General features: G+C 39.9%; 13 protein-coding genes, 1 long non-coding RNA gene and 1 other non-coding gene across 42 annotated transcripts; 9 read left to right on the forward strand and 6 right to left on the reverse strand.

The window, feature by feature from the left end:
• Nucleotides 1-5,391: 5,391 nt before the first annotated feature.
• On the forward strand, nt 5,392-8,147 carry LOC120717580 (guanylin-like). Its single transcript, XM_040005689.1, has 3 exons — nt 5,392-5,527; nt 5,845-6,031; nt 7,342-8,147. Exons 1-3 carry the CDS (start codon nt 5,459-5,461, stop codon nt 7,404-7,406), a joined length of 321 nt encoding a protein of 106 aa, XP_039861623.1. The 5' UTR covers nt 5,392-5,458; the 3' UTR covers nt 7,407-8,147.
• Nucleotides 8,148-10,993: 2,846 nt separating this feature from the next.
• Nucleotides 10,994-11,065, forward strand: trnap-agg. Its single transcript has one exon. It is a non-coding gene; the product is annotated as a tRNA-Pro (tRNA).
• Nucleotides 11,066-49,187: 38,122 nt separating this feature from the next.
• Nucleotides 49,188-73,092, reverse strand: alpl (alkaline phosphatase, biomineralization associated). Of its 2 annotated transcripts, none has more exons than XM_040005876.1 (12): nt 72,943-73,092; nt 70,763-70,928; nt 70,197-70,316; nt 66,976-67,091; nt 64,582-64,756; nt 63,133-63,308; nt 54,676-54,816; nt 54,455-54,524; nt 54,187-54,321; nt 51,642-51,833; nt 51,436-51,555; nt 49,188-50,920 (listed from the first exon to the last, which is right to left on the reverse strand). In XM_040005876.1, the coding sequence occupies exons 2-12, from the start codon at nt 70,827-70,829 to the stop codon at nt 50,655-50,657; spliced, it is 1,578 nt and encodes a 525-aa protein (XP_039861810.1). In that variant the 5' UTR covers nt 70,830-70,928; nt 72,943-73,092; the 3' UTR covers nt 49,188-50,654. The 2 variants fall into 2 exon arrangements, with proteins under 2 accessions (XP_039861810.1, XP_039861816.1); XM_040005882.1 differs by lacking the exon at nt 72,943-73,092 and adding an exon at nt 71,882-72,910.
• Nucleotides 73,093-75,634: 2,542 nt separating this feature from the next.
• On the forward strand, nt 75,635-101,615 carry ece1 (endothelin converting enzyme 1). 3 transcript variants are annotated; one of them, XM_040005854.1, is made up of 19 exons: nt 75,635-75,759; nt 84,594-84,680; nt 87,090-87,225; nt 92,707-92,919; nt 93,022-93,146; nt 93,257-93,403; nt 93,713-93,778; nt 94,043-94,231; nt 94,870-95,012; nt 95,270-95,384; nt 97,663-97,773; nt 97,853-97,951; nt 98,088-98,165; nt 98,284-98,387; nt 98,637-98,747; nt 99,187-99,254; nt 99,325-99,515; nt 99,950-100,045; nt 100,726-100,902. In XM_040005854.1, the coding sequence occupies exons 2-19, from the start codon at nt 84,594-84,596 to the stop codon at nt 100,900-100,902; spliced, it is 2,256 nt and encodes a 751-aa protein (XP_039861788.1). In that variant the 5' UTR covers nt 75,635-75,759. The 3 variants fall into 3 exon arrangements, with proteins under 3 accessions (XP_039861788.1, XP_039861781.1, XP_039861772.1); XM_040005847.1 differs by lacking the exon at nt 75,635-75,759 and adding an exon at nt 83,728-83,844; XM_040005838.1 differs by lacking the exon at nt 75,635-75,759 and having other exon boundaries at nt 84,552-84,680; nt 100,726-101,615.
• Nucleotides 87,236-89,773, forward strand: LOC120717726. Its single transcript, XR_005692271.1, has 2 exons — nt 87,236-87,796; nt 89,338-89,773. It is a non-coding gene; the product is annotated as an uncharacterized LOC120717726 (long non-coding RNA).
• Nucleotides 101,616-103,097: 1,482 nt separating the features above from the next.
• eif4g3a (eukaryotic translation initiation factor 4 gamma, 3a) lies at nt 103,098-168,880 on the forward strand. 10 transcript variants are annotated; one of them, XM_040005701.1, is made up of 35 exons: nt 103,098-103,870; nt 116,678-116,750; nt 121,906-122,070; nt 124,299-124,391; nt 127,200-127,232; nt 132,529-132,549; nt 135,206-135,385; nt 136,930-137,041; nt 137,226-137,386; nt 139,834-139,959; nt 141,193-141,436; nt 141,998-142,765; nt 143,570-143,658; nt 145,851-146,139; nt 146,374-146,498; nt 148,626-148,745; nt 150,087-150,242; nt 150,427-150,624; nt 150,954-151,100; nt 151,209-151,445; nt 154,741-154,845; nt 156,977-157,115; nt 157,400-157,512; nt 159,909-159,999; nt 161,764-161,881; nt 162,003-162,226; nt 163,066-163,178; nt 163,535-163,707; nt 163,975-164,100; nt 164,344-164,425; nt 164,670-164,768; nt 165,060-165,206; nt 166,257-166,338; nt 166,478-166,624; nt 167,861-168,880. In XM_040005701.1, the coding sequence occupies exons 1-35, from the start codon at nt 103,695-103,697 to the stop codon at nt 168,040-168,042; spliced, it is 5,454 nt and encodes a 1,817-aa protein (XP_039861635.1). In that variant the 5' UTR covers nt 103,098-103,694; the 3' UTR covers nt 168,043-168,880. The 10 variants fall into 10 exon arrangements, with proteins under 10 accessions (XP_039861635.1, XP_039861689.1, XP_039861661.1 ...); XM_040005755.1 differs by having other exon boundaries at nt 137,283-137,386; XM_040005727.1 differs by having other exon boundaries at nt 103,099-103,870; nt 141,244-141,436.
• Nucleotides 168,881-170,565: 1,685 nt separating this feature from the next.
• Nucleotides 170,566-178,555, forward strand: hp1bp3 (heterochromatin protein 1, binding protein 3). Of its 2 annotated transcripts, XM_040005865.1 has the most exons (13): nt 170,566-170,682; nt 171,585-171,665; nt 172,298-172,475; nt 173,083-173,145; nt 173,251-173,407; nt 173,494-173,637; nt 173,736-173,795; nt 174,608-174,747; nt 175,030-175,120; nt 175,542-175,701; nt 176,416-176,527; nt 176,679-176,834; nt 177,025-178,555. In XM_040005865.1, exons 2-13 carry the CDS (start codon nt 171,599-171,601, stop codon nt 177,542-177,544), a joined length of 1,848 nt encoding a protein of 615 aa, XP_039861799.1. In that variant the 5' UTR covers nt 170,566-170,682; nt 171,585-171,598; the 3' UTR covers nt 177,545-178,555. The 2 variants fall into 2 exon arrangements, with proteins under 2 accessions (XP_039861799.1, XP_039861804.1); XM_040005870.1 differs by lacking the exon at nt 173,083-173,145.
• A 1,930-nt stretch (nt 178,556-180,485) lies between these two features.
• Nucleotides 180,486-186,565, forward strand: sh2d5 (SH2 domain containing 5). 2 transcript variants are annotated; one of them, XM_040005919.1, is made up of 10 exons: nt 180,486-180,602; nt 181,284-181,340; nt 181,417-181,497; nt 181,576-181,650; nt 181,744-181,890; nt 183,528-183,728; nt 183,970-184,153; nt 184,553-184,658; nt 184,750-184,909; nt 185,632-186,565. In XM_040005919.1, the coding sequence occupies exons 2-10, from the start codon at nt 181,290-181,292 to the stop codon at nt 185,803-185,805; spliced, it is 1,179 nt and encodes a 392-aa protein (XP_039861853.1). In that variant the 5' UTR covers nt 180,486-180,602; nt 181,284-181,289; the 3' UTR covers nt 185,806-186,565. The 2 variants fall into 2 exon arrangements, with proteins under 2 accessions (XP_039861853.1, XP_039861844.1); XM_040005910.1 differs by lacking the exon at nt 180,486-180,602 and adding an exon at nt 180,672-180,853.
• Nucleotides 186,566-186,677: 112 nt separating this feature from the next.
• On the forward strand, nt 186,678-193,052 carry kif17 (kinesin family member 17). Of its 4 annotated transcripts, XM_040005799.1 has the most exons (15): nt 186,678-186,936; nt 187,052-187,306; nt 187,488-187,634; nt 187,766-187,867; nt 188,108-188,297; nt 188,590-189,042; nt 189,202-189,296; nt 189,400-189,565; nt 189,664-189,761; nt 189,891-189,982; nt 190,459-190,687; nt 191,461-191,719; nt 191,851-191,912; nt 191,991-192,114; nt 192,536-193,050. In XM_040005799.1, the coding sequence occupies exons 2-15, from the start codon at nt 187,076-187,078 to the stop codon at nt 192,703-192,705; spliced, it is 2,418 nt and encodes an 805-aa protein (XP_039861733.1). In that variant the 5' UTR covers nt 186,678-186,936; nt 187,052-187,075; the 3' UTR covers nt 192,706-193,050. The 4 variants fall into 4 exon arrangements, with proteins under 4 accessions (XP_039861733.1, XP_039861752.1, XP_039861760.1 ...); XM_040005818.1 differs by having other exon boundaries at nt 186,678-187,306; nt 191,994-192,114; nt 192,536-193,052; XM_040005826.1 differs by having other exon boundaries at nt 186,678-187,306; nt 191,854-191,912; nt 191,994-192,114; nt 192,536-193,052.
• Nucleotides 193,053-193,646: 594 nt separating this feature from the next.
• zgc:158258 (uncharacterized protein LOC791186 homolog) lies at nt 193,647-200,873 on the reverse strand. 3 transcript variants are annotated; one of them, XM_040005900.1, is made up of 4 exons: nt 199,513-200,873; nt 197,163-197,295; nt 196,731-196,926; nt 193,647-196,618 (listed from the first exon to the last, which is right to left on the reverse strand). In XM_040005900.1, exons 2-4 carry the CDS (start codon nt 197,244-197,246, stop codon nt 195,465-195,467), a joined length of 1,434 nt encoding a protein of 477 aa, XP_039861834.1. In that variant the 5' UTR covers nt 197,247-197,295; nt 199,513-200,873; the 3' UTR covers nt 193,647-195,464. The 3 variants fall into 3 exon arrangements, with proteins under 3 accessions (XP_039861834.1, XP_039861827.1, XP_039861831.1); XM_040005893.1 differs by having other exon boundaries at nt 193,648-196,618; nt 197,142-197,295; XM_040005897.1 differs by having other exon boundaries at nt 193,648-196,618; nt 197,142-200,873.
• A 582-nt stretch (nt 200,874-201,455) lies between these two features.
• Nucleotides 201,456-208,109, reverse strand: yod1 (YOD1 deubiquitinase). The gene is made up of 3 exons (XM_040005932.1): nt 207,990-208,109; nt 205,605-205,817; nt 201,456-204,263 (listed from the first exon to the last, which is right to left on the reverse strand). The coding sequence occupies exons 2-3, from the start codon at nt 205,810-205,812 to the stop codon at nt 203,566-203,568; spliced, it is 906 nt and encodes a 301-aa protein (XP_039861866.1). The 5' UTR covers nt 205,813-205,817; nt 207,990-208,109; the 3' UTR covers nt 201,456-203,565.
• Nucleotides 208,110-209,688: 1,579 nt separating this feature from the next.
• On the reverse strand, nt 209,689-220,888 carry pfkfb2b (6-phosphofructo-2-kinase/fructose-2,6-biphosphatase 2b). Of its 6 annotated transcripts, XM_040006003.1 has the most exons (17): nt 220,676-220,888; nt 220,180-220,335; nt 219,518-219,643; nt 218,908-219,004; nt 216,419-216,485; nt 216,157-216,231; nt 215,136-215,192; nt 214,865-214,989; nt 214,486-214,693; nt 214,083-214,229; nt 213,473-213,577; nt 213,168-213,297; nt 213,019-213,081; nt 212,867-212,931; nt 211,980-212,147; nt 211,281-211,303; nt 209,689-210,768 (listed from the first exon to the last, which is right to left on the reverse strand). In XM_040006003.1, the coding sequence occupies exons 2-17, from the start codon at nt 220,262-220,264 to the stop codon at nt 210,699-210,701; spliced, it is 1,611 nt and encodes a 536-aa protein (XP_039861937.1). In that variant the 5' UTR covers nt 220,265-220,335; nt 220,676-220,888; the 3' UTR covers nt 209,689-210,698. The 6 variants fall into 6 exon arrangements, 5 of the variants coding, with proteins under 5 accessions (XP_039861937.1, XP_039861955.1, XP_039861946.1 ...); XR_005692275.1 differs by having other exon boundaries at nt 211,281-212,147; XM_040006021.1 differs by lacking the exon at nt 211,980-212,147.
• Nucleotides 220,889-221,099: 211 nt separating this feature from the next.
• phtf1 (putative homeodomain transcription factor 1) lies at nt 221,100-232,912 on the reverse strand. Of its 4 annotated transcripts, none has more exons than XM_040005972.1 (17): nt 232,819-232,912; nt 232,029-232,145; nt 231,445-231,501; nt 231,277-231,346; nt 230,916-231,074; nt 229,621-229,801; nt 228,980-229,100; nt 228,388-228,576; nt 227,886-228,131; nt 227,558-227,686; nt 226,871-227,140; nt 226,437-226,568; nt 226,241-226,327; nt 225,841-225,996; nt 225,600-225,695; nt 225,039-225,164; nt 221,100-221,764 (listed from the first exon to the last, which is right to left on the reverse strand). In XM_040005972.1, the coding sequence occupies exons 2-17, from the start codon at nt 232,056-232,058 to the stop codon at nt 221,744-221,746; spliced, it is 2,070 nt and encodes a 689-aa protein (XP_039861906.1). In that variant the 5' UTR covers nt 232,059-232,145; nt 232,819-232,912; the 3' UTR covers nt 221,100-221,743. The 4 variants fall into 4 exon arrangements, with proteins under 4 accessions (XP_039861906.1, XP_039861902.1, XP_039861894.1 ...); XM_040005968.1 differs by lacking the exon at nt 232,819-232,912 and adding an exon at nt 232,331-232,738; XM_040005960.1 differs by lacking the exon at nt 232,819-232,912 and adding an exon at nt 232,331-232,738 and having other exon boundaries at nt 232,029-232,180.
• Nucleotides 232,913-233,117: 205 nt separating this feature from the next.
• On the reverse strand, nt 233,118-237,547 carry LOC120717799 (olfactory receptor class A-like protein 1). Its single transcript, XM_040006045.1, has one exon. It carries the CDS (start codon nt 234,450-234,452, stop codon nt 233,511-233,513), a length of 942 nt encoding a protein of 313 aa, XP_039861979.1. The 5' UTR covers nt 234,453-237,547; the 3' UTR covers nt 233,118-233,510.
• Nucleotides 237,548-237,692: 145 nt separating this feature from the next.
• On the forward strand, nt 237,693-240,677 carry LOC120717792 (olfactory receptor class A-like protein 1). The gene is made up of 2 exons (XM_040006032.1): nt 237,693-237,801; nt 237,930-240,677. The coding sequence occupies exon 2, from the start codon at nt 237,932-237,934 to the stop codon at nt 238,895-238,897; it is 966 nt and encodes a 321-aa protein (XP_039861966.1). The 5' UTR covers nt 237,693-237,801; nt 237,930-237,931; the 3' UTR covers nt 238,898-240,677.
• The last annotated feature ends 32,107 nt before the right edge of the window (nt 240,678-272,784 follow it).

The raw sequence follows: 272,784 nt of genomic DNA on the forward strand, positions 1-272,784 counted from the left end.
GTTGTACTGCTTGTTCACATTTACTGGCCCTCCTGTGGCTTCTATTGGTTTAACTGGACTTTGATACTGGCTGCCCTTTGGATTATCGCCTCAATAAAGGTTTGTTTTTTTGTTTTAATTTGTCTCACAAGTGTATTTTTCATCCACATTGACATTTGTAAATATATTAAGCAGTTTTAATATATTCAAGATTATCCTTAATGCGCAGAAAGGAAGGTTTCGTTGAGCATGTACTTGTAGGTTATTTGCGTTTGCTGACAGGTCCGGTGATCACTTCAAAACTAATGCACAGGCAATTTTTCTAACATTTAATTTCCTTTCACCCAATTCTACATCAGGATGTAACACAACATCTGCTCAAGCACCATTCACCTTCATTTCAGACTCAAATATGCACCATATCAGCATTCAGTAGTGTGAATAATTTAATTTATGCCGCCAAACTACCTCGATAAACAGACATGCTCTCAGTTCAGGACACCAGTGAACTCTTGAGCATACCAGCCCTGCCACCTGCACAATAATGAACTAGTAATGAGTTGCTACGAAGGCGGATTCTGGGTTTTGGGGCTTTATAGGTGAAAAAATTATTGTATTTTTCTCCGTTCACTAATCTTTGCTCTCTTTTGTAAATGCACAACAAAAATTAGTTTTTTAAAAAAAATAGCTATATATAAGCTATTTTTAAAAAGACAAGAGGCACTTCTTTAGTAGCATTATTTACTTTAATTTACTTATTTACAACAGTACTCAGTGAACTCTGTGATAACAGCCAGTGACGGGGGAGGGTCACAGTTCTTGATATTTGCTTGTGTGTGTGTGCGCGCACTTGCAGATCCTTTGGTCTGTTCCCTATTCACACACGGGTGTGATTGAGGCTATAACTCTGGGGGTAAAGCTGTTTACTTAATAAGATCACACACTAATTGTTGGTGTAAACAGTGAGTAGCAAGGGTGTGTGGTGTCTTTGATAAATGCTGCTAGTCTTCTTACTCTGTTAACTAACACAGATGATGATCAGGTTTGGAAGCTCTGTTCTGACAATTTACAGCCTTTACTGCACTGTGCACCCACGCATTTGGTTTGGTTATAACGTTTCATATGGCGATTCTGTATTTAGCATTAGTTTCCTTGGGAGCCAGGCCTATTTTAATTTATGGATAAAGGCTATGGTTTGATCTGAAGTGTTGGAGGGCTGCATCAGCAGGTTTGACACACAAGCCACTTTTAATTATGGAATAAGCCCACAAGTATTACTGGATTCATGAATCTGTTTGATTCTGTCATTCCTAGATTCATGACAATAGGTGAGACTGCAGTGTTTGCCATTGGACAGTATGTTATAATCTTATGTGTGTCTATCCTTTTATGTGACTGCACGCAGTTAAGATCTGTGCCTTGTTAAAAGTGAGGTTACTACTTCAGAGGAAAAAAACATAATAAATCTCCTCTTAGACAAGCACTCCCATCCATTAATCAGATGACATTTGAACTTGTCAACGTAATGTCTGACTAACTCGGTCAGTTTCCTTCATAAGTCATGATTGCAATATTACTCACATCTATGAATATTTACATAAAAATTTCAGCACATTAAATGAGAAGTTGTATTAAAGCACTGATGCATGGGACACGATTACAACTTTGTTTGTCTCTCATGAAAGCTGGAAAGCTCACTTAAAACGAGTGCATTGGATTTGTTTCAGATTTGCAATTAATACATTAGCTCCCATCCCTCTCACTGAGCCTGTTTGCAGGGGTGAGAGCAGCTTCAGAGCATGAGGACTTGATGTTTAAAAATTGTGGATACATATAACTAGGTTCAGTGTTTGTTTTCTTTTTGACTTCCATAAAGAAAACTGGGAACTGTGTAAAACCAAGCTAAAATCTAATAATCATCTTAAAATAAAGGAGTCAATCTGTGGTTAGTTGGTAGGAAATGCACATAAAATGAAATCAGCCTACTTGCTAACAATCCTGAAAAACTGTTAGCAAGTCAAACAGCTGCCGATTAAAAGACAGGGAAAGAGTTCAATAATAAGCTAAAACTAGTCATGGGATTTATCATCAAAAGCATTTTTGCTTTGATATTTGACCGTTTTTACCTATTGCTGTATGTGCTCCAGCCAGAAAGCAGTTATATAATACTTATTGAGTGTGAAAAATCAATGAAAAGTTACCACATTCTTTATTGATTTTCCCAACAATGCTTGGCTGGTTACTTAATAGTTCTAGCCAAGTCTGTGCATGTGGGTGTAGTTTAACCTTCAAGTGTCCGATTGCTTTTGTGACATTTTTAAGTTTCCTACTATGAATTTGGAGAATGCAAAGTTTCATACTTCATGAACCATCCATCCATCCATCCATCCTCATCCGCTTTATCCGAGGCCGGGTCGCGGGGGCAGCAGCCTAAGCAAAGAGGCCCAGACCTCCCTCTCCCCAGCCACCTCCTCCAGCTTATCCGGGGGAACACCAAGGCGTTCCCAGGCCAGCCGAGAGATATAATCTCTCCAGCGTGTCCTGGGTCTGCCCCGGACAATTCATGAACCATGGAATTAAAATGCACAGTTTTCTTATGACCCCAGAAATGTATTTTTATTTGTTTTGACATTATTTTAAAATGCTGCACAGTTTTGCAGTGAAACATGGATTATAGAACAGGATTCAGAGAATTCCTGAAGTGTATGCAGTTGCAGACGGGCCATGGTTACAAGATGTGCTTTCATATATATTTTAACAATGTTTGTTGCAGCTTGTTGCATTAAAAACTGCTGTTCCTAGGACTGCGCTCTTCTGGACAGAAATCTCGAATGTTGTTCCTAGCAACTGCCAGAACCACTTGCCTAGCTTGGGGGTCACTGCACCGACTGCTCCGATTACCACTGGGACCACTGTTGCCTTCACCCTCCAAATCTTCTTGACTTCTTCAGCCCTTGGTATTCCTGCAGCTTCTTGAGTTCCTATCGCTCAGTATCACTACAGACATCTTCTTCTGCTTTTCTAGTTGGTTAGCCATCACCAGTTTGTCTATCTGTATTTGGAAGTCTCACAGGATCTTAGCTCAGCATTCTTGACCACCTTAGGTGGCATGTCCCATTTTGATCTCTGAACTTTCAGGACATACTTGGCACAGATGTCTCTGTGTACTACGCTGGCCACTTGGTTATGGCGTTCCATGTATGCCCTGCCTGCTAGCATCTTGCACCCTGCTGTTATGTGCTGGATTGTCTCAGGGGCATCTTTACACAGCCTTCACCTGGGGTCTTGCTTGGTGTGATAGACCCCAGCCTCTATGGATCTTGTGCTCAGAGCTTGTTCTTGTGCTGCCATGATTAGTGCCTCTGTGCTGTCTTTCAGTCCAGCTTTGTCCAGCCACTGATAGGATTTCTGGATGTCAGCCATTCCTCTATCTGCTGGTGCTACATAGCGTGACTGTCATTCCATGATGATTCCTCCTCTTGTGCCTCTTCTTTCTCAGGTTTCTGCTGCAATGCTGGGTGTCTGTTGTCTCGTCCCGGACAGTTCTTGGAGGATCAAGAAACTGATACCGCTGACAGGCCCCCTGTCCTTAAAAACAAATTACAATTTTTGAGTTCATATAAAGAAATTTTGGTAAAATGGATGAGCCTGCCGCATCAATTTCTCACTTTGATTTTCAGTGTCTTTGAATTCATCCTTATGTAGCTTGATGTGGCATCCTTTTGTTCCCTTTTGTTTTGTTTGTTGTTTTATTTTTTTTCCTCAAAAGCATTAAAAAGGGCAACATTCGACTGATCAGGTAATTCTTAAAGAGAAAAAAACACCTATAGTTCTGTAAACTTCATGAAGACTTTTCTCATCCAAGATGCTTTGTCAGAACTGTAAAGCCTGTTTTGTCTTCAAATCCTAATTTTACATTAATTTAGCTGTAAGTTAAATATTGCCCTAAAAACCCCTTTACAACAAATTTATTGATGGCTTCTCTTTTAATCCCTAATCATACATTAAATAAAACTTAAATGAAAACATCTGCTTTTCTGCACGTTTTGAGCCATCCTGGATTTTCTTTTTTGCTGCTAAATATCAAATTATCTAACAAATATTAACACTGAATCAAATGTGCATTGACTTCTTTTGATTGTCCTTAATTTCTATTTTATTTTTAATGTATTTTTTTGTAATGCTAAAAAATAGTATTTAATTTATTTTGTGAACTTTGTATTTTTTTTCCCTTATACTTAGAAGCATATTTGCTCATTAGGAGTTTTAATTGGCTTCTAGAGTATCAAAGTCAAACCAAGACAGATTTTGCTGAATAGAGAATCTCAGCTTCTTTTAATAAGCTGTTTCAAGGACTTTAACTTTGATGCACTGCTTTTATTAATTTCTCTCTAATGCATGCTCAATCATCCAGGTAAGGAAATCCCAAAAAGCTGATTCTGTTCATCTGGAGGTAGCATTTTCACTGGGGGAAACATTTCGTCACTCATCCAAGTGACTTCTTCAATCTCAGCTGACTGCAGGCTCCCCCAACCTTTTAAACAGTACATTTGCACAATGACTACAAACTAGCACCACTGGCCAACAGTGGGCTGTGAGGTCATTTTCTCAATCATTAATATGTAAATTGCCATGAGCATTGATCAATGAACATGAATAACATTCGACTTTTTGGGTTCTCACTCATAGGTCGTCCCCAGTCACATACAGTTCAATCTTAAGCCTTCAAACTGTGATCTTTCTCAAGGTAATAAAAAGTAGAAAAGGTTTAAGCTTTTAACTCAGCAAAAGTAAAACATATAAAACTAGATATAGGTTTGATTTTATGAAATAAAGTTTACACAGACAGTTATAATTCATTGTTGATGGCAGCTCTCAGAATTGTCTCTCAGACTCTCACAGATTTGACTGCCAGACTTCAAAACAGTGCCGTTTCAGATCAAATATGCTTATCTGTTTTCCAGTGATTCCCATCTGTTGCCAGTTTGTAAAATGTCGTAATTTACACATGTGTACATACATAGCTGCTTCTTTATCAGACAGCACTGACGAGGGATGAGATTTATTAGCTGGTACTGAGATATCAGATGCGTTGGTGTGAAAAGTCACAAAACATAAAATATTGTGCCGACGGAGCTAATAACACAGGTAGTTGTTATAAACAGATTACATGACGATGTTTATAAAGGAAAAAGCGGATCCAACATGCTTGAACTCACAACTGGTTGTCGAATGCCTTCATTTTATCACTTTATAATGGCAAAAAAGTGTAGTTCAGACTCTCCCACCTGCTACTGTCCCCCGCCCATTGTTTGCATTGTGTTTACAAGTCTCCTCCCTAATTTTTGAAAATATCTATAAAAGTCTTTCCATTTCACTGTTTCTTGGTCGGTTCACCTTTTCCAGCTCTAGTGTCTCAACATCATCAACCACAGAAGAAAATCATAAATCGAAAGGCATCTTCACATCATCTTGAAAAATGAGAGTCCTCTTTGCTCTTTTTTTGGTGGGATGTGTGTGCAGTGTACCTCAAGGACTATGGGTCAGAGTAAGTATCATTTGTTTTTGGAAGTATTATAGATCCAAGGCTCATTTTTAAAGTCTCTTTGGTGTTTTTTGTATATTTCAATGCATTTCTGGCACAGTAGCTTATGGTTGATATATTCTTACATAAAACATTAACTTCAAGGAAATCACTCAACCCACTTATGTTCAGTGTGTCCTTCAAAAGTACACATGACATGACTGTCCTGTCCTTTCCTCTGATTAATCTCTGCGAATACAATGAAAATTTCGGCTTTTTGACACGACATTAACAAAACTTTTACTGGCCCAGATGGAAACTTCTTGTCCCTCTCCCCACAGGTTGGAGACAAAAGCTTCCCACTGGAGGCTGTGAAGCAGCTCAAGAAAATCATGGAATTAGATGAAAATCTTGGTTCTCACTCTGACGCGCACACTTTCAAGACTGTGTGTGCCAACCCTCTTGTGCCGCAGGTGTTTCGACCAGTGTGCCAAAAGGATGAAGAAGTAGCCGTTTTCTCAAATCTAAGTAAGAAGAGCCCGAAGTGAGATCAGATTATTTTGGTCACAAACACATTACGGTATTACAGTGTGTTCCTGTCACATCGTTATTTCTCCACAGCTTACTGCAAAGGGTATTGCACGCATAAGAAATTATGCAAGTAGCTCATTGGGCACACTCTGAGCAACCAGTGTTAATGACTTAAAGCAAGATCCCAAACCAAAAACAAATAGTGTGTTATGTGTTATTATGCAACAGCAGTCTTGTGTAATATATTATCTTCTTGCAATCATTTTTTAAGGACAAAAGCAATAACAGTGTTTTAGTCTGTAAATCAGTTTGTTTACCAACTCTCTATTCAATCTATAATAGCTGGTCCCAAGCTCAATTAAGCATAATAAGTTTCAGTCTAAAAATGGACAAATTCCAGTTGTCATAGATGCCATATGTTGCCATTAATTTTACAGAATGTGTAAGCAAAATTTCCTGAAACAGACAAGATGCTTTCCTTCAAACCTTTTTGCAAATGTAACATTTGTTTGCTATTAGACTCAGAGGGTTAATACACCTTTACTACTATTATTGTGGGAATGGTAGATGGTATTTGTTGCATGCATTGTTACATGAGAATGTCACTGGCATTTTAACTAGAGAAGCCAATTAGTTTCCCACACACTCGAAGCAGTGGCAAATTCACTATTTAATATATCAAAATATGTCTTGGAGCACCTCTAAAGCTCATATGTCAATCTGCATGTGAAATGTTGCGTGACAGTTTGTTGGTTAGTTGTTTCCCCCTGTTTTTAGGCTTTGTTGTATGCTGGTTTTGCTGGATGTTTTATGTGTTCCCACACATTAGCCTTTCCCTTGTATATGAATGACTTGCTCAACCACCTGAACTCCAGTTGCTGAGCCAGTCTCAGTATCCTTTTGCCAAATTTAAACAGAAAACAATTACGCACAGGCTCTTCCATTTAATCTTTCGTTGTATTACTCAGACAAACACTCTGTAGGACTCAAGATTAAAGACACAGACAACAAGCATAAAGTTTAGTTGAGTTGCTCAAATGGATTCATAGAATCCAATGTTTACACATTGTAATAGACACATCCAGCAAGTGCTGCACCACAAAATGCCTGGAAGGATAACACCGGGTTTTGCAGAAAAGTCATCAGAAAAGACACTTGTTGCTGTAATAACATCCAATTATCACTATTAGGAGTAATTTTTCAAAATGGAAAGCAGGCCATTGGGTAAAATAAGGAATGTTTTTTCTAATTGGGATTATTAAAATAATCGCTGAAGTTGTTGTTATGTTTTTTCTTGCACTGTCTAGTGGTTATAAATATGAATGAGTGTGAGATATGTGCCAACCCCGCCTGCGCTGGATGTGGATATTGAGGCTGCCGTCAGCTAGACACACACCTCCCCTGAGAGTCTCTAAGGTGTCATCATCCATTGTTCTTCTACATCTGGGAGTCATGGAGTCTCAACAAGAAGTTTTCAAGTATTCAGAACTGTTAACTGTTAATTAATGTAAGGGGAAGAGGGGTTGTGTTATATATAAATTCATTGCAAAGCAAAACTGTTGATAAAAATGATATTTAATGGAAATCTGGTGGAATGTGTAACTGCAGAACTTAAGCTGGAGAAGTAAAACGCTAAGCTGTATATACAGATCCCCTGGAGCTTGTGTGCAAGTTTTTATAGACAAAATTATAGGTTTATGTGACATTATATGCAATAATAAGATGCTCTTTTTCTCTGGAGATTCGATGATGATTTACTCAATCATTAAGGACACACACAAGCTGAAGAATTTAATAACATAATGTTTTGCACAAGTTTGTTTCCTACAATTTCACATCCAACTAGGATAGAAGTAAACAATGCTGTCATAGATAACATATTCTCAAATGATGTAGTTGGGAAAATTCTCAGGGGTATAACCATGAATGATATAAATGATCATCTGCCATTTTTTTAGATGTAGAAAATAGAAATATCATTGAGAAAGACGTCAGAACTAACAGGATAACAAGATGTATTAGACATAGTTAAAGCTGATATGATTAAAAAAGCCTGGAGCACAGAGGCGGAGCCAGACATTTGAAACACCCGGGGCTTAGCCCAAAAGGGTAGTATGCATGTGGGATTTTTTTTTTTTGTTCAAAAAAGAATGCCTTCATATAGGGAAAAATATATATCACATGTGCAGGACACCTTAAACTAGTTTTTTAATTAAGCAGCAAGGCAGAACAAAGTTGGGGCTGTATCAAGACACGAGGACTAAACCCCAATTCAACCAGACCCAGAACTGATCCGGAATTAAAACAGGACTACAACAGTTCAAAATCAGGACTACTGAGGATTCAACCAAGACAGAACCAGAATCAGAACTAGATGATAGTAGCACTAAAAATCATCATAGACCTGCACTACACTTATTTTTTAATTCTACCAAAGTCCACTATTTAGATTGAGAAAAGTTTATATAATTATTTAGCCTTGTTGTGCAAACAAGCCTGCATAACTTCATAAATATAGAATTTGAAAAATAGCAGAAACAAAATGGACAAACATTTCTATGTACAAGCATCCACGGACACATCAAACCACAACTTCACTTAATCCCAGCAGGTCTTAGTGGTCAAAGTACTTGATTTTGGATTAAAGTGACAAAAATCGGATTTACTATTTTTTATGCTTTGGTAGATGCAATCCTTTGTTACTAAGGCCACAAATCTGTTAAACTTTTAAAACTCCTTAAGGCAATTTTATAATAATCAAATCCTTTGGATTGATGAAAGAATGTTTTTAACTGAATATATATATTTACTGACACAAACCTGCATGCATACAAAAGAAGAATGATGCTTCAAAGCCACTGAACTGGGGTAAAAGTAAAGGGTATTAAGCAAGTCTAATGAAAACAAGTCTAAAGTGAGTGAGCTGAAGGGGTCATATTCAAAAATGTTTTATTTGTTAGACAAATCATTTGGCTTCAACTAAAATCGTCCACTTAACCAAACTGGTAACACCCTTTTAATGTAATTCTCCAAATACACGATCTGTTTGCTTTTGTTTGTTGCCCGCGACTGATTTTGCCAGGATCTACCATGTGTCTGATATGACACGATGAAAATGTATCCAACAGACTAGCCAGCAGTGCAGCTAATTTATGTAACAGCAGCAGGGAATGTGCATCACTGCACTTCAGACATCAATATGCACGACCTGATTCGTGAAATGCTCTCCGGCCCCTGTGTTTTGCAGCCATCACAGCTGTCACACACACACTCTCATCAGTCATTAGAGAAACACCCGTTTTTAATCATTTAAAGCTGCTCTGTTGTCTGGACAGGTTTTTAGTTGAATCCACTGATCTTTAAAACCTCCAATAATTAGTTTAATGGATCACTTTAATGGGCTGCTCTGATGACGGCGACCAGCCTTAACAGTTACTGCATGTCTGTGTGGTTGCACTGATGTTTCAGTGGAAATAAAGTTGAAACCTACAATATTACATGCCATTTACAAATGAACGGTGACAAATATTGCAGTCCATAATGTATTTCAAGTCTGTTATTGTAGTATCACATTGCAGTATGTGCTGGGTTGAGTAGATACAAACAGACGGATACATACATATGTCAAACTTCTGGTAAGTCCTTATCCTCTATTATTCCTTCCAATTTTTGCAATGTGCAGGTGTACCACTACCAATGGCAGCAAAACGGTTATTGTGGCCAGATGGTTCAATCTTTTTATGTATTAACACATTCAGATAACTTGCACTGACGGACAATTGAATTCACTGAGTTCCTTAGATTTTCCCAGTGTTCTGAATATTGATGAAACCAGTCAGTCATGTCAAACAAATCGTTTTTATGCTGGCAAAGGGAAACTACCAGTTGAGATCGATAACTAGTGACTGGGCTCGCTGCACAGGTGACATCCTGTCACGGCACTATGTTGGAATTCAGGCCTTGGCCATGTCAGGTTGAAAGATATTGTAGAGCCATGAGCACCACTTATCAAAAGATTTAAGTGAAAAGTATATACATTTGAGCCTATATGTATCCTTTTGGCTGTGTGTATTAGAAAAAATGCAAAATAAATTCAAATCCAATTATAGTTTTTAAAAGTAAAATAATATGTATGCAGCACAATCTTTCAGCACGCTCAGAAAAGAGCAATTCAAAGAAATCATTAAAATTACCATGACATTCATGTTCATGATGAGGATATATAAACTTGCTGCAGATGCAGAATTGATATGAAATCTGGGGAAATTATATGAAATTATAATTAGAGGAAGTTAAGAGCATATCCTGGCTAATAACAAGAAAATGAAAGATCATCACAAAAATCGTTAATTTAAATATGTGTTATTTTAGAAGAGAAACAATGACAGACCCTCACTTGTTAAGGAAGTCTCACCTGTTCAACGGGATCTAAGCGAAAAAGGAAATAAAAAGGAGCGAATGCTCTTGTCTCGTTCGGCTCTTCTGCTCCTTCTTCTTTTTGACGACATTTGGCGCCCTCTCGCGGTGTTTCACTAACATTACAACGAGCGGTTTGTGATCAAATAACTGACTTAAACAATAAACCAACGCGAATCCGACGAATAAGTGTCATTGAACGTTAAAAAAAAGAATTATTCATAAGGCTAAAGAGAAAGCTGGTGTTCATCTCACCCTATAGCTCCGTATTTATGTCTTTAAGGAGAAAAACAAATCATTTAACTTTGAAAACAGCCGCCAGTGAACGAAACCTTGGAAGTGTCGTAGAAACGGGCTGATTTTTCACATAGAAATATATTCTGTATCAGGCAGGATTGCGTTATTTTTAAAAAAAGACGAGTTTCTGTTCGGTTGTTTTACACATCCGCAAGAATTCAGTGTACGTCAGCTGTACTCTGGCAACGTTGACCAGCTGTTAAACCCTCGTGTTTCACTTGGTGTCCGTTTGCATTGATATCACGTGGCTCGTTGGTCTAGGGGTATGATTCTCGCTTAGGGTGCGAGAGGTCCCGGGTTCAAATCCCGGACGAGCCCTCGTCTTTTTTGCGTTCGTCTTCCATAGGCTTTAATGTCTTATGCCAATTACATTACTTATGCCAAACTCTGACACTATAATCCAAATGTTTCAGCACATATTGAGACTCTTCAGAGAATGCAACATTTTTGCCAAATATATGTTGTCCAAGTCTAGTGAGCCTGTGCCTCAGTTTTCTGTTCTTAACTTACAAATGTGGCCTTGTGCTTCTGTGGCCCATCTCCTTCAAGGTTTTACATGTTGTGCATACAGACATGTTACAAACATTACATTGTTATGTTTAGAAGTCAACCATGGCTGCTGCAGAAGCCTCAAGGCAGATAAAGAAAGCCCAAAGGTTGATAAAAACAGTTCATGCTTTTTTGCATGCCAATTATTAAGAAACACAATTAATTACATCCGAATATTGAGGAATGTACTTCATATTTTATGCATAATTATACCATTTTTCTTTCTAAAGAATAGCCTGGTTGTTTGAGGCTTAAACTTGAAAATTAGTGTTTCAGTTAATAACGCTTCTCCTATCCATCTGTTCATTTTCCCTTCACTGTTTTATGATAGTTTATCAGTGAATTGTTTAACTGAGGACCAGAGATGGGCAGTAACGCGTTATCCGATTACTTTTTTTCAAGTAACGAGTAAAGTAAGGTATTATTATTGCAAAAACGGTAATTCGATTACCGTTACTTTCCCGTAGGAACGCTGCGTTACTGCGTTACTAAAACCGTGATGTTTTTGTGAGAATGTCTCATGACAGTGACATAAGCGAGTGCGACATTCGCGACACCAGCTGTGTGCAGATCAACAATCAACAATATATCGAGTGCGGGAGAGTATGAGCATGCAGCGTTTAAAGCGTGGAAGTACTGACCTTACTTTGAGTTTGATACCATAAAAAGGGACAAAAACATTAGTGTCCGTTGTGCGTGGGAAGAAAACGTCTTTTTACAGCGAAAAAAAACCCCCCTAAATTTCCAAGCAAGCGCCGGGAGTGCGCTACAACTTAATGGGAAATTCACAGAGAAACTCGCGGATTCTTCCACTGACCGCTGCGGCACACCTGCACCAGGGTAAACCTCCGCCTACCCCACTCCTGCTTTACAGGTGAAAATAGAGCAAAAGCACCGCTAGTCTTTGACTTTATTTATTTTCTGCTGTGTTTTACTTGCATCTATTTGAAAGAGTGAATATAAACACAAAAAAATATTTTATGTGCTGCAATGTGCAGAAAATAGGTTTAAATGTTAAACAAATTTCTTCCAGTCAGAGAATGGTGCATGTTATTAACTTTTTGCTTCATGCAGAAAGTTAAAAGATTAAAACTAATAAAACAAGTTTTAAAAAGAGACTTTTCCATTTGATTACATTTTGTATGATGGATTATGCAGAAAAAGTAGAATTGGGCTGAAAGATCTATCGCTTTATCACCTTTTCAGGTTGTAAATCGTGTTTTTAAAAAGTAACTAAGTAATTAATTACTTTTGAAAATAAGTAATCAGTAAAGTAACAGGGTTACTTTTTGGGGGAAGTAATCAGTAATTAGTTACTGATTACTTTTTTCAAGTAACTTGACCAACACTGCTGAGGACTGAATATAATGCAGTTCACGTAAAGCAGCAGCTCTAAATGATAAATAATCTAAATAACTCAACGTCCACCAGAGGGCACACATCACCAAACTATTTTTACCTTATGCTGCTGACCTGTTAGCATATTCCATGCATATATTTATTTTCCAGCAAGTGTCAGTATTGCACCTTCTGCATTCTTTCAGCCTGCTAGCTTTACTAAGCTCCAAGCCGAGTACACATCACAGAAATCAGCTCTCTCTCTCAAACTTTGCTCATTGCCACTGCAGCTAGTTTAAAGTACACCAGCTATCAGGCCCTCCTTCAAGCCCATGCAGTTTCCTGCTTTACATTGTGACAAGTAGACCTCTGAAAGGGCTTTATGAAACAGAAATCAATGCCAGCACACATCAAAACCAACCAAACCTATAAGCAACTATATTGTAAAATCTATTTAGATAAGAAAAAGTAAATAGCTTCTCAAAGACAAACTGCAAAGAAAACAGAAAGATGGTCTGACCTCTTTTGTTGTCCGTCCTGCTGAGCAGGCAACCTGGAGGAGGTGAGTCCTGCAAATATTATAATTTGTTCAGCACAAGAGCTAACCATATCTTTAATTACAAATAATAACAGTAATTTGAAGTTGGAAAAAGTTCTGACTAAGATCTTCTAGTCCACAGAGATAGGATGGCCAGCATCTTTTGCAAACTGTCATTGTGAAATAATGCCTCAAAATATATAAAAATACCAATTAATTATGAGCTAATAAACACAATCCAAGGTAAGAGCATGTTGTAATAGTCTCCATAGCAACAAACTCTTAAACCTACTTAAAAGACTTTAAAAAACACATCCAGTGTGCATAAGGATGTGCCTGCCTTTACATTGCATGGTTCACAGTGCCAAAGTAACCTCAAGTGTGCAAACCAAAATAACAACACTGGGTCCACAGAGCCGGGTTGAGTCAACGATGAGTTTGAATGGTACCCGCGTGGGAGATGGAAACCATACGCAGACCGCAATCAGATTCTCAAATTGGTGGAGCATTGATCAAACTCTTATAGCCTCTATGGCCCCCACCTAATCATAAAAGCCTAACCTTCACATTCTTTCTCGCACACAGCACCTAAAAGCTACAACCTTGGCTCCCGTTTATCTCTCCTGCTGAGATGGGCAGAAAACCTCTCCAGTATCTTTCTGTTCTCTTCTAAATCAGACAATAAGGCGACTACTTTCTGCGAAGCAGTATTTCTTATAACTCAGAGGATAATGAATCATAAAACAATATCATTCATTCACAATAAATCAGCAGTCTAATGTAATACAGTTTAACAAATGTAATAGTTATCACCTTCTTCTAATTCAGGAGAATAATGCAAACTAAAACTACATAATAATTCACAATCTTTAATTAGGGGTCTAACATGGCATAAAATAATATTATAATCCCACACTCCCCCTGTTGAGCTCTTTAGAATAAAGAGCTCACCTACACCCTGCAATCCAGTGTTGCCGGGTTGATTTCTTCTTACCCCTGAGGCCCTTTGTCCCCCTGTTGGGTGGACCATATGTGAGATGACCTCTGTGTTTGCGCAGTTCAGATGCAAGAAAAACTATTATTACAACAACAATAGTAGGTACAGATGACACTCCCATCACTCTCCAGTTCTCCCACAGCTTTATTTTGGTGCTACCTTATACCCTTCAGACGTACTCAGACTAGAACCTCTGTCCGAGGAGCTTTATTTTATTGCTGCAGCCACCAGTGTCTTCCAGTCGGGTGATCCTCTGCTCTTCTTTCTTCAACCTCAGGGGTTAGACAACCTTTCAGTCGTTGCACAGATCAGGGGATTATTCTGCCTCGATTTCAAACAACGATCTGTGTATCCTCGGGTCACAGCTGTGTCCCCCAGAAAAAGGAACAGGAACGCGCCCCCCTTTTGACCAAGAGCCTCTCGAACCTCGTTGGTCTGGTGTTCCTGGATTTCCGCCAACCCCTTCATGGTTATTGCTGTGTTTATGGGATCCATCCTTTTGAGGTGACTAATCGGAGCCCAAACGCCATGACACTTGAACCTAGTTGGTGTCTCGGCAGTCACTGTGTCTGTCTCTGCTGCGAAGGATCCTCGTATATCTGTGACCACGTCTGGTGTCTGTTCCTTTCTCTGTAAGAGACAGAAAACCAAAACACCTCTCTGCCTAGCCTTGATAATCTAATGTTGTTATCCATTGTTCCTCCAGTGATTCAAAATCGGTCTAGTACATCATGTTCAGGACTTCCTGACCAGTAACTTATTCTAATCACAATTTATGTGTGTGTAAGCGTGTTTGCATTTAGCCCTCTGCACTCAAAGTCAATACCTGCAATATATCAGTCCGGACCATCACGCCGAACGAAGCTTATGACCTTCAAAAGACCGAGTGCCAACTCATTATAAGCACATTTGCAAGGTGTGTACGAAAATTATTAAAACCACTCATTATGGATTCAAATATTGGGGATGGATACAAGAGGAAAACCAAAATAACAACACTGGTCCGGCCGGGTTGAGTCAAACGATGATTTTAATGATCACACGCGTGGGAGATGGACACCGTACGCAGACAGCATCAGATCTCAAAATGGTGGAGCATTGATCAAACTCTTATAGCCTCTAGTGGCCCCCACCTAGTCATAAAAGCCTAAACATTCACATTCTTTCTCTCACACAGCGCCTAAGCTACAACCTTGGCTCCCCGTTTATCTGCTCCTGCTGAGATGGGGCAGAAAACCTCTCCAGTATCTTCTGTTCTCTTCTAATCAGACAAATAAGGCGATGACTTTCTGCGAACAGTATTTCTTATAACTCAGCAGTATAATGCATCATAAAACAATATCATTCATTCACAATAAATCAGCAGTCTAATGTAATACAGTTTAACAAATGTAATAGTTATCACCTTCTTCTAATTCAGGAGAACAATGCAAACTAAAACTACATACTAATTCACAATCTTTAATTAGGGGTCTAACATGGCATAAAATAATATTATAATCCCACACTCCCCCTGTTGAGCTCTTTAGAATAAAGAGCTCACCTACACCCTGCAATCCAGTGTTGCCGGGTTCATTTCTTCTTACCCCTGAGGCCCTTTGTCCCCCTGTTGGGTGGACCATATGTGAGATGACCTCTGTGTTTGCGCAGTTCAGATGCAAGAAAAACTATTATTACAACAACAATAGTAGGTACAGATGACACTCCCATCACTCTCCAGTTCTCCCACAGCTTTATTTTGGTGCTACCTTATACCCTTCAGACGTACTCAGACTAGAACCTCTGTCCGAGGAGCTTTATTTTATTGCTGCAGCCACCAGTGTCTTCCAGTCGGGTGATCCTCTGCTCTTCTTTCTTCAACCTCAGGGGTTAGACAACCTTTCAGTCGTTGCACAGATCAGGGGATTATTCTGCCCCGATTTCAAACAACGATCTGTGTATCCTCGGGTCACAGCTGTGTCCCCCAGAAAAAGGAACAGGAACGTGTCCCCCTTTTGACCAAGAGCCTCTCGAACCTCGTTGGTCTGGTGTTCCTGGATTTCCGCCAACCCCTTCATGGTTATTGCTGTGTTTATGGGATCCATCCTTTTGAGGTGACTAATCGGAGCCCAAACGCCATGACACTTAAACCTAGTTGGTGTCTCGGCAGTCACTGTGTCTGTCTCTGCTGCGAAGGATCCTCGTATATCTGTGACCACGTCTGGTGTCTGTTCCTTTCTTTGTAAGAGACAGAAAACCAAAACACCTCTCTGCCTAGCCTTGATAATCTAATGTTGTTATCCATTGTTCCTCCAGTCATTCAAAATCGGTCTAGTACATCATGTTCAGGACCTCCTGACCAGTAACTTATTCTAATCACAATTTATGTGTGTGTAAGCGTGTTTGCATTTAGCCCTCTGCACTCAAAGTCAATACCTGCAATATATCAGTCCGGACCATCACGCCGAACGAAGCTTATGACCTTCAAAAGACCGAGTGCCAACTCATTATAAGCACATTTGCAAGGTGTGTACGAAAATTATTAAAACCACTCATTATGGATTCAAATATTGGGGATGGATACAAGAGGAAAACCAAAATAACAACACTGGTCCGGCCGGGTTGAGTAAAACGATGATTTTAATGATCACACGCGTGGGAGATGGACACCGTACGCAGACAGCATCAGATCTCAAAATGGTGGAGCATTGATCAAACTCTTATAGCCTCTAGTGGCCCCCACCTAGTCATAAAAGCCTAAACATTCACATTCTTTCTCTCACACAGCGCCTAAGCTACGACCTTGGCTCCCCGTTTATCTGCTCCTGCTGAGATGGGGCAGAAAACCTCTCCAGTATCTTCTGTTCTCTTCTAATCAGACAAATAAGGCGATGACTTTCTGCAAACAGTATTTCTTATAACTCAGCAGTATAATGCATCATAAAACAATATCATTCATTCACAATAAATCAGCAGTCTAATGTAATACAGTTTAACAAATGTAATAGTTATCACCTTCTTCTAATTCAGGAGAATAATGCAAACTAAAACTACATACTAATTCACAATCTTTAATTAGGGGTCTAACATGGCATAAAATAATATTATAATCCCACACTCCCCCTGTTGAGCTCTTTAGAATAAAGAGCTCACCTACACCCTGCAATCCAGTGTGGCCGGGTTCATTTCTTCTTACCCCTGAGGCCCTTTGTCCCCCTGTTGGGTGGACCATATGTGAGATGACCTCTGTGTTTGCGCAGTTCAGATGCAAGAAAAACTATTACAACAACAATAGTAGGTACAGATGACACTCCCATCACTCTCCAGTTCTCCCACAGCTTTATTTTGGTGTAACTATTCTTACAACAACAATAGTAGGTACAGATGACACTCCCATCACTCCCCAGTTCTCCCACAGCTTTATTTTGGTGAAACTATTATTACAACAACAATAGTAGGTACAGATGACACTCCCATCACTCCCCAGTTCTCCCACAGCTTTATTTTGGTGCTACCTTATACCCTTCATACGTACTCAGACTAGAACCTCTGTCCGAGGAGCTTTTAACAAAAGACATCAAAAACAAATTAGCCATTTTTAATTCTAACATGTGCCTCCCCCTTTTCACAAAAATCATGTGTTGCCTTCCGCCTACCATCCCACGGTTTCCTCTCCAGTGTGGTACTCAGCTTCTCATGAACACGGGCATTTTATCTTCTAAACGCTATTCAGTTCATTTCAATGATTAACGCTTAAAGATGGAAATAATGATTTATGCTTCTCACTGGTTCTCTAAAAAAGTCCGGAAACCTTTTGGGTCATTATTAGCTTAAGTTTTACCATACCTAAGTTATCAAAAACACAAATGAAGTCATAAAAATGTTCATATAACCCTTGTTTGATGTTAAAACTCAACTTCCCCCCTTTTTGACACATTCCCATGTGTCAATCCAACGGAGCTAGAAAATTAAAAGAAAAGGTTAGTGACCTCATATCTCAGAAAGTATCAGACTTTCTCCTATCCAGTGTCATTGCTCCAGTCCTGTCATCCTGTGCCAGGGAATGAAATCAATTTAATTGTCATGTTAGATCTGTTCATCTCCTGGCTCCGCCCAGAGCCTGCGTCCGCAGAATTGCCAAGAAACAAAACCTGTATTAATATGAACTTCACTTCAATATGAACTTGTTGACTACTTTTGACACAGCAAAGGAATATTCTCTCCTTCTCGAGGACAGGCACTGACTCCCACCTATCTCCTGGAGCCAACTGTCCCTTATGGAGACACAACATTGCAGCTACAAGGTTTTGCAGATTGTTAAGTTGATCTGTGTGTAATGCTCTGAATCAGGTATGTAATATTAAATGAATGTTGTTTAATTAACTGCCACTAATTAAAACTTAACAAACGATATAACTGAATAAAAGATCACAAAGAATAGCATGATATCAGTGTTATGTAAGCGCGTGCGGCCTTCTATGCTCGAAGTCACTCCACTCCATAGATCAGCCAGACATCGCGCTGACTGTAGCTTTTAACCCTTATTAACTTGAGCACAACTCTATAATGAGCAACAAACTGCAATATGTATAAAGATGATCATGGTTACACCTGCAATGAAAGATCATATGACTATTCTGACACCTGTAAATAGAAGATTACCTTGAGGTTATAACAATCACTGTAATACAAATGTTAATGTAATGTCAATAGCTTCAATAAATGTTTAATGCAATGCTTGTTATATGATTCTGATGTAACAATAATGCTGATGCTAAAATAACAGTAAAACACCCCCTTCTTATCCCGTTTATAAACTTCACACATAAACGTTTATAAATGTCTCTTTTAAATTTTATTTCCCCCTCTTTTTCCCTTACTGACCACAGCAGGGGAATCTATGTTTTGATTCAGCCATGAATCCAGCTCACCTGATTCATCACTGAGCCCCACCGTCACTGGCATCTGACAGGGTGGCGCTGCATATTCTTCCTTTAATGTCTCTATGTTCAATCAGTTAATTAGAGTGCTTAAACATGAAGTAGACTGCGTCCACAACAAGTCAATACAGCTGTAAATGTGGCCAATTATCAATCTATTACCAATCAATAACAAAAAATAGCTTTTATTTTATGCATGCTTTTAGTCAACCACTCACCCAGAGGATCTTCAACCCCAGAAAATTCCTTCTCCTCATTTAATGAGTCTGTCCTCCTTCCATGCCCTGGTAACTGGTCCATCCAGAGCCATATCATCTTGAAATACAGGGAGTGCAGAATTATTAGGCAAGTTGTATTTTTGAGGAATAATTTTATTATTGAACAACAACCATGTTCTCAATGAACCCAAAAAACTCATTAATATCAAAGCTGAATGTTTTTGGAAGTAGTTTTTAGTTTGTTTTTAGTTTTAGCTATTTTAGGGGGATATCTGTGTGTGCAGGTGACTATTACTGTGCATAATTATTAGGCAACTTAACAAAAAACAAATATATACCCATTTCAATTATTTATTTTTACCAGTGAAACCAATATAACATCTCCACATTCACAAATATACATTTCTGACATTCAAAAACAAAACAAAAACAAATCAGTGACCAATATAGCCACCTTTCTTTGCAAGGACACTCAAAAGCCTGCCATCCATGGATTCTGTCAGTGTTTTGATCTGTTCACCATCAACATTGCGTGCAGCAGCAACCACAGCCTCCCAGACACTGTTCAGAGAGGTGTACTGTTTTCCCTCCTTGTAAATCTCACATTTGATGATGGACCACAGGTTCTCAATGGGGTTCAGATCAGGTGAACAAGGAGGCCATGTCATTAGTTTTTCTTCTTTTATAGCCTTTCTTGCCAGCCACGCTGTGGAGTACTTGGACGCGTGTGATGGAGCATTGTCCTGCATGAAAATCATGTTTTTCTTGAAGGATGCAGACTTCTTCCTGTACCACTGCTTGAAGAAGGTGTCTTCCAGAAACTGGCAGTAGGACTGGGAGTTGAGCTTGACTCCATCCTCAACCCGAAAAGGCCCCACAAGCTCATCTTTGATGATACCAGCCCATACCAGTACTCCACCTCCACCTTGCTGGCGTCTGAGTCGGACTGGAGCTCTCTGCCCTTTACCAATCCAGCCACGGCCCATCCATCTGGCCCATCAAGACTCACTCTCATTTCATCAGTCCATAAAACCTTAGAAAAATCAGTCTTGAGATATTTCTTGGCCCAGTCTTGACGTTTCAGCTTGTGTGTCTTGTGCAGTGGTGGTCGTCTTTCAGCCTTTCTTACCTTGGCCATGTCTCTGAGTATTGCACACCTTGTGCTTTTGGGCACTCCAGTGATGTTGCAGCTCTGAAATATGGCCAAACTGGTGGCAAGTGGCATCTTGGCAGCTGCACGCTTGACTTTTCTCAGTTCATGGGCAGTTATTTTGCGCCTTGGTTTTTCCACACGCTTCTTGCGACCCTGTTGACTATTTTGAATGAAACGCTTGATTGTTCGATGATCACGCTTCAGAAGCTTTGCAATTTTGAGACTGCTGCATCCCTCTGCAAGATATCTCACTATTTTTGACTTTTCTGAGCCTGTCAAGTCCTTCTTTTCACCCATTTTGCCAAAGGAAAGGAAGTTGCCTAATAATTATGCACACCTGATATAGGGTGTTGATGTCATTAGACCACACCCCTTCTCATTACAGAGATTCACATCACCTAATATGCTTAATTGGTAGTAGGCTTTCGAGCCTATACAGCTTGGAGTAAGACAACATGCATGAAGAGGATGATGTGGACAAAATACTCATTTGCCTAATAATTCTGCACTCCCTGTATACATACAACAAGTAGGGGTGCAACGATACACAAAATTCACGGTTCGGTTCGGTTAAAATTATAAATATATATTTTAACTCAAAAGTACAGTTTTTAAATTTAACCCTAACCCTTGTGCGTGTTTTTTATTTTGACAGCGAATGCGCACCTGCGGACCACTTATGTGCAGCCCCGGTTATATAGCTCGTCATATTGCAGCCACAGAAATTATTTTGTCCATGAAACCATAAAGCTGCACTTTCTTTTTGCCTTATAGTCTGATTTGTCATAACTTCTCCGTTTTGTGGTAAGCTTTTCTTTGGCTGTCACTTCTTCACCCTGACCTGTCTTATTTGGCTCAGCAGAACTAAAATATATATCCTGCTGCTTTTACACACGCACTCACATAAGCTCAGCGATTCTCTGCGCGATCAACCTCTCACATGTTTAAGCTTGCTGCGGGAGATTTCACTTGTCATGTTTGCATAGTAAGCTAACGATTAATAAGACGATGTCAGAGGAATTGGTGCACAAATTATCATCACTCACAGATCAGTGCTGTCGCTCTCTATACACAGTTCGCACGATTGCAAAGTGAAAGCAAAAAAACAAGTGCAAATTCAAACGCGATTTCAATATGTCACATATTGACAGTGGCTCACCGATGCCAATGACATAATTACCCAGCTACAATTCTGAAAGAATGCAAAAGCATTGACATATATTTTTCCTTCCTACAATAGCCCGACGGGCAGGGAAGAGATAGATTTTGGTAGCCCGACTGAAAAAATCGCTAGCCCCAGGATGTCGGGCTAGCGATATTGCAAGCCCTGTATCTGATTGAGGAATCACTCATCTTTGGAAAAGAGAGTTTATTACAGAGAAATGTCTCTTTCCAAAATAAAAGCTATACTATACGCTTCTTCTGGGCTATATTCTCAGCAGCATAAGGAGAATCATGTGCTAACAGCTGTCTAAATGACTCGGCTAAAGTTAGTAGCATGCTTGTTGTTTTTGTCTTTGCACTAGGATGATGTCGGCGTAAATGTGCAGTCATATTCGTTGTGTTCCCACTAGTGCTTTCAGGTTAATCTCGTTTAAATGACCTTAACGCCACAACACGGCAAATCTCCGTTAACGAGCTACCGCCGATCGCCCCGTGCATGGGCCTAGACGGCCAACACGTTAACGAGCTAACTGCGCTAACACACTAGTTCCCACCCATGTAATTGAGCATTGCATGGCACATCCAACATACTGTTTTACTTTAGTCCATGACTCGCTTACCTTCAGGGTCATACGTCACATGAAAACCAAAATAATTCCAAACGCCAGATCTGAATGAGGGTGGGGGAGGTCCATGTTGCAAGGAGAGCTTAACTTCTGTCTTGCTAGCTTGCCCTGCGCTCTTCCTTCTGACTATGCTGTCTGTGTTGAGCGCTCAGTGGATCTGCGCTCGACAGTGCAGCCTAGGCGGAGTAGTCGAACGCAGATTCACTGAGCGCTCAACACAGACAGCATCGTCAGAAGGAAAGTTGATAAAATAAATTACAAATGTTGTATTGTTCGATACATATGCGTACCGAACCGAAAGCACTGTATCGAACGGTTCAATATCGATACGAATATCGTTGCACCCCTAACAACAAGCCAAACCACACCTTGGTCACACCAACCCTTTTCCGCCCTGAAGATGTCCAACGCCATCTTAGTCTGGACTGTCAAAGGTGACTTTAACGCTGACTGTTCCGACAATCCATTTTACAACATTTCCTGGTCAGATTAGCCAATCTCTGCACACTGGAATAAACATAATCAACATGATCAACATTTTTCCTGCGTATTAATTCACCATCTTATTGATTCCAACGCTCCATCCCTATGTGGTTTGCTACATTATGTTTATCTAGAACTCCACTCTGTCTCTAAATGTTTGAAGAATTTTTCATGTTTGGGGTCAAATTTCAAGAATTTGACCATACGTGAAATTAATGGTGTTATCACCCCCATCGGGGCTTACCTTTCCCACTTCTGATGATATTCCTCCCTATTCTTTGCAAGTACCCCCTTTTGGTGGCGAGAAACTGTTGGTGTGGTCAAGTGGGTGCTGTAAAAACAAAAGCTCAAGACAGAACAGCTATCAGTCATGTACTTCATACAAAATTAGCATATATTGAATTTCATATTGATCCTCTGAGTGTAATGGCACATTTTAATTTTGATTTATCAAAGCTAAACACAATAATTTTTCTTTATTTTGCTCTTGTTCTTGTGCAGCACCACATCCTATCACATGCCCCTGTCGGTTCTATCCTACTTTTAAATTGCTGACTATTTCAAGAAAGCACCTAAATGATGGGGACCAGTGTTTATTATTACATATCTCCATTTTGAATGTGACAAGTCTACCATCTCCCTGTTATCCATAGATATTAATAGAGTTTTTTGGCTTTTTTCCTCTATAAAAGTTAATTGACTCTTTACAGTGGCCTGCTATGGTTAATAATAACATGTTCAGTCATGAGTGAAATCAAAGATTTTCTTCACTCTAGCATTTAACATTCCCAACAATATAATGTGATACCTTAATTAAAACAGCTAATAAAAAAAAAAATTTCTTAATGCAAACATCAGTAACTCAAAATTAGCAACCAAAGGGTTAAGTCTGCAGTTCACACTCATGTGAAGCTACAGTCTCCCCCTTTAGTCTCTGTCATGCTTCTGTTCCTGTAAAAACAAAACAAAGCAAGACAAAACATCCACCCTTCTTCTACAGGCTGGGTGAATTGTTTGTGGACATTTACTAGTCCTAAAGTCAGTACCGTTTTTGTCTCAGTATCAAGTCAGTTAAAACTTTTAATCGTCAGTCCATCACAGTCCAGTCACATGCATACATCCACACACATTCATACCAGAAATTGCTGATAATGGAGTCTCACGCGCAATCTATTCGAGCATCCATCACCAGCAAGATGACGTCATCATTTTAAAGGAAAACAGTTCCTTGTTTTTTTTGGACTGGATTGACTCGCTGCAATCCTTTTAGGCTCAGGACTTCTCATGTGATCAATGTCCCATATAAGTGAATTTCTCCAGAGCCCATTATAATCATGGAGAAAAACACTTTGCGACTGTTTCCAGTAAGAATATTTTATAGCGCTTTAAAGTTCAATCTCTCAGGCCTGGATTAAAGAGCTGATTTGTTAAATCAGGAACTCACAAAATACCAAAATATCACCACCAGTGGATCACACCTCTCAGATGTTCTTATTTCAGTGCACTGTAACAAAAAACGGGGCCCGTTGCAAACATGTCCAAGCATAAAACCATCTTTCTCTCTCTTAGAGAAAGAAAACAATCCAAACCTCACTAATAAAATAAACCCAAAAATCAACCAAAACTTCACCAGAAAGTTTTTCTCCCTCCCGGGACAATATTGTGTAGGAATACAGGTACCGTAACTCCTTTTTGCACTGAAAAAAAACATGTTGGATTTACTTGATTCAATAGTGGACACTGGTTGCACACAAATGTTTTGCTTTGGCAGAAACTTAAACAACTGAGTTAAATCAACACAACCTTTTCATATTCAGTAAACCTGTGCATTTTGTGTTCATAAAACACGATTGAAACATGTTCAGATGGAGTAAGTTGAGCTCCTGGAATATTTTAATCCTTCACAATTCTGTCATTTTATTTCAACACTATTCAATAACTTTTATCCAAATACTACTTGGTCACTTAAATACTACATGTTGTCTTCATATTACATACGGTTCAACAAAGTCTAGATCCTGGTTACCATAAAAATTGAATGGATCTACAACAACTACCATCCACCTATCTTTATCCTGGTTGCAGCAGGGCTGGGAAATAACCCTGAAGTGATAGGTTACCAGGCAGGGTACACCCTGGACAGCTCACCAGTCTATCACATAGAAACAAACAACCATTTACACTTACATTCACGGATAATTTAGAATGATCAATTTACCTAGCTCTAATACATGTAACAGCATGACTTTTTCTCTCACACTGGAAACCAGAATTTCGTACAGATCTTTAAAGCCTGAGGCAATTGTGTTAAATACACGCGAGATGCTTACGTAAATCAGAGGGCTGGCCCCTTTTTTTTCTTTTTTTTTTCAGTGTGTTCCTCCTTCAATTAAATCTCAATCACAAAAATGTGGCGCTCCGAAATAAAACTCACACCGTTAATTCATCATTTTCACTCTGTACCACTGCTCCTTATCAGGCTGTGTGAAGCACAGTAAACAATTCAGTCGAGGCCTTAAGCCATAAACAGACATCACGCACAGACATTGTTTTCATAACCAAACTGCTTTAGACCTTGTCCCCTAAATCTACACAAATGCCCTCCGGGTGACATGAAACGCATTTAACCAATAAACAATCAATGGCTTCTTGTTGTTGTAACAGATTCTGTATTTGGATGTTTGTGTGCAGCATTTTGCATATCAGCATAAGCATTTGTTAGCAAAGCATTCTTCATTGCATCAGCATGTGTGTGTATCACTCTTCATTGCACAAGCGTGTGCATGTGTGGATCACTTCTCAGTGAATTGAGTCAGCATTTCGATTTGTGTGTGCGTGTGTGTGTCATTTCTCACTCAATCAACGAGTGCATATGTGTTCATATGTGTGTTTCTCTTCATTCTGAGTCAGTGTATGTAGATGTGTGTGTTTGTGTTCATCACTTTCCTGTTCTGGTGTTCTGGGTAAACCACGGCCTGAAGCGTGCCCTGGGGTCCTGCCCTCCTCCTTTTCAGTCCATTTGCGTCCGTTGGTGCTGCTGCTCAAAGTTCTGTCCATATTGGTTCTGGCCCCAATTGAGGCAGTCCTTTTCTCCAGTGTCCTGCATCTTCTCCTTGTCCAGCTCCTCCTTAACTTGACCCTTTTTCTTCTGTAGCTCCTTCAGGGTTTGCTCCTGCTGTTGGAGCTTCTCGTCAGCTTTGGTGACCTCCTGCTCCAGCAAGCTCCGGCCTGATTTCAAGTCCTGTATCTGGGACTCCAAGCCTGACTGATGGGTTCGATTAGCAGCCAGCTCCTCCTGAGCCATGCTCAGTTTCTGCTCTGATGCCTTGAGCTCTTACCGAGGGCAGAAACCTCAGAGTCTTTTCCGTACAAGTCAGATTGAAGTTTATTGATGTTTTCCTTGCTTTGCTCCACGGCCTTCTGCAGCTCTGCTGTCCGGCTCTTCTCAGAGGTCAGCTCCTGGCCGAGCCCCGACACCTGTGCCTTCAGCTTATTTTCTTCTGGTGCTTTTGTCCATTCTGAGGTGCCTCCTGACCTCAGGCTGCATGAGATCGTTTTCCTGCAGCACTGTTGACATTTTCAGGTTGTTGTTGTGGGTCCAGCTGCTGTAGCATTTAGTCAGGGTCACATCAAAGATGGTAGAGGGGAGAGCAGGAGTCCAGGTCAGCCTCGGCTTTCCGGGCCGACAAAGCAGCCTGTAATCAAGCATAAAGAGAAAAAACAAGAACAAAACAAAAACAGACGAACAGGAAAATGATGTTGTTTTGGCTGTGTTATTCAGAGAGGGGAGAAACAACGGGGCCAGGCCCTGTGTCAGCCTTCTCTCCCCCTTTTTTTTTTTTTTTTTCTCACCATATAATCAACTCATAACCCACCAAGTTGACAGGACAACACAGGTACATGTTAAAATTCTTAAGATCATGTTTAAAAGCCCAAAAAAGGAATTTTCCTTCATTCAGTAATCATTTGTATTAATCAATCAGCAGAAAACATGTCACAATTTGAATCTTTTAACCACTAAATTTGTTGTGTCATCACTGGTTGGTCAGACCAGTGTCTTTTTTCTTTTTTTTTCTTTTTTTTTGAAGTTAAGTTGTTGTCCTGCAACCCAGAAAGTTTATTTGTTAGTAGTGGATAAACTTTATCATTTAACAACAGGTGTATGTTAAGTTTCGCTGCTTTAACCTTGCTGGAAAATCTTCACGTGTTCATGAATGTAAGCTGTTTTTTTTTTGTTTTTTTTCATAGCGTGTGTGTGCTTATGCCAACTCACATCAGACCACTGGCTTGTGCCTGTCCGTTCGACAACTTCGGACCGTCCAAACCTCCAACTTCCACCCCAATACCACAGGACGAGCCCCCAAACTGTTACTGTTTAAAAAAAAAAAACAAATAAATATTTCCTGGAACTTTTTTCTATCTCTGCGGGAGTTTTGTTTCACTTTCACAGTTTGTTTTACATGGACAGTGTTGGGGAGTAACGGAATACATGTACTGCCGTTACGTATTTAAAATACAAAATATGAGTAACTGTATTCCGTTACAGTTACCGTTTAAAAAGGTGGTATTTAGAATACAGTTACTTTGTTGAAATAAATGGATTGCACAGCGGTATTTTTCCTGTTTCATATTGTCGCGGGTCAGGACTGTTTGGGTTTTGTTTGATAGCTATGTTCTGTTGTTACAGGCGGCAGCGTTACGGTCGCCATGGTGACGCGCTCTCTCTGCGACTGTGTGTTTCCTGGGTGAGAGAGCGCCTATTTGTTGTTGCTGTTGTTCTTGTGCTAAGCTAATAGGCAGAATGCTACAGGGATAGCCCTAAAGAATGTAGCCTCATGGGCAGTGTAGTCTGTGCTGCAAGGAGAATGGACTGCCATATCCCGTTATGTGTCTGTGAGCGTGAGGAGGGATAAAAAGGAGAGTGGAAAAGTATGAGCTGTCATCGAGCAGAAACGGGAGCTGGAAGCATGTAAATATAATAATAACCACTGCAGCCAAGAAGAGCGCCTGATGAGCCCAGTAAGCTATTAAGACTCGACTGTACACTGTGTTCGTGTTTTCCTCCGAAACAATAAGTTCCGTTGCAGCAGCTTTTCAACGCCTCTTTCTGTCTCTCTGTCTCAAACTTGACCCAGACAACAAAGTAAAGCTATTTTTCGGCTACGAGCCCGACACGGAACCCGACGTATTAGCCAGAGGTCCCTTTACTATGGTTCGGAGCCGCGGACCTTCAATAATAGTAATAAATCACACAGCAATAGTACATTCACGTAGTTGTAAAAAAGCATGATAATATATTAAGTAATCCAAAGTATTCAGAATACGTTACTCTCATTGAGTAACGTAACGGAATACGTTGCAAAATACATTTTGGGGCATGTATTCTGTAATCTGTAGTGGAATACATTTTAAAAGTAACCTTCTCAACACTGTACATGGATGAAAGAAACAGTCTATCCCACGCCCGTATTTCTTATCCTGTTCATGGTTGAGCTGCTGGAGCTCATTCCACTACAAACTTACACAGAAAGGGGATGTTGACAGTCTTTGTCGGGGTCAACACAGATACGGAAAGCTTCAAATCGCAAATTTATAGTTGCTAAATATTGACACGTGTTTGGACTGTGAGAGAACATGCACAGTCAACACAGGCGAGGCCCCCACAGCCAGTGGATCCCGTTTGAGCCAATAGTCTCTTGTGAGGAATTTGTGAGAGTTGCATTTTGGATTTTTACAACTCTGAATCCCCACCTCCAATCACGTGTCTTCTTTGAAGGACTGGTACCCTAAATCATGAATTAAGTCACCAGTTTGAACCAAACCCAGCATTCCAAAAGGTGAAGATCAGTCTTGTTTTCAACATTTACGTTGGTCTGAACAGATAAATCGAACTTTTACACGTCCCAATTTTTTTTTTGTTGTTGTTGTTTTTTTTGCTCCAACGCTAAATTTCATAATTTCAGCAGATATCTGGTAGCACTAAAGCAAGCCTCCTCCTCCTCAGCCTCCTCAAACCATACTCCTCTACACCTGATGGGCAAGTTTAGCATTCATCCACACATAGAGTTGATTCCCAAGAGAAGCGGATAAAAGCAAGCAAGTACTAGAGGAGGATGAGGACTAGCATTGCACTTTCGTGAACACGAGATTATGATAACAACTGCAGCTGCATGTGAAAGGAGTTTAATCCATTCCTTACAGCTTTATTTTTGAGGTTGAAAACACCACCAAGCTCTGAGCACTCTGAGCTGACTATTGCTCTCAATAGATGCATGCTACGTGCTCAGCATAGTGAGGGTCGGCAAGCTATGACTTCTTTGGTGAAGGGCTTTATGCTCAGTGTCAGAATCACAGGGCATGTCATTGCTAAATCACCCTACATGCTCAGCACATAGTTTCCTTTGATACAGCATGTATACGACTGAGCCGACTTTAATTTATTTAGAATTGGATGTTTTCTGGATTAAATCTGTGTACCAGGAGATGAACACATAAAAGAAAGTGCGTGGTTGTGGAATTTTGTGAGTCCTGACTTGAATGCTGCCTGGAGCATCAAATGTTACGTCAACATTCCGCAACATCAGGTCTTTGTCTCTATATGACACCAGCGTAAGATTTTTCAAAATAAAAGAAGTAATTGCTAACACACTTTGATCAATATTCAACATGCCATCTCATTATGTCAAATCTGTTCCATGATTTACAATAAGTATGTTTCTAACTTTCCCCCATAAAACTAAATCTCTTTATCAGCTGAGCAGAAGACTTTTAGTTCTTTTAGTGTTCAGAATCTATTTATGCTGAAAGGCAAAATTCTGGGACATTTTGCATGTTTGAAGTTTTTCCTGCTATCAGATATTTAACCTAAAGGCAGTGAAGGGCTTCAGATGAGTGTGCAGTCACTCTGGATCATAAATTTGATAACATCGCAGTACTCAAACAGGAACAGAGGAAAGCTGCATTATCTTATTGCTCTTATTGCACGTCATGATATTGTGAAGTCAATCATGATAGGGTTCCATGTAATGCATATTTTTATTAGTGATTAAACTGCAGACTTTGCAGGAATTGTAGATGTTTTGATACTCACAGTATGCTTTGCATCATAATCCATTTGCACCATTACAGCTTTGCAGTATTTGGCTGAATCTATGTATATATAACATGTATAGCCCTGTATCATCCTGCTACTTCTATCAGCGCACATTCCACTCGCGTCCATACATGCCCATGCCATGACATTCCCCATATCGTGATTAAAAGATGTGGTATTCTTCAGAGCATGACCTGTTTTTCTCATTTCCCATACTTTTCTCTTCCCATCATGCTGGTACAATTTAATCTTGCTTTCATCTCACCAAAGATTTTCTTAGATGCTTTTTAACAAAGTCTAATCTGGCCTTTGTGTTGTTAAGTGTAGAAAGTGGTTTCCATCTTGTTGTAAAGACTCTGTATTTCTATTAATGAAAATGTTTCTTGATTGGAGACTTTGACCATGATACGGCTACTTTGCCAAGTTTATTTGACTTGGTTAAATGTTATGAAGTTGTTTTAGTTGTCTTCTGTCATCTTCCAGGATGTTTGGCCAGTACATTCCTTGTTTTTGAGAATGTACCAGAGTGTTGATGTGACCACCCCTGAAGTTGTTGTTTTCTCTATATTGGGTTTATTTTGCTTTTCGAGGCCAATGATGGCTTCCTTCGCTTGAATCAACATTTCTTTTGACCTTATATTAAGAGTTGAACTGAACAGCTACAAAATGCAAGTTGAACAGTTGGAATCACCTTCAGATCTTTTATCTGCCACACTTGTCATGAAATAATGAGAGACTGACCTGACCGTGAAACTGCTCTTACATTTGACTCTTTGAAAATGGGGAATCAAATTTTCAAAAATTCCAAAACAGTTCATTCAATTTGTTTGTTAAACTCTCCAAAAAAGAGTGGTACATCTGTACAGAGCCAAAATCCCCAAAAACGTTGCCATTATCCAAACATTTGTAGACCCAGCTGTCTACAAATTATGAGAAAAGCGTGACCGTAGAGTCACAGCATCCGTAGCCTGATAAATATTTAGTTTAATATATCACAGTTTAATGTTTGACCATTTGATCTTGGATGAAACAATCAGTTGGAATAAAGAATGACTTAAGCACACGTAATTTCAAGAATACTGCACTAATATTTTACCTCTGATCTGATAAACGAGTCTTGCTTGTTTAAAAGTCAACCCACATATCATTCTAAAAAATGGGAGAAAAAAACAACTCCAGACAACACCAGACTGCAGTATATTAAATTAATTGTTTACGTGCAGTTCTATGAAATCTATGATTTTGAGGCAGTTACAAAGTTATAAATATGTTAACGTTCATCTTTGGCTTTATTTACTCAGTTCTTGAGTTTATCATTTCATTTAATTTGTGCATTCATCAGTGAAAATATTCATTCTGTCAAGTGCTTATACTTGTTTATTTTCCATGCAGACACTGACTTGTAGTCAGTCCTCAGATGCACCTCAGAAGGTGTAAATATTTACAGCAGCACCAACACACATTATAAAAGGAAGATGTTTGTCTCTTGCATACTAATCTAAACAATCAAAGACTCCAATGTTTGTTGTATTGAAAGTACTAATACCCTCAGGTTATTTATTATTTACATGTCAATCGACTTTCAAAACAAGGTAAGAGCAGATCTGCCTATAAAAGGGTTGCAATTACAAAGATATATCTCAGTTTTTCCACATACATTGAATCTACTGTCATTTCAGCCTCTTTCAGCTTCATTCAAACCTATGGACTGAGGATCTGTTTATCTAATTACATGTACATTACAATTTATAGTCAGTAGGCAAGCAAACAAGAGCAGTTTGATTCACAAATATTTGAGATATTGTAATCAAGCACATTTTGTATTTGGGGGTTTTCGCATGCTAAAACACCAGATAATTTTATTTTTTAGTGAATAAATATTATAATGAACAAAAGTATGTTTCTTTTACAATACAGAGATGACAACAGACCTCAGAGTATAGGTTTTATGTTTATGTTCTTCTATTAAAATTTAAGGCCAAAAGAAACAATCATGGCTCAATGAAAAAGAGATACTTTTGATATACAGAAAATTAAACCATAGTCAGGATATGAAAAGCTCTGGCAAAAATAGATATTTTTACTTCCATCCTATAAAAAACAAATTCTAAACTGCAATTAAAGCCCCCGCCAACGTTCATTACTGTTATTAGGTATTCGGTGAATGTGCCATCTTTTGGCAACATTTTCAAAATGTTATTTTTTTGCAATATTATGAAAGATATGAAGCGATCCCAGCACTGGGACATCCAGAATCGATGAGGGTTAGAGAATCTTACGCTTGTTTTCACTGAAACAGAGCTTAAAGAATGCGCAAGATTCATTATGTTGTGTTTCTAAGACAAGAGCATAAAACTAAGTCTACTTTTTCCAAACACAGCACTGGCAGCACTAAACTAAAAACACATTTCCTAATGTAATTTTGCGTTAGATTAAAACAATAGGCGCCTTTATTTTGGAAACATTTTTCTTTTGTGATTTTTACACCAATATTTTGCTCAGGCAACTGAAAGGACAAACAAATTTTAGCCAGTGAATGTACTGAACAACCGTTCAATCTTTTTTACTTTTGGCCCGCTAAATTTCACAGCCATAACACACAAACACACACAGAAAGAAAAACATAAGCTTTAGCGTGCACTGATAGACATTTGACCCACCAACGCAAACAGTCCTTTCCTGCAGACTTTTCAGTGATTAAAGGTTTTTTTTTCATTCTCTCGTGACTGTATATAGATCTGAGATAGGAACATACACACATCCAGAAAACTGAGACAGAGGTTTTTTTGTGTTCAAACTTATGCAAACCGCAAATCAAATAAACACCAAAATCCTCCTTTAGAGCCAGAAAGCTTTTACAATCATTGCTTTGAAATTATATACATTTACAGTCATAACAGAGTGAAGTTAACTGACTATTTCATCTAAAACCACCATATGGTTGATATTGTTTAAAAAAAAACATTTAAAAATTACTTGCACAGGTGGGTGATTATCAGTGATGGCGTTACAAGTAACGGCGTTACTAAAGGCGTTACTTTTTTCAGTAATCTAACTAATTACTATTCCTATCGTTACAACACCTTTACAGTTACTAACAAGAAAATGCGGTCCGTTACTATTTTTCAACAAACAGACGGTTGAAGCTGTGTTCAGCTCACCGCATTTTATATCAGTTGCACGGAAGTAGCTAACTATATAACTAATCTGGACGCTACAGCTTTAAGCAGCTGCGCGCGCTCCCGCGGACGGTAATCACGATCACTTTCTAGCACAACACCTGGAGCTAAGGGGGGCAAAACAATCGCATGAGTGCTGCTGTTTGACTGAGGAAGAATAAAGTAGTAGTGGTAAGCCAATCACATGACCACTTAAAGACAAAGCAACAAGGTGATATATACCAGTTTTTAAATAGTGATAGGCCACATAAAACCAGAGTCATGATAAACAATATATACCCGGCGTTTTTTCCTCAATCGTTTCGTCACGTTTACTGTCTAAGGACAGCGCTAGCAAGCACTCTCTGCTTATGAGCAAAAAAAACAACAACAAAAAAAAAACCAGGGGAAGTTTTAGGAGTGACGGCAAGAGAGAGAGTTTTGAGATGTGAGAGATTTGTGACGTTTAGCGTTTTTGGGGTGTGTAGTTAATGTGTTGTCTTGAGTAGTTAGTGTGTAGTGTTGTGGATAGTTTTGCGTTGTGTGTCAGAACAATGAGGCGACTGCTGTCTCCAGGTAGAAAAAGGAGTGATACACCTGCTGCTGTCAGACCTGCAGGTATCAGGCTGTGATGTTCTCCTTTATAGTGGACAGAAATGATGTTTTTGGAGTGGCACAAATAATTTGTGTGGCATCTTATTGAATGCAGAACAGCTGATTGTTCTGTAAATAGTTTGAAATGGTTATTTAAAAAAATCAAGGTGAAAGGTAAATGGATGCAAATAACTTTGTTGTTTGCAAAACTTGTGCATAGGATTTTAAAATTGACAATTTATATTCGCATTTAAAGGTATGAAATGTGATTCATTAAACATGTTTGTGGTTGTTACAGTAAAAAAATATAACTTTTTCTACTCTGATTTTATGGGGGGGGTTTTCTGATTTTAGATCAATTGTGTTAATACAGTATGTCAAAATGAAAACATAACTGTAAATTCAGACATGTGAGGTTGTGCTGAAAAGGATGATACCAAACAAGGCAAAGTAAATCGTTTTTAAAGGTAAAATGTAGAGGGAAAATCAAAAGTAGTTAAAAATGGCCAATTATACCCTGGACCCCAGAGGCTTAAACTTTTTTTTTTAAAGCAACACAATAGTTACTTTTCAAGTAATTAATTACTTTTAGAATATTGTAACTCAGTTACTAACTCAGTTACTTTTTTGAAGAAGTAACTAGTAACTATAATTAATTACCTTTTCAAAGTAACTTGCCCAACACTGGTGATTATAGTCTGGTGCAGAACTTATTTCTAAAATAAACCTGCATATAATTACAGCTAAAATAATTTTGTGTAATTTGGCCATCTGGATAAAATGTCTTTTACTGTAGATAAATAAGATTTTCTTTTCTGCTTGATAACTGTTTGTCCTTAAACTTTTTTAAGCAGCGCAGTGTGAAATTAGATTTTTGTAGAAAATAAAATCAGTTACATATGTTTTTGTGATTTAGCCATGGTGCGAGTATGAAAGGTTGGCTGTTTCTAGGTGTTTGCCCTGTTTCCCCCTGTGTACCATCACCTCTGGCTTTAAGACAGCAGCGATAGGCGTCAGCCCCACACAACCCACCTAATTGTCTGATTAAGAAAACGGAGGGATGGAAATTAATTTATACTACCTTCTCTGATTTTTTTGTCTTTATCGGTTCATGTTTTAGTAACTGATCACTGTTAAGTGTATAAAACTATTCACAATCACAGTCCAATAACGAGAGATCACTCGGAACAATCGAACATGATTTACTGAGATAGAGAAATTAATGTATTTGTCGATTAGACTTCGATGACCCATCATGGCAAAACAGAATCCCCCCCACCCCCATAGTCTAGACACTGGCGGTGAAGATGAAGACTGAGGCCAGGATCAAGCTCTGACAGAGATGCCTGTGAGGTGGAGATGGGGAGGAGTAGGGTTATACAAATGAAAGCCTGAAAGGGAGCGTGATGGTGATCGCAGATCTAAACTATGCAAAGTGGAGGCTGATTGGCCCAAAGAAGGCGGGCAAGAAGATGATTGGACTAATGGAGTGTTATGGGGAAATGTTTTTATGCTTTGCTTCATAATAATAGTGTTCATATTTAGAAGCTGCAGCCCAGCTTCTAAACAGTAAACTGTAAGCCATATAAGCCATATGATAAGACCACATGAGATTAACACACAAAGCTGAGTTTTGCAGAAGTTGACTCACAAACAGCACACTCACTGCACCACACACGAACATGAAAAACAGGAACTGCTATGCTTGTTAAATAAAGGAAACGCCTGCGACTCGGTGTAAGTCTCTCTGAGTCTTCACCTGTGCACGTTAACTGTCAAAGCGTCTGAGTGTCATTTCTTCACCTGAGTGTTTGATAATTGTTTAATCCTGAACATGGAGTAATGATGACAATACTGAGATTGACAGCGATAGCGTTTAGAGAACAGAAAAGCAGCCTAACACCCAGGAAAGCAGGCAGATGACTGATTACAGATCAGCCTTATTGAATTTACACATAAGCTTCATTTTAATATGTATCTATGCATGCAAAGTGATCATTTTCACACAACTTCTGAGGTGGGCATGATGATAGTGTACTACAAAATGTTCATGTAACAGTCTACACTGGTTAAAACGCCATTTAGAACAATGAGAAAATTACTTATTAGAAATGAGAGTGACAATTTGTTTATGTACCTTTCTGTTTCTTGTTAATGCCCTCAAAATATGTCTTTTTATCTTGTTAGATTTATCATACTGTATGTTATCTTTGAGGGAAAACATGAAAATACAATTTAGAGAAAGAAAATCTGCCAATCCAACCTCTCTCTCTCTCTCTCTCTCCTCCCCTCCCTCCCTCCCCAATTAATCTCATTTTATAGCCAGATGGACTAATAGGAAGTTTGGCTTCAGTAGTATGGGATTACACTTGAATGAGCAGCACATTTGTGTCCTTCTATGAGCTGGATGAGATGAGTTTTAGGAATGGGACTGATGCGAATAAGTAAAGATTTCTCATAATCTGTCAGTATCCACCAGAAATGTCTTTGGTCTAAAGGTTAAATAGAAGCGGACATCTTTTAGAGTTTAATCAACAGAAAGCTATAGACCAGGTTTGCTTTGCTGTGGCTTCCACCCAGTGAAAGGAAGATTGTATATATAATGATTAACCTTCAAGGTTTGGTCAGAAATACGTGGATGCCAACTGTCTCTCATTAACATCCATCAAAGAGCTCTCTGTTTGAAGCAGCCACTCATGTGCTGCTGTACTGAATAAACAACTAGGAGCCATCTGTAATTGAAGACTAATGGGACCTTCTGTTCATTTCCATGTAACAAGGAAAAGGCTTCAAATTCTATTTTAATTGGGAGCATTATCAACAGGAGAAGCCTGTGGGAGAAACCATTTGGATGCACCAATCAGGTTAATTGGATACTAACTCTACTTGGCAAGTAATTTTCAGATGAATACGAGAGTTTAAGGAGGTCAGGCAAAGTATGACGTGCAGTAAAAGCCATCTCCACAGCAACAAATATAAAAGCTACCATTCCAGATTGTTATCAAGACATGTGTCATTACTCAATAGGAGAACTGTGGTAGAGCGAGAGCTGGATGATTGATTTTCCTGCCTTAAGAATCTCCTGTGAGTTTCTCATCTAACAGAACAGATCAATGCTGAGTCCTTATAAAAACACAGGTAAAACCACCTTGCTGACTTCAGTTTGCTGGTTAAAGACACATCTGGTACTTCCATCTGACAAGTGTGCATAAATTGTCACGTGAAAGATTAAAAGGAAACTGCCCTGTTTTACTTAATCCCGTGTAGAAAATCCAAAGGATTGTTAATATAAATCTGGAGCAGACCAAAAGGTTAGCTTATCTAATAATGAAACTACTAAGGCATAGCTGTTTTTCAGTCAGACAAGGTGAGTTATGACAGTTTTAGTTCAGCCAAGTTTTGATTCATGATCCCTTGGCTTGTCATGTAGGCTTGGTGTACTGGAAGACATGTGACTCTGTTTATGCTGTAAACTCTGCTCTTTTTGTGCATTTTTAGAGGTTTGTTAACTGTTTCCATCTGTAAAAGTAAGTGCCCGAAGTCTCTCAGATTTCTGAATTGCCCTGGTTAATCTATTGCAGTGACTGTTTCCTGGCATAAGAAGCTCATTAAGGCTCGGCTTGGCGTCCTCTCTCCCACCGTTTTTTAAGGTCTGGGGAGGGGAATAGCACTACGTTCACTGTTTGGATCAACTTATGCATGCAGCTGTGTAGGAGAGTCAAGACAGTGGGTGGGGGAGGTGACGGAGGACTAAAAGGAGAGGGCAGAGGGGGGGAGCCAGGAGACTACAAAAGAGATCAACTCTCCTTCACTTGAAAGCTGTGCTCTGAGGAAATGTACGAGAAAAGAACATCAGAGCAGAGATGAAGCATACAAACCAAAAGTTCAATATGGGGGAAAAACAGTGATGTGTCTTTTTAAATTGCCTTTTTTATATTTACTTCCATTTCTTTCATATTTTTTCTTGATGTCTTATATGAAGCACTTTGTATTCTGTTGTTGGAAGGTGCTTGAAAAATACAATAATCTTGGCTTATGAAAGTAAATCAATACCCTATCTAAAATAATGACAGGAGCATTCAGCTTTTCAATATAGAGTTATTTAACAACTTAGCCTAAAGTTTCAAAGCTTTTATTTGATGTCTTTAAGTTTTTACTCCACATCTGGGGTTGGGTCTTACCACACTGGTTAGAGTTTAAAAGACACAGTGTGCTCCCAAACCTTTTTTTCTAACAATTTTCTGAAATTTGATGATCTTGAGTCACATTATGAGCATGTTGGACAGATATAAAAATGTAATACTTGGGTAACTGCGACTGGACAAAGCTTGGGTCACCAGTTTCAACTTTACACAATACTTTTCCAGCACAGATTCTGTGGAATTCCCTTCAATCAGTTGACTCATACAATTCTCCCAAACATTTGTTTGCTATTAGTCACATCCTGGTTATTTTATGCTTTGTGAGTCATTTTGTTGTGTAGGTTATTACAGTTTTCTTCATGCATTTCATTTCTACTTCAAGATGTATTCCGCTAAGCTCACCCTTTCCCTGTCCAAACCCCCCACCCACCCCTCTTTTTTCTATTCTTTTCCAGCATGTCACAATCAAAGCCTGTGGTTGCATAATCAAACGACCATGCAAACTCTAATGTAAATGGTATGCCTCTATGGTAACCGTCTTATGCTTGGAAAATGTTTCACATGAGATTTTCATGGCCATAACACCTGATAGAGATTCAGACAGTCACACCTCACCTTAGCTTCTCAGCAATATCTGAAGGAGGCATTAATTTATTCGTAAGTCTGCCTATAAAGCCGTACACAGCTTGTAGACCAAGGTACAGGCAGTCATGTCTAACTTTGTTTGTTTAATGTGTTTTCTCCCAGAAGAATACTGCTTTAATTGGTACAGTAAAGCCCACAGGAAGTCTGTACTTCCTGTTTGTTTGGGGGAGTTTTATCATTCGTGTTCTCCTGGAAGGACAAAATATTGGCAGGCACTGGACAGTATCTCTCTATATCAGTTTCGAGCTTAATAATCATTTTCATCATAAACATTTTAAAACTAAAGCCTAATGTTGAACTTTCAAAACACTCCTTCAGTTTAATTTTATCACTGCCAAAAATTAGGCTGGCATCAGGGATTGGTTCACACTTTATTAAACTTTTACTTTTTGGGGGGGGGCCTGGCACTTTTTTGAGGAAATCTTTTGCATGTGATGTTTTACAAGGCTCCGCACATGTATGACATGTCCTCCGAGAGTCATCCAAATTAAAATTTGCACTTATTTTGAGAAAGTCACACATGGTTTTGTATCACTGTGTTTCGTGCAATTCATTAATAATGCATCCATCCATCCGTCCAGTGGACCCTGGACAGGTCTCTGCTCTGTCGCAGGGCTGTGATCTCCAGACCACTCCAGATCCAAACAAAATAAATGAAAAATAAATCAAAGTAAAATTGATAACACACACCCAGTCTGACTTTTTTGACATTTCAGAGCAGAGGACTCACCAACTTTGTTAGGTACAATTGCTCATTAACACAAATATTTAATCAGCCAATCATACTGGAGCAACTCAGTCCATGTAAACCGGTAGACATGTTCCAGATCACCTCCTGATGTACAAATTGACCATCAGAATGGGGAACAAGGGTGATTTAAGTGGCTTTGAATTTGGTATGGTGGTTGGTGAATTTTCCCACACAATCATCTCTCGTGTTTACGGTGAAAATGTCACGGTTTGCGGGGCAAGCGGTGGTGTTTATGAATAAAGGAGCCAAAATGCAGGCAAAGGCTGTGATGCGAGTGAGCGTTTATTTACAATGAGTGAAGTACAAACAAAAAGCAAGGGTGGTAAGGACAGAACTAAGGAATGGCCTGAGCTGGGAAAACTAATGAACTAACCTAAAACATGTAGCAGGGAGAAACATGGGATGGTGAGCAGAGAGATGCAATGACACACCAACTAATGCAGACAGACCAACAATGAGCACAGGCAACCACACACTATATATATACACACACACAGAGGGAACACGGAATGGCAAACCGCAGGGAGGCACAGCTGATCCTAATTAACATGACGAGGCAAGAGACGCAGGCCTTCAAAGTAAAACCGGAACCCACAGACTGAACTACCGACACTGACTCAGAGCACAGAGAGAGCACACAGACAGGAATAACCTGGCACACAACAAAGGAGACACAGGAAGAAACTCTCAACTAGAGTACATGATCAAAATAAACATCAAATCATCAGATAATAATAACAATAATAATAATAAACACAGAATGCTGGGTCACTGACCCAGCACCATGGCAGAATATGCCTTGTTGATGCCAGAGACCAGAGGAAACTGTCCAGAATGCTTCGAGCTGATAGGATGGCAACAGTAACTAAAATAACCACTCATTACAACCAAGGCATGCTGAAGAGCATCTCTGAATGCACAGCACGTTGAAGCATAAAGCAGATGGGGTACGGCAGAAGAAGATATTTTCTTGGCACACTTTGGGACCCTTAATACCAACTGAGCATCCTTAAAATGCCACAGCCGACCTGAGTATGATTGCAGACTATACCCCTCCCTTTATGACCACAGTTTACTCCTGTTCCCATGGAGGTTCTCGTCATGGATATGCAGCTGACACATCTGCAGTAAAAACCACTTCAATGCTCTATTCAATAGGAATCTACGAATGCCACAAATGCTTAAGCAAGTTGTGAGCTGGTACTAGCAAGGTGTACCTATAAAGTGAATCCAGTGCGAATACTTTTCTTCACACCTGGAATTTAGATACACATGCAGAGGTCGGTCAGAGTTCTCAGACAGTGATCGAGACTGCCATCAATCGGCTGTCTCTGAGGCCACTGGATGAAAGAATGACTGCACATCCTGTGACAGTATAATAAGAGGCACCGGAGCAGAAAATAAGTGTCAGCTTATCAATGGCTTACAGTGCGTGAATGCAGCAAGTGACACACAAATAGCATAATTTCAACATTTTAAAAGTGAAAATTCACATTATAACCACTGACATGGCAGCTTGTTCAGTAACCTGTTTCACAGCCTGCCAACAAGCCAACGAAGTGTAGCTTTGTTTCATTAAATGCCTCAAGAGCACAGAAACCAGCTACCAACACTGACGTATGTCTAATTTTTAATGTTAGTCATTATTCTTTGTGTCATTACTTCAAAAGAATTCAAACTTTCTTTTCTTTTTTTTTGCACTGAGGCAATTGTAGATAAGGTGCACTCTTTTTTGTGAAGTTAAAAGCTTGGCTTCATGTGCTTCTACTTAGCATGTAAATTTGCTGAGCATATCCCTCCCTGACTTTATTGCAGATTTTTCCTCCCATAAATTTGGCCACGGCGGATGGTGTCACTCTAAAGTTCATTCATTTGCCGCAGTCTTCATTCCCTGCACATTTGGGAGGACAGTTTAGGCCGTTATATTCATGACTGTGAGGCTGTACGGAGGAGAAATGGAGAAAGTGAATGCAGAAGTCAGGGCACAGACCTGAGTCTTCATGCCCTCATTAGATGCACAGGGACTGGCCCTCATGGGTGCCTCCCTCTGTGAAATGAGGCTGTGGGGGGTGTGGAGAGAGACCATTAGGGTATTTAACCTCTTACTAAAAGGAAATATATAATATTGAGACTATAAACAGTTCCGGAAATGTGCAAGACACAATGGCAAATGTACTTAATGCCGGATCTAAAAGAATTACCAAGTGTAATAGTAACTCTGTAGAAATCAGTATAAATGCAACACATTAGATCAAACTTCATCACAGCTAGGTGAGAGAGTAAATATTCCTTTCCTCTTGTATGCAAAAGCAAATATTTTGCATACTGAATAATGCAGTGAATCATTATTGATTTAACTTATTTCTTTAAAATTGTGATAGCAGTTAAAACTATAAACTATCACGATTTTTAAATGTGCTCAAATGAACTAGATTATCGAGTGGGTTGTTAATTTTATTTTTTGCCCCAAGAAAAATCTCTGCTTCGAAAAGGGAGAGAATTAGCATCTTCTTGCAGCCTCACTGCTCCTTTTATACCGCAGCCCTGCAGCTGTCAGCCTTGCCTTCCTTTTTCAGTTTGATCTGTCTGAGCCTCTGAATCCCAGCCCTCTCCTTTTTTCCTTCTCTCTTTTTTTTCCCCTATTATTCAGCCATGTCCACTGTGAATCAGGGGTCTGGAGATCATGACACAGATTGTAGAGTGGGTCTCTGATACAGAGACAAAAGACTATTAATACAAAATGTCATAACATAAAAGTAAAAGTGACCCAATCAAAGGGAGGGAGACACATAGAGGGTGCGAAATGGAAAACATCGAGCTGTCACAGCACTCTGTTCAGGCTGATTGAGGTGAAGTTTTTGATGAGCGATTTCATATCAGCCGTTTCAGGGCGAGTGACACTTTGATGACACAGTCATAACTTTTTAGATCTATATCTGTTCAGTTTTTCCATTACATCCGAGCTTTCAGTGACATCTCTTCGGCTATACCCAACCATTTTTTCCATCTTTAATTAAAGCGGAACATTAGCATGAAGAAAGATCACACTTAAGTAAGTAAGTAAGTAAAATTTATTTATATAGCACATTTCACAGATAAAAATCACAAAGTGCTTTACAATAAGATCAGACATACAAGTTAAAATTAATTAAAAGCCAATTTGCATAAAAATGTCTTCAGCTGCTTTTTAAAGGAGTCAGTAGAGTCTAGACAGCGTAAAAACAACGGCAGAGAGTTCCACAGCCTAGGTGCCAGTGCCTGAAAAGCCCGATCCCCACGTGTTTGAAACCTAGTACGTGGGACCACCAGTAGCCTCTGACTTGAAGAGCTAAGTGCTCGGGATGAAGCATGAGGTTTCAACAGGTCAGAGATATACTGGGGAGCTTCACCATGCAGAGCTCTAAAAGTTACAACTAAAATTTTAAAATGAACCCTAAAATTTACAGGCAACCAATGAAGAGAAGCCAAAACTGGAGTAATGTGTGACCTCTTCTTTGTACCAGTTAAAAGTCTTGCCGCTGCATTCTGTACAGACTGAAGGCGATCCAGAGCTGATTTGTTGAGACACGTAAAAAGACCGTTACAATAATCCAAACGAGAAGAGATAAAAGCATGAATAATCATCTCAAGTTCTGCCTTTGACATCAGTAGCCTGAGTTTAGAAATGTTTCTTAGATGATAAAAACAGTTCCGGACAAGTTGTTTAGAGTGTTTCTCAAGAGACATTGAACTGTCAAATATAACACCTAACTTTCTATCTGAAAAACAAAATCTTTAGAAAAGATTAGAGCTTCTTTGATTTAAATAATAAATTGAGTTTATATTGCTATTAAGGCAACAGTTCTAGCTCTTTTCTTCAGCTACATTTACGCACATTTTATTCACACTTGAGCCGAACATATTTCTTATATTTAGTGTCCTTCTTATCTGTTTTTTGAAAAATTCTGTGATTTTTTTTTTAACTATTTATGGCTGTACAGGGAAAAAATGTTTTTAATGCAGTATATGTGCAGTTTTAATTGTTGTTTGGGTGTTTTCTTCTGCTACAGTATGAAAGACCTTTACATTTCTTGCCTGAGTAAGCTTCACACTGAATGTCCATCCATCCATTTTCTTCCACTTATCCAATTCAGAGTCACAGTGGGGTTGGAGTTTATCACAGCAGCCACAGAATGAGAGGGGGGGTACACCCTTTTCAGGTCGCCAGTCTGTCGCAGGACTAACAGAGAGACTGAAAACCAATCACACTCACATTCACACCTACTGGCAATTTTAAATCACCGGTTAACTGAAGCCCACTCACTGCATGTCTTTGGACTGTGGGAGGAAGCTGGAGTACCTGAAGGGAATGCCACTCAGACACAGGAAGAACATGCAAAGGCCACACAAAAAGGCCCCAGCAGGGTGGTAGATTCAAACCCAGGACCTGTGCATCTCTCTGGCTCTTTACAAAGGCAGTCGCACTTTCTCCCTCTCCCTTCCCTTATCTTTCCTGCTTGGCTTTCTCATGTCTCTGTCTAGTCTTGTCTGCTTCTCTCCCTCTACCCTTGAAGAGTCTCACAGTCCGTTCTCTAAAACCTAAAAGAGGAATTATGGATTTGATCAACTGGTCCCTGAATCCAATTGACACCCTCTTCTCGATGAGAAGCCTGGGTTCAGGAGAGCCTATTGAAGACATCTATCTTTTTGGAACCATGATAACAGGGTTCTTGCTGATCGGCGCTGGCTTGGCCCTGGCTTATCGAAGAATAAAGAGAGCGGAAAGAGCTGTTCAAATCAACACAAGGCTGCCCGCTATGTTGATTGGAACGATGGAGCAAGCCATGGCTTCTCAGAATGGGCTCATTAGACGCAGCACGGATGACATCTTGGAGAAGCTTGCGGCTGCTGTGAGTGCTGAGACTCTGACAACATCGGACAACATCTTGGAGAGGCTCACAGCTGTCGTGAACACTCATGCTCTATGAGCAAACTGGATAACATCTCGGTGTAGCTGGATAACATCGTGGAGAGGCTCACGGCTCTCCAAAAGGAATGGTGAGGAACCAGTGATGGACATTAGATCGACTGTAAAATTGACATGCAGTGGTTCGCACTAAAGCAAGAACACCACCATTATTTCATGTGGCTACCATATCGGCACCAGCTGCAGTCTCAAGGCTGGAGCTGAACAGAACAAACAATTTCTCCCCTGATAACAAACTGTATTTAGACTCTTCATTCCAAACGCCCTTGTACGCTTATCTCCAAGGCCGAGTCGGACAGCGGGTCTGGGCCCAGCACTGGATGAATAGCTGCAGGGCAGGATGCCAGTGTCTGGATCGGCTTACTTCTCACCCCTTACCCACCCCTGTTGCTTGTCACGTGCTTCATGATGTTGTGATGTGGACATTTATGTGCTCTTTGTGCAGAGGAGTTTTTTTTGTTTTCTGTTCTCATGCTGTCCCGCCCTTGCATGTGACAAATAAAGGCTTTCTTGACTTCATTTGTTAGGCAACATGCTAACCATATTGTTACAATAATCTAACATCACTCAGACAACTGTCAGCTGTCTTATTAGACAGTTTAGTCAGCTTTCAAGACACCATGAGTTTATTTTTGAAGTACATGATGCTCTGTTATTATTACATTTCCTCTGAGTTATCATTAAAGTACAGCATGTGACCTTCTTGTCTAATTTTAACTGGTACTCCTTAAGAGATAAAGTGCTTGGGGAAGGATGGGAATAAACTGGAAAAACAATACGCTATCAGCCAGATATGACAAAGTTTCCTCTTTGCATATGTAACACTTCCAGCTCTTCATAAATCACAGACGCTCAGAAAGCTTGGCTTTTCACGTTTTTTTCTGCAGAACACATGGAAAACACTTAACATGTGTCTTCTGGTGGTACCCGCAATTGTAGCTCCCTCACAGTGCAAACGCAACTTGTGTTGACAGACTTATAATCTACTTCTTAATAAAGAAAAGATGGAAAATAATCATTTCTTCAATTTTACTGTCTGTCACACTGAACTTGTACACAAAAATAAATCTTATGACTTATAAAAATACATTTCACAATCGTATAAAACAAAATAACAGGGTACAGAAGTCTCAGCAAACAGTATCACCGGCTAAACATTGTCCTCTAGTGGACAAATTTACGGTAGCGCACTACATTTTCACTTGCTTGTGCTTTACAGACAAAATGACCGTTAACAAGCGCACATACCTGCAGAAGACAGAAAACATTTAACATGTGTATTCTGGTGGTTCCCGCAATTGTAGCTGCTACAATGTAAAACAACGTCACAAAAAGCACAGAAAAACAGTAAGTCCAAACACATTTCCTGCTATGCGCAGCAACCACTAGGGGGCCGACAAAAGCTTACTGCCAAAGAGCATAAATACGGCAGAAACACTGTTTAACAGCAACCAGCCTTTGTTTCGGTTACACAGTAACATTCTAACATCAATATAAACCTATATACATCGACATGTACAACTTGTGTAACAACATTCACACCAGAAACCATAAAGGCAACAGGGGATGTAACATAAATGAGAGAAGGCAACTGAATGATTCTGGGTCTGAGGAGAGAGGTCTGGTGGAGCTTTTTTGTGTAGTGGCTTCCTTTTTTTTCTACTTTCTTAAAGGAATTAAAATTTGGCACAAACATTAAACTTGATTCCAGGAAGCTAATTCAAATGTGTTAGTTAAAGGTCGAGGTCACCTCACAAAAAAATTTTCAGGTATAATTAATCATATTTTATAGCCAAAAGGTCAAGAAGCCCACATTGTGATCTTCATTAATCACCATGATTGTGTCTCCACAGGGAAAAAAACAGTTTGTTCTGTTCCTCATTGAAGAGGATGGCACTTTTATTTCAGTACTTGCAGGAGACCACATTCACTTCCTATACCAAAGTAATAACCAGGACAAGGGGAGGCTTCTGTACTTCTGGTGGTTTCACCTCAAGCTCATTGGTTTTGCTGATTCTCCTCAGGGATTTTAGTTTAGGTGCTTGTTGCACCATTTAACGAAGCTTTCTATTAGTCTTCTCTATCCTCCATTCAGTCCAATCATACATTCTACTCATCATAGTGATACGTTACATTTCTCCCTTTTCATTACACCCCTTGTATAATCCTGACAAGATATCGGTGTGAACTACAAGTGGGCTGATCGGTTGAGGCAAACAGTCATTAGGCTATAATTGCAGTTTTATTGAAAACACTGGCTAGTTGAGCAGAACTATGTGCTTTCTTGATCCCAGCTGCTTGGATGTTTCAGTTGCTCATTTACTCACGGTGAACTTCAGGCAATCAGTAAATAAAGTGTTTTTAACGGGCCAATGAATGGCTGTATAGTAATTCCTAAAATTCGATCTAGTTCTTGTTTCCTTTATTATTTATTTTATTTTATTTATTTATTTTAGAAAAAAATGTCCATGGTACTTCATGATTAATAGAAGGTTGTGTAGGGTGCCTGAGGAACAGAGATGGGCGGTAACGCGTTACTTGTAACGCGTTACTGTAATCTGATTACTTTTTTCAAGTAACGAGTAAAGTAAGGGATTACTATTGCAAAAATGGTAATTAGATTACTGTTACTTTCCCGTAGGAACGCTGCATTACTGCGTTACTAAAACCGTGATGTTTTTGTGAGAATGTCTCATGACAGTGATGTAAGCGAGCGCGACGTTCGTGGCAACAACTGTGTGCAGATCAACAATGGATCATATATCGAGTGCAGGAGAGAGTATGAGCGTGCAGCGTTTAAAGCGTGGAAGTACTGACCTTACTTTGAGTTTGAGTCCATAAAAAGTGACAAAAACATTAGCGTCCGTTGTGCGTGGGAAGAAAACTTCTTTTTACAGCAAAAAAACCCCCTAAACTTTCAAGCAAGCACCGAGTGCGCTGTGACATAATGGGAAATTCGCAGAGAAACTCGCGGATTCTTCCACTGACCGCTGCGGCACACCTGCACCAGGGTAAACCTCCGCCTACCCCACTCCTGCTTTACAGGTGAAAATAGAGCAAAAGGACCGCTAGTCTTTGACTTTATTTATTTTCTGCTGTGTTTTACTTGCATCTATTTGAAAGACTGAGTGTAAACACACAAAAAAAAATATTTTATGTGCTGGAATGTGCAGAAAATAGGTTTAAATATTAAACAAATTTCTTCCAGTCAGAGAATGTTGCATATAATTAGATTTTTGCTTGATACATAAAGTTAAAAGATTAAAACTAATTAAACAAGTTTAAAAAAGGGCTTTTCCATTTGATTACATTTTGTATGATGGATTATGCAGAAAAAGTAGAATTGGGCTGAAAGATCTATCGCTTTATTACCTATTCAGGTTGTAAATCGTGTTTTTAAAAAGTAACTAAGTAACTAAGTAATTAATTACTTTTGAAAATAAGTAATCAATAAAGTAACGGGATTACTTTTTGGGGGAAGTAATCAGTAATTAGTTACTGATTACTTTTTTCAAGTAACTTGACCAACACTGCTGAGGAATGTCACTTATAGACGATTACTTTAGGTACATCTTGCTAGTAAGGTGTTGGAGCCCCTTTTTGCTCACAGAACTGATTTAATTTTTTGTGCTAAAGATTCCCAAAGGGTGCTGAAAACATTGCTTCATGATTTTGGTCCATACTGATACAGTTGATGAAGATTTGTCAGCTGAACATCCATGGTGCAAATCTCCTGTTTCACCACTGTACAAAGGTGCTCTACTGGACTGAGTACAATGAACTCACTGTCTTCAGGTTGAGATGATTAGAGCTTTGTGACATGGTGCATTATCCTGCTAGAAGTAGCCATTAGCAACACTGTTATCAGCAACAAAATTCAGACAGGCTACGGCCTTTAAATTATGCTCAGTTGGTATTTAGGCAAACCAAAGTGTGCCAAGAAAATAACCCCTCCGCCACTACACCATCACCATCCACTTGGACTCTTGAAACAAAGCATGATGGGCCCATGCTTTCTTGTCGTTTACCCCAGATTCTGACCATACCATTTGAATGTTGCAGCAGAACTTGAGACTCATCAGACCAGACAGAGCAGGTCTTCTACTAATCAGAAGGCTAGTGGTTCGATCCCTGGTCTGCATGTCAAATATCCCTGGGCAAGATACTATCCCCAAGTTGCTCACTGATCCATCCGTGAGAGCAGGAATGTGTGTAAATGTTAGATAGAACGTATTTATATGGAAAAACCATAGAAAAAAGTGCCTGTGTAGATGGGTGAATTAAGCAAGTTGTATAAAGCACTATTTAAGAACCAGTTCATTTACAACGTTTTTTTAAATCTTCCAATTTTGTTGAGTGCATGTGAATTGTAGCCTTGGTTTCCTGTTCTTAGCTGTCAGGAGTGGCATCTTTAGTACATGGTCTTTAGCACACCTTGATTGCAGTGAGTGGTTATTTGACTTACTGTTGGCTTCCCGTCAGCTCATAGCAGTCACACCATTCAGACCTTTGGCGTCAGCAAGGCATTTTCCCCCAAAGAACTGCCACTCACTGGATATTTTCCCTTTTTCTTTGTAAACCCTAGAGGCGGTTGAGGGGGAATATCCCAGGAGGTAAGCAGTTTCTGAAATACTCAGACCAGCCCATCTGGCACCAACAACCGTGCTACATTCAAAGTCACTTAAATCATCGTTCTTCCCCATTTTGATGCTCCGTTTCAGCTTCAGCAGGGCATCTTAACCATGTCTACACACTATATAAAACCTTTGGTCAGGCAAATGTAAACTGACTTAATACTAAAAGTAGACACTTATTGGTTGTGCCAAAGGGAGAGGCCCCATGAGAAGAGGCATGACACTGAAAATTACGGTGTAACTGAAAGTTTTATGAATTTAAACGTGGTGTTGTAACATGAATTCAGCAGAGGTGGTGACTTGCCTGAGAAAACTGCACATCTATTAAGATCCGAGCATTTCCATGGAAATTCAAGCTGAGGCATGACACTGACTACTTTCTTTCACTTTCACTGCTTGCTTTCTTGCTCATTGACTGAATGGAAAAAATCTGAGAAGACAACTGGAATCAAATGCACAAGACACACCCAAGTGCTTTGTATTTGACAAACCACTTTAATCAAAATCAGTGAGTTAAGTTGCATACTCGGGGCTTTTTGATATTTATAATATACAGTCTGACGCTATCTCTCTGGAGAACAGAAACGATAAAGTGGGATGGCAGAATGATGTGTAGCTGGGAAGAGGAAAAGATGATAAACCAGTAGAGAAAGTTAACTTGAAATCATGACATGTTTCCTGAGGGCCTAAATGAGCCATTTTCAGTCCTGATATTAAGAAAGTACTGCTAACAACATGAGGACGTCATTTCATACCTGCTTAGACTAAACCTCCTTTTTCATGCTTCAGTCAACATGATTCCCCTGTTTTCCCAGTGACCACACGATGCCAAGTAATTAATGGCTTCAATACACCCACATTCCACACAAGTCACAACAAAGCAGATGGAAAAGTACAACACACATGCATGACATGACCTAAAAAGGATGCTGGCCAAAAGGTTTTTTTTTGGACAGATGTGAGACAAAATGTTTGAAATTTTTTAATGTTTTTACTTTGTGCTGATATATTACATTTTATGAAAATTTGTCCCTTTTCATCCTAAAACATATAATTTTTCTCATATGTCACCTGCTTTTCATTTTTTTGTTTTGTAAAAATGGTTACATGTAAATAAATCTGACTTTAGTATTGTTCTGCTGAAATGCTTGAAGCGGTCAGTGAAAAGAGCGCTGTAATGAAAATTTGGAGGAAAAATATAACTGAAGGGCAGAGAATGGGGGCAAAAGGAGAAAACTTAATCATGTTTGTACCACCAAAACTGTTAACAAGATTAACAGAAAAACAGACACATTTCATTCATTGAATTTGAGATTTAAAAACTTGTATTTGGACAGAACCATCGGTGGGATTTTCCTTTTTTCTTTTACAGGTTTTTTTTTTTTTTTTTTTGCAATTATGCGAAAAAAACATGCATGACAAAAAATGATCTTAATGTATCGTCAATTATACATTCATTTGCCTCTTTTGGCAAAAAAACAAAAACAAATTATAATAATTCTTTAAATTGTGAACATATCTTTGAAAGCTTGTGAGGTAGACTGTTAAATGCACATTTAAAATATGAAACAAATTCCGACATTTGCAAATTCGGTCTATTTAAACAGAGACGGGCTGCATTAAAAAAGGACGACGAACGAGTCTGAAAATCCTTAGTTAATAGAAAAATCACAATTGAAATCTCACAATTAACAATGATCTCTGCCACAGCACCCTTTAAAAAAAAATCAGTGCATCACAGTGGGTTGATTATTTTGTTTAGTTATCCGCTACGCTTTTGTCAGTTAATCATCGTAAAAATAAACATGTCTAAAAGTGGTCCCATATTTAAAATAGTGGAGAGACAAATTAAAAAATAATAAAGCAACATAATCAAATTAAAATCTTAAAATGAGTGGTTAAAGTGAGTGCATTAACAGCATTGGGTGTCTGGGAAAGGTCAGCACAAAAGTCGCGCAGCTGAGAGAATGACTGCAACAATGGAGAAGGCTGGCCGTAATCCAGCTGACCCGTTGGGTGACATACAGTGCTCCCTGTTCTGCCCGATACAGGCTGCATATGCCATTACATGGGGGATGTAGTTTTGTTCGTGGACCCCATGTAGGAGGTGAGCCAAGGGACCTTTCGCAAACACAGCCACATCCTCTCCTCCATGAGTCTCCGAGTTCAGCGGTACGGCTGCCTGGGCCTGGTAGTTGTTTCCCTCTGAAAGGAAGAGACAGAGACAAAAGATGCAGGCAGTCATTATTATTTTTAACTCGCAAGGGGATGATAGGGACTAACTCCCAGTGATATCCCTCCATGTTTCAGTGTCCTGCAAGGACACCAAGAAGCTCAGGTTCTCTGAGCATATGCTCAATGTCTAAGTGTTAACAAACCTGAAACCCTAGTTAAACACCCCTATTTTGGTTACCAGGAAAAAGCACACCACACACGCTCCAAGTACACCCACCCTGCTCAGTGCCTCACACCGTGGGTGATTCTACAGTGGAATAAAGTCTAGCCATCCTCCAGTAGACTAGTTCCACAAGCACTGAGGTAAGCCCAACTATATCTAGCCAACTATATCTTGGGGTCTCTTCATCACCAGGTAGAACTGCAAGTCAGTTTAAGCAGCCGGGTATTGAACCACCACGGTCTCTGCCTTTGACCACAGCCCAAATAACAAGCACTATCTTATCATTATTCTGAAGCAATGTGAATAAAACGTTTTTACTTACTATAGTCAACAGCAGAGACGTTCTCCCTCGCGCCATTGATAACTTTGTAACCTGGTCCGTTTCCATACAAAATCGAGGTGAAGGGCTTCTGATCAACATCACTCAGCATGGGAGCCAGACCTGTGGAAGAACCAGACGTAATGTAAAGAACTGCAAGTTCTCCACTTCAGCTGTACAGTATCTAACATATGCTTGTCATTACATACCAAATATTGTATTTCCTCTGGGTGTGTAGCCTCCAAAGCTGAATACGTGAGAATGGTCAGCAGTAACTATGGTCAGCGTTTCATGGTCGCTGGTCAAAAAACCTGCCCGGCCAATAGCCCGGTCCATTTCCACAGCTTCATGAAGAGCCTGCTTGGCCTTGCCTTCATGGTGTCCGTGGTCAATACGTCCTCCTGGTGTAAATATTTGCAGTTAGGCTAACATGACCTCAGAGTGGTTTGTATAACATGTAATTGAGCCAGATTTGTTTGTCCCAAAAAATGTCAATGCAGCTGCTTTAGGAATGACAAAGGGCATCTTGGGAGAGACTTTGAAGCCCTGCTTATTTTCTCTGTTTTGTAAACTTGGCCAGTTGCTCCATAAAGTTGAAAAAACTGGCTAAAACTGTCAAATCACTCCCCAGTATTGTTATCTCTATAAAGATGTGGAGGAAGCCATTTCAGATGGTCTGGTATCTAACAAAAACCTCTCTTAATGCAAGCTAACCAGAGATGACGAAAGTATACACATTCTTCACTTAAGTAGTGCAAATACTTGTGTTAAAAATACTCACTTTAAGTACTGATTCAGAAGGCCCTGAGTAAATGTGGTTATCCCAGCTGGACATTTGTCAAAGCTGGGAAGGATCCTAAGAAAGCTCCAGCCGATCCAGGAGAGAAAGACAACTGCTGCCTAAGCGAAAACCCGTAGTGATCCCGTACGTGTCAGGAGTACCGGAGGAGTTGAGATGCATTTTTTCTAAACACTGCTCTTCTGTGGCTTTTAAACCCCCCAAAAAATGCTGCGCCGAAAATCGGTCCACCCCAAGGATCGGGTCCCCAGACACAAACAGAGTAATGTATTGTACGCTGGTAAGTGCCAGGAGGATTGCCCAGATTTATACATCAGGGAAACCAAATGTATAAATTGGTTTGTATAAATTTGTATAAATTTGTATAAATGTATAAATTTGTGGACTTCTCCCACAATTCCACCCAGTGCTTCCTGCAGAAGTTCTCTGATGACTCTGCAATAGTCGGCCTCATCACTGATGGGGACGACAAGGAGTACAGAGGTCTGACCCAAGACTTTGTGGACTGGTGCCAGCTGAACTACCTCCAGATCAACGCCAGTAAAACCAAGGAACTGGTGGTAGACTTCCGCAGGCACAAGCATTCTCCACTGCAACCACTGAACATTCAAGGTATGGACATTGAGGCTGTGGACAGCTACAGGTACCTTGGTGTTCATCTGAACAATAGACTGGACTGGACTCATAACTCAGACGCCCTCTACAGGAAAGGGCAGAGCAGGCTGTACCTGCTGCGGAGACTCAGGTCGTTTGGAGTGGAGGGCCCACTCCTGAAGACCTTCTATGACTCTGTTGTGGCTTCTGCTATCTTTTATGGCGTGGTCTGCTGGGGTGGCAGCATCTCTGCTGGGGACAGGAAGAGACTGAACAGGGTGATCCGAAGGGCCAGCTCTGTTCTAGGATGCCCTCTGGACCCAGTGGAGGTGGTGAGTGACAGGAGAACGGCGGCTAAGCTGTCATCCCTGTTGGACAACATCTCCCACCCCATGCAGCAGACTGTGACAGCACTGAGCAGCTCCTTCAGTGGGAGACTGCGGCACCCACGGTGTGGGACGGAGAGATTTCGCAGGTCTTTCCTCCCCACTGCTGTCAGACTCCATAATAAAGACTTTAACTGATCAAGCACACACATCCATACATGTGCAATAACACTAAGTGCAATAATCCTTTCTGTCATCGTTGTATTTTTTACTCAGTTGTATATAGTATTTGTATTTGTATTCTATTTTTATCTTATTGTATTTTTATTTTATTTTATTCTACTGTATATAGTATTTTATTCTATTCTGTACAGTTGTGTACTGTATTTATCCTTATTGTATTCTAATTTTTGCCTCATAACTTTTGCACTGTCCACTTCCTGCTGTGACAAAACAAATTTCCCACGTGTGGGACTAATAAAGGTTATCTTATCTTATCTTTCACCATCTTACAATGCTGTGATTGCAGCCATTTCCCAACTCTCTGTGAATGGTACTCATGGGCCTTGATCAGTGGTTGTGGATCAATGGTCATGACAATTTGCATATTAATGATCAAGGAACTGACCTCACAGCCCATTGTCCATTCAGTGGGCTAGGTTCAGCCATTGTGCAAATGTGCTGTTTATAAGGTTGGGGAAACCTGCAGTCAGTTGAGACTGAAGCAGTCACTTGGATGAGTGACAAAACGTTTCTCCCACTGAAAACACTACGTCCAGATGAACAGACTCAACTTTTTGGGATTCAGAAGGCTCAATAAACACTCTACTTAAAGAAAATTCTTATATAAATGCTCCCTTTTAACTATAAAAGGGAGTGCTTTAAACTATAAAAGCACTCCCTTTTATAGTTAAAAGTGAGTGAATGGGAGGTCTTAGCTACGTACAGAAGTCTGCTAAGTCTTGGTGAAATCAGCACAAGAACAAAAAAAACAACAACTGTGTAATTGTACCATAACAGAGGCTTCAAACTCACCCTCTACAAGCAGGTAAAATCCACTGGGGTTCTTTTTTAGGATCTTGATAGCCACATCCACCATCTCTGTCAGTGAAGGATCACTCTCAGTGTTCCTCTCCAAGTCATATATCATATCCCCAGGTTCAAAGAGACCTGGAATACCAGAGGGCACAGCTCAATGTGTAACAAGGTATTACACACAGAAAATAAGCCTGCAGTAAAAGCAAACGCATATGGCTCTTTATTAAAACTTCAATGAAACTGTCATAATGAGACTGAGACTCACCCAGTAAGTAATCCACGTTGTTGGGGTTTAGGGATAAGAGCTGCGTCTTGTTCCATACATAATGTTTTTTCTGCAACAAAAAAAAGAAAAAAAGGTACAGAACAGTTTTGGTGGTACAAATGGAGTCACTTTGAATTTCAGAATATGAAAATGCAATTAGGTAGATAAAGAGGAAATGAGGAAACAAGAAGAGCAAAGAGAAACAAAAGAGGAAAAATTACTTTGTCCTTCATTCTGTCAACCCACTCCTGCACCAGGTTTCTTCCATCTTTCCGTGTGCCACTGTGCTTCAAAATATTAGGATACTCTACATCCGACATGTTTTTGGGAAACATATACTTCCTTCCTCCACCCATAATCACCTGATTTAAAAAAAAAACATAGATAATCTTAATCACAGTCTTTTGGGGACCAAATAAAAACATGTCCTGTGTAAGAAACCATCATATCAAACATTTACTGTTGGCTCGTAAACACAGTGCTAATGTTCAGCGATGCCATCAATTTGTAACTTCCTTTGCCTGACCAGAACTTCAAATTAAGCAGCAAACAGAGGAGGAAGCTCTATGAGAATATTAAAGCACATTTCTAGCTCATTGCTAACATCCATGCAAATCTGAATCTTCAAAACACAGAACTTTATTTAACCAGGAAGGGAAATGTGCGAGATTAAGAATGTCTTTTGCAAGCATGTCAATTACTAGTACGAGATTACGCTAAACAAGTTCCAAACGTTTTAAATATCTTCGTGTAGATGTGTACATTTGTGTACTTTGACATTGACAAACAGTGTATTTCCCGCAATAACAAAAGTATTTCGCGACTTAGTATTTCGCTTTTCACATGAGGTAGCACATGAAAGTGCAACTGACAGTCTGCAGCTGTAGCACATGTTTCCATTTTATCCGGGAATGTCACAAAAGACGCTTAGTTTTTATTCGTGCAGATCGTATAAATATTGCAAAACTTTGACAGAGACAAAGTTTTGCAACAAACAGAGAGAAGCGACTCAACCACCATCGTGTTACCTCACTGGCACTTCATAGGCATTTCTTCAAATAATAAGTGTTATTTCTTTTTTCTTTTTTTCTTTTTTTTTTTTTGAGTTTACAGTTTCTATCTTTTATTGTTTTATAACCATTCAAACCTGACAATAATCCTGGACGTATACAAAAACTTTCATACGTATTCGGACAGTGACAATGGTAAAAAGAGAGTGTGCGCTCTTTCAGCTTTAAGGTTTTACATTCCAGGACACAAAACCAGCTGGATCTCACCAGGTCCTCAGATCAACCTTCGAACCACTTGGAATATTGCACTGCCAAGTCAGCACATGATGCTAAGCAGAAAGAAATGCAAAACACATGACCGAGGTTACAGGGCTCAGTTACAGTGTTTAATGTTAAAATTCTAAAATTCTCCTTCCTAATATTAACTGGAAGGTGACTGACTGTCCAAAAAATGTTTTTGGGAGTCATATGGATTACAGCAAAAATAATTCATTTTGAAAGCATGAGTGAAAACTCTGCTGCAGGCTGCAATTAAGATAAAAAAAAAATACTTTATTCATTCCATATGTGAGAAATCCTTTTGTTATAGGGCCTGAAATTACATTATTACACCAGTAAAGGGATCTGCCTCTGTGTGGAGTTTGCATGTTCTGCTAGTGTTTGCACCTTTAATTAAAGTTTAACTAAAGCTTTTAGGATTTATTTATTTATTTATTTCCATGATTTCGTTTTTTTAACTCCAACTACTCATTTGTACTATGCTTTTATTTCAGAGTGCAATGATATATTAAACTGCATAATTTTCAATAAAAAAAATGATGTGATGGCAGCTGCATCCATCTATACTGTAAACATTTTATTTTTAATTCAGACTTTATGATGGTGATAATAATGACTGATATTTTTTCTCTTATATAACAGTGTTAACTAAACGAAGCTAATAAACCTATTGCACAATACCTCAGATAACACCAAGGTTTAAAGATAGAAGTCACCCTGCAGGAACTGGACGAGACAGTGTGGAGCAACACACAGTTAAATATTACTCTTCTGAGTCTGACTCATCAAGAATTTTGATGAGTCAGACTCTTTCTGTAGGTTGTGGTCTCTTTTAAAATTAGGACTCAACTTTTGATAACATGTTTTTATTTTTTTTTATTATTTTACATTTACAATCCTGTTTCAGTGCCATGACTCCCAGTCGCTGTAGTGTTTATCACTTGAAAAAATGATAAGCGTTCTTTGAAGGGGTTATTTTCACCACCGTCAATATAAAACAGCCTGGCTTTGATCCTCCTGGTTTAAAAGCTGCATGAATCCTTTCTTTGCTGTAAAATCATTGATTTTATCCTAACAGCCTGCATGTGGATTGCTTATTTTATTGCACAAGTGTAACGAGTAAGGAGGAAATGCCAGAGCTCCACACCTCAGTGCTACCTTTAGGCGACTGTTGCTGTGATTTGGTGCTGTATAAATAAAACTGAACTGAACAGAAAGTGAACTGCATTACCTCCAGAGACATCTGCTTCTTTTGTAACTATTTTTTTTAAACTAATTAGCCCTGAAATGGAAATTGAGCACTAAACGTCTGGGACACACTTAAACAAACAACGGGAGACTGGATAGATGTTGTTTGAAAACTGTCACCCTTATAAACCTTCAGCTGTGACAAACCACATCAAGTAAACAGGAAAGTTCCTCATGCCACAAGTGGACAAAACACTGCTGTAAAGTGGAAAAAAAGGCCTTAATCCAAGCTAAATCCAATTATGTACTCTTCTTCCATCAACCTTAAAATTACATGTTACACTGCTTGCCACCTTGACCAATAGAGACCTTACTTTACTCTGGATGTGAAGTGCTTTATCTCACTCATCCACCCACAGAGCATGTGAGCCTGATATAGAAGGCCCTCAGAAAGGTGTATAATCAGAACAGTGTGTTGTGAGGAAAATCATGCGTCCTTCTGAAGGGCGTGGACACATTTCACACATATTAAATCACTCTTTTTCATTACTTTTTTTTTTTAACAAAAAAAAAAAATACATATATCAATCACCTGGATCACCTGTTGAGAAAGAAAAAAGAAAACAAGCAGAAGAAAACGAGAGCAATACAATAAACAACATCACGATGATATATGGGAATATAACAGTAAATACTAAATATTAAACATTATTGTGCAGCACGTAAGATCGACAGCGCACAGTGTGCTTTGAGGTAGGAGCCAAAAAGGGTGTAGTTTGTGTGTGTGAGCACCCGTGTGTACACCTGTGAGCATGGACGCGTTTGTTTTTAAAAGGTTCCTTCATGTAATGATCTGCTAGAGGGTGTGGGGAGCCACAGCCCCGTCCTCCAGGGCATGAAGCAGGTATGGAGGAGATCAAGACTCCAGACATCCAGAGGCCCTCAGAACACAAGAGACCAAGGAAGACCAACAGAGGGGCAGCCGCGCCACTGTCCCAGAAAGAGCTGAAGAGAGTCCCAGATGAGGGCTCACTCAGCAGCCGCGGAGCAGAAGCCAGGGGGGGTTGCAGTGACGTGCCCGTGAGCTCCGCCGGCAGCCAGCTGTGCCTGAGTGACCGAGCCCCAGGCCGAGAGGCCGAGGGCACCCCACCCCCGAAGTGGCCCGAGCGAGCCCCAGGCTCCAGGCCCCGATAAGCAGCCACCAAGGAGTGAGCCGGTGTGTACCCGGGCACCCACCCCCGGACACAAAGAACCACCAACGCACCGATGTCTGAGGGCGTCTGCCACCGGCAGGGGAAGTGGTGGTGGGAGATAGGCCTCCATACCTTAGAGGGCCTGAGATGTCCCCAGAGAAGTGGCGTCTGATACCCAACCTGACATATAGACACAGACATACAGGCACACACAGATACAAACATCCATTCCCACCCTCATGCTCTCATATGCAATTACTCAACACTCAACCAACGTGGAGACAGACATAGAGAGACGCTGTACACACAATCACACTCCCCAAGTGTACTCTAAGAACCGGGTCTAGGTACCTTTGCCCCTGGAGGGGGAAACTGCACCCAGACCCAGGTGGTGTTACCCTTTTTCCCTGCGGTGGGGAGAAGCAGACCGCCCCGACTCCGCAGCAGCAGGTCGCAGAGAACGGGGGTGTGAGAAGACTCCAAAACCTCCCTCTGCCCGCTCATATGTAGTGTTGATGCATGAGTGTTCTAAGGTGCATTTAAAACCCAGGAGGGCATGGAGCTACCTGCCAGAGAGCAGCAGGTAAGCGCATAGCCCCTCCTGATAGCCCTTAGTGTCTACGTGTATTTAAAATTGAGAGGTGGGCAACAACGCCAGGGGTGAGGTGTACACCCTGATGGTCTTTTGGAGTCCGTGTATCGTGCCCACCCCCAAGATCCTATATGTATGTGTTATGAGAGTGTGAGTAATGTGAATGTCTAAGTTGTAAGATAAAATTGGGGCACAAGAAGCCAGAAGGGGACAGAGGGGGGTAGCCTCCCCTGCACCCTGGTGACACACTTTTACCCCAAGGCCCTGCATGTGTGGGTGATTGTGGTGGAGCAGGAAGAGGGAGGCAGCCGGAGATGGGGAGGGAAGAAAGGGAGGGGCAAGTGACCCCTCCCTGGGGCCAGCTCCCCCGCTGACCCCAGTAGGCACCCCCATACTCCGCAACCCGCCAGGGAAAGGGGGCCCAGGCCCATCCGGACCGGGGACCAGAACAGCAGCGCCGCCCGGCCCCACAGAGCCCGGGACAGCCCACCCGGCCCCACCACAGAGTAAACTGCACCCACCCCGTCATCCACTCATGTTCCAGACTACACAAGACAATAGACGCCCAGGCTGAGATCTTCCTCCACCTCTTCTGTATCTCCCCCTCCTGCAGAGTGAGTTCCTGAAGAGAGGAGAGCTCCTGCAAGGTGTAACAGCCTCCCCCACCAGTTGAAGAGCCCCCCAGGTGGCTTGATGCACTGGTGGCACCCTGCGCAAGGGCCGGGCACCCATACACCCACCTGCCCACAACCCCAGCAACATACCAACCAGGACCCAAGCCCCCGAGGCCCAGCCAGGGCCCCAGCCCAGAGACGGAGCGCCCCCAGAACCTCACGCCCATCCCGGACCCACCCAGGGGCAGCCAGGCTACCAGGTCAGTAACCCACGTCCGTCAGCACAGACCCTCCCCTGGCCCCGCTGCACGCAGCCACGAGGAAACTGTCACCTAAGAGCCAACAGAGCCCCTAATAGGCCATGGCCGCTACCCTGGGTTGAGCCCCCCAAGGAAGAGGCTCCTGGGGAACCCAACGACGCCCTAAGCCTGTCCCTACCCCCACACCAATCACAACAGCGAAGGTGGGACCAAACTATGACCCCCCACCCCCACTAGGTGATGGAGCTAATCAAGGGAGCCCAGAGCAATTGATCTGATGTGGTGGCAGAGGCTGTATCAAGACTAATGTAATCTAATAGATAATTTCTATATTGGTTAGAATTAAGATTCTTTTTATTTTTCCAGTTCATGAGGACTGTTTTCTTGGCTATGCATAGGGCAGTGAAATGCATATGGGCTATATTCTTATCTGTAGTGACATTATCTAAGCTGCCCAACAAACACACTAAAGGGGAAGTTGGAATGTTACATTTCAGACACTTTGATAAGTCTTCACTCCAAAGTGTGGAGGCCTATCTCTCCTTACCACACTCCCTGCCGGTGACTGATGCCCTCAGGGGTCGGTGCATTGGTGGTTCTTGGTGTCCAGGGCTGGGCGCTCAGGTATGTACCAGCTCACTCCTGGTGGCTACTTGGCGGGGCCTGGCGCCTGGTGCTCGGTCAGGCCTCCTCCGGGGTGCGGGGGGCCCTCGGGCCTCCGGCCTCTGGGCCTGTGGCTCGGTTCACTCTGGCACAGCTGGCTGCCGGCAGAGCCGGCGGGCACGCCGGTGCAGCCCCCTCTGGGGATCCTCAGCCCTTCCCATGAGGGTGGCACGGATGCCCCTCCGGTGGTCCTCCTTGGGCTCTCGCACTCTGGGGCCTCTGGATGTCTGGGGCCTGGATCTCCTCCATGCCTGCTTCATGCCCTGGGGGACAGGGCTATGGCTCTCTACATCCTCTTGCAGACCATTACATGTGGAAACCATTTGAATACAAGCGCACTGATCCACACAGGTATGCACACGGGTGTTCACTGTTTGTGGACTTAAATTACACCTTTCTTGGCTGCTACTTCAAAGCACATTGTGCGCTGTCTGTCCTGCGTGCTGCACAACAACATTGAATATTTAGTATTTACTGCTGTTTACACTTAGCTAGATTAATGCGATGGTGTTGTGTTTAGTATGTTGCTTTGGTTTTTTTTTGCTTGTTTTCTATTCTTTCTCTCTCAACAGGTGATCCAGGAGATTTTTTTTCCCCCTTTCTCACTGTCCCTCTCCCCTTCTGTTTTTCTTTTCCTTCCTCTTTCTTTCTCCCTTTCCTATCTCTCACTCATGTCTGTCCCGTCTGTAACAACTGAAAATAAAATAAAATAAATAATAAAAACAAAGGTCGATCAAATGAACCAATACGGCAACGCCACGATGATCCATTTGGCAAAATAAATCCATTGGGTATCCTTGTTGGTCTTCAGACAACAATTCTGACGGCTAAAGAACCAAATGGGACACGCAAAAAAAAAAAAAAAAAAAAAAAAGTCTTCACATATCTCGCGCCAAAACTTCTGAACTGGTGGACAGAACCAAAGAGCATGGATATAATTGTCCGGTGTATTGGTTTGACAGTGTGAGCAGTTGTTGGTAGACATAAAGCACATCTTGAACATCCGATGACCTGTATAGTGCACTCTATGTAGTATTTTGTATTGAATTAATTGAAGACTGGGATTTCTAATTAGATGAAAAGTTTTTAAGCAAATCTGAGACCAGAAGTTTAGGTTTAAGTTAACTGATAAATCCGCTTCCCATTTTGCAATAGGAAGTGATATTGATTCATCTGTTTTAGAAAGCATTCTGTATATTTTGGATAGTAATTTGGGGGTTTTAAGAGTAAGAAATTGAACCACACTTGGTGGTGTTTGTAGTTCAATTTGACCCGGTTTAAATTTCTTTTTTACTATGGATTTAATTTGTTGATATTCTACAAATCTTTTCTTGTTGATCCCATATTGTGTAACTAGTCTGTCAAATGAAATAAATTCTGTTCCTTCTAGTATATGTTCTAAATATTTGATTCCTTTACCACTCCAATCTGAAAAGTTTATCATATTATTGTTTTGTAATATGTCAGGGTTGTTCCAGATAGGTGTACGTTTGCATGGGATTAATGAAGATTCCGTCAATTTTAGAAACTCCCACCATGCTGTCAGAGAAGAGCTGATGTTGATGCTTTTAAAGCATTCATGTCGTTGGATGTTTGAGCTGATAAATGGTAGATCTGAAATCTCTAGATTATTGCAAAGTGCTTGTTCTACATCGAGCCAAGGTTCATCTAAGAGGGTATGTTTTAGCCATCCTGAGATAAACTGAAGCCTGTTGGCTAAGAAGTAGTGCTGAAAGTTAGGCAGTTCTAATCCTCCTTTATCCTTGGTCTTTTGTAGTGTTTTTAAGCTTATACGTGGGGGTTTATTTTTCCAAAGGAATTTGGACATACATGAATCTAGAGATCTGAACCAATCTTGTGGCGGTTTAGTTGGGATCATTGAGAATAAATAATTTATTTTTGGTAAGACCATCATTTTTATAGCGGCAACCCTTCCCATGAGTGATATGGGTAGACATTTCCACCTAGCCAGATCGCCTTCTACCTTCTTTAAAAGTGGGATATGGTTTAATTTAGTTAGATCTGCAAGCTTGGGAGAAACATTAATACCTAAATATTTTATATTTCCCGATTGCAGTGGTGTAGAAGAGGAATTATGGAAGGAGCAATTAATCGGTAGGACTGTAGATTTTGACCAGTTAATTGAGTAATCTGATATTCTTGCAAAAGAGTTTATCAATTCAATCACCCCAGAGATATTGGTTTGTGAATTTTGGAGAAAGAGTAACACATCATCTGCATAAAGGCTGATTTATGTTCCACGTTCTTGCATTTTATGCCCTTAATTACTGAATTCTGTCTAATTGCTGCTGCTAGTGGTTCAGTAAAAATTGCAAACAGTGAAGGGGAGAGTGGGCATCCCTGCCTGGTGCCCCTCAAGAGACAGAAGCTGGAGGATGTCTGGTCATTTGTTCTGACTGGCACTTCATAGGCATTTCTTCAAATAATAAGTGTTATTTCTATCAATTTTAGGATGAGTTGTTTCATTTGGTGTGCATGTCATTTGTGTTGCAGCTCTTTGGTCACAGTAAAAACAGATGAAGAATATTTTTGAAATATCATAGAACAGTGCAAACATCAGCGATATTAGAGGATCATTGATGTCTGCACTAGTTTATGGCAATCAAATCAAAAGTTTATAAGGATATTCAGCTATAAGCAATAAATGTGACCTTCACTAGACTTAGTTATCTCTGGACAGTGAATGTCTGTAATATGTTTCATGACAATCATTCAGTTGTTAGAAAAAATGAATTTCAGAGTGGAATGAAGCGATAAACCAATGAATCACAGTCTGGAAACTGGAGCTGCTAATAACGTCCACAGATAGTCGATCAATTAATCTTCAGGTTTAATCTGAATCTCTACTTTTCACTTACATCAATGTTGGGAATGTTTTCAAACAGTTGTCTGGCGATATCCTTGCAGCCAGCTTGCAGTGCTTCTACTGGCATCTCATTGTCGGAGTACCAGTCTCTGTCCACACAGTGTGCGTACGCAGCACTAGGTGTCGCATGGTTGACACGTGTTGTTGTCACTATGCCCACTGACTTTCCTGTAAACAAACATGGATATTGAGAAACCCCTCAGATATGTAAATAACCTTTTAAGGATACGTTTCCATCTATGTGTTCGGTGAGTCCTTTCAGTGCAGCAGTGGAATAAATTCATGGGTCAGTTGTTTTGTATCTGCATTGGTAAAAATTGGATGTCACTGTATGGGGAGGGGGGAAATCAGTGGTAAACAAATTGCACAATTTACACCTTAATTATTAATTATGGTATAAAAAGTCATGGAGATCTACTGGAAACAGGGTGTCAAATACTGCCTGTCATGTTCCCAGAGGAATGATTGGCTCTCTTATTGTCTGTGACCTGTGAACCATCCATAAACCAGTAAAGTATAGGTGATTAAAGTAAAACACAGAAATCAATGTCAATACAGAACGAGTATATATTGTAATGCAAACAAAGATAATAATATTAAGGCAAAACATTTGCAGCCTGATGAACAGCAACTGCATCCAAGCCATTTAAAATCACCTTAACTTCATCAAATTAGACCAGCTTATAAAGTTTTAGCTGATTCTGCGACTGGTTCAGTGTGAACTATTGTTCACAGACAGAAATAATGAACCCTGAGACCTACAGGACAGTAACTTCCCACACTTCGCTGATGAACATAAGTCAGTAAGTAAAATGGGATTAAGTCAAGAACAGCATTATAAATAAGACTTCACTAGTGGCTGAGTCTGTGACATGACCAAGCAGACCAGCCAACCTAAGCATACACCATAGACTGAGTAAGAGCTTTAAACTTATCCCCACCACCGCCATACTGTAGCACTCATTCACACCTCACATCTGGCTCCTCTTCCGTGGTGCATTTTTTTTGTTTGTTTGCTAGTGTGAGTGTTGAGTGTTTGAAGTGCAAAAGTTAATACTCATATAAACTCTGAGCTTTGTTGTTAGGATACCTGGTGAAGGTAGTCACTGATGAGACTTTAGACATGCTTCTCTAGGCTGATCAATATTTATCTTATTAAGCAGGTGAAACCACTTAAGGGAGGAGAAAAAACTGCATATTTACTTTCTAGTCCACCGACATGCATGTTAGGTTAATTGGTGATTCTACGCTGGCTGTGGATATCAGAATCAATGTTTGCCTGTGTCTTTATGTTAGCCTTGTGGTGCTCCATGGTTTTCAATCATCCCCCAAAAAATACACATGCGAGCCTAACACAATCCCCACTGACCCTTGTGCTTAACACGGCTGGATGAACTTAGTAACAAGATCTGCATTTTTGAAAAGTTTGTTGTCACTCTACCTGCGTCCTTTGCCCATTTAAGGATCGAGGTGACCTCATTGCCCTGTGTGGTGTTGCACTGGGAGCGGACAGCGGCTGCACTCACACCCAGTGTGCCCTCATTGGCCTTAACCCCGCATAGGTAAGCTGTGGCTGTGCCAGCACTGTCTGGCACCTGTGCATTGGTGTTGTAGGTCTGCAGGGACACAGTGCAGGAGAGTTTGTGTTAATATGATCTGACTTGTTTAAACTTGAGCATTAACTATGAGCACTGACAGCTCTATTAAAAAAAACAAAACAAATAAAAGTAAACCAGAGTGTCTACAATTCTAATGAGCTTGACGGTGTCTTGTCTTGGGCTGCTGTCTTGTAATTTTTTTAAGTAATCTTCAGGAATAGCTCTCCAGGCTTCTTGAAGGACATTTAAAGTTCTTCTTTTGATGTTGACTTTTTTTTTCCATTCCCCGTTAAGATGATCCCACACTGATTCAATAATGTTGAGGTCCGGGCTCTGAGGTGGCCAATCCATGACTGATAATGTTCCACTGTTATGGTTTTACTGCACTGTCAGTATTAATGGTATCATTGTCATGCTAAAAAATAGTGTTGCACGGTGCATCAAAATCTGATTGTACTTTTCTGCTCTCACAATTCTTTCAGTTTTAGCAAGATCCCCAAGCTGTAATGCAGCCCAGAACCACGACAGAGCCTCCACCAAACTTTACAAGTAGCTGTAGACACTCACTATTGCACCCCTCTCTGTAAATACTGAAGACTATTTGAACCAAAAGTGTCAAATTTGATTCTTCACGCCATCAGACCTGCTGGCATGCCTTAGCCTTTTCCCCTCAGCCTTTTCCTTCCTTAAGAATGGCTTCTTGACTGCTACATCCCGCTGAGATAATTTATATCTTCAGTGAACGGTACAGACGGAAAGGCCCACTGCATCTGTCAGGATATGTGTCAGGTCTATGCTGGATTTTTGTTCCATTTCTTAAGAACAAGACTTTTTAATCACACATCCTGTTCATTTGCTATAAATATTGTTTTAGGTCTCCCACTCTCCTTCACTTCAGATTCCTCAAATTTCTTGCAGTTAACAGCTCTTTGGTAATCATCTTGTTGTTCTTTGGTATTTTTCATAGATTCAACTATAGAAATGTGAACAAATCATGTGCTTTTGTGATAGCCTGCCAGTACTAAAATGTTTAAAGATACCATTTTAAGTTGTTTTTCGTTAAATAGTCATTCGCAGGCACATTTCTTGAGCTAGATGCCGTTTTTTCTGCCACGGTCAAGTGCAAGGACTGGACTGTAAATATGTGGAAAAGCAGCCAAAGGAAAAACATCTTTCTTGAGAAAGCCAGGGGAAAGATCTCTAATGACCACTTTAAAAATGACAAGAAATCTTGGCTCACAGGAAAGAAAACATATAGTAATTGTGGTGTGGTTCTCAAGACTTTTACACTTTTAACCCTCAAGCAACCAAACTATTTTAGCTACTTTATTGGGGTGACAAATGATTCTATTGGTTATATTTTAATGTAATTTTGAAGGCTTCTCATTATATTCATCACATCAATACTCTTTCTTTATCTGTGAAAAATATTCTAAAATGTTCTAAGATAAATAATTATGGTTTCCAATGTAATGCTTAGAGCTGGAAAATGAAAAATATCAAAGACAATATTGTCAAAACATTATGTAAAATATAAAGTAGGAAATAACTTGGTAATTAAAATGATCATAACGGCTCATTAAATGTTATTCAGGGTCATAAATGACCCTTCTTGGACACTTGAAGTTTAAAGAGTTAGGGCAAAAGGTTTTCGTTTTTCTTACTGTCATCATATCAAAAAAAGAACAGAACCAGTAATTCATTGGTATAACTCAGCATTGTCTAACTTCCCTTTGGGAGTTCTGTGGCTCTTACATCTAAACAGGTTAAAAATATATAGTCAGATCTTTAGAAAATTGCTTGAGAATTTCTATGTCCTGCCGTTTTTAGAGAATGTTACTGTAAGAAAAATGTTTTTTTAAGAATCATTGCAGTCATTGCAATTTCTTTCTTATCTGATTTTTTTCAAGCATGCATTTCACAAACACAGAGCACTAGAAGAGCAACTTTTATCATGTTAGCATAATAAAGGTATTTTTGAATTGAATACTAAAAGAAATGCATCCTTTTACATTTTCTAGAATCTAAAATGAATAGTTTAGTGAATTGTTGTTGATGATTCAATGAGATATAAATAATCAACCTATTTTTGTATTATTTTTTTTTTATCTATAACTTACACACATCCAGTATGATAAACACTAAACAGCCTTGTTTCCGGTCACAGGCCTTTTCTGGAAGCCATTAATAGCCAAAGCACGATCAATACATTGTGTCATAGTGCACTTTAGTCAGACCTTGGATAAAGATACAAAAGGGAACTTGTCCATTTCCAACTGCGTCTCTTCTCCGCTCTGTCCATTCAGCTGACCCTTCAGTATGCGAGCAGCTGTCACCGTGGGAACACCCATCCCTAAACCGCAAAAAGCACCGAGTTTTATGACAGATTTTGACACAGCAGGGACAGAAAGGAAAACCCTGTGAAAATCAAAGATTAAAGAGTTCATTGTACTTCATTTGCTGCACATGGACATTTTTTTGTTGAAGTTGACATCCTAGAACAAAATGACTGCTGATAGGCAAAACATTTCTTCTGGATTCATATTACTTCAAAAGAAGATACCAAAAGAAAAAGAAGGTAAAAGAAAACAACTACACTTGCAGCAGATACTTTTTAGGTCACAGAGATGAAGGAGTCTTTTGTAGTTACAATAGAGAGAAATAATAATGTGCCCTACATACTCAATATATGTGCTATGGTCCAGCGTAGCTTTGTGCAAATAGACACTAAACACCTTTCCAGACACATTTCTTTATGCATTCACATCAAATCGAGAGAGTTGCGCAGTGGCACCATGTACTTAAACATGCTCAGCACTGCAGTGCCTTTTGGGACACTAATTTCAGCATAGTCCAGTACATGCAAGTCTTAATATTCCCCTTGGGAATAGTAAGCACAAAGCAAGCTGTTGGGTGCATACTAAGTTTTAACACATTAACAAGTTTCTTATGCTGTTTCACATACTAAATAGCATGCCAGTGTTGAATTCCATGAATAACTCCTAATGCATTTTGATGAATCTTTTACATTTTCAGTTAGAAAACTGAACTCAAAACACTTAATTGATCATTTCAAACACTCCAACATACGAGACCATTGTCATAAAACTCGCATTTATAGTTTTGTACATAGAGAGCAAAACTAATTATTATGCTTTAGCCTTAGGTCTGGTTCTATTAGTCAGATTCATGTCGAAGGTTGCCCTGCATGTACAGTGGGGCAAAAAAGTATTTAGTCAGCCACCGATTGTGCAAGTTCCCCCACTTAAAATGATGACAGAGGTCAGTAATTTGCACCAGAGGTACACTTCAACTGTGAGAGACAGAATGTGAAAAAAAAAAATCCATGAATCCACATGGTAGGATTTGTAAAGAATTTATTCGTAAATCAGGGTGGAAAATAAGTATTTGGTCAATAACAAAAATACAACTCAATACTTTGTAACATAACCTTTGTTGGCAATAACAGAGGTCAAACGTTTACTATAGGTCTTTACCAGGTTTGCACACACAGTAGCTGGTATTTTGGCCCATTCCTCCATGCAGATCTTCTCGAGAGCAGTGATGTTTTGGGGCTGTCGCCGAGCAACACGGACTTTCAACTCCCGCCACAGATTTTCTATGGGGTTGAGGTGTGGAGACTGGCTAGGCCACTCCAGGACTTTCAAATGCTTCTTACGGAGCCACTCCTTTGTTGCCCGGGCGGTGTGTTTTGGATCATTGTCATGTTGGAAGACCCAGCCTCGTTTCATCTTCAAAGTTCTCACTGATGGAAGGAGGTTTTGGCTCAAACTCTCACGATACATGGCCCCATTCATTCTGTCCTTAACACGGATCAGTCGTCCTGTCCCCTTGGCAGAAAAACAGCCCCATAGCATGATGTTTCCACCCCCATGCTTCACAGTAGGTATGGTGTTCTTGGGATGCAACTCAGTATTCTTCTTCCTCCAAACACGACGAGTTGAGTTTATACCAAAAAGTTCTACTTTGGTTTCATCTGACCACATGACATTCTCCCAGTCCTCTGCTGTATCATCCATGTGCTCTCTGGCAAACTTCAGACGGGCCTGGACATGCACTGGCTTCAGCAGCGGAACACGTCTGGCACTGCGGGATTTGATTCCCTGCCGTTGTAGTGTGTTACTGATGGTGACCTTTGTTACTTTGGTCCCAGCTCTCTGCAGGTCATTCACCAGGTCCCCCCGTGTGGTTCTGGAATCTTTGCTCACCGTTCTCATGATCATTTTGACCCCACGGGATGAGATCTTGCGTGGAGCCCCAGATCGAGGGAGATTATCAGTGGTCTTGTATGTCTTCCATTTTCTGATGATTGCTCCCACAGTTGATTTTTTCACACCAAGCTGCTTGCCTATTGTAGATTCACTCTTCCCAGTCTGGTGCAGGTCTACAATACTTTTCCTGGTGTCCTTCGAAAGCTCTTTGGTCTTGGCCATGGCGGAGTTTGGAGTCTGACTGTTTGAGGCTGTGGACAGGTGTCTTTTATACAGATGATGAGTTCAAACAGGTGCCATTCATACAGGTAACGAGTGGGGGACAGAAAAGCTTCTTACAGAAGACGTTACAGGTCTGTGAGAGCCAGAGATTTTCCTTGTTTGAGGTGACCAAATACTTATTTTCCACCCTAATTTACGAATAAATTCTTTACAAATCCTACCATGTGAATTCATGGATTTTTTTTTCACATTCTGTCTCTCACAGTTGAAGTGTACCTCTGGTGCAAATTACTGACCTCTGTCATCATTTTAAGTGGGGGAACTTGCACAATCGGTAGCTGACTCAATATTTTTTTTTGCCCCACTGTAGCTTAGCTTAGAGGTCCACAGAGGAAACAGCTGACTTTGGTGCTGAGTGTTGTTACTTAACAGAATCCTGTAATATTCCTGGTAAAGAGTAATCATTAATCTCAATTATTGGGAAACATTAAATAGTTAAACAATTGCACACACTTTTTTTTTTCATTTTATTAATTTTTCTGTTATTCTATAAAACGGCAAACATAACTGTGAATGCAGCCGCATGCAAGAATGTCATGGTGTGCGCATAGAGCAAACAGAAAGGCTGAAAGCAGAGGCCCCCATGGAGGATAAACGTTTTTGTTCAACCAGCGAGGAATCCAGCACAAACAGAACCCCAGTGATCCAGTGGCAGCACGCTTGCTTTGTTTGCTCCCATTCATTCACCTCACTCATTGGAAAAAATTTTAAAAATCTCAGTCATCTTCTACTGATCAACTGAATCCTCTGTAATATCGTTCAACATGGAATTACTTTTACCCTATCAAAGTGTCAAGGCTCTGCGCTGACCACAAGTCTTTGGTGATGAGCCTATTGAAGAGCTAATGCTTTGGTAGCCGTAGTTGCATTTCACCTTTCATCTGCAGGCATTGATGTAACTTTATTAACATCTTGCCACAAATCTGTAATGACGTGTCGCTTACCATCTCCAAGGAAGAGGATGAGATTCTTTGCTTTGTTTTTATTGAGCTCTTGCAGCGTCAAAGCATTCTTCAAAGTTCGCTGAGCCCATGTGTTCCAAAACTTTGGATCTTTCTCTTGCTCTGTGTATTGCAATAAACAAATCAGGTTATATTTGGATAGTCCTAGGAATCACCAGATGCAGGTCTGCTGAGATTTTGCATTGACACTGTACAAAATGCCAAAGGTGCATTGGTTCCAGCTTCTCCAGCTTAAATATTTGGAGATTTCTTTATTCTTTCAAGGTAGTCAACCAAATATCTTTATCTACTTATCAATCCATTATTTAAAACAATAATCATCGGATTTAAGATGAAAACACTTTCAAGCAATATTAAAGCCAGAAAATCACTTGTTTTTTGTGGCAACGCTAAACCAAACACAGCTTGATATAAAAGCTTCTTTTTAGGATTTTCAACCTTCCTAGTGTGTGTTGGACACCTACTGTCAAACTATAAACCATTCGACTGTTTCTGTTGTTCTATTTGTTGGGTTTTTTTAGCAGCTGACTACAAACACAGTGACTTACCCGGGAATTGTGGGTTCCCCAAGCTCCCCAAAATCAGACAAAAGCAAATGATTAGCAGGGCTGTCATCTTCCTGTTGTCGAGTGTGTGCGGGTGACACGTTACTCTAGACAGTCACCACATGCCACTTTGAGAAGCTGGAGAGGCCTGGCCGCAGTCGTCTCACAGCTACAAGAGAGCAAGGGCACAAACTAGTAATTTTGCATGCGTCATTTCATCATACACTGACTCTGACATACTGGTTTAATATTTATTTACTCCATGATAATATGACCAAGTGCAGTTGTTAATTGCAAGCTACACTTGTCTTTCTTCTGTGTTATGTGGAGACTGGAGTTATAGGCGATGAATACAGACATTAAGCAAGAGAAAAAAATCTCATTTTAATTTTTCAACCGAACCTCAGAATTTGCTTATTTTACTTGATCTTTACAATAAAGACAAGCTGATATGAAGCCAAGTCTTTTCAACATTTGGTCACCCTTCTATAGCAAGAAAGTGTTGAGATAAAAGTCCTTTCTGTCACAGAAGTTTCCCCAAATAAAGAAACAGGCAAAAAGGAGGCTGCGAGGGGGTGGGGGTGACACAAGAGGAATACAACCATCTGTGTTCATTTCATCTTAAATGATATGTCTGCATTATTGATATGACTTGCTCAAAAGTGGAGCTTTCAGTCGCTGAACACTTTGTAGGCAAAACAAAAGAAGAGCTTGGAGAAGTTAAGCTTCAGGCCTCGCTGTGAATGTAAGTAGTCACAACAGGGGCCCTTATGGGTCCTGGCCAGTCAGGCTTTCAACTATAATTATACACACCCTCTTCTTTCTTCTCTGCACTTATAGGCAAGGTCATTTTAATGGGATTGCACTCAATGGCACTGAGAGGTTTAAGAGCCATGACAAAGCCGATTAACACCAAATGATTGACTGCACATGTCCACCCTTGAATGAAAACCTCAACATTAATATTTCTTGACAGAAAAATCTTTACCTGAGGCTAATTACTTCAGTTACAATTATTTCATCACCTCCAAAAACAAGCTTAAAATTGAATCTGTCCCAGGCTCCAAATAAGAAGTAAGTCTGAACATACCAGGTTAACTAAAAAGAAATGTCAACACCAACCGGGCAAGAAATCGTGGATATAATAATGTAGCATTTCCCAGATGCTGCAGGCCAGTGGTCATTAACAGCCTCAAAATCTGCCAGGTCCACCCAGTGGCACTGAACCAGCCAGTCTGCAGGTAAAGTAGCAGAGCAGTGCCATAACTGCCACCAGCAGGATTCCTGTCAGCGCAGTGGTCAGTATCGCATTGGCTTCCGTTTCAGTCATGGTGTCACCAGACATTCAGATGCTCCAGTGTGTCCGGACCGGTGTCAGCTAGAGCGAGGTGTCCCAGCACCAAACAGCTTCGCACCTCTCAGCCTTCCCAAGCTCCTATTGAAGCTTGAGGCAGGTCACGGGGGCACTTAAATGTGTAATTCCAGCAGGCAGCAGCACCAAAGCATGGATTAGGTTTTTAATTCTGCTCAGAGTTGAACGGCTGACAGATAGAAGCTATTACCTTCAAAATATTACATCAAAATAAGGGGATCGATGTGGTGGCAGGTTTTCAGACAGCAGAGATTGTGCTGTCTTCTCTGTTTCTGTCAAGTTTAAAAAGGCAACTTGTTTTGCGTCTGACACCAAGCTGCCTCATGCAACCTCTTCTATGTACACAGAATAACTAACACTTCTGCTGCACTACACACAAATGTGGTGGAAAGCATTTGATTGCAATCTCTATACTTGAAATACTCAGACATCCACAACATGAACTTTTACAATATGTAACTTTCGGGGCTTTAAGGATTTTGCTACATCAAATCCTTTATTCAGAAATGAAGTACCTAATCTCAGTGAAAATGATAGAATACGGAGCCAGTGTCTCTGCAACAGATGACCAAAAACATTTTTTATAATCCAGCACAAATCATTTTACACGGCTTTACAGCAAGCATTAACTGGCAGCAATGCCACAGCAGATGGAGAGAGGGAAAACACGATTAAATAAAGGAGGGGGAAACGAGCTGAACACCCACATTGCTGCTTGTACTCCGACAACGTGGTTTCTCCGAAAGCAACCTGTTATGTGTAGAAAACACGACCAAAAAAACCCAAAAAAGTTCATTGCAGTTTTACTTACTGAGTTGGCTTCCGTGGGCAAAAATGACATCAAAATGTGCTTGCAGTCCACTCAGTCCTCCCTCTTGAAGTGCGTGTCCTGGTCGCTGCTTCCACGGTGCTTTTCAGAGGGCCACACTTGTTCGATTGAGGCTCCAGCATCTGAGAATAGCGGTCTGTATCCCACGAAGGGGGGAGAAAAAAAAAAAAAACCCTTAGAAATAACGATGCCCTGCTGCTGCCATGGGAGTAAATGGACCGAGAGCTCCGCCTGCCGGACAACCCTGGAGTTGCTTCGAGAACAGAGCACAGTGGCACCATTACAGCGTTCAATATTCATACTTCTGCAGCAATCAGGGGCGTTTCCAGGGAGACAAACAACAAAGCAGTCCACAGGAAGTCTGAAAATTTAATCATAAATAAATTGAATATCGATAACTTTCGTAAAATAAAAAAAAAAAGACAATGGGCACAATTTTCAGGCTGTGTGCAGTACTAATACAGTTCCATCATGTGAAAAGTGGTACTGAAAAAGAGCTCATGGCCCTTTCCTAATACAGATACATCTATATGATATGTTAATACATATCATAATATGTTTAAATGTAATCTCAAGTACTCAAACTTGAGAACAGCCTTTGTCAGAATTACTGATTCGCTCCTGTGTTTATCACTTTAGTGTTGCATGCTGTTAATCTTATATTACATATTTATATATATTTTGAAACTTGCTAAATAATACATGGTATGGAGTTCAAATTACAACACTCGATACCAAAATATATGTGTATTTAAATATTAAAAATGGATTTTAGTAAAGTACAGATTTCATCACTGAGCCATACTCTCATCCAGCGGTTCTGGGCAATTATTTTAAGTCTAGAATGACCACATCCCTAAAGAAGTACATGTGGGACAAAGAGTGTGTTTGTGTGGGACACTGTGGGTTACATATGCTGAGATGTGGTCTTAATTTTTTAAGAAACATGTACAAACTGTGTAGGGTAGATTTTTAGCATGTGAAAAACAAGTATGACAGCTCTTATAAACTCCGTTATTTTGGCTGCTTTTCTGTTTGGTAATATTTTGGTTTAAGCAGTTACGCATCTGTATATGAGCACATTTCTTTTTGAGTCTTGTTTCTTTTTTGGGCTCTTGTGTGTGCCACTTCACCCGCCACTTCATGTAATTATTATTCTTAAAAATTGAGGTATTATAGCAATATCATCATAATAAAGGCACATAATTATTTTTATTATATTGTATATGCACTTCCTTTTGTTAATTATATTCCAAAGAACTCTCCATATGTGAGACTTCATGGAGACTTTCTCTGTTGAACATAGGGACGAGTGATGAGGTGCAAATGCTGTGGAGACCCACATAAAGTGGAATACCTGCTCAGGGAGTATCACTCACACTTATCATTTATGACATGAATGCCACAAAGCTTAAAAACAAACAAACAACAAATAGACAACCATTCAATTTAGAGTCACAAATTAACCTAACCCCACTAACTGCCTGTCTTTGGACTGTGGGAGGAAGCCAAAGTACCTGAAGAGAGCCCACACAGAGAGAATATGGAAACTCCACACAGATGATGTCTAACTCAGAAACTTTCTTTTGCTGTTTAAAGTCGTTGGTAAGGAGTACTGCAGTTTCAGCTTGTGTGGTTTTATTTTGGATGTATGCTCCTTGCTGTTTACTGCGACCTCCTTTGGGTGTCGCTGTTAGACCTGCTTTCTCAATCATCATATACAGTTACATTCTTTATACAAATTTCTGGTTTGTATCTGGTCTGTCAGGCTAAAAAAAATAAATAAAATAAAATAAAAGATAAAAATCCATAGAGCCTAATGTAGTTCATACCCTTTCCTATCTTAAATAGCATTTGTTTTGGGGGTGCTTGGTGTATTTTTAGAGTATTTTTTCAGTGTGTCAAGGCTTCAAAATGAACAGAGATATCGGTTAACAGTCAAAGGTCATATATTCAGAAGTTCAGTGTTGTGCGAATGTGTAAAATTTTAACTCTGCATGTTAACAATTGATACAACATGATGTACATGTATCACTGAAGTAAAATACAATATGAGGACTACTGGGAGGAAAAAATGCTGGAACTGTTCTAGCTGTTACACCAAAGTGTTTCAAGGTGAGTAAAGCTGATATAAAGAGTACTTATTATTATTATTATTGTCATTATTAATAATAATAATAATAATAATAATAATAATAATAATAATAATAATAATTACATTTTAAAAATTCAAACTTTTGAATTGGGATTTTAAAGTTAATGACGTTAGAAGAACAAGCATACATTTTGATGGTTGTTTGAACTTTTGATACATTGTTACACGAGCTCAGTTAATTTATCACCAGTTATATTGATATCATTGCTCTGGCAAGTTCAGCATAACCAAAATGCTTAGTTAATGTTGGGTTAACTTAGTAATACAGGCTAATACTCCTTAGTGTTTATCTTTTACTAATCTATGTAGGCTACTGTGACAACTCGGATACGGGGGAAAAGAGAGAGGTCAATATTAAACCTCACCATTAAAAACCAATTTGATGTTTTTATGCTGAGAGAGCAGCTTCTTGCCGACGCCTTTCATTTCAGTTTGAGTGCTTCTATTTGAAACCTCTAGGTGTGCATGTGCTGATTTCCGGGGTAGAGGCGTAGTGGAGGAAAGTTTCAGAGGGACGTGAACTATCTTGACAATGAAGCGCAGGCTCTTTGGCTGTTTTAGCTGAAGATCGCTCACTGTCCCACGGTCAGAAAGCGCACCAGAGTCACGGCGGTGGCGGCAGCGGCAGATCAACAGAGAGCACGGTAAGACGTCCTCTGGCTACACGCGATACTGATTAAAAGTGTAATTACACAACTGGACTGTGCGCAGTAACGCATTAAGAGAGACTAATTATTACAAACTACTGCGAGGTTGTGGTCATTAAAGGAAGAAACCCTGTTTTTAAAGGAAATGTTAATGCAAATGTGTGGCTGTGCTTCCTATATAACTAAAGAGCAGGCTGCATACAGAGCCTTGCATGGAGTTTAGTGGCCTTATTCTAGGTTAGCTTCATGCTGTGGGTTTTAATTTGACAGTAACTATCCAATAGAGATTTGGGGCTTTGCTGCCATATTCAAATATGTTGCATTAATAGTCTTGTTTGCAGCCTCTCAGGTTTTCACTACTAACTTTGACACACATCACGTTTGAGTCATCAAAGTTGTGTTCATAAATACCCAGGGGTGCGTTTAGTGAGTCAACCTCAACATCCTATCGTTCCATGTACCATTTAACATGCTCAACCGTCTGCACTGACCTGTGCATATGTGACATTTTAGTCACCACAACTTCTACAACCAGCGTATTTGAGATTACATTTGTAAGAATTTATTATATATACAGAGGCAAAAAATTGATTGTTTTGTGCCTCTGCCCCCCTCTTTGTGTACTGTGAAGAACTAAATAGTGAAAACTTTCTTTAAAAGACTATCCAGAATGTTTTCTGCTTGTGTTTAGGGACCAACGCAACCATAATAAAAGTTTCAAGTTATTACATCAAATTTAAAGCAAATTCTTCCTAAAATAGATTGCTTCACCTTAACCTCAGCTTTAGGAGGAATTGGATTTCCTGATTTTCATGTCCTTTTGCCACTTCCTTTTCCTCTCTGTTGAGAGCTACTTCTGCTTTTCACTGCTTTTTCTTTTTAATTTATGAAGCAATTAACCAGTCCAAACTCAAGTTAAAATCAATATCTAGGTTGTTTGAAATACTGCTCTGTTGATTGCTGGCACAGAAGGCAACTATTTGTACAGTTTCATGCCTGGGTGATTGATTGCTTTAAAGATGTTTACAAGGCTCTGGAGGTGTTGCACTTGGGGAGCTTGGTTCACCCAGTTATTCATTACCTAGGTGTGATCAGGAGTGTGCCATAACAACAGCAGGAACAGGTAATCTGCTGTTATCTGTTTGTGCTGGTGCAAGATTCCGTGTGCCACTCCTTTTAATCCTGGCCTTATGCTAAAAAGGTCCTGCTTGGAGCGCGTTAATCATATATGAGAACTATATTGAAATATAGCAATATGCCATATTATATGTATCAGGGCAAATATTATTCTACCACGTTTAACTTGTGTGCATGCAGGGTCAGGATGACTGAACTTAATACTTTGGTTACTTGCAGCAGACACACAGCATGATGGCGAAACAAGACCTGGCTCACTGATATTTGATCACTGTACATACGTCAGAGTACCTGAAAAGTACACAGAATAATGAGTTGGAGTCGTACACTAACCAGGAATCTGAAGAATTTCAGAGCTGAAACCTGCATATTAAAAACCATGTGAGAGAAAATGCAAGCTCTTTATTTTGTCAAAGGAGGCATACACAGAACACTAAAAATAGGCCTGAAGTGTTATGATTCTCATAAAGCTCTTCAGCTTAGTTTAACAATCAGAGCTGGGAAAGCCTGGGAAAGTAGCTTTATGTCTTACTTTTTTTCTTTTTTTTTGTGTGTGTGTGTGTGTGTGTGTGGGGGGGGGGGGGGGGGGGGGGGGGTCATTATCAGGGTGTTTTCCCCGAAGGAAACATTGTCTCTGCACTGTGACAAAAAAGAAATGTCCACTGCTGTTTTGACATCAGGGATCAAGAGCTGCAGCCTGAGATGACTTTGTCTTATCAGTGGCCTTCAGGCAGAAACAGGAGCCTGGACACAAAAGATTAAGTGGTTGGTGGATCCTTTTAGGAACAACTGCACCAGGCATTATTCCTAGTTTAATTTCTTTGCTTCATTTGCTACGTAAACATGCGAACATTAGGCACAGGTCGAAAACTCAGCTAACAAGTTGAAGCCGCGAGCACTGAATTGCAGTATTCCAGTAAACACAGCCAGAGGCAGCTGCAGTGTGTTCAGCCAGTTTCTCATCAGGTAATATGTTGGACTGGATCAAAAAGTTTGTAGGCTACTTGTTATAGTAGGATGTTTAGTCATGTTTATGTTCGACAGGGTGGTATTCCTGGAATGTTTTTCCTGAACTTTGGATTCACACCAATGGGTTAACAAAGAGCTTTAGGCTTGGAAAGAAGCCTGTTTTTTTCTCTGCTTCTTGCTGAAAGTCTTCTCAGATTCATCTCTGCATGACAGCACAGCATGATTCAGATCTGATAAACAGAAGTCAACAGACACGTGTCTCTTGCGCAGGATACTGGGCTTATATTGTAACTTGTTTCTAGCATGTAGTCATTAATTACTGATCTTATGTGGTCTGCAGCTGCATCCAGACCTAGCGTCTCGCTGGCTTACCACAGTGGTTGACCAGGGCACACTTCTTCCCGTGCCGAATGGGTGCACTGCCAGCTCATGTCAGACAAACTTTAAATCATCTCCCTCCTTCCGCCGACATTTTTTACACATTTTCTTTTTCCTCTCGTCCTACTCGCATTTGTTTCTTTGCTAATAAACTGTCAAACTCTGCACGCCACAGCGCATGCAGCACCCAATTCTAAACACAAACACACTGAAGTTATTATTGGAAGAATGCCCGAGTGCTACAAATAATCGTCTGGTTTGCAGGATCAGTGACGAATTACTGACGCATGGTTGGGGTTTACATTCTCCCTCAAAGGCCACAGTCTCCCGTCATTTCCAAGAATTGGAGGATACTTACCTCGCATACTGTCGGCCTTACTTTGGGAAGACATCTTTGGGCCCTGTGGGACACCATTAGGGATTTCCTACAAAGTGTCCACAACTGACCTTGACCACAGACTGTTAGTGTAAGATTTGCATCATTTTATGTTTTCATATGCCTCCCACTTGTCACTTAGCGTGACTTCCTTTAAGAAAGGGCATCAACAGGAACTTGTGAGCAGGAGAGACCTAAGGTTCATATTTATAATTTATAACTCTTTCTTTCAGGTCTGTGTGGATGAGTGTATATTAGTATTGCATCAAGTATTACAATTCACATTTCTTGAAAATAAAAGAGGCCTTTATTGGTCACAAAATATTAACAGGAAAGGGGAAGTGGTATTGTGATTATGTAGTGATTCAGCTCAATCTGTGTGGCAATCTGTGCGTACACATCTGCACAGACTCTAGCTGCCAGGAAAGTGTTCAGAAACAGTGAATGTGCACAGGAATGCCTGTGCAGCAACAACGTGGTCAGTGCCAGTAAATACTGCATTTTGTTATCCTGCACTGTGATCCAAAGCAGACTACATGATTAAACCGGGGTGTTTTTCTTTTTTGCATATAATTTTGTTGAGTTACACTCACTTTGTTTAATTCATGAGGCACTTTTTTTGTTAAATGGAACAGCTGTAATCCTTTAATGAGTTATAGGTCAAATATTGATGGAGCAAAATGTATGTGTGTCAAACGAGAAAGTCAAACGTCAATGTCCCCATTAGACCTTTTGCTTTGAGCTATAGGCCATTCGAAACCATTTATATAATTGAAAGTGTATCTATGCCCTCATATTCTGCCCTACCTCTTTCCCCTCATCATTTTAGTCCTTCCATTTTTTCATAAGCTGATTGTATGACCCAGCAGGCCAGCTGCCAGCCCTTTATTGGAGTTCATAAACACACCAACACAGTAATGGTTTTTGCAAAGTATGTAGAATCATCCTTTTTGCTTGTTTGTTTTTTGGCATGCAACTAATCCTGCAGTGTTTGTCGCAGAAACACAATGACGACTGCTACAGCGTGGGTCTTGGGGTCAGATTTTCAAAATAAAAGCCACCAGTTTCTTAATGTAAGCTCAATGTGCTTTAAAATATATCCAGTTTCCAAAATAAAAACGCCGAGTTATTGTTTTTTGTTTGTTTTTTTTAAAGAAAGCACTTTCCTTCTTAATGTAAGCCTGATATGTTTTTTTTTTTTATAATAAAGCCCCTAGTTAGATCTAGGAAGTTATGAGGACAACAACAAGCAGTAGGTTTTTTTCAGAATAAAAGCCCCCAAACAGTTATTGGCTGGTATCAGTGTCTTCCCTAGTAAGTTTTATACTACTGATCAGAATGAAAGCCTTTTAATTTTTTTTTTTTTTCAGTTTCCTTCTGCTTCAGTAACTATTTCTTTTTTTTAAGTTGGCTTATTTATGTACAACTATTTAAGCAGCAAGCAGCCGACCAAGAACAGCAGTACCAACAAATCCAACACTCTTTCTCAACAAATTTTCAGTTTAACTTCAACTGACAGCTGTTCCCCTCCTCCCATTGGGGTTCATTTCATAAATCTCATCTAATAGAAACCAAGATTTAGTAGGAATCACAGGAATTTGTGCTCCTGGTTTGCATGGAATTCTCGAGGATTTTTGTGGTAGGAACATCAATTTTTGTTTATGAGAGACGAGTGGGAACTAAAAGAAAGGATCTGACCTTCTGGCTGTGCTTATGAGACAATCTAATAAAGTCTTAATCAAGTAAACATTTATTTCAGTCGCGGGTTTGGTTTTTGGTCAAAAGACTAACATGTGAACTGCCCACAAGGGGAAAAACTAAGATTGGACAAAAGTGCTATTTTAGAGTCTGATTATATGCTTGATGATCAAAATACTCAGGGCAAAAATGTTTTTAATATATCCCCCTTTGGCGTTTTGCATTGTGGTGACACATTTACCGGGTTGACAGGCAGCTGAAGTTAATCATTGTCCTGTTAACAGTGTTGAAATTGTAGCATAAGAACGATCTATATCTCTGGCCTCTTGTGCTTCAGGTGTTTACTAGTGAACTGCAGATATGTATATTTACTACCAAAAGTCTACAGTCTTACTTGTGTAAGACAAGCAAGACAACTTTTTGTGATGCATAGTCTGGAGTCTTGCTGCAACAGAGTAGATGACTTTACACGTGGTTGCCTGGTTGGCAGAGGCAGGATGTAAACAACAACCAAGATGGCATTTAAAAACTTCCAGAGCATGTAATGTGTGTGTAACCTCACAGCTAGCAGTTCAATGTCAGAGCTGCTGAAAGTGACCTGGATGGCGCAGTTCGTTAATAAAAGCAGCAATCCAGTCAACGCTTTCCTTGCCACTCTGATCTTTTCCTGTTACCAGAAACGCCTGAAAAGCTGTATCAATAGGAGCCAGTAATTCCTCTAGCACTCACTGAACCAGTATACACAAGATTTATTGCAAAAGTTTTTTTCTTTTTTTGTTTTTTTTTTTAACCTGTCCTCGTTACTGACGCAACAGGCTATGGGGAGTATTAGAAAACAAAGTTGTGTAATGTCAGTTGCTGTACTAAAAGATCTGTTTATGAATTGTAAGTGATAGGAAGTAGCTCCTTAGGTTTGGAAGTTTCAAATTAGCTCTTAAAAATGGATTGCACATTGCAATCAATCATCCAGGAAAGTAACTCCAAAAGTTGATTCTGTTCATCTGGACGTAGCGTAACGTCAACATTTGGAGATTGCACATTGCCTTTGAGAATAATCAGAACATTTGGAAATTGACTCTTTGAATTGCAAGCAAGAAACTATATTGTGGTGTGTAGTTTAATATTCCCCAAAAATGATGTCCAATTATTCAAATATTTGAGATTTATTGTGAAATAGGCTGCTATGAATACATTCATAAACTCAGATGGGTTTTAAATTTTGCTTAATTTAAACACCACCACTAACAGTTTTTTTGTGTTTTAGTTGTTTAAATGTGATTAAAGGTCAAAAATGTAGAACCCAAGAGGCAGGTTTAGCTGCAACATTGACACCCAAAAAAGAATTACAAGTCTAAACAAAGTCCAAAAGGCTTGTGCAAACACCACAGTAATCCACGAGACCACAAGGCGGGACACCAGGTGGAACAGCAGACAGCCTAACCAGTGACACGGGGCGAGACAGGAGTATATACACACAGGGCTGATGGGCACAGGTGAAAATAAATGAAGACAGGTGAACCTAATGAGGGTGGGGCAGGGGAATCACAAAAGTGGCAAAGTAACACACAAAGACACATATGACACTGAAAAAGAGGAAATGAGTGGTAGTGACACAGAGTGAAGAAAAAGGAAATACAGAAGACATGAGAAAGTAGTGCTTTTTAAGAAAATAAACGAGATAAATCTTAAAAACTAAATAAAAACGTAAACACTATATAAGTCATTCATGAAAGTTTCTTTATGTCCATCCATCGTGTATCCAGTTTCGTTGACACTGTAGGATTTAACTGATATTCCATGTCCCCATTTGTCCACGTTCTACCTGGAGGAGCCGTCCCACCCCTACCCACCAGGCTTGATTGGTGTCCCCCTGGAAGAGGAGGTGGCTGGGGAGAGGGTGTTCTGGCCATCTCTGCTTAAATTGCTACCCCTGTGACCCCAACCTAGATAAGCACTGAAAAATGAAAGGATAGACAGCTATGGTTTAAATCTGTACCCTGCACCACAGAATGACGTGCACCTTCACAGTGATATAACTACGTGTTTCTGCCACACAGACCACAACAGCTGTGATAGGGCTGTTTGGTAGCATTATATGGTATAACCTCAGTATATTGAGTAACACAGGGAGGATACCTCTGTGTAACAAAAGTTGTAACTGTCTCTTGCTTACAGTTATGCTAATAAAATAGCTAGTTTTCTGCATGTGTAGGCATTTTCTCATTTTCACAGTCATAAAAACACATGTATCAACTCAGCCTTCCTGCATTTTAGTAAAAGTAATTATTCCTGAAGTTTAGTCAGCTCCAGATCCAAACAAAACCTCCTGGTAGAGCAATACACACAGATCAATGCACATGTATAAATGCAAAAAATGACATCACCCCTCAGTGAGGATTCAGCACAGTACTAAATCATGCTGAGGTTTAGCCGAGACACCCTTCAGAGAAAGCTAATTTCCCCTGCTCACATTCCTGCTCATATTCTTTTGGTCATAAAAGCATCACCATTCATCCAATTTTTCTTATTCAGTTCAGGGTCTTAGCTAGTCGCCAGTCATTTAGAGAGACAGACAATCATGCGCGCTGCCATTCACAACCACGGCCAACTTAAAATCAACAGTTAAGCTAGCATGTATGTGTTTGGACTCATGGAGGAGGCCAGAGTACCCACAGGAAGAACATGTGTTCCAGCTGGGCGGCAGATTCAAAAATAGGCTACAGTGCAGGACACAAGGCTATGAGAACCTTATTGCTCTCCCTCCCATCATCACAGGTCAAAAATAAAGCAGCTGCTTTATAAAATCTTTATAGCTTCTTCAGCAGATTAAAACGATTTGCAATATGATGTGCTGTCTAATAAATGGATCCATTTGCAAGCCTCAGCTAATAGGGTTAAACTTCTTTGTTATTTGGTGACCAGCTTCCCACTCCAGCTCATAAAGGAAACTTTGAAGTGCTATTTCTATACATTATTATGAAATATTCTTAGTATTACCTTACCTTTCAAGTTATTTTTCTTTTTATAATGGAAAGTTAGTGTGGTTGTGCATTATTGGTGTTTGTGTCGCTTACCCACTTAAATCAGCCAGACATTATACTTTAATAAATAGAGCCATGATACATTTTCTTTTCTTTTTTACATATACTTCCCAAAGAAGGAATTACTGCTGATGGTCAGCTGTAGATATTCTTTGTCTTATAACTATGTGTTTAGGTTATACCGATGACAGGTTCCACTTACACGTCATGGTGCAGGATTTCTGTTCTGTCACTTCCTGATTTATTTTGTAATCCTTGGACTATGTTCATTCCTGTTAGCTTTGCTTCTGGTCCTTCTTACGTTTCCCTCCAATTTTCCACCACACCTGTCCCCAATCAGATAATCACTCTCCCCAGCATATATACTCACAGCTTCCCTTCTGGTTGGCTTCTTCTTTTTTTTTTAAAACAGCTTTTTCATGTTTGTGCCCCTTTTTGGGTGAGGGATTAAACATGAGAAGAAGTGGCTGTTATGACTTTCAGGTAACAATTGCAAAAGAAACTAAGCATGTATGTAAAAGATTGTTGTTGTTGTTTTTTTTCTGTGCTCCTCCTCCCAGTCCATTGTGTCCTATAGAAAAGACAAAGGGCGTGAACTACAACTACGCGCTTGCCTCCACAAATCTAAGTGAAACCACATTTGAGTATGTGCTTTCACACACACTCACATAGACGCGCACGCTCACACAATCTGTACCATACACTCAGTCTCAGTCATGTAAAAGTCAGAGCTACTTCCCGTTTTTCAGTAGTTCCGGCTTCTCTGTTGCCGTGTTTGCACAGACCGTGCTGAAAAGGAAGTCTACAGAAACTTTGCTCAGGAAGAGAGGGAGAGGAGAAGCGCAAGGAGATCGTACTTTCAGGAGGAGGAGGTTTTCCTACTGTTGTGAAGTTTGCTGCAGGGTCTCTCTGCCTGAAGCCATGGGGGCGTTTAGAGGTGTTGAGAGAACTAGAGGGAGCAGAAAAGTGCTTTGAAAGGCAGACCAACACATGTTGTTTTTTGTTCCATTTTTTTTTTTTCCCCCAAGCAGTTTTGCTGTGTGAGTGAAAGAAGTAAACCGGATGATTTTGTTTTCTCCTGATGGATTTTAGAGGGAAACCCTACTCTGCCTTAAATTCCTGAAGAACAGACACCGCACGCAAAAACTCTCACACACGTTAGTGGGATGTTATTAGATGCTTGAAGCAACATGGAAGCTCTGAGAGAGTCTTTTCTTAATTTGACTTTTCAGATGTCCGCATACAGGCGAGCCACCCTGGATGAGGAGGACGTGGTGGACTCCACCAGTGACGATATCTACCCATCAGCTCCCATGCAGGTAAGAATGCAAATACCTTGGGCTAAAAATAAGAAACAGGTTGGTACTGGATTATTATAGAACATGTGGGTAAGTGTGTAATTGTTGAGGTTTTGCACCTGGTGTAAGACAACGCATTTTCTAAATTTCAATTACAGATGAACCAACAGCGGCTTAGGCTTATGATTAGTTTTTTCTTTTTAACCAAGCTGTCCTCATTTAGTGGTTCAATAAAAGCTGCCACTCTAGCCGTAGTATTAGTTTAACATGTCTATCTGTAACTTTAAGATATCTAGTACTTAGAAATGTATTCCTATTCTGATTTATGAAGGAAGTTGAAGTCTTCAAGTAATGTTGCATTGGCCAAAACATCTAAATAGAGGCCTCATTCTGAACTGAGCATGTGTATGAAATAGAAGATTATAAGATTAGTGAGTATATTTGCATGAGAGTTGAACGAAAGATGGCCTAACCGCTAGTGAGCTGGGACATATCCTCCCCAGTGTCTGTAGTTCTCAAACTAAATTTGGATCCACTGGAATACTGTTAATGAATAAGTTTAAAAAAAAAAAAGCTTTAAACTCTTCCAGAAAAAGTCACCAGAAAAAGAAAAATGTGGTCACATCACTTGTGTGGGTTTCCTCCAGTTCTGTCCAGAGACAGCATTTTGTTTTTGCTCAGTGATGGACGGGGTGCACCCAACTCTCACCCAGCATCAGCTGGTATCAGTCCACTGAAACCGGTTGGATAAGCAGTTAAGAAAAGGAATGAATTGATGGATAAATGCATAGCTGTCATTTTTATCATTTTCATACATGTTGGGTGCAGATTGCTGCATCTTATTATTTATTTGTTTTATTCATGGTGGGGACAAAATAAAACACCTGTAAAATAAAATTGTCAGTGCTATAACTGAAAACGGTCTATAGTTCAAACAATACTGAAATCTGAACTTTGCCTCCACTGTTTTGCTTGGCTTTCAGTGTGGCATCAAGCACAAATTAACCATGTCAACAGTAAAAATAATAAAGCTAGCTAAATGAAAAAAATTCCCAACAGCATGTACTTGTATTTTACAGGAGCCTTACATAAACATCCTGGAAATGTTATTCTCTGTAGTAAAAAACAATGCAAAAAGCCATAATCAAAACACTAAGAGTATGCTGTTGCTGCTGCCCTTTCTTCTACTCATGTATTTGGTTGACAGCATTTTGAGATCATTTTACAACATTTCAGCAATTTGGCAAATATTAATGTTTGGACAAATGTCTTAATTGTTACTTGTAAAATTTAAAAATGATTTGTCTCCTGTGTCTTAGAAGACCACAACGCAAGAATATTCCACAAATTGACTTTAGTTTTAAAACAGAATGAAATTGGTTGCTTTTTTTTCCCTCCCCATTGAGATGAAGTTGTCTTTATTTTTTTTATGGTTTTCACACAAGGAAGTTGTTGCGCACAGACACTGAAGCATTTAAGTGTGAAATCCTTTGTATTTTTTCTGCTTTATGAAAGAACACAGCATGTATAAAGGATTTCACTGAGACTGCAGATAGAGCATTTGGCCTCATTCCTTAAGTTGAACAGTGTACTGTTCATGTCCATACAGTGCAGACAGACACTGCTTTGTGCAGTTCATTCTTCAGTTCGTTCATTCTTTAGGTGCTTTTATTTAACCAGGATTGAAACAGTGTTCAAACTGTGCCTAGATTCAAGTATAACGTGTGGGTTTTTATTTTTGTGAAATGAAATGTAGCTTCCTAAGACTGTGGCAGACTACAGGTGAGAAAGACTTGGCAGTGATTATCCCAATTGTGCTCAGAAATGCAGCTCTGCACCAAACCTGCTTAATTCACTAAGGCTCTGGGATTAAGAAGCCGCCTTTGCTTCGATCACACTTTAATTTGACTTGTGAAAATGTCTTCTAATAGCAGCAAATCTGATCCCTATATTTATAGTTTGGGCATACCTGGCTTCAACACAGTGTAGTGTGTGGAATGAACGAAAGCCACCATTTATTTATAGGAGTCTCGTTCAGACTGACCAGAGTTTGTAATGTGTCCATTGAAGGATATGAGTGACTCTTGGAGTCAAAGTCTTCGAGCCACTTTTCAGCAGATCAGTAAACTCATCATTTAAAGGGTGAACACCAAAAGCAGCAGATAAAGTTCAGCATTGTCTTGTCTTATATTAGGCCAAAAGTAAACTGTGCTTTTATTAGTGAGGAAACAATGAAAGAATGCTTGACCTTTGGAGAAGCCATTGTGCTGTGAAACCATACCTGTCATCAAATCCCTGAGAAACTTTGTCTAGACACAATATTTTCCAGCTTTTGTTCACAAGTAAATACACTCATTGTGTGTCATTCATGCAGTAGTGTCTGTGGCTTTGAATTTAAAAAAGCAATCTAAAGGACTTGTATGTGTGTAGGTGAGTCTTCTGCACGGCCGTTCCTCATGTTGGCCGAGCAGGACACAGATGGAGAGGAGGCTAATGTGCTTGGTGTGCGTTCTGTCAGTGGGCCTGTTCGTAACTCTCATCACAACTGGGATTTTCTACAAACAGAGTGAGTTCAAAGTTTTATTGACACCTCAATATTACTATTATTTTGATCTTTCAGTGATTTTACATTTGTAATCTTATTTATTTTTTCTGAACTCCACAAAAGAATGAAAGAATCCTAGCCTGTAATTAACTTATACACTTAAGTTTTACAATCGGCTGCTTCCAGTAACTAAAAAAAATGATGCAGAAACAATCAAAATATTTGGATTACTGAAAATTTGATTTTCAAAATAAGTTTATTTCTATAAAATAAAAAAGGAGCCCAGTGCCTGTATTTACAAATTTCATAAATGACCCCACACAACTTTACTTTCTCCTCGCCACATCAACCATGTCTTGTGAAAGCTACAGGTGAAGTAGACAAATTATTGTTGGAGAAATTTTAGACCGGTCACAGCTACACTTACAAATATATAGATGGCTCAAAGGTGACCCTGCTTGATCCCTTGAAAGTTGAGGCCAATCAACAAATTTGTGCTTTATGTATTAGACACTCTTTTGCAATGTAGAAATGGTTGACTTTGTGTCCACAAACCCAGAGCAAGACTCAAGAAAATCTAGCAAAACATACAGTGGGGCAAAAAAGTATTTAGTCAGCCACCGATTGTGCAAGTTCCCCCACTTAAAATGATGACAGAGGTCAGTAATTTGCACCAGAGGTACACTTCAACTGTGAGAGACAGAATGGGAAAAAAAAAAATCCATGAATTCACATGGTAGGATTTGTAAAGAATATATTCGTAAATCAGGGTGGAAAATAAGTATTTGGTCACCTCAAACAAGGAAAATCTCTGGCTCTCACAGACCTGTAACGTCCTCTGTAAGAAGCTTTTCTGTCCCCCACTCGTTACCTGTATGAATGGCACCTGTTTGAACTCATCATCTGTATAAAAGACACCTGTCCACAGCCTCAAACAGTCAGACTCCAAACTCCGCCATGGCCAAGACCAAAGAGCTTTCGAGGGCCACCAGGAAAAGTATTGTAGACCTGCACCAGACTGGGAAGAGTGAATCTACAATAGGCAAGCAGCTTGGTGTGAAAAAATCAACTGTGGGAGCAATCATCAGAAAATGGAAGACATACAAGACCACTGATAATCTCCCTCGATCTGGGGCTCCACGCAAGATCTCATCCCGTGGGGTCAAAATGATCATGAGAACGGTGAGCAAAGATCCCAGAACCACACGGGGGGACCTGGTGAATGACCTGCAGAGAGCTGGGACCAAAGTAACAAAGGTCACCATCAGTAACACACTACAACGGCAGGGAATCAAATCCCGCAGTGCTAGACGTGTTCCGCTGCTGAAGCCAGTGCATGTCCAGGCCCGTCTGAAGTTTGCCAGAGAGCACATGGATGATACAGCAGAGGATTGGGAGAATGTCATGTGGTCAGATGAAACCAAAGTAGAACTTTTTGGTATAAACTCAACTCGTCGTGTTTGGAGGAAGAAGAATACTGAGTTGCATCCCAAGAACACCATACCTACTGTGAAGCATGGGGGTGGAAACATCATGCTATGGGGCTGTTTTTTCTGCCAAGGGGACAGGACGACTGATCCGTGTTAAGGACAGAATGAATGGGGCCATGTATCGTGAGATTTTGAGCCAAAACCTCCTTCCATCAGTGAGAACTTTGAAGATGAAACGAGGCTGGGTCTTCCAATATGACAATGATCCAAAACACACCGCCCGGGCAACAAAGGAGTGGCTCCGTAAGAAGCATTTGAAAGTCCTGGAGTGGCCTAGCCAGTCTCCAGACCTCAACCCCATAGAAAATCTGTGGCGGGAGTTGAAAGTCTGTGTTGCTCGGCGACAGCCCCAAAACATCACTGCTCTCGAGAAGATCTGCATGGAGGAATGGGCCAAAATACCAGCTACTGTGTGTGCAAACCTGGTAAAGACCTATAGTAAACGTTTGACCTCTGTTATTGCCAACAAAGGTTATGTTACAAAGTATTGAGTTGTATTTTTGTTATTGACCAAATACTTATTTTCCACCCTGATTTACGAATAAATTCTTCACAAATCCTACCATGTGGATTCATGGATTTTTTTTTTCACATTCTGTCTCTCACAGTTGAAGTGTACCTCTGGTGCAAATTACTGATACAGGCTACCCCATTCATGCATTTTTCTTCCCTTTATCCAATTCAGGGTTGTGAGTGGGATTGGGAGATCCCCCTGGACAGGTCTTGGGCTATTACAGGGTTAACACATTGACAATTGTTCATGCTCACATTTACATCTCCAGCCAGTTTACTGTAAAATCACCTAACCCTCTGAATTGTGGGAAGAAGCTGGAGTATCTGCCAAAAAACATGCAGACGCTGGGAAGACTTGCAAACGCCATAGAGAAGGCCCAAACCCAGAATATTCTTGCTTTAAAGTGACAATGCTGACCACTGCTGTCCTAAGTGTTTTGAAAAGTCACCTATGCAAAACATGAAATGGAAGTGATGCACAAGAATGCTACACCCATTTTAATTATAGTAGTACCAGTTGGCCTCATTGCTTAATCAAAGAGACATGACTCTTTTCTTAAAAAAAAGGCACCAGGCTTTGTTTTGAATATCCCTGCCTCCAGGGTTTAAAGGTTATATTTGTACTTCTAAATGTGAAGCTATAGCAAAAAGCTTACTTACTGTGCTTTCTTTCCTTGTTCTGCACAAGGAAAGACTGTAAGACTGCAATTTGCAGGGGGGGTTATTAAATAGGGAGTTGTGCAAAGTTTGTTCTTACTAGACTTATTAGATTCTTACTAGAATGTCTGGATTAAGTTTCTTGAAGTCTAAGCCAGAGAACTTATAGAAGAGAGAGGCATGGCACTCAATGTTGTAAAAGTAAATATGACAGAATTCTATAATGGTCCAAATGAAGAGTGGGCAAGTAAACTTGAAATTATATTAAAACTAAGTCTGTAAACTTTAAGCTTTTTTTCTATAAATCTACATTTTGTCTTGGCATCCATTTAAAAAAAGTTTATGTTAATAACACTTCAAATAAAACCCCAAGTGTTTGCTTGGGGGTATTTCCCAAGCCCAGAGCAAACCAGCTGCCAAGTGGTGAAATTTGTTTCTGGAAAGACTTTGGTATAGCAAAGTTAACTAAATACACTGAACAAAAATATAAATGCAACACTCTTGTTTGGGAACCGCTGACCTAGAGGATCGCCTGAGACCAGCTACCCAGACAGCTGCAGCAACAATTGGTTTGCATAACCAAAGAATTTCTGCACAAACTGTCTCAGGGAAGCTCATCTGCATACTCGTCGTCCTCATCGGGGTCTGGACTTGACTGCAGTTCATCGTCACCGACTAGAGTGGGCAAACTCTCACATTCGATGGCGTTTGGCACGTTGGAAAGGCGTTCTGTTCACAGATGAGTCCTGGTTTTCACTGTTTAGGGCAGATGGCAGACAGCATGTGTGGCGTCGTCTGGGTGAGCTGTTTGCTGATGTCAACGTTGTGGCCCATGGTGGCGGTGGGGTTCTGGTATGGGCAGGCGTATGTTATGGACAACGAACACAGGTGCATTTTATTGCTGGCATTTTGAATGCAGAGGTACCGTGATGAGATCCCTAGACCCATTGTTGTGCCATTCATCCACGACCATCACATCATGTCGCAGCATGATAATGCACGGCCCCATATTGCAAGGATCTGTACACAGTTCCTGGAAGCTGAAAACATCCCAGTTCTTGCATGGCCAGCATATTCACCAGACATGTCACCCATTGAGCATGTTTGGGATGCTTTGGATCGGCATATACGTCAGCATGTTCCAGGTCCTCCCAATATTCAGCAACTTTGCACAGCTATTGAAGAGTGGACCAACATTCCACAGGCCACGATCAACAACCTGATCAACTCAATGCGACGGAGATGTGTTGCCCTGCGTGAGGCACATGGTGGCCACACCACATATTGACTGGTTTTCTGCCCCCCATAAAGCAAAACTGTGCACATTTCAGAGTGGCCTTGTATTGTGGGCAGTCTAAGGTACACCTCTACATTATTCATGCTGTCTAATCAGTCCCTTGATATGCCACACTTGTGAGGTGGGATGGATTATCTTGGTAACACTAACACAGATTTATAAAGATTTGAGAATCATGGGTCTTTTGAAAACTTTTTCTACATACACAGATGTTTGAGCTCAGCTCAATTAAAAAATGGGAGCGAAAACAAAAATGTTGCATTTATATTTTTGTTCAGTGTAGTTCCAGCTCCAGACATGGGCAGTACTGATATCTTACCTCAAGAGTGGAACTCAACTTTGCTATAATGAAAGATAGTTTAAAGGAGAATTTTCAATAATGCAATTCAATGATTTATAAAAAAAAAATAATTATAAATATAATTTGTTTTGTAATTATAAAGTAAAATTGCCAACTGAGGTAGAATCCCATGCTAATTTTTTACAAAAATCCTAAATGTATATTATTGTGGTCCTAATATTCCTTCACGAAAGTGCTGTGTGTTGTCGAATTATTCATTTTATTATTTTTGGCTAGTGGTGATTAGTTTCTTGTATGTGAGAGATGAGGAAGGAAAAAAAGTCTAAAGTAGAAATTTGATTGTTAGATGCTTAAAAACAACCCTATCTCTCTCTTGACCTTGTTCATTATGGAAAAAGGGGTTTATGGAATTGTATTGACATCCTGGTGGCGTCTCATCAATGGTAGCTTCCTTAAATTTACCATGGGAAACGTAATGCCACTTCCTCCAATTCAGCACCACAAGTCAGATCACACTTTGAAATAATAAAAGGAACAAGGATGAAACCTCCTAAGGGTACTAACATCATCACAGCACATATGTCTCAGTCTCTGACTCATACCTTATATGGACAAGCTGAAGGTCTTACAGGAAGTTTTGTAGTAGAGGTATTCACTGCTTACACTTCTGTAAATGCTAAAAGGTTTCTGGTCAACAGCTTTAATGTTTAGAACCGAGAATCTATAAGCCTCAGTGCTCTGCTTGGTTCCTCTTTATTTTTCTAGAGAACTAACACATATACTGTATGGGAAAGTGTCATCTTAGATTTGGATGTTAAAACTGCTCAAAAGACATGTTTGTGGTGTTTGTATAAAAACTGTACTTGACTGTTGAAATAATGAAATGATTGCTGAAGTAATCAGTCTTCTGCCCTTTTCTGTTTAATATATTCATCTATTAATCAGACACTTTGATTAATAATTATTTATTAGTGGAACATGCCACTTCCTCAAAGACCTGCCACGTATCACTTTTCAGCTAATTATTTCTAAAGAATATTGCAATACGCAGTCCCTTCAGGTTGTATTTGTTCTTCTAAGATGATGGATTCCAGATGGTCAGAAAACTCTGGTTTCCTGATCCCGCAATGAATTATTTTCAGATTATCCATTTTGGTTGTTTCCCACTAGCTGATAATGCTGAAAGTGAATTATCCATGAATTTAATATGCTTTAAAACTGTTTTTTGCTCTTTTGTGCAACAGCACACCCAGGCTTGTGCCTAACAGAGCCATGCATTACTGTGGCCAGTGCGGTTCTGGGAGCAATGGACCGATCCGTAGATCCCTGCCAGGACTTCTATAACTTTGCTTGTGGGGGCTGGATAAAAAACAACCCACTATATGAGGGCAAGTCCCGCTGGGGTTCTTTCAGCAACCTGTGGGAACACAACATGCTTGTAATGAAGCAGTTATTAGGTAAAGATCCTTTATTTGAATGCAGTTCAGTGTTTTTAGCTTCTTTTACCCCCATATTTTTAGCTTGTTTTTCACTGGTGTGATTTCGTTGTATTTGGGCAGAAAACACAACAATGAAAGGTTTAAGTGATGCTGAAGAAAAGGCCCAGCGATATTATGAGGCCTGCATGAATGAGACCAAGATTGAGGAACTGGGAGCTAAGCCACTCCAGCAACTAATTGACCAGGTATAGTTATTCAACTTTAAAATAAATCATTTTTATCGATTTTAATAAAATAATTTATTTTCTTGGCTCCATTAGTTTCTGAAAGTGTGCTTAATTACTGTCTGTTCCAGATCGGAGGATGGGGTCTTACTGAACCATGGGACAAGGACAACTTCCAAAAAGTTCTGCGAACCGTGTCTGCCAACTTGCGTACTTCTCCTTTCTTCACTGTGTTTGTCAGCACAGACTCCAAAAACTCCAGTACTAACATCATCCAGGTGAGAAGAACAGAAGTTAAAGGTTTAACAGCTTCCTCGTGGACAGGTTTTATCTGTTATTCTTGGACCGATTCCTTTGTTATTGCTACAGTATTAATCTATCTGCGTTCAAATGAATTCATTCCTTTTGTAGGGCGTCACAAGACTATGACAAAAAGGAAAAAGTGGGATCTCCGGCAAGTTTCTGCATTAGCCTACATGCTGGAGTTGCCAGGCTAATGCAGAAACTTGCCGAATGAAAACAAAAGGGCTGATTTTGAGCTTATACAGAGGCCGAACGGAGTCATAGGCTGTTTCTCTTAACATTAGGTGGATCAGACCAGCCTGGGACTACCTTCACGTGATTACTACCTCAACAAAACTGCAAATGAAAAGGTATTGTCTACATTGTTAGACTGGTTTTAGTTATGACAGTTTGCATGCAAGGGTGCACAGTAATTTAAACACACCCTGAGCCTCGTTGCCTTGTTACAAAAGGAAGTCAAATATTTAATAATATTCCTATTTTGGCCTCGGGGGATAAACTCTGCATAGTAGCATGTGGTTCCATAGTTTGAATTCTTTCCTAATTTAAGTTTATAATGCATTCAAACATTTTCTCCATGCAACCCTGTCTCAATGTGCTGCCTTTCTTTATAGTATCTGACAGCATACCTCAACTTTCTAGTGGAGTTGGGAGTTCTTCTGGGTGGCACAAAGGAAAGTTCTCGGGCCATGATGGAGGAAGTTTTAGATTTTGAAACCACCCTGGCCAACATCACAGTCCCTCAGGAGGAGAGAAGAGATGAGGAGCTCATTTACAATAAGATGGAGGCAAAGGACCTGACAGTGAGTGTCTCCAGAGATCTCTTCTTCTAACTTCAGGTTTAACCGCATGTTTCTGGAGTTCCAAAGCTGTCTCAGTTCCTACTGCAGACCTAACAGGCCCTGGAGCATGTCTTTGTTAGCGATTGTGTAAAGTCTTTCCCAGTTGAGTATCATGAGATGTGGATTGCTACAAGACACATTTATACAGCACTCTTGTGTAACAACAGTACTGGTTAGTAAGAGCGATTCTGTTGCTTCGAGCTTGGAGTAAGCATTTCATGTTTTTTCTAATATTATAGGTTTCTTATGTCTAAGTTATGTCTTTGTTCTGTTTGTGGCTGGCTTTATGCTGCACACTGTATGTTTGCATGTGATACCTCGTAGCTAGATCAGGAAATGCTGTGGTTTACTGAGAGCCTTTGTGTGACTGCCATTTAGAGATTTTGGGGTGAGTGAAGTCAGGCAAAGTATGCTGAACTTCCAGTGTAGGCCTCAGTTTTGATGATATCGGCAAAGGGAAGAACAAATGTTTGCAGTATTTAAACTTTCTTCAAATGTCAGCTGCACTGTGATGACCATGAATGTAAGTTTTTAAGATCACTGTAAAGAAGCCCAGACTCTTCTCATCGTTCCTCAGTTGCTTGTTTTGTGTGTTGCAGACTCTGGCTCCAGCAGTGGACTGGATGCCATACCTCAGAGAAATGTTTGCTTCTGTGTCACTTAATGAATCAGAGCCAGTGGTGGTTTATGCCAAAGAATACCTCCAGAAAGTGTCTAACCTCATAACTAAAACAAATAAAAGGTGAGGTGCAAAGAAACTCTTAATCATTTTTTTTCTTTAACGTGTCAAAGACAGATTGCATAACGCTGTGAACACAGCTATGTAAATATCTGTTCCCTTAGATTTATTATGCAGTCAAATAAATAAAATGGAGCAGAGGAGATCAACAGTCTACAATAACTCTTGTACATTTACATGATAAGACCCAACTGCTTGGATCTATTATTGTGAATTGCCCCTTCTTCAGTTAACAGATATTTTTATCTTCTTTTTGTAAGCCTTCTCAACAACTACATGATGATGAAAGTAGTGAGAAAGATGGCCTCAATTTTGGACCAAAAGTTCCAGGATGCAGAGCAGCGTTTCTTTGAGGTCATGTATGGAACCAAGAAGGTAAGGGATGAAGCCTTAGGCCTTGTCACTGTAATCAATGTCTTCCTGGTTATCTCAACATTCGATGGGCATATTGGAATGCATCTGGGCACTGGCAGTTAAATTGGATATAAAAACATGTCAAACCAGCTTTAACTGGTGTTAATGTTAAATCTTTGCCAGATCAATTTGTATTTATTTCTATAATACCGCTTCTGTAGGGATGGGTTCTATCCTTTTGTGATCCTAAGTAAATTAAGTTCACATCAGTAATCAGAAGGCAGTTTATATTGTAAAGACTCTACAAATTCTAGCAATTAGACAGCCCTTATATGTGCAACCATTTGGCAGCAGTGGGGAGGAAGAACTTAAACAGCCACCAGACTACAGGAGAGGAAGACAAACGTTAAAGGCATGGGGGGGGTCTCTTTAGTGCATAAGGGGAAGTGTCTCAGTGGTGAGCCTATAGCAGCATAACTAGGAGATGGTTTGAGGTCACCTGATCCAGCCCTAACTGGAAGCTTTATCAAACAGCCTTGCATCTAATCTTAAAGTAGAGAGGGTGTCTGTCTTCAGAATCAAAGCTGGAGAGGTGTCTAATAGCAGAAGGCTCAAACTTGCATTATAGATGGCTTAAATATGCACCTTCTCAGAAACGAGTGGCAGTAACAGCTAGGGGCAGAAGTAAGAATAAAATGAATATGTAAAGTGTTCACTTCATAAAATGCAGACACAGTAACAGGAATCTGCAGTTTCCTGCTCTGAAAACACTCAAACTCCAAACTGCATCCTTCTTTGTTTTTACTTGCATTTGAAAGTTTCTGGGTTGATTCAGAAATGACAGCTTGTTGAGTAATTCCTGCTTTAAGAGTTTGCTCAGTGACATAATGTAAGCATACAGTCTTGTGACATTTAAATTCAGATCAAAGGGTGCATTCACAAAAATGACGGCAAGTTTGCTCACCTCACTCATTATGTTGAACTTTGTAGACAGCGGAGTTAAACTGTCCAGGTCTTGAGTTGGCTGCTACATAAATACAGTGGCAGTAAATGACGTCACACCTCCCCAGAAAGAGTACAGATAATCTGCAGTCTTGTGAATGCAAAGTATTCACACTACTTTCCTATAATAGAAAAAAAAAATGGCTGACATACAAAGAGCAGTTAACAATTTCAACTTTCTAGAGAGCAAAGGTTGATATGGAGTTATTTTTACAATAAATAAAACCCAAATGATTTGCTCTACGAAACACAATGATACTACAGATTTTATTTTTTTATTTTTCAAACAAATAAAACTTTATGGAAGGTCAGCTCAATCTCTAAAGTTGTGCTTCCTGTTTGACTGTGAATACTCCAGTGACTTCATCCCTTATTGGAGGAAGATCTGTTCCCTGTCTCGTTACCCACTGGGGTAAAGCTGAAATAACAAACCAATACTCTGCGTGCGTCTTTGTTTCTGTTCCACATCTCATTTTCCATCTGTATGCCAAGCGGATTTTAACGTTTTCTTGCTCTGAACGCTTGCGTCTTTTTTTTTTTTTTTTGCCTACAGCTCTGTCATTTTCACCTGAAGATAAACTTATGTTAGTCTAGAGGTAGCAAAATTAGACTTTGCAAATACAAGGAAAATCTTTAAAAACAGTTATGAGAAATTAATTTTGTAATTGCAAAATTTAATTTGAATAACTGAGGTGTGTTTTAAAGTGTATTTTAGATTTGGGGGGAAAATGACAAATGTAACTACTTAACAAATGACAGAGTTTCTAGTATCAGTGTCTTGTGACTCAGGGCAGCATCAAAAATTGGGTGTGGCATGTAGAGTGCTGTGAGCTATATACAATCGCTGAGCCTAGAGAGATGGCATTTAAAATTTGCTTAAAATAACAGCTCAAAGGTCATAGACAAAGCAATTTATCAAGTATATGGTTCACTTTCTATCAGAGGTCTTGGCATCCTTCATAAAACAGTTCCAAAAAAATAGTAGTGTTATGTCTTAATTATATATTGTAACAGCAGGAATGCAATAAGCAGGATGCAGACCTCCACTTCAAAATTGGTGAATTTATTTCTAGCCATTTAGATCTGTTTATCATAGTCGGGGTTCTAGGCAATTTAAATGCAGCAAGTTAAAACTTATGAGGATTAGTCATGTGTAATCTGGGAAATCTAGGAGGTGGTAACTAATCTGAAGCAAGCAAAATATGGCAGCCTAAAAAAACACTCCACAAGGCAAATGACACCTAACAACCAGTGAAGGGTGCATCGTTTTCTTTAACGTGTCTTGGGTTTTTTGCAGAGCTGCACTCCACGCTGGAAGCTGTGCGTCAGCGACACAGACAGTGCCTTGGGCTTTGCTCTTGGCGCAATGTTTGTCAAAGCCACCTTTGCTGAGGACAGCAAAGCCATTGTAAGTGTTTCAAGGTTCTTCCTTCAAAATAGCATCTGCGAGAGATCGATTGACGTCTCTTTGTCTTCCTGTGCTTCAGGCTGAGAAAATGGTTACAGAAATTAAGCAGGCATTTGAGGATGGATTGAAGTATGTGAGCTGGATGGACACAGAAACAAAAAAGGCAGCAAAAGAAAAAGTGGGTATAAAGCATCCCCCTGATGCTTTATGGTGACATCTGTGCATGAACGGTTTTCTGTGTAGAAGTGGCAGAGAAATGCAGCACTGCCATCTGCTGTGAAAATATGTCTCTTACAAATTGTCGTCTTTCACAGGCAGATGCAATATACAACATGGTCGGGTATCCTGAATTCATCATGAATGGCACGAAACTGGATAAAGTGTTCAATGATGTAGGTAAATGCAAAAGTGGATTACCGGTCCTAACTTCTCACTTTTGTTTGTCATAATCTCTTTTGCCTGCTTAAAATGCTGAATTTTTATTTTCTGTTACTTTGATTCCTCTTTCAGTTTGCTGTGGTGTCAGGCCTTTACTTCCAGAATGTTATGCAGTACTACAACTTCTCAGGCAGAGTGACTGCAGACCAGCTGAGGAAACCTCCCAACCGAAACCAGTGAGTTCCTTCAGTCTTTCCCACCATCCTTCTCACAGGGGAGGTAGCACACGGTTATGGGAGTGAATTTCTATTGGTGGGTGTGTGTGCATTGTACTGACGTAGCAGAACCAAACTTTGTCTCTAATTGAGCTATGGAGGAGGGGTTAGATTACGGTTCCCATTAGTTTCAAACTGATCTGAAGTCTGTGTAGGAACAGGAACTTGATGTTTATCTCATGAGGTGCATTCTTGTGTCTTGTTTTGCAGGTGGAGCATGACCCCTCCAACAGTAAATGCCTATTACAACCCAACAAAAAATGAGATGGTTCTGCCTGCAGGAATCCTGCAAGTTCCATTCTACAGTCACTCTTGGCCTAAGTATGTCCTCTATGTTCTATCGGAGTTTGCTAAATAAAGTAATTAACACTAACTTTATTCTGCTGTGAAAGGCATTTATATTTGGCTGACAAACTGACCGGCACATTTACTCACATTCATATATACTACTGAGATTCAAATCCAGAACTGCTGCTTTGAGGCAACAGTGCTAACAGCTGTTCCACCCAAACACAATTTTCCACCTTTTCGGTCTTTGTTCACTTGAAGCCAGTAGCCACTTAGATTAACGTGAAATACAAATGACTTTCTCACACTTGAGACCAGCACCTACACTATTTAAGCCTCTGAGGTCTGAGTCATCATGGGTGATGATATCATAGGCGATCAAAAGATGTCGGTTTTGGCTTTAAATCATTGTCGGTGACTTAAAACTCAGCAAGTCTGTTTAACAACCCTCTAAATTGTCTTTATTGTGTAGAGCTCTCAATTTTGGTGGAATTGGAGTTGTCATGGGCCATGAGCTGACTCATGCATTTGATGACCAAGGTAAAAATCTTAATTTGTATTTTCAGAGTGACTTAAACTTGACCGAAACTAATAATATTTGTATTCAAAGGCAGGGAGTATGATAAAGATGGAAACCTACGCCCTTGGTGGAAGAACTCTTCTGTTGAAGCTTTCAAGATGCAGACCCAGTGCATGGTGGAGCAGTATGGCAATTACAGCATCAACCAAGAGTCTCTGAATGGAAGACAAACGCTGGGAGAAAACATCGCTGACAACGGTGGACTCAAGGCTGCTTACAACGTCTGTCAGATAAGAAGCACGGCTCACCTTGAAACCTCATGAAATATTTAAATGTGCAGAAAGGGGCTTTCTGTGAGCAATGCTGGTATAAGACTGTATTTGGGTTATAACCAAGTTTTGACGCATTGCATGCTTACAAGGTCAGAAGAGCAGTGCACAGATTTGCCATTAGGCCCCTGTAGCAGTTTATCTCTCAGGCCTGCTGTGGGTCATATCATTAATCTGTATTGGAAAAAGGTTGTCTAGTTTACAGTGAAGCCTGGAAATGCAACAGGTGGCTATGAGTGGCCTTGTCAGCCTCTAGTTACTACTTCACATGCGCACATTCTTTCCATGTAATGAAAGGTCATAAGCTGTGAGGCAGATGACCAAATGCTATAGAAGCAAAAGTGATGCCCTAGAAGTAAATTGAGGTGCTTCTTTTTGTTTTGAAGGCTTATTTAAACTGGATTAAAAAGAACGGTGAGGAGGCCACGCTGCCAGCGCTGGGAATGACGAACCATCAGCTGTTTTTTGTGGGGTTTGCCCAGGTTTGTACCAACCAACGCTGCTTCTGCTTTAAAGCCTTAAAGCACACCCTCTGGGGGTGTTCTTTGAGCTGTAAACTGTTCAGAATAACAATTTGTGGTTACCATCTTGGCTTGGTTCTCAGCGTTGCATTTACCACACTCAAAGGATACAAAAGTTTGCCACACTTGTTCCTGTTTGTTTCTGACAGGCTCTAAGAAAGCTGGTATGTCACAGATCTCGATTGTATGCTTGTATGCAAAACCATGGCTGTAGGAAGACAACAAGACCTATTATAAGCTTTGTAGTGTAAAACTCTGTAATAAACACCAATGCTAAAACACTGCTATAAGATGGGTGGTGGAGGGGACAGGTTTGAATAGAGAGATTTTGATCTTAAAGTCTCTCAAGATATGCTGCTCAAAAATTAAAGGAACACTTAAATCACACACTGGATCTTAATGAATAAAATATGAAAGTTGGAAAGTACATACTAGTCTGTGGAACTGAAAATCACTCCAAAAATCAAAGTGGGAGACAAATCAAACTTTTTGGGCTTGTCTTGTTGTTGCCTCTCAAATGTACCTGTTGTCATGGTAATTTGCACCAAAGCAAATTATTCTCAACAGCTTTTTGAGTAACTCTGAAGGATTGGGTAGACAAATAACTCATCCTTTTTGTCTCATCTCTGTTCCTCTCACAGGTATGGTGCTCTGTCAAGACACCTGAGAGCTCGCATGAGGGCGTTATGACAGATCCTCACAGTCCTCCGAGATTCAGGGTCATCGGCACAGTGTCAAATTCACGTGAATTCTCAAAGCACTTTGGATGCAAAGCAGATACTCCCATGAACCCAAATCACAAGTGTGAGCTTTGGTGATGCCTCGTTGATCACTGAGTTTAACAGGAGTGAAACTGACACTGGGGGTGGGGGTTGTTTAAGATGCCGACAAAGCCTCATGAGACTGGGATGCAGGTATCACTGAAAGTCCCCTTTTGCTACTTAGTGCTTATCAGGCTGTTTATCGGGACAAAATGTGGCTGCTGTGTTGGAAGGATTGCAATCTTCACTACTTCTATGCAAAGACTGTTTTAGCAAACTGCATTCCCCGAAATTGAGATTTAATGTCGCTTTATTTTGTTTTTGGTTTGTTTGAACGCTTTGAAAAACCACCTGATAGTTACGATGGAGGAACCACTCTTCTGGCTTCATATTTTCAAATGAGCAGATTAATGGGACTTTTTGTTACTTTCCACTGAGCTTTTATCTGCTGCTTTTATTGAATGTTATATTTAAAGTTTTTGTTCTTTTATACAAGTGAACCAGGAATTTAAATATTTTTTTGTTTATTTTTTTTTTTTTTTTAACCTGAGGAAAGTGCAGTTAACACTGTTTTGTTTTTTAAAGCCGTTAAGGGGTAAAAAATACTGTTTTAATGATGCAAGTGTTTGCCTTTTAACACTTAATATTCCAAAAATGTGTACAGTTTGGTCAGTGTCATTCAGAACTTGAGTAAGCAGAGCCACAATGTGCCATACCCATTTATACATTTTGTCACAAATTTTGTACATTAAAACAAATCTAGAAACATTTCCCTTGTTCAGTTTATTTGATTCATGCATCACTTGAATTCACAGGCAAGATTCTGACCTGACACGTGGTGACCAGAGGCTCAGATTCTGCATAAGTTTTGTTTGGGTCCAATGGTCTTCCCTGGGCTAATTTTGGGTGTCATTTGACTTTTTGCAAAATGTTTTCTGCATCAGTTTCATTGAAATATCTATGAAAAGAGTTGGGCACAGGTGACACCTGCCAAATTCATAGACTAGAAGTTAATGCTGTAAGGTTCTTCCACTTTGGTGGGAGTTTTGTTTTTTTTCTTTAGCAATACAATCCTCAAGTTGTTGTTCATTATCCCTCTTGACTAAACTTGATAATCTGGCTTTCTGTTATCTTCAGTTTGCCTTGATTCAGGTGTAATCTGAATTTCTGATATTGGGTTACTTTGTCTTTTACAGTAGTAGGTTATAGGTGTAAATGAATATGTTGCCTGATCATAAATCAGATTTTTTTGTTTGTTTTTTTTTTTATAAATTGCTCAGACATGTTCAAAACCTTTGTGCATTCAGAACATTTCATGTAGACCGGTTTTGATTTTTGTCAGAAACAAGTACAAAATATGATTAGACAAACTAGCAACAGTATGAGGGCGGAAATCTGCTCACAGCTTGAGGTTTTTGTTTTTTCTAAATGTTCTGGCTCCTTCATGGTCATTACCCTGCCTATGCGTGCAGGGTACTAGAGGATGAAAGGATGTACAGCTGCTGCATATATCAATTTTTCTTAAGTCCTCTAATCTTATTGTTTTCACCACCTCCCAACTTAAGGTACTGCACTCAAGTCATTAACTACTGAAATTTTTCAATAAAATGTACTGCTATTCCTTTTAAGGTGATGCAAGATGTAGATTCCTCCTTGGACTATCTTAAAAGATCTTGGGCATCTGTTTTGTAAATGAATACATTGAATAAGGAAGGCAATAATCTCAAATTGTTTTCCTTATGTCTCAGATTTTTAAGTGGGGGTAAAGGGTCTTTCACTGGCTCACTTTAATAAAAGAAAAAAAAAAATCAGTGCTGTGTTGTAATGCTGGTATTCCCAGGTCATAATGCACAAGTTTGGTCGATTTGGGTTGCATTTAGTCCCAGATTTGTTTGATATTCGTGCACTTAAAAGGGGTGAATTAGGAACAATGAATTGGGATCTTTTAATTCATGATTAATTTCACTGGTCTTGCCTACTTGAGATCACATTGGGATGTGACTTATGAAGTAAATTAGTTGGGCATCCTTGATCTAAGGGAAATGCCTTGCGATTCAAACGCGAGAACGGTAGATGGCAGTGATAACACACAATTGTTAACGCACAGCGCTGGTACTTCAATAGCCGAATACGTAAGATGATTATTTTTGTCCATACAGAAACCTAATTTACTATAAACACCTGTGCAATCTCATTAATTTATTTTAGTAGTAATAAAAGGAGCCGGGTTTGTTACAGTTAGCAGTTACAGTCGTGATGCGACCGTTATTAATTCTAATTTCAAACTGGATTTTAAAATAGTGAAAAACTGATTTGGAACACATTTGGGGAGCGTCAGCCACGCCGTTTTCGTGTTTTGGTTGAAGGTTAGTTGATTACCCGAGCGATTCCGTAACTGGCCGAGGATTGCCGAATCATCTGTCCTGCCCGGACTGCTGGAAGCGGCCGCAACGCCATGTTGGCGAAGTCTCTCATCTATGTGCGAAAAAAATGATAGAAAACACACTTGCCGAGAAGAAAAGGTAGATCGCCGAGGGAGGTTGAAGATCGCGGCGATTGTTTTTTTTTTTAAACAGAAACGAACCGAGCCGGATCCGCAGAGGTTCCGGACGGGTGAGGGAGGCTAAACCTCCCACCGTCCCCATGAATAGCACCGCTGATCCTAACAGCGACTTTCCATGAAAAAAGACGTTTGTGTTGCTATTCGAGCTTCGTTATCCCAGTTCGTTAAAGGGATTTTGGGGCCTGCTTCAAGAATCCGCAACGCTTGCTCTATGTATGCAGGCTAGGCGCTGTTTGCATCAGTATTTATTAAGATATTGTTTTTATTTGTTATTGATTTTTTTGCGATGAGTTTGCCACCGAAAGTGGTCCCCAAACCCGCCGCTGTCGCAGTTAGCGGACCTGGAAGTGGCCCCTCTCCGTCGAGCCAACTGCGGGCTACCCTGACCTCCGTGTCTCTGCCGCCGGGAGCCCCAACTGCTCCTCAGCCCGGCGCTGTTCAGCCACCCCAGTATCCTTTGACGTGGGTAACGCAGAAATTACTTGTGTTTTCATGCATAATTTTCCCCTGTGACTGTAGCACATACAGATGTTTAATTAGTGATTAATAGCAGAGGTTGGACGTGGGGATGATGGTTTCGTTTGGAGGGAGCTGGGAGGGGAGGGGACAATTAGCTAGCTAACTGTGCTAACGTTAGCTCCCGAAGCCGGTTGTCAAAGCTAACGGAGATGCGAGTTTAATTTTGGGGGGAGTTGACGCCACACCACTGATTATCAGATATAACTGGCATGTTCCAGTAAAAGTGGTGGTACATGATAATGTTAAATAAAGAGGTACTATTAGGTACAGTAAAGCTTTATCACCGTATCTCAACACCGGTTACCGGCTTTGTTCAGCTTTGGTTGTTGACTAGCAAGGTGCAGTTATTGCACGGTGCCAGCTAGTTAATGCTAGCAAGTGCCCAAGTCCGTCAATGCAGTGTCGCAAAGCAGTGCAGCTTCCTGTGGCTTTATTATATGTAACGGAGCTAATGGTACTTGCCTAAGATTTAGGCCCGGCTTGTGGGAAATGGACACAGCTTCCAGTTTTACATTAACGTTTTGTTTATTTGTGCATCCGGAGAGGCCTGTCAGTGCCAGAGCTGAGCTGTCATGGTGACAGCCGTCAGAAAGATGCTCGCTTGTTTTAATGACCGTCTTGACTCTTATAATGAAGTCTGGTTTGGTATGATTACAGTCAGCTGAGAAATCTCTTTAAAATTCCTTCACAACCATTTCTGTTTGTTCTCCTGAGAATCTGTCTCCAAATATTTAACAGGCACTGTGTAATTATATCTAAAAAGTTTATAATAATAATTATTACGGCCTTGTGCTCTTACTCTCCTTTGGGTGTACTAGGGGATGGCCCAGTTTTAATCTCTACCCTCAATTTGGTGAAGTCATAGTGGTTATGTCAGCTTGTGTTTTATTTACAGCATGGTGTCAGTAGTGTGTGTGAGAGAGGATTAAGTTGATGTCTCCTGGCTGCTGGTGGCAGAGAGATGTATCTGTTTTGTGATCTGACAGCTTCAGCTGTGGCTTTGGGGTGTGATGGCTCAACCTGATTTCCTGCCTCCCACAGTTAGAGCCGCCCTGTGTTTATGACATCTGTAAGGGGCACCAGGTTGCTGGTTGTAGCAGGTGGTAGTATAAAGGTCCCTCTTGATTTGTTGCATGTTGTGATTTTTTTTTTTTTTGATTTGTCTGTCAGTAAACCAAACACAACAGAAAAGATTAACATTCTCTTTATCTGCTGTTGCATGGCCTCTTTTGACTCTCAAGCTCTTTGTAATTGGTGCTACATTTGCTTAACCTACTTTCAGGTGCATGATAGTGAGGGCCTACTGACTGAGTACAAAAATACACCACCTCCACTTATCCATTTTAAACTTTGTTTAAGAAAGACAGATAACAGGAATCCACTTTTTGCATGTAATTGTAAGTTATGGTTATTAAAAATTAGCTTAACCATGCTGCCTTATTTGGTATGATGTGCTATTGCTGGTTACTTTATGAGATTATTTGAGATTAAACTTGTGGTAAAACTGACTTGAATTAATGGGATTTTTAGAGGGAAAAGATTTTATAATGTCCCTGTAGCTAGTTATGGCAACAAGATTAAACTGCCAGGACCTCTCCCTGAGTGGCATCCACTTTGCACTGAACCCCAGTGGCTCCTCTGGATGGAAGGCTCATAGAAGGGTGGGTTCATGTGGCTCTTTCGGGCTGGGCCCACCAAAGGTCCTCTTATAGGCCTGATTCCTGCGTGGGGCCCCGGAATCCTGGGCAGGGCAAATGGCTTCACTGAATTCCTTTTCTTTAGTGGGGTTTTCTGAATCACACTTAATCTGGTCCCTCACCTAGGATAAGTTTGTCTAGGGAGGTCCTACTAGGGGCAAATAACTCATGACAACAAAGCTTCTGGGACCACTTGGGCATGGAGACCCCACCCGCACTCCCCTACATATCCCATGACCCAGCACCATGGTAAGGTAGAGTAGAGCCCTTCACATAGATGAGCGGCAAATGAGATGGTTCAGGCACCTGACAAGGAGGCTGTCCTTGGCATCTTGGTGTTTTGGGTTTGTCCATATTAGGAGGAGACCCAGAGCCAACCTCAGGACACTCTTGAGAGATTACCTTGGTGTCCTCCTAGGAAGAACTGGCAGAGGTGACTGATAAGGGACACTACTATACTGTGACCCTATAACCCAGATCAGTGTCAGAAAATGGATAGGGTTCACAATGAGTATTACTTTCACTGAAATTCTGATCATTCTTTGTTCTTTTGTTATTGATTGATTAAAAAAAATGCCTGGTGTGGCACGTTAACTTCTTTTCAGCTCTTAAGCAATAAAAAAGACGCTGTGGGCTCTCTTCAAAAGAGAAATAATCAGACCAATGATAAACAAATATTTTCAATTATTTTTGATTTAATTTAGTGAAGCATAAAATACACTTTAGTCTATCCAGAGAGCAGAAATGCAACTGTCAATTCACTTTGACAATGGACTATTTTTAAATACATCATACACAGCAGGAAGGTCCCACATGGTACAGATTTTTATTACTCTTTTATACATGTTATCATTATTATTATTGTTATTGAAACCACTCAGTTTAGCGTTGGGCTCTAAAAACAACTTGGGTATATTCAGAAAAAGATTTTACACCTGTTGCCACTTCAAAGCCCTGTTTTCTTGTTGTTTTCAACATATATGCTGCAGACAGGAAATACAATTTCTTTTGAAATATATAAGTGTCAAAGTCATGCTGGCTGATGTCATTCAGCAGGATAAACAAACTCAAGGAGATGAGTAAATGTTGGTTCCGATGTTTGACCGATGAATGTGGGTGTGTATTTATTGATGGTGTAGGTTCAAGAGGTGATCACCTCGGTAGTTATCTTGGAGTCTGCATTCTGCAGTGGTTTTGTATTAAATTTTATCAGGAGGAAATAGCAGTCTAAATTAAACTGTATCTGCATCAAATTAGTGAAGTTAACAGTAAAATAAACCAAGCCAATTTCTTCTGGGCCTTTCCTGTTACTTCACAGATTCCTGTGAATACACTAGACTGTACAGCGTTTGAGTTTTATGTCTGTATGTAAACAGACCGTCTGAGTGTTGCCACTAGGCTGACCTCTCACTCTGTTGTGACCTCTAAGGTCAGGAGAGTGGGATCATATTACTCTCTGTCTGGCCTTGTGTGTGGGAATTTCTTCTTTGGCGAAGTTGGTGTGTGTCATTGTGGTTCCTGTGGGGGAACATGTGTGTGATGGGGGGGGGGGCAGTTTGTCTGTTCCTGGTTGCCAGAGAGACCCCAAGCGCATGCGTCTGCTGCTACACTTGCCAGACAATGGCACTGCTGCTTAGCATTCAGAGAGAGAGAGGCCAAGGTGGCGCTTCCCACCATCTGCCAACAAAGGGCCAGGTCACCCAGCCTGCCTCAGCCCCCCCTCATTTCCTTCCATCCCCCCTCAGCTCACCTCACCCCACTGCTGAGCCAGCTGAGAAAACTGAGGGTTTCTCCTTATTTTTTTGCCCCCTGATCTTTTTTGTTGGTTCCCCTATCTAACTCCACAATTTCTAGACTTGCTCCTTTTTGTCTTTAGAATTTTAATAGTTTTTAAAATAATCTTTAGTGGTTGTGCCCTTAATATTAAAAAAAGAAGTGTCTTGAAAATTCCTGTAGAAGCCACTTGACTGCTATCTTTATATGCCTCTGGGAACTTATTTACTTAGTTATTTTGAAGCAGGATCTAAAATCAGCTGTTATTTCAGTGGTCAGCAGGAGATGAACACTGAACATGAAGATGATTGAGCGTGTGTCAAGGCTGCATACAAGATTTACTTTATTTATCCCAAAGATGTGAAATACATGTTACAGCAGTCTGAACAGTGGAATATGACATTTACAAAGCTCATAAATACACAAAAGAAAGAAGCACAGGGTAAATAAAAATTTTATTATAGGAGGTCATTTAAAAAAGTAAAAATAATACAACTCAACTCAAAGAAGTCAAAACAAATATATACTGGTATGTGGTGTAAGGTAGTCCTGTAGTGTAGCTGAAATAGAGGGTGCTTCTGTGCCCAGTAATTCAGTGGTGTTGAAAGATTTTATGACAACATTTCCTGGTGCACATCTGTCAATAATTGCAGAAAATAGTCTATATGCTAGAGTGTCGTTAGCTTTTTTTTTTTTTTGTTGTTATATGTTGTCTTTTCATAACACCTTTGCAGCATATCGACCTAACATGGTACCTACAGTTTAGCTATCTGCGATTTGTTCTGCGCTGGGAAGCGATCTGCTTACATCCTCTGTATTAGATCAGATCCTTTGATGTGTACCAATGTCTCAATAACTGGTTTTTAGGCAGTTGCAGTAATAGTGTTTGGTTGACGTAAAATTCTAAGGCACACTTGGACTTGCATCAACTATTGCAGTAAGTGATGCAGAGGGTGATTATTTCAGTGACCCACTCTTTATATAGAGAATCAGTAGTATAATTTGATAAAAACCTGCTGAAAGGGTTTGCGGACTTTGCCCCAACAAGGTTTTTCCCCCCTGGGATTTGTATGTCTGTCACCATCTTTGCTGTTGCATAATCCTCCCATAAATTTCCAAGGATTCTTTGAGTGGCATGTCTCTCTCCTTTAATATGGCCAGGCATGCAGTCACACTCAATGCTATGCACCTATGTAATGTATGTACCCAGCTGGTGGTTCTCACAGAACAGGAGTCCTGTATTTCAGGACAGGTGTGTGCAGCCTGCATGAGAAGATATTCTCATAAGCTCACTCACTGTGGGATGTTATAAATAAACTGCTGAGTTGTTATGAGCCAGCATTCAGGGCCGTTCTTTCCAAAGAGGGCGTGGCCTGTTGTAGAAGACGTCCTGTCAGTTCTCTCCCGGCATTACAATCTGAAGTGACATTTCCACATCATTGTGTATATTGTTTCTGTATTTACTTCTGCTAGAGCATTTCAGACACATCCTGGAATTAGTGGAAAACTGATATTTTCTTATCATGGACACACTGCTTTCAGCTGTTCTTATAATACTGTGCTTGGAGAGCCATCTCACCCACATGATGATGCTCTAAGGTCAGTGATGAAGTTGTTTATGTACGCCTGTCAGCAGGTAGTGCTATTAGTTTTTCCATTAAAATTTAGATTTTTGTGTAGGTGCAAGAATTTAGACTTTGCCCTACAATTGTACAAATTCAGTGCACTACAGCTAAATAATTGCTTAATTTGTGTGAAGTTGAGAAGGGTTTTTTTCAGCGTGTAAGATCTGGGAAATTGTTGTTTGCTAAGCAGATTGAGTATTTGAGGACTATTTGGTAGCACTTTTTGTTTTGAGAGCCCAAATCATCCAGTTTTTATGGGTTACTTCTCTATGTTTCTTGCACATTGATTCTTATGAAAATTCATTACTGACAATAAAATTAATTAAAATACATCACATCAAACAAATTCGCATTTCCTCAATTTTCACAGAAAATAAGTGTTGCTGCAAATAAATGGTTACTTGGTAACAGTAAGTAAGGGCTGTAGTTTTTACCTTGGCAGCATTTTAGAGAGCTGCCTTTCAGCTTATATACAGTGCAGATGTACTGTTGAAAATTCCTCTTAAAACACAGCCTTGTCTTAAGCTTTAAAATTATTATTTAAAGTTTGAATGACAGCCTTGACCTTTGCAGATTTTATGTTAGGATCATATAACCTATATAAAAGGTGGATGTAGTTTCCATGTCTCAAAAGTGAAGCCAGTGCCAAACTGAAGTGTATATTTTTTTTTTCATTGGCTAGCAGGAAGTGACTATTGTGGTTTCAAAAAGAAGCACCTTTTTGGAAGCCTATGGGAAAACTGCCCTTTGCTTCAATTGACCTGATGGCCTCAGACTTTACTGATAAGTGTATGTACTCAGTTGCAGCTTGTAAGGCTCATTGAATACAAAATAATATATTTTTTGGGGGTCAATCGTTGTCCTCCAAAAGTTTTAAAAAGTAATTAAAGCTGAGGCAGGCCTCCTGCTTATGTCATTGACAAGTTGTTATCATATTAGTGTGCTTTGTCTCATCACTCAGTGTTCACATTCAGTTTTAAACACTAAAATGCTGACTGCATAAACCAATGCCATGCCAAGAAAACCACATCTGTCTTTTATTTTCAGTCTATCATGTAGTGCTAAGTTGTCAGCTAAAATTAGGGAGCTTGGTTTGTAAAGTGAATCCACAGATTTTGTGGGTGTATTGTATAGATACCTGCTATTTTAATTTTAATTAGGCACTCACCCAAATTGGAGAACACATTTCTTGGGCCATATTATTTGTTATATATTTGCAGTTCACCCTTGAGTTCACTAGCCCCAATAATGAACAATGTAAAGCTTTAATTTTAAGAGCAAGTTAATGAAAATTCACCCTTGAGACCAAAACCATTTTTTTATACCAGGTTGTAAACATGCTTATTTTTGCCCCAACTGGCCATTCAAGGAACTGCATTTTTTAAGGTACATTGTGTAATGACTGACTCGTCAGTAAATATAAATAACTCTTTCTCCACCAGCATTACGTCAGTCCTCAGAAAGTGTCATGAGAACTAAGTGCTTTTAGTTGGTCAAATTCATAGTTGGTTGTAACTTACCTAATGTAAGTCTTTGAAAGGCATTATTTCTCATATAGGCACTCTGTTAGAAACATAGCTTTTATATAAATGATGGTTAGAGCTACTGAGAGATGCTACACACTCATGATAGCCATTTGTCAATGGCAGTCCCACCTAAAAGCCGAATCACAGAGTAATTTGCTTGACTACTGTAATGCACTGTTTTTTTGGAGTCAGCCAACGATCTCTTGCTCGTCTTCAGCTCATTCAAAATGCTGCTGCCTGCCTCTTAACTGGTACCCACAGCTATGAACATGTAACACCTATCCTGTCTTCCCTTCATTGGCTTCCTGTTCATCACAGAATTAATTTCAAAGTCCTAACACTGGTTTATAAATGCCTTAATGGTCTTGCTCCCCCATACCTTTCCGAGTTACTTCAGCCTTATATTCCTTCACGGACCCTCAGATCAGCTGACCAGCTGCTGTTGGTTGTCCCAAAATCAAGGCTTAAACGTAGAGGAGAACGAGCCTTTTCAGTTATGACCCCAAAACTTTGGAATACGCTGCCTTTAAATATTAGACGGGCATCTTCGTTTCCTGTTTTTAAAATGCTTTCGAAAACACACCTTTTTTGGATAGCGTTCAGACTGGCTTGAGTTGATATGGTTTTTATGGGTTTTATTATGTTTTATGTGAGTGTTAGTGGTTGTATCTTGTGTTTTACCCTGTGTTACTGTACAGCACTTTGGGCAAACTTTTTGTTCTTAAACGTGCTATATAAATAAACTGGATTTGGATTTGACATCTTTTCATTTGGTGGTTGGTCACCAGTGGTCATTTTAAGCTTGGTAAGAAGCATCGACCTTTATTGTATATACCATTCACTCATGGTTCAGTGAGTGGTATCAGTACCTCCAATTAGTTGTCTCTTTAAAGTTAAAGAAAGTTTTGCCTTATGTGCATTTGGTAGTTGCTGATGCATGTCACTGAATGTCAGTCACCTTCTCTTTACGCCCATTACCTCCCTCGCTTGCTACCTGCTACCACATAAATGTGATGTTTTGCTGAATAAAACTTGAAACTAGCTGACAAGCACAAAGGTAAAATTAAAATGTTTATTGAGGTCACAAATAAAGGCAACCAACTGCCATTTTCTCATAGACTTATTTACTTTATATAAGTCTTTTTAAACTAGATGAGCTTCTGGCCATTGGAAAAGAACGCATGTTTTAATGGTAGATCTGCATTGGCTTCACTTTCCAGGCACGTTATCCTTTGTTCGTCTGTTTTATTTTGTTTTTCTCACAGTTTGTGGCTAGAAGTGGAAACTTTCCTGCCCGTTAATTTAAAATTTGTATCTTTATAAAGAAATACAATTTGTGTTTTAGAGATCCACAACCATAGCTGCTTAAGATATGGTTTGTTACAGTTGAATCCAAAAACCTACCACCTATTGTTCATACTGTAGTGAAAGAGCAGTCTCAGCAACAGCAGTGAGAGCTTTGTGAGCTTCGCTTTTATCCAACTGTGTGTGTGTGTGTGTGTGTGTGTGTGTGTGTGTGTGTGTGTGTGTGTGTGTGTGTGTGTGTGTGTGTGTGTGTGTGTGTGTGTGTGTGTGTGTGTGTGCGTGGCCAGTGTGCCAGCAGGGAGGAGGGTTTGTATCTGCACCATCTGGGTCGTCTCCACTTGCTTCCTGTATGCCCACTTTGAGAAGGTACAGGAAGTACTCTGAAATTTGCAGGTAGTCTACGTCATTCAGACGAGCCTGTAGGACTATCATGTAATTTAACATTTTTGCCCAGCAGAATTTCCATGATGTTTATCAGTCATTGCACCACTCTCATTTCCATTAGACCCTCTCTTGCTTCTTTGTTTTGGATACTTGTCGTGATTTCTTGAAGTTGTTAACTTAATAGCTCTGATTCATTCATTTATTCAGGAACCGCATTTATTCAGGATTAGTTTTTTTGAGCTGTATCATCCTCCTGATCAGACGTTTACTATGTGTAAAGCTGTATCTCCTCCTGTCTTCCCCTCTCTGCCTCTCGCACATTCAGCACTTAAGTGGCTTTCCAGTAAGCTAATGATGAAGCAGGGACCGCTGCAGCTTTTCCTTCCTAAATGAAGCTTATAGGTCACTGGAGGGGTCGAGGACAGGGAGTAGTGTTTGATGCTACTTTGGGATCTCAACAAGAAAGATGTGTCTGTCTGTTTTAGACCAAAAATGTACCTCCCAATATAAGAAACTACACTTTCTTTTTTCCTTTTTCAGAATGAGCAACTTTTACGGCAAATGTTACTATTTCGTTATCGGTTTGTGATTATATATCCTCAAATATTTCTTGAATTTGTCCACGGGTCAAATGTGAATCCCCCCCCCCCATTGATGCAATTCTGATCAGCTTGATGTTATAGGTTATATTTCAGCAGCACTGGCACTCTCATTTTTGAACTGTAAGCCTTTAGATTGACATTGTGCTTGGCCTCCTTCCCAAAGCAGACAATTAATGGAGATTAAAAAAAAAGGCTAATGTCTAATTAGTGCAGTCATCTACTGATATGGTTATGCCTGATGCACACAGTAGAGCATGACTGCAAAGTGTCTGCATCCATCTGGTTGCTCGACCACCCGCATGGAGAGCTTGACATGAATGATGTTTTGTCTGAGGACAGTTTGGTTTCCCTGCACGATCACCTTGATACACCACTGCAGTATTAATTTTCTTCTACAGACTCAATAAACTTAAAATAAACCGCAAGAACTTTTAATATGGAAGGAAAACTAAGAATGTGTGAAACCACCATCATTTCTAGTTGCAGATCTAGTTGGAGGGCGGCTCAAGAGTTGGCAGTTCGTCTTGTAATCGGAAGGTTGCCGGGTCGAGCCCCGGCTCTGACAGTCTCGGTCATGGTGTCCTTGGGCAAGACACTTCACCCGTTGCCTACTGGTGGTGGTCAGAGGGCCCGGTGGCGCCAGTGTCCGGCAGCCTCGCCTCTGTCAGTGCGCCCCAGGGCAGCTGTGGCTACAATGTAGCTTGCCATCACCAGTGTGTGAATGTGTGTGAATGGGTGGATGACTGAATGTAGTGTAAAGCGCTTTGGAGTCCATAGGGACTAAGTAAAGCGCTACACAAATACAGGCCATTTACCATTTTACCATTTACAGATATAGAATTTGGCAAAACCAAAAACTTGGCCAGTTCTCTGATTAAATAAGTGTAATGGAGTATAATAATCAAACGCTCAAATTTACTCAAAACATAACAATTAAAAAGTGATCAAGCGAAAGAAATGACTAATGTTTTCCCAGCAGCAGGAAAACAGCATTTATTTATGTGTTGCCTTTCACAGAAAGAAGAGCTTTGCAGAAAGCAATTAATTTTTTTTAATTTGCATATTATCTTAAAAGAAAATGTATAAAATAAAAGCAGAATGAAATATACCATGGAAAACTTACTTTAAACGTATTCAGAAGCAAAAATGTAACAGGGTTAAGAGTAGCAGAATTAAAAGACCAAAGTATATTTTTCATAAAAGCTTGTGTGGCACAAAGCATGTTACAGAAAGGTATATCTTGAACTGACTTTTGGCTGCAGGTGATTTCCTTCTCAGACAACAGAAATCTGCGTGCTGCCTTTGAGCCGTTTAAATAGTGACTCATTCTTAGAATTTGGCGACTGTGGTCGAAAGCTTAGACCTGCCAGTTTTTGGTTAGTTTTTTTTTTTTTCTTTCTTACCAGGTGTATCTGCCTCGTCTTCCCCAGTTGTCTTTTTGTCCCTCCTTAGAAGGGTTTGGAATTAAAAGCTGCTTCCAAATTGTCTCTCAGGCTTGATGGTTTCCAACCTCATCAACTCCTTTTATCACTGCTGGCATGGCAATACTGGCAGATGAATTAATAACGTCAAACCTTTGCACACCTGAGTCGCACATAATCTTTTCTACATTGTGGTCAGACTTGGAAAATCATACAGTTGCACTGACAGAAATCTTTAATCTGAAAGCAAACAGTGTTGTAAGAAATGTGGCGTCACTGTTTTCAAATTTCCTTCTGGCTGTAATAGCGACATCCTTTAGATGCAGTTGATTGAAGATTTAGAAATGGCATTTGTGTCAGTCATAGACTGTAAAAAAAAAAAATGTGTTTGTTGGAGTAGTTAACACTAGGAAGCTTGGTTACCAGCCTATATTCATGAACTGTATGGGTGTGATGTAAAGACACTTCTAAGTTTAAAATCTCAACACAAAGGGAGGTTAAAAAAGAGTAACTATTTTCAAAAGGATTGCCCTGTTACAGATTTTATGAAGCAGGGAGCTATCCACAGGGGCTAACGTAGTCTGTAAACACACTTTAATGCTGTAAAGTTGGACATTTTACCATGCAAAATTATGGGGGTTGACTCGATTTTGAACCAAGCCTTCAGGGGCTGTTGGAGGAACTGCAGTTTTTGGCACTTCCACAGTTTCATTTTGCATGCTGTGTTTCAGTATGTTGACTACCACCTTTGACTTCCAGGTGAACTTGCACCTGTTGCCCTAGTATCTTGAGCCCTGCTTTTGCTCCCCACCCTCTGTTTACGGCTCCACGGCTGTCTGGAACCCAGCAGAAATACTTTGAACTAATTTTTTACTATTGCAACTTAGAAAATATTGATGTTAGTCACATTTCCTAGAACACTGAGTAATATCATTAAAAATGTAAGGACAAAAGATTCAGTTTCTGTGTATGGTGGTATAAAACGAAGAGATGCTCACGGGAGAAGCGTGACATATTTGCTTAAAAGTACTTTGTTTCGTTTTCTGTGTATAGTTCGTATTTTTCACCTACTTTCGAATGCTGCATTTCTTGGATGTTGCTTTTCTAGTTATCATGTGTAGTCTGCAAATCATTGAAGAAACCTGTCATGTGGGAAATGTTTGCTGTCTGGCTCTCAAAGCACCAATAAAAAGAAGGTGAAAACTGTAAATGCCATCTTCCACGTAGTTTTTGTACTCTTCCTCACATAGACTGTCAAATCATTGTGATGGGACTGAGCTTCTAATTACTCCTAACATCTTTGTATGTGTGTAGTGTGGGTGGGATGTGGGATTTTTTTATTTTTATTTATTTATTTATTTTTTTAGTCTTCCTTCTCCAAATTCCTCGGTAATGAAACTGATAATGCTTCCTGCTGTGCTTCCGTGTTTTGATTCGCAGCCTTCTCTTTAAATAATTCTTTTCACTCTGTCTTATCTCGTTACGAGTAGCAGTGCTGGCAGGGGTCCCAGAGAGATGACGGGCCCTGCAGGCAAGAGCAGGACTAAGGAAGGGAGTTTAGGGCAAAGGGAGGTGTGATTTGGGTGAAAGGAAGAAAGCCAGACGTTCGGTTTCCCTTAAATCATGTGATCAGCAGTGTGTGAGCCTGTCTGTCGCACACAACTGCCTGAGCAGGTTACTAAACACAGGCCTTCCCTTTTCTGTATGGATTTTACACATTCCCCCTTTTATCTCTTCTAACATCTCAGTGATGTCTTCATTTATTATGTCTTTCTTAAGCTTTAAAGAAAGTGATCACATACTCTGGTTTCACTGCAAACAATTATTAAACCCTCGAGTGTTATAGATTTTCTTTTGTGCTATGTTGTAGTTGTTGTTTAACCTCTTATTCTTCACACAGCTGAAGGTGAAGGGAATTAATATTAAATGTATTTTGCGCTGTGCTGCCAAATAGTTGTTTCAGTCCTCACTCTTGTGCTCCAGCTGCCCCCCAGCCTGAAGTAGCACAGAAATCCATTTCAGATTTTCCCTTTAACTCTTGCAAAATGGTGAAGGTACATAGTGTACTCTCAGAGATGGGGCATTTTAGGCGGGGTTTGTATGGTTGGAGGGGGGGGGGATGCTTGAAATTAAGCTACAGGACATGGGGTCTGAGGGAAGCCCTCTGATGATCTGAATGTATTTAATTAAATTAAACAACTGCAGAACATTTTTCAGTGGATTTGTGGTTTTTTTGTTTTTTTTTTAACTCTTAAACATAACAGATCAGTTCTCGTTGCATGCTTTATTCAGCCATATTAAGACTCAGCAACACATCTTCTAAAATATGACAGGAATCTTACTTGTCTGTGACCTAGCAGGATGCCAGTTTTTATCTCCTGTTGCTTGAAGAACTTCCCTTAACATCCTCTTTCCAGAATCCCACGGGTTCAGCCATCACTGGACGAACGAATCTTCCCTACACAGCCTGGAGTCGCTGCAGTCTACAGCGTGAGTCACTGCATGCAGCCCCTCTTTTCAGACACTGTTACATTCATATCCACCTGTATATACTGTATGCTGCAGTGCATATGCAGGAAGGTTACACTTTAAGTAAAAACACACACTGAAGACTCTGATTTGTTGTACTGACTTTATGCTTTTGCACACACTTTTATTATGGTCACATAAGTCACACAAATTATTGCTTATTTTAATTTGGTTACTGAATTTAATGCGGTTGTGTACAACCATTCATTCATGAAGGTAAAACCTGAAAACATAATTTTTTTGTAATATGGAATTATGTCATTCTATTTGTTATGTATTATGTCATTGTAATTTTGTGGTGTAGTGGTTAACACATGGCGGAGACGCAAAACCCGGCCTCAAAGCTCACAAGCTGCTATACTACTAGGATTGTGCCAAATTAAGATGTGGATGCCTCTGCTGTTGTGACCGCTTGGGAAATGAAGGAACAGCTGAAAATACCATTATGTATCATAGTTGATAAGAGAAAATAATCATTCCATTCTGCTGATGTCAGTATGTTTTCATAAAAAATATTCTGTATTTGGTATTTATTGCCAAATTTTGGTGCCTTTAACCAGTGAGCTAGAAGAAGCAAACTAATGGCTGACCTCCTGGCCCCTCTGTGTGTTTTTACCAAAATGCTGTTTTCCTAGGTTTACACACCAACATTGGTATGGGTTGTTGGGAGTTTAAATCTGAAGCTTTACAGTTAACCCTGAAAACTAGTAAAATGTTCCAGGTATGTATTACAGGAAGAGAAAGACGTCCTGCTGACTCAGCACTCCTCTTTGCCTGTGAAATTAAAGTGAAAGTATTTAATATGTGCGGTAGCAAAAAAAGGGGGAAAAAAGATACTTAAAATTAAGGATGGACAGATCCAGAATTTTCCAGTTGCTATACAATGTTGTTATCATGGCCTCAGCTCAATACCAGAGTTATTCACAGCCCAGTACCGCATTATTCAAGTTACTTGTACTAGTTGGCGTTTTTTCAGCTCGGTGTAAGAGCAGTAGGCTGCTTCATACTCCTGTCTTACAGTTGTACTCGTTTTTCCTCTTCCTGATGTCACTCTGTTTCACTTTGAGTGCAGAATGGAGCTGAATTCCTGTCGAACTGACAAGAACATGTCATACTAAAAACGTTCCAAAATGGACATAACATGAATGAGAGTCAGAAAGACAGACAGAGATAGCATTCCTCTCCTTGTTGTGTGAGCTTTGCAGTCATGTCCACTTACACGGCCTCAGTTTGCAGTTAAGTACAAAAGTGGAAAAGTTTTGTAAACACATGAAGAAAATCTGTTGCTGCTGCAGGCGTGAAGAACCTCCACACTGCTGCCTTTTGCTGTTAGCATCCTCATACTATTTATCTCCCAGCTTTATGTGGCACAGTAAACAATTTAAAGTTAAATTGAGTAGATTGGCTTGTTGTTACCCAAAGCTGTTCAGTAGGTTAATTTACCTGTCAGTTTGTCATTTTATAATGATGGTGCTACAACATCGCACAACATTATTTGTAGCAATAACAAAGAGAAGGCTTTATGCTGAAACGCAGCAGCAATTTCGTCAGCATGGTGACTGTAAACACTTTCTAACCAGAAATCTTTTTTACTCGTTTCGATGTTAAGAGTGCCAAAGACTATAATGGTGGAGACCCTGTTTGCTGTCAGTCCAGTGTTTGACATTAGGATTGTATGAAACTGGGCAATAATAATACAAACTGTGCAAACATGCATGTGTGCTTGTAATTTAAAAGAGCACATACGTGTAAGGAAATTCTTTTGTGATCAGATCTCAGCAGGCCTGATCTGCAGATTGGTTCCCTCAGGGTACCTCTGCCATTTACTGACTCCTTCAGGAATTAATTAACATTTTCTTCATCATATCTTTGTCATGATAATATTTACATAATTTGTAGTGCGTTTCTGTTGTCACATGCCTGGAGCATAAACATATGAGTTAGGAGGATTTGGTAGACAATTAGATTTGCCTGAACTTTAGAGGCTGCGTATTGCCTGGTAGTCGGTGACCAGCCACACCTACTGTGCCTCTCTAAAGACAAAATAAGCCCAGCGTAGCAATCTTAATGAGGCGAGCAGTTAGCAGAAAGAACAGAAACTGTGCCTATTGTGACACACCTTGTGAATGAACAGAATAGGAATAGTTTTTTTGGTTTTCAGCTTAGATAAGAATGATGATTTTCCAAGTCTCCCTTTTTGTTTTTCATTGTGTTTCTGTTTTCAGTTTAATTTTTGTAAAATGTTAAACAGAAACACAAATCACCAAAATACACCAACATCAGTGATAGAGGTGATGCATTAGGTATCTGAGATTTAAAAAAAATATCATATTATCTCGCATCTAGCATTGTGTATTAAAAAGTTCTTAAAAGTCACTTCTGTGGGTAGATTACTGGAGAATGTGGACGAATCTAACTTTCATTCATATCAAGATATTTGATCTGTCGGTTCTTTCACAGAAAAAGAAAATAATAATTTGTTTCACAGATTTCAGATTTTGGAGCTCTTTCTTTGAGTTCTCTTTTAATTTGGATGTTCTACAAACATGAAAGATGAACATGATCACAGTCTGAATGCCACAAGATTGTATGGCGTGCACTTGACATTACCAGTATTGCTCTTGCTGAGCCAGATGGAGGACTGGGTCAAAACTTGGCCTCTTGCACTTGATGGAGGTGTATTATATCATTACGAGCAGCAGAGTTGCCAGTGCTCTGACCAGGACTACCTGCCCTGCTGTCAACAACCTTTATTGTACTTACAGTACAATTTTATTTTACTTTCACCTGTCCGCTCACCTCTTGCCCCCCTCGCCCACGTACTCAGTGAAACAGAGCAAACCCAGGAAGATTAGCGTGACCACAAATATCAGCAAAAAGCATTTTTGCTAGCCCTGCTCGATTCTACTAGAAATATAATCAATATGTGGCGAGCAGCGATTAGATTTGTTTGAGCGCTTTCTGAACTATTCAAGGCAAAACCAAACCACCTGTGCCTGTTGTGCAACACCTTGTGAATAAACAGAATAAAATTTTCTTTTTCCTTTTTTTTCCTTCTTTTTTTTTTTTGGAAAATGCTTGAAAAATACTGCAGATCCAGGAGCAAGTGCTAGGCTGAAAATAGACAAAGAACTAATGTATAAAAATCAGCAGTGTTCGCTTGCTGCAGGCTGCAGGGTTTTGAATGTTTTTCTATGTTGTCGCATGATCTAGTCACATGACTGTTATGTCAAATCCAATTAATCAGCCTGATATTGATTTAACAATTTATATAAAGATAGTAGCCATTATAAAACGTGATGCTTTTTTTCCCCCTGTAATTAATTCAGCTAAATATTGATGTCTCACATAGACTCAGTTTATCATTGATTTTTACATCATGCACTCATGCAGTTTTTAACATTTGATTTTCTTGAATTGCAAATATAATTCAACAGAAAATGGATCAATAAAAAGTGATCTGAACCAAACTTTGGCACAGCCGGGCAGGGAGTGAATTTAGGATTTTTTGGGTGGGGCAGCTAAGTCTAATGGTACATGCGTTGAATTTAAAACTCAAGATAGTGTGTCATCAATTAGAGAATCACTGTAAAAAACAAATGTGGCTCGATTATTCTTTCATCTCAATCTTGTTTTCATAAACTTTGAAAGCCGAAATGATCGCTGAAAATCAAATTTGATTAATCGCAGCACCCTCAAATAGATGTTAACTGATATTTAATGAAAGGAGGGCACATAAACAGGGTAAATAACAAAAAAGGGTTGTTGTTTTTTTTAACCTTTTGATTTATTAGGGGAAAATGTGTCTATTTTTACAGGGTCTGGCATTTAACAGTACGCTAGAATTGACCTTTTTTTCTGACACCACACTGAAGATGTTTCCTGCCCTGATAACATTTCTGAATTGTGGAAGGTACAGTAAGTAGCTGCACATTAGACGAGGAAATGCTGTGTGCTTGGAGATGGGCTGTTCAGCTGTGAGCTTTGTTTATTCTTTGCAACCTGACAACACTGAAAACATTGGAGGCTTTATGAGATTTTTCAAGCTCTCAAGAAAGTTTGTGGGGGGGGGTTAAAACTGCAACAATGATGACACTGGTGGAAATAAACGGCACTCGTTGTATGAAGCTGTTGCTCTGTATGGTGATAGTGGGGTTTACTCAGCCGTTCTTTCTTCTCTTCCCCCTCATGTACAGCCCCCATACAGTTGCTTACCTCCCCTCCCCCATCCCATCACACTGTATGTCCTCAGAGTCAGTCACTTGCCTGAAGCAATGCAGGCTCCTCCCCTGGTAACAGCAGCTAGATTAGTTGCTTTATCCCAGGTCATCTGAGGGAAGTGGGCCACACAGTGTAGATGCAGAGATACTATAGAGACTGTGCAGAGTATTGGCTATAAAGGTTACAAACATTTGAAGTTGAGAGTTTGTAATTTTAGTAGCAGAGTTTTTAAATCTCTCAACATAGAAAAGCAGCCCTTGTTAGAGGAGAAAAAAAGAGAAGAGGGAGGCTTGCCTAGCTTTCCATTTCCCCTCCTTGTCTGCTTACTGATTTCTTCCTGCAGTATCCTGTCTCATTCCCTGGTGTTTTCAGGCCTGCTGCAGCAACAAGCAGCACCTGCAGTGGGGCCAGCCCATAGCTACAGCTGCCAAGGCCCATCCTGCCACACCACAGAGAGCTGAATAAAAAATCTCAGCTTTGTCTGATACTGCTCACCGCCGGTACCCACCCTGAACCCTTCCCTGTGGCTCAAGCCTGTTTGACATGACTCACTTCTATCTGTTGCACAGAATATTCTCTATCTATCACAGATTATTTGACCCAGTTTTGCCATATGAGGCCCAGACATACTTGCACAGCAGGCTACAGAAGAGGCCGCAGTCGAGTTTTTAGCAAAGTGCAGCAGCCTTCAGCAGCCATGCATGTTGAAGGTCTTCACCTCTCTGCATAAATACAGGGGCTAATCCTGCTGCTTGAGCGCTTAATTTACATCCCTCAGCAGGAGGGAGGACTAATGACCTGTGGAGCCCCGCCACTGCTGTTCCTCCTCTGCACCAGCCTGGCATAATATATCATTTTGTTTAAATCTTTAATTTTACTGCTTCATTTCATACAGGTGTCCAGGCATGGTCCTTCTTACCCTGCTCACGACATCACAAAGGGACACATTAATTTGCCGGGCACCCCGCCTGGTCATGCCCATTCCCCGGCGCTCTCTCAGGTATCAGTACCCACAGCTTCCCCATATCGCTACCCTAAGGGCTGGGAGGCAGGCGGAGGGGTGAGTTTGTCACTGTGACCGCCGTCATCCTCTCTGCATTTTCATGTTCATTGTGAAACGGGTTCAGTGTGTCCACATAGAACAACTATATTTCCACATTTGATGTGTGTTAAATTGTATTTATTTATTTTTTTTATACCTGTAGACATCCTGTATTAGTTTTGGTCATGTTGCCTACACCTACCCTTTGTTCTTTTGTTCTCCTTTCTTACGTCAGCCTTCATTTTCATGTTTGTCACTTCTCTAATTTCACAACATTTCTAATGCAGCGCTAAGTCTTGTGTGCATGAGTGTCTTCTTTTAATGAAATTCACATGATTACATGATGAACACCGCCACAAAATCTAAGAGAGCAGGTCTTGCGCACTGCTGCCTATAGGAAAACATCCATCCACTGTTTTCTACACACAGTACCTGCTTAATCTTGACAAGGGTTCCAAAGTTAGCAACCTCAGCATGGATCTGGCAAAAGGGAGATAAACAGTCCGGCCTGTTGATTTTTCCAGTCTCCTATAGGGCTTATGCGTACTTAGAAAGAATGTTTACTTGACCTGTAAGATTTTGTGAGAGAATTAGAACACAAACTCAACCTTATTATGAGAGTATTATTAAGTTATATTGGATTAATTCACAGTTTTATACTGATAATTATGTTTAGAAGCTTAAATATTAGTTATTTGACATTTTGTCCCACTGGTCAAGTAAGCAGTATAAAAAGCAGTTCTATAAAATATTTGATTGGTGTTGGGGGCTTGTTAAAGCGGATGTATTGTCCTAATTTCCAGCTCTATCTGTAGAGTAGATGCATTATTTGACAGGATTTATCTTATGGCGAACCTTAGTTCAGCTCCTCAATTCACCTTTTGTTTGAAAGCAGTTTTAGCTCCATCCCCTTTAAGCAAACTGTGTTCTAATTGGCTGCCCAACACAAACAAAAGGTTTAAAAAGCTGGTGGGTGAGGCGAGATTAAGGGCATACCTTATGTCAGGGGTGTCGAACTCCAGGCCTCGAGGGCCGGTGTCCTGCAGGTTTTAGATCTCACCCTGGGTCAACACACCTGAAACAAATGATTAGTTCATTACCAGGCCTCTGCAGAACTTCAAAACATGTTGAGGAGGTAATTTAGTGATTTAAATCAGCTGTGTTGGATCAAGGACACATCTAAAACCTGCAGGACACCGGCCCTCGAGGCTTGGAGTTCGACACCTGTGCCTTATGTGGATCGCATCGTTTGACACTTTGGTCAGTACTCTATTTGTATGACAGGAAGGAAAACAAAAAGCAAATAAATCCCCTTTAAATCGAGATATGCATGTGTGTATGAATCCATATATGCCATGATCACAGTAGACATACTGTGACCGATTTTATATTTGAGATTTAGGCATGGGATAAATATTGGGTAGAAATCCAGCAAGGACGCTTTCTTCTCTGTCTGTAACTACAGTAAAATCCTAACCTGTTTGATGGAGATTGGGTGAGGCTATGACAGAATTTACAAGGGCAAAGCAGAAATAAATCAGAGTTGAGCATTATGAGAAGATTCACACGCTTGTCGCTTTTTAGTTAGGTACTGCATCCAGGTGCTTCCTCTTTTCATTTTGAAAAACACCTAGATGTATACAGGTAACTTTGTGAAAGGTCGGTCTATTAATCACAAAGACATAAACAACATCAGTGACACTGCTGCTGCCTTGCTGCTTTCACTTTAAAGCATGTTGACTCTGTGACTGAGCTTCTCTGGAAGAATGTGACAATGCTTGCAAGGAATCCAGTTCTTCCTTTTTACCGTGGTAAACTAATGGCCCACTGCCTCACCCTAAAGCAGCTCTAGTCACTCACCAGCCTTTCTATAAATAGTTTTGTCAGCCAACACAAACTTAAATTATCACCATCGCACCAGCAGCACGATGAAGAAGAGTACGCAGATCTGCTTAAACCCACCTCTGCTTAGCTCCACTGCACACTAGATGAAAAATAAAGGAACACAGGATTTGCAGTCCTTGGGGGTACCAATTATCTTTGCACAGTACATAAACCCTGATTGAAAACACTTTCTCCCAGCTACACCCAAAATTATTTAGTGCTGTGTTTTAGTGTGTTGTCTATAGTTTAGGTCCTTTGCAGTGCACATTCTCTTAAATGACTAGGGACTGATTGCTGCACATTTTTTTGCTCAGTATACATTAAGCCTTCTTTTTTTCTGTTTCTATTTCTTCTTTTTACAGTCTCCATACAACCCTGGGCAAAATGCTGGCTCCGCACCTTTAGTGTACTCTCCCCAGACGCAGCCAATGAATGCACAGCCACAGAGTCGCCCGGTGAGTGCCACTCTGGTGCTGGATTTACAGCACACCTGCCTCCAAGAACCCAAACAGTTTTGTGTTTTAGTGGAACTCTGTTTGATAGCTTTACGAAGAAAATCCACGCAAGTTGATGATTGATCTTAGCTTGATTGTGGCACTGAGGTACCTCGATACAGGCTATATTTATTTAATAAGGTCTCCCTCATCGTCTCCATAGAGGCTGTTTATGGGCTTGTTGTTGGTGGTAACATATTGGAAATGAGTCCCTTTTGGTGTATTTTTTTTCTGCCTTTCATCTGCATTTAGTACTTTATACAGCTACTGAGAGTGAGAAATAGTAGGAAATTAACTTTTAGCTACAGGAAAGAGAATTCAGATCAGTCCTGGGATCAGTATTTTTTTATCATGTTTTGAATAATCAGAATTCAGATGTTGCAGTTAGTGAGAGTAAGTAAGAGCTGTTCAGGTGTTGTCAGGTGTGTCATCATGTTAAATTCAGGCTTTTCAATACAATTCTTGTGCAGAATAAAGGAATGTAAATTACACCAAAGTGGCAAATCTTTATCTAAGCTTTACTCACTTTCTAAGGGAAGCTTAAAGTGGACCTGTTGCGCTCATTTCTAGTTCCGTTTATTTTATTCTTTGACTTTCCTACAATGGCTTTGCATAAAAACGATTACTTGACTTGTACTGGGTCCCATAGTTCTGACTGAAATGAATGATTTCACCTCCTTTCCCTTTAAAGTCCACCTCCTTTTAAGCTAAATTTCATCTGATTGGCTGCCTCTCACAAACAGAAGATTTAAAAAGCATATGGGTTCTGTTTTTCTCTCATAGGGATTACTTATGGATATGCTTACCTCATTAACAACTATGACATGTTTAATGTGAACATCCAACACTGTAAGAATATATACACAAACTCCAATTCTAAAAAAGTTGGAATTTATTTACATTTAAAACAGAGCACAATGATTTGCAAATCTCAACACCCATATTTGATTTACAAAAGAAAATAGAAATCATATCAAATGTTTAAACTGAGATTTTAAGAGTTTGATGACAAATTTTAGCAGCAACGCATTTCAAATAACTTGGCTAAAAAAGCAAGTGGTACATAAAAGAAACCGCTAGAACTAAAGCGGAAAACTGTTTGCAATCAGAAATCAAAATTTGAATCTTTTTTTGGAAAACATTGACGCTACATCCATCAGATTAAAGAGAAGGACCATCTGGCTTGTTATGAGTGCTCAGTTTTAAAGTCTACATCTCAGATGATTTGGGAATGCATTAGTGCCTATAGAATTTGAAGCTCGCACATTTGGAAAAGCATCAGAGAAATATCTGCTGTCATCTAGATGATGTCCTTTTCAGCAAAGCCCTTGCATTTTTCAGCAAGACAATGCTCAAGGCTTTGTAGTAGAAGAGTCTGATTGCTGAACTGCCCTCCATGCAGTCTAGACCTTTAAATAACTGAAAACATTTAGAGCATCATGAAATGAAAAAATAAGACAAAGAAGACCCAGAACTGTTGAGCAGCTAGACTCTGTAGAGTAGGGTGACATTGTCCTGTCAAAACTCTAGCAACTACTGTCCTCAGTTTCCAGACGTTTACAGGTGGTTGTAAAAACAAGTCCCAACATTTTTGAGACGTGTTGCTGCCATCAAATTCAAAATAAGCTAAAATTTGCTTGTTAAAAGTTCAATTTTCCCACCTTAAACATATGATATGTTTTCTGTATTGTATTGTGAATAAAATACAGGTTTATGTGGTTTGCAAGTCGGGATGGGACATGATATGAATTTAGCTTTGTGGTCAAATGTTTGAGCATGTTGGAGGTATTTCCCCCCTTTGTTGTGATCAAAGCTCTGCTTGTGTTGCAAGTGAGCCTCGCGTCCTTTTTTTTTTTTTTTTTTTTTTTTGAGCGCTTCTCTTGATGCCACCTTGGATACTTTCCAAACCAAAATATGGAGCGTGTACATGACGTCGTAATGCAAATGCATCAGACGTCAGTGGAACAGATAACCAGGATCGTTAGGCAGGCAGATGAACAATTCCAAGGAACTGAACTTCTAGATTGCAATCTCTATTTGCAAGTAACTGCAATTTTCTTTTTATTTTAGAAATCGTTCCAACTTTTTTTGAATTGGGGGAAAAAAACAGAAAACCATCATAGGTCCACTTTAAGCTTGATTTTAGTTACCAAGCAGGTTTTTTTTTTTTTTTGGTTTTGCTGGTGGTGTTGCTTCTCTTTGCCTGAAATGTTCAGTGTAGTTGAAAGAAAACCTTTAAAGCGGGAATGATCTTTAAAAAAAAAAAATCTTACCACAAAAAGCCTAGAAGAAAATATTTCAGTATAATATTGTCTCATTTACTTTGTTTGTAAGTCTTTCTGTATCAGAAGAGCATAGCTAACAGGAAATAAGTCAGTGTCCAGTAAGCCTTGTTTTAAATTCTGCCACTTAAGCCACTTTATTTCACTGCAGTATGCCTTATACGATCAAATGTATTTTTTCTGCATTTGACATTTACTCACAGTGTCTTCGCTGGCCTTAAAATCTGTTATATTCAATGTGGTAGTTACAAGTAACAATTGCAAGCTATTATTTGCAAATGCATGCTGTGACTGAGAACTAGTGTTGAATCATGTGCCATGTGTCTCTAAAGCTTTGTAGCTCTGTGGTTTTGTGTTGTACTTCCAAGCGTCGGCTTCCATTGCTCATCTTATACTGTATCTGTGTCTCTCTTATGCTCTCTCTTCTCCCCGCTTTGCCATCACTGCTTCAATCTCCTTGCTGGACCTCTCCTCCCTCCCCCACCAGTTTGCTACGGGCCCTCGACCAACCCACCATCAGGTAATTTACCCCTGCTGTACGCCCCTCCTGCTCCCTCTCTTGCATCATCATCATCAAAGCAGTTTGCTGGGCCCTGTTGGCAATGGCCTGTTTGTGGGGCGTCTGCTGTTCCTTAGGAGAAAAATAGTCTCAGATTTAAAAGCCTTCAAGAATCTTGGAAACAGTTAAAGAGGGTTTAATTGTCATGGGATGTTTCCGTGCTGCTAGTTAATCAAGATATCCAGTCAGGTGCACCGAGCTGTTTCCTGATTCTTTTTTTTTAACTATTCATGTTTATTTTTATGTTGAGGGTGAAATTAGTTCCTTCCAGTAACTGTTATTTGGCCTTTATCAGCTTTTAATTTATTGATGCCTTTGGGTTCTAAGTGGAAAAAGTAGGGTGTTTTGCACAAGATTTTGCAAGAAACCTTGACATTTCATGCTTTTTAAATTATATAAATTGGTTAATTTATTCAGTTTCGTATTTTCTCAAACACACATAGTCTAGAGAAGAGTACAGACCAACCACTGTTATTCATTATATTGACAGTTTTGAAAGCGATTCTGTCTGCATATTAATTTTTGTTTTACCTTATGCTTTAAATTAGGAATTGTGTTTAGCCACTTTGTTTTAGCACCTTCAATTTAAAATAGAAATATTGGACACTGCATTCAAATTTACAATTTAGGTTGATATCAATACAGAAAGGACTGTGTGGTAGATGATGACCTTTTAAATCAGTTATTAAAGTTTAGGTGTTTAAAAGTAATCAGAGTGAAACTCATCAAGTCAGACAAAATTCTCATACTTAACGGTTTGCGGCAAATGCTTTTCAGTCAACGACTGCTTGAAGTCTCGGGCATAAAGTCGTCATCAGACGCTTTGTGTCTGAGAACACAGACTGCTTTTGTATACCTCTGCATTCATCTGGTTGCTTCCATCAGCAGTGAAATCATCAATAAATGCCAGTGTGAGAGCGCTGTTAGCAGCCATATATAACCACGTTGGCAAGCTTTGGTTTATAAGTTCTACATTTTCCTCTTTTCATAACTTTGATGGAGATGTTTTGTTGGTTCATACAATTTTATCATAGAGCTGCTGTTATCCTTCTTGGCTTACTTGGGGAAACCAAACAGCCACTCTATAAACCCATGGCACAACATGGAAGAGCCATCTCGATAGGAAAAGGCTCAGCAATTTTAGAAGAGAACTGAATAGAATAGAGACAGAGAAGGCTGATTGGTTGAAAGAGGAGTGAAAGAAGCTGTCTACTGTGAAAAACCATCCTTGAACAGAGGAGGTGGCTTACCACACCAACTGTCTGCCACCTACAATGCAGTTTTGCCTTAACGCCCACTCATGTCTTGCATCAGGTGATCACAATATGTCACGTGACAGGGTGAGGCAAGGTCTGACAGTGGTTTCACCTGAAACCTCTGCTGGTAATGATCAATACTAGGTCAATGACCCTCTTAAGGGGCAACTCCCACTAGGGTTTAAATACCTGGGACTCTCCACCATTTGGTTTTAGAACTGAAGAAGCTTCTGGGATGAGAGGTGAAACATCTTCAAGAAACTTAACAAAGTCTAGTTGCTTTCTTTCCAAGCTCCTTAGATAACCAAGCAACAATAAGTGGTAGTAAAACTGGAAATGGAGAATGTTGGTCTTCAGGGTAAAAGTTCTGAGTCAAAACATTCCAGAGAGCTCAGCTTTGACTTTGAAAGCAAACGTTCTCAGTTTTACGCTTTACTGTAGTAGGCGAGTCTTTGCAGACAAGTCAGGGTCTTCCACGCAAACCATGCTCAGCTGCAGCAGTCTGCCAGCAACCAAAGCATCCGCAAGGGGGGTTTCAGTACAGCACTGTATACCTCTTTGTAACCAGTTTCACCAGCAACCATTCAGCAATTGGTCAGGAAATATACATTTTTCCATAGTGACCTGTGGTGGCCAGATGATTGGGTGTGGGCCCGTGTGACTGCGGCCTAAGCCAAGTGTCTCTTTTGAATCATTTCATTTGACACTTTGAGTATCCATTATTTTATTTCTAATTGAATGGGAGACAATTTTTTTAGTTTTTATAGTTTGGATTGAGTACACATTATGTTTAAAGTATTCACTCTTCCACTCAAGTGCCCTTAAACAGCAGTTGTACGACTTTTAGTGTTATTAGTGAAATTGAATGGGCCTACTTTTTAAAATTAATTTGTTAATCAAACAGGTAATCCGAGGTGCATGTCAATTCTTGCTCTTCTTTGGAGCAGACATCAATCTGGCACCAAATTACTAATTTCATAGTAGAGAATTATTGTGATAATCTTTACCTTAGTTTTAAGGCATTTCTCCAGTTTTGTTAATGCAAACAGGACAATTATGATATTCCACCTAAGCTCTTGGATAGAATATATTTCCTAAAAACAGAAATGGGAACATTACATGCTCATATGGCTAAATCTGTCATATTTTTGGAATTCGTTCCCACTATAAATACCAAGATATTGCTTTTTTAACTTCTTTTTCAGTGTTAAGACAAGGTAGTGGTCAGGTAGGCTGCAGTCAAGAAAAGAGCCTAGAAAAATTGTGTGTGGATTGGCCCCATCTTCCTGTGGTGATAGCTGATACCTGTGTAAATAACACTGTGGATCCTGTTAGACTGTAGACACTGTGTAAACCAAAGTCAATAGGAGGCATGTTGATGTGTTCATGTCTTGCAGTTTGGGATTTATGATGGTGTTTGTGTATTACCTTGTGGATGCTAAGAGTCTTAGACATGTCTGGGTCCTGACATTCAATCCATGTGGCCTGCTGTTATCTTTGTGTTTGTTGATTCACACCACTATGATTCATGCAGCTGCCCGTTTATGAGGTTGATGTGTTATTCACACCCACTGGTCCACAAGATGTGCCCCCTGTCACTTGCTGTGTAACATCCTCACCTTCTGGTTGCTTCAGTGTAGACAAATTTTATATAGTCTATTAATAGGATGGTATCAAAGTGGAACCGGCGTGTTTACTGGCACAAACACAGACGCACGCACACATAAACAAGTGCATGCTCTGGCTGTCACAAATTGGTGCTGAAATTTCTTGTGCCACCACGGAAGTGGAATCGGAAAGAAGAAGGAGACAAACAGTGGCCTTTTATACCAACAGAGAAAACAGCTATTGTTTTAGTGAAACACACTCAATGCACTGTAAAGTGAGCATAGAGATCCAAACATTTATTTGGTCAGAAGATAAGTCTGTCTACAAGTAAGCATGATTTTTACTTGCTGTTATGATTTTCAGCACAACTTCTGTCTGTATGTGTGAGAACTAAAAGAGCAGAGTTATTGGAGATTAGTTACCACTAAAGTAAACATTTGTTTGCTTGAGAGTTTCTCACTGTAAATGACTCTGTAAACCTGAATTTTCAAAAATCAAAGGTTTTATTTGTATTATTTATTTATTAGATTTGAGCTGTGAAGCACGTTGATCTCATAGCAAGAAGGTCCTGAGTTTAAATCCATTGGCTCCTGGGAGCTTTCTGTGTGGACCTTTGAGTTTTTATGTTCTCCCTGTGCCTGCATGGGTTCTCTTACACTCCAGATTTAATTTGATAATTTCAGTTTAGTTTTTATTAGTATGAGTTTGTTTAAAATTCATTAGTTTTAGTTATATTTTTTTTAAAATCATCATACAAGGGTTTTTTCTCAGGGACAAGATTTAGGAAAATCAGAAAAGATAATACGACATAATGACAGCACTTTGAAAGCAGTTGACTCGCTGTCATGCAGATATCTTAAATCTCATTAAACATGCACCAAAGTCTCCTCAGGCTGGTTGTGTTGATAAATTTGACCAAACCAAATCCAAAAGATGAAAATTAAGGACATTTCCTCTATATTTTTTAATTTAGTTCGTTTTCTAAGTTTGAAAAAATGTTTCAGTTTTTTCAGTTAACTCAAATATTTTGTCATAGACTAAAAACTAAAGTTAGGTAAGTTTAAATAACCCAGTGACCCTAAATGGTATAAAGATACTCACTTTCAGCATTTTCTTTTGAGTTTGAGGAGTTGGTTTTAGCAATATGTTAAAAATAGAAGTATCACAGTAAAGTAGTTCTGTTAAGAGAGAGACGCAGTACTCCTGAAGTAAAGTCTGTGGGAGAATTCTCCAGAGGGACAGCAGTGGCGAGAAACGCTATTATTAGAAGGACTTTGTTAGCAAGGTGAATCTATTGAATGTACGAATGCATTCTCCAGACACAGATACCTGCTAATTAGTGCTAAATAGCACAATTACTGATACAAACCATATTGGAAAAAAATGCCAAACAAACTGGTCAAAAATATGTATTAGGGGACTAATTCGAGTGGCTGCTACTTAACTATGTGGTAGCTGCATTGAAGCAAAAAATTTAAACCATGAAGTTAATGAAATGCAAAAAAAAAAAAAATTATTAATGGCTAGAAGAAAAGAACATTGTCATACACATCATGTGCTTTATGTTTATTTCTTTGCAAACTAAATGAATTAAGGAATGGTAGGAAATGGACCAAACCACTGCGAGGCAAATCATCTGCAAGGATGAGTACATTTTTTAACTGTGAAACATGTGTTGTTTTGCATCTATAATTAACACCAGAACTGTTATAATTATCGTTGCCATTGTTTAACATGTACAAAAGTGATTAGTGATTTGAATTAGCTGAGGTGAAGCCTGCTGTTTTTGGTAGTTTTGCTTTGTTTTCGTATTTCATCCCAGGAGGTTGTTGCCTGGGTTTCACCTAAACTCTGGTGGCAATTCTAGTAACATATGAAGGTCAGGGGACTGAAATGAAGCCCATCTGCTCCATAATATAGACATGTGTCTGAAACTCATCGTTCATGCAGCCCGTAACACTCCCTCCTCTTGCTGAGCCAGTGATTCAGGTGACAGTGAGATCCCTCTGGTGCAGAGAAGTCCCACTTCATTGTCACGAGGGTTTAATCATCCCAATTGGCAAAGAAACCCTTTCTAAAAATGCATGTTTAAATAATAGTTATGTGCATGTTACATTGGGTGCCACATGGCAACAAGTGAAATATCGATCTGACATTTTGACTGTGACTTTTGAGTCTTTCCTGCTCTACTGCCCAATTATTACCCATCACATTTTCTGAGATTATTTTATATATATTAGTTATATATATTGCCAAAGCGATTCCGAACCAGGTACTGTGTCATTTAGATAGAAGTAATGGGACAGCTTTCTGTTGATGTGTGTGGCCACTTAAATCTCACCAGTATGGTCTCCTATTGGCTTTTCTCTTTTTTCCTGCTTTCAATACCCAAGGGAGGATTCAGGCCCATCCAGGTAATTTACCTCTTTGTCTAAAGTCTCTGCAGACCTGCATGGCATGACGAGGATCATGCTCAAATAATCCCATCCCTCCTGACTTTTTACCCTATACACCCCTTCATCTTCACTGCAGTGTACTCTTAGTACGGTGGACTTTCATCATCATTTTTTCCCCTATGTCCTGTCTTTTATCCCGTGGAGGATCATTAGTGGAATTTTCAGTTTATAATTTTTTAGTTTTCTCCCCATTCATTACTCATCCTTTATCACCTTGCACAGTTAAATGAACAGCATGCACAATTAGAGAGAAACTGTATATTCCCTCCCAAGTATTTGTTCTTTTAGATAATTTTTTGTCCTTTGTGAAAAGAAATGTGTTTGCTGCCTTGGAAATATGTTTTATGTTATATAGGTGACTAATTTATGTATATATGGTTACAGTCTTGTTGGGGGAGTTGTTTTAGTGATTGTTTTAAGCCTGTTTTTAAGTGACAAAGCTCCTTTGTGTTAATAATGTTCTGAATTTTTTTGTCTCTGTCTCGTTCTCTTGCTTTGCCAGCAGAGACTGATAATGACTTTTCCGGTAATTTCCCAGATTTTCACAGAGCTATTTACAATAAAGCCATTGAAGTTGATTTATTATGTTAAAGGTGATTTCCCTCCTGGATATTTTTAGACTGTTTTACAGCATTGTTTATTCTGCTCTCCATTCTGTTCTTCACTGAGGCACTCTGTGACTGTGGTTGGGTATTCCCAGCTTGAGTCCCGCTTATTTGGATGTCGGTCACAGCTGTTGGTGGTGGTCTTTCTTCAGGCCCAGCACACAAAGTTTCAGCATATTAAATTCATTGGGCTAATCAAATACAGACCCTCTCTGATGTTTAACTTTTAAGTGATTGTGACATGTATTTGAAAAGCCACTGTAGCTGGAGTGACTGTGAGTATTGTATGTTTTTGTTTTGTTTTTCTGTTCTCTTTGACACACCAGAAAAGGCCATATTTCTGCATGACGAGCAGGTCAGTGGCCTGTGTCGCACATTCTGTACAGCTGCGAGATTGGCCAAAACAAAAACCATAGTTAAGGGCTCTTAAAAGTCTGAGCTTTTACTTTTTTCTAGTTGTACATTCCAGGTAAAAAAAACTGGAAACTTTTGCTTTCCCTTAAAGTTTTTAGGGCCTTCTCCAGGAAACCATAACCAGGTCTATCTCCGGTCTTGTGATTTCTGGCAGGAGGATCGCAGCAAGAGTGAAAGTGAAGTTTTACTCGACAGTATTGAGACCTGCTATGATGTATGGTTTGGAGATGGTGGCGCTGCCACCAAGTCCACAGAGGTTTTTGGATGTAGTGGGTTGATGAGATAGAAGAGGATGCAAGGTTTGGGGTGGGATGGAGGCAGATGATATACTGTGGAAACCTGTAATATGAGCAGTCAAAAGAGGAACAGTTTTATCTCTCGCCTCCAGGTTGCTTATCCAGCTATACCGTGATCTTACTAATATTCATACCACAGAAAATCTCCATCTGTGTATAAATCCCAAATAAAACTGTGATTAAAAAAGGCAACAAGGGACGGATAATATATCCGGAAGTTTGACTCAAAACAATGTATTAACACACCAATGTTTATAGTAAATAGTTTAATCTATCCCATTCATCTTGGTAGCAAATGGCAACAGGATATATTATTGACAGGAGAAACATCATGACTGCTTGATGGATTTAAACAGGTTCCATCATTCCCAAACAGGAAAATCACCAGAATTGTGATAAAATCATATTTTAACCCTGATTGTGTTACATTCATGAATGGAAGTGGTGTAAAGACAGTAGCATACACAACAGAACTGAAATAAAGCACAGAGAAAACAATCTTTATTTCTTTTAATGCATCTGTGCCTTGATTAGTTTTTTCACTCTGAATTGCTAGAACAAAATTTTGTAATGAGAAAGATATGACAGCAGTCTCTTGACTCAATTCTGATCTGAGTCAAGAGATCTGACCTAAACTAAATGATCCACCACCTCAATCGTGACCATGTCGGACACTTTAACAATAGAAACATTGTGAAGCTGCCCGGGATCACGACAGCAATGTACACATGAGGTTTGACCGAGTCGGATGATTGCAGTTCTGTGCTGTGGGCATTTTTTTTTTTTTTACTCAAATGTCATCTCTGTTTGAATGACTTAATCGTGCTTTTAAGGCTGCTGGTTAGATGTTTGTGGCAGGATGAAACATTAAGGACTTGAGTGTGTAAAGTGAGCTAAATTTAGACTGGTGCCACTATGTAAATATTCATCTGATTCATCACATTTCTTGCCAGCTAAAATATATAATCCAAACTTCAGAGAGATGTTTAGTAAATAATTCAAGGAAGAGATTATTGGTTATTTTTGGAGGAAAAGTGACATAAAAGTGTTTTTGACTTTCAGAGTGGGTCTAATGAAACAGTCTGAACTGTCTGCAGCATTGCTTTCAGGGAAAGTTGTGGTCACTGGCCTTTTTTAAGCTGCTGATAAAAACCAAATCTGGAGTAAAGGTCTAAAAGTCTACTTGCTTGTAGTTTAGAAAAAGCATGACAGACTGCTGAAATGAGACTTTGTATCTGGGGTAGTATTCAATGTCTTCTGCTGTTTCTCTCTCTATTTTTTCTGCCTTGTTATCTTCAGTTTTTTCAGAGGACTCAAATGCAGCCTGCAAGGCCCACCATCCCGACGAACACGCCCTCGATACGGCCTGGCTCACAAGCTCCCACGGCAGCCGTCTACCCCACTAATCAACCAATAATGATGACCATGGCACCCATGCCTTTCCCTTCCCCCCAGGCTGCACAGTACTACATCCCACAGGTAAAGAAGTCACCATTATAGGTACAATTAAGACTACTAAAATAGTTGCTCTATCTATTTATCAATACCATTCTTCAACTCTGATTGGGCCTTACATTTATTTTTACTTTTCAGCAAAAACATGTATCGGAAAGTTTCCACCAAGAGTATTAAAATCAACTTTTCTGTGTTATTTTAATTTGAAGCTCCGATAAGAATTCAAATGATATATACTATGTAAATTAGAGCACTTCAGAGGTGGTGTTAAAATGTTTTTACCTTTGGAAACAGCTAGGCTAGTTGTTTTTCTGCTGTTTCCATTCTTTGTGCCAACCTCATCCAGTTATATGGTGGCTGTATATTTAATTATTCAAACTTAAAGTGTCAGGAAAACATTTTAGATAGCACCCAGCAATAAAAATGAATGGTCATATTTAAGATTAAAGTTTTTGATTACATTAACAATTGCTTTAAGTGGCTCTAGTGTGCTTTTTGTTATTTTCTGTCATATATATTTACACTGTCATGTACCAAGAAATTGAGCTGTGCTAGTCTGTAGTGGTTAAGAAAGAGATCTCTCGAATAGAAGTGACCTCCTCTCAAGTGTATGTGGTCTCTTCCACAGAGTAGGGCAGTTACTCCTTTGCATTGAAAGCAGCTGCTTAAGTTGTTTTCAGGGCGTTTTTCTGACACATCCATGCGGGAGAAGATCTTTGAGCTGACCGAGAGCACACGAGATAGAATGTATTTGTCAGCTAGTTTGGGAATGCCTTTGTATCCACCTGAAGGCATCTCTGGTTAGACTGCTGCCCCCATGACACAGAGTCAGAAGTGTAAAACTCAATGGATGGTTATACTATAACAGTAGTGGGTGCTTATATAAAAAGTACCCAAAGTTTCAAATAACAAGTTCGGTGAATGCAAATTTTCAGGTATGAGAGCCAAAAGCCCAAGCTTCAAACTGTTCCAAAAAGTTCTGGCTTAAAATAGAGAAGCCCCTCCCACCTGCTGTTGAAATCTTCTGTTTGCAAATGGCAGCCAATGAGAAAAGAAGTGGGCCAAAAGTAATCCGAAAGGGAGGGAAAATAGTTTATTTCAGACAGAGAATGAACAAGGGGATTACTACACGCTCTAGTGTAACATAAATGAGAATTATTTATGAACTGTGCAGTTTAATTCATGCAGAATTATTCCACTAGCATCTAAGAGTAAAACCACATGCTAGGTCTTTATGTCTTTAGCAGAGTATCAGCTATACTCATAGCTCCACATTAGATGTATAAAGTTTGCGCACCAGCAGCAGCATTGCCCTTTGTGTTATGCACAAATATTTTGCGTGTCCTCTGAACAACCCTTAAAGATTCCTAAAAGATCATAATAAACTGGTCTAGACAGAATTCAGTGGATTATTCAAAGGATCATCAAAAGGACCATTAAAACCCATAAAAACTCCCACAAATGCTAAAAATAAAAAAAAAGAAAAAGGACCCAAAAAATAAAAGACTAAACCGGTCAGTAGATGTCTTGTTTTCATTGGTTGTCTCTCTCTTTTGTCCTCTATACAGTACCGCCCCAGTACACCCTACGTGGGACCTCCTCAACAGTATTCTGTACAGCCCCCAGGGTCTGGCACCTTCTATCCTGGACCAGGTCCAGGGGAGTACCCAGCCCCATATCGTGAGTCACTAATGCAACACATACACATGCAGTGGTAGTCCTGTGCCCATAAAATCTCAGTTAATGACAGAGTAGCACAAACACTCACTAACTCTCTTGTGTGCCTACAGTGCTGTGACTGTAAGGTTTAACTAAGATGTCCTTTCTTCTGTTCTTGTTTGTCTTTTCTTGCAAATTCATTCAGATCCCCTCAGGTACCACCCACCTGTCTCACCCTCTGTCCCTGCTCCCGTTCCCACAGCTGGTCCACCCTACTTCCCAGGACAGTCTGTTTACCCCCCGTCACCCCCTATCATAGTGCCTACACCACAGCAACCTCCACCAACCAAGCGTGAGAAGAAAACAGTAAGTATCCTATTAATTCTGTAATTTTTTTAAAGGGAAAAGTTGACACAATACTTATTTCTTTTTCTTTTTTTTTGGGACAAATTTCACCTCTAAGTCAGTTCACACAACATAAAAACAAGAATTTCAACGATTTCACAGTGAAAATTATTCCAGCCAAGGCTGAAATTGTTTTTCTTTTTTTTTTTATTCACCTGCATGATTTTCGTTCAAAGCCTTTGAAGAAGATACATTGTCTATCACAAATAAAGAGATGACAGACTACTTCAATAATCTGGCATCATTCAGTGGGCATCCTTTACTTAAATATTAAAGATATTTTGTATAACTTTTACAAAACCTTTGTTAGTAATGACACCTATAACTTTTAAGTAAACTGGAATCAGCGTCCTGTTGCGCACTTTTGTATAGGTGGGCGTTGGCCAAAACACTCTGGTGACAAGGCTGTAGTTTGACTAAACACTGTTTCCTTTAGGTATGCTTACAGTGGCATTTATTTGTCTCTTTGTCAGCTGGATATGCTTCATTTTTTGTCTCTGGGGCTGGAAACTGGTCATTTGTTGACGTTGGCTGGCCCCTAGCTATGACATTAGCTCGCGTTGTATCCTGTAAAGTAGCGGAAGGGAGGCACCCCGAGGATAGAGTGCTGTGAAATCGTATTTGCCCCCTTTCTGATTTCTTAGTTTTTTGCACATGTCACACTTAAAGGTTTCAGATCATCAAGCAAGTTTTAATATTAGACAAAGATAACTAGACTAAATACTTCCTCTTCATAGAATAGAATCAAATAGCCTTTTAATGTCATTTTACATGTACAGTGAAATTGTGGGGACTCACACAAACTGTGCAGGAAATACAAATAGTAAGACAACAGGAACAAATAAAAACAAGAGGAATATACACAAAACAAGAGGAAGCCACACAAAAGAAGTCACACATTAAAGGGACTTTTTAATTTGTGCCTTTTCATGCTGGAGAGTTGCTGTTTTTAAATGATAATTTCATTCATTAAGGGGAAAAACTGTCCAAACCTACCTGGCCCTACATGAAAAACTAATGGTAGATTTGCATACCTTTTTTCCTCTTAATCAATTAAATCATCATTTGCAAATGCAAAGATCACTTGGATTTTCAGGTTGACTCCAGACTGGTCCTAAGCCTGGGTATTTTTTTTATTTTTTATTAAGGAAACACTTCTATCCCTAAGCAAGTAGTTGTGTCCTTTTGGTCTACTGTTCCTACTTAATTGTGTTTTAATTTAAGGTAATTAAGGTAATTCATTCATTCCTATATGTAAAGAAGGTGCGTTTTCTCTTCATGGTGGAAAGTTGGAAAGGAACTCCTCACTGTTTCTTAGGCTATGTTCACACTGCAGGCGAAAGCGCATCAAATCCGATTTTTTTTGACCCTATGCGACCCATACCCGATCATGGTACGACAGTGTGAACAGCACAAATCCGATATTTTCAAATCCGATCTGGGTCACTTTCATATGTGGTACTGAATCGGATACACATCTGATGTTTCAGAAAGCGACTGCTGTTTGAACGGTCATGTCGCATTAAATCCGTCTTTTACGTCACTGACACAAGACAGATGCCAATTATCAGCGCTGGAGAAGCGCCCAATAAGACATCGCAAGCGTTTCCTGGCCATCCCGTGTAGATGTCAGTGAAACTGTTGGGAAGACAACGTTGGAGAAACGTGACCATTTTATTTGTCCTGTATAACCTGCAGATTCTGACAGTAATCTGAAACTATCCTTGAAGCACTGCTCCTCTCTAAAACAGCAATAAGGATAATTATTAGGCCATATGTAAATAACAAAATAACTTTATAACTTAAAGCAAATTGGGAAACGTAAAGTCCGAAACAAGTCTTTATATTAAGGCCATCAGTCAAACAATACTGTTTGGTCTGGGTCTAAACAGAGCGCGTTGTGTGTGACGTCTTCTTTTGCGCATGCGGGCCGCTTTGACGGTTCACACTAGAGTGCGTTTGCTGTCACATTTTATTCGTAGTGTGAACAAGCAGACAAAAAAATTGGATTTGATCAAAAAATCTGAATTGAGCATTAAGACCTGCAGTGTGAACGTAGCCTTAGTTTCCCTCGTCTCTCGTGTGTTTGTGTAGAAGTTCAGTCCACCCAACTTTTGATGGTTGACTTGTCCAGCGAGAATTATGTTGAAAAGTACCAGATATTACCGATATAACAATTTTTCTAGCGTGTACAACATACGTGTATTTGTTGAATTAAAAGCTGGTCATTATATCATCATTTACAGCCAATTTGAGTGTGAGATTCCCTCCAAGTCTGATTCCTTCCTTTCTTAGCTGATAAAATACATCATCTACTGCTGATGCAGGATTGCTGTAAGACTTGAGTGCTTTAGTAAGGTCTGATTTTTTTTTTTTTTTCTTCTTCTTTTGTGCCATTGTCCTCCCAGATCCGTATCCGTGACCCCAATCAGGGTGGCAAGGATATCACAGAGGAGATCATGGCAGGGGGTTCAGGGAGCAGGAATTCAACGCCTCCTGTCGGCCCCCCCTCCTCTACACCAACCCCACCACAGGTATGGCTTACTCTGGAATACCCTCACTCACCTCTCACCTGCAGTAGTTACGTAGAAGTATTTAGAGAGGTGGAAGGTTTCATATTGCTTGGTTGCAGTGTGAGCTCTCTGCTCTAATCTCCTCTCTGCCACTGTGTGTGTCAGACAGGATCAGTTTATTCAGCCATCTTGCCCTATCATAAGAAATTAATGAGGGCTTTCAGCCTAGAATGTTACATGCCTGTTGTATTTTAATCAGGGCCAATATTTAAAAGTAAATCTTTGCACATTCATTATGTTCATTCCCTTGGTTTCTTAGCCTGTTTCTGGGAGCATAAAAGCTCAAAAGCTCACATAAAGATAATAACCAAGTTAGATTATTATCAAATGCCACATACAGTATGTGTAGATATGGAGGTGGTTCATAACTTGTAAATATCACTCTGCATGTGATAGTCTCATAGCAATAAGTAAGTTTGTTGTAATCTTGTTTAACAGCTCTTGTTAATCTTACACCTGCTTTTCTTCCTTTCACTGTTTCTGTTCATTCACTACCTTTTACAGTAGATTGCATATGTAATTTCTTTATACTCCTACTCCTTCCTCAGAATCCACTCAGGTTGCAGATTCTACTAACTCTGTTCAATCTATTCTTGCACAAACAGACAAAATAAAAAATTGAATTTGTTTGGCATCGTGCTTAGATAAATATGGAAATGTGTTGGTACCCATTCCTGATCTTTACATCGCCGACTACTCATACTGCTGCTTTATAAAAAACGAAAAGTAGCCCTTGTTTTATATGGAAAATCTAGTGTTCTAATTCTATTGACACATTTTAATAAATGGTAAAAAGAAAAGCCCAAATGAGACAGATTCCCTGGATTCTGAATTCTGAGAGGGATGTTAGGACTTCTTCCTCCCTGTGTCCTTCTGTGGATGTTAACAGTGTCTTTCCTCTTTTTCTCTGTCTTTTTGTGCCCCCTCCCAATTTCATTTTTAATGCATCTACCCCCTTTTCGCTGTGCTTTAATTCCGCATCGTCCTGATCTTCTCCTCTCCTCCTGCCCTTCCTCTCGCCATCCCTCATTCTCCGTCTTTCTGTTTCTCCTGTCTTGTCTTTCATCTCTCCTCTTATTCTACCTCGTTGGACTCCTTATTTTTGCTTAATTCTGCATTTGGGCTTGTTTATTTGTTTGTGTGCGTGCTTGCCTGCATCTTTGTGCCTCTCTTTCTGGTTTTCTGTGTTGCTAGTTTTTATGGCCGCACCCTCATTATCCTCACATTTTCTACCTCAAATCGCAGCAGCCGAGCAGCAGCCAGACTCCGGAGCAGCAGCAGCAGCAGTCGCAGCCTCAGCCTCCTCCGCAACAGCAAACCCATCCTGGAAGCTACACGTTGGAGTCACCACAACCACCGCAGTCCCAACAGTCTCAACAGCCCCAGCAGCCACAGCAGCCGTTGACAGCTGTGGCTTCAGACACCAAACCAGGGCCAGGTCTGCCCCAAACGCTTCTTTTGTCCTTAAATGTCATCTAAAACTCCCCAACACATAGGGGCCCAATCCTATTACACTACATAATACATACATGCATATGTAACTATAGGTATGTACATATGGTAAAAACATGCCATTAGGTGCTCAAAAAATACTAAAGTAATGTAATTGATGAATCAATGATTTTACTGTTTCATGCATAACAGCAACCAGTGTTTCCCTCTAGCTGTATTTCTTTTGGTGATTTTCAGATATTTTAAAGATCACTTTGACATTGCACATTGAGTGCTTTCACTTTCATTTCACATTCAAATGAGTATTGAATCAACAGTGCCTCCTGCTCTTCCTGTAAATACCTGTAAGATTTGACAAGCTTTCACGGGAATTTCTCTGTTAACAATATCTTGTGCAAATGGTTGAACTTTGGTCGCTCTGGTTTGTTTTTTAATTTATTTATTTGGTAATGTTTTAACACAAAGGCGTGTTAATACATGATTCTGATTGGAAAAACCTTGAGCTTTGCTAACTGCATTCTGAAATCATTTTCCTTCCTCCTCTTAGATGACTTGCCAAAATTGGAGCCAGTTGCCCAGAAGTCTTCCTCACCTGGGCTTGTGCAGCCTGACGCTCCCTTGGAGAGACTGGAGGCCAACACTCCTGCATCTGAGCCCTCTCCTGCTCCCGAGCCCGAGCTTCCCTTCACTGCTTCTCTGGCACGCCCCGTCACTCTCCCAGTTGCAGTCGCCAACACTAGTGAACGTCCCTCAGCCAGGGAGTCCACTACTTCAGCATCTTCTCACAGCGCCTCCTCCTCTGCTGGGGAGAGCAAGCCCTCTTCGGCACCACCTCAGATGCCCAACACAGACAAGCCTCTTTTAGATGCCCCACGAACTTTAGCTGCCTCTCCATCGCTGGCTCCCAAGGCTTTGAACGGCCTTGCAGACTCTGGGACTGAGCTGGACACTCAAGCTCATGAGCCTTCTCTCCAGCCCCAGGCATCTGCTCCTGCTTACAGAGAGCTCTCCTCCTCTCAAACGTTGCCCTCTGATGTGAGGCCAGAGGTGCCCATTGCTGCTACGCTCTCCCCTATGGCACCTGTGGCTGTGGTGCCAGTCACCCTGACCTCAAGCCCCGTCCCAACTCTGCCAGTTATGCTCCCTCCTGGCCTTCCGCCTCTAGTGCAGGCCACAGCGGAGGCTGATGAGCTGAGCAAGTCCTTAGACACTAAAGACCTCATCTCTAGAGGAGGGGCAGAGGCACACGTTGGTGTTACTGACAGCAAAACAGAGTCCCAGCAACAAGCACTCACCAGGAAGAGTCCTATTACGGGTACTGAGTTCGTTTAAGTTCTTGATTGCATGTGGCATTTTAAAAGCGTGCTATAAACTAAGTGGCAGTGACAAGCCAATGAGTGGCTGTTTTATGAGTCCATTACTATTTTATGATGTTATACATAAATAGCTGAATTAAGTGGTCCTGTTGGGCACATCCATAAGGCACGTTTTTGCAGATAATCTCTTTTCAAACACTGTGCTAAAATAGCTGATCCTCAGTAGTCCACAATCAAACAAAACATAACACAGGAAAAGGAAAGGAAGTCAAGTCATGGAAATTAGAGGAAATATTTTTTACATTTTCTTGTTTCTACTTGTTTGGTAGCGAACACGGGCTTTTTATGAAATCTTCATTCATTTTGAGTGGCTGAATAAACTGAGGGTCATGTCTCGGCATTGCACCCACTGAATGTCGACCTTTTATTTTCATTTCTCTCTATGAATTTTGTTTGTTTTAACTGGATCTGGATGCAGACCTTTAGCTGAAATAAGCAAATTTAACCCGTCTCCCTTTAACTCAGTTTTCTTCTGGTTGTCAAAATATTCAAACTGAAGGTTAGAGCCATATTAAGGACAACTCCTCTCATTGAAATCATAGAGACAGTAGTAAAAACTGTCTGAAATGGAGCATTGATTGATAGTTTGATAAAACATAATGGGTTTGTAACTTGAGTAAAAAGATGCTTTTCTTGCCATCATTCTTACTAAATCAAATTTACCTTTTAAATCCCTCATGACTTGCTTGTTTACTGACTGGCTGCAAGTGATCTTAAGTTCCTGCGTTTCTGTTTCCCTGTAGTTAATCAGACTGCTTCTGCAATACCAAAGACCTGGAGAAAACCAAATGAAGGGACCTCTACTGGAGATGCACCTCAAAATATGGATGAGGTAAGAAGTTGGCCTCTTAACTCATAATTCAGGATGAAGAGAGGAAAGAAAACCTAGGTATTGAGCTTGACATCAAATTGTAGATTATTTTTTATTAGCCTCTGGAGAGAAGTGGCTTATAGTCTGTGGACGAATAAACAATCGATAATTTTTTGAGATACTGTGATATCTTTTTTTTTCTCCGAAATAGTTTTTATTTTGTCTTAATTCATTTTGGAGTAGTCCTGCAAAGTGTTACAGGAATGTGAGAGGGAGAGAGGAGGAAAGGCACAATTTGGGCAAAAGTTCAAGTGGAAAATGTTTCCACATGTGTGGTTAGGGAAGCAGACATAAATGACTTTGGGGTGTTGTTATCGTCAGCAAGGAGTTATCCATCATCTCCACTGCTCAGCCAGTCCACTGCATGTAAAACCATCTCCGTTCCACTCTCGTTTCCTTTCTTTTATGGTTTTGCACAGGCTTGTTGCTGTGGCGGAGTTCTAACACCGCCAAATACTGGCCAACAAATAAAGGGCTTTAAATGGCTTATTTTTAGTCTATGCTGAACAGGTTTTGAGCCGTTTTATGCAAAAAAACAAAAAGTCACACAGAGAGGTTTTAAACATAAAACCTTAGGAGTGTAGATAATAAATAAGCCTAAAAAAGTTCATTATGTGTTTCTGTTCTCAGCTCATCTCAGTGCTGGAAGCCAGAAGTTTATATGTAAAAATAGAAGGTTTAGTAACAGACACATTAGTATCGTATACACAAAGCACACTAGGAGACAAACAAATTTCCCACATGTGGGACTAATAAAGATTATCTTATCTTATCTTAAACACAAAGAGTAAAAGAGGGGAAAAAAAAGAGGAAACCCTTTACACTGACTAAAAATTTTGTGGTGTTTCAGAGTGGTGTTTCCCTGCCATGTATAAGTGGTGTTTCAGAAAATATCTCCACACCTTTGGCATTGTTTGATTTGAATTTTTTTTAGGTCTCTGATGAAGGTTATACCCTGTGTGTAGCTGTCTTGTACCATGTCCTAGCATTGTTGTTTTCCCTTCCCCTGCCACCTGCTGGGCTGTGCTCACACTGCACTAAGCTGTCTGAGTACGCTTCAGTTTGTTTCTACATCTAAACTTTTGTCTGGCACCCTTGCTCCTTTTCTTTCATGGCCAAGGTTTTTTAAGAGCACGGTGAGGTTGATTTTAGGCAATTTTTAGAATTGGTGACACACCTTGTTCTAGATTTGTAAACTTTGATGAAGGTAGCTGTTAAAGCATATGAGTCCCATTCTCATGAATAGCAGTCACACTGCATGCATACCTTGGCCAAGTTCAGCTGAACCGCTTAATGTTGTTTGGGTTCTGCATGCAGCAATCACACTAGTGAAATGAGATATATTGTCTGGGTGAAATGTGCTGTTATTCCCTAAGACTGCATAACTAGCCAAAAGAAAGGTGAAGAATACAGCGGGTTGTTTACTAAACAAGCTTTTCCCATACATCAGCCAAAAGTAAAAAGGTTACATCCTTATATAATAACCGATGGGAATTTATATTATAATACAAGTATTATAGTTGAGTTGATGGTAGACTGTATTTGTATTTTAATTGTTCTGCTGTATTACTCAGAGGAAGTTCAGTGTTTCCTGTTGTGCTGTTTATGTGCATAGATGGCGTTTGAGTCTCCACGATGAGGACTGCTAAAAGCACTGGGCTATTCAAATTCTAGTTAAATGACTCTGGGGACAGAGTAAAGGGGAAATAAATGATACCAGCAGGATGTCTTTGAACTCTGTCACCATTTGTTGCAGTCTGTTAAAAGCAGCATGTTGTGCTTCAGTTTTTACATTTTCTTTTTTTTATGAACTATCGTTTTAGTGTGTAATATGTAAGGGACTTCCAGATGTTTATTTTACAGTAAATATGTATTTTTTTGAGGGGGTGGGGGCAGTTAAAACCTGTAAAATAATTTCTGAGAGAGCTGCAGAACAGCGGCTTCTCTCAACAGATTTAATATACTGGTCTATCCTGAAAATAAACAAGTAGACCTTAATTTAATCAGTGAATACCCATTTCAAAGCTAAGCTTTCATGTACAAGTGTGCCCTGCAAGTACGTTATAATTACACCTTAAAAATATATGTTTAAATGTAACCCTAACCCTAATTTGAACACACTTGGACCTTAATGGAATCTTGCCTCCTCATAGGATGAATCTAAGCCAGTAGATCAGCCTGCTGGAGACCAGGCTGTGCAGTCAGCTCCTCTGAGCAGCAGCCCAGCACCCCTACCATCAGCCTTCACCTCTACCCCTGCTCCTGCTTCTGGTAGCAGTCCAGAAGCTGATGGAAAGCCCACTGCTCCAGAGGAAAATGGTGAAGCAGAGTTGGAGCCAATCAGGAACGGAGCAGGCCACACCTCGGAGACGGAGAGCAGCGACAGCGGAGCCACCCCTGGAGACAAGGAGAACTCCACTGGAGCTCCTCCAGACATGGAAGGTGAGAAGGACCTCAGTCTGTGTGAACAGTGTTTTCAAATGACCCAAGGCAAAACTGAAATCCAGGGAGCAAAGGATGGAGTTTTGCATTTACAAATAAAAATATTTGTCTTTATATTTCTATATTTAGAGCTGCCTCTAAATGAAAAGCTCAGCACTTCTGTCTGTTTCTCATATCTGTTTATCCTTTTTTTTTCCCCTTTACTTTCCTCTTCAATCCTGCTTGGCTGTCCAGACCTGACTGAACCAAGTGGGAAACGTCAGTATAACAGAGAGTTTCTGTTGGGCTTCCAGTTCATGCCTGCCTGCATACAGAAGCCTGAAGGGCTCCCACCGATCAGCGATGTGGTGCTGGACAAGGTAAGCTACAGATAGCCCAGCAGTCTTGCAGAATTCATAAAGCTTTAAACAGCCTGACATCTGTGTAGATAAATAGATTGCTGAAAATGTTGTCAGGTTTTTATTTTTTATTTTTGCAGATATGTGGCCTTGACAGGCCCATCTCTGTTATCTTGGGCTAAACCCCTCCTTTATTTTTTCCATTATTGTTATTTATTCCCAGAGCAAGACTTCTTGTTACCAGACTTCAGCTGACATTTAGCTAAAATCCCATATGTATCACCACTCTCTTATCACTTAAATCATTTAGTGACAAAAAAAATAATAGGTTTTGGGCATCTTTGTCTGAGGAGGGGATATTGATGTGTGCGTTATAAAGGTGCTCAGCGAGTCTTCAGGCCTCAGAACAGTAAGAAGCAAACAAAACAAAAGCAGTGTCTCATTTTAGTTGGAGGACTTTGATGGTGCAATTATTAGTATTGTCACTTCACAGTAAGAAGGCTCTTGGTTTGAGCCTCCTTGTTGGTTGGGGCATTGCTGTGTGGCATTTGTGCCTGCATGAAGTCCCTGTGTTGGTTTTTCTTCCGACACAGTCCATAAATATACTTGGTCGATTGGTGTTTCTAAACTCGCATTAAGTGCGTATGTTAGCATGTGGTTGTCTGTGTTAACGCTGTGATGGACAGGTAACTTATCCAGGTCATATCCCCCTGCTTGGATGAGGAGCTAAGAAAATGAGTGGATGGTCTTCTCTCCTCCTAAAGCAGGCTGTAGTGTGGTAACTGGAGGCTCATGGTGGTCCTGAGGTGTATTAAATTTAGCTCTCGCTTTGGCAGTGCTTGAAGCAAGAGCTGTCCTTTTCGCTATCGATGGACTTTCGGGTGATCTGCAACTCTCCTAAACCGTACGAAGGAAATAAATGCAATATGATGTGGTTCTGCTCCCTTCAAAGTCACCAAAGGACTGCAGCAAAAATCCAAAAGACTGGAGTTTAAATAGCTTACACCAGTGAATGACGAGTCTTGATGGTCTCCAGCAGCATGTATTTGAAAATAAGCACAGTTGCACTCACGGCAGGGGCTGGAAGAGGTGTGCTGCTGACCCCTGATCTGAAGGTATTAACAAATGTTCTCCATGATGTAGACTAATTCCAAACAGTCAACTCTATCTCATTGATCTGAAAAATAATTGTGGTTTCAGCTTCTCAAACGTGAAGTTCAAAGCGTTGTGCATTTATTGTCATTTGGGTTTTAGACTGTTGGTCGAGGAAAAAAGAACAGACTTAAAACACAGAAATCACAGCAGGCTCTGGGCATTATTCATAATGCCATTGTTTTTAAAAGATTAAAAAATAATGGTGCTGAAAACAATCATTAATTGTAGCATTAGTTTCAAATCAACCTTTTTTTTGTGAAATGGATGAAAAGGATTTTTTTTAACCACATGTCAACAGGCGACAATAGACGTTGTTTTAGTTTGTTGCTCCGATCCACACATATGTATGGGTGGAGCATATGGCCTGCAGAAATGCTGTTTTGATTAAAATCACATTGCTATTATGTCACACTTGGCAGTGTCAAGAGCACATGCCCCTCCCCCATCTCTCAAAAAAGAACAACCAGGCCGGCGAACAGTTGATTGGTACAATCCCAAAGTCTCATTTTCTCTGTGGGAGAAAGTGAAATCTCACTGGAAAAGAGTCAAGAGGAAGTCAAGGACAGCTGAAAGACAAAGAGCTGGATTTGTTCTTCTCTCCTCCCCCACAACTATCTCGCTCTCTCCTGCGTTCCTTTCTTCTGTCCTCCCCTTCCACATCTGGTTCTGACTTTTCTTACTGTACGGCCCGCAGACCAAGCAGAGCATAATTTATTACCGGTGCTAGAAGAACATATAAACAATAGACTGATAATGTAGTATGACTGTCATTTATTGGAGGCCACCTTTAAAAGTGACTACCGGGTTAGAAATTCATCCTTCCACACACACAAACACACTCACACACGCTTATTAGGCTCATCTTGCCCTGTTGCCAATATTACCAGATTACCAGGGTATCACTGCTCCCCCTGCTGTTAGGGTTACCTTGTGTGTTTATGTGTGTCTATGTGTGCGTTTGATGACATGTTCTGTATGTTGTGTTTCATGCAGATGAACCAAAACAAGCTGCCGTCTCGAGCGGTGGATTCCAGGGTGATTTCCAGAGGACCCGATTTCACACCTGCTTTCGCAGATTTTGGGAGACAGATGTCTGGAGGACGAAGCTCTGCGGTGAGTCACACATGTACTCGCACAAGCTGCCACAGTCATTCATAAAATCCCACTCACACTGCTTCTACTCCAGTGTACAGTGTAACACAGTTAGTTGTACACTTGTCAAGACTGAATTAAGCTAATCAAGTGTGCCCCTATTAACAATCCATAGGGTTAATACAGTGTTTCTTACAGGTTTGGGTTGCACCCACGTTTGTCTGCATTCTGTGTTAACGTTCACTGCACCATGAGAGATTTGCTTAAGGGCAGGGTTTTGTATCCACAATGGAAATCTTAAAACGGAAACCCTATAGCTACAAGATCAATATATGAGACTCGATAAGAAAGGTTAACATCTTCAAGTAAACTATGGATGTTGAGCATGTGGCTAAAATGTAACCTAACTGAGTGGTTTGTCAGTTAGCTGGATGTTGAGAAGTTAAAAGAATACAATATTTTAGAATCTATATAATATATTTGACAATGTTTTTTATTTTCTTAGTTGCAAATATTTTATTTCTCCATTACTTTGTGATAAATTAATCATTCTTAAATTATAGTAATTAAATTTAGTAATCATAGTACGGTGTTCAATCAGTGTTATTTATTGATTTATTGATATATCTATTTATTGATTAGTACAATGGTAATATCTCTTAAACGAAGTGTAATGGACTGTAATTTGATTTAGCACGTTAATACATGACAATGGCGGAATATAAGCTTAACATGCCAACGCACAAGTATATATGCAAACAAAACCTCAGCCGCTACTGTGGGGATTCAGTGCAGTATGCATTATAATCAGATGCCTCTCCCATGAGTCTCCCATTCCTCGATACACTCCAACTTCACTATCTTGAGATATAATTGGCAGGAACCAGCTCTCCACCTGCTGTGGGTCCTCTATTAACTGTCACTAGTTGTGTTTGAGTCCATCCGATTGCAGGATAAGATCCTCTCTGGAAAAGCAGCTGAGGATCGCCACAATAGCAACCTGGCCAAGAAGCTAGCCAGCACGGAAAACACGATTCAGGAAGTGGTAGGGCTAGCTGGTCAGGTGCATTTGAACTTTCAAAATAACAATGGGAGGAACTTCCACTGGCAAGTCAATCACAATCAAATGAATAAAAAAATGCTAAAGAGAGTCACGGAAAATACTTGGGTGGTTTGTAGCCACCGACACACTGCAGTCTATTTAAACAGAGCTGGAATAATTTATACTTCAATGAGTGCCTCCTGGTAGTCGTGTTGTTTGTGTCCTATTGTTTTTCCTATTTCCTATTATTTTTATTATTTTTTATGTAATTAAGTCATGTCATGTTAACTCTCTCTTGATTTCTTCCATTATATTCACAGATAATGAGCATTGGGCAACGACGGCCTCCACCCAGGAAGATCATCATGAACGTGGTGGTGAATGATGATGTTCAGCTAAAAAAAGCAGAGAATGCCTGGAAGCCTGGCTTGAAGAGAGAGAGCCTCGCAGAGGATCCAGAGATTCAGAAAACACAGGCAGGGCCAAATATACCATACACAGCCAGCAAAACACACAAAATAACACATAAAAGAATACAGCAAAAATTAGCCGCCTAAATAATTAAACCTACCACTAAATGAACTCACTCAATATACAGTGTCTGATTGATAAGCTGAGTTATTAAGTTCTATTTATGATTGCGTGATGGCTTCCCTACAGGAGCTCTTCAGGAAAGTACGGAGCATCTTGAACAAGCTGACGCCTCAGAAGTTCAACCAGTTGATGAAGCAGGTAACAGACCTGACCATCGACACAGAGGAGAGACTCAAAGGCGTCATCGACCTGGTCTTCGAGAAGGCCATCGATGAGCCCAGCTTCTCCGTGGCTTATGGAAACATGTGCCGCTGCCTCGCCACGGTAAGCCAATCACCGTCTCGATTAAGACGCAGAGCTGTGGTTGTGTTATGCTTTAAATTATACCGTAGGTATATTCATTCTAAGTTACTATTATACTATGCTATTATATTGTTAGTATTGTAAATATTGCATATAAATAAAAATGGGTTTAAAATGACTTTTTACATCTAAAAGGGTGTGCTTTGGTGTGCTTTTGTATAATTTTTTTTTTCTTTAGTATAACATGAAAACTACTTCAGTTGTTTTGGTCTGACTTGAGTCTTAAAAGATTCTTAGGGATGTTGTCTTTTCTCTGATTTCTCTTTACTACAAACTTTGTTCGCGTACAGCTCAGAGTGCAGATGACAGACAAACCCAACACCACAGTGAACTTTCGCAAGCTGCTGCTAAATCGCTGCCAGAAGGAGTTTGAGAAAGACAAGGTGGACGATGTGGTGTTTGAGAGGAAACAGAAAGAGCTGGACTCTGCTGCATCGGTATGTCATCTGTGACTTCAGAAGTGTTACTTTGGATTTTATTTGGACTATATTCCATTCCTGGCAAGATAAGATTTTTAAACTTTGATGTTTCCTTGTTTTCTTTAGGTGACTGAGCGTGAGCGGCTTCAGGAGGAGCTTGAGGAAGCAAAGGACAAGGCCCGGCGGCGTTCAATCGGCAACATCAAGTTCATCGGCGAGCTTTTCAAGCTCAAGATGTTGACAGAGGCCATTATGCACGACTGTGTGGTCAAGCTGCTCAAGAACCACGATGAGGAGTCCTTGGAGTGCCTGTGCAGGCTACTCACCACCATTGGCAAGGACCTTGACTTTGAAAAGGCAAAGGTGAGCTGGCGGAGAAGGTTCTTTTATTAGGTTGTTAATATATAGTTTTAGTTAATAGTTTAACTATTATGTTTAATAGTGAAGTTTAAGTGTCTTCAGTGTTTGGGGAAGTATTTAGTTACCTGCTGAGACTTCAAATGAAAAGCTAAGACTTGAAACAGGAGGAATTGCACTCAAATATTGATAAACAATTAGCATAAAACACCTCAGAATCTGCAAATTGACAATGTCTGACCTTGTCTGTGTAAGTTTTGCAGAGAAATTTACATCCAAGGTGTAAAAATGTGGTTTATGGTCATATAGACTACACCAGGGGTAGGGAACGTTAGTCCTCGAGAGCCAGTGTCCTGCAGGTTTTAGTCAAGACATGTTGAGGAGCTAATTTAGCCATTTAAATCAGCTGTGTTGGATCAAGGACACATCTAAAACCTGCAGGACACCGTCTCTCGAGGCCTGGAGCTCCCTACCCCTGGACTAGACCGTTTTTGGTTTGGGGTTTTTTTTGGGGTGGGGGTTCCTGGAGACAAGCATTGAACCCAAGGCATTTTATTTTGGTCGTATACAAGTTTATTCATAGTTAGCTTTTAGATGCTGGTATGCACATTTAACTTATAGACGTAATCAGTTAGCTGTCTCCTGTTTTCCAGTATTTATGCCAAGATCAGATAAGCCTCTGCTGATCATTGGTACAGAATTTATGCTGCGTGTTGTATCAGAGTCAGGGCAAGAAAGAGAATCGGTGAAGGTAGATGTGATTGACACTTACAGTAATGTTACATTTACACTGATTCGTACATACTAGCACAAACCTGAAGGCTGTTGGTGTAATGTGCTACACGCACAGTGTTATTCATTACATATTCAGAGGTGATTTGACATTGCAGCGAGACCTTGAACAAACCTTTTATCTGAGGCTGTGTTAAAAACTTAAAGCCAGACTCGGAAATGAAAGTGAACGAGTTCAGACAATATTTGGATGGATAGAGTCAAAGGTGAATCAATTTATATTTATGACACAGGCATGGCACTTTGACATCATTATGCCTGTGCTAATATCCACCAAGGTAAGCGTTGGCTGTGCAGCAGTTAAGTGAATCTGATGAGGTGAGGTGAGATGAGGTGATTCTGGTTTACAGCAGCACAAAAAAAGAAAAAAGAAGTTCTGTTGGGATTTGATCCTTCAACGGTTTGGCTACATTCAGTTCCAGAGGCAACAGAGAAGCTCTTTATATAGGTTATGAGGAAACGGGGATATCCCCACAGTGTCTCTGCAGTCGATGCTCTGCTTTGTTCTGTCTGACTGGCTCTCCTGTAGATATCAGTGACTCTCAGCTGGTCACAGAAAGAGTCCTTAGATGCTTGGAGAGACATAACTGACCTAAAGGCCATACTGCTCTCTGCTGCACTGTGATGTGTGGTTTGATCCTTGTCATGTACCAGTCACCCTACAAAAGACAAGTCCTCTGACCAGCAGGGAAAACATCTAGGACTGTAGTCAACCAAGGAAAATCTCAACAGACTGACATCATACCTACTCTTTAACCAAAAAGATTGATCACTACAGGGGAGGGGGTTGTGTGTTTTTATGAGTCACAAATAGACAAGTAAAACTGGTGTTTGCAGTGTATTAAATCATTTAAACCTCGCTATGTTAAACTGAAATTACAACAACAGATGCTGGAGCTGGTGAAGCTGTGGCTGGATGCCTGTGCCATTGCAAAACTGTTATTAGGTTAAGCGTATTTGAAATATGCCTGTTCTGATATGTTCACAAAGCCTGAAGAGGTAATCAAGGAAGCTGGTGGAACATTCGAGCACAGACAGCTTGTGTTTCAGCTTAATGAAAGATTTTAAAATTAGAAGATTTTGCTCAACAAAACTGAAGCCCAAACAATGAGTCTTAAACTTCCGCCTGATTCCATCAAAATAGAATGATTGCGTGATTATTTTTTGGTTTTGCCATTTTGTCCATTTCTTTGAATTAACAAAAAGTTCCTGTTTTGTAATTACAGAACAGTCTCTGCAATGACTTACCGGAAGTTTTTCTCTAATTTTCCATATTTAAGCCTAAAGACTTTCGTTTACTACTGCAGCAGCATTTCTTTATCACGAAGAAAAACTGAGATGTACTGTCGAAATCACACTTGTTTTTCTTATGTTGCGATATGTCAAGGATTAAATGTGTAATTAAACTTTACACTAACCTAAAGGGGAGTTTCACTGGTCTGGCACACATAAGCTCAAGCTGGGCTGTATGTGGCCCACAATGTAAAACGAGTTTAACATCCCTAATTTAAAACATCAACATCTGTAAAGTTGTTATATAGGGGGGAAAGTCTTTATAGAGGCCTCAACCAATTTATGCTAGGTTGTTAACATGTTTTTAGTACTATGAAGTTGGGTTGTCAGCAGTGAACAACACAGAGGAATTTTTGTTTTTGGCACTTTAGCCTTGGCTTCATGTTTCAGCTCCAGAAGTTGCTGCTTGGTTTTCTTTGACATGGTTTCAGTTGATTTGTAGCAAAAGTTCAGTAAATGTGAACATTGGCTTAGTTAGACAAACCTAATGATGACAGCAAAGGCCACAGTTGTGATATTTGGGTCTTTGTTTGTCTTTTTTTAACATGTAGTGTTTTCCTCCTGCTGTCAATAACCAGCCCCACAGTGCCACTTCAGCCTACTGGTTGAGCAGTGAGCATATGCCATAAAGCTTAAATGCAGCAGCCCGGGTTTGAGTCCAACCTGTCGCCCTTTGCTGCTCCTTCGCTCTTCCTCCCCTCTTTCCTATCAGCTCTGCACTACTGGGCTATTACTGTAGATAGAAGCAGAAATTCCCCAAAAAGTTACCAAAGAGCTAACCAATTGGCGCAAAGACTGCACCCTTACAAAAATCTTATGAACTCAGCGTAACCACTTAAATCTGCTTTGTTTGCTTCTGGAATATGTTGAGAGCCATAAAATCCTAAAGAATTTGATCATAAATCAGCCATTGTTCCCTTTTTAGATGAGTTTTATCTTGTTTAATCTCATTATTTCCAGAACATTTCTGTTCAATGGCGAGCTATTACGTCGAATTGAGTCCATCCATCTTGGGTTATTAGAGTTTTTGTTCTGCTGCGTCCCAAAATGTTCCCATTTAATGTTGGTTGGTCAGGCAGGTCCCGCTCCACGTAATAAACTGAACAATCAGTCAGTAGAATGAAATAATGTGAGTCACTCAGACCTGCTGTCCATTAAAGAAATTGAAAATTTAACCTTTGTATCTCAAATGAACCTCGTCTGTCTCTTTCATCAGCCCCGGATGGATCAATATTTCAATCAGATGGAGAAAATCGTCAAGGAGAGGAAGACTTCATCTCGGATACGGTTCATGCTACAGGACGTTATAGACCTGAGATTGGTGAGTGTGTGCATTTCTGATAATTGTTTTCAGTGGAGAACCCAGCCCATGTTTAGATGAACTAATAATGCATTTCCCCCCACGGAGGTTTATTTCATTGATTTTTCCTGCATGTTTCTCTGAAACATGTGAAATATCAGTGTTTTGATCTAGTATTGCTCAAATGATATCTACTCCACCATTGAATCTTTACACCTTCTGGTAAAATACATAGTAAACAGTAACAAACCTCAAACAAACATGACCCTGGAGCATTTAAATACCTGACCTTGTTTAAGCTTGCATGTGCTGATCACGTTTTAGCTGTATACTTCTGTTTTTACGAATGAACTGATGAAAACTTTAGAAAAATCCGGTCAGGATATTTTACTCACATGTTGCACACAGCGGAAAATAGTCAGCTTCAAATATGTTCCCACTACAGGTGTGCAAGCAGTCTGGATAGAGAGTCTAAGATGCAGTGCACATGTCACATGTTCAGTGGCAATAAATGCATCAGATTACACGAGCTATTCACACATTTGCACAATCAAATATCACATAGAGTTTGGAACTGTCAGATTCAAATCCAGCTAATGTCCATTCTGTCTGCATTTGCATTTGGTAAAGTATTATTTCAATTTAAAATCTCAGTCTTAAAATACAGTGGCCAGTTAGCTCAGAATAAATGTATTGTTGGCTAACAGCAAAATCAAGATGGGGAAATTTTACTACAAAATTCTTTAACAAAATACCTCAAATATATCGAAAAAGCTAACAAGTTTCATCTCTAACCCTGAGGAGTTGATGTGCTTTTGTTTTTCCTTCAGTCTTGTTATTAAGTTTGTTTTAAATTTAATTCCGAATGTGGCAAAATAAAAGTTGTAATAAGTCTTAAATCTAGGTTGTCTTAAGCTGTGGGAAATCTAGAAGAGAAGCTTTAGTAAAAAGCTGCTGGTGTTTGTTGTCTTCTAAATAAGCATTGACGTTTATTCACTGCAGTGCACAAAAACATTAGACGCTACCATAAATACTACTGTGTATATTCCATTCAATTTTGTAGATATAGCACCACTTACTATGCCACTATGCCCAGTTATTATTTTATCACTGTTTGCAATAACCTCTGAAGAAATTTATGTGGAGTCTGATGTGAGTGTCAGTTACCAAATCAGTTAACAGGAAGTGGGTATATAAACCATTCCCAGTGATACTGACTTGCTAACAAGGTGCAACACAGTTTTTAAAAAACATATCCTTAACACTTGTACAGAAGCTGCGTGCATCGACTGCTTTATTTATTTTAGAAACTGATTAGATTGAGATGTTTAATTACATAGACGTCAAAAACCTATAAACATGTCTAGTTTAGAAATTGGAAGTTGTTGATTGGAAAACATCTTCATAGTAAAAATAAGAAGAGGTTCACAAGTAATAAATCCACCTGTAAAGCTTGGGGATGCGGTTTATTTTTCCCCTTGTTATTTGCTTCTGTCTCTGGACCGAACCAGCATCTCAGTGACGGGTGCTTTTATGGGTTTTTGTGTTTGTGTTTAGCTGTTGTAGCCTGAGTTTAAAAGCCTAATGAAAATGAGACAGAATTGTCAGTTCAGCTTCATACATATATCAAACCTCATCTGTGGTGTCGCTGTTAAGGTTGATATTGTGTTTTTCCTGTAGATGCATCTGCATTGATTAAGCTGAGATTGCTCCTTAACTCTAGCCTGACACAAGTTGTTTGAATCAGCGTCAGCATCTCATACGCAAAGGAGGAAAAATTCAAATCCCTGTTGTGCTACGTTCCTGTCAAATTTGAAATTGAAATGAGCAAGAACGTACTTTGTTTAAAAACAAAAACCTTCATCCTCAGCGTCATAGACGCGCACATAGATATTAATAACAAATGATGGGCTGTCGCAAGTTGAAAACCTTGTTAACACATCTTCTGTCAGGTGTGGTCACTCATTAAATTATTAGTGATTTTCTTTTGTGACTGACAGCTTCTCATATGTGATCTGATCTGTGTATCATGATAAAACAAGGGAAATACGGTAATTTGCTCTGGTTGTTGTTTCAGTTGGTTTATATCTGACTGACACTGTTCGGTGTATTTTATGAATCTGGTGTTTGTTTGTTTTTCTCTCTTTTCCAGCACAACTGGGTTTCCAGGAGAGCTGACCAGGGCCCGAAAACAATTGAGCAGATCCACAAAGAGGCTAAGATTGAAGAGCAGGAAGAGCAGAGAAAAGTGCACCAGCAGCTGCTCTCCAAGGACAGCAAGAGGCGGTCAGGTCAGGCCTGCAGTCTAAATCCTCTTTAAGGCTTAGAGTCATATCGGCACAGCTACAGTGACTCAGGAAACCTGCAAGTATACAGGCAGACTTCCTGTTCCTATAGCCCGCAGAGATGCTATTGTGCCCAGCAGCAGAAAGGAAGCCCCCCTACCCCCTCCCATCTGTCAGATGACCTATAATATTTCATCATGTGTTTAATGCGTGTCTGAAATGATGAAAAATGTTCAGAATTGTCGCTGAATTCCCACGGAAGTATATTTTTCCTGCTTTATGACCCTTAGATCCACGAGATCAAAGAGATCAGCGTGGGCAGAGAGAAGAGACCTGGAACACTGTGCCTATGACGAAGAACAGCAGGACCATCGACCCCAACAAGATCCCAAAGATCTCCAAGGTGAGACATGCTGCCCATGCTGGTCGTAGCCTGAGATGAGCTTCAGCCATTAGTTAGAGTGCCACCAGCTGGAAAGACAAGAAAAACCTTTAATAAATCTTAAAAATGTTCATTATGCTGTAAGTGCCCTTTTTCTACTGGAAGAGAAACTCCTACAGAGAAACTGCCTGCAACATCATGATACATCTCAACCTGTAGGATTGTCAGGATACTCAAATTCCAAACTCTCTGCTGACACAAAAAGATTTTTAAATATTTTATTATTCTATTAACAAGTACAATGACAAAACTAATAACATAAATATATATGTATATTTAATTATGGTAGAAGAAGAAGAAACTAATTGGAAAGTTAAAATGAGTTTTGCTCACTTAAAGTGAACAGATCAGCCTTTTTCTCCTCCTCTGTGCACATTGCACGGCCTCAGTCTGAAGCTCTTCTATTTCTCACAACAGAAACATATTCAATTTGGCTGCTCTGCTCTCAATTTCACTTTTTATTTGCTCAGATTAGTGCTCTGCACTCTGGACTCTCTGTTCAGTTCAGCTATTGCTCTGCACAGCCAGCAATCCACCTGGTTTTCCACATGCTCCAAAATCTGTCTGTCACCTGACCAGCATCCCAGCATCCCGCCATTGCTGGGGTTTTTTTTTATTTTTAATTTATTTAAGTATTTCTAGTGGCGTTGAAATAGAGTCCTTGGAGTTTTTACGTACAAATAGTGGGGTTTGTTTTTTTTACCCCCCACACAGCAAAATTCACTATGTGACTAGTAAACTCTGTGATGTCAAAACAATGATCTTTCAACTGAATTTACATATTCGGCATGTGGGCAGTGTTGCAGGAAGGCACCTCTGGCCGGTGAGCAAAGATTTTGTTGATGTGGGCATGAAAATCCATCCGTTTTCTTTGCACTTTTAGCCGATACAATGACAATCGAGTTCATATTGTTTCCTGTGAATACTCCCCCTCAGATCACTCAGGACATTACATTAGAACTCCTGGCTGACAGTCTCACCCCGAGGGACAAATTCAAAGTGAACAACACGTTGAATGTTTCTTTTTTTTTTTTCTTTTCTTAAAAATGAACATGCACCAGGTCTCACTCCTCACCTGAGACCATGACTTTGGCCTGAACTCATCAAATGAAAACTGTTCAATCATAACTGGAGGTGTAGCGGCCAGCACCAGTGATGACTGTCCCTCACATGAAATTGGGGTCAGTTTGAAACAGAATTGATGTTTGCTCTCGGCACAGGTTTGAGCACCCAGAACAAGTGGTCAGAACTTCCAGAGTGAGATCTAAAAATAGCAGACTGTCTAAACAGTTTTAGTTTTGTTTTTTTTAAAGAAAAATCATCATTATGTTGATTAGTTCTTCTCCTCACAGTTAGCAAAATCACTTGTTCTCAGACTGAGGAGTTTGGAGCATCGTGGGAAAACTAAGATAAAATAATGTAATTTTGGAGGGCAGGATAGACGAGATTGTTGTACAGACTTTTTGTTTCTCACTAAAATTAAATTTGGATTCTTGTTAATAGTTATTAAACAAAATTGCAGGGTATGGGTTTAAAAAAATTTGGCCTCAAAAAAAGGGCATGCTAGAAAAGGTTTGAAAACCTGTGAGTTAGTGAATCCGTCAATTCAGGAGGCACCAGTGATGGTGGAGGTATCAGAAATGAGCTCTAATTAGAAACCTGTCACAGACGGCGACAGTGTTTTGTTGCAGCATGTTGTGTAATGGGTCTGATGGTGTGTGGGTAATGTGCGGCTGCTTTGTTCTCTCAGATTCTCAGACTTGGCTGAACTTTCTCAATTCTGCATTGTAATATAAACAAATTGTGGGATGGTTTTCATGTTGTGACAAGTTTGTTTTCCATTCAACGTGTTTGGTTTTTTCATTTCATGTTAAAGCCCCTTTTCAGCTGGCTGGTGTTTTTTTGCACACAGAAGATAACTGTTTACGCAGACTCAAGATGACTCTTAAGGAAAATCATAACTGGGCCGAGTACATTAATGTCCCCTGTTCCCATCTACATAACTCTACATGCTCAGTTATGCATATACTGACATCCTGATGGAACTATAACTATTGCTGGGTAAAAGAAGTTAGTTCATTTTTGGAGCGCCCTCTGCTGGAAGCACTCTGGCAGTTTTAACTGTTAGTCTATAAGAGAGAACCAAATATCCCAGAAGCTGTCTGGTATAGAGGCAGCATTTTAGGTGCTATCGTCATTTACAGCCGCATTTAACTTGATGCTTACACTCACGTTACATTTTTCCTTTGGCCTTATAGCTGTCAGTCTTCCTTGTCCTTACTTTTAAAATACTGCTCCTCTCCAGCTTAAAAGCAGAGATTCTGAAGCTTTTTTTCTGAATTATTGTGTTCCCGCAGCCTCAGATGGATGAGAAGATCCAGCTCGGCCCACGGGCTCAAGTCACGTGGGTGAAGGGCAGCAGCGGAGGAGCCAAAGCCAGCGACTCAGGTAAGATGCCACAACAAGCTATAACATCATTAGCAAAACTTGGAAAAACAGAACCGAGCACACTGTACAAACTGTGGTCGTCATAACAGTCTTTTCATCTCGAGTCTCAGAGGCTCATTAGTTGTACTAAAACACCAAAATGGCAAAGTTTGGAGCATCGCTCACTTTCAGCTGCTGATTTATTGACACTAAGTCAGTTTTGGCAATTTACAAACATCTTTCAAATACAATAAATGGCTGTCAGTGAGACTCGATGGAATAACATTAGAAATTATAAGAAATACATCTTCAGTGCCTTGTGACTGGCCCCCCAAAAATGTCGAAAATCAAGTCTGATGGTGAGATTGTAGCTACAGCTGGCTCAGATGTGTCACAGTAAAAGCATCAGGATGCATGAAGAGCAGGTACTGTGTGAAATTTTTGAAAACAAAGACTGCTTTCTTCCACACTCTCCACGCTCTGACCTGTGGCTGTTAGGCTCCGTCTCCACAGGAAGCATCAATTTTCTATACAAATCCTGTGAAGCTCGGTGTTGACAGCGCTCAAAGTCCTCAGGGCAAAAACTCCCCCAGTGCAATGCACTCGCAGCACTTTTAGTTCAAAATAATTCAACCTTAGGAGCAGCATTGCTTTGCAGGCATAAACACTCCTCTCCATAAATTGAGATTTATATTTAAAAAAAGTTCAGCTTGTGAGTTCAAGGCCTTTGGTGGGTGACAGTGTGCATCAGCATGATCGGTTCACTTTCACACAGATGTCTCAGTAACCATCTGTAGCAATGCCTAGTTTTAGTTTAGTTTAGATTTATTGACTGTATTATCCTCTTTGTATAAAACCTCTTTGGGGAATGCCAAACATTCCTGTATGCAGGAAAAACTGTGTAGCTGTGATTCCCAATGTGTTGCTTTTTCCCCCTGGTAAATTGGGAAGGTGTTGCTGTTTGACCTGGAAAGGTCTTTCAAATAACCATAAATGTTTTATTATGAATTACTTGCAATCAAAAGTATTCAAAGCCAATAAAAGAAAGCTTTGATTTTACATTTTGTCATATCCTTTATGTATCTGAATAGCTTTTGATCCACTGCTGTTTTATTTCTTTTGGTTGTTGGGTAGTTAAAGTTAATGGTCTGCTCATTAGTTGCTGAGTAATGGAGCAGTAACTCTCGGGCTCTCTGGAGTTTACAAGAGTGGGACCTGCAGATGAAAACCATGAAATGATAAGTATAGGTGGGTGACAGAAGCTTTTCAGGGCCGAAGTGGATTGTGGCATTCATACGTTTGGGGGTTGGCTGGACTTTTAAAGCTGCTATGGACAGATTATGCTGCATAGTGACTGAGTCGAATCAGCACTCTGGCTGATTTGACACTGTTGGGATTTAAATATATATTTTAATGCTTATTTTGTTGACTATATTGTATTATGTATAAGAGAGGGCCAGCTTTGAGACTAGGTCGCAGGCTGACAGGAAACTGCATGTTTTTGCAGAGCATGGTAACTGCAGGCAGAAAGTGAAACTAAGCAGAGTGTTTGATTGAAACTTAAAGTTTGTGTGACGTCTATATGAATAACTAGGCTTCCTGTTTGTGCTTCAGACCTGAGCTAGTGTGTTCGGGTCTCCATATTCCAGAATATGTAAAATTAAAGATCATTTTGTAAGTTATACCACTTTGAGCCGTGTCTTTCTTTGCCATAGGGAATACATAGAACTGAGATTTAATAACACCAAATGTGATCACTCCTCATTTTTCTTCTTCCTGTTACAGACCTGTCACGGACAACTGGCCTGAACCGTTACTCTGCACTGCAGCCGACACTCTCACCTCAGCCCTCCACTACACCTCCCCAGAACCCAGAATATGACTCCAGGAGAACTCTGGGAGGGTACAAAACAACTCCAGCTCTTATTTGTTCCTCCTGATTGTCTGCTGATTTCTCAAATATCCTTTTATTGAGCAACATCCTGTTTGACTTGATTTTTTTTCCTCCCCCCCTTCACAAAAAGTCGTGCCAGTACAGGCAGAGAGCGCAGTGACAAGCCACTAATCTCTGCAGCGCCATCAGCACGGCCCGGACCGTTCATCAGGGGAGGAAGTTCTAAAGAGCTGCTGGAAAGTCCGAACCCAGAGGAGCCGCGAAGAGACCGTGAGCGAGAGGGAGCCGAGCCCCGGAGACCGAGTGTCACTGAGGACAAAACGGAGATGGAGCGCAGTAGAGTCAGGGAGCCTGGTGAGAACACAGCTCAGCCTCTGCAGTTTACATATTTCATTCAGTTCTCAGGTGAAAACAAGCGAAGCCCTGAGTTTTTGGTCTTTACAAGGTAGCCCACTTCTTCCCAGGGTACATTTCATGTACAAAAGTACCATCAATCAAATACCTTTCATTCCCGGACATTGGTACTCAGATAGTGAGAGAGTCTGAGGTCTTTTTAAATGAGCATTGGTAGGAAATTTAAATTCTCAGGAACACCTGATTTAGTGCATTTTATAGAAAATTTGTAGTTTTGTATTAAAAGAAACCTGTTTACATTTTTAGGGTTGTATTACCATATACACCTCGCTTGTTGACTTTATATAAAAGTAGTAAACCTACTTACCAGTTTGAATTATTTACTTCAATATTTCTAAGGTCATCTAACACCTCTTGATGTGTTTTACGGTGTTGTAGGCTAATGTAGTCAGATTTTCCTGTGGTTTAATGATCAGTCAGTAGTAATGAGTCTATTAACTTGCACAGCCAGCTTTCCTTCCTGGCTTTAAATAGATTTTATTTATAAAGCACTTTTTCAATTCGAATGAAAACTTCAAACACTATAAGCACACACAGATATTCATTCTGCACTTTTTAACACTATACTGCTATATGGTGCTTAGGGTTAAAAATCCCTGGGTATAATTGTCTATTTGCCAACCACCTTCGTGTGACTGTTTATCCTGATTGCCAGTGTTTATGTAACTCAATCCAGATAAGAAGAAGATTTGCGGGGTGTGTTGAACTTACTTTTTAGAGCAGCCATCGGTTCTTTCCACCAAAAGGCAAAGTTGGGACTTGTGTTTATATGTTTACAGTGAAACCTGAGCCAGTGGTCCAGACCCCAGACAGACCAGCCCTGTCTGAGGAGGAGATCGAGAGGAAGTCCAAGTCTATTATTGACGAATTTCTACACATAAACGATTACAAGGTATGACATTCACGAGCAGTAGGTGAAGTTTACGGTGCACAACTTCTAATACGCATCAGCAAGCTTCTGCTTTACATGAATATTAACAGTGATTTTTTCCAGAAGATTCATTCATGATTAAATAAGTTATTTTCTTTAAGGCAAGCATGCATTTTGTATTTTTCATACCACTTTAAGATATGTTGTAAGCTTTAACCAAGATTTGTGTGAGTTTAAATCCACCAGCAGGGTAAGATGATGAACCGTGTTTGATATTTTTATGATTTATAATTGCTAGAATGGAAAATTTCAGTATTTAAATTTTTCAATAATTTCCAGCTGAGTCAGTTTTGACAATATATCTTCATTTTCTGCAGGAGGCTATCCAGTGTGTGGACGAGCTTGACTTGGGCTCCCAGCTTCACATCTTTGTGCGCGTTGGGGTGGAGTCGACCCTAGAGCGCAGTCAGATCACACGGGACCACATGGGCCAGCTCTTCTTCCAGCTGGTGCAGCAGGGAACCGTGCCCAAGGCCCAGTTCTACAAAGGGTCAGTTCACTTGCTTAGTGGCCAATAATCAATCGATCACTAGAACTCTTCTATTTACTTTCTTCTTAACCATTTTTTATTATTTGATTTATTTGGCACTGAAATTTTGGACCAATCTTGCAATGGAAATACGCATTAAAGTGAAAGTATATCCTTTAAAAAGCACATTGCAGTATTTTTAACATTGTTTATTAAAGTGGAAATAAAGTTTGAAGCACTGTCACATCTAATCACTGCTTGGTCTTCTCTTTGTCTTTGTTTTCTCAGGTTTGCAGACACGCTGGAGCAAGCGGACGACATGGCCATCGACATTCCTCACATCTGGCTGTACCTGGCTGAGCTGCTCAGCCCTGTGTTGAAGGAGGGGGGCTTCTCTATGAAAGAGCTCTTTAGGTACAAATAACTGAAAATGAAAGATTTGCTGCATTTGTTCAGAAATAAATTCACCTCTGCCACCAATTTATCTACACTTTAGTCTCAGATTACCTTCCATCAGACATAAAACAAACAAACATGAGGGTTACATCTGCACATGTGTTTAAATAATTGGTCTGATTGCACATTTGCTGTAAACAAAGCTGTGTGTGACAGGGGGAAAAACATGTATACTTCAATTTCTTTCGTCTCTGTTTGCAGTGAATTAAGCAAACCCTTGCTTCCTGTGGGAAGAGCTGGGATCCTTATATCTGAAATACTGCACTTACTATGCAAACACATGGTAAGCAATGCTTAGATGTTATATTGTTGTTTTTTATGATTATTTTTACTTTTTTTGTTTGTTTGTTTGTTTTTTATCTGTTCTCATGACCTCAGTAACATTTAATCAATGAAGATTAGGGACTAATGAATAATATATCTGTGTAAGTATCTATGCTCCTTATCCTCGCCTTCAAAATGTTGAAAATGCAAGACGATGTGTGTGAGGGGAGAGGTTTAACTTTTGTCTTGTTGTGTTTCCACAGAGCCATAGGACTGTAGGTTCTTTATGGAGGGAATCTGGCCTCAACTGGACCGACATTCTTCCAGAGGGAGAGGATGTCCAGGCCTTCATCTTACAACAGGTTGGTTAGTGTCAGGCTCAGACTTGACAACATTTTGATTTCTTTCATTGGTCACTACGTCAGATAGAAGTTAATATTAGGGTCCAAAAATTTAGCTTTTTTCATTGTCTGATTACACACTGCTTCCTCATCGTTCATGTGTTGCTGTTTTTTGAGATCTGCATGATGTCATCAGGTGTTACCTAGGAATTCTATAGAAAACTATGTAAACAGACAACAGGAAAACCTTTTTTTCCCCCTTTTCATCACCTTTTCATTTCTTGTCCTCTCCTGTCATTTTCACATCAACAGAAACTCCAGTTTCTTCAGTCAGACAGCTCCAATCCTGAGGCAGCTCTGCCCGAAAGGATCTTGTCTCCTGAGGAGATGAGCCAGCATCTGGAGAGACTCCTCCTGGAGGATATGGCCAGTGATGAGCAGATTTTTGACTGGGTGGAGGTATGACAAGCGACGTTACTCAGGAGCTCAAACATCACACAAACTGTGTGACCGAGTGGCTAAAAGCAGGGAGGAGCGGCAGGCCGTCGTTTGCTGTGTTGCTTTTTTTTTTTTTTTTTTTTTTTTAATTAAAAGTATGGAATGAGAACAGACGTGGTGTTTGCATTTTTTATTCTTCCTTCGCTTTAATTTTTTAGATATAAGATTCTGAAATTGTGCCTTTTTACAGCCTTTGGTGCAATTAAAAAGAGACATAAATATAAGGACTGAACGTTTTTGTGACTTTTCTGCCTTCCACTGTCTTTCTGTTCTGTTCTCTTATGTTGAGCGCTGCACCTCGTGGTGCTTCATCATTGTTGTTCAGTTGTATTTTTTTTCTTACTTTTCCTGTTTTCATCTTTATCCTGTTATGTTAATACATGAATAGGACGACGTGTTAAAGATGTCTGAGGAGACCAAGCTTGAGGTAGCCAGCTCGAATGACGATAGAACCAGAAGCCATGCCAACTGTTTTAATGTAGCCTGCTCTTATAGTACCTGACTCTACAGAAGTGGACAGCTGGGGCTCAGAAGTCCACCAATACCAGAGTTTGTGGTTTGATTCCTTGACCCCAGTTACTCATGATGGTCAGACCAGCAGCATGCCTCCTGGCTTTGAGCAAACAGTGTGTATGAAATTACAAAACTCTCTGGATAAAAGCACTACATAAATGCAACCCATTTGCCACTTACCATAGTACAGCTGCACTCACTACTAAAAATGTCAGAAAATAACTCAAACACTGTGCAAATATGGTGAACAGTAGAACAGAGTATCAGATCATTCGCGGACAAGTAGGTGTTAAGTGACGTGTTGATACAGCGTATAATATAATCCTGGTGTGGTTGAAGTTGAGTGTTTGAGCAGAGGACGCAATCCAAACATGGTTTGAAGGGGAAAACATAGTTAAAACATGTGCTGCTGCAAAGTTATGTGAGGTTGCAGTGTATTTTTTTACCTGCTAAGTGGAGTCATGTGACAATGACAGCTAGTTCTGCTCCGTTTCCCAGGCAAATCTAGATGAAACACAGATGAGCTCGTCTCCCTTCCTGAGGGCTCTGATGACAGCTGTGTGTAAGGCAGCAGTGAAAGGTAAGCCACTCCACCACCTGGAGAAGACACTTCTCTGTTCTGCTTAAATCCCACCGCTGATTGCAATATTTACACTCTGCCAAATTGCGAGCGGGCCGGCTCAGCATGCACTCACTCTGCCTCCTGCTTTGCTGTACAGATGATAACACCAACTGTCGAGTGGACACGGCCATGATCCAGAGGAGATTGCCTGTATTACTCAAGTACCTTAACTCAGACACTGAGCGACAGCTGCAAGCACTTTATGCACTTCAGGCGCTGATCGTTGCCCTCGATCAGCCTCCAAGTAAGTTCTGCATCATAGTTTATAAAACTAATAAAACCTGCTGCTCTTAGCTTTCCTTACTAGCGCCTTTCTTTTGTTATTGCTGATTAGAGCTCAAATACTGGCTACAAGCGGCTGTACATGTAATGATTAAGACATTTTTTTTTTATTCATTTAAAGAACTTGATCTCACCACAGAGTTCTTACAAGTAAATTCTTAATAGTTAGTGTCTGTTTCCAAGGTAAAGAATGATTGAACTAAAAGTCTGTGTTTCTCTGTGGAGGATTTGCATAAATAAACTTGATGAGAACTTCACTGCAGTTTAGTTCTCAAGGTATAAGAATATAATGTGTTTCAAGGAAATATATCTTGCAGTTATGTCAACATGGGTTAGGTAGGGTTTGCAATAGACTGTATATAAAAGATGGTCGCATTTTTTTTACTGCTTCTATGTTGATTCTATGAAAACTAGTAGTGACTGTATTTAGACAAGAGGTTAGAGTGTCACTTTGTCAGCTAAAGCATATAAAGCTGCGTTCATAAACTACATGCACAGGTGCACAAACACTCACAGATATCCAAACAAGACCAAGAACAAAACACTAGACTTCAGTAGCTTTCTACTACGGTCATAAAAAAATTATTTCCATCTACCTTGTTTTATATTTTTACCTGCAAGCCTACGGTCTTGTACCTTTCCATACACCCTAAACAGAGCAGTGACAGAAGATAAGACTCTGATTAAGTCTGAAACAGCATGAAAAATGGAACTGTGGTGAAGTTGGTATTGCCTTAACAAGCATTCATTGTGATGACCAGCAGGGGGCATCTTCTCTAGCTGCAAAAAGGCAGGATTATATAGAAGGTGTATGGGGGGAAATGGTCTTCAGCTGACTGTATTTGTGACCTCAGTAAACTGTTTCCTGATTAATTTCTGTGCTCATTTGCTGGTTTCAAGTCTTGACGACTAAAAAACGAATTAAATTTAGCAAAATACGCCTAATATTTAAGTCACAAAGGCGGATAAGCTTATTGGCTACAGCCTCAACCAGGTGTGTGTGTGTGTAGTTTAAGTTGCCTGCCTGAAGGCTTCACTGTGTTAATGTAACTTTTCAATCAGTCTTGTTTCTTTTTGGCTGGTTTTAAATTTATTTTCTAGTTCCTTTAGAATGAAAAGGAACAGGGTTCAACTTTAACCTAATTTCGAAAAGAACTTGTCAAACAAGGTGACCGTTGAATATTTGTCTGTCTTCTAGACCTCCTAAGGATGTTCTTTGACTGCCTGTATGATGAGGACGTCATCTCGGAGGACGCTTTCTACAAGTGGGAGTCGAGCAAAGACCCGGCCGAGGAGCAGGGCAAAGGCGTGGCCCTGAAGTCCGTCACGGCCTTCTTCACCTGGCTGCGCGAGGCAGAGGAGGAGTCTGAAGATAATTGACGAGGGAGACACCCGGGGACGCGACTTAGTAGAACTGTATCCTCGCAGCAGTACAAACTTTCAAAATGGCTGCGTGGGCAGGACGACATGTTTACGGCTGGAATTTTTTTCTGCGGTACGGTTCTGAAACATGCCGCCATTTTGAGTTTGGATCCCAACGGTGGAAGCACTAAATACCTGTATTATACATAGAAAATATTTTTTTTTTAAATTTTAACTTACTTTTCTTTTGTTACTTTTTAAGAAGAGACTTAAAAGATACATAGGTTCTGGACTCTTTAATTTATTATTTTTTTAAGGACTGCAAATATGAAAGTTATTTAACATTTGCAGATGCTCACAATGAGAACAAGACGGCAGAAATAACAATATAATTAATTATAATAACAAAATAATAATTGTGAAATAAACAGCCTCCCCGGATTCCACACTGTTTGGTTTAAAACAGAGTAAAGCAAAATTATTTTGGGATGAAGGGGAAGCAAAGATTAAAAAAAAAAAAAAAGAGGAGTTGAATGCACAGGAACTATTAACATTGTCCAAGGTCAAAGGTTATCTTGTAATAACCAAGAAGTGTCTCCCTGAGCCTTGGCTTGCTCTGCATTGATATGTACATACACCTCATGAGAGGTAGAGGTATGCATTCAAGAAGCGATGCAAGTCCGAACTGTCACACAAACGTAGACGAACAAACCAGATTCATTCAGATGGAATGAGCAACTTCAAAAAGCAAATGGCCAGAGTCGCTGAACATGACATGCTTGTAACACTTCAGACCTACAGAGCAGATTAAAGCTTGTAAATACATTAAAGACAAAAAAAGGTATTTAAAAAAGTGCTTATTCTCGTGTTTTCGTCTCTTCTTTTTGGGGGGGAAAGGTGGGTTGCCAGATTATTTTTTTCAACGCGTATGTGTGTGTGTGTGTGTGTGTGTGTGTGTGTGTGTGTGTGTGTGTGTGTGTGTCTAATAAACTGAGCCAGTGTTTGAAGAAAAACCGTTTTAAATCCAGGAAGAAGCAGCTGGAATCCCCTGGAGCCACCGGGAAGTTGAAATCATTGCAGCGCTTCTTCTCATGCTCGTATTCGATGTAAACATTCGTACGTTCATATTTAACGTCTGTTACGTCACGCACCCGTCATCACATGTGCTTTTAGGGCTTGGGTTAGATTTACAGCAGCAGGCGACACTCCTAGCATGAATGACTTTGACACACGTTCACCGATGAGGTCGATTCTCTTGTCACTGTTACAGGTTTCATAGGTTTTTGAGCACCGGTACTGGATTTTAAACAATTAAGACGGGATTGAAGTGAGGGGTTTAACAAAAGTATTGCGTTAACTGTGGAGGAATTACAGCCATTTTTCTTTGTATCCGTCAATGACAGTTTATTGGCTGCTATTCTGTGGAATGGTTTATCACTTGAGGTTTGTCTTTTTTTTTTTTTTCTTGCAAAATGTTGCAGCTTAAATTAGAAAATGTTCAGCTTATTTGACAAAACAATTTAAAGAAACCCCAGGGCGTTGTAAAACTGACTGATATAGAGAAAACAAGCAATTAAGAAAACGATCTGCAGATTTTACAGCAGCAGCACATTGTAATGCAGCATCATGAAACCATTAGCTGTAATAGAACGTGTTTGTTTTTAGCTGTTCACTTTCCCCTGAAGGGTTTCTTTAATCTGTCTGGCTCGTCAAAATCTAAATACTGTTCTGATTAAAGTTGGATGCCTGCCACTTTAATGGAGAGTAAACTCGGAGCTTTAATCAAGATAACCATTTTCATTGTTCCCTTCAAAAAACTACAGATCCCACAAATTATAGCTTTGTCCATCCAGGCATTATCCCGTCACACATGTGACCAACACTTTCTCTGATTTCACTTTTCAGGATTTACCTGTGTGGCCAAAACTGCTCTTGAATTCAAGGATATCTCAGCTGTGAAATAAGCAACATCTTTCATGAAGTTTTTGTTAGGATATGTCAAAGAAAATTCACAAAAAAGAAGGAAAAACAGCATTCTGACTTAATAATAATTAAGAAATTATAAAAACTCAAATCCAGAATGACATAATGATGTCATGCCTTTTGTCTTTTCAAACTATAATGATTATAATTGTTTGTTTTGTGTTTCTTAACAAGCTGGTAGTTTATTTTTGTTAAATTTTTTATTTTTTGTATTTGTTTTAGACAGTTTCTGTTTTTGTGTTGTTTATTTCTTTTAAGGGGATTAGATGGAAATCTATTACAAAGCCTTTTTTAACGTGATATTTTTGTTTCGTTTTGGGGGTTTTGATCATAGTTTTTTTTATTTTTTTATTTTAGGTTTTTTGTATTATTATTATTATTATTATTATTATTTCTACGGTTGTATCAAGCAGTTTCATCTTGTTCTTTTGAGATTTTTCCTTTTGTTTTGGTGTGTTTTTTTTTTTTTTTTTTTTCTTCTTGCTTTTTGTGTGGGTGGAGAAGGGGGATAGAGGTGGAGGTGGGCCAGCCTCGACGGTGGGAATCCTTCGCTGTGCGTCGTGACGCAGCACGTTGCAGTCCTAACGGGGCGGGGCTCGTAAACAGAGGAATCGAAATAAAGGATCGTGCAGAAATTTAGCCCAAAGTGTTTCCGTTTTCCCCGACGTGTTAAAGGTAAGTTTGGCTCGCGTGCTGAGAAATTGTTTGCTAAACATGCAGTTGCACGGATACGGTTCGGGAAGCAGCCGGGGGTTTTCACTTTGTGCAGCTGGAATGAATTTCATCTGCCTTGTGAGACGCCATTATTGTGTGTATAAACCGACGGACAAAATGGCGAAAACTGCTGAAAAATCCTGGCACCTCGTCCTCTGGCTCCCGTGGACGTGATGGAAATCCGTTGGCAGAGACTGACCCATCAGCGGGGCAAGCTTTGCGCCGTTTTGTAGGCGCTCAGCGTTTTGCGTAATGCAAACAGCACCTTTTCTTCAGTTGGGGGATAAAAGGCCTCAATGAATGAAGGGGGTTTGGCACCAGCGGCAGTTTTAACCCTGTGCATACACAAAATGGGCCTCAAACCAGTGAAGCCAGTTAAACCAACAGTCCTATTCAATTTCTAACTAGTATTAACAGATATTTATGAGCTGTAATAATTGTACATGTGCAGTGTGAAATTTATAAATCTTTATTGTATCTTTTATTCCTCAGAACTCATACTGAAGATTTAAGTTTAGCATGTTTTGTTTACCTGACGGACATGAAGAAATTACCTGAAATTGGTGATATAACTACTCAAACATACACCTTTAATACCGTTAATAACACATCTTGAATCCTAATAATTTACTTGTAAAATAAATAAAATCTACGGATGCACTAATTTATAAAAGGCGAACTTCAAAGAACTTAAAAAACAAAAACAGCTATTTGTCAGGTAAATATCAGCTTCATTGATCCACAGGTACAGTACGGTTTATGTAGTTGGGGGTTTTTTGCGAAGTGATTAAATTTTGCATATCAAAAATTTCACTCACAAAGCCAAACAATGGTTGTGCTCATGATCTTTTCTGGTTCTTCAGGTAAATCTCCTGTGATGCCGATTCGCCGAGCAGCAGCGACTCCGACCCAGGAGAAGACCCCCTCCGCTGCAGCAGAGAAAGGTAAGGGTGAGGTAGTCCTCCACCTGCACCCTGTCAAACCCTGGCCCCGCCCCCTGCCAGCCATCAGCCGCATCTGTCGCAGTGTTCAACTTCAACCAATCATTCATTCTCTCAACACAGAACGAGCAAAACTCATCTCCAGTTCTTTTTTCCAGTATTTATTAGGAAAATAGAGTACTTTAGGTTTCTTGTATACTTTATAGCAGTTATACATTCATTTATATTATATAGCTACAGTTTCATATAGATTTGGTTGTTTAATGATTAGTGTTTTATTTAAAATGTTTTAGTATTAGTTTTGTCTCATAAGTAATTCAAAATATATCATCTTAATTGTGTCACTTGACTCATAATCCTGCAGATTTATCACACATTTGCACTAAAGCCTCATTATGCTTTTATGTTGTTTTATGTTCCTGTTTATTTTTATTTATTTTTTTATTTAAAAAAAATACACTAATGTTGCATTTTATGTAATGCAGTATTTTCCCTTCCAGTTTTATTTTTTCATTAAAAACTTTAAAGACCTCGAGTCATACTTTTATGTAAGTTTAATAATATCAGCTTTACACTATGAAGAAAAATAAAGGCAGTATAGTGTTTTTAAGGTTTTATTTTTAATGCTTTCTCAGAACCTGAAGCCTCCTCGGAGGAGTCGCCCGCTACCGAAAAGGAGCAGGCCGCGTCATCAGCCGCAGCAGCCGATGGCGACGAGGGCAGCGCTGCGGGCAAGACGGCGCCCGCAGAGAACGGGGAAAAGGCCGACGGTGCCGCAGCGGAAAAGGAAGGAGAAGGGAAAGAGAAGAAAGAGTGAGTTTCACCATAAGATAGTCTGCAAGCGTGAACAGTGCGATATTTCACTTTGATAGCACTTTTATCTGTTTATATTATCCTTACCTCTGCTGGATAACTGCAGACTGCTCCTCTCGTGCAGTGTTGCATTTCTAAAAGATGTGAGTTGTCACATCCACATTCATTCCCTGCATCATAGCCATCAGACAGATGTGCGCAGTCTTGGAGGAGTCCAGGAGGAGAGGACAGTGGCATCGTAACAGTGTGAGGATTTTCTAACGCCCCAGTCCAAGTGATCAGTGATATATACTCACATTTCTAATAAAATCTAGCACTTTAGTTTAGCTCTGATGATCACGGTTTTTGGGCTGGTCGCAAGCCTTTATGGACTCTTTTGTTTTTGTTTTTCTCCCCCTATAAACTTTAGCTTTTGTAACATAGAATTTTGGCCTCCTCCTCTTCTTCTCCCAGACCTTGCCAAAACAGACCTTCACCTTTTTTCTTTTTTTTTGCACATTGATCATTAGCACTGCAATTCAGTGAGGGTCAAATTACCATGGTGGTCATTAAGACAGATGTTCTCAAATTTCATTTTGTCTTTCCCGTCGGTGACAAACGGACAAAGTGACAAATGCAAGGACTGCGCGGCTGGACAGTGCGCAACACACTGCTATGTTCTCCTACTAAGGTGAGGATGTGATAAAGATAAGGGTGGTAACGATCACAGTGAAATATCGCTTTTAAAGAATCAACCGTCATGACTGAAATTGTGTCTTGCTGCTTCTGGCAACAGGTTGAAGGATGGCTACAAGTACGAGAAGTCTAAAGTCAAGAAGGTGAAACGGACGATTCCGGCGTGGGCTAGCGTCACTGCGAGCAAAAAGGTCCCTGTTACCAACTTTGCTGGCACTCAGAACAAAGTGGATAACATCCTCATTGAAGCCATCACGGTGTGTGCAAACACTGTAAAATGAATCTCTCGGCACACAGCCGCTCTCTCGATTATTTATTTATTCGTTGTCCGTGTCCTTTGTAGTCTTGCAATGACAGGTCTGGAGTTTCATACCAATCTGTCATGAAATATATCGTGAAAAAATACCCAGGGATGGAGCTTGACAGGAAGAAGTTCCTCATCAAGAAGTCCATGAAGAAACATTTGGAGAAGGGAACCATCAAACAGGTGAAGGAGCCAAGAAACTGTCAGAAGTGCTCCGTTTTTCTCAAGGATTTGTGGTTTTAAGTCTACTTGCTTGTGCTTTAACTGTCTCTCTCACGTAGTTGAAGGGGAAAGGTCTTTCAGGGACCTTCGCCATTGGGAAGCAGACTCCCCTGTCTAAGGTACGTCACAACAACTTGCAAGATGCTCAGTCTTAATACTTTATATGTGTTGGGGATTTCTCAGGGTTGAGTGTTAGCAGTTTCCCCATGTTTGAAGTCCTAAAGTCGAGCCAAGCATCTGGATGTAGCATGTATATGAATGCTATAAATTATTTCAGTTGTGAGATTTGCTCTAAGCCCAGTTCATATGCACTACAGCTGGTAGGTAAAACAAAGGTGACTACACCTCAACGATCATCTCCTGGTACTCTTCTGCATCACAAATGCTTGTTAGAAGCCCTGATCTGACAACTTCCTCATTTTTGATGCATATTTTTCTCATTCTCTCTGTAAGAGAATGAGGAGGAGGGGGGGGGGATCCAGTGTTTCTAATCATCAGCACACTTGTATATGCCACAATTAATGTTGAAGGGATTCTCCCAACAAAGCCAGAGCAGATTGACACTCTGAGAAGGACAAATTCTTGGTCTGTAACTTGCGACTGGATGGCTATGAAGTGTGAGCGTTAGCTGATTTGTCACCTTGAGATGTGGAGAAGGTCTTCTGCTGAAATGCAGAGTGAAAATTGTCATTTTGCACATACAAATCATCAGAGACTTCCAGGGTACAATTTTGAAATTGGTGACTGCAAAGGAAGTGGTCTAGATGTCCCCAAGGAGACGCACTTGCAGGAGATTTAAACTTTTTTTCTTCGTAAAGTGTTTGATATGGGCCTAACGTGTAGTGTCAGCATTTTCCTTTTCCCCATTTTTCCCCGAGACTGGGATATGTTTGGTTGTAATTGTCATGTCTGTAAATGGATGTTGCTTTAGAAAGCTGCTCAGAAGCAGGAGTCTCTGGGAGACGCTCTTCCTCTCATCATCACTCGGCTCTGTGAGCCCAAAGAGGCCTCCTACAACCTGATCAAGAAGTACCTGGAGCAGCACTTTCCCAGCTTTAACATCGAAAACAGGTGCAGCGTATCACCTCTTCTCCGTCTAATGTTGTTTCAAGATGCAAGGTGCTCTTTATCATTGACTCGTTTAATTCGTATATAAAAGATGGTTGTGCCATTGTGGTCAGAAGTTGCCATACACTCATCATGGGCAGGAATGTCATGGTAATTTTGGACTTTTAAATATTTAAACTGTTTTTCCAGGGTGGAATGATTGTACAGCACGTGTACTGACATACCGGTACTGCTTTAACTGTATTGTGTTTAAAAGCTGTAAGCTGAAGATGATTTACTCCTCAGGCCAGAAGTCTTGAAGTCCGCCCTGGTGAGGGCTGTTGAGAAAGGGCAACTGGAGCAAATAACTGGGAAAGGAGCGAGGGGGACTTTCCAGGTAAGTCTCCTCCTTAACACTTTGTTTTGCTCAAAAAAGAGGAATGCATTTGTTTGTTTGTTTTTAATGGGCAACAAACATTTAATTTTTGGTTAAGAAAAGGCCTCCTTGGACAAAAAAAATGTCTTCTGTTAACAGAAAATGAAATAGCAGAGCAGTTCTAGATAATGTCTTTTTTTTTTTTTTTTTAAAGTCGGACCTATCTGAGATAGTCATGTAGCAGTTGCCACCAGTTACTAACACCTAAACATTTCAGGACCCGCTTTGTTTCCACGTCACAGACAGGACCACAGAGCCAGTCAGTGTGCCAGCTCGGGCTTCATTGTTCTTTTATACTGTTGCATAGAGGTAAACGACAGGTTGTTTCTTTGTACGTGAGAGAGCTGCAGACTTTGTTTCCTAAAGTGCTTCTACCCACCAGCTGAAGCGTACCGGCAACAAGGTCCTGCTCAAGGGTGGCACTTTGGAGGACGCCATCACAGCTGCTATCACAGCCATGAATGAACCGAAAACCTGCAGCACCACAACTCTACGGCGATACCTTTTAGACGCCAACAAGGACAGAAAGGAGTACCAGTTAGGTAAGTTAGGTAATCCTACGTGGCTCAACAGGATTGCTGAGACCGATTGCACTACATGGACATAGTAAGGGTGCCTTAATCTACACATGCTGCACCATCTGAAACTACAACTAGACACAACACTCGCTTTCTCTTTAAACAAATCACAAGAAATGCAGCAGGTGAACCCTTTAAACCTGGTTCTTATGACTGAGCCCTTCAGCCTTCTACAATGATTTTGGTGTTTTGCTAGTAAACTATCCCCTCACTCGTATTTTGAAAGTTAATTTGCTGCTAGCCATGTTTCATTAACAGCAGACTGACGGGTCGCTGTTGTTGAGGTTCTCAGTGTCATTCTGCGGTCTCTCTGTTTTGTGGGCTTAAACTCCTTCACCGTGAACTGCAGCTGCAGACGGTAGTTCTTCCATATTATCTGAGACCCATTCAGAACCTGCAGGCGGTGGAGAACTGAGCTGAGTTCATCACCATCTGCACAGCATATCAAGGACTACCGTCACCAGCTGCTGTTCAGGATGATGGAGGATCTGCACGACTATCTGATATCTGCAGCTGATTAGGACTATAATTTCTTTCTTTTTCTTTTTCTTTTTTTTTTTTTTAATTAAAAAATTAGCCAGCAGCTCAAACACACATAGCACAAGTTTCAGTTAAAACTTTTTTTGCATCAACAATGGCGTCACCAGCAGAACTTTTTTTTTTCTCTCTTCTCTTTAGTGGCCAATCTTCGTAGGACCCTGACAAAGTGTAAAGTACTCGGATGGATGGAGCAGATTACTGGTCACGGCTTCAACGGGACCTACCAGCTGTCGTTCCCTTTCTACCCGAGGTATTTCACTTCCATCTGGAAATCCCCGACCCTTTAATACTTAATTTATTTTTCTTTCTGTCTGATAAAGGAGCTTTGTCTGTGCAGCTTCTGGAATTCTTTGTTCTTTCTTTTCTTGATGTCTGATCCTTTTTTCTTGTCCCCTCCTTAGTCCCACCATCCTGTACCCAGACAAGTTCAAAGAAATTCCAAAGAAAGATGCTGCACCTCCGACCAAGCGAAGGCGAACAGTTGAATCTTCAGACGAAGACGAGGAAGAATCAGAAGAAGAGGAAGAGTCTGAGGATGAAGCCCCGGCCCGTAAGAGGTGCATATACCTGTTGCAGCTCGACTCCTAATTACATGCTTGTAGTTAAACGTTTAAAGATGGGTCCTACTCCATATATCAGTCCAGTCTTTTGTAATGACAGCCATCCATCCCACAATGATTAACAATTCAAGTGGAGAATTGTTTTTATTTATTTTTAACAACTGCTTTTTGTTAAAACGACTCTTAGGAAACCTCCGAAGAGGCCTCCACCAAAGGCTCGTCGTCCTCCTCCAACCAAGAAATCTTCGAGCGCTAGTCAGTCAAAAGCTAAAGGCAGAGGACGTTCACTCGCAAAGAAGTCTCCAGCCAAGAAAGCAGCATCTTCGGCCAAGAGCTCGGGAAAAAAACAACCAGCCCCTAAGAAGGAATCCGAATCGCCATCTAAAGCCACACCTGTCAAGAGAGGCGCCCCTGCAAAAAAGCCCAAGACACCAGCTGTTAAAAAGCTAAACAAAAGGGGGGCCAAGCGACCTGTGTCCAAGGAGTCGTCCCCCAAGGAGCCTACAGCCACAAAGGAGACGACAAGGAGCGGGTCCAAGCGCTCCAAGGCCGAAGAGTCGCCTCCTGAGGCGCCTGCAGCTAAAAAGCAGGCGGCCAAGAGTGGATCCAAACGACCCGCAGAGTCGTCCCCTGCAGAGCCCGCAGTGAAAAAGGGGGCCAAGAGCAGCAAGCAGTCTGCTCGCAAGTCTAAGAGAGGGAAATACTGAACCCAGGAGCGTCTTCTACAAACTGGGCTGAATATCCAGCAGTCTGCCGCTTTAGTTTCAGTGCTTTCTCTCTCTTTATATCATTGTTTTCTCCCTCTTTATGGGGCAGTAGGGTTTTGTTTTTTTATTTCGATTGTAGAATAAGAACCTTATCCTACCAGTTAATTGAACTTTGAGAGTTTCTGAATTTTATTTTTTAATCACAGTGTGTAGGAAAGCTCCGTTAGTGTTATCGGCGAGGCTGCCGTCTTGGGAGACTGTAGGAACATCAAGCATACTTTAAAACTAGAGCCACGTAGCGACTTCGGTTTTGTTATGTTTTTCTTTTTCGATTTTTGTTTTTTGGTTTGTTTTTGTTTACACATGTTCCTCGTGTACTCTGTAGTTGCTGGCAGCACACATTCCTAATCTCAAATCAAAGATCAGTGTTCTAGAAGGGTGAAAATGGCGTCAGTTTTATGTTGAAAAGTGGGTTTAAAAGTTCAAAAGAGTTACTAATGTTGTTAGTACTTTATAAAAGACAGAAATTTTAAATTTCTGTGTTTTGTCCCGGGATTGAATCAAAATGTGGTCATGCAACTAATGCATACAAATCTGAACAGTAATCTGTGTTCCTCATTTATGTAATTTCCTTTTTAATTATTATTATTATTATTAACAATAATTTATATTTGGTTATTTAAACAGATATAGCCCCCCTGGAAAAAGAAAGATTAAACCTGCAGGTGCCAAGTTGAGGATAAAATACTGTTAGTATTCAAGTCACACTGAGGGGAAAATGTCTTTTTGAGGTGTGTGTGTGTGTGTGTGTGTGTGTGGGTGTGAGTGTGGGTGTAAACAAGCATATACACAAATTGATTTTATCGCTTCACATCTGTATTCAGTACCAAACTGTAAGAAATGTGTGTTGTGGAAAAAGGAGGATAATAGGATAATAACTTCCCTGCATGCATGTATCCCTTGTGTTGTTAAGCTTTTTTCCAAGTCATTAATAAAATGGCTATATTTGTAGACTGTTGCAGTATTTATTTATTTTTATTTAGTGGGCAATGAAAATGTCACATCTCATAGAGTGCCTTTGTCCCATTGATGATGAAAATCTAATTATTACAGCAGGAAGGTAGACAATTCAGAATAAACAGATGAAACTTATAACTAATGTTTTACAGCAACAGAAAAAAAAATTCTATATACGGTAGAAGAAATGTAATTTAAATTTATGTATATATGATATATTTTCCCATCTTTAGATGCATAGCAGCAGTGTTGCACTTTGATTTCAGTCCCCAGCGTGTGCATGTGGTCTCCTGAGTCTGACAGCAGCTTAAAGGAAAGGGCTCTGATGTCTCATCTTCAAGGATGCAGTGGCCTGTCACTGAAGGGCTGATGATTAGTGCTGTCAGAGTGTGCTGCACGGGGTGGGAGGTGTTCTTCAACAGGACTGACAGTTTAGCTGCCATTATCCTGTCACTCACCACCTCCACTGGGTCGAGAGGTCGTCCCAGAACGGAGCTGGACATCTGAATCGGCCTGCTTCTGTCCTCAGCAGAGATGCTTGTGCCCCAGCAGACTGCAATTTAAAAGATGGCGAATTGCCACCAGAAGAGGTTTTCAAGAGCTCCATCTGAACTCCAAAAGATCTTAGTCCTTATAGCAGATACAGCCCCCTCTATCCTTTCTTGTAAAATTCAGCAGGTTTTCCTCCTGATTGTCTTTGTCATTAAAAACCCCCCACAGGAAATGTAAATGGTTAGCATAGCCGTGGGGACGGGCTCAGAGAGCATATGCAGTACATTTAATTAAAGTAATTACACGAGCAAAAATCTTCAAAACTGAAATATTTTCCACTTACTTTAATTCCCAGTTATTTTTAGATCTTTAATAAAGAAATGCTACATCATATACCCCTCTTGCATGTATGCAAAACTTTTCTCCACAGGGCATTTGCTTTTCTATGTGGGCAGCTGTAAATTAAAGTCAAGCTTCACGTTGTTGAATTTGGAGCAGGGGCTTCTTTCTAGGTCAACACTCTCTGTCTATGATGCTGGGGTTCCAGGAGTTTTGACTTCATGGCAGGCTTGAGCCATGGTGGCTACAGGTTGTTGCTCAACATCCTAATCAATTTCCTCTCATCTGAGGGGGACAGTTTGGGTCTTCTTCCAGACCTTGGCAGTGTGACAATGCATCCAAATAACTTATACACACGTACAGCAGGTTGAACTGATGATCTTGTAATCCAAGAGAGCTTCCCAAATCCTATAAATTTACAATTCTCGTTCTTAAATCTTCACTGAGTTATTGCTTTCCCATTGCTCTGAGTGTTGGTCAGTATCCTGTCAAAGAAATCCTCCTTTTTAAGGAGAAACTACTAAAAGTAACTACATTAAAAGTTACCGGGCCTACAATGGGTGCATGTCAGCTTTTAACATGTATAACCAGAAGTATAAACTGTAGATAAAAAGTGGAGAAACAAGTATTCTGAGCGTTACTTAAGCAAAATTTATATTCCCACGTATCATTATAAAGGTTTTAAAATACTACTGAATCACACTGACTCATTGTGTATCGTTGTAATGTTGCTGCACCTTAACTTTTTGTATTTTTATATCTGTATCTAATAACACAACATAGCATATGATAAAATCTGCAAAATAATAAAATGGCAAGGCGTACAAATTACAGTGTTATGACCCCAAATATCGTTTCTGAAGTAAAAAACGAGTACTATCGGGAGGAGGTGTGTGTGTGGTGGTGGTGGGGCTTAAAATAGATTTAACTTTTGGACCCAAAGTTCATCTAGACACAAGTTTTCCCATGCAGGCTGCCATCTTGGTGACGCCTCCAGTTATTTCTCGCAGGTTTTACCTAGTGGACTTTCAGTGCACAGCTTTTAACTATAAATTAATATAGTGTAATTTTGAAATACTTTTATTGACGCATACTGTTATTTTTGGTTTTGCTGCGTGAGCTTGAATTCTTGCGCGCTGTGTGGGAATGTCAGGCGGAGTGGACAGAAACCGCTTCAGTGGGAGGGTGATGTGATTCATTGAGCCATTCCGTAAGTTTCGTGTTTTGGTTGATTTAGTTCTCACGTACACCCTCTTTTCTTTCTTCTCCTCCTCCTCTTTCTCCGCCTTTCTTCAACTAAACTCCGCCTCGGAATACCGCTGCACACCTGGGCGTAACGGCTGCAGGTAAAAGTGTGACGGTGGGGGGGCCTCGGTGTGCGTTTGGTCGGCGTGCCAAGAAGACGCGGAGCGGTCCGAGGGTGAGGAGGTGGATGAGGAGGGTTTAGTTGCGACTCTCAGGGTGAGTTTCTGTGATATAAAGGTGTTGTTGTGACCTGTGCGCTCAGGTGGAGACGCCCCGGTGTTGCCTGCCGCTGCTGCTGGACTCCACAGGGCGGAAACCCTTCAAAAGTTTTGTCTTTCTGGGTTTCTTTCGGGGCATTTTGTGGCGGATAATCTCAACAAAACAATCGAGCCTCTCGTAGCAGCAGGTTTATCTGCGACGTTAATGCGCCCAAAGAAGCGTCTTCAAAATAAGGCTCTTGCGACTGCTACGCTTATGTTTAATACCGACTCGTCTTTCATGTTTCCCTGAGTATCAAGAGGATAGATAAACGCACATTCAATTTAGTCCATATGTTTTCAACTTGTTTTTAAATCTCCTTCACTCTGCTGCTTGGAGTCCTAAATTCTCGGGACTTCAAGTGTTGAAATCTCGTTTTTTTTCACAGGGCACGATGGGTGAGGCACCGGTCAGAGAAGATAGTACAGTGACACGATCAGCAGAGGTATGTCTGGAAATATGACTTTGCATTTGTGTGTCTGTGTGAGTGTTTGCTTAACCTCCTGTCTTCACTGGTGAAGTATGTAGGCTCATTTCCTGTGGATGACAACTGTTTGGATGACCAGATTAAGCAGCTGCACACACAGCTGAAGTCCCTTAAAGTGAGTCTTTATCTTTCTATCTAAACCTACGAATGTGATGATAACGACTGTACCTAATGCAGTCCTGTATTCATTTAGGCATGCAAGACAAGACGGCCAGTGTCCCTAAAGTTTTCCATTAAAGGTGTGAAAATGTATAATGAGGATGAAACGGTAAGTAGAGAAAATGACAGTTAATTTGTTTTGACCTGTTTACGTCGCTCTCCTTTTCGTGCCTTATTGCTCGCGACCTGTCCCTGTGTGCAGATCCTCCTGATGGCCCACGCTCTGCGGAGAATCTCTCTTTCCACGGCCCGACCCGTCGATTCACAGTTTGCCTTTGTCGCGCATAACCCAGGCTGCCCGGACACCCAGCTCTACTGCCATGTCTTTAAAGCAAGGCACGCCAGAGCAGTAAGGATTCTCCATTGTTCTGTTATAGTTAGAGCTCGCAGTAAATATGTATTTAAGGCTTTCTGTTTACTCACAAATAACAACCCTGCCGCTTTCCCATGCTGGACAGAAAGTCCTTCTGTCAAGCACAGTATATTTTAAAGTGTGTGATTAAAGGTGTTCTAACTCTGCTCACAAAAAGCAGAAACAATGACTGATTATACTTGAGCTGCAACCCCATTCAAGGTTATCTCTGTGTGCACCTATGGGCTGCTTCTGGCACTACTTTCACTCGGTGGAAGGCCTGTCCTGACTGCTTGAACATGTGTGTTTTGTGATATCACCATGTTGCTTACCAGACATTTCAAACTATTATATGCCGAATCATTACCAGAGGTGATGATGGGCTACGACCCAGAAATCAAACAATGCAAGAGTTTGTTTTGTTTTTTTCTTTCTTTTTTCAAAATGCATAATATGTAACTTCTCCAGACAGAGGAAGAAAATTTGACATTGTGTGTCCACTCATGGTGCACTGACCGCAGGTTTGAGGCCAGACCAACACATTTTTGCTCTACTTGCCAGATTTGGCTCGCTGGGACTTCACCCTCTTCCCTGAAACAGAAGTCAACTTGAAGGAGCATTGTTTTATCTCAGAGGAGCACAGCAAAGGCACATGTGCAAGTGGTTAAAACAAAACTTCCATCAAGCGATCTAAAAAGAGTTGGCAGCATTGTGATTTTGCTTTTTACTTGTGTCGTACTTAGCAGTTTACTTCGTCTTCTTTCTATTCTCTGTTTTTCAAGTCTGTTATCATAGAAAGTTTCCAAGCTATATGTTTGCATAGTTTTGGTCCGTGCCTGAAATAATTGCGGGGTTTTGACAGCGATTCTTTAAAAGGATTAAAATGGTCATGTGTTTAAATGACGTGAGAACGAGAACAACCTTTTTAAAGTTTACATTAGAGGTTTGCGTTAATGGTGTCACTGAAACTGAGTCCATATTTCCGTTCTCGTTATCTTGATAGACAAACTATTTTAGAGCAGCCCAGAGTAGGGAAGTAATGCCGATATAATATAAAGCTAACATTTCTGTTGTTATCAGAAGCTTTTGACACATTAGAGGAAATTAAATCCAATAAATGTGGTCAGTACTGAACAGTTTGCCATGGTAACTCCAAATAAAAAAACCCCTCCAGTGTCACACAGGTTTGGACTAGAGAGTGATGGGAAATGTGCTTATTGATCTTTGATAACAAATTCCTTTCTGTGCTAAATTCAGATCTGATCCCAACCGACTGTTGTATCTTCAGAAGTCACCCTTGAAGCCAAGCTTCCTGTTTGACACAATAATAGGTGGCTCTACTGGTGGATCTGGTAGCATTCAATTGTTTTGAGCCAGTCTCACCGCATTGTAGTTAGCAGCGAGACTTGTTCCAACATGGAGAGGTCGGGAATACTATGACACTGCAGTTGCCTCATCTCTGCGAGATGCCTGTGCTTGACTAAACGTTGTCAGCTGTGGTGTTGAAGCGCTAAGCTTTTATCAGTGCCGTTGTACTGTTAATAATTGACTTGATGAATTACTGCAATATGACACAGAATGACACAGTTTCAGTTTAACTGCTAGGTTTTCTGTATGCACCCTTCCTCCTTTAGGCCCAGTTCCTGAACCTGCTGCTGTGCCGCTGCTTCCAGCTGTCGTACTTGGAGAAGCATCCAGAAGAGGCCCAGATAGACTCTGTTGGCTCACTGCCTCATCGCAAGCCTTCACTGCTCAATCACGGCTTTCCTCTTAGTGTCAGCGCCCTGGTTTCATTCAGAAGAGCTCCTTTTGGTGGATTATTACCTGGCACTAAGGTTTGGCTATTCTTTTTTTTTCTTTTTTTAACTTCACCCAAAATCTCATGGACTAATTTAAATATTAGTTTGTTAGTAAATGTTGCAATGGTTTTGCCTCTTTATATATTGTATTTCAATGTAAGTTTACCCATGTCTTCAAAAATTACCGCACCCAAGTTTTTGCACAGCACTGCAGTTTCAAAATGTATGCCTCAAAATTTAAATTATCTGTACAAACTATGTGATGTTTTCTCTACAGAAAACTCGAAAGTCTTCAGATGACCAACAAAGCAGCCAAGATGAGGTCTTTCCCATCTCCTCTCCCTCCCTGATGCGCAAGCAAGTCATACGCACCAAAGTGCTGCGCTCTGGTGCTTACCGCTCCTTCACTTTCACGCCACGCAAACAGCGCACCATTCAGGATCAACTGAGTGTAACTCAAGGTGGGCCGAGTGTTCACAGAGCGCTATCGAGGTTCAAAGAATTGATTAGGTAAAGCGACTTCATCAGTATTTGGTGAAGGGCAGTCACTGCTGTGGTGTCAGGGTTTTTCGTTGTTTTGTTTTTTGTTTTTTTATTTTAGTCTGCATGATGAAGTGATTTCATCTCATATGGGTAATTGTGCATTTCTACAGCGCTTACATTTTATTTCTGTTACTAATGTTCCTTTTTAAAGTTGAATATGTTTCTTTGTTTTTGAGGGGTTATTTCATCATCCTCACTGCATAGCGTCCACTGAGTTGAGATCATCTGGGATGCTTCTTCCCCGTCACATGGTGATGCAATATTCCACCTTTATAAAATCTAACTTTACATTATTTCTCTTATTATATCAAAACCAGAAAAGGATCTAGACAAGTTGCCAGCGAGGCGATCCCGGGCTCCAAGCTTGTCTGAAACAGAAGAGGCACTAGCTCAGGCAGTGTGGTGTTGGGCTGGTATCGCAACGTTAGTATATCGCACATCAAATACATCTTTGCATTCATAAGTGTCACTTTCCTGTTACTACATCTGTGATTTTTCCTTCTTGGTATTGCAGTGAGAGCAGCTATTCACTGCTTGCAGATGATGTTCTGGGATCCTACCTTTTGTGCCAACATCCAAAAAACCCTAAATGTGGCTCTCTAATCATTCGCTTCTCCTCTGGCCCGATCACCCACCTTATTGAAAACACCTGTAAAGGGAAATTCGTGCTGGAGGTAATTCTTTTGTTGGCTCATATACATGATGTGAAAACCAGATTATGATTAAATCTAATCTCTTTCACTGGTTACTTTATTTTCACAAGCTCTTATATTTTTCATAAATGATAGAAAAGGAAGGGGGTCGTGGGGGGGGGATATTGAAATATCTGATTTAACGTGGAAGTGCTTTAAATATGCATTCCCTATAATGGCCAGCAGAGGGCGGCAGCTCTGGTTGTGGCGACTTCCAATTAAATTGAGGTCTGTGGATAAAATTGCCCTCAGCTCTTTCACTCATGTCAGTAAGAAGATTTGGGGCTCAGTTGGTAGTTTCAGTTCACATTTACTGAAACATGGATTTTTTTTTTTTTTATTTTTTTTTTTTTTAAAACTTTTTATGAAATGTTGATATTAGGAGTGCGGTGGAGAGCAAGGGGTGTTTGTTCCCGTGTGGTGTTAAAATGTTATGGTCAAAAACATTAAGCTTGAGGCTATCCTGTACATTAGGACTTTATAGTGGGTGACTTCCAAATTTTATACAGTCTGTTTTTAACTAGAGCCCTCAAGTGGCTTTTTGGAGAACTGCACTGGAGGTTTCCACTTGGCAACCACCTTAATTGACAATATTATTCTCGAAAACCATAATAATTGTTTGTATTTGATTAGAAATGTCATAGTTGATTTATAATCATGTGTAACTGGTGTCCTTTTTAATTTATTTATTTTTATAAATGTAGAAATGCAAGACTGAATTCAATTCCATGGCTGAGCTGATTGAGCACTACACAGAGACTGAGGACGAGCTGCCATGTCTGCTGAGCTATGCTCGGGTGAACCACTGCTATGAGTGGGAGGAAAACGTCAGCAAACAGCAGCCTGTAAAGCTTCAGCCCAAACGAAGCCAAAATTAAAAGTACCCACAGAAACGAATGGATGTAAACCCTGGACACTGGAACATGTGGACTGCCAACCTCAGAGGGCACAAAATAAGCGACACTGATCATTTCTTTTGCACATTTATCTTTTATCTGTGTTTTGGTGCGGGAAGGTTTAACTGTAAAACAAAGTCACTGTTTAATAGTGTTGGCACTTACTGTGAACAGTATCCATTTCCTAAGAGGGTACTTGTGTGTTAAAGATATATTTTGTGGTTTCTGATTTTATTATTTTTATTTCAACATAAGCTTTTAAAAATATATTTTTTTATTTGTGCCTATAAAACATCAGAGGAGCTTTTATTCCTTTTTTTTTTTTTTTTTTTTTTTTAAGACATGAAACTAAGAACCTGAATCTGTAAAGGGGAATTAATCACTGATTACTACACCTGATGGCAAAGCCACACTTTTTCTTCTTGTTTCCTTGTCTAGTAACAATGTTACTGAAATGTAAAACTTTTACTCCTTTTTACTCATATTTTTGTATGCAGTTTGTTTAGCTGATAATGTGGTATCTGTTAATATGACTAAATTTCTGTTCAGAGTTTTCATTGGTCGAGTATAAATGGTACAAAATGATTTCAATCATTCTCTGGGATTGTGGTTATCATGTTGTGTCGTCTTGACTATAGTTGATTTGTTCATAGCTTGCACACCATCTACCTGCACCCCCCTACATTAGTTTCACAACAGAAGATTGTGATTATTAGCAAAACATTAAATAACAACTGAACATGACGTGCATCCGTAGTCTTTCTTTTCTCTTTAAACGTCTCAGTTTGCTTTATTTAAAGTATGTTTTCACTTTTAGTTTCTTGACGGTAACACATGAAGCATAAAGTAGACTGTTTTTCGCCCTTTGACCTCACTCCGTCCTCACGGAAATGGCCGCGGGTCTGGGCCTGTTACATTCCTCAATGGTTACTTATGGTTGCTAAGCAACCTCAAACGCCTCGGGGAGAGGAACAGAATGGGACAGGACCTGAAGCGATACCTGACGAGATCCGTCCACACTGTACCTGGAGATATTTCTGCTGATCGCTTCTTACTGAACCTCACTGGAAATGTGGGCCGTTAGTCAACTGCTGCTGTCATCTTGTTATTAAGGTGATGTTAGCCATCGAGGTCCTGCTGTCGTACTTCTAAGTAAACGTTGAGTGTTTGCGAAGGAGACCGGAGCGGCTTTGTATTTTACATTAGTTTTATCTCTTACACCTGCCAGCTGCTCGGTAGTGATTATTGAGACATGGGGTCAGAGTCGGTGAAGGTGGTGGTCAGGTGCAGGCCCCTGAATGACAGGGAGAAGGCGCTCAGCTGTAAGATGGTGCTGACCATGGACCTGCAGCGCTGCCAGTGCTTCATAGAAAAGCCAGGTGCAGTGGATGAGCCACCTAAACAGTTCACCTTTGATGGGACCTACTATATTGATCAAACAACTGAGCAGATGTACAACGAGATTGCTTATCCTTTGGTTGAGGTAAGCTTGATTTTATTACCAGCCTGCAGAGCTGGGCTCTATAAAAGAAGCACGCTTGTCACTGGACACCTTCAGCCCAACATCAGTAGCCTATATCTAATTCCTAATGAATGCAGACGTCATTGTGAATACCCTTTGCTCACCTCAAAATTAAATAAAATTAAAAATGTCACCTTTACAGGGTGTGACTGAGGGATACAATGGGACAATTTTTGCCTATGGACAAACTGGAAGTGGAAAGTCTTTCACCATGCAAGGGGTGTCTGAACCTGCAACCCAGAAGGGTGTCATCCCGCGGGCCTTTGAACACATCTTTGAGAGCATTCAGGTATGTCTGTTGACCACTGTGATCTCGTAGCTTGCAACATGCATACGTAATATTATGCTCTTAGTTTTTGTCTCGGCTTGTCTCAGCACTGATAGAATAATTATATGTTTTATCTCGTGTGTGCAAGCTAGTGTGCAGAAAATACGAAATTCTTGGTGAGGGCCTCCTACTTGGAGATTTACAATGAAGAAATCCGAGATCTTTTGGGAAGCGATGCCAAGCAGAGATTGGAGGTGAGTCCCTGCTTTTTAGATAAACTAAACAGGCTACACTGTATCAGAAGAAGCCAAATGGATTATTGTTCTTTGGTTAGTACAGCAAGGTGAGTGTGCTGTTTTCTGCACAGTACTGTACCTGTTGCCATGGTGATTTAAACGCACAGTTGATTCCTTAAAGGTCAAGGTGTTGTAACAGGGTGACAGACTAGCTGATTGTGCGTATGTGTGTGCTTTGTGTGGCTGATGAATGCCTAGCTGAAAGAGCACCCAGAGCGTGGGGTATATGTACGGGACCTTTCCATGCACACTGTGCACAGTGTGGGAGAGTGTGAAAGAATCATAGAGAAAGGCTGGAGGAACCGGGCAGTGGGCTACACGCTGATGAACAAAGACTCCTCACGCTCCCACTCAATCTTCACCATCCACCTGGAGATCTGCAGCACTGGTGAACTTATAATATCTTTGCCTTCACTATATCTGTTCAGTCTATGCTGATATTCTACTTTGTGATCCTCTTATATCTCATAATGTCATCAGTTATTTTTGTTCTGTGGCGCTATACCTTTAAATTTGATAGTATATGAATCTCCTTGTTAATAGTTTGCATATTCTGCCTGTGCTTGCATGTAGTTTTCAAACCATTGAATAAAACATACCAGGTTAATAAAGGTAAATAATAAGGCTTTGTAACAGTGTTGAATGTTGCTTGTGTTTCCTGCGTCAACTCAAATTCTCAGATTCATCTGGCCAGGACCATCTACGGGCAGGAAAACTCAACCTTGTGGACCTGGCAGGAAGTGAGCGTCAGTCTAAAACTGGTGCTACCGGCGAGCGACTCCGCGAAGCCACAAAGATCAATCTTTCCCTCTCGGCCCTGGGAAACGTCATCTCCGCCCTGGTAGATGGACGCTCCAGATACATCCCCTACAGAGACTCCAAGCTGACCAGGCTGCTGCAGGACTCTTTGGGAGGAAACACCCGCACCCTGATGATCGCCTGTCTTTCGCCCGCAGACAACAATTATGAGGAAAGCCTAAGTACACTGCGATATGCAAACCGGGCCAAGAGCATCCAGAACAGGCCTCGCATCAACGAGGACCCCAAGGATGCTCTGCTCCGAGAGTATCAGGAGGAAATCAAGAAGCTGCGGGCGCTCCTCACAGGCCAGCTGAGCACTTCTGACCTTTCAAGTAAATTTTTATAGAAAAACAGCATGCTTTTTTTAGCTTAATATTCCTAAATCTACACATAGCCTCTTTTAGATGCAGAGAAATATTTTATTTTCTTGCATGTTGTCTTTCTTTAATTACCAGTGCTATAAAAAAAACCCACTTTTATTTAAAATGCAGGTCTGCTGGCTGGTCAGTTTTCTGAGTCATCCCCTGCTGTGCCCTCAAGGCCACAGTCCGCCCCCACTGAAGAAAGGAAGGAAAAGATTAAAGAGGCAAACATGGACCAATCCCACACAACAATTTATCACTTCAACTTTAAGCATGCATTGTATAAAGAGCCTGTGATTTATGATCTGTGTTCTGCTGTCTCTGCAGGAGTACGAGGAGAGGCTGGCCAAGTTGCAGGCTGAATACAATGCAGAGCAGGAATCCAAGGCGAAGCTGCAGGAGGACATCGCTGCTCTGCGTTCCTCCTATGAATCAAAACTGTCCAGTCTGGAGAAGGCCCAAGTCAGCAGGGGGAGCTCTGTCCCCAAGAATGGTAACAGCACATCCTGTGCCAACAACAGAACAAAAGTTTTCCGCTGTTGGATTCTCCCCATGTATGCTTCTTTGTATTGTGCCGCTTCTCTACATTAGTGGGCGCCAGCTGTACATCCCAGGTTGCTTTGGAAGAACTCTGCATGAGCACTGATCCCATGTGCCACAGTACAGTTGAGGAAACCTCCCAGACTAAGGTAGTGTCCAGCCCCACTTTCCATAAAGATCACTCCTGTTCAAATCATATTCGTATCCTGCAACAAGGTAACAAGGCAATCTTATGTAGGCAAAATGTTGAATTTTATTCCCTCATGTTGGCGAGCAAGCTTTCCGAAAAAGATCCAGATAGAGCTGGACTCTTGGAGTCTTCTGATGCAACTGCACCGGGGCCTCTAGACCAGAAACACGTCCTGGAAAGGTTTGTAGGCTTCTGTTCTAATCATGGAAACTTTCCTTAACATGAACACTTCCTCAGATTCATAGCTATGATTTTATTATTATATATGATATGTCTTAATCAGCCGATCCATCTAATTTCTACTCCTTATGGGTCTGGTTTGTGAGCATTTTCAACACTGTTCACAGGATACTAAACATATTGTTATGATGGTATCTACAATCTTCTTATCACACTCCATGATGAATGTGTCATACTTATGCTTTTGGCTACAAATGGAGTGGATAATCAGATTCCAGCTGTATATTTTTCTGTATGTGCTTACCCTTGCATCCTTTTACATCATTGCATTCTTCTGTGTTATTACCATAATCCGGTAATTAGCAGAACAGTTATGTTTAACATATCATACATTGATGGTTACACTAGAATAATATAGCAAGAATTATACTAAGCACGCATCTATGCGGTGTCCTTGGTGTTCAATCTTTCCTCAGACTGCAGCAGCTGGAACAGGAGGTGGTAGGAGGGGAGCAGGCCAGGAACAAAGAGCTGCAACAAAGACAGCGGCAGAGAAAAAAACTTGCTGACCAGAGAAAAGCTCAGCTTGTCCATGCTCTGTCAGAGAACAGCGAGGAGAGCGAAAATGTGCTGCTGAATGTCTACAACTCTATCCAGGAAGAAGTCCATGCCAAAAACCAAATGCTAGTCAAAGTTCAGGGCAAGGTGAGTGGAAGGGAGCTTACAGCAGATGCAAAATGCAATCTTTCTGTTGGGAGAAAGCATATGTGTTAAGGGTTTTCTGTACATTTCAAGGAGCGATCAGAAAGTTTGGGTTATCCACCCACAGAAATCTATTTCTCCTCCCTAAGATCTCCTTTTCATGCACCCCTGCTCTTGACAAAGTTTACTCCTTAAAAGTCAAATTTTGACAACAGTGCAAGTTCACCAGAATGGGATTGTACATTGCGAATTCATACCACACTTTCAGACTATAAATGCAGACTTGTGCGTTAACATCCTGGGGCATCTGTGGGAGAACATCCAGTGGAAAGAGCCTTAACAACAGCATCACCACACATTGAAAAGGCAACAGTTTTTCGGCCACAAAAACCCAGTCTTTGCTCACCATCTTTCCTACGACTTTGTACAATTCTCCAAAATCAAGTTAAAGTATTATACTCCCTGTTTTGAAACACTGGGCAAGATCCAACACTCATTGTAGAGGCACAAGTACAATGGACTTCCAAAATAGTGATACCAAAATAACAGCAGCGGTCTGGAGATGTATTAGAAGGTGACTTTGACTAAATTTAAATTGGGCAATTTATTAACTTTTTTAACCTGGAAAAATTAGGTTATCTCTTCAGGGATTTACTAATTTGGTGTGTTAAAACGGTTCTCTCTTTGAATGTCAACCCCTACATATGACACGTTTTTAACAAGTGGGTTTTAGCTAGTTTTCTCATGAATAACATGCTTCGTCACTGTTGCAACAGCTGAAAGCAGCCAAACTGGAGATCCGTGACCTGCAGGCAGAGTTTGAGGTGGAGAGGAATGACTACCTGGCGACTATACGCAGGCTGGAGAAGGAAGGGCAGCTCCTGCACAGCCTGCTGGAGCGTATGGTGCCTCTGGTGCGCCGTGACTGCAACTACAGCAACCTGGACCGCTTGAAGAAGGATGCTGTCTGGGACGAGGACAGCGCCACGTGGAGACTGCCAGATGTGATGGTGCAGAAAACAACACTGCCTTCAGGTGGGGTATAATATGTAAAAAAAAAAAGAAAAGTGAAAGCTTTTTTTTTTTTTTTTTGACAAAACAGTAAATCTTGTTTGTTTTGCAAATTACTTTCCTTAAATGTTTATTAATCACATTCTTTTTCTTAGCAGTGACTCCAAAAGCTTCAGCTCGCAGAGGCTCAGGTTCTGATGCTGGAGAAGCATTTATGGTGTGTTTGCATTTCATGCATAGGCTTTTACTTGACATACACACATTCTAGCAGGATTAGAGGCCATTTCTGTTTTAGCAGGTGGAGGAGGACAGGTACAAGCAAATGCTGGACAGAAGTGACAGTGAGAATATTGCCAGCAGCTACTTCAAGTCAAAGAGGGCGAGCCAGCTCCTCGGAAGTGACACCGCAAAAGCCCACGGTGAGAAAAGAAACTGAGGCAGTCTAATTAGTACATATTACCAGTTAAATTAGTGAATTAGCTCTGCTGTTGAATGTTATTTCATTTTTATTTAGCAACATATTTGTATGCTGTGATCTTGTGTTTCTGCTTTTCATTAGAACCTGACTGGCAGGAACAAAAAATAATCACGTACTACACTTAATACTGTTACAGTAAACTTTTGTAATGCATTTGGGAAGCCTTTTCATTAGGTTATCTCTCTGAGCATTTTAAGTTTTGGCTTCTTTTTTTACCTTTTTTGTATATTTTATATTTTTACTTATTGAGACCATTTAGTTTTAGATTAGTTAGATTTTTCTTCTTTTTCACTTTCTTACTTTTGTTTAGTTTTTACTGTTGTCTGTCTTTTCTCCTGCTGCCGTCCCCTCTCCTCCGCTAGTTAACGTGGCAGGCCACCTCTCCGTGAGCAGCTCTAACGTGAATCTGTCTGTGAGCTCAGACGCCATCCTGCCTCGCCCCTTCCGTCTGGAGTCGCTGGATGTCCCAGTGTCCAACGGTAAAGTGAAGCGCAAAAAAAGCAAATCTCACATCCATAATGAGGCGACTTAAACGGACTGTGACCCACATATTTGCAGTTTTCTGCAATGACACTTTTGATGACTCATCAAAAAATAAGTGTTGTATATGTATATCTGACTGTGAATCAGTATATGTTTTTATGACGGCTGCTATCTAGATTTACACAGGACCCATTTATTGCCGATGTTACAAGTCCATTTGCGTCATGAGTTTTTAATTATTAATGTTAATTTTTAACTCATTGCTACCTACTGTATGATGCTTCCTCGATTTTTCTTTTCTTTTTTGCACAAGACATAATTTAATGTTTGTTTGAGTTAGGTTCTTTAATATTAAAATATTTGCATTGTAATGTTGCTGATTTCCTTTTTTTTTACCCAGCATTTAAAATACTTGTCAAGAACAGATGACATCAAATTAACTGATGTCTCATGTGTTTAATTTCAATTACTTTACAAAAAAAGCCATTAAAACTTGACTCCAGTGTATTATAAACAGTATTAAATAATAATATATAAAATAATATCAGCCTGCATGTCAAACTGTAGGACTCTGCTGTCACAAATGGGTCAGGAAAGCTGTTGTCAAGGCAGCAGTATGCTAGGATATGGTTATCTCATATTACACATCATCTCTGGTCACCAGTGTGGGTTTTGGTGTGATGTTAATTAGTAGATTCTTTATCTAAATGCAAATAACATATGTGAGACAGAAAGTTGTTGTTGCAGTTTTTAATCATAAGAATTAAATATTGAAAAGTTTATTATGATGTCATTCTTATGATGTCAGTCCTCTTAAGGTTGCAGGACATGCAGAAAAAAATGCTGTTTAACTCGATCCTTCCTGCAGCTGTGACTATCTTATTTCTCATTTTGACACTGGCTTGATTTCTTTGTCTGTTGCTTAATGTTGCTCGACTTGCAGACAACTGTGTCCGTTTCAGAGTCTGACATCATTTATTGTGGCGACACAATAGACATAGACACGGATACCTTTTGGCAGACCTGCTGTTTTACTGAGCGATAACACAACTCTAATATCCTTCTGCAATAATTAACCACGAGCTAATCTGGGCTCTTCAGGACCGTTGCATAACAGATATCATGCCGTTCAAATAATCCATCAGGAGAAATTAGAAGTGTGACATGTGAGTGTTACAAGAAAATAGAGACAGGGAAGTGCTGGGCTACTAAGTTTGCACAGAGGTGGAGCTAGAGATAATAGGATTATGGACGAACGGCTGAGCAGGCTTTTCCATCATCTGAGTGGTGTGTAAGATGAGCAGTATGGCTGATAGCCTTTCTGTAACAGGAGAGAGGTAAAGACTGCAGGGATACAGTCATAAAGCTTTGCCTCGGGGATCTGTGGGTTCGCTTATTAATCAAGACATTCAGGCTGAATATAGACAACCACAGCTTGGATTCCCATGTGCTGAAATGTCCTTGGGCAAGACTCTGCCATCACTGATGTGAATGAAGAGTAACAGTAGGGTTAACACTCCAAACCAACCTCATGTATAGTGTTGGTTGTTTTTGCTTTTTGAACAGAGCCAAATGGACTGGTGTAATCTGGAATGTTTATCTGCAAATATTAAGATTTTATTATTTAAAGAGGAGAAAGAATTAGGAAATGAATGCAAGTGGCCAAAATGACTTTTCCCATGAAGGTTAGTTACGCTCAGCCTTAGATACAGGTTGAGGGAGTGAGGTGAGCCAGTTGAGATCATTCAGACATTAAGATGCCTCCTGGACCCCTTGTTTTGGAGGTTTTCTGGACATATCCAACTGGGAAGAAACCCTGTGGAAGACACAGAGCTCACTGGAGAAATTATATACACTATATGGACAAAAGTACAGGGCCACTATAACTTATAGTGCATAACTCATGGAGGAGGTTTGAAGCTCATTGGTGATGTTTGCACGCAACCTGCCCTAGCACTCTGTGACCTCGATCTGCAATGTAGTCTGGGGTGCTGCTATCACGGCCCAACTTCCAATAAGGAAAAAAAAGATGGCTTAAAATGCAGTATATTAGATAAAAACTTTATTTTCAGTGACATTTATATCAATGGTGGAATAGACACAAATAATTAAATGGTTGTTTTTCGTTTCATATTTTCAGTGTTACACAATGAAGGCTGTGTAACACTCTTTAATCTACTGTACACTGTAAAAAAAAAAACAGTAGTAGAAAGAAACTGAAGAACGACTGGTGCATGAGTTCTTGTGTTGGACATAAGTATTGAAAATTATCCCCCAAAACTTGAAAAAAAAAAAGCCAGAATATTAAAAGACTGCATGAACTGATCTGGTGCTTTGAGGATTTGCTCTAAGAAAAATCAACATGCAGGCACATTTGTGATTTATAAAACAATGAGTAAGATATCAGTTCTGGCACACCCTTATCCGTGTCTTTGATTTAGTACCAGTGCCAATAGCCAATAGGGTTTAAATTTTATATAACAGAATTTTGTTAGGTTTGCAATACATTAAGATACTATTTTCATACACTGATGCTCTGGATTTAGAAAATTTAAGGTGCAGTTTCTGTTACTTCTGAGTGCATTTTTAATTGTATTTTTAATAAAAAAATGTCTTTAGATGACTATGTGTTGTATATTTTAAGTGCAGAACATAAGTGTATGGCCCTTTAAACGCTTCCTCTCCTGCTTTTATTTGACAAAGTGCCGTGTGCCAGATTTCCACTTAACGCTTTAACTCTCTTTAAGCTGATCGTGTGCTTGTGCTTCTTTCTGAGCATTGCATTTATGCCAGCAGGCATCTGCTCTTTCAGTCTTTTAGCAGTCCAAGCTTTTTGAGAGCCTCTTTTCGATCACCTCCCATCCCAGGCACCACCATCACGGTGTAGCCTACTGAGTTTGAGGTTTTCTGGGGTACTGGGGGAGCTGTTGTGGTGGTCCTGGTGGTTGTCACTGGTTTGGCTGATTTGATGCTTTGCGGTTCAGAGGTGTTTCCACTACTTCTACAGTTGTCCAGGGTGGCAGACTGCTCCAGATTAGCTGTCCTCTTCCCCTTGGATTGAGCAGGATGTGATGCAGACCCAGGCCGCTGGTCATGTTTGGTGTACTGACGCAAATTGGCACTGGTCTGCAGAGGCCTGTTATTGGACTCTTTTGGCACTTGAGCATTACAAAATGATTGGCTCCTTGATGGATTACTATTAGCTGGACCTCTTGTAAACTTGTCAGCTGTTACACCCAAGGAGGAGTTAGGTTTGGGTGTAGGCAGTGGGGTTACTTTATCATTTTCTGCCTCTTGGCCTTTCAGGAGGCCCAGCTTCTGCAAAGCTTCTACTCTCACCACCTGGGGATCAGCTACATTCTTGACACTGTATGAAGAATCTGATATTATAGATTCTTCATTTTGAGTTTTTGCAGATATGTTGGTGGGAAACTTTTTGGGTTTTGGGGGAACAACTGGAGGACCTTTCTTATACTTGGAAACCTCTGACTGGGATTTTTCTGATCTTTGGAGATTTCCAAGTGTTGGGCCTTCCACCGGGGCAGAATGGCATTTTTCTGAGTCTATAGTATGATCAACTGTTGGGCATAAAGGGGTCTTCTTTGTGGAGGCACTCCTCCGCAAATGTACAAGTGCGTCGTAGGAGAGAGGTCCTCTAGGTAAAGGACCCTCAGCTGTCCTCACTGAGGGTTTTGTGGAAGGAGGTATAACATTAGCCTCTGAAGATGTTGGGTGAACAACTGCTTTCTGGTTGTCTTTGTATCCTGGTTTGTTGTTTTTAGATGTAAACTGAGGCTTAGAGGAGGCGGTTTTGACTGCAGGAGTGCCTGGTTTAGTACCGAGTACAGAACAGGTAGTACTGCTTGCAACAAGAAGAGGGGTGGGAACCAGGTAGCTGTGCATGGGCCTGGCATCAAAATTTTTGTTGATTGGTTTCTGGTGATTGGTTGATGTCTGTGAATCTGGAAGTCAAACAAGTACACATTTATCACTAGAAATTCTGTACACCTACCTAGAGCATTTCACTAAATAATGTGTCACTAATTCTGCATCTGTTCCCAGAGATTAACTCACCATCAAGGTTGCTTTTGCTCATGGAAGCTGACAGATTAGCCACTTTAGTAGCAAGGTTGCAGGAGCTGGGCAGTTGTTCAGGCTCGTCATTGGAGACTCCGCTGTCCTCCTCAGTATCCAAAGACTCAATAGTCTCCTCCAAAAACATGAGACAGGCCCTCTCCTCAGCAGACAAGTGCTCCAGACTATCATCACTCTGAAACGCATTAAAACAGGGCTTTCATTTAGAAAAGAAATCCACAATGAGAGATAGAAATCCTCTCTAAGAAAAGAAATAAACTTTTAGCTTTTATGTTACAGCTCTGTTACAAGTATCGTTTTGCCTCACTACTTCAAGTTGTTTCGTATATGTTTTGTGCTATTACTAGTGTACATATTCTTAGATTGAAGAGGGTAAACTTGGTTACTTACGAAGCCAGAATTAACACTGACCACACTGTCACAGCTGCCAGCACTCTCCATGCCATTCATTGTCTCCATTCCGGTGTCACCTGGCCAGGTATCACTTATGGGCATCTTAGTGCCCTACTTATCCACAGTTAGTGTCACACCCTGTTGTTTCAATCTGAAATACAGAGTAAAATTACTATTGAAACGGTTCTTAGCAAAGTAAAAGATTTATTTATTTTTTTTAAAAAAAGGGATATATTAATTATTCTCCACATTTTCCCCTGCTATTAATTCTTTATGGCCCTGTAGACCATTTTCAACAGCACCATAGAAAACACTGTCCTTCATAAGTATCTCCCTTACAAGGTTTTACCCCATAGATGCATTTGTGTTACCTAGTTTTAACCTTTTGTAGGAATTTCTTAACAGCGTTTAAAGGTATCATTTGACAAATGAGTAAGGATGTTTTTCGATATCTTTTGTTTTATAATTCATAAAAAATCAACCAAATTGTTGAATAGAAAGCAAAATAGGTCATATTCGACGCTGTGATAATAATACATCAATGCTAATGACAATCATAGGCACAGCTAAAACTTTTCCTGCAAAACAAATAAAATCAGGAAATATAAGTCAAGCCATTTTATACGCAAATAGCACAGCATTGACCATTGGGTCTGACCACGTTTCATGTTATTTCTATGTGCTCACATTGTCTGCTAAATGTAAAGGAATTTATTCTCTGGTATGTTGATAAAAAATAATTAAACATCTGTGCAGCGTGACATCAACTAAGCGGCACATCTTCCAGATATGAAAGACAGTTTTATCTATAAATGGCAATCAGCACCAAAGGACTGTGTTCATATCCAGATCACTATTGCTAACTACCTTTTAAAACAGTCAACTATAAAAATAAGCGAAGCGTACAGCTTCATCAATCAGAGATGAAAATTAGTCTGTGGTTATTTGAATGATATTGGTCTTATAACAGTATAACTGTAATCCTGTGTGTACACTATGGTTGAGTTGTGTGATGTTAGGTATTTGAGTCAAAACTGATAGATAACATTGCGCACAGGAAATGTATATAAACTTTATAATATCCAAATATGACCTGCATAACTGTGGACTTCATACCTGATCATGCAGCTAAAGAACAGCAAGGGCGCAGCTTTATTGTAAACACTGAAATTGACAAATGCAGGCTATCAAAGCTCGGTGAGCTTCTAGCAGATATCTAACTAGTCCTCTTACTACATGTGACTTGGATTACAACCTGCATGCCACTCCTAATCTCTCTTTACCGGATCAATTTCAGAGGGAGTGGAAGGCAGAAGCAATCAGTCTCCTGAAGGCTATATGACACCTGTTTTAAAAAAGCAGTTTCAGCTTTGTATTTGGAAATTTTGTTCAATGTTTCGTTTATATGGGTATTGTAGCGTAGCTGCAATTTGAGAATAAAGGAAGTCCTGTCTGGACCTGGTGAAAAGAAATTCACTTTTGGATAAGTGTCAACACCTGAGATGCAAGGTCTGCCAAATAGGGCAGTGGAGGCACAAAAGCACTCCTGTCCACTGTTCGTGGTTGGCCATGCCATGCCATCCCTTTAAAATTGTAAAAATCCCTATGGCCAGATCAGTACGCAAAGTCCCAGGTCAGGATATGAATCTGAACAATGTAAGCTCAGTGTTAACGTTTATTGTGATTTTTGACCAGCTTGAAAAACGTTTTCATATTTGTCGTTTTTATCTGCTTATTAGGTCCCAGTCACTCTGCTATAACCCTTACTCTGAAAAAAACAAAACAAATCATACTGTAGATAGATATGAACCCGAAGAACATTTAACAAAGTGTTATCTCTTTAAGTGAGTTACACCTATCCTATCAACAGTAGGCAAAAACAAAAACTGGGCGAGTTTAGCTATCACAAGACTATGATGCACAAGTCAAAGCAATAAACTGCTGTGTCAGATTCTTTGGAAAATGTGGTGCAATGACAGCGTTGTTTTCATTGTGGCTGTAAAAGAGCATCTGGCTAAGTTTTTATTACCTTCCATGAATTCTGTGCAGGATGTTGTGTAATAGGGGTTATTATCATTTTCTCCACTATACCCAGGCTTCAACCCACTTCCTTCACATTAATTACTGAATCCAAGCCTATCTTTTGTAACTAACATTATTAGCCCCAAACCGCCATAAAACCCCTTCACCGAAAAGTGTTTAAATACCGGTTAAGTTTAAGTCTAACACTTGACAAACAAAACAAAACATAAAATAACTGCCACGAGCAGTAAATTATTTAAATAGCATCCAATAAATGAAAAATATGCTAACTGGTCCTTACCCTATTTACAACAGAGCTTTAGTTTTTAAGTAAATATAGGCGTACCTGTCCGTGCACGGTCGTCTCTCATATCCTGCTCCGCGTGCAACTGAAGTCAAGGTGAGCGCGCAACTCAGAGACACCTGGAAGAGGGACTTTGTCCCTTAAGCTTCTAGCCAATCAGAAGCCACATCCTCCTTAAGCCCCGCAAGTCCTCGTTTTCATTTTTTTTTAAACAAACAAATGTAAACCATTGCTGTCTCTGTCTGTCAGACGTATGCTGCCAGGACGGCTCGTTACTGGAAGTAATTCAAACATTTAATGCTCTTCCTCCATGTATATATGTATTAAAGTATTCTTTATGTTTTTATTTTTTGGGCGTCAGGCTTTGGGTGAGCATTAAGGAAATATCCTCTAAAAAGTGTTGACTAAAAAGATAGCGCTTCACATATTTTTTCAGTTAACTTTATTATTGTTATTACTATTGTCGTTCTTCTCATTAATTATTATTCATTAATTATTATTAATGTATTTATTGGAAAAGAGAACAGGTGCTGTTTACTACAGTGCTGATTCAAACAGCACAGACGACGCATAGCTAGAAAGTTACATTTCACTGATACTGCACGAGTGATCTGGGTGTGTGTGTGTGTCGGTGTGGTGGTACTACGTGATTTTAAGTAATTAAGTGATGCAGTTAATCATTACTTGTTCATGCAGCAGTACACCACCTTCAAGCTTTACAAAGGGTCGCCACAGCGTTTAGCTCAGAGGCTATACCACCTTAAAGGCATCCTAAAGGGGCTTCCTATAGTGTCGTGGTTTAACACCCATGGTTCGATCCTGGAAGAGACACAACCAGGTTAAAATCTGCCAAACCAAATACGCATCACTTCCTAATTAAGAAAAAGTTGCAAATTGAGCATGTAGGAACTGGGGAGTGAACAATTTAAGTGTAATCAAAAACTGTTGCCAATTAGTTTAACAAATAAAAAAAGTCTATTTATGCAAGTGCTAACGCACATTAGTTACCTTATTTGCTAACAAAGCTCAGATGTGGGACACAGCCAAAATCTCACTGCAAGCTGAAGGTAGGATTTCAGCTGGTGTTAACTTCCGTAAGTGGAGTGATTTTTTTCCCTTCTTTTTTTGGTAGCTGTTGTTTCAGGGGGGGGGGGGAGTGCTACACTGAACCAGTACATTTCTGATTCCTGAAACGGGCATGAATCCTTTATGCAAGTCTTGAAACTCACATAAACCAAAATAAGAAACTGTAAAGCTGTAAATGGGGTGTTGTATATGAAATATTTGTAGAGTTAAAAAGGTTTGTAGTGTTTTATGAAACATTAAAATATCACATTATTTAAAAGAAAAACACAAAAACTAATTCCTAGGCTGTGTGTGAGCTTTGTGTTTTGTAGCAGTGGTAGCTGCTACTGTTGGTCAAACAGTAAGTAAATTAATCCTAAATCCTATTATGAAAGGGTAGATGGTCCTTAAAATAACATGCGGGTAGTGTAATCCGACAATGATGGCACAGGACTAGGGTAAATTTGCCAGTTGGGATTTATTTTTAGTAGCAATGCACTAGATAAAGTCATAAGATAATAGAGTTGTCACAGTAATATCACAATAATTATTAATTAGCATTATCTATGTTACTTCCCATTTGTATTTATGTACAAAAAGATTCTAACCTTTAAATTTCACACTGCTTCTTTGTCCCCCTGCATCAAACCATTTAAAGGAAAATAGCTTAAAGATTTATTTAAAACCCATTAAAGCATGGCAGCAACAAAGTATCATCTCAGCTTGACCTTTCTCACAAGGGAAACTGAAAACTATTTAACTCTTTGTTAGTTTGTTTTACCTTGTTGTTCTTCAAGCACTGCAGAATTTTAACTCATTTAGCCATGAGTAAACCCAGTATAGTTAACACAAAACAACTTTTACACATCCTATTTGCTATATTTTTTAATTGACAACACTGAAAAAACAAAACAAAACAATCAAGTAAATCCAGTTTATTCTGTAGTGCTTTGTGTGCAACATTCACTGTTATTGTTAATCATGAGAACATGGCAAATACAAAATGCAACAAAGCCATTTCATGGTTTTATCAAGTTGATTATTCAGTTTTTGCCAGCGTTTAAAATACCTAAGGTAGATGATGAGGTGGGATAAGGGGGGAAAAAAAAAAAATCATACAAAAAAGTTGTTTTGTTTTTTTTGCTTTCTTTAATTGATTACCGTCACCATCCGAATCTGAACCAAAGTCAAAGTCCAGTCAAGGCTCCACTGTGAAGCTTTTGGCAACAATTCTGCAATCAAAGACCCGTCAAACACCATGTTTTGCCACAATGAGAACTAACCACAGTTATCAATCTCAAATCTTTGACTTTAAGTTAAATACAAGTGCTTTCTTCATCCTTATAGCCAGTGTATGTCAAAGAAATTAGCAAAGAGATAATGGATGATTAGCTTAAAATGTGAGAACATACTCCTGTTGTGGGGGAAGAAAATAATTCATACAGTGAAACAGGAGTGGTAGTTTTTATAAAACATACAAAACACAGTAAACTAAATGTACCTTTACTTGTAATACATCCACCCAGAGCTATAAATGTAAGATGGAAATATTTGATGTTGATTAGCAAAGGACATTATGAGCAGCCTTTAAAAAGAAAAAAGATCTTAAAATACTGTATGCCTTACCTTGATTTGTTACAAATATAATGCTTGAATGGTTTTTCAAAGTATGCAGTCTAATTTAAACAACAAAAAACAGTTCTTACAGCATTTCAAACTTGTGCACTACAAAAAAACAAAGACAAGAAAAACACTCATCAAAACCTGCGGCACAAATATAGAAAAATGAGCTACAGATTTTGTAACGCGTTTTGTTTACAGCACCATAACTTTTTTTTGCCTTATTTAGTCAAGCCCACTCACAATCAATGTTGCAACCCCCCCAAACAAAATAAAGGCCAATTTTGCACTTGCAGTATGATACTGTATTCAAAATTCATACCACCATTGATCTTGTTGACCAGAGCTCAAATCCCCCCCCCCCAAAAAAAAAAAACAGTGTAACTTTGAGCTTAATAATCAAGGGACAAATCATTGCATTTAATGTCTACGATGGACGCAGAGTAACAGAGAGATGCATTGGTGTCTGCAATGAGTTATCTGTTTGTTACGCAATCAGAACAAGCCGTGGCCTATGAAAGCTCAAATTTTTTTTACCTACATTTTGATACCTGGATCTTCTTTTAGTCGTCATATCCTTCTGGATTAAACAAATGGCCAAATTTTGAGTCACCCCAGTGCAGATTCAGAGCATGCAACTCAGAAAATATTGACAATATGAATGATCCATAATTATGCTAAAGTTATTGTACAAACCAAACAAACAAACAAAAACAATGGATACTGAGGAGGTTAGAAGTGTGTCTGATTGATTTTTCATCAAGTAATCCTTTAGAAGAATGCTGCTTAGCATTAACTCAGGCCGCCTATATTGAACAGTTCAGATGTTTAAATTTAAGGAAATTAGTGGAAGAATTACTTATATCTGCCCCCAAAGTAATAAAAACATGCTACATAACCAACATGATAAATAACAGTCAAGCTTGCTGTGCTGTGTTTAAGACAAAAGTGAATGTGATCACATAACTGTGCAAATAATTCTTAGTGACCGTTTTAAAATTCTTTGTTCGCACATCTTTGTTTCGTCAAGGGTAAGTTCTGCCAATTTGCTGCATCGATAACACATCCTAAACTGTTTGGTTTATGAACTTGTCCATGAGTGTTCTTAACAGATCGAAACAACTAAGAATTTTTTTGCATCCTGACCCAGTTTAAAGAGATCTGAATATTATGGTTTCTAACACTGGAGCATTGCAGTAGCATTTCTGACTGTAAGAACTGACAGTAGTTAAAAAGTAATACTGAACAGGTAAGAGGCGGAACACAGTACCTGCAGAATCTCCAAAGATGTTGCCAGATAATGTGAGGTAGAGGATCACAAAAGCAGACAGACCCACAGAGTTGCCAGACGCAGGGCATGGGGGTTGGTGGTTGTTGTATTTGTGAGAGAGGAAAAAGACAGCAAGACTTTCACACTTCACCAAAATTAGCGTGGCCTGTCTCCTTGGCATGCTCACGAGCTTCCTTTTGTCCCACCAAGCCTGTCTGACACACCATGCAGCGCAAGGCAAAGCGGTTAACGTCTGTGAACTGGCGCTTGCGGCGAGCCTCGTCTGCCAGCTCGAGGGCCTGGGCCAGGATTACGTCGTCTGTAGTCGAGAAGATAGTCTGGGGCGGGGTGTCGGATCCGGGGATCTCTTTCTGCAGCGGGTCGTAGTGGATGCCATCATAGATCAGCAACACGCGTTTGTGGTAGCCAGCATCCTCCCCAAATCTGTCTACTCGCACTGTCTGAGTATCCACTACGCAGATCTCACACTGGTAGAACTTAGACATGATGGATACCTCGATGGCTCCTCCCCAAGTGTCATCACGTCTTATCCAGGTGCAGTACTCCTCATTGGTTTTCCCCAGCACCGCTTCAGAGTAAGCTGTGGGGTCACTCGAGACTATCTGGGCAATGAGACCTCTCATTTCAGGGGCACAGGCGGGGTCGTATACGCCGCCTTCCACCACATAATAAACACTGGTGAAGAGGCAGGAGTTATCAGCTGGGACCACTCGGCGTGCCAGCATAGGTGAACCTTCGAGGTTAGGTCCTTTCGTTACAGCGGGACGATCCTGAGGCTTTGGCTTGTTTTTTTCCTCCTCAACGATGAGTGTGTCTCCTGTAGAGGACGACACACCAATGACAACACTTTTCATCCCAGTCAGACTTTGGTTTAGAAAAGGAAGAAGAAAACACATTGCCTTATGTATATCTGTCTGAATGGTACCTGATTATGTTGCACAGATGTCCCTAAAATGTCTATTGCATGCAAATAAATCAAAGACTCAGTAACTCAAAAAGTTCTGCTTCTAATATTTCTGACCACATCCCAAAACATTCCTTTTATTATAAGCAATTAAAAGTTGACGTTATAAAGACTGCTTATTCTAAAATCATACTTAAATTTTAACCTGTCCTCACAGGTATATAAATTCTTGTATATACCCGGGGTGCCAAATGTGCAGCCTCCATACAATACAATTATATCCGGCCCGTGAGATAATTTCATATGTCAATTATTAAAAGTCCCCTTGGTATGTGGGAGTTGAATCTTCAACCCTGCTGAGAATCCATGCAGGCAGGGGTGGGACTATTTTGATGTGCACACCATGCGGCCAATCACATGCAAAGACAGACTGGGATCATACCATTATGTGAAATAAGGAAGGGGGGCAAACCTTCCAAAGACAGCAAGTGTAGCGTACAGGTACATTTCAATGATATTGGAGACTTCAAAGCTGAGTGCAGAACTTATAAGATTCGGGGAAGCCTAAAGTGATACCCGTTTTTATTTTCAGTCATTTTCCACTGTGGAGGACAAAAAGTTTCAAACTTGTCCAGGGCTTAAAGCTTGTGTGTTTTCTCCCTAGTAGCAGCAAATGCATAAAAATAAGGCTTTTAGGAAAAATTGCTTCCTTGAAAAAGACTAAATTTACAGTACAGTGATGAATATTACATGAAATAAACTCTATATAAAGCCTCACAGGCCTGAATGTGCACTTGAAGCCATTTATAATTGTTAATATGTTTGATCTGCTGCTCACCACAAACAAGCATAAGCATACATTTTGGACTTTTAACTGTATTTCCATAAATTTTACAGCTTTTCCTACTGATCAAAAACCTCCCTTATGGCTATTCATAGGAAAAGTAACAAACAACTCAACAACCACTGAACAGCTAAAACAGCAGGTAAACTGATTCTGCAAAAAGAAATGCAGAGCATGGATCCCCACATTCACCCGAAATCGCACTTCCAAAGAAATTTCAACAAGAAAAACCTTTAAATATGTAACTTCTTTACATTGACAGAAAGGAGCAGTTTCACTGGTCTGGCCTGCTTACGATCAAAGTGGGCCGTGATGTAAAATGAGTTTGACACCTCTGCACTAGAGCATGTAATTAAAAGTTTTTAATTTGGTCCATGTTTTCTGCACATGTTGGATGACTGCCATCATACCTGATTTGATAGGGTAGTCCTTGAGGTGAGCCTCTCCGTTCCGAAGATCAAGGCTGGAGGGTGGGTATCCGACCATTATTTTCTGCACATCACAGGGGATACCAGTCAGCTCCTCCACCTTGCGCTTCAGCTCCTGCACACAGGACTGATGAGTCAAGCCATGCATCAAGTGGCTCCCATTTTTGGTCTTACAGCGAAGCCGCAACATCCTGCCTGCAAAAAACGTGATATCACATTAGTGACACTGCAAGTACCAGGTAAGAACTTTGTTAATCCACAATGGTTGTGTAGAGAGCGTTAGATATATTCCACATGTATGTTACAGATGAAGACCATTTCTACCATGTTGGAGTGCTAGACTGCTGCATACGGTGTTAAACCTGCGAATTCTGGCATCCTGTCCAGGGTAGGCCTGTGCGATATGACCAAAATCTCATATCCCGATATAAGAATTCTATCGTCCCGATAACAATATAAATCACAAAAATGTAACATTTTCTGTAAATTCTGTGAATCTCGGGCAGCTCGACTTGGGGGAAGTGTTTCCAGCTGTGCGTCATGTAGCTGGAGTCCAGTGTTTTAACAGATGCATGAAACTATACATTTTTAGACATAAGTTGTAATGGCTGCCGTTTTCTTTGTGAGTATTTATTACACGGCGTGCTGCGGAGGAAAGCCTGTTCTAACGTTTGAGTCTAAGGTTTATTTTTTAGCACCTGGCGGCTCTTTTTTACTTCTCATCCGTAAATAATCTGCTCTTTCACGTGATTCAGTTTATTTTGAAAAGTCTCAACAGGATCTTGATTGTGAAAGGTTTATGTGGAACATAAACAAACGGACACGCGATGGTGTTACCGTCGTTGTTGCTAACCACAACGCATAAAAACAGGCGCTTGTCCGTCTGTAGTGTGGTTATATAAAATATAAGAGAAAGAGAACTTTAAGAAATTAATATAGCCACTACAGTGACCATCAAAGCGATGAAAAATATTGCCGTAAACAGTTTATTTTGTGACACCATGAAACAAACGATAGCATAAAATGAAACTATAGACTTTTTTATATCGTCATCCGATATATATATCGTTATATCGAACAGCCCTAGTCCAGGGTGTACCCTGCTTCTCGCCCGAGTAACCAGGGAGCAAGCTCAGGATGTAGAGCAGGTCATCCACCAATTGCAAGGTTGGTGGTTCGAATCCTTCGCTAGTCCAGCCTGCATGTTAAAGTATTCTTGGGCAAGATACTGACCCCCAAGTTCCTCTCAGCTTCATCCATCAGAGTATTAATTTAGTTAGAAACCACTTAGGGACAGAAATAAGTGCTTGTGTGTATGAGGCATGTTGTATAGAGTAGAAAAGTGTTATAAGAACCAGTCCATTTAGCATTTTTAAACATACAAATTTAACTGGGGGACATAAACAGTCCTCTTCAGAAAGCAGGATCGTTTGTTGGAGTGTCTCACTAACAGGGTGACTGACACAAACTACAAGGTAGTGAAGCTTACTGCCAACAAAAAAAACAAAAAGTAGGTAGGTGCCATGTGAAGTCCAGCTGCTGCAAATATACCCTCAAACTATCAAAAGTGTCCATTTATTACGAGTGGGAAATTCCAAACTCAAATGCTCACTGTGGGATAAGTAGTTTTCCCCAATCTGAATCTGTGTCTTCGAAGCCATTTCCCCGATGGGACTACAAGTGTGCCAATGTTGGCTCTTTAACTGATTTTAACATCGAAATCCTGCACTCGTGTTGTTCGCCAATTTAATGGCTAATGAGGAAGGGACGTGTTTTGAGTCATACTGCAGCTGTAAGCTATATTAAGTTGAAAACGTAATATATTTGTTGGGCAATGCTACAGATAAGACTATGACTGGATAACCTACATTGTGCTCGTAGTTACATCATAATGCTGCCAACTAAACGGGCCACGCATAACAACTGAAGTGCTGATGAACAGAGTAAAAACACCTGACAGCGACATTGCTTTGTTTTGGTGTCTTTGTTCTGGCAGTTAACACATCACTCAACAGCAACACAAACGCAGGGTAAAAAAAACAAACCCCAAAACATAAAGAGAGTCCAGTTTTTGAAAATGTAAGAAATCCGCCTCTTATTATCCATCAAAAACTGTCGGGTTGTCAGCGATAATTACTCTGAGACTGTATGAAAGGAGTTCAATTCATTTCTGCTAGCTAACCGTACCGTGTACTGTCTGCTAACGTTAGCATGCTAATCTGCTCGTTAACTTGGTCTTAATTGAACCGTTTTTCCAGGAATTTAGCTTAACCATTTAGAAAACCTATTGCTTTCCGGTGACAAGTCTAACGACGACAAGGAGTACAAAATGATACGACAGCGAGACAAATTATTTTGCTGTCTTACCGTCTTACTACACTCCCTGCTCGCCACAGTGGGACGTATAGTACGTCAAAGCACGTGTAAATGACGCGATCACGCACTAGTGGCACGGTTTACGTACGTCTGCCTGGCGTACGCTGGAGAAGACGGTTATTTCGAAAACACATTTTGTCATTAAGCTCCTTTTCTGTATTGACATTTAATCAACAATCATTTGATTTTAAAACCAGTGCAGCCTATGACTGCGCAGTGTAGCTTCTTACAGTTCGACTTAGATTAGATTTTGAACCGCCGATCTTCTTGGATTAAGTCTTAAAGGCTGTAGTTATTTTATCCTAATCCACAAGTGTACTGAGCCACTCCACATTTCTTTATCATTTGCTAGGAAAAATTGTGTAGTCATATATCGATATGTGCAAACATACATAGAAATAGAGTATATAACACAAGGTTTTTAGTGTTGTATATTATGGTTTGTACAATTCTAACGAGCTTGAAAGTGAATATTTGGTATGAGCAACTTTATTCTTCAACACAGTTTGAATTTAGGCAGATTTTATGTAATTTCTTCAAGTTGTCTGCAGGAATAGTTCTCCAAGACCGTTAAAGGACATTCTAAAGCTCTTCCATGGATGCTGGTTTTAGTGCAATTTCAAATACCTCACCCTTTTTTCATGTTGGCATCTTGACAGCTACTACTGAGACCATTTCTGATGAGGCTTCAGCGAACAGTAGATGCATCAAGTGAAGGGACAGATACACCTTTCAGGTCTTGTGTCAAACCATTGCTGGACACCCACCTCCAATTTCTTAATGACCTATCTTTGAGGTACTGTTCATTTACTCCAGATATTTTTGTGAGCCTGCCACTTCTTCTTTTCTCCTCTACTTGTCCAGTTTTCTCAAATTGCATTGCAAACAGTGCTGAGATATGCAACTTTTTTTTTTTTTTAGCTAATTGCGTTCTGGGATTCAGCTTGTTGGTGCAAAAATACTGCTTTGTGCGTGTGAAACTAACAACTTTTGTAACTTCAGCTAAAGAAATGAGAACAAATAATGTTTTTATGACACGCTGCTACTAACAAAGTGCCTAAACATGCATGTTTTCTTTGATAAACCTAATATGTGTACACACAACAGTGTTTCATCCCTTGATTTATGTTTCTTTTTTTCATGTATAAATTATATAATAATATATGAGAAAAAAAGGTTGACAAAAAATGGCTAGGTTAAAAAAAAAGAAGACTGGACTGAAAAGGAGTAAAAAATCAGCCAGTGTCTAAAGAAAAGCTTTGAAGGACCCTCAGAAAACCTGGAGAATGACTGCTCAAGACCACTTTAAACACAAATCTGAGTCGCCCCAGAGTTTATTACAAAATAAAAATAAACTCTGGGGTGGCTCAGGACTTTTGTACAGTACTGTAGATATTAGATATAAGAATTTAGAAACCAGGGTAGCTAAAGTATATACACAGTATATACACACAAAAAAAAAAAGAAACAAAAAGATTGTACTGTGAGGCTAAAATCAGCCTTTGCAATTGATATCCTGGATGCATCTTAGGCCTAATATGTATAAATGATTTATATTAAACACGATCATAAAAAACATAAGACACATCTTGGGAGAAACTTGAATAACGTCTCCAGAAAAACGACATAAGCTGCAAAGTTTAATGTTTAATTCTTTCCCTTTTTCAAAGCATCAATAAAAAAAGCAAAATGCAAGCCACTTCAAAATGTACTTTTAATGTCTGCTTAAAAGGCACAGTAGGCAGCTTTGAGCAGGACAACAATTTAACAACAAACATTACAGAATCATAAACTAAAACTTTGATCTATCATATAAAATCTAAAAAATTTGCTCCAGGAACAAAATACATTTGCATAAAACAAATAAAACACATTCACAGCCGGTATAATGACATGAACACAAATAGGGAGACAGCTTAAAGTTTGGCTGTTTAGTTTTACTACATAAAATCCTTCTACAGAATATATCGGTATGATGAAAAAAAAACAAAGAAACATTTAGGTTGTAGTGTTAAATGTGATTGAATGTGAACACCTGCTTAACAGATAAGGTACCTACTGCTGGTATATAGTGCTGGTAAATCCAGCAATTTAGTGTATTTTCACTGCTTTCAGAACAGGCAGATCTAAATAAACTACTTTTATTTTCTAGAGACCATAACTAGCATATTCTGTCAAATTAAGACATAAATTATGGCTTAGGAACAAATTTGACAAGATTCCCAACTATAGATTGTTTATTTATAGCATATTAGTGTTTGATATGCATAGAAAATATAACAGAATCTATTTTTTCTAAATCTAACTGTGTAAATTGATTTCCATCATTCCAATGGATAACTTATTCCTATTACATTCAGTGACATATGGAGGATCTAATTCTATCAGTATATCTAAAGTTCAGTAAGGCATTGCAGCATTTATATTGAGTTTTTTTGTCATTCCTGTGATATAGTATGTTGTGTGCGTTTACTGGTTTCTTTATGTGCACATGCAGAAGTATTTATGACACCAATGATAAGGCTTCCTGTTCAAAGCCTCGGCATGCAGAGACGAGACGGAGACCTTGAGATAACTAGAACTATGTTACCTCATGCAGAAGCGGCCCGCTTTTCAAAAGAAACACTCGATTGACTCGTGACTGGATTCAGAAGTTGTCCACACTGTGGCAAGAGTAAAAGAGGAAAGAAGATGTGATCTTCACTCAGAAGCGGACACAGCCACTAGTTTCTTCTGAGCTGTCAAAGTCGCTTCCTTCGCACAGGGACTCCTTCAAGAAACGAAAAGAAAAAAAACCCTCAGTGACATTCACAAGTCAGTTTTCTGCAGCAGCACATTCTCAACTAACGAGCCACTAACAGCGACATAGTCCAGAAGTTGTGTTTTGAGACAGCTCCATTAGTATTTTATCAATATCTAATTAAGGTTTAATTATATAGTGCGTTTCTAAAGTATAATCTTATATACTCAACAAACACCACTGGATTTTCATGATATAATACATGTTGAATAGTCGTCTTCCATTAGTTTTAATAAAATTGACTGCATCTATTAAAATACCAAAGAATCAGTATATGACAAAGTGTTTCTGATAAGGTCGCTGTGATGAAACAAAGCTGATATCAACTTTCACTGTGCAAAGGTAATGGAAGATTAGAGAACCCAAAGACTGATAACCACAAAGAATAGACCACTGCGGCAACATATACCGATATGGGTTACAATGAAATGAGTTGAAATACGGCAATCAAAGGTTGACAACAAGTTTCCAAAAATACTTACAGACAGCTGCCTCCTATCCGAGTCTGTAAAGACGGGGTTGGAGCAAGAGAAGGGAGGGAGAGAGAGAAAGACAGATAGAAATGTGGAGAGGGACTGAAGCGCTACACCCACAACGCAAGGCCAACAGGTACACAACACATACAAATATGAATATGCATTTTAAAATGTTAACATTTTTAAACTGAAGTGGTTAATGTATTTGGGGGAATAAATTATATTTTTTAGCAGAAAGCTGACATTTCACAGATTATTTTGGGGTTTTAATCAAACTGAATCATCACTTTGGGTTTTTTAACAGTTACGAGATGATTAGGATGTGCGTCTGTCTCTCTGATGTTTGTGTGTCTTTTTCTTAACTCCACAAGGAGCTTTCCTTAGTAAAGAGTAGACATGCTGTTCTGCATATTCAAGCTGTCAACAGCCTGGCGGTGAGGCAGACGTCATGCAGCACAAACATATGACAGAAACAACATTTGAAGAAAGGAGCAATCCATTCAAGACCCAAAACATGCCCTGAGAGGAAAAGATAGATGGTGGGGGTGGATGTCATGTATGCTGATTGCAACACAGACACCAAAATTATCAAGAGGATCCAAAACTGAGGTGAGAAAATGCCAAACACATGATTACAACTGTGGCGGGACCAATTACGGAAAGACGGTGTGATTTAGAGGGGGATCCTTTAACTATCTCACTAACTTGGCTTTGCCGTTCCTCTGGCATCAAAGCGGATGGGGTGGGGGCAAGCGGTAGCCAGGGCTGGTTGCCTGCGCTGTAGAGCCTGGGCCGCTTGACCTGGTCATGACTGGACAGGGGAGTGTAACTATTCCGGCGATGTATGAGAGTAGAGTCCTTCGGGATTTTACCCTGGTAGAAAATGAGATACCGCAGGTGTTAAACAAAAAAGATCTTTAAAAAAACAACACCAGGGGGCACCTGACGAGGAACAGCCCAAAAAATTAATAAAAAAAAATGCTGCACTCGCCAAACTGATCCAAAGCAAAAGGTAAGGAACTGCTTCCACCCACAAAACATCAGTCAACAGCAAAAGCACAGCCCTGATTGCACAGGGCAAAAAACCCCACCTGCTTCAACCAAAACCACGACAACACTGGACCTAAACAAGTCAGATAAAACTGCCTTCACAGAAAATTCATAATCTTAATATGAGGACAGACAGTAGAGTAATGACAAAGATTAGATCATCCAAGCAAAATAAGCATGCTCAGCAATGTCTTCCTTCAAGGTAAAATATCACTTAACATTCACAGGCTCATAGAGCAAGCCAAGCTGAGGAATTAAGGCTAAAGGTAAAAGTGGTTACAAGACAAGGATATAAGGAAAGGAGGCAAGGAAGCAAAGCCTAATATATACAGGGGGTAAGGTGTGATTGTGCGAAATGAACAGACACAACAAACAACAGTGCATCTTAAAATTATATGCTGAGATTCAGTGACCAATTTAGTGCGAGTAAACAATATGCATATTTTACAAATGATCAACTTTAAACATTCAATGGAACAGTGATGTTCGCCTACTTGTGCAGCTATGTGATTTTCTTTTCCGCTCATTTCAGAGCAACTTACAAGAGGCCGGTCTCGGTGCGTGTTTACTGCCTCCACATTCAGATAAAACATTTCCACTTTACAACCTACAAGATAATAGACAATACATTTACATTATCTTCTCACGTTGCCTTATGTTGTTACAGTGTAGCGATCATCAGGTAAAGACTTACCGTATGCAACAGGGGTGAGCTTGAGAATTGTGTGCAGTGGACATTTCATGTATGGAAGATCCTCTGTGAAATGAAATAAATAGCATACGGGTTCATCATTGTCTGCTTGTGTTGTCTGTAGCATGTGTGTATGTTTGTTTTTATCTCACCTGCACCCTTGTCCAAGAAGTAAGCCAGGAGACAGCGCATCACAGCCTGATGGCAGATGACCAGCACATTGCCTTGTCTCTCTAATTCCATAATAACCGGCTCCAAGCGCTGAACCAGATCTTGGTAGGACTAATGAGCAACAAAAGATCATTCTGGGCTCAATTGCTAACACTTGAAAGGAAATTAACCTTCACAGCTTGAACAACACTGGTAGAGAAAGAAAGTTGAATAACAAAGCAGGATAAAACTACTGCCGCTGTGGCTGCTGATCAGACGCTTTATTGTGAGTAGTAGTTCAGGTTACCTCTCCTCCTGGGTAGCGATAATGATATTTGTCTTGATCCCTCAATGCAAACTCCTCTGGGAATGTCTCCTGGATCATCTCGTAGGTCATCTCCTCACAAACACCCTGGAAAAGGAAAACAAATCATTTATCCTCACGTCACAGCCCACGATGAAAAGAAATGTTTCAGCACAATTTGAAATCTAAAAAAACATAACTGGATAATTTCCCTTGATAAAATATATAAATGTCTCCAAAGAGCTAAGCCAGTTTCAAATATAATAAAGCCCAGGAAACATAAGGTGATCTTGAAGGTTAGTGAAAAATGGAGACCGATTTCATCCTCAGAAAACAGTCATCATTTAATCCTTTGATTTCATACTGTGAATAAATAATGACTTATTTCATGTGACCTAGATCTTTTCAAAGCGTTATAACCCTTTTTATTCTCCTCCGGATGCTGCTTTGACATTAAATGTGATCAAAAGGGCTGAAAATTTCGTTTGTCTTTGACTCTTACCTCTATGCAAACATATTTTATAAGTGTCTTGGAAATAACAGCATAAAGTTTCCATTATTACAAACCAGAGGTCTAGCTGTAAAAATTGCTATAGCTGTGGAGGGTACTGACAGCATCAATCTCATTGAGGATTTTCCACTGTTCATAAGGCACGCCAAGCTCTTCCGCTGTCTGGATCGTCCTTCTCAGTTGGCTCGTCCACACCTTCAAATCTGACAGCTTGTGTTCATCAATGAAACCACGCAGAGCGTGGGCGAACTGGGATGTGAGAGAAAGGGAGAGGCTTCAATTTATCCCTCATTAAGGGCATTTCTTGCTTTATTAGACAGATATTCACCAGTGAGAGTGAAGAAAATAGGAAATGGAGAGGATTAAATCCAATAAAGGTCACAACTCTGGAGTGCATGATATTGCAGTTTAAGAACATCTTATCCCAGTAGCTATCTTCTCTTCAGAAACTGGCTCGACAGTTCATTAAATGAGCATTAACACAGTGAACGTGCAAAAATCCTACCTGTTTCCCACGAGGGGAAAGTTCAGAATCTCCTCCGATGCGTCCTTCAACATTGTGTTTGCTCTCTCCGTGTCGACACAGGTAGATGGAGTGAGAGTGCACATGGATGTTCATGAGGTAGTAGACGATCTTGCTCTGGATGTAGTCCTGCACCCGGTTCACCAGAAAACGCTGGCCCACGTTTATAACCTTGATAAAAGAAAGGTCCCTGCAAATGCCAATGCAACACGCCAGTGATTTACTGTCGCCATCTAGTGTTTATTTACTAATTTACAAGGTCTAATTCTGCCAATATAACAACTTTACTGTTTGGATTAATAAGAATACTTTGGAGGAACAATAAATGGTAAAGATTCAAATAATGAAAAGCAGTTCATACTTGTCATAGTCATCAGGATCTAAAGGTTGGTAAGTGACCTTGTAGCACTCAATCCGCTTCAGGAAGTCATCCATAACTCTCTCTCTGTGTCTCTCAGGGTAGTCTGGACTCGAAACCTTCACTTCCTATTATGGTTAACACATTCAAACAATATTAGTATCCAGTTCAGTTCTTACATAACGCTGCAGATGGTGTGAATATTAATAGGTAATGGAGTTTGACCCAGACAAAGTCACAGTCAAAGGTTAAATTCATTTAGGTGAGATCATACCAGGATATTAGCAGCAATGACTTCGGGGTCATCACACACCGACTCCACAAAGAACACCTGTCAGAAAGATGGAAACTCAGAGTCAACGTACGCTAAACATTCCTGAAACTGACAATCAATTGTTTTATAACAACAAATTTTACATTGCCATGAACCTAGACAAGAACTTACACAAATACAGGGTAATTAGCATCAACAACAAACACGACACATAGATTATGAATTAGTGAGTTTTCCAGATGCAGAAAGGCAAATTTAGCTCACTGAGTTTGACTTTTTCCAGTCTTAAACACAGACTGGTAGAACTGGTAGCTTCAAATCTACAGAGAAGAGAGGGAGAGGGAGAGCGATCCTGGATAGCTTTATTTTCCCAAATGTTATCTATTCAGTTAACAGCACCCTGTGAAGTTTGAAAGCCTCACAGTTTAAATTCTGTGAATTTTTGACATCTAATAATAAATATGCTAAATGTTTGAAAGGTGATTTTATTAAAATTATTCTGAAATTTTTTACAAAATTTGTAGATATTGTTTTTTTTGTAGTTCATTAGCCTCTTTTCTTTTACTCTTCTGGCTGTTTCTTACTTTTTAATAAATGTGTTGCTCCCATCAAATTCAAAATGAGCTCATATTTTCTGTGAAATAATAAATGTTTAAATGCTTGATATGTTTTGCAATTCAGTTTTTAATTTAACTTGACTTTTTCAAAATTGGGGTTGTGCATTAAAACTCTTTTCCGTTAATGTTTAAATTGAGCTCATGTAACCTCTGATTGATGATAGCACGTATACTGAACAGAAACCCACAAGGATTAATTAAAGATGGTGATTCAACAGGATCTTGGGAAATAAAGGTCAGTTCAATAATGCTGTTTCCCCCCATGGCGATCGCGCTGTTCAGCAAAATAAATGTGATAAATGTAAAGACTTTTCCATGGCTTCAAGTAATAACTCCAATCTGCACAATACATTTTAAAAGTCCCCACTGGGATATAAATGTGTAAAAATAGCAAATAATTTCACCTTAAAAGCATTCTCCTTCACAAAATCTTGAATAAGGTCTCGTCGTTCTCTTGTTGTGTTTGTTGCATCAAAAACCTGGAAAAAAAGGGGCAAAAACAAAGACAATATTTATTTGCTCTGTGTGAAATGTTTGTAGGACAGCGTAGGATTAAGACTATCCCAATGCCAGATGTGTTTCTGTTCTGGGTATTTAAAGGAAACGAGCCAACATCGAGACGCCATGTCAATAGAGAAGCATGCACATAAAGACTGAGAGACTCACAGCGATCTGACCTCCCTCCTCTGTCAAGTACGCCTTCACATCTTGCAGCGCTACCAGAGCACACTGCCTGCAGCAGAGAAAGCAAACATAGCAGCAGCCAACTATAAAAAACAGATTTACTGAAATCCACCATCATCAAAGCTCACATTCTAGTGTCAGTGTGAGAAATCTGAAAATGTTACAGTAATACATTGTAGATTTCATGAAAAAAAGATTCTTTGTAGCCCCCCCCCCCCCAAATTTTGGATTACAGCTTTCTTCTGTGCATCAAATACAATGGTAAACTGAAAACCCCAACAATTACAAGACATGAAGAACACACATTTTTAAAGTCACAAAAAAATGTTTCCCATCTGTCGGCATTAGGGTTTAGTCACTGACCCAGTTCAATTATCATGTGCAAGAGTTATGAGGTACACAGTGGTAGATTTCTCCTCCAATAAAATGCAGGCATATAGAGTTTAATTTGTTCTGCTTGAAGGCTGACAAAAAAAAAAAATCAGCTGCAATGTGTCTTTCCTCAAACAGTGCAGTTTGGAGGTGGATTTTATCTATTTGGAGGGAGGAATGTTGGAAGGCACAAAACAAAACAGCATTGATTACCATAAATGATTTTAAAAATACACTTGTTGGTGTTCTTGTTGAGTGTTAAATCAGAATGTTTGTCATTTAGCCAGAGCTTCTAGTCTTGTCACCTTAAGAGTTGAAGCTAAGGGACTGCTGGTGGTAGCTTTAAACACTATACTGCAATATATATATATATATATATATATATATATATATATATATATATATATATATATATATATATATAATTATAATAATAATCTAAATAATAATACTAATATTAATAATAACAATAGGTAAAATAACATGAAATTATAATGCTAATTACAATTAGCATGAATCAGGAGGATAACATTTTAATGGAGTATTTAAACAGCACATATTGATAAGGTTCACCGGTTAAGGCTAAATTATCAGCAGAAAAAAGTTTTATATCTAAATCCGCACAGCAAGAAGGTCCTGTGTTGAAATCCAAAACATTAAACTGGCCTTTCCTCAGGGTGCTCCAACTTCCTCCCACAGTCAAAGACATGCATCTTAGGTTACTCTGTGATTGTAGATTGATTTTAGGTTCGGATGTGAGCCTGAACGGTTGTCTGTCTTTCCGTATTAGCAAAGTGACAGACTGGTATCCAGTACAGAATTGGATAAGCAGTTAAGAAACTGATGGATGAATGGCAAAAAAAAAAAATGGTACCAAAAACAGAAATTCCAGAGAGGTTTCTTTGTTTGATTAAAAAACAGGCTATTCCCAGAGGGAACGCAGAGGGTTGACAGAAAAAATTACTCACATTTCCTTAATTGAAGAGTGCCAAGGTTTTGAGGTGCTTTGGTTGCTACAATGGGAGACTTTCTATTGGCAGACAGGCATCTTAAACAATAAAAGCAATTCTTCTGATTGCTACTTGATTGGAGTGAGCTTCTTTTTTTACAGCAGGACAATGACCCAGAGCTCCAAACTATGGAAAAGCTATTCCTAGAAGAAGCAGTGAGCTGGCAATCTGCGTGTAATAGAGTGGCCAGAACAGTCAAAGGATCTTAACTCTTTTGAGCTGTTGTGGGAACAGGTTGATTGTGCAGTGCAAACATTTATCTAACTCGTGGGAGGAAATTCAGGAAGCATGGGGTGAAATTTCTCCAGATTAATTAACAGCTTGAATACAAAAGGTGTGCAAACCTGTGATTACTGCCAATGGATAACTCTTTATACAAAAGGAGAAGTCTGAAGGACACAATTATTAGTTCAAGTACAAATCAGTATTTTAAAACTTTATTTCTAAAGTTGCCAATACACCACACAGCTCAGCTCCAGTTTTTCGTTAACTCATAAGAAAAAGGTAGATTTCACGTGGAACTATTCCTTTAAACTGGTCTTGCTGATACTTTATAATAACAAACACAAAAACTCAGGCTGGATATCCATGCAGGTCCACAGAGGGCTTGTGTCAGCTTCAGAGTGACAGCGGCAGCTTGTTTAATATCTAGGTCAAAGTCAGCACTAGGATGCTGTCAAGAGCCCGTCACATTTTCATGATAGCCATGCATAACACAGCCCATTTCAATCACTACTACCAGATTAGACCAGGAGGAAAAGAGGCCTTTTGTTTTGTTCTTTGTTAATCTTTCTGTTGAAACACTGATTTACAGTCACTAATCACAACCATTTGTAGGGCACACTTTGCTGCTTGTGTGTATGTGTATATCAGTTTAGGCTGACTGTGGCTGAATACTGACTGCCGGCCAAAAAAAACAGCTTAGTCACTGATGCAGCAGGGAAATCTGCAAAATATGAAACCGACTAAGGTTGAATGCAAGAAATGTGACACAGCCAGTGAGGATATGACAGTTTTCTTAGTGCTAGATAAAATGCAATGTACATTGTAAAAACGTATTGTGGGCACACATGTAAAAGTGAACCTTACTTCCTTATTTTCATGGCTTCTTCATTGTCGTGGCGGAAGAAATCATAGGACTTATAAGCTCTGACAGCCTCTCTGCGGTATACGCCCAAGTTAAACACTGAAAAATGAACAAAGGACGTTATAAATCTGCCCTGGCTGTGCTGTCGCCTCTCATTTTGGATACACTTGGATCTACTTTTGTGAACAACTAAAACCACAAGAATTTAAGTGGCTAATTTTAGCTTCTCTTTGTGGGATCATTTTAGAATAGTTACATTTAAATATTTATTATGCACGCACAATGTCAGTGGGGGGAGGTTTAAAAATTCAGCTTTTGCATTTAAACATTTTTCTTTCATTCTAATGTCACTGCTACTTGTTTTTGTGACATATATAATGCATGCCTAAGTGCTGGAGAAGAGATAACACTGATGCTGTTTTTCATGATCTTTAGAGTTGCTTTCCCACATTAACTAATTAACTATCCTGGTTTAACTTCTACAAAGAAGTAAAAAGAAATACAAAGAAGGATTGAAAGCATATGAAAGTTCAATAAAACACACTATGAAATTTTTTCAATTTGCAGATGGCATTAACTGAAACATAATGAGAAAGAAATGTTATGGTCTACCTTTGGTTGGGACTCCTATCCAATTGAGGTAACGTGTGAGTTTCTTGGAGATGTAGGTCTTTCCTCTAGCGGGCAATCCGATCATCACGATCACCGTTGGAGAGTTTGTCATGTAAGAAGCCCATGCTGTGCAGGAAAGAGATGCAAAATACTGAAAGTCAAAGTTAAATGCAAATCATATCTGACTCATAACCAGCATTACAATAGAGAAAAACATATTTTAAACAGGCATGCCAGTGCTGCACAAACTCGTGAACAGCCAGTCTTATATAACTAGGTCATGTGTATACACAAAAAATAAAAAGTCTCTTTGGGCACAAATATCTATGGAGTGGGTTCAGAGGTGTCATCCGAAGAAATTAGAAGGAGAAACATCCTGGGAGAGAGAAGTAATTTTCTTAAGAATAGCAGAAACCACTGAAGGTTTCAAAGTATTTTTATCACTGGTCATGATTTATATTCTTTTTCCTTTTTTTGCCAATCCAGAGAAATTCATTCCCTGGTAGGTTGGAGACTAAATGAAGCAGCTTTCCTCTCACTGAGGTGATTGTGATTTGGTCAGAGCAACAAGACAAGGTTTTATATTACAAGTGCACCTGCACACTCTATAAGCAGCGATGCATGAATTAAAACCTACTAAAATCTAATTGGCGTTTACTTACAGCATTTTTTCTCGTTGACTCTGGGGTCTGTTTTCTTGGCTTCTGTGGAGTTTGCAGAGCCATTGTCTCTCTGAGTGCTTGACATATTGGAATCTTCTTTAAGCGCAATTCAGATCAGCTCTCTCTCTCCCTCAGAGGGACATAGTCCAAGTTGGTCTGCAACATGCATGCGAAGGATTAGCCTCAGACAGAAGAGAACCAGAGCTTTGTATGCAAGGTTTTCCTATCGATGTCTTATGGATATGGCTTAATGTATCCCCGGCAACATCGACTGCAGAGCAAGCAGCAGGGGAGCTGTGAATGAAGACGAGAAGTACTGCCACATCATCTGTGCACAGGAAAAAATACTTGGCTTAAAGGCACTATATTTACAAAGCCGCACATGAGCGAATCATGCGGTGGTTTGCTCTCTCACTCGCTGGGGTGACCGAGTTCACTCTAACATAATTTATACCACAATCCACACAAGACGAACATACAAGAGTCAGTGTTTTACCTGGTAAGGAGGTAAATACGAAGAGACCTGCTATTCGGGACCGCCTCTGAAAGACGCAGTCATGCACCGCAGGACCGGGGATCTCGTGATCTACCGGACACAGAGTTTGCGTGCGCCGGTTCGGTTGGAGGAGCCAGTCTGGTCGGCCTGTCCTTGGTGCTGAAATGCCTCCTCAGCCGGCTGGTATCGTTCCAAGCTGGAGGTGCGTGTCGACGTTCCTCTACCATAACGTCAAGAATAGATCCACGTCAGCCTACGCCAAAGCACACACCCCCTAACCACAAGGGCTCTGCAGAGGATCAGGCGCAAGAGCAAGAAAAGAAAAAGCGCTACACAAAGACTGAAGGGTGAAAATCCTTTTATTTTTTCACCATAAAGCGAAGATTTATTTATTTATTTATTTTTTACAATAAGCACAACTAGCTTCTTTGCATAGTTATTTTATTCAGCATTACAGACCTCATTATAAAATGCAGATAGTGGTCAAAAGACAATGGTTTAACAGAACAATTGCTAAATAAATAAAACCAACCCAGAATCACAGTGTTCCCTTAAATAATACAAAAGTTTGAAATAAAAGTTCAGTCCTATGGAAAAAAAAATTACACATCTGGCCATCTATTTTGATTTACTGGCACGCTTACTTTTACTATATTTAAAAGAAATAACAGTGAATAAGACTAAGCAACCTTTACACATTATCTGATCATTCACATGCCCACATATATGTACAAGAAACATGTGTAAATCTGTCACAGGAGCCTGGAAAGAGCTCAGACCTCAGCTTGCTGCTATTTTTAACCATTTAGAGAACATTCAGAAGTCAGAGGTGAGGCACTGAGTTTGTGGCAACGCTGATGGAAAATGTGATGCCAGGTCAGCTGAGCAGCCAGCGCTGTGGCGTGTGGGAGACTTTCAGAGCATCTCAGGCTTGTGAAGGACTGATGAAGCTCAGTTGGAAGGCACCGATAACAGAGTTTAGTGTCAGTAGCTTTGCACACTTTTCGGCGATGAGAAGATGTCTGCAGTCTCCAGTGTCTGACTGTTAGTGGTTTGTAGTTTTCACCTTTAAGGCTTGATTTTCCACAGCTGGAAATTAAGCAGAGACGAAACAAAACAATTAAAAAGAAAAGGTTAATCATCTTACTGTGCAAAATAACCCATTTAAAAACAGATGTGAAGAGAAAGCATTTAAAAGACATTTAAAATCACAGTCTCCAATTGTCTCAATCGTGGACTGTGGAACCAGTAGCCAGCACATGCAAAATAAGGAGTTAAGACTTGTGAGATTTAAAGTGGAGCCAAACCATGTAGTATTTTAAAAGCAATCAATAAATCTGAATGAAAGAGACGCCAGTGTCATCCTGCCAGGACTGGAGTGATGTGTTCCCTCAAATGAGTGCTTGTATTTTCCACCAGCTCATTTAACCATGTATACAAGGAGTTGTAAAAATTGTGGCAGGAAATGAGGGTGTGTAGGATGTTTAGTGTTGTTATTGGTGGGCACAGGCCTGACCTCAGCAATGATTATAATCTATAGCTAGCAAAACTGAAGTAGACTCTTCACATGCTGGTTAAACTTATTAAACTATCAGTTCAATACTTTGGGAAACTCCATATTTACCCCAGCCCGCCCTTGCTGCTGCCTCATTGGTGGATACATATACTCTTTGTAGATGACTGGCTGTTTAAATTTTTGTAACATTCTTTTTCTACGTAATCACAAAATTAAGTGGAATGGTGGATAAGTATACTGGACTCATGCTAACACATACAGTGGGGCAAAAAAGTATTTAGTCAGCCACCGATTGTGCAAGTTCCCCCACTTAAAATGATGACAGAGGTCAGTAATTTGCACCAGAGGTACACTTCAACTGTGAGAGACAGAATGTGAAAAAAAAATCCATGAATCCACATGGTAGGATTTGTAAAGAATTTATTCGTAAATTAGGGTGGAAAATAAGTATTTGGTCACCTCAAACAAGGAAAATCTCTGGCTCTCACAGACCTGTAACGTCTTCTGTAAGAAACTTTTCTGTTCCCCACTCGTTACCTGTATGAATGGCACCTGTTTGAACTCATCGTCTGTATAAAAGACACCTGTCCACAGCCTCAAACAGTCAGACTCCAAACTCCGCCATGGCCAAGACCAAAGAGCTTTCGAAGGACACCAGGAAAAGTATTGTAGACCTGCACCAGACTGGGAAGAGTGAATCTACAATAGGCAAGCAGCTTGGTGTGAAAAAATCAACTGTGGGAGCAATCATCAGAAAATGGAAGACATACAAGACCACTGATAATCTCCCTCGATCTGGGGCTCCACGCAAGATCTCATCCCGTGGGGTCAAAATGATCATGAGAACGGTGAGCAAAGATCCCAGAACCACACGGGGGGACCTGGTGAATGACCTGCAGAGAGCTGGGACCAAAGTAACAAAGGTCACCATCAGTAACACACTACAACGGCAGGGAATCAAATCCCGCAGTGCCAGACGTGTTCCGCTGCTGAAGCCAGTGCATGTCCAGGCCCGTCTGAAGTTTGCCAGAGAGCACATGGATGATACAGCAGAGGATTGGGAGAATGTCATGTGGTCAGATGAAACCAAAGTAGAACTTTTTGGTATAAACTCAACTCGTCGTGTTTGGAGGAAGAAGAATACTGAGTTGCATCCCAAGAACACCATACCTACTGCGAAGCATGGGGGTGGAAACATCATGCTATGGGGCTGTTTTTCTGCCAAGGGGACAGGACGACTGATCCGTGTTAAGGACAGAATGAATGGGGCCATGTATCGTGAGATTTTGAGCCAAAACCTCCTTCCATCAGTGAGAACTTTGAAGATGAAACGAGGCTGGGTCTTCCAACATGACAATGATCCAAAACACACCGCCCGGGCAACAAAGGAGTGGCTCCGTAAGAGGCATTTGAAAGTCCTGGAGTGGCCTAGCCAGTCTCCAGACCTCAACCCCATAGAAAATCTGTGGCGGGAGTTGAAAGTCCGTGTTGCTCGGCGACAGCCCCAAAACATCACTGCTCTCGAGAAGATCTGCATGGAGGAATGGGCCAAAATACCAGCTACTGTGTGTGCAAACCTGGTAAAGACCTATAGTAAACGTTTGACCTCTGTTATTGCCAACAAAGGTTATGTTACAAAGTATTGAGTTGTATTTTTGTTATTGACCAAATACTTATTTTCCACCCTGATTTACGAATAAATTCTTTACAAATCCTACCATGTGGATTCATGGATTTTTTTTTCACATTCTGTCTCTCACAGTTGAAGTGTACCTCTGGTGCAAATTACTGACCTCTGTCATCATTTTAGGTGGGGGAACTTGCACAATCGGTGGCTGACTAAATACTTTTTTGCCCCACTGTATGTCATTTAAAGTGCTGTATGCAGTATACAATTCTTCATGATCCTGATGAAGGCCACAGACTGAAACGAGTTGGTCAAGTTGGTGACTTTACTACAAGTGTTGCTAGAGCTTCGGCCTCTTTAGACTCTTATTGTGCCAGAAACCTTTTATTCTGTTTTCAAAGAAGTCCTATTTACTCTGTATGTATCATGTTTCTGCATTAAGAATAGAGCCAGACACGTGAGAATAATAGCTTTGTTTAGCTTGGAATTGCATTGCATAAAGACAATGTCACACTTTTCTACAGTTGTAAAGAGAACACATTAACATAAGGTTTCTCAATTGCGTAATTCACATATAAACAGGAATTTACAGCAGTTTTTGCACATCATATGCTCTAGCTATATACTAATCAAGTAAGTATTAAGTGTAGTAAAGATTTGTTAATACTGCTGTCTTCAAGCAACCACATAAATATATATTTCTCACGTGGTTAAGCTACTCATGGGAGTTTGTCACTGTGCAGCTTTAGTTCACGTTTTTCCTCTTATCATTCACATGCTAAATATTTTGAAATCTCAAAATGCACATTTCCAGCTTGTCTGCCAGATGGCTTCAACCAAAGCAAGGTTTCCAGGTCAACTCTGTAGGCTACTAACAGCTCCAACAGCTAGAGGGCAACATGCAGCTGTACTAGAACTAAATGTACAGCCTGTACTTTTAGTTGCTCCTCTGGTGATTTATTATAGCAAATATTTATAGTTGTAGTCATTATATTCAATTTTAAACACAGACACTATTTAAATGGCTCAAATTAGAGTAGTTGAGGCTTATATGAGCAACAACAACCAGGTTGTACTGATAAAGTTTTATTTTTTTTCTTGAGAGATAAAAACAAAACAAAACATGGAGCCCAGAGTGATCAAGGATGTGCATCTTAAATCATCTATTTTTCTTGTCTTTTTAGGCAAATTTCAACCTTTTTCATTATAACTTTACTCACTCTGATGTTGAAGCCAAGCAGGTCACTGACTACGGCAGACACAGCAGAGAGAATGACAACTTTGGTGATGTTATAGATCAGAGGGTTCACTGTGAGACCCAGCAGTCTGAAAGGAGTATCGAGCTCCTGGAAGATGTAAGGAGGAAGAAAATGTTATCTAAGATTTATGACATGGGTACCCATACCCTGAGGCTAAAAATGATCAAAGCCAGAATTTATTAAGGATGAAAAACCACTGACAAAGGGGACTCCACTTGGCCTTCATGAGAAATATAACAATTACATATTGCAATACAATCAAATTTATAGCATATCCTTCAGCACAAAGTTATTACGGCTGTCCCAAGGAGATCAGTAGTGAGGAAGAAAGAGTGATTAAGCTGATGGATGTTAGAGAGTACCAACAGAGACATGACAGGGACTGAGGAAAGAAAAAAGAAAAAGAAAGAAAAATCCCCAGCTCACTGCAAAGTTATAATATTATAATTGCATTCTCTACACGGACTGCATAACAACCTTGACTGGGAACTGCATTTAGCTTCAGTGAAAATTTGGGCTTACCTTCATTAGTTTTGTAGCTAGCTTCAAAACATTATTCACAATACTGAGTTCTTCTTTCTTATTGGGCTTTTTCTCCATCCTGAGATACAAATTGATCTGGAAACAAAAACAGTTTTACACCGTGTTAATGTTACAGTGAAGGCCAAATAATGTATTTAAACCTACATTAAATCAATGGACTAATCAGCCAGAGAAATAGCCTGGAATCTTGTGTCTTTTCCAGCCTGGGGGGGAGCTTTACCTGCTCAGTGAGCAGCACAGAAGAGTTACTATACTTGGAGTTGGTCTCTGAACCCAGCGTGGCGAGCCTTAACAGAAAGAGGACGAGAGAGGCGCACCACACCATGAGCTCCCAGTTCATTAGAGACTCTAGGAATGTCTTGTGGCTTTGCAGAAGCTGAAAAAAGAAAGCAACACTGCTTACATTTATTGACCCCGGCTTTGTTGTGAAAATTGGATTTCTTTGCACCTAACAGAGCATATAAACTACTTTCCATCTTAGCTTCACGGCTTATCTTCAGTAGGGTAATATGATTAAATGGTTGCATGTTTTGAGGCCGTCTCCTTGCTATTTGATCTCCGTGCTAGAATCGCAGTATTTGCACAAAATGATTAAATCAATGTTCTCCCATACGACTGACCTGAGCACAAATGATGAATGAAATGGAAAGTGCTAAAAGAAAAATAGTGGAGACAATGACGTCAACGGAGCGCTGCGGACCTCGTCTCTGCGAAGCACAAACAAATCAATGACGCACGGTTAAAACGACAAGTCTACACCGAGCAAAATGTTGAAATAAATTGAGATTGGGAGTGTTTTGGCAGGAAAATACAAACCCGGAGAAAAGATCGAAGCGACAACCACATCTTTATATTCTGAACTTTCTTCAGCCTGAAATGGGGAATCTCAGATTTCTTGGCTTTGCGAGCTGAAGTTAGGTGGCTAAAGAACTTGGCAAATAAAAGTCTCTGTTGGGCAGACATAAAAAAATACTGTGACGCACTGCAGCAGAGCTAAAACTGATCACATTTAGGATGCAGCACTGAAAACATCTTCTAGTAAAAACACAACTTATATATATAAATGATGACAAGGTAGCAGAGAGACAGAATGGCTCAAACAATTAAGAGCACATTAAGCATAAACAATTATTTTGTCCAGTCAACAGTAAAACAAACAAACAAACAACCAAAAACCTAAATATCTTTCACATTTTGAGAACCTGGGACAGTACATTTTTGTGATGTGCATTTCCTGAATCACCATTCACCTGTTTGTATGTTCTCTCAGCCACGCACATCATGAAGAAGAACAGCCCCGTGAGGCAGATTCTTTGCACTGTCGTGATGAAGAAAAAGGCATGAGCTTGTGTATTTAACGGCCCCACTGCTATTTCTATCAGCTCTGACGGAGGCAGGGAGCTGAGGCCCGACATGTCCAGCCGCTGAGCCAAGCGGAAGGCAAAGGGCAGCAGTGCCAGAGTGACAGTGATGAGCCCGCCAAGAACGAGATAGCCCATTCCCTGCTCTACTAACTTCACCTGGTAATAACAAACACAAGAAGGGAGGCGTTTAAGACCAGAGACATGTGCTGGAATATTTTTATGCAATGAAAGCTACAGACTTTCTTGGACTCTCTTGACAACATATTTTACACATTTACCTCAGACTTTGAATATTTCTTCCGTTATCTGCGTTTGTCAGTTTGCCACATTTGACAGCTAGATGTTCAAAAGAGTCAGAATAACAAATTCTGGCACAGTAATGAGGTAAAATTTGGCTCTTAATTTTTGCCTGGCACTTTATTTTTTGCTCTATCGGTAGAATTTGAAATTATTTCAAGGTGGTATTTCGCCACTAAAGATCTGACCGTAACTGTAATTATTAGGAAATTGTTTGTTTTCAAATGTGCATTATGCTGGACTGGCTGTTAATAATATAAAGAGGAAAGTGTGTACCCGTGTGAGGATGATCCCACTGATCTCCAGTACTGACATTTCTGCTTTCTTACACTCGCCCTGCTCCCAAATGATGGCACTGACACGATCCTTGGATGGGTGACACGCCTGCAGCCAAGACAGCTGGTTCTGAAACGAAACACCACAGACAACATCCTGTTCACAATTCATGCATGTTTAGTGTGTAATCTAATCGGCAACAGGCCTGTGAAGTTGAAGCTTAACCACATGTCAAGACTTTTGAGACTGCTCATAATTTTTATAAAACAACATATTTAGTCACAACGTCCAGAATAATGTGTAGTATTTAAGATGTGTTTGCATTTACTCCAGTGATTGCTTGTTGTAGGCTTTCATCCTCGTCATCGCTGGTCAGAGTGTCGTTTTGTGGGAGGCTCATGCTGGCGTTGCACCTCCCACTATCGTCACTGTCACTGCTCCCTGTGGAGGGAGGGCCTTGGAGAAGCTCCTCCCACATTGTGTCATCGGTGTCGGAGGCAGGACGAGAGCCCACGCTCGGCCTGAGACGCTCCACCTCACGGGGCTTCACCTTGATAAAGGCTTCACTCCCGTCCTGAGCAAATTAAACCAGAGGCAGTGTTCTGTATGCGACATTGAAGTTACTTCACATCAAATCTCTAAAACAAAACTAGACAAATTACTATTAAATAAACTGCTAATTCAGTGCCATCTCTGAAGCAAAGCCTAGAATTGTAATTTGCATCTTCCACATCAGGCTTTATTAATGTATGTGCTTCTTAAATTCCCCAGAAGCTTGCTGTACATTAAAAATCCATTAAGCAACTTTGATGGTATACAGTGAAGTTTACCTGAGGCCTCGGTGTAATTACGGGGTCAGACTTTTGGTTTCTTTTCCGAATAGACGATATTGATGCAGGAGCTGTAGTGGGGTTTCTTTCACTGTGAAATGGTATTTGCGTTACTTCCAGCGGTTGTATTCCTTCCTCTTCCTCACTGGAGAGCTCATCAGAATCCCTAAATCCTGACTTTCCTTTGTTCTGTAAAACATCATCACAAATATATATATATATATATATATATATATATATATATATATATATATATATATATATATATATATATTTTTTTTTTTAAAGCATGCACATGAATTTTACAAACACTGACTACTATATATATGCATGTATTATTTATATGAATAAATTCTTACAACAGCACAAGGCCAGAGGAGGTAGACTTACACCTAAAAGCATTAACAGGATGGTAAATCTATATCAAGCAAGCAGACCCTATATACAGTTCAGTCATTTAGACACAGCAATTAAAAATACTTTTTAAGGGAAATTTCAGACTAGTTTGGCACTTATACATCCATCCATCCATCCATCACATCTGACTGACATTTTTTGACTCTAAAGATCGAGTAGAGATGAGAAACTGTACCATTCTCTCCTCTTTCCTGTATAAATGCTGGTTTTCTTCAAACTGCCAGCAGCCCAGGAGCTCCGCCTCCCCACTGTTGTTCTTTTCTTCAGATTTCTTCAACCCTCTGTTCTTTCTTGGCCTAAAGGAGAGAAAGTCAAAAGACAAGTCAAAGGTAAATGATGGTAATTACCGTCTTTTGACATTTTTATTATTTGTATTAGTATATTAAATAATGACATTATAATTAGTTTATATTTAACATGCACAACAAAAGGGATTTTCATGTGAGATCTGTTTTCATGTACAGCATAACCTGGGATGTGAGAGCCACATTGTACATGAAAAACGAAGAAAAGCAGATATTCAGTTAATACAGTAACTCTCTCAAAAGCAAATGAAAGAAAATGTAGCAAATGATCAGTGTCATGAGAAGTCGTACTGAATATTACAGTTTTTTATATGGAGATGTTGTTCATAATAGTTATGTAACATTAAATAAGTTAACAATGATAGGGCAAATCTCATGTTTAGGAGTAGTGTTTCGGGTCTATCTGCATGTTTAACATGGAACTTTATGCATGAGCCACAAGGAGTGTGAGTGTGTTTCTGTGTTAGTCTAACCACTAAATGCGTGCAGCGCCTAACAATGAGGAAACTACCTCCTTCTGCGCGTGGGGCTGGTGGTATTGCTGGCAGCTGGACTGCCTGAGGGCCACCGGCTGGACTCAGTCGACACAATCTGGCAGTGCACGGTACCCAGCAGCAGCATCAGACACATGGGTCCAAACACCTCGCTGGCAGTCGCCCTAGGGACCTCGAAGTACAGCAGCACCGCTGCCACTGAGGGGAGCAAAACATTTTGCAACAGCAAACAAAACAGTCTCTTAGGGGAGACATTATAACAGAATTCATGCTTACTAATGAGGTCTCTTCTGTGCTCCTCAGGTGTGATGGGTAACAAGTTTAGTGTTGCATATAAATGAATGTAAGCTGTGTTGAATAGCTGGCGAATTGAGCCTGCAGCAATAGATCTAACTTCATGAACCACAAACAGAGCATATCGAGACCTTTCTTCAATTAAATATATGTAATCAAACAACCTAAACAAAACCAACAAAATCAAACTTATTTGGAAAGGAGTGTGCATGTGTCTGGGTGCTTGCAGGCAACAATTTGAAGACACGGTCACAGTAAAGTACTCCTGATGTTTCCACTAATTGCTTTCAGGGAGTTAAGGTGGACTGGAATTAATCAGTGAGTGGTTGTGAGAGAGGGCATGCTGCTTTTTTGGCGGTGGTTAGTGCATTTCTGCAGCCCATATTTTGAACTGTTGGCCAAGGGGGCGACAATCCAAATGACACAACTGAAGAGTTTTTATGTGTCATGTGGCAGCTGCTGTGTGACCGTAAGGCTCCACACCATTTAAACCAGAGCTTTCTTGTGCTTCTATTATCAGTATTAGAAGCAGAATCGGAATACTTGAATCCCACAGTTGGTCACGGTTGTTCCAAGACAGTGAGATCAGTAACTAACTAAACTAAATCAAATAATATATTAAAAAGTTATAAAATATAACAAAATAGTCTATTCTTGCATAGATCTGCAACTAACACATATTTCAGTAATTGACATAAAGCAATTTGCCCTTGGGAAATTATTAACGTTTTTTCTGATTCTGTGTATTTTGATTAAAGAAATAAACACAAAGACGCATTCAGTCATTCGGTTTGGTTAGCTCTTCCAGCACACGAATGCTGACTTATGCTGTTAAAGAAGAGTTTTCTATTCTTCACTGAAACTCTTCTCTAAGCAGATACAAAGTTATTTATCCAGTAAATTAAAAACTGTTCTGATGCATGGAACCTGGTCTAGGTTGAATGTCTACACTGATGTTTGAGTTGAGGTCAGTCTTGTTTTAAGGCTATAGTTGCAAGATGAGTGGTGGTGAGCTAACCTTGCATAATGTAGAGCATGAGGATACATGAGGAGATGGACATGGAGGTCACCTGGATCCACCACTGGAAGAAGAACGGGAACAGCAGCACTCTGACCAGACCCTTTCGAGTCAGCGCTGTCCATGGACTCTCTGGTTTGGCTTTGCTAAATGTAGATCCTGATGGGATGAAAGGGGTGGTCTGTTAAAACTACATTTACTAAGTGATGGAGCAAGGTTAAAGTAAAGAAGAGATTAAACAGAGGCAGATAAAGCACTGCACATACATATATACATTGCATAGTTTATCTGCTTGACAAGAAACCTGGAGAAATGTCTCAAATACATTTCAAAACAATTAATGCTCCTTATTCACACTCACCTCTTACTAAATCAACATCAATAAGGTCTGGCTTGATGTGCCCCGTCTTCTTTGGTTTGCTGTCCAAACCCTATATAAATAGTAAGGGCTTCTTACTCAACTTAGAGGTCAAATGCACTAAAAATACACAAACATTTATTCCATTAAAGAGAAAAATGAGTATCTTACATTTAGATCGGCTTTCTCAAGAGATTTCTCCCAGATTTGTTGATCATATGCCCCGATCTATAACAAAATATAATTCTTCTAATTATCTTAATTCAAAGAAAACACAAGAGGTGATAATAACAACTAAATGATCAAACAAAAACATGTCCAGTTAAATCTATGGAAAGCTTGTGTGATATAACCACACTTTTGTTTTTATTTAAATCAATTTTTGTAAGGAGTAAGGGAACAAAGAGGTAAAGGAAATGATTTAATAAATTGTGAGATATAAGGATGTAAATCAGAGCATATGGATTCAAGATTGAATGACTATGAATTAAATTATTATAATTGTAATAACAGCCACTTCAAAATAAATCAGATTAATAGTAACAGTAATTAGGTAGATGTCTATGGTTTAGCAGAGTTTTTAATGTACTAAGTAGTAAACAAGTAAGTAAAGAACCACAAACAAGGCTCATTACATATCTTACGTTATATTACTAGACTTTACTGGTAAAATATATAGTATAGGTTTGTAACAAGTGATGAGTTTCTAAGACTTTCCTAAATGACACTAACTGTACTGGATGTGTTGCGCTTACCTTTTCTTGGTACCAGGCTATTGTTGCCATTGTTATTAGACAGGGGAACCGGTCAACTCGGATCAGGTCATTTCACGGTAAAGAGAGGAGGAGTGTGGAGAAATCCAGATGTGTTCCCTAATCAGATATGGTGCACGGACACAATGCTGAAGCTTGGAAAAGCAGAACTTAAACGAGAGGCCCGCAAGGGAAAGCAGAGATAAAATGAACGCGTTTTGGTGTGAAACAAGCACCTGTGTATACACAGGTGCGCTACGGGTTAGCTAAAAGTAGCCAAAGTAATTATCTGAAATTATTTTTACCTGGAATTAAACAGCACGGTAGCTTTGGCACAAACTGGAAGAAACCCTTTCTGATCATTACAAACTGATCGTTAACACTTTCTTGTCATCAGTTTCGGGTCGCTGCACGCTGCAGCGTCTTTTTGTGCAACTGAGCTAACTACTAGCGCCGATTACAGCTTACTTTACCTCTTCCGGTAAGTTTCGACGCGGATAATTTCTGAAAATACTACATTTTAACAGCTCTTCTGCTTTCACACATATGTCTACTTGTTTATTTAAGCTATTTTACACTTTTTAGCCCATTCTTCCGCTTCCCTTTTCCTGGGTTTGTTGTTTTTCTTTAGTTGGATCACAGTATTCCCTGAGGTTTGTCTGTCAGGTGGCCATTTCAGGTTATTCAAAAGAGAAACCCCTTTCAAAGACGTATGCAATTGTCAACATTAAGTAATAAGCATGAACTAAAATTATAGACAAAAACTATGCTACATATTTGTCAGTATACGTACTTCAGTGATGAAACGCATACATCTTCAGAGGGCAAGTGCTACCTGAAAGGCTAATCCGTGGGAACAGAATACCCAATTTCTCCATAACATTTCGGCCACTGACAGCGCAGCTGCTGTAGGAACTGTAGTATCATTTACGCTCACGTTTAAGCTTGTCCCTTATATAATACCATAGCCGTACTTTAATGCAAAAAGGGTCCCTCTGAATTATTTTTACATATTAATTTAACTTCTTAATCTTCTAAGCCCTACAAGAAACTTTTTAAAAATAAATTTCCAAGACATGTTGTAAATCCCAGTATTCCTGGTTTTAGGGTGTAGACTCCCTGAAAATTCCTGAAAGAATTTTTCTGTGTAAAAATGCTTCTAGCTCAACTTTTAATTTCTTTTGTATCAAACCAATGATGAGGATAAGGAGGCGAGGAGGAAGAGGGGATTTCTGGCATATATGACTAAAGAGAATGTTCTCTCTCAATTAGCACAAACTATATTACAGGTACATGTGATTGTAATTTACATTTAATTAGAATTCAGATGAAAATATTAAGAATACATACAGCTGTACAACACTACTCTCTAGTTCTACTGTTTAAATAATAGCTAAATAAGAGTATCCTGAAAATGATAAGGTCTGATAGAACAACTCTGCTGTCTAGCAGGTGAATCAGCAGGCTGTTAAGATAGAGACAGAGTCATTTGTCATTCGAATCTTGAGTGTCCGCTGATGGCTGCTCATGCTCAGCTGTGCACACGATCTTTGCTTTGACCTTTTTGTTTGAAGAAATGATAAAGTAGGGGCTGAGAGAGGCATAACATGAAGAGAAAAACACCCTCATATCAGCCACCACCGGTGACACTTTTGCCACCGTCAGCATGTAGATCCAGATCACATTTTCAATCCCAAAGAAGACCACATAGAGAACTACCAGGGTTAGCACTGCTTTGGCTGCTCTGGTCTCTGCCCCTCCACCCTGAGAGCGACGAATCCCTTTCATTTGGTGGCTGTGGCGGTGGAGCAGCAGCAGGATGTAACAGCTGGAGCCCACCATCAGGGCAACAAATGCAAAATCCCTCCCAGAGATAGCCACCCCGTTAATCACATAGGACAAGTTGTCTCTGAAGTCTACAAGGCAGAAGCCCAGGTCTAGGGTAAAGGCAGAGACAGTGCCATTTCGTGGAGCCATGGAGAATAATGGAGTTGATATGCATATGGCCATATTGAAGAGCCACAGCCCTGCAAAGGTGGGAATAACCAGGGATGGAAGTGAAGGCTTCAGCCTGGACAAGTAAGGCCCAGTAGGGGTGATGGTCACTGCCTGAAACACACTTAGCATGCAGGTGATGCAGACTGACAAAGCCCGGCCAATGCGGTAAGCATAGATCACCACCTTACAGCCCGGATCATTCAATAGGGCCTTCAGCCCGAACACCGTCATTGACGGGGGGACACTGCGGGTCAGCAGCAGCAACAGGTTGGTAAAGGCCAGGTGGCACAGGATCATGTCCACAGGAAGGAGCTTCGGTCCAGTGCAAACGATATGTGTGTACGCCAAAAGTACCACAGTGTTTCCTAAAACGCCCATACCTGTTTGCAAGAGGAAGGAGACACCTTTGATGGTCACACACAGATCCATGCCACCAAGACCTGCAGCTGTCGTGATTAACAAAGCAGAAAACCAAAACTGTGATAAATACTATACACATAACCTTAATCTTTCAAGATGACTACACGAGTTTTGATAAAACCAGATAACACCAATTGTGTCACCTGTAGTGAAAATGATGCTCACCTGAAGTTGAAGAGAAAAAGTAAAGTATTTAGTGCTTTAAATGTTGGAGAGCCTTTGTAAGTTCAATATATAATCCTAGATGCCCCTAAGGATCGGCCAAGATATTAGTGCAACAAACTAAATATGACTCATGGTCTCAGAGGACAAGACCCACAAAGGAGACAGCGTCCCCATGGATGTTGATACACTTTTTTGGCTTGTTGTATTGACCACTACATGGCTTATAACAGATCCATGATTAACATGTTCTCAGTGTAATGGGGTAAAAATATCCTTTTTAAAAATACTGCCCAAAAACATAATAATAGTAGTGATGGCAGAATTTTGTATGCGGATTGTTTTCTAGCTCAATCTGAGTTTTAACTTACGATCATATTAATCAGAGTTAGAATACTTTATTAATCCCTTAGGAAATTATAAGGTTACTTTGAAATAATGTTAAGAATGCCGAAGAGTCATTTCAACGGGCACAACTTTGGAACGTGGAAATTTGCTTTCTTTCAAAGATTCAAGAGAAGGTCAAGAGATTTTAGTTGTTGGTTGCAGTCTGGGAAAATCTGTTCCTTATGTAAATTCTTAAGTGTTATTTTCCTGCACTTTGAAATATCATAAAGCTATTTCCCTGCAGAGTTTTAAGAAATACGGTTGATTGACCACGTGGAGACAGCCGTGAGTGGTTACTGTTTACGCAAAAGCAGCCTGATGATGCTTTGAATGAGCCATCAAGAGGCCTTTACACGCACAGCTGGTGCTTCAGCGTGCGCTCCTTTTCTCCATCATGTCCTGGGAGCATGTTAAAGACACAGAGAAGCAAAACAATTAGCCATATAACAATGCATGTCTGCACTAATTGGGGGCATAGGGACAACTAGACATTATTCATTTAGCACCGACAACGGAAGTTTGTTATAAGTATCCCCTGTTTTCTAACCAGCTAACCTGTAAATGGCAAATGTGTCTTTATAAGGACTCTAACCTGGTCAGCTGCACAAGTTTATTTTTGTGCTAAAACGGTGTTGTTTGAGAAGCCTGCTTTTCCCTGGGGGTGGAGGTGGGATCGGGGGGGAGCCTTGGAATAGATAATCACTAGATGTGTTATTTGCTTCCCTGTGTGTTTTTGTAACATGTTTAAATGTTCTGAGAGCTAATTAAAATGGCAAGTTCGAGCATGTCCTTCTCAGGGGATTGCAACAGTAGGCTTCATTGCGAGTTAAAGATTTCTTTTTTTCTCTTGACAGGAGATATGTTCTCGCTGATGTAATCTGTTTTTAGCATTGCTCCTATTCTCCTATTATAATTTTGTTGTTTGTCAGAACAACAGGTGAATATGAGCGTGTGTGTCAAAAAACTATTCTTGTTATATAATATTATATTCCCTTGAAGCTGCAGACAGCAGAGATTTATTATTGTCCATGCTGTACATACATATTCTATATGTGTAAAAAATGCTTTCAGCTCAAGTGCACAGTTGTGTAGTGGCTTCTAGAAAAGCCCACACAATTGGAACAATCTGGACGGCATGCAAATATCATGCATACCCTGTAATGATGAAATTTATGTTACTAGGACACAAACAGACCCTTGCAGAGCCTCGCGTATCGTCATGTGAAACTGATAAAACCCATTGCGGTTTATGTTAATGCATTTTTAAAAAATCAGGTCCATTCTTAGATGTTCATCTCAGTTTAGTTAAGAGAAATATCACTTTACACTCTTTTGTTCCTTTGTGTGTGCTGATGAGTGCAAAATCTCTGAACTGGCAGAGGGGTTATTCATTGTATTCTCACTGCACCTTTTAATCTTTCCAATAGAAAGAAAAATGCACTTTCAGAAGATTTTGACTTAACAGTCTCACAAGGAGATGGGGACAGCTGACCTCCCAGCATTTTACATTTCATTTGTCTTCATCATCTAAAACTCATTCACTCTAAATTCTTCGGGAGCTCACATTTGATTTCTTTTTCTATACATAAACATAGCTGATTTTCATGTAATGTTCAATCAAAAACATAACATGACTGGCTTTTAATTTAATTCCTATTTTCATAAAAGCTGGACTAACACAGAGAGGCACAGAACGTCCGCACTAAATGATACATATCCAGACTCATTAAAAACGTCAACATATAAATATAGAGGGAAACATACTAGACTAGATGAAAAAATTAAACTGTAATAAACAAATCTAAATATTTTGTGCATTTGCATGTTCAGTTTTACCCAGTTGGTTTTCAATGACAGAGAAAAAGTATTTCAATTAACAAAACAGAACAAGAATTTTCAAGGAGAAATTGTATCAAACCACCATTAGTGCCAACACATACATTATATTCATAAATAAATACTTAATCAGGGTTTCCTGAATGTAGCCACACTATTTCAAGTACTCTATAATTTTCAAAGTAGGACGTGTCTTGTGTGTTCTTACAGGAATTAAGCTTAATGTTCTCTAGCAGTTCCCTGATGTTAAATCATATTGTCCTTGCAGCATCCTCACAGTTTAGGCTAAATTCTATTAATAATTTTTATTGCTGTGGATGAATTTCGCAACCATAAATCATAAATCGGATCACGCTCCAAATGAAAATTGCAGGTGATCTACCGTGAAGAGTGAGTCGAATGTCCTTTGAATTTTTCCTTTGTTTCCTCTTCCTCCACTGGAGGACACTGTGGTGTTGATATGCCTCTAACCAACACAGGGAGGGTTTCTGATTTGCAGTGGCTTTAAAAAAAGATTGTAGATATGAAAAATGCAAAAGTATTGTTGAGGGTTTTACACAGAGATCTGCATATAGGTTCAGTAATTAGAAAATTGATTTAATTCTCTCTACTCAGTGAAACAGTGACATGGAGGAATGATTGTGATCTCTTTTTTTTGACAATAAACATGGGACTGATAGATATTTCATTAATGTCATATCTCTCATCCACTGGTAAGCTCTTTGTACGAGGACACACACAGCTTCCACTGTGTTATCCTGTCTGAAACCCAATACAGGTACAGAAGCAGTCATCTGAATTGATCTCAAGTAATTGGAGGCTGAGGGAAGAGAAGTCAATGGACCATGCAAAACAGATCTTACCTGTCTGCCAGTATAAGAACACAAACACCCTGACTACATCAGGAGAGAAGGATCACAGCGTGACAGGCACAAGGTCCACTTTAGACCTCTTTAGCTTCGACGGTTCTCAGGTAGGAGTTAAACTTCGAAACGATTTTTTCCTGAAACCATTTAAATGCTAGGCACCATTTGACATTTAGAAGTGCATGACAAATAACATATTGATAATGTGATTTTATTGATTTTCAACTTCCTGTAGGAATGGCATTAGAAGTGTTTGTCCGTGGGATGATCTTTCTCTTCCTGGCCGTTGTGGGAATTCCAGGTAATGCCACTGTAATTGTGGCATTCCTCCTCTTGCTGTACCAGGAGAAGCGACTTTTAGCAGCTGATGCTATTCTCCTGCACCTGACCTGTGTCAACCTGCTGGTGGTGGGTGTACGTGCTTTGACGGAGACCCTGGCCTCCTTCCGTCTGGCCGACATCTTTGGAGACACAGGCTGTAAATCAGTGATCTTTATCTATAGAGCAACACGTGGCCTCTCAATCTGGCTCACTTTCCTGCTGAGTACCTATCAGTGCTTGAGCATTGCCCCTCCAGGATCAAGCTGGGCTTCTGTTCGTGCCTTGTTAGGTCACTATTTGGCCTTTGTGTTCCTCTTCCTTTGGGTTCTCAATGCCTGCATGACGACAGCAGCCATACTGTTTTCTATCAGTGCCAAGAATGAAACTAGCCCGATAGAAAATGGCCTTAATGTACAATTCTGCTATTTGAACTTTCCTTCAAAGCTGTCCAAAGATGCCAACGGGGCAATCCAGGTTGTCAGGGATATTGTGCCCATGGCCGTCATGACACTCGCAAGTCTGATTATCCTGGTATTCCTTTACAAGCACAGCCAGCAGGTGAAGGGACTCCGCAGTAGTGGTGGCGGTGGTGCTGGAAATAGTGGAGCTGAACAACGAGCTGCCAAAGCTGTGTTGGCACTTATGACCTTGTATGTTGTCTTGTATGGGGCAGATAATGGGCTTTGGGTGTACACCCTCACTGTGAAGAAAACCATGAGTTCCTCACTGATCACTGACCTGCGTTTATTCTTTAGCTCGCTATATGCAGCACTAAGCCCTCTGGTTATAATTGCATCAAACAGGAAGGTGAACAGCAGGCTGGGGTGTGTAGCACACGAGAAGTCTGCTGTGGAGAAAATCAAAAATCTTTCTAGCATGTGAGGCCTGCTGGGATCAGTTGATCACTGGGCTGAGATTAACCTCAGACAGAATTTTTGAAACTCTGGGTCATGCATCGGTTATTCTGTCTTTGAAATATACTGAGTACACTATTTTCCACAGTTTCCTGATTTTGCTTAAAATTTGGGAATTGCACTGTCTTTTTTCCCCATGTAATGGCTTTGGTAGTTATTAATTCACAACATGATGCCCTTTTCTTTGTTAAAAAGACCTTTCAGATGTGTTTTAATTCAAATACCTAATAGTTCCTTATTTATTATGTCACTATCAATCAGAACAACCCTGTTACTGAGTACAAGTCTGTACAGATCTCTGCTGATCTGGCACTATGTTCTTTTGTTAGTTTATATTCCCTCTATATTAATTGGGAGGAAGAATTATAGTTGGTTGACATGGGCTCAATGTAGCTGCCTATTTAGCTATAATTAAGGCTTTGAATGTAATCTGGGAAGTGTCCTGTGCTAATGAGCCAGGCTAATTGTCCCACAGAGAATTGTTTAAAACCTTATGGAAAAGACTATATTCTTTGGAGGGAAAAAGCGATGTTCATTAATCAACAATAGGTTACTCCGTTCCGTGCACATGTTATATTGTATGTCGAGGCTTCTTGGGTACAGTTATAAGACTTTAAGGACACAAAAATACATCTTGGCAAAAGCTCAGATGAGCTTGCTGTGAAAGTGGCAATGTGGGAGTTTAGGAGTCATTATGTAATTGCTATGTCTCGGAGAAGTAAGTGTAAAGAGAGAGAGAGAGACAGGGTGAGGACACAGCAACCTCTGTGAGTGACAGTCAAAAAGACATAAAGTGGGGCTGCCAGCACTCTGTGATCCTGCAATAACTCTAAAGTGCAATCAGTGCAGCGGTATTCAACTACTGTCGCATTGCAGGTATGAATGAGGAGGACAAGTCCTCTTTCAGTGCTTGTGCAGAACTGTTGCTTTCACCATCACATTGCCTTCAAAGGGCATTAAAGGCCATATCTTTTATCTAAAAAACAAAAAAACAAAGCCCTGTTAAAATTTATTGTAAAAGTTGCAACCATTAAAACCCTTGATAATGTGATTATATGACTTAAGCTTCTCTGAGGATGAAAAATTCCATGTGTCTTACTCTTCAAACCACTGAAATCTGATTAGCACTTTACACAGACTCCGGTGGAATGAAGGATAGAATACATGGATGGTTTCACAAGTGAAGTGAGCACGCTGAAGCCTCCCTTCAGGTGGTGAATCACTGGGAACGTTGACACCGATTTCAGTGATGTCATTCTTTCTGTTTCTGTCAGGGAAGAAGAGGTTGATTAATTAAAGAGAACAAATACATGAAAGACAGGTTCCATTGGAGTGTATGCTCAAGTTTCCTTCTGTACAGGCTGTGTGAAGGGTGTGCCAGGCGAGGCCTCTCCCTGCACAAGTAAGGACCTGTTTTCGATGTTTTCCATCCTTTTGCAGTCTTTTCAGCTTGATGAATGCAGGGTGCTGATTAACACGTACAGTCCAAACCCACACAATTGTAACCATCTATTACAGCATCTCACAGCCTTCAGCTCAAGCATTTACTCCTAACACTTAATTATTCACTTTACAAAAAAACCTGCCTGTCTATGCACACTTTTCAGTCTGAAGTCTCATTTCACCTGTATGACAAGACAATGCACTTGCCACCTAGAAAACACAACAAGGCACAACTAATTGATATTTACCCCCCACCCCAAAAAAAAAAGAATTAAAAAAATCTACGAATGCTAACCCTTCTCTTTCCTTGTGTGTAGTTAGGCAAGGTATACGACACAAACCTGTGCAAAGCCACAAACGAAAAAGCTGTCAAGTTTTCCGGGGTGGTGGATTTAAATGAAACCAAAGTGTTGCATTAAGTCACGCCAGGTGATCCTCTTCTGCTGTGCCTGATTTCAGTCTGTTTACCTGCACCAGGTACAGGCATATTTGTCCCTGTGTCCACCAATGGAAAAGCAGCAAGAGGGTTAAACCTCCCCCTTTTCTGCCTTGAAGCAAGTCCACACCCCAAAAACAGCTTCTTCTTTTTTTTTTCCTTTTCTTTTACCCGGGAACTAAATGTTAAACCAGAACTGTCCCCTCCCCCACAGAAACGTTTATGAATTACACAAACATCCAAATGTTAATCATAGAAACCACTATGTGCAAAAAGTGGCAAAAAGCACAAATGTATAACAACCTCCTAATATTAATAGTTTGATAATGATGATCATAAATGAAGTTCATTTGAGAGCACCATCAACCTGCCAACCTCTTTATTAAATCCTGTAACCTTACATGTTATTTTGTGGATTAAAATACATCTTAGTTGGTAATCCCATGAAAATCTTTATCCGAATATAGCAACTGGGGCTTATTACTCTAATGAAAAAGTATCAGTAATAAAATAATCCTTAAAAAGTTATGCTTAAAAAACCTAAATTTTGAAGAAATGACAGACGTAATAAGCTCTTTTCAATCTTGCTGATGTTGTCTTTGCCTTTCCTTCAAAAGCACATTTTTTCAGATGTCTTGTTTAGAGAATCTGAGTGAAGCTACTGATGGAGAATGCCACAGAAAACTGTACTTTTATCTAAACTCATTTGGTATTTTTTAAAAATGCAGGGGTGATGGTTTAAAAAAAAACCAAAAAAGCCATCTCGGAAGTAGCTTTAATTCAGTGCAGTGTTCACCTGGGGTTCATCTGTTTTCGAATCGCTGAATTATACCTTACCTCAGAATAGCTGACAGGAGGTGACCCGAGTTTAACACAATCTTTATTAATTTTTTTTTTACAATCTTAAGTTACAGAGCTAGATGTGTGTGACCCATTTCTTTGCATCCACCCAGTTTAACTGATTCTTTGAGACAGAGCGCACACACCGTCATGTTTCGACTTGTCTGGAATGCTGCATTGCACCTAAGCAAGGAAGTCAAAAGAAGAACATTTAGACAGCTGAGGTAAAAGTTAGCCCTGTTCAGTCTCAGCAAACACAGCAAAACTTTTTCATTTTATACTCTTTAACTCCCCTTTTTGTTGCAGAGACTGAAATATGAAATACACGGTTAATATAAACACAAACATGGAGATTGTGGAGTTTCAACGTTTAAAGTTCTGGCAGTTCTGATTTTATTTACACTGTAGCAGAAACATGTTAGTGAGGGAATAGTTTGCAAATGGAAATTAGGCTTATTTTTTATTTATTTTTTGAGGGTTGGATAAGCAGATTGATGTCATTCTGGTGTTTCGGCACTAACTATACAGCTACAGGCACGAGCAGGATATATGGAGAAACACCGAGCTGGCTCATTCTAACCAAAGACAGCAAATAGCACCTTTAAAGCTCACTAATTAAAATGCTATACTTTTGTGTTTGAGCTGCACAAAAGAGCAGTGTAAAGATAAAATAAAGCAAAACAGAAATAAAGGCTTGTTGGTTTGGACAGTATCGGGTGGACTGTTATTCTGTTTCTGGACTGTGCTAATCAATACTCTCTCTCTGCTGGCATTAATAATATTCATGCAAGTCTGAGTAGAGTTAAAATAAATAGTAGACCAAGTCTCTTTTAATTTAGTATTCAGTAGTCTGCTCAAAATAAACAATGTGAAGACAAGAGCTGAATCTGTATGACTGACCAAATTGGCATAATAAATGAAACTACTAGAATACCACAGTACTTAAAGTATAATGTATGACACGGTAAATAGAATTTGAAGGGTATTTATGTAGAGCCCATACTAACCGCTCACCATTCACAGAGACATTCATACAGCACTTTATTATATGCATTTCAAACACCCCACTTCAATGCCCAAGGCCAGTTCAGAGTCACCAGTTACCCATATGTGTATGCCCTTTGAGTGTGTCAGGAAACAGGCACATGGGGAACGTGCAACCTCCACAGAGAAAAGCTTCAGGTTCAGTCCAGTGTAGAAGATTGGGTGGGGTTTGGTTCACTAGCCTGGGGGCAGTAGCCTGCTGCAACTCCACCATGCTCAGGTAAAAAGTGCACCACTGTACTGATACATGAAATAAACATTTAGGATGCCTTGCTCCTTATCTAACAGTGTCTCTTACCATAAGGAAAAGGAGAAATATAGTGTAATAGAGTGTTTTTATTTCAGCTTCTGAACAATAACAGAATATTAATAATCTTTCTCCAGAAAGATAGAGCCGCTGGATTGGCTGAAATGAAAGCTGAAACCTGTTCTGACATGAACTGAAGTTCCAGCGTAGGCTATGTAAGAATTCTCTCAATACGTATGTGGCTCATAATTTATTACTCATGGGTGAATTAGTTTTTGTTTTATCTTCATATAGGTAGTCTCACGGAGATCAAGATATCTTTTTAAAGTAAGGGAGAGAAATAAATGTATATCAGGCAGGAACAGGCTTCATTGGCATGTCAGTTTGCAAAGATTTATTCTTTGATGAGCCAATCCCGTGTCCCTGAGGCACACTGATTCATGCTGAATGCTGTGTGAAAGCATAAACCCAGCGCCCAGATTTTAATCTCTTTAAATGACTGCGGTTAAAAGGCAGCTAACACAGTAGGGGTTCAAAACCGGGGGCTTGAAAGTTGAATTAAACTCCAGGAAAATAGTATATCTGTATCTGCAAACTAGTTGCTAAATACACTATTTTGTTATTTTGATTAAAATGCCTGAATATTGAAGCTAATGTAACATAGACAAGTCTACTTAATTAAAAAACAAACACGCAAATAAACAAAAAATAAAGGAAAACCCCTGTGACATGCAGGATCTTACGCAACTTGAAAAACTGACATCAGATACATACATCACTAACTAACCAAAAACATCTTAAATATAGTCTAATAAGGCATATAACAATTAATTGGCTTAAATGTTGACTTTGAATTGTTTAGTACTGTGAAAAACCTGAGGCACTTTGCATAATTAGACTTATGTATTTACGTGTGGCATATATAATGGCCTCAAATTCATTGTGTAGCAAGATAACAACTCGCAATCATAAACATAGAGGTGGTCATGTCATGGCTTGCATGTATGAACATTTCAGGAACAGGCTTTCTTCCCTTTTATGACATTGCAATAGATCTAAGCAGCAGCAGAATAGAATCCAGAGTGTGCGCATTTTTTAAACCACTGTATGTACAAAGTAGCTCCACCAATCTCAATGCTTACCTTCACCCAACAACATAAGAATGACCCCAAATACACTGCCTGTACAACCAAAGCTTTTAACTGAGGTGTCAGACCTGCCAAGTCAGTCACTAGTTTTAAACTCTGTTCATTTTACCAGCTTAAAAAAAAAGACTGAGACCCAGATTCTGTGTGTGACCTCAACTGTGCATGTAAGTGACAACATTAATGAACTCTCTACTCATTTTTGAAATGTATTTTATTAAGATAAATGAGAGCCAAATGTCCCCTGTCAAAGCTGGTTGCCTGTCCAGTCCATATGGTGTTATGGATAACTTTGATGTAACCATAATCCTTTTAGAGCTTTACAATCTGCCATAGTATTTTTAAAGCACACAAAAACAGATCCAATATTGATCATTATTCCATTTGTCCACGCTGAAGACACCTAATGCTATTGCTTATGCTTATTATTATTTGCTTTCTTTCCCAGAGTTAAATTAGACTTTAAAACTATATCTCTGTGGTAATTAATGGTGGGTAAATATTCTGTCACCCGTGAACGTGTTATATCTTGCTTATTTAATCTGTGCCAATCCAATCCAAAGTGTGAAAACCACAGGTTGTGGTTTTAAAGGGATTATATGCTGTATTTCTTGGATGAATACAGCATACACTTCAGTTTTGATTTATATTATACAAATGAGAAATAATGTGTTAATTCGGGGTGCTGACATGTGAATTTTCTTACCGCTAGACAAGAGACTAACTTTCGCCTTTATTTCCACTCTTTGTGCTTTTATAAGCTAATTAGCCGGTAGTACTGAACAGCTGGGTTAGCAGTGACAAAAGGGATGCTTTCCTTAGATGGTAAAGTGTTCCTTTCAAATGTTACACTGTAGTAGACGTTAGGATTTTGCCCTTATCTTTCTCATCTTTCCCACTAAATGCCAGAAAGGTGGAATTTTCCACAAGCCACTACCCTGAGTTTGCTGTGGAATGCAGACAAGATGGAGCAAGCCTGCAGAGAACGACATCTCAGCAGTAACAGTATGTTGAGGTACTTAGCTTGTGCACATCATGCCCACCTCCTTAATTCTCCCTTCAGGGGGTTTTGTTGAGCTATTACTCAAATTGTAGCGCTGTTCTGTAGTTGCTACTGTTGCTGTGAGGTTCCTGCAGAGGGCCACCTTAGAGTCACTCATTTCCGCAGTCTGAATTCTATGACTCATTCTGGTGGAATATTGTTGTTTATTTCACGTCGCTAGTTTTATGCAGTAAACCTCAATCCATCTTTCAATATGTTTGTTCATCTGAGTAGATTTCACAAAGGCCCTAAAAGAAGGAGGATGTTCTAACTCAACTCTAAATTCAAAGCTGTACGAGACATTTACAACTGCTCTTTTAAACAGCCTTAGATTGCTATCGGTGCCTTAGAGCAACAGACCTTGTAAAGTTGCACAATGTGGGGCATGTGCTGACATAACAGCCACACGTATCTCATCTCTCCACTAGCCCCCTTTGCACACGTAGTGGAAGAGGAAAATCACATTTGAGGAAAATGACAAGAACATCATGCGTCTTTGGCACCGTACTGAATGTAACAGTACAAAATCTCAGACAGTCATATTTCTGTACACTTTATATGTTTTTACATAGTACTCGAATGCATCTCACGGTCCTTTGATATACATACATACAGTATATGGGATGACAAATTGCCCAGAGTGGGGAGTTACTGGTATGTGATAATAAGGAGTATTCCTGCAACATATTATGAAAAATTGAGCTTCCTTGAGCTTTTTCAGAATAAGTGGTGTCACTCCACCCACTTAAAGCTGAATAATAGATCTGATGAATCCTCTGTGTATCATGCAGCTGCTGTCAGAGTAATTACAAAAGACACGAGTGGAACACTCACACAGTCATATCAGAGTTTATATGAGTTGAGAGTATCACAGTATCGCAGGAGCACACTGTAGCCCAGAGACTAGAATAAGTCTGCTTTCCATGGTCTGCTGATGTGAACAACCTCACAAATTAAAGGCACACTTGCTGGTTCTGTTGTGGTTGCCCCGTTGAGACCCTAAATCCCCCAAAAAGTCCAGCCAGCTTAATTTTGTGTTTTGTGTTCAGAGCATTTGCCGTGAGTTCTGAATTTTGAGCTGCTGTTTGGTGCTATAAGGACATCAAACAGTGTACCTCCAGGGGAAGGAGAGGGCGCCACCTGTTGATTTTTTTAAAAGTATTTGAAATAAAGGGGCAGCTTGAACAATGTCAGCGTAGAGCTTCATGCAACCATGATGCTCTATGTTATATTGCTATATTTCCCAGCAGTACGTAGGAGAATACACAACACACTGGATGGCAGATTCATTACATTTTGCATCTCAACCCAGAAACCAGACAGCTATTTTATAATTTGCTGTTACCTGGATAAACAAATCTTAATAAAAGCACCATGTGATCCAGCTTTACATAAACATGCAGAACTGCTGTTGTTTATACCGACTGTGCACGCTTTGCCCACATTAAATATTTGGTACTCCAGCCTCGCTTTAAGTGTCCTTGGTTCTGCATAAAAGGTACGTGTTCATAGTGATGATCGGTAGCGTGAAGCAGCGATACATTTACAGAACAGGTCTAAGGAACCTGAAAAAAAAAAAAAATCCACATATTTTGACAGGCCTCATATCAGCACAGCTCTAGTCACGACTCGCCTTATATTATCCTAATTGGTGTATCTCAACAAAACAAATGGTGAAATGCTTGCATGGAAACAATTCTTCCAGCACTTTCACATCACACTTCAGAAACAGTTGAGTAACAAAATTGTCCAGGCAAAGAAGACCAAAAAACCCAAAAACAATAAAAACACAAGGCGCTTACATATAATAAGGAGACTGGAGGGTGTAAGAGCTGTTTGAGCAATTTCACTACAAAGGCAAAAACAATGTGTCTCATGATGATTATTATATTTATGTCTTTATATGTGCTGTCACCATATAATACCTGCCTCCTAACCAGCAGTGTTGAATCATTTATTGGACTGTATTTATGCAGCATAACATAAGATTACTTACCACTGAAGCCCGCATCATTTAAAACACACAAACACACACAGAAAAGAGGCAATTTGAAGTGCAAATCAGTGGCTCCATTCATGATTGTAACGATACTCGAGGAAAATAGGCAGCTGAGGACACTAGTTTTTTCCAGTGTCACAGGTTTTGTAGGAGTCTCAATGCACTGAATAATGTATTGACTCATTTGTCTGGAGGAGCGCCACAGTAAGCCAGACGATCAATGGCACAGCAGCAGTGCCAGATTAGCTTTTAAAGAACTGCCAGCTTTTTTTCCCCCAACTGCACAGCTGTGTTCATCCTTGTATTTGAAAACTATTCTGATGTTAATTTCTAAATTTGTGTCCTGGAACATATTTGATGGGCAGTGCTAGTCAGGAGTGGTTTCTCCATTCTGGAAAGCAGCGCTGTTCCTAATAAACATAATCTGTTATGAACATGTTTGCTTTTTTTTCCAACAAAATATATATATTTAATTTTTTATATAAGTAAAGACATCAACCAGAAACAATAAACCAGCAAAAAGATACACTAGTGACAACAAACTGCTCCTCCCATGCCACACATGGCACTTCACACCCCTATAAACAACATGCAAAACACCCTTTAAAGAAAATAAGATGTCACTGTAGATTAGCACAGTTTGTGATGGATGGTCATAAGCAACAAGTCTTAATCTTCACCAAGGCAATATATGTTTGAAAAACTCAATTTTCCATGATGCTAAATTTTTTAGAGGATTTTAAAAATATTACCTTGGCAATAACGTAAAAATAATAAAACTATAAATTATTGATTTTTATCTCTATCATTTAAAGTTATGGTTCCCTCTATCTACTCATATGCTCTACGTCCCTTCTACCATCAACCTCTCAACATGCACACAAATAGTCACGCACACACGAGGCTCTTTTACTTGAACTTCTCCACCTTAGCAATACCCTCCTGCGTTCCCTCTAGATGCACTCATTAACAGTAGAGGGCATTGGAAACATCACCTCATCACCTCCCTACAGGACCAAGGCCCTCCACCTGACCTTGGAAAATGTCCAAGCCAGCAGCACATCAAGCCTCAGAAGGGGAGAGGAGTTCAGGTTGCACGATGAAGGTCAGCATACTGCAGCCTTGTTGCATGCTGACGAGATCTGCTACTTTAGACAGAAGGTGAGTTTTCATGGTTTCATCTTTTTTATCATTTGGTGATGCTGGACTAAAACTCCATAGATGTTTTTACACTCTGACCCCAACTGCTAAGCTGCACTGATCAGGCCTTCATAATACATGATCAGAAATGCAACGTGGCTTCGTGTTGTTGTTTTCCAACACTTTCGAAACTCCATCTGGCAGCTAAAGCCGACATCTGAGCGGCATTCACATAAAGCGAGATCACCACTCACCAACACTTTCATGTGAAAATACAATCCTGCTTTTTAGAAATAGGGTAGGCGGAGGCAGAAACAGAAAAGTCCATTAATAAGGAAGATGGAGTCTAATGCGGAATCGACCAGTAGGTCTTTTAACGATCACTAGCCATTCATTGATCACGCACTGCAAGACAGGAACAAAGAAAGCTTTGAGGGGAACGACTCCTTGGCTCTGCTTCCACTTCAAAAATCAGTCATCACGTCTCTTAGCTGTAGAGCTCTGTTCTTCAAAAAATAAATACAATCATATATAAAATACAGATCTTAGTAATTAATCTTTGAATAACAATTTACTTGTATACATTTTTTTTCTTCTTTTAAACTAAATTGTAGTCTATTAACAAATATCAGTACTTTGAAGCATTTCATCGTTAACATACTGTGCATTCATAGTAGTTCAATCTCTTAGAGATTAAGTATTTCACCCATGCTAGGGGCATGGCCCTAGGATGAATGGATTTAATGGCTCAGATGTAATTCTGAGCAGAGGAATATTAAGGCTTTTTTTGTGCCTCCATCAAGCTCAAAACTTCTTTGTTTTGAGCTTGAATTCATGACATAAAACCTGCTAAACATTTTTTCAGTAAGGAAATGTTATGAAATGTTTTGCAGTGACCACTTACTATATTCCAAAGACAACGGTGCAATAGACTTCCATACTTGAAATGTGCAATTCACTTGTATTTTTATTTTTTATTCCTATTTATTCTATTTATCCCCTTTGTATATTTTATCTATATATGTCTTTGTATTTATATATGTGTATATATATATATATATAATATTCTGTAACTCTGTAACTTCTGTCGGTGCTGTGCTTTTTTGGAAACCGAATTTCCCAGAGGAACCCACCCGAGGGATTAATAAAGTTTTATCTTATCTTATCTTATCTTATCTTATTTTCCAGACTATTGTTATATCTGTGAAAAATTAAACAAGGTCGGTTTTCACCCTATCATTAATTGTTGATCTGGTTTGCTACTCATAAAATATATCTAAATTCTATAAAGCTGCCATGTGGCTTCAACAAACCGAAATGCAATAATGGACAAAACCATGGTGCGAGTTTGGTGCACCATCAGCTGTGACTACTAAAAGCTCCAATCTGTACCACTGCAGTTTGGAATATAACTCTAGGGGCTGGTTTACCCAGCTCTCTCACCAGCTGATGTTGAGGTTGTTTGAAACGGGCACAGAGGCAGCGGTTATCTGAGCAGTAACCACGTTTACAGCTTCAACCACAGCGGCTGGGCTGGGCAGCTCATGCAATAATTGCATCACTGGATCACCTCTATTTTCTGTAGTATTTCAAAAGCATTTCCGCAAACTCGCAGTGTATTAAAACTGGACTGTAACAACCTGCCAACTGTGCATATGGGTAGGGGAAATGCAAACCATATTGTGCAGAAGTAGTTAAGAAAACATTTCCCATCGCGAGCCGTAGGGGCTCTGTATAATTATGTTATTGTTCCAGCAATATGGCCAGACAATGCACAAGTCACATCATCAAGGAAAAAAAAAAATTTCATTTTCACAAAAATATATTAGTGGAGTACAGCACGGAGACGACAGCTATTGATTCAAACATATGAGTCTCCTGGATTTCTGCCCGGTCTGTTGTGCAAAAGTTATATCCTCCTGAGTTTATCTGCCAGTGTGTCCTTAGTTTTGACCTCTGAATCTCTTGTTGCTTTGTTGCTGCACAATTACTCTTTCAAAATAATGGAATCACACTTTGAAAAGAAGACAAGCAGCAGGAAAATAACAGAAATAATTTTAGTATTTTTTTGTTTCCCAGAAGTGAGATCAAGGCAAAAACATTCCAGCAGAAACTTGTTTTGACTGGATATAAACAATAGCGTATTCTTATTGATTTAAGGGTGCTGTGAAAGAGTTGTCAGATATCAGCTTTAAATTCTTATTGATGATGGTATTTATAGATGTGTATACATTTATGAACACCAAAGCTGTTTTTCTGTATCAACAGTGAAACGTAAAAAGGTCAAAACCTGCTAAGAAAGCATAATGGATTGCAGAACAGCACAAAAGTGACACCTGACAAATCTAAATGTATATTCTGTGGTCTGTCTGCAATATGTCACATTTGCAGTACATTACATTGTTCAGCATTAGCCCTCCCTGAGAAAAACATGCTGTTCCTTGCTACAGTGCATTATGAAAGGTTGCAAATGGGCTAATTTGCAGCTTTGACAGTGCCAGCCTCAGCAAAGGCGGGCAGTAATAGGTTTTGAGGTGCCGCTTCAGCGCCTGCTGTGATGGGAACAACGTGGCTGAAAGTAGGCATAGGTCAGGCTCCTTTGGAAACTCTGACAAATTAAAAACAGAAAACCTTTGACATTTATCATGCTAGGAGTCTGCAAAGGTCATTGCCTGTATGTGCTGCTTTCATTTTCCTTCCCTGTCCCCTCTGGACATGTTTTGCTGTGATTGCTTATAGCCTGGTGGAGCTGCAGAAGAAAAAATTGGGAGCTCTGATTTTAGCAAAATACTCTCTCTCTCTCTCTCTCTCTCTCTCTCTCTCTCTCTCTCTCTCTCTCTCTCTCTCTCACACACACACACACACACACACACACACACACACACACAATGACAGCATTTCTCATACAAGCAGCGGATATATGGAGAACACAGAGATGAAAAACAGAAGTCTATCTGCTGCTGCTTTCCTCTTGTTTATATACTGCACTACAGCAGTTGTTAATGGGCCTATCATGATGATTAGTGATCACATCAGTTTCATCACGATACGATTTAGAAGGAAACCGCTGCTGTGTAAAGAACAACCATAGGCATGTAATACCACACTGAAATTCATTTCTGATTTCCTCGCAATACATCATTCCACACCATAAACACGCAAAACTTGTGATCCCACTGGACCATGACCATCTCATTTAAATGTTAATATAAGTCCCATCATTCATAATTTAATGTGCTCCCTGGCATTTTTCGTTCATTTTGGCGACGCTATCTTATGTGACAAGCCAATTTACTGCTGGACTTGACTAAATTGCTTTAGCATTGTAATGCTAACGCCATAATAAATCCTTGACATACTGTTCCTCCTCAGGTAATAAAAGAAAATAATAGAAAGTTACACACGTTCGCTGTGAAATCCATTCTCATCGATTTCCCCGGAGTTACACACAGCGTGAGATTCTGCCTCCGAGTCGGATACGATACAGCTGGAGAAACATTACGTCTGAGGAATGTGACAGAGCTTGCCCTTCTTGCCCTCTTGTTGTCAGAGGTGGCATTAGTGAGGATGAAAGCAGTGTGAGCGATGACACAAGCAGTGCTCGAGAGACGAATCAGACAGATTACAGCTCTGAGGAGAAAGCAGGGCCAGGCTTATTGCTGGTAGGTGTCATTTTGTGTGACCTTTCTGGGAATTACCACCGTGTATGACCCAAAGCATGTCTGCTTGTCACAGAGACATGTAGGAGCTTCTGGTGCTGGTTTAACCTCATCCTCTGTCTTTCACTGGCAAACATCATGGCTTAACTCAGCCAAGCTACCTTCCAGTTGACCCGATCATGGCCAATAACTGTGGTAATCTCTCACTTCTCGTTAGCTCCCCCACACAACCTCAACTACAATTTAAATTCTACAGGCTTCATGTGTCTGCAATGTGGCTTAACCTTTGATAATATGTTGGCACAACTTAGCAGAGAAAACGAGGGATTAGTCGAATCGTAGAAGCTATTGTGGGAGAAAAGCAGCATCAGAAGTTGATCATCATTTAGGGCTAGTCAAAGCTCGAAATCCTGTGATTAAGGCATGTAATCCTATGTTAATTGTAGAACTGCAGCATGTGTTTATACGCTGATGAGTCACTGCGATGTACCTGCTATTTCAAACCAGGCATATCAAATTTGCTTTAAAGGATAAATCTAGTGCTGTCCCCCATTTTTTTAATAAATCCCATGAAAAGACCAAAACCATAACTGTGTCCAACTCTCAATTTTTTCAAACCTCACTGCTGCATTCGAATTGCTGCTCAAGTATGAATAAGAATTAGAATGACTTTAATAATCCTCAAAGAGAAATTCTTTTGTCACAGTTGTGGAAGCTGTACAACTAAATGAAAAATCAGAATTAAAAATAAATCCCTCCATCCAACCATTTTCTGAAGCCAATCTGGGCCTCAGTCTAGGCAAAAGGGCCCAGATCTCCCTCTCTCCTGCCGCCTCCTTCAGCTCATCCAAGCCAGTCAAGAGTTATAATTTCTCCAGTGTGTCATGGGTCGGCCCTGAGGGCTCTTTCTAGTAGAACATCCTGCAACCCTCTCAATTTGCTCTTTTCGATATGAAGAAGTAGCAGCTCTACTCTGACTGACCGTCTCAACTATCTCTAAGGAAGAGTTCAGGCAGCCTTTGGAGGAACCTCATTTCTACTGCTTGTATCCATAATCTTATTCTTTCAGTTGTTACCCAAAGCTTGTGACCATAGGTGAGGGTAGGAACATAAATCCACTGGTAAGCTGACAGCCCTGCTTTCACACTCACTCCTCTCTCTGCACAACAGACCCATACAGTGTCTTACATTACTGCTAACGCTTCAACAATCCATCTGTCAATCTTACACTCCGTTCGCCACTGACTTGTGAATAAGACCAAGACAGATGAGAATGAGATATTTAAAGTCCTTAATTTTGTCATCCCTCACTGGCTGAGAATAGCCTCGGATTTGGAAATGCTAATTTTCATTCCTGTTACTTCACATTCACCTTTTATACCTAATTTAGCCATCATAGTTTTTGTGGTACATATGAAGTTATGACAAGAAGCCACTTTGATTAGAGCAGTGACTGAAAATGGCTACTCTGGCTCAGTTCAGAAGGTTAAAGTTTGCCAAAATTTGCTGAAAAGCACCTTTAAAGCACAATTTACATTAATTTACATTAATTTACATCTTGTATGTTAATCCATAGATTTTAAGCGGCACTGTGACCTCACTGACTGTTTTTTTTTGTTTGAGTAGTGACCATATTTAGACAAGTGGGTGGTGTGCGAAGTTATATGCTAGCAAGCATAGTTAGCAAAATACATAGACAGAGATACTTGTTATCTAGCGCCAAACCAACATGCAAATGTGAACTGAAATGTCACTCATCAAGACTTGTGCACAAACGCCTTCTGCCTTTTGTTAGAAAACTGCATTAAGACCTTTAAACATACTCAGCAGATACAGATCAGTTATTCAGATAGCTGAGGTGACACTAACAGGAAGTTAGTGGTCTACTTGACATCCCGAACCTAATACAAAGCAGCTCTGCCTCTAAAAATGCAGTTTAAGCAGCTGAGTTTTACAAAAGAAAAGAAAAAAGAAAATCAACTTCACATACCACCTTTTTTATAGTAGTAGTAGAACTGACTCATCTTTGGCTATTCCTGAAACTGCAGTCTTCGACACTTGCCTGGGTTTAATTTTTCAGTCCTGGTGGTTGTTGTTTGGTTTAGTCCTTACAAAACTGTAAAGATTTTATGAATTCTGAACATAGCCATGGTAGAAATCTCAAATCACTTCGAGACTTTGTGCTGAGATAAGTGAACCAACTGTTATACCTGCAAGTTTTGCTATATTTCAAGAATTTTTGGGAAACTCATATTATTAGGAGTCTTCTGTTCATTTATTTTAATTATGTTAGTTCAGGTTTTGCCTTTTTACTTTAGAAATCTTTCAGAGGATCATTCAAGTCCCTTTGTACCTTGTTAATTTTGCTCGTCTCTGTTTTAGTAGTTAGTTTTAATTCCTGCTTTATTTTGTGCTCTCACTCTTGTTCTTAAAAAAAAATAATTTGCTAAGTTATTGTCTGGATTATTTTCAGGAATGCCTCCTCCCGCGTGTTTGCAATCCCTTGATTAACTCTTGTGATCAAGAGATTGCAAGAGGTATTATTATACTTTGTCTGAGCATCTGTGTTTCTTGCCTTCATTGTTCCATGTTCCTCTGATGCCTTTTGAGTTTCTGTTGCCCGGGTGGATTTTTGGACTTGTGCATTGAACTTAATAAAAGGTTTTTTTTTGTTGTTATTTCTGCCTGTGTTTTGACCCCTGAATTTGGGTCCTTAACCTGCAAATCCTGACATGAATATATACAAAGGCTCGCCTTGGATCATTCCTCTCATCTAATTCTTTTAAAAATTTATATATTCTCAAAAATGTTGTGGTATTTCTTTAAAGAAAGTAGAATTTATGTGAAATGTTCATAAAATGCAATGGAAATAAACATTTGTGTGGATTTCTCTTCAGGAAAAGAAACAGTGTCTAAACAATCTCTATATCCTGAAGATCTGGGATATAGCGGAGGGGGGCTTGTCTAATAATATATCCCACTGAGCAATACGACAAATCCTGCTTGAAATCCAGCCAAACACTAACAGGAAGCTACTGTGACAGGCAAAAATACAATCACTCAGCTTGCAAAGAATAATTGCTTTAAGACACTAATTAAGATAAATGAGCTTTAAAGAGAGAGAGAAAGGGACACAGAGGGAGAGGAAATGAAGTTATGAAGTTAAATTGCCATTTTACTTGAAATAATGCCTGTAGACTTGCAACAACTCCAAGAAAATATCTCTGAAGACATCCGATGTAAATCCATTTTTCTTTCCCTCAACATGTTTCTCCCTGAAGACGTTTCTCATATATTCACGGCAGCCCTGTGCCTGTGTTTTCCCCTCCCTTCACATCCATGTCTGTATTTGATGTGCTCCACAATCCAGCCTTTGGACACAGTGTGTTTTGAGAGACAGATGAGAGGAAATGATTCATTCATCAGACAAGGCTCAGAATACAAATCCCATCTGACCTGCTGATCGGATGGTTGATATTGCAGATCTTCCTCGTGGCGGGTGCCGGGTACGCTTATTAGGACTTTCAGTGGAGCATGGTGCATGGGTCATCATCTCTCCTGTAGTGACTCTGTGTGACAGCAAACACAAGCTGGCCTCACCTCTGAAAATGTGCACATTGCACCACCTAATTCAAACGTCAAACCAGATAAGGAACTGCAGGATGATAGTGGGATATGAGGGCTGGACAGGCCTGTCAGAGGGGTAATTATTTTCCACCAAAAGGAAATATGGATTTGGCCTCAGGTGTGTGTTTTCTTGTTTCTGTGGGCAAATGTGTCACATCAGAGCTCTGCAAAAGCAGATATATATACTCATCAAAACTTTTGTGATTGCTTTGGACTAGCAATTTCAAAGTGCTGCATGGAAGAAGATGAGTGAGGAGAGCTATCTGTGGTGCTGAAAATGACATTTAAAGACTTGTCTGTTCGCTTTTCTTATCTATAGGTTTGGCACGGACAAAAATGGCATTATATTAACTTAAACAATTATTCTGGGGGGGTTGTGATTAATAGAAAACACTGACAGACACAGTGTTTATCAGAGATATTTTATCTGTGAAGTGCATTCATGGCAAGGTGCCCAAAAGGTAGATGTGAGAGCTGTAATATTTAAAGCATATATGACAGCAGGCAGATGAAAAACAACCTGCAGGGATGTTTTTGATGTATTTTCATTATTTTTATTATAGAAATATTTTTCATTTGAGATTCCTCAGCACCCAGATATCAGAGATTTTTGTATACGAAGACACACAGAATACACAGAATATTTCTCCTTCGTGTTATAGACAAGAGATTAATTATTTTTAACTCATCACTGCCTTTTGTTATTGTGGCAGTGACGAGGAGATTGTCATGGTTTCATTGCAAGAATTAGAATACAATTTCCTTTCTCGCAGATGTAAGACTTTGGAAGCTGTACAACTTAATGAAGAAAGAAAGAAATTATAAATTAAATATATGAAATTTTAAAACATTAAAATTGAAAGAGGAATTATACAACCAGATTGGTTAGACGATTAAAATGTTGTTTTTTTTATATATATATTCAGTGGAGCATTTTTCTTACTACTAGTCTTTTGCAGAGTGTGCTTCTCTGGTGATCCTCCTGTCTGCTGCATGTGCATTGTCTTGCTCCAACCCCAGGCCTTTTTAATACGCTTACTAATTCTTTTAGTATCATTCATCCAGAAGTTTTTGCCTAGTGGACCACAGCATGAAAAATAAAACATATGGAACTGAGCTACTGGTCTTGTGTTGTTTGCTGTCCAAGTAGATTTCCAGAAATGCCTGTACCTCCTCCATCATTGCTTCCCTAGTGAAAAAAGGAGCACTGTAAGTCCTGAATTCCATAATTTACCAGTGTTGGATGGTTCAGTTCATATCAATTCACAAAATATGAAGGTACAAAAGTACTTTCTGTGATGTTATTTGGATATATGAATAGTCAGATATTAATTTATCACTATATCAGATGATATAGTGGGGTAATATGTAAGGTAATTACTTAAACACAGACAATGAGTAAATTAGTTTAAAATACTGGGTTGTTTCTTATCTTTGCCATGCTAAATATACGTAGTATTAGCTTGTCCAGTCTTCTCAATGACTCATTGAGCCATTCCCATTCATGATGCATCTGGCTCTTTTGATGATGAGGCTGATGCTCACCAAAGCCTCAGCAGAAATGGTCTAAGGGGAAGGGTGGCTGTCAAGAAGGAGGGAAAACAGGGGAAAAGGACGAGTTATGGCAAATTGCACAAGAACTGGGATGAAAACCAGTCACAACAGGAGTGATGAATCCAGATTTGAAATATTTGGTTCAAATTGTTGTCATTATGTACAGAGAAGGTCAGGAGAGAGGTACAACAGTGATTGTCTACAGCCACTGAAAAATAAGGTGTAGCCTCTTGTGCTGTGGATCTTGTCAAAATTGATGGAATTATGAACATAGTACAATCAGATTTTGATCTACCACATAATACCAATTGGAAAGCAACAGCAACAGTTTTAAGCATGTGACAATCATCCCAAACAAACCACCGATGCAGTTAATGTATACCCGGATAGAAAAACACACAATTGCACATCAGTCGTGGATTAGCCTTCCCAGAACCTGGGCCTCAAAATTACTGAAGCAGTATGAGATCATTTCAACAGAACAAAAAGCCAGCCAAGACAGAGCTTTGAAAGCCTGTCAATAAGCCTGGAGAACTATCTCAGAAGACTACTTAAAGAAATTACAAGAAAGCTCCCTGAGAGAGCTCAGAGTGTGTTGAAAAATGGACACAAGAAACACTGACTTTAAAGCTCATTGGAATTATACATGCTCTGTTTTTTCTTTATGCACTGTATTGCCACCTATGCTTTCACATGTTTAACAAAAACCACTGCACTCATTTCCCATTTTCATTGCAAAATATAAAGAAACGAGGTGAGGCTCAAGACTTTTGCACAGTACCCTAGATACAAAAAAATCACTACCAGACACACATCATGTTTTAGGAGTTTGGTATCTTGCTAAAAACCTTTTGACATGTTGACTGGAGGACCCGGCTATCAAATTACCGACTGTTCAACTAGTGGACAACCTCCTGAGCCACAGTTGGGAAAAAAAAGCCAAGACTGAAACAGTATTTATGCCTAGAGGATGCACTCGTGAGCCTTTGATGCTTTTCAGTAAAATGTTTTGACACAAGTAAGCATGGCCATAAAGTCTGGCATAAAAATTCAGGTTCTCTTCAAAATTAACTGTGAAAACTTAACAACGTTTTAAATTTAGTGCTTTTCTGTAAAATTACTTATTTCGTTTAACACTTTGTTTTTGATATTCGCATTAGTCTCAGCTGTACTTTTTAGGTTAGTGTTAGTGAATGTGAGTATGCTGATCTGCTAATCTAAGGTTTATGCAGAAGCAACACATGCATGCTAAATATCAACAGCCTCAGTTTTCTGCCAGTGGTTAAAATTTAGGTTGTTTGTACTGAAAAGCCCCCTGCCATCACCACTAATTAGTGATGATTAGCAAAAAAAATATAAACATCTAAAATGTAGCTCAGTCTTCTGTCTTTCTACAGGCAAAGATGAAGTTTATACCTTAAAGTTTTTCTTTGTTTTGTTTTATATATTAGCACTGAAACAACAATGGTTCTTCACTGTGAAAAAAAGGAAAAAAAACAGGGATTGATGCTGAGGCACACTCTCCCTCTGACTTGCTTCCTTTTATTTGCTCAGCCACTGTGCAATGATTTCCTTTGCCAAGGCAGAGACACTGCACATTAAACTCTATTCTGAGCACAGGCTTCATCCACCCTGTGTATTGTGAAAGAATCCAATAATAAGGCTGAAAGTGAGAGAAACCCTGCAGAGATCTAATCAGTGCTACGCATTATACTGTGCCAGGGTCCAATGTATACCCAAGTCAAACTCATCAGCAGCCATTTTCAGAAACCAAATTATGAATTATTATCACTCACAGTCTCCGGTACACTCCTTAATGCACAAATTAACTAAAATATCCTCTGACATTTGTGCTGAGGTTTCAATAGACGACACATGGAACATCTCCAGAGGGGCAACTTCTGAAATCTCGCCGAGCTCATGGTTGAATGGATGCGATATACAGTTTCATGCATTTTCACCTTTTTTGAAACACACTCACTCACCGCATCTTAGTTAAAAATACAGTTTTGTATTTCCTCACATTAATTTGCAGCCTCAGGGAAGGTTCCACTCAGTTCCTGCTGAATATTTTGCCATTTTTTAACTGTGACAAGAAAATGCCAATTTATGGAGCACACAAAATTACTTTCATCCAATAAGCCAGATGCAAATGAATTCCAGTAAAGAAGGTCAAACATATTCAAAGATTTTCAAAGCCCTCTTTAATAGAAAAAAAGCTGGATGTTGGCCTAAATGTGGAAGTACTCTTAAAACACGGTGCACAGTGTGATAAGTAAAGGCTCGCAACGCATTCCTAATGCCTTTCACTTAACCTGCCAGATAGCAAAAAATGGGCTTGGATAAATTTGTCATGAATGAAATAAAAAGTTAATTTATTTGCTACCTGCCTGACTTTTTATGAAAAACTCGTGGATAAACAAGTCTCAAATGTGTGCAATGGGCATAGAACCAGAGTGATTTGGCTTAAAATGTGCATCCTGCTCCACAGGCTACAGGGAAGTGCTGAGGGGGCTGATCACATTCTGTCCACCTGTTCGCAGAGGGAATGACCTCCAGGAGCAGGTAGACATCCCAGCAGGTAAGTTACTGCTCAAGCCAAGCATGCAGGTAATGCACAGTTGAGTGATGAAGCCCTAAAACCCAGAGTGGGGAAAGAGGAGTGAACTCCAAACCAAAATTAAAACTAAAAGACAAAGAGACCACAAAAAACAAGCTAGATTAAAAACAAACAAATACAAAAAGATGAGTTTGTGTAAACAAAGGTAATGACGTCTGCAGTTTTCTATATGCACTCGCTGGTCACATTATTAGGTACACGTTTTGAACTGCACGTTAACACAAATATCTAATCAGTCAATCACATAGCAGCAACATCTAGGCATGTAGACATGACTAAGAGAACAGCTGAAGCAAAACCATCTCTAGTGTTTAAAGAGAATGATCCAAAAATGAGAAAAATATCCAGTGCAACAGTTTTCTGGGTTAAAATGTCTTGCTGATACCAGAGCTCAATAGCTGAAATAACCACTTGTTATAGCCAAAGTAAGCAGAAGAGCATCTCTGAATGGTCAAAACATCAAACCTTGAAGCAAATGAGGTACGGTAGCAGAAGAGTGGCCTGGGTGGGTGCCACTTTTACCAGTTAAGAACAGGAAACTGTGACTACAATTTGTATGGGCTCATCAAAAGTGGAGAAGAGACGATAGGAAAAATGTTTCCTGGTTTGATCTCAATTTCTGCTGCAACATTCAGAGTAGTAGGGTCAGAATCTGGTATGAACAACATAAAATAAAGCATCTATTCTGATTTGTATCAATTATTCAGGCTGGTGGTAGTGATGCTATGGTGTGGAGGACATTTTCTCGACCCCTTAGCAACAACTGAGCATAGTTTTGGTGCCACAGTCTGCCTGAGTAATGTTGCTGACCATGTCATTCCCTTTAGGAGTGTATCACAGTGTATCCATCTTCCAATGGCTGCTTCAAGTAGGATAAACCACCATGTCACAAAGTTCTGCTAACTTCAACCTGCTTTCTTGAACATGGCAATAAGTTCACTGAACTCAAATATCCTCCACAGTCACTAGATATCAATCCAGTAGAACAGTGTAATGAAGAAAGAACACTGGTGATTAAATGTTCTGTCATATTGATCAAAGTTCTTTCAAATCTTTGGATTTTGTGCACATAGAAGGGTCTGGATCGCAGAGGATCTCGGGATTGATCAACACTTTCTTTGTAATTTGTTGCTTCATTGACACTCACAGGTAATTCTTATTGCATACTCTCGAAGCTGAGCTTCAATGGATAACACTCAGTCGCTGTGACATTTGTGTTTAGTGCATTTTCCTTATCTGCTTCTCCACTGTAACTCAGTAAATATTCATAGTATGGAGGTAAGTTTTCCATGGCTTCAATATACTAAAGTTATGTATGAATAAAAGTCAAGACCACCATTATCATCGCTCTCTCTGGTAGTTCAATCAGTGTCGGGGCTCATTAATGTGATAGTAAGTGATATGTATCATGATGGGGACAGCGTGGTTGCACAGTGGTTAGCACTGTTACCACACAGCAAGAAGGTCTTGGGACTCTCCAGGTATTTCAGCTTCCGCTGACAGTCCAAAGACATGCAGTTAGTGGTGTTAGGTTAATTGGTGTTTTCTAAATTACCCATAGGTGTGAATGTGAGTGTGAATGGACAGACTGGCAACCTGTCCATGGTGTACCCTGTGCCTCTTGCCCCATGGCAGCTGGGATAGGCTCCAGCACCCCCTGTGACCCTGAATTAATTGGATGGATAGATGGACCGGTGGATGAAACTATGCTTTGGAAATGTATTTATTTTTATACCTTATGAATTCTTATATTATTAGACTTGTGAGAAAGTTAATTGAGGGAAATCTCGGTTCTACATACATGTAATCCTCAGTAAATATTGCATGGTAATGATGTTATGAAGGAGAGTAAGGGGAAAGATGCTGTTTTTGCCTTAAAAGGGTGAAAATGTATAAGGAATCAAAAATAAGATAAACACTCTGTTCCTAAAAACAATTAAATGTGGCTGGAGGCATTTAATGATCTAATAATTTAGATTAGATTAATAGAAACCCATAAAAATGTTCGACTTCCACTTTTTCTTAGTTTTCTCAATATTTACAGTATTGATTTGCTGCATTATAAACGCTGGAATAAATGGGAAGCTGCAAAATGTCAGCAAATGTCAGCTGATGAAAATGCATGACTGATGGTTGAACTGTGTGTTTTCATATCACATTCACACACAATTGGCTCTCACTGTCTGCCGCCCTCTTCTTCCATCTTCAGCGCTACGAGACATCCTGCAAAATACCTTCAGAGTTAATGACGGTAATAAACTGAAGATAAACACTGAGCTCTTATAAACAGAGCACAGAATTTCATTTACTCACTGTTGTAACTGAGGAAAGGGTCAATTTACTTCCAATTCAATCAACGGAGGTGATAACATTCATAAAGGAGGAAACCTTTCTCTGGTATTTCTAGTCTGCCAGAAACTTGTGAATGAGGTCTCAGTCATGACTTTATAATTTGCAGATTTAATTTGATTTGTGGATTGAGTCTATAATACAGGAAACTTGACACATCTCGTCTTGCAGCAATTCCTGAAATAATGTTTTTGTCTGATTTTGCTGCCTTGTTTCACCTTCAATGACATATTCATTCACTTTATATTAAACTAACAGTGTGAACACATTTACAGTGTCCTTGGCAGGTCTTTCAAAAAGACGGCTGTGAAGAAAGTGAAATAAAGCCTTTAATAAGAGTTAGAACTCTGCATTTATAAGTGTATTTATCCATAAAGCTTACTGATAATTAGAAAAATCTGCAATACAGTTCACCTATCCACACATCTTTTTAAATTTTTAATCAACTTGAACTTCAATTTTTAAGATGCCACAAAGAACACTTATTTGATCTACTTCAAACATGGAGGGTATATTGCCGAGGACCCAAACCAGTGCAGTGCTAAGTCTGAAGTGATTTGCATGAGTAGTTCTCATGTTGGGTAAAAGTAGTTCTCTGTTATCTTATGTGTTTTTCCCATGAGCAGTATTTTATGGGCACAACAACTAATAAATAAAATTTAAAATTACTGTATAAGAACATAATGCTTCAATTGAATGGCTTTGATTGATAGAAAGGGGGATGGCATTTGTAGGGAGGTAAAACTGATCAATTTGTGGAGAAAACACTTTAAGATATAAATAATGGCAGGAGAAACTATTGTGACAGCGACCTGGTTTTTGGCTTCAGCTGGACCCTGGAAGTCAACAGTTTTCAGTCTGAATGTTGGAGTTAAATAATGCTAATGCGGTTCCAGGCATTATATAATGACACTTCCAGACTAAAGATCCTTCAGAAAAACTTTGCCTGAAGCAAAGGCAGAAAGACATTTATTGGACTGTGGAAGTGTCTAATAAGGGCATAAATTACACCTTGCATTTGCAAAGCACAAAAAAAGAAGAAGTCAGTGTTATGTTCAAAAATTCATTCAGTGAAAATTACAATGAAAACTGTCATTACTATCATTCCAGAGGACATAAATACCATTTTTATGCAACAGTGTCTTGAATCTTTTTCTTCCTGTTTGACATGCCTCGGATTCTGACAGCTTGAAAACCACTGGACTGACACATTTGTTTATCTGTCTTTATAAAGCCCTACAAAGACATTAAAGCATCCCCAAGCCACTAAACCCAAATTTGAAATTTAACTGTATTACTTTGGTTTGAGGTTGGCCAAAAAGTTCAAACTTTGACAGAATGTCACTACTCTGATAGGCTAAAGCAGACAAAGACAGAACAAAAACTACACAACATCTCTTTTTATGCTTTTATTAAATTCTAGATGTTTAAAGTATTGCTTTATTGTAATATTTAACTTTGTCCTCTCAGTTATTTTATGTGGATATATTACACAGAATACACATGAGACTCAATACACAAGTGTCAAGATTTTATATATTGCTCAATGGATATTTTCTCTCTCTCAGAGGAAACCCTAGAGATGGTTATGCAGGAAAATCGCAGAAGCTCAGCAGTTTCTGAAGTGCTAAGACCAACCTGTCTTTCACCAACAATCATACTATGTTCAAAGTCACTTAAATCACCTTAAATCTTTCCTATTCTGATGTTTACTTTGAAATTCAGCAGATAGTTTCCATTAACAAGAAGTTGAAAAGAAGTTGTATATACAGTTATTACAGTGGAAGCTCATATTAAACATGGCCAACGTTTCAAATGATGAGGTTAACACATGTAACACTGTAAGCTAAAAACTCAACCTTTAGTTTTTTTTTTTTTTTTCGACTCTCGCCTCTGTATGTTGTCATTGAGACTGGATATCTTTAATATGGTCATCTCAGAAACACTGCTCTGGGTGTCAGCACAGCAGATCCAGATTAAAAGATAAATAAGAAGTGTTTTGAACTATGAAAGAGAGTTGCCCAGGAGGATTCAATAATAAAATATTGATTTAGAAATTAGTGTAATTCTTTCCAAATCAATATTTTAGACCAAAAAAAGGTCATTTTTTTGACTTGCTGCATGTTGTTCTGTGTATAACAATTACCAGCACTAAAGATCCCTTTGGGTTAAACTTGTGTTTAGTCTTCAGTTCCAAATAGTTATAATGCTGTGTAAAATGTAAATAAAAACAATATTCAGTGATTTTCTGATCTCGTAAACTCATATTTGAGTCACAATATCAAAAAAAGACGAGGGTCACAAAAGTCTGTAAAAGTAATTAGAACCTAAAATAAATGGCTGGACGAACATTTAGAAAGTAATAACTGGGTATAAAAATGTTAAAGTGCCAGAGTTTCTCAGACATAAAGTTTACCAATTTACAAAACAAAACAAAACAAAACAAAACAAAACAAAACAAAACAAAAAACTGCATCTACAATTTGTGGGCAGGAACACCTCCAGAAATCAATGTCTGTGAACACAATTCACTGTACCGTCCACAAGGCAAGGTAAGGAAAGGCAAGTTTATTTATATAGCTCAATTCAACAGCAAGGTGATTCAAAGTGCTTTACAGAGACATTAAAAAAACAAAAACAAATAAAAAGCATGATTTAAAATGGAAAAGAAAAGGAACAGTAGATAAAAATCAGTAGTTAAAATGTAAGTTTTGAAATTTAAGCTTAAAAGTAAACAGTGCGGATTTGGTGCTTTATTCAAATGCAGCTGAGAACAGGTGAGTCTTCAACCTGGATTTAAATAAACTGAGTGTTTCAGCTGATCTGAGGCTTTCTGGGAGTTTGTTCCAGATATGTGGAGCATAAAAGCTGACTGGAACTTCTCCGTGTCTGGTTCTGACACTGGGAACTGATAAAAAACAGGATCCAGATGACCTGAGGGATCTGGAAGGTTCATACTGGGTCAGGAGGTCACTGATATATTTTGGTTCTAAACCATTCAGAGCTTTATAGACCAGCATCAGAACTTTAAAGTCTATCGTCTGACAGACAGGCAGCAAGTGTAAAGACCTCAGAGCTGGACTGCACTATCATGCAAAGAAGAGACCATATGTGAACATGATCCAGGAACATCACTGTCTCCTTTAGGTTAAAGCTCATTTATAATGGACTGAGGGAAAAAATGAAATTTGAAATTCTTTAGAATTAAACGTAATCCCAGAAGTAAACATGCAGCATCCATGTTTTTGGAGAACACGGTCAGTGTTCTCCAGACTAAAGAGAATACTGATCATCCAGCTTGTTATCAGTGCTCAGTTCAAAAGCCTGCATTTCTGATGGTATGGGTGTGCATTAGTACCTATGCAATTGACAGGCTGCGTTTGCAGTTTAGAGCAACATATGTCTTTGTCAGGGAAGTCCTTACATGTTTCAGCAAGACCATGTCAAATCACATACTGGATCTATTTGAACAGCACACCTTTGTAGTAGTATTTAAGCTGGTCTGCCTGGAGTCCAGTCCTTTCACCAATTGAAAACATTTTGCATACAATGAAATTAAAAAAACGACATTGAAGACTCTGAACTCTCTAGCAGGGTCAATCCTCTACTGTTGTTGTCGACTGTTCTTAAAAGAAGAGGGGATGCTACACAGTGGAAAATTGAAACGATCATTTTTTCCTAGTATTTTTTGGAGTTGAACCATTTGATGTGTTTTCTATTGTGAATAAAATGTGAGTTTATGAGATTTGCAAATCATTGCCTTTTTTCTCGTGGGGCGATCGTGGCTCAAGAGTTGGGAGTTCGCCTTGTAATTGGAAGGTTGCCGGTTCGAGCCCCGGCTCGGACAGTCTCGGTCGTTGTGTCCTTGGGCAACTTCACCCGTTGCCTACTGGTGGTGGTCAGAGGGCCCGGTAGCGCCAGTGTCCGGCAGCCTTGCCGTTGGCTGTATCCCAATTCAGGGTCTGCAGCCTTAAAGTACGCAGCCTCAACGATCCTCAAGGGCCGCGTACTCAAAGACCGCTAAGGCCGGAAGTGCGAGGCTTGTGAAATGGGACGGTCTAGCCTCCGTTGCGCTGCCCAGGTTGCCTAGCAACCATGATACTAACAGCTGGAAACGTGTCATACAACTTTGTTTGACAGAAATGAAGGAGAAAATCTTTTGTTCATTTGTTTGTTTCTTTCTACATGAGCTTTGATCATTCTCTGTAAGATTAAGCTCAGCTATTGAACAGCGTATATTTTAAAGTAAAGGCTTTAAAACCAAGTTAGTACAAACGTCACTAATGTTACATAACTTTGCCGACATGTGGCCAACAGTAATGTTTTAATGTTCTTCGTTATTAAACATTTGCACATAAATAAGTGACATAATATTCAGTACTTACTTAAAATTTACTCTTCGGCTGCCCCTCATCCGCCATTTTTTTTTCGGCAAAATTATCCACACCCACCGTCGCGCTATGCATTCTGGGATATGTTGGACCACGAAGTCTACACTGCCACAGCCTTAAAATTCAGGGAAATGAAGGACGCATTTCAGGGCCGCATTTCGAGCAGCCTTTGAATTGGGACAGCCTTCGGCGCACCGCTGTGACGTAATCGGCCTTGAAATGCGGCCTTTAAGGCTGCAGACCCTGAATTGGGATACAGCCTCTGTCAGTGCGCCCCAGGGTGGCTGTGGCTACAAAGTAACTTGCCATCACCAGTGTGTGCGAATGGGTGGATGACTGGATGCGTAAAGCGCTTTGGGGTCCTTAGGGACTAGTAAAGCGCTATACAAATACAGGCCATTTACCATTTTATTTTTATTTACATTTTACGCAGGAGCCCAAACTTTTTTGGAATTGGGGTTGAATCACCAGATAAACAAGCGCCTTCTTGTCTATGAGAGCATCCCGGCTTACCCGGTTTGTAAATGTAAAACTTGGCCTCTCCACTCCTTTAGCGCTATTTGGAATCAATACAAAAAGAAACAGCTTGTGTGAAAAATCAACTGAGATTGAAAGGAGCATCATCTATAGACTTCACAAATAAAACTCAGGGAAGAAGATGATACAGCCTGAAATGCTCAATTGATGAACTACTCGACTTTCTGAAAGTTTAATACAAAATCACTACGGGAATCACCACAACAACCTTGACACTGAAAAAGATGTATGCCTAAATGAGCTGATGCCTGTGTGTTTGCAGAGAGATTTTTTTTATGAATAATATAATTAATTCCTAATCTAAATGCATAAAGTCATTGTTGTTGAACAAGGAAAGTGATTGATTGAACAGCACTGTGTAGAAGCATCAGTGCTTGTATTCTGAACACAAATTTCTCATGGGTAGAAAGAAAAAGGTAGATGAAGTCAAACATTTTCCTTATGCAAAGCTTGACTAATAATTCTACAAAATACATGATTATGTTTTTAATGTTAACTGTGCACAGGCAGCCTCATAAATATTGACAGGAAGACTTCTTTTGGCTTTCATCTAATCTCCTTTTTTCAGGTTTATGTAAATCGACTTTATCATTTGGCAACATGAGTGAGAGATCTGCGTTGGCAGCTCAGGGTGCAATCTGGTCCTGCCAAATGTAGCCATTTTTCATCAACACTACAACAAGACCATCAGATTCAGATGACCCCCACCACGTTACTTCTTGCAGAGCAATAGACAGCATGAAATATGGATGAAACCACCATAACGTCACCCACGGCCAGTGAGGTTCTGTTATGAAGCCTTGAGCTAAATATTTTTACACTCGGCCTTTTGGCCGTTTTGAAATTGGGCGTGTGGAGGAAGGGGTGGCTCTGACTTTGAAACTGAGGACAAACAGACCAGCAAGCATAGCCTGTATTACCCTGCATTCTGACTCTAAAAATGATTGTGATTTATAAAATGAACTAAGCCCATAATATCATCACAGCAAGAGAGCCAAAGGCCATTTTTACCGTATACTATGCAATTAAAAACCTTTCTGCAATCAGGGGCTATAACCAACCGAGGCACTTCTGTGCTAGCTTCACTTTTCAGACCTGAAATCTACATCCATCCTTTTATACCGTCTATGTCTCTTTCACTAGGCTACATTATAATAGCTCCATTACCTTGTATTTAAATCTTGTGTTTCAGTGAAGGTGCCATATTGCCACAGGGTAGCTGTGCCTCCTAACAGATGAATATGGAGCTTGGAGGTACACTTTAATATTATTACGACTCACAAAATTTATAAGAAAAAATCAGGCGGTTTGGTTTGGTAGTTAATTCTGAGAGAATGTTCCTGATTTTCCAATGGAAAAGTGGTCCTTGGTCCCTACTGGTGATAGCACTTTTAATAGAAATCTGAAAAAGTCCCTGGTTTGAAGACTTCTCTCGACTTCCTCTAAATATAAAACTGGTCTGACTGAAACAACCATTTTATGCTTTTACTTTAAACTCTGTCCTTCTTACTGTTCCATTGTTTGTTAAGCCTCCCACTCTTAGAAGCACAGTTTACACTGATAACGGCAGCTGATTTACTTTTTAAAATACTAAGGATATTTTTTGAAGAACTGGGCCTTTGTTTTTGATAGATCTAATAAGGAGGCTGCTTCCTTTCTCTTCCTTTCTCTATTCAGCAGCTGCAGGAAAACAATTGCCACTTGCAGAATGTCTAAGTAGCTAGCAAACTAATTAAACTGACATGCACTCCAGTGCTAGCTCTAGATGACATTTTATATACATTTATGTTTACTGCATGTCACACTCTTTAAAATGACAGAATAAAGAGATTTTGCCCGATGAAAGCAGTGAGACATCATCAGGTCACCTCATCCATAAGCTCTGGTCTTCATACTGACACTTCTGCGCATTGTCCATCAGTCATGATATCAGATGGTGGACACATCATTTAAAAAAACATTTGCTGCCACAGATCCGTGAGCTTTGCCACTTTCACCAAACTATATTTTTTGTCTCATCAACAGAAGAATCAGAAAAACAGTTTTATTCAGGTGTTTGTCCTTAATCAAAAAACAAACAAACAAACAAAACTGGACCTTCCAATGTGATAACATTTACATTGTACCAGGATTTTTGGTTGTAAATAAAAAAAAATGTTTTTAAAGCATTTCACCATGAAGAGTAATACCCAGCAGTATGTGCTGAAGTATTACTGACAGGCCATGATAAGCGATCGATGTTTTGGTGAGGACTTTAATGTAGTGTTAGTTGTTCGCAGTTCCCTTTTCGCTCCTTTTGCACTCATGATGTAAATAAGAAGTTTGCAAAGCTCAAAGTAGACTTTTAAACTGTTAACCACCGAGGTCTTCACCTGCTTGCGAGCACATTCAGCGCAGTAGATCTTCGGCTTAGGTAAAATCTTTATTTAGTATTTTTCTCTTGGCTCTTTTAAAAAAAAGTGCAGTGCAGGAGCAGTTTTGGTCAGATCTCTTTAGGCTGTATTTAGTTTAATGCATCTGTAAACAGGGCCTGGCAGTCTTGGCCCTGATATCCACTGGCTAAATCTGAAGCACCAACCCCCCCCCAAAAACAAACAAACAAACAAACAAACAAAAAATAAAAACCTGCCCGTTGGCAAAGTCAGCAGACTAATCAATGGATTCCCAAATTGCATTTTTATTTTCCAGGTCCACATTTTCTCAACCACGCTGTTGGTTTAAAACAACCACACAAAAAAGTTGCCACAGCAAAAATCTTCAGTCTGATGTGAAACACAAACCTGGTTTGACTTTTCTTTTGGATGGAAAACATCTGTGTGAAACTATTAATATAGACAACCTCACAGAAAAAAACACCTCTAAGAGACGTCTAAGGAAGAAAAAGTAACAAGGGAATTAATAATTGTTTTCCATCACGAGCCTCCTTGTTATGAATGTGACATTAGAGTGTGGAAATGATGGATGTGCTTTGGATAAAGCCTGGTGTTTATATGTGACTGTTTAGGCAAAATGAGGGATATGAGGGCCTCTCAATCCTATTCTTTGCACAGTGAGGTGTAGCGGTTCAGACTGAAAGCTTTTAATGGCTTTCAGTTGTTATTATTCTGTGTGTTATGACAGCTTGATTGGGCCTGCGGTTGTCTTTCATTGCCGTTCCATTTGCAGAGCTTCGTGTTGTTATGGTAATTTCCATGAAGTAGATTGCATCTAGCTGGCTACTCCACTTGGGTCCTGTCTGTGAGAGAGGCCCAGAGCCACAGCATAATATTCATAATGAACACATTAGAACAATGCCAGAGTAAAATATCACACACACCAGACACACTTGAGTCCTTTCACTGACCACCCCTGGTTACCTGAGTAACTAATTGCAATATTGATGAAGCTGCAGATCACCATTTTCCAGGAGGAGGTGTGATTTCATTTGAATTTGTACTCATTTCACTAATGTCCACAGGCTTGCAAGGATCCTGCATTGTCCAAAAGTTTACTCTGTGTGTCATAAACAAGGCCAAGGCTCATGTTTGAGAAGGGTTTGACTTAACAATGCAGGTACTTTATACGATCAGGTGCCCATCTGCTAGCTGTGCCTTCCTGCTGTGACATTTAGGCAAATATCGTGATTTTATTATTTGCTAAATAAATGTTTTTGCAACTCTGTTTCCTATTTCTCCTTGCCTTCTCATAAAATACTAGAAGACTATGAGTTTTAAGCTGTAAAACCCATTGATGCAAAATTGTGAAACTCACTCTCAGCATCTAAGTGTGCAGACAGAGATCAATGCATCCCCTTTACTGCTTCTTCAACTTTGAGTTGCTGGGGACCTGTAGCCTGTAACTGTTTTATTAGTTGTATTAATGAATATTGATATATTTTCTAATTCCAGCGCTCTTTAGTTTTGCTCAGCTGAACAAGATATTATGTTGTCTTTACGTATGGTAGTCTCCTTCAAGACTTCTTGAACTAAAAAGCTAACGTCTCCCTCTCTCTCTCTCACTGAGTTTACTCCAGAGATTTGAGTGTGTAAGTGCGGCTCTTGAAGGAATGATAACGTGGATTTGCACACCAGCTTGAAAACTAATTCACAACTGCAATTGCCCTTGAATTAGACCTGTGGAGAACAGATAACAATCTCCCACATTTCAGTTACACACTTACAGTCCACATTAAAACCTCAAGCAACCTTGAAAAATACCATAAGTCATCCATACAGGCATGGCTCATCACACATATCTTACTATTAACTGTAATTACATATCACTACTCTTTTCAGCACAGGTGACATCTCCTTTACTGTTTAATCTACCTTTTTTATATGATGAAAAGCAGGAGAAACAGAATGTAATATTTAAAAATGAATTGTTGGATGCAAACATGATCAGACACGTCTACAACTCTGTCCTTCAACATAAAGCATTTTTCTACAATCTGGATGTGAGCTTTTGGCATATGAATGGTAACGTTTATAATTCTTTTATTTTCACAGCCATTTATGAAGCTTTCATCTCAACAAATTTAGACTATTATAATTCACTTTTCACCAGTCACAGGACCATCTTCTGGCATCATCTCATCTAAAAGCCAGATGCCACACTTTTAACAAATTCAAAGAAATAAGACCCCATCGCTCCCATTTTTGCTTCACTTCTTCAGAACTGATTTTAGACTTAAATTAATTAGTTAGCCCATTCCAAATGCTCCCAAAGCCTTACAAAAAGAAATTGCTCATTTTCTGCTTAAATCCTACAGCTGTGGAACTCTTTATAAGACAAACTGGAGTTTGTCGAAAGAAAGTATGTTATTGCTCCCCTTTTAAGTCTGTTGAACACATCTGTCTTTATTGTAGGCTTTTGTGTCTTCTCACTTAAATCTGTAGCTGTGTGCATCTGCATATTAACTCCCAGCACAGTTTATGTGCATAAATAGCCTCAAGTGTAAGTTTGTATATTTGTCTTTGTTTGTGTTCAGACTTGTGTGTTTGCTAATACAGTATGTGTGTGTATTTGTGGTGTGTGTGTGTGTGTGTGTCACAGAGGTTCATGAACTTGTGCACCCGATGTGGGGCCAGTGAGGAATAACTGCCATCTGCTCAGGCCTGAGGGAGTCCGCTGCCCACCCAGAGCTGCTCAGCCCTAACAGGTAGCCAGTGTGACATCTCAAACTCATCTCCAAACCACCAAACAGCAAATAATGAGGAGCAGACAGCTGGCCGATGGACGCTGCACGGCCCCCCTCCCTATCCACACCAGAACCCCCCCCCCAAATGTCTACTGAGCTTTTCAGCAATATGGGCAGGACAATGGTGATAGTGGGTTTGGATACATGCTGCACTAGATCCTTATTGTTACAATCATATATTTTTAACCTTCATGGTTTATAACGCTTAAAAAGGCTTAAAATGAATGATCTTTGCTAGAGCTCTGAGACACACACACAAAAAGTGTGGCCACATTATTAAGCCTACAGATGGCAGTATTTCAGCTGAAACTTGTGCAGGCTGCTGTGAGCCTTTATATCAGCCAGTGAATGAAAATACAACACAGAGAATTTGCTCTAAAACATGTGAATGCTTGCATTTCTTAGAGAATCACATACTTAGCGAGCGGGCCTAACGAGGGAGTAAACCGCTGCAACACAATTCCTTTTCCCATCAGAAGGTGTGAATACATGATTTAAAATATACAGCCCATTTGTGCATATGGAAAGCAGTCATTTCACAAATGTATAAAGATCACAATCGTTTGACAAATAGGCCTATTTTGGTCGCTGACTTTATCTCCG

The sequence above is a fragment of the Simochromis diagramma genome, unplaced genomic scaffold (assembly GCF_900408965.1).
Source record: "Simochromis diagramma unplaced genomic scaffold, fSimDia1.1 OVJJ01000320.1, whole genome shotgun sequence".
In the NCBI taxonomy this organism is placed as follows: domain Eukaryota; kingdom Metazoa; phylum Chordata; class Actinopteri; order Cichliformes; family Cichlidae; genus Simochromis; species Simochromis diagramma.

Coding starts and splice junctions, on each gene's coding strand:
- LOC120717580 (XM_040005689.1), top strand. CDS start 5,459: ATGAGAGTCCTCTTTGCTCTTTTTTTGGTGGGATGTGTGTGCAGTGTA. Junction 5,528..5,844: donor CTCAAGGACTATGGGTCAGA/GTAAGTATCATT, acceptor CTCTCCCCACAG/GTTGGAGACAAAAGCTTCCC. Junction 6,032..7,341: donor AGCCGTTTTCTCAAATCTAA/GTAAGAAGAGCC, acceptor TGCACTGTCTAG/TGGTTATAAATATGAATGAG.
- alpl (XM_040005876.1), bottom strand. CDS start 70,829: ATGACAGCCCTGCTAATCATTTGCTTTTGTCTGATTTTGGGGAGCTTG. Junction 54,525..54,675: donor TTGACAGAATGAAGGACAAA/GTAATTTTTCCT, acceptor TTTTTGTTGCAG/AAAAAACATTATGTATGGAA. Junction 54,322..54,454: donor CAACGTGGATTACTTACTGG/GTGAGTCTCAGT, acceptor CTGGTATTCCAG/GTCTCTTTGAACCTGGGGAT.
- ece1 (XM_040005838.1), top strand. CDS start 84,552: ATGGAAGCTCTGAGAGAGTCTTTTCTTAATTTGACTTTTCAGATGTCC. Junction 97,774..97,852: donor CTGAGGACAGCAAAGCCATT/GTAAGTGTTTCA, acceptor CCTGTGCTTCAG/GCTGAGAAAATGGTTACAGA. Junction 98,748..99,186: donor TACAGTCACTCTTGGCCTAA/GTATGTCCTCTA, acceptor TTTATTGTGTAG/AGCTCTCAATTTTGGTGGAA.
- eif4g3a (XM_040005701.1), top strand. CDS start 103,695: ATGAGTTTGCCACCGAAAGTGGTCCCCAAACCCGCCGCTGTCGCAGTT. Junction 122,071..124,298: donor GCTGGGAGGCAGGCGGAGGG/GTGAGTTTGTCA, acceptor TTCTTTTTACAG/TCTCCATACAACCCTGGGCA. Junction 135,386..136,929: donor CACAGTACTACATCCCACAG/GTAAAGAAGTCA, acceptor TCCTCTATACAG/TACCGCCCCAGTACACCCTA.
- hp1bp3 (XM_040005865.1), top strand. CDS start 171,599: ATGCCGATTCGCCGAGCAGCAGCGACTCCGACCCAGGAGAAGACCCCC. Junction 174,748..175,029: donor AGCTTTAACATCGAAAACAG/GTGCAGCGTATC, acceptor TTTACTCCTCAG/GCCAGAAGTCTTGAAGTCCG. Junction 175,121..175,541: donor GAGCGAGGGGGACTTTCCAG/GTAAGTCTCCTC, acceptor TCTACCCACCAG/CTGAAGCGTACCGGCAACAA.
- sh2d5 (XM_040005919.1), top strand. CDS start 181,290: ATGGGTGAGGCACCGGTCAGAGAAGATAGTACAGTGACACGATCAGCA. Junction 181,651..181,743: donor TGTATAATGAGGATGAAACG/GTAAGTAGAGAA, acceptor CCCTGTGTGCAG/ATCCTCCTGATGGCCCACGC. Junction 184,910..185,631: donor AAGGGAAATTCGTGCTGGAG/GTAATTCTTTTG, acceptor TTATAAATGTAG/AAATGCAAGACTGAATTCAA.
- kif17 (XM_040005799.1), top strand. CDS start 187,076: ATGGGGTCAGAGTCGGTGAAGGTGGTGGTCAGGTGCAGGCCCCTGAAT. Junction 187,635..187,765: donor ACATCTTTGAGAGCATTCAG/GTATGTCTGTTG, acceptor TGTGCAAGCTAG/TGTGCAGAAAATACGAAATT. Junction 189,762..189,890: donor AGGAAACCTCCCAGACTAAG/GTAGTGTCCAGC, acceptor TTGGCGAGCAAG/CTTTCCGAAAAAGATCCAGA.
- zgc:158258 (XM_040005893.1), bottom strand. CDS start 197,246: ATGCCCATAAGTGATACCTGGCCAGGTGACACCGGAATGGAGACAATG. Junction 196,927..197,141: donor TCAGTGTTAATTCTGGCTTC/GTAAGTAACCAA, acceptor AATGCGTTTCAG/AGTGATGATAGTCTGGAGCA. Junction 196,619..196,730: donor GAGCAAAAGCAACCTTGATG/GTGAGTTAATCT, acceptor TTTGACTTCCAG/ATTCACAGACATCAACCAAT.
- yod1 (XM_040005932.1), bottom strand. CDS start 205,812: ATGTTGCGGCTTCGCTGTAAGACCAAAAATGGGAGCCACTTGATGCAT. Junction 204,264..205,604: donor GGACTACCCTATCAAATCAG/GTATGATGGCAG, acceptor CGTCCTCTACAG/GAGACACACTCATCGTTGAG.
- pfkfb2b (XM_040005983.1), bottom strand. CDS start 220,264: ATGTCAAGCACTCAGAGAGACAATGGCTCTGCAAACTCCACAGAAGCC. Junction 216,486..218,907: donor GAAGCCATGAAAATAAGGAA/GTAAGGTTCACT, acceptor TCTCTGCTGCAG/GCAGTGTGCTCTGGTAGCGC. Junction 212,932..213,018: donor GCTCACCCCTGTTGCATACG/GTAAGTCTTTAC, acceptor ATTATCTTGTAG/GTTGTAAAGTGGAAATGTTT.
- phtf1 (XM_040005972.1), bottom strand. CDS start 232,058: ATGGCAACAATAGCCTGGTACCAAGAAAAG. Junction 229,802..230,915: donor CATGCTCTACATTATGCAAG/GTTAGCTCACCA, acceptor TGCTCCCCTCAG/TGGCAGCGGTGCTGCTGTAC. Junction 221,765..225,038: donor TGCTTGGCTTCAACATCAGA/GTGAGTAAAGTT, acceptor CTTAATTTCCAG/CTGTGGAAAATCAAGCCTTA.
- LOC120717799 (XM_040006045.1), bottom strand. CDS start 234,452: ATGGATCTGTGTGTGACCATCAAAGGTGTCTCCTTCCTCTTGCAAACA.
- LOC120717792 (XM_040006032.1), top strand. CDS start 237,932: ATGGCATTAGAAGTGTTTGTCCGTGGGATGATCTTTCTCTTCCTGGCC.